At 44.7% G+C, this 202,500-nt stretch overlaps 4 protein-coding genes across 4 annotated transcripts; 1 reads left to right on the plus strand and 3 right to left on the minus strand.

The window, feature by feature from the left end:
• Nucleotides 1-12,681: 12,681 nt before the first annotated feature.
• LOC105184186 (A disintegrin and metalloproteinase with thrombospondin motifs 7) lies at nucleotides 12,682-82,179 on the minus strand. The gene is made up of 17 exons (XM_025301999.1): nucleotides 81,873-82,179; nucleotides 70,967-71,164; nucleotides 48,407-48,741; nucleotides 28,768-29,056; nucleotides 27,236-27,561; nucleotides 24,641-24,912; nucleotides 24,362-24,508; nucleotides 23,611-23,761; nucleotides 23,427-23,516; nucleotides 21,976-22,291; nucleotides 21,153-21,280; nucleotides 19,736-19,983; nucleotides 19,343-19,460; nucleotides 17,661-17,923; nucleotides 15,451-15,953; nucleotides 14,964-15,134; nucleotides 12,682-12,854 (listed from the first exon to the last, which is right to left on the minus strand). The coding sequence occupies exons 2-17, from the start codon at nucleotides 71,112-71,114 to the stop codon at nucleotides 12,703-12,705; spliced, it is 3,657 nt and encodes a 1,218-aa protein (XP_025157784.1). The 5' UTR covers nucleotides 71,115-71,164; nucleotides 81,873-82,179; the 3' UTR covers nucleotides 12,682-12,702.
• Nucleotides 82,180-93,977: 11,798 nt separating this feature from the next.
• On the plus strand, nucleotides 93,978-120,726 carry LOC105184185 (A disintegrin and metalloproteinase with thrombospondin motifs 7). Its single transcript, XM_025301998.1, has 18 exons — nucleotides 93,978-94,132; nucleotides 94,390-94,822; nucleotides 100,135-100,309; nucleotides 100,651-100,955; nucleotides 103,294-103,418; nucleotides 103,480-103,626; nucleotides 105,257-105,403; nucleotides 105,959-106,106; nucleotides 107,271-107,366; nucleotides 111,023-111,232; nucleotides 112,289-112,525; nucleotides 114,754-114,877; nucleotides 114,946-115,072; nucleotides 115,301-115,421; nucleotides 117,144-117,287; nucleotides 117,357-117,475; nucleotides 117,988-118,157; nucleotides 119,764-120,726. The coding sequence occupies exons 1-18, from the start codon at nucleotides 93,978-93,980 to the stop codon at nucleotides 120,420-120,422; spliced, it is 3,642 nt and encodes a 1,213-aa protein (XP_025157783.1). The 3' UTR covers nucleotides 120,423-120,726.
• A 596-nt stretch (nucleotides 120,727-121,322) lies between these two features.
• On the minus strand, nucleotides 121,323-138,068 carry LOC105184183 (A disintegrin and metalloproteinase with thrombospondin motifs 6). The gene is made up of 10 exons (XM_019841893.2): nucleotides 137,917-138,068; nucleotides 135,893-136,037; nucleotides 135,452-135,544; nucleotides 128,209-128,418; nucleotides 127,887-128,001; nucleotides 127,567-127,827; nucleotides 125,735-125,855; nucleotides 125,368-125,482; nucleotides 124,648-124,898; nucleotides 121,323-122,409 (listed from the first exon to the last, which is right to left on the minus strand). The coding sequence occupies exons 1-10, from the start codon at nucleotides 138,066-138,068 to the stop codon at nucleotides 121,716-121,718; spliced, it is 2,157 nt and encodes a 718-aa protein (XP_019697452.2). The 3' UTR covers nucleotides 121,323-121,715.
• Nucleotides 138,069-139,917: 1,849 nt separating this feature from the next.
• LOC109503952 (A disintegrin and metalloproteinase with thrombospondin motifs 8-like) lies at nucleotides 139,918-140,572 on the minus strand. Its single transcript, XM_025302009.1, has 3 exons — nucleotides 140,522-140,572; nucleotides 140,173-140,297; nucleotides 139,918-140,068 (listed from the first exon to the last, which is right to left on the minus strand). The coding sequence occupies exons 1-3, from the start codon at nucleotides 140,570-140,572 to the stop codon at nucleotides 139,918-139,920; spliced, it is 327 nt and encodes a 108-aa protein (XP_025157794.1).
• Between the last annotated feature and the right edge of the window lie 61,928 nt (nucleotides 140,573-202,500).

Consider the following 202,500-nt stretch of genomic DNA (forward strand, 5'->3'; position numbering starts at 1 on the left):
TGACGTATTGCTACCGGTGTCCTGCTTCCCGGCTGCTGGAGTCCCCCGGATATCACTCGCTCACGCTTCTAATACCGATCGCGATTCAACCGTGTGGTTAATCAACGCGATGCTGACGCAATGCCGATTGAGAAGCTCGAGGACCGACGAGATACATTTCTTTCAATTACACGAGACGGAAGTGACGAGCGCGTTGTGCACGGCTGCTGTTGATGGAATGAAGTCGAATACACGAGGTACGCGAGTATTATAATACGAAGGGCAAAAAGTGTCGTCGCTCGCGAGCCGATCAACACAATCGGCGCGATGTAAACATTGCGGGCCTCGGCGGCGGTTGAAGCAAAAGAGACTTGCCCTTGGGCGTCTTTTCTTTTCTCGAAGGTTCCGGGATGACGAGGGAATGCGAGGAGGCCTTTCAACTATACGCGACATTGATTTACTACTTATTGATTACTGAAAATAAAGAAAATTATTTAGTCGAAGCATTGGATATTTGTTAGCTTTATGTTAATTAAAGAGGAATGTGTACGATTAGAAAATGTATTAGCAACTAATTGTACAGAGTGTCAAAGTTGTTGTGACGTCGTTTTCGGAGAATAATTAAAGGTCATGGTAGCGTTAAAGAGTGGAATTTCATCTCGTGCGAATTTTGTCTCGTTCTTATTAAATGTTAGATTATCCGCTGCGGGCAATAACTCTTCTACTTTTCATCTAATATTCAATGATAATAAATAACATTTAATTGCATTCGTTTGACTTTTTTCATTTCGAAAATAAAAAAGTATATACCAGGTGAGATTTCACCCATGACAACATCAACGTGATGCTGTCATGGGTGCTGAACGGGGTGCTGAATTGAGAAGCAGGACGAAGGGAACGGGACGCGGGTAACGATACGTCATGCGTCTCCAGACGTGTCAAATCGTTTATTATACAGGAGACTTCGATACGGCAATATATATTCGAAGATTTAATATTTAATACGTACTTTTATTTTTCCTGCTCCTCCCCCTCTCCCCCCGCTCTTTTTAGACCTCCAGGCATAGTTTGGCATAGAGGTGGCAACTGTGGTTGCAGCACGGACATAAACTGCCTGAAAGTGGATGTAGCATGGACTGCCACTATATGCAGGTTTTACCGTCGAAACTTGAAAGTGGATGTAGCATCGTAGTTCCCTTCTCAAAATATATGCAGATGGCGCCCTTTCTCAGTGCGGAAAGTCGGTGTCGCAGAAAATGCCGTGTTGGCCGCTTTCAGGTTTCTCTGCTGTATCGAACTATCTATTGAACTGTATAGAAAAAACTATATCGAACTAAAACTTGACTAATACATACATGACAGCATTTTTATTATAATAAAATGTTCTTGTAAATCCTCTTTATACATATACGGTATAATGTTTTATTTAAGTTTATATAGTATTATAATAAATAAATTATAAACCTTCATTATAGAATATATTATAATAAAAATGCTGTCATATATATATTAAACAAGTTTTAGTTCGATATAGTTTTTGGTGCAGCCGCGCCAAGATTTTTTGTATCAAATATTTTTTATTGCATTGTTATAATAATTAATTTGTTACAATAACAAATAAAATAACCATATAACTCAGTGTTCTAATAAATAATGATAAATTTTACTTATAAAAATTTATGTTATGGACATTTTTTGTTGCTAGGTTTTCTTGAATATTTTGAATAACATAACCTTTAAAAAGATATTTTTTTTAATATTGGACACTATTAACAAACGTATTAAATTTTTATAACACGATATAATTTTTACTTTTAAAAGTTTATATACATATATATCTTACAAAAAAAATAATTTGATAAGTTTTACTTATAAAAACTTATGTTATATACATAATATTTAAAAAGATATTTTTTTTAAATATTGGATATTATTAACAAACGTGTTAAATTTTTATAACACGATATAATTTTTACTTTTAAAAGTTTATGTACATATATTATAATATATATCTTAAAAAAGAAGATAATTTGAATTTGAGATTTCTAAAAATATTAAGTTAAGTATACAATAATCATATATATATATTGGGTGAGTGCAAAAGTTCGTGCGGAGTTTGTGAGTAAAAGTCACACAGTGATTAGGCAAACAAAAATCTTCATTCAATCAATGATATATTCTCCATCGTTTTCTATAATCTTTTCCCAACGTTCTGGCAGCATACGGATGCCTCGATCATAAAAACTGCGCGGTTTAGATTCGAAGAACGAAGAGACGCCGTTTTTTAAGGCCTCCAAAGAGTCAAAGTTTTTTCCATTTAAATAATTTTGCAATGACTGGAACAAGTGATAGTCAGATGGTGCGATATCAGGAGAATACGGTGGATGCGTTAAGACATCCCATTTCAGGCTCTTCAGTTTGCGCAGCGTCTTTTTCGAAACGTGTGGTCTGGCGTTGTCGTGATGAAAGACGACTCCCTTGCGATTTGACAAAATCGGACGTTTCTCTTTTATTTCTCGATTCAGATTGGTTAATTGGCGACAGTACTTGTCCGAATCAATCGTTTCGCCAGCGGGGAGAAGCTCAAAATAGATTATGCCCTTGCAATCCCACCAAACAGAGAGCATCACCTTCATCGGGTGCAAACTGGCCTTTGGCATTGCATCACCATGCTCACCTGATTGTTTCCATGTCCGTTTGCGCTGAACATTGTTATAGAGGACCCATTTCTCATCGCCCGTCACTAGTCGATCCAAAAACGACTCGTTATTGAGCCGCCCGAGTAAAGAAACGGCTGCAGAAATTCGCTTGATTTTGTTCTTCTCGGTCAGCAAATGGGGCACCTATATATCGAGCTTCAAATCGAATCCCATCTTTTTTAAACGCCGAAAAGCGGTTTAGTGCTGTAGCAACTTCTTCTGTTGAAATTCGCGGATTATTGAGCACTAAAGTACGCAAAACATCGTCATCAATGTCAGAAGGTCGACCAGAGCGTGGCTCGTCTTCAAGGTTAAATTCTCCGCGCCGAAATTTAGCAAACCATTTTTCCACAGTTCGTTTAGCTGGTGCTTCATCCTGATAAACATCCTGAATGTTTTTTACGGTTGCGGCAACGTTTATTCCCTTCCGAAACTCGTAAAGCATAACATGCCGTAAATGCACCTTATCGATACTCATTTTTAAAGTGATATTTCTCGAAGCAGTTTGTATGAAAACAAATGATTTTTTTTTAATAACAGCTGAAGACGTCACCTTTCCAACGTTATATAATATGTAGATGGAAGTATTAATGACAACACTTTACGACGCTTATAACTCCATCTATTGAAACTCCGCACGAACTTTTGCACTCACCCAATATATATATGTTAGGTTTCTCAGTTGGCGCTACTGTTCTAATATATCACTTCTTTTGTACAGTAGAAAAGTGTTGCAGAGTTTTATTATAGTTATAAGTTTTACTTGTAAAAACTTATGTACACATATGTACAATAAAAAACTAATTTGAGTTTGATACTTCTAAAAATAACACAATACGTATATATTGTGCGCTTACAATACGTATGTAATGTTGCGCTTGTACTTGGCACCTTTTTTTTACCTTTTTGTTTAAAAAGGTAAGGTTTATAATATTAAATATACGTACGTTTCACGTATAACGTGATTGACTTGGAGTACTCCGTGCCCGGTGTTATTCATAGCGACGCATTCATACTTTCCCTGATCTGTTACATCGGATTTGATAATTTGCAAGGCACCTGAAACATAAAATGTGATATTCTCGAACAGCGTTCCTCTTAGGATTTTCTTGTCCAAAGAAAGATCAATGATGCGATCGCAGATCTCGTGTATGTCATGTCAATAGAGACAGTTTGAATTCGGCGTAATATGATTCTTGGGACAGACGTAAATAAGTATTGTGAAGTTTGAAGCGAGTCTCTCACAGGCATGCTTTGAAAACACGAGTTGTTTTCATTTTCAGCTAACGGACGACGCAGGCATCAACACTGATCGGCAAGGTAGGTGGTAACCGTGCCTTCCCGATTGTTTGGTTTCGTACCCTTATATATGACTTTGTGATTGCGGAAAGGACATTGCGCCTCGGGCCGACGAACGACGCGCATACCGCGACGCAGAGTAGTACGAGTGTCGGTTAATACGCGTTTCTTTGTCCGACTCTTACTTGCGTGAGTGTTAGAGCTAGAGTCAGTGTCGTCGCCAGTGTTACGATGGAGTATCCGGGGGTGCTACGACGGAGTAACCAGAAGGAGGACGTCGGATCGAGAAGTCAGGATGGAGAGAGGACTTGGAGCGCGCCGAGAGACGTGGACAACGATACATTATGTATGGTATTCGAGGTACCTCGAGTCATTATTATTACGCAGGATTTTTCTGATTTTAACGGACCTTACTCGAAGTAAGGACATACCTGAGTCGAAATTAGATCAGCATTCATAGTTTATCATCTGAAAAATGATAAAATAGCTTGAGATTTGATTATTCGTTAACCTAATTTCACGTAACATGAGTTCTACTTTTTTTTTCTCATAAAATATGAATGTCTATTCAAGCAAGGTTGCTGGAGCAAGCTAAGGTTTATGAATACAAATTTTTAATTATGTTCTCAATAAAAAGTTGCACATAATTTAGAAAACTATGAATAATGATCTTAGAATCTGATATAAATTTTACAAGTGTTGATTTTTATTCGTCTAATAATGCTCAGATTGCTGTTTTCTTTTAGAATCTGCTAGAATGTCCGTTTCTCATTCTTATTTATCTTTCTTATTGTACCGAATCTGAATTAAAATCTCTACTAGTGAAACAGCATTATTAGACATAACCGTTGTCTTTGCCTTTGCAGCTTTAGCTCTTTTAAGAGCTACAATTCTCATCATTCTCATTAGAAAAAAGAAAAGAAAAGAGAAGAAGAAAGGAAAAAAGAACTTTAAGAATGATGAGAATAAAAAGTGTTTTTCATCTCCCATTTCCTCTAATTCTTATATGATTATTTAATCCTTATATATTTATCTCACGCGCAGTTCTAACAAAGGCAGTTCTATTTACGTTTTTATCTTTGTTTTCTTCCTTGCGCTGTTAAGCGAATATATAATCAACATCAACAAAAATTGCTCATTTAAATTAAGAATATAAGGATTAAGTACATATACATTATCGAGATAAACGAGTATTAAATAACTGCGGAATACGTCGCTGTTGAAGACTCATCATGGGCGAGACTACGAGAATAGCCAGATGTAACGTTCAGGTAGGACAAAGCTTGTTCACTATTGCGTATCTAGATATTCCGCATTGATTTTTCAAATTGGATGCAATTTGCAGGATCAATGTAGAATTAATATTTCGACTCGGGAAAGACTTTTTTTTATCAAATCCTAATTTGTAGAAGTAAGTACCTGAAAAATGAGAACAAATTGTCATTGCACTTGGACAATCTTCTGACACTGATTTCTGGTATTGATCGATATTCGATTTTCGGTATTGATTTACTCTATTATTTCTCTATAAGAAAGAAAAAATTCATACGAATCGTTCATTTATCCGCGTTAATTTGATGAATAAATTAAATATTGTTCAGTCCTCAATTTTCGGTACTGATTGATTCTCTAATTTCTTTATAAGAGAATAAAAATTGATACGAATCGTTTTTTTATCCGACTTAATTTGTTGAGTAAATTAGTGGGGTAAGTACCAGCAAGATAAAAACAACTTGTCATTGCACTTGGACAATTTTCTTGACATTGATTTATGGTATTGATCAGTCTTCGGTTTTCGGTACTGATTTATTTTCTCATTCTTTTATAAGACAAAAAACTTTGATACGAATCGTTCGTTTATCCGAGTTAATTTATTGAATAAGATTAGAGGATTAAGTACCTGAAAAATGAGAACAAATTTTCATTGCACTTGGACAATTTTTTGACACTGATTTACGGTATTGATCGATATTCGATTTTCGGTACTGATTTACTCTTCCATTTCTGTATAAGAAAAAAAAATTCACGAATCGTTCATTTATCCGCGTTAATTTGATGAATAAATGAAATGTTGATCGGTCTTCAATTTTCGCTACTGATTTATTTTCTCATTTCTTTATAAGACAAAAAACATTCATACGAATCGTTCGTTTATCCGAGTTAATTTGTTGAATAATATTAAAGGTGTAAGTACCTGAAAAATGAGAAGAAATTGTCATTTACTTGTCATTGCACTTGGACAATTTTCTGACACTGATTTACGGTATTGATCGATATTCGATTTTCGTTACTGATTTACTCTTTCATTTCTGTATAAGAAAAAAAATTCATATGAACCGTTCATTTGTTCCCGTTAATTTGATGAATAAATTAAATATTGTTCGATCTTCAATTTTCGGTACTGACTGATTCTCTAATTTCTTTATAAGAGAATAAAAATTGATACGAATCGTTCTTTTATCCGACTTAATTTGTTGAGTAAATTAGTGGGGTAAGTACCTGCAAGATGAAAACAACTTGTCATTGCACTTGGACAATTTTCTTGACATTGATTTATGGTATTGATCAGTCTTCGGTTTTCGGTACTGATTTATTTTCTTATTTTTTTATAAGACAAAAAAAATGCATACGAATCGTTCGTTTATCCGAGTTAATTTGTTGAATAAAATTAGAAGAGTAAGTACCTGAAAAATGAGAACAAATTGTCATTGCACTTGGACAATTTTTTGACACTGATTTACGATATTGATCGATATTCGATTTTCGGTACTGATTTACTCTTCCATTTCTGTACAAGAAAAAAAATCATACGAATCGTTCATTTATCCGCGTTAATTTGATGAATAAATTAGATATTGATCGGTCTTCAATTTTCGGTACTGATTTATTTTCTCATTTCTTTATAAGACAAAAAAATTCATACGAATCGTTCGTTTATCCGAATTAATTTGTTGAATAAGATTAGAGGGGTAAGTACCTGAAAAATGAGAACAAATTGTCATTGCACTTGGACAATTTTTTGACACTGATTTACGGTATTGATCGATATTCGATTTTCGGTACTGATTTACTCTTCCATTTCTCAATAAGAAAAAAGATCATACGAACCGTTTATTTATTCCCGTTAATTTGATAAATAAATTAAATATTGATCGGTCTTCAATTTTCGATACTGACTGATTCTCTAATTTCTTTATAAGAGAATAAAAATTGATACGAATCGTTCTTTTATCCGACTTAATTTGTTGACTAAATTAGTGGGGTAAGTACCTGCAAGATGAAAACAACTTGTCATTGCACTTGGACAATTTTCTTGACATTGATTTATGGTATTGATCAGTCTTCGGTTTTCGGTACTAATTTATTTTCTCATTTTTTTATAAGACAAAAAATATTCATACGTATCGTTCGTTTATCCGAGTTAATTTGTTGAATAAGATTAGAGGGGTAAGTACCTGAAAAATGGGAATAAATTGTCATTTACTTGTCATTGCACTTGGACAATTTTCTGACACTGATTTACGGTATTGATCGATATTCGATTTTCGGTACTGATTTACTCTTCCATTTCTCTATAAGAAAAAAGATCATACGAATCGTTCATTTATCCGCGTTAATTTGATGAATAAATTAAATGTGAATCGATCTTCAATTTTCGGTATTGACTAATTCTCTAATTTCTTTATAAGAGAATAAAAATTGATATGAATCTTCCTTTTATCAGACTTAATTTGTTGAGTAAATTAGTGGGGTAAGTACCTGCAAGATGAAAACAACTTGTCATTGCACTTAGACAATTTTTTAACACTGATCGTGTTATTTTGATGAATAAATTAAATATTGATCGGTCTTCAATTTTCAATACTGATATATTCTCTCATTTCTTTATAAGACAAGAAAAATTTATACGAATCATCCGTTCATTCGAGTTAATTTGTTGAGTAAATTAGAGGGATAGATACCTGAAAAATGAGAATAGATTGTCATTGTACTTAGACAATTTTCTGACATTGATTTACGGTATTGATCAATATTCGATTTTTGGTACTGATTTACTCTTCCATTTCTGTAAAAGAAAAAAAAATACATACGAATCGTTCACGTATCCACGTTAATTTGATGAATAAATTAAATGTGAATCGAATATTCAATTTTCGGTATTGACTAATTCTTTAATTTCTTTATAAGAGAATAAAAATTGATACGAATTTTTCTTTTATCCGACTTAATTTGTTGAGTATATTAGTGGGGTAAGTACCTGCAAGATGAAAACAACTTGTCATTGCACTTAGACAATTTTCTAACACTGATTTATAGTATTGATCAATATCCGGTTTTCGGTACTGATTCAGTCTTTGATTTCTCTATAAAAGAAAAAAAGATTGATACAAATCGTTTGTTTATCCACGTTAATTTGATGAGTAAATTCGATATTGATCGGTATTCGATTTTCGGTACTAATTTCTCCTTTCATTTTTCTATAAGAAAAGAAAAAATTCAAACGAATTGTTCATTTATCCGCATTAATTTGATAAAAAAATTAGATATTGAACGGTCTTCGATTTTCGCTATTGATTTATTTTCTCATTTTTTTATAAAACAAGAAAAATTGATACGAATCGGTCGTTTATCTGAGTTAATTTGTTGAATAAGATTAGAGGGGTATGTACCTGAAAAATAAGAACAAATTGTCATTGCACGTGTGCAATTTTTTGACACTGATTTATGGTATTAATCGATATTCGATTTTCGGTACTGATTTACTATTTCATTTCTCTATAAGAAAATAGAAAATTAATACGAATCGTTCATTAATCTGCGTTAATTTGATGAAAAAATTAGGTATTGATCCGGTGTTCGGTTGTCGGTACTGATTTATTCTCTCATTTCTTTATAAGAAAAGAAAAATTGATACGGATTGTTCGTTTAACAGTTCGTTTAATTTGTTGAGTAAATTAGAGGGGTAAGTGCCTAAAAAATAAAAACAAATTGTAATTGCACGTGGACAATTTTCTGACGTGGATTTACGGTATTAATCGATATTCGATTTTCGGTACTGATTTACTCTTTCATTTCTCTATAAGAAAACAGAAAATTAATACGAATCGTCCATTAATCCGCGTTAATTTGATGAATAAATTAGGTATTGATCGGCCTTCGATTTTCGGTACTGATTTATTCTCTTATTTCTTTGTAAGAGAAGAAAAATTGGTACGAATCGTTCGTTTAACCGAGTTAATTTGTTGTGTAAATTACAGCGGTAACTACCTGAAAAATGAGAACAAATTGTCATTGGACAATTTTCTGACACTGATTTATGGTATTAATCGGTATTCGATTTTCGATACTGATTTACTCTTTCATTGCTTTATAAGAAAAGGAAAAATTGATACAAATCGTTCATTTATCCGCGTTAATTTTTTTTTTTATATATAAGTAGTCCATGGGATGATTAAATATTCGAATACATGTTGCCTTATCAAGGTCTCCTCTATAATAAACGATTTGACATGTCTGGAGACGCATGATGTATCGTTGCCCGCATCCCATTCCCTTCGTCCTGCTTTCCTGTATAAAATGTCGAATTGAAACGTATTAAAAAGTATTGACATTTTGAATATGTCTGAATTCTGAATCTTTTTGATCCGAAGAAAAGGATTGAAAAGTATTAGTTTCCATTAAATTTTACTGCGCTAAATGCGAGACGGTCTCTTTCGCCTGGATGCCTCACCAGGAAAATTTCTCTGGTACGCTAAATCCCATAAGGCCATCAGTCTTTGTAGTATATCTCGTCGGTGCATAAGGTTTATATTACCTGTACATACATATTTTGAAACATTTTCTTTGGACATTATATCAGACGGATTTTGCGTATCACGTAATATCCTTCAGACTACACGGACATTATTATTTTGATCATTTTGATTTCTTTGGTATTCATTGAATTATCCAGAACGCGCAACTGCCATGTTGAACGATTCAATTGTCGTGTGAAATGTTTCGATTTTCACAAATTCATATAAAATTTTTCATTTTTCACTGATACACAGAAGTCTTTCACTTTTTATTAGTTCACGCTAGGGAAAAGATTCATGATTGCTGCCCCGAGCAGCTGCAACGCTTTTCGAATCATCTATGTCGGCGAGCTTTTACTCCTCAGATTTCTGTCATTAATAACTCGATAATTATTGCGAATTTCGCAAAATGGTATGGGACTTTTCTGTTTGTCTCAACCCAATCTACCCTCACACTTCGAGTTGGCAGCTAATTACCGGATACTTCGTATGATCTTCATGATATTAATTATACACAATGTCAATTCTTTTTTTTTGCACATGTTAACATGTAAACAATTCATATTATAAACGCGTAACAATGTGCGAGACCATGCTTGTCAAGTACGCTATTATGGTTGTAGCAGGAACATAAACCGCCTAAATGGATGGATATAGCACGGACTGCCACCACATACAGGTTTTACCTCCGAAACCTGAAAGTGGATGTAGCATCGTAGTTCTCCTCTCAAAATGGATGCAGATGGCGCCCTTTCCCAGTGCGGAAAGTCGGTGTCGTCGAAAACACTGTGTTGGCCGCTCTCACGTTCCTCTCTGCTTGCTACCTCTGCTGCACCTATAATTGGACTTACATTATGTGACATTCAATGACATTCACACGATTTTCTTTCTGCAATGCAAATATACATATATACAAATATAAAAATATACAAATATACAGATATACAAATATAAAAATATATAGATATACAGATATAAAAATACACGATTATACAAATACCTAGATAATTCAAAAAATTGTTCAGATTATCCAAATCATTTAAGAATCGTGTAAGCTTCGTCATTATCATCAGGACGGACGTAGTTCATACGCATTTGCTCAGGGGTCGCGATGAAATAGCCGCTCTCTCTGATGTTATGTTCCTATCGATGAAGGCAACGACGACAGCGCCTCTCACGTTGTTAAAATGCGCGCGCTCATGCAACATGGCGATTCGAAGTGAGTATGACGTCGCAAGTACATATGTGAGGAGAGAAATGAGAAGAAATTTAGACGTAATTAGGTCTTTGCAGACCTCGGTAATTTCATTTTCTACTATTTGTGTCGATTACTTAGGCCCAGTTCCACAACTTGCTTTAAACGGAGTTTAAAGCTAAACCGATGGTTAAAAGCAATAATATATGCGCATATACTATTGCTTTTAACCAATAAAGTAAGACGACACTTGAGATATTACGAATGTCGGGCAGCCGCGGATGTTAAACCGTTACGGTACGAGCAGATTTCCTTCCGTAAGGTTTGCGAGATTGAAATAAGGTTACTGTCGTAACAAATGATTCATTTATTACTTTTCGGAGAAAGAGCGACCATCGTAGTATATTTCGGTTGATACTTAGAAAATGTCGCGCTGCTACAAAGCAGCGCGCGTTGTTACAGACTTATTCTTTTTTTACATGTTTCGTGAATTATTGATTTATAGATATTGGTCGACGCGGTGAACGTGTTTAATGGATGCATAAATCCGACTACGGCACAGCGGCGACAGTCGTCGACAACGGTAAATGTTAAATATTAATATTCTCGGAACTTTCATTGCGAGTAATCGCAACATCCGGATGTCCTTATAAATCGGCTGCAAATATGCATACTTTGTTTTCTGGAAGAATGGAGGAACTTTTATTATAGACGAATATAAAAAGAATAATTTAACTTAAATTAATAAAAGGTTGGCAAACATGGTAATGTACAAACTATAGAGTATTAATAGTTACTGCTATTTTATTGCGTGTTTTGTTGCTAATTAAGTCAATCAATATATACGGGAGAAGGTTTTATATTATCGTAATGTAGAAAAGAGTATATAAAAATATTTATGAATTTTGTACGAACGTATATCGAGTGTAGACACTCGATTGGGGAATTTATCGCTTGAATTTCGCCAGTCAATTCTATTCCTAAAATAATTAAATATCCTACTATGTTACGTATTTGAAAATTCTCTAGTCGTACAGTTACGGAAATATAGCTATTTTCATCGCGTGATAACAGGTATACGAAAAACAATGCATCACTACTAGAGATATTTACCGGTATTAGTAAAAGAAAATTTATTCTACAGAAATATTGAACATGACCGATGCAACGAATCAGATTCGTCATATATAAAAATTACCTTTCTTATCATTATATAAAAATATTCTAGCAACATTAGTCTCTTGTATTAATGTTGAACGTTATTTATCCTACTGAAGTACCGAAAACATATTTGGCGTTTACAACGTTTTTCAATTAGTACCCTAACGAAACCTAAGGCACACATTGATAAGAGGCACTAGGGTTACATCTGTGGTACAAAATATACATATAGATATATGTATACGTGTGTGCGGTACACAAAGTTACAAAATATAATCTCGTAGTATCACCCTCTGTCGCACATCTCTCTCTACGCCGTCGTCGCACGTTGCATTAAACATTTCGATCTACGGTATCGATAATTAATATCTTAACTCGACATATGGACAAAGTAGGACGGATGTGTCCCTGCAAAAATTCACTGCCGAGTCTCGCAAAATACGAGACTTTCGCGCTCGGCTCTCTCTCTCTCTCTCTCTCTCTCTCTCTCTCTCTCTCTCTCTCTCTCTCTCTCTCTCTCTCTCTCTCTCTCTCTCTCTCTCTCTCTCTCTCTCCCTCCCCCCCCCCTATTTCGTCACTCGGCAGGTATGTGACGCTTATTGTGACGGACGTGTCGCCGTCGTTTCATACACGTGACGCAACAGTTTTCTTTCACGATCGACGATGCTTCACACATGCGTCTGTAGCTCGCACACAGGGACGGCGAGGGTACGCCATTCTTGCAATCTGAAAAAGCAGAGTACGAGCGTGAGAACGCGCGATAGTTGGCCGATTACGGGCAGATTTCATCATTCTCGATTAACTTGATCGGCCGATTATTCCTTTGGAATTGACCAATCGCACTTGTCCTTAAGCGGAATTGACCAAAGTTCACGGTTGATCACTTAATCAGCCAATCAAGATAATCATCAAAGATGGTGAAACTGGCTGCTTAAAGAGGATTTTCTAGATTCAGGCCGGTACAAATGAAATACTCAAAAAAAAATATTCTATTCATAAAGTGATTTTCCCCATAGTCCCATATTTTAAGCAAAGCCTTTTACAAGAAAAGGATTCCTCTTTCGATAAAGCGATTAAAGTGAGCCATTCATCTAAAATTTATTAGATATTATTCTATTTTCCTCTTATTTCAAGAGGATTTCCTCTTGTATCAATTAATTTTCCTCTTATATGAAGAGGAATATGTTGATTTGAATGCCGGCTTCTTTTGTTCAGTCATGTTCTATCTCTAGACATGAACGAAAAAATAATCATATGCTCATGGTTTAGAATATTTGGACGCTTTTTAAAGAAGGTATGTGTGTTGCTGTAACATATAACGAAGATAATTTACCCATATTTGGTCAAATATAATTTATAATCTGTTGCAAGAAGTTGAATAATATATTCTTTTTTTTAACTATATTTCATACAATTGGTTGTGATGAACATCTTTGTAGCTATGAAGTCCATAACAAAACTGATTGGAAATTTATTTGTTATGATGATCTTATTTCATTCGTGCCTACTTATTGTAGAACTGCAGCCAGAAGTGCATCTATATATATATATATATATAAAGTAATATATATATATATATATATAAAGTAATATATATATATATATATATTACTTTTCGCTATATATTATAATAATTTTTACAAATTGACTAGTATAACCAGTAAGAATAAAGTAAGAATAAAACCAGTAAGAATAAATACAGTAAGAATAAATAATAATCCTCTTAAAACAAGATTAAATAATCTGTGTACAAGAGGAAATTTATATTAAAATCAATAAGATTCGCATTATACATATAACATATAATCTCTCTAACTTTAAGAATAATGTGTTTATAATATTTTCCTCTTAATCTTAGAGGAATCCTCTTGAGACCATATATAAGAATAAAATCCTCTAAAATTTTGATGATTCTGCTTGTTCTAAAATTACGTTTCTTTTTTTATGAAATACGACAGATAAAGTCGTTCGTTACCGCGAGCGGAGTTAGACACGCGTTTGAAATCTTCCCGAGCGTCGAAGCGGTGAAGAAAATCGAGGTTTCGAATGTCCGGGAGAGAAGCCGCTCAGCGAGCGGCGAGTCATCGTGCGGATATTTAGTGCTCGCGAGTACTTCTCGCAATGTTTAATGCTCGCAAATATGCAGTCCGCGGTTTTCGCCGACAATTTGATGACGTTCGTTGTTGCAGCGCGGCGATACCACTCGCGATAAGTGCCTGCACGCATTAGGCGCGTCATATGCGCATGCAAATCGAGCGGCATCGCGTGTGATCTCATAAACCAAGTCGTTACGACTCGCGGTTATTCCGTATAAATTCCAGTTTCCCCCGTGCCTTCGGGCAAGGGCATATTCCGCAACTTTGGACAAGCCAAACGCTCGGTAACGTAACTAGCATAACTTAGCATTACACGCGGCTACCTTCTAATTCTCTCAACTCCGTTACAACTCCGTTAGATCGTCTCAAAACTTCCATTCAACATCAATTACCGCGGCGCGACGAATGTGAGCTTAACTTTTAAATATCGCGTGGCTAACAGTTGAATCATAAATACTCGCGTGTCGCGTCGGGACTTTTCCGCGCGAGCATCTCTGGAAATAATGCTGCAATTGTGTGCCTATCTCTCTTTTTTTCCCCACTATTTGTCATCAAGATCTCAGAGATGTATCCTCGTGCGCTGCGACTGCGACGACTCGGCGAGGAAGTTTGCGTAAAACAAAAAGAAAGAAAAAAAGAAGAGGGGGAAAGAAAAAGAGGGAGGATGACAATTCTCGTGAGACGAACGGCAGAACTTTGCGCGGAGATGCGCGCTTAAAGTGCGCGCAGACGCAATTACCATTCTTCTCGTAACATTGCCGCCGATAATAACAGCGCTTCGTGTCGAACGGTCTCTTGTCGGGATTGCAATCGTCGGACAGCAAGTTCGTCGCTCGATCGCGACACTGCACCTCCCTGTGTTTAACTCCCGATTTTGCGAGGCAAGTCGCGTTGCAAGTTCCCCAATTTCCTGGAATCAGAATTAATAAACATCCGCGTAAAGCCTTCGTGAACGCTTAAGAAACTTGATGGGAGTCGGGCGACCCTCCGGCGAATGATTAATTCCTCGTGCAGTCCTCGCGAGAGGCCGCGTGCTCATGAGGTGTAATTTCGATTATCTTTAATTAGCTCCGGCGCGACATTCTCCGTAATTATATTATCCCCGTTATTTCGCGCGCGCGCGCGCGCGCGTCCGCGACGAGAGAGCATTTTAATTACGTCTCTCGCGTTAAAAAGATACCGTCCTGCTTGATACGCGCGGACGCGCACCGATCGGAGTAGCTCACCGGTGATCCATTTCCCGCTGCGACAGTCCTCGACGCTGCTCGGCTTGTTATCCGGATTACAATCGCCCGGCACGGAGCAGGTGACTTTCCGGCTCCTCTTGCCGCTCGAACAGTGACTCCATCTCGACACCGTCCACTTCGGCTTGGTGTTGTACATGGAGTTGTCCGGGTTCTCGTCGACGACGTTGTCGAACTCGAGGATCTCCGGCTCATCGGTGGTCAGGCCGTTGACGATCGTCATGCCGTCCTGCTCGCTGATGTTATAGAACGACGTGTCCTTGTTGTCGGCGTACACGATCAGCGGCACCTCCGTGGTGAACCCGCACGGCGGCAGATTGGGACACGGCTCGACTTCCTTCGGCCGCTCGTCCTTCTTGCAGTCGCGGTCGGGTACGGCCAGGTCCGCCCGGTCCATGCCGGATACCACGCACATGACCGATCTCTTGCGCAGCGCGCTCTTGCCGCACGTAACGGGGCACATCTGCCACGGGCCCACCCACCATCTGAAACGTCGACCGCGGTTGTAGCGACTCCAAACTAAGTAAAGTGTCGCGTATTTCTGGAGTTCACTCCGGTGAGATATCCGGATAATACGTCGGATAGGTCGGAAATGCCGGGGAGGAGAGGGATCATTGAGTTAACGTTGGAGGCGGCGCACCCAAAAAAAAGTATTCTATTTGTAAAGTGATTTTTCCCATAGTCTCATATTCTAAGCGAAGCCTTTTACAGGAAAAGGGTTACTCTTTCGATAAAGCGATTAAAGCGAACCATTTATCTAAAATTTATTAGCTACTATTCTATTTTCCTCTTATTTCAAAAGAATTTCCTCTTATATCAATTAACTTTCCTCTTATATGAAGAGGAATATGTTGATTTGAATGTCGGCTTATTTGTTATAATGATCTTATTTCATTCGTGCCTACTTTATTGTAAAACTGGACCCAGAAGTGCATCTATACAGAGAGAACGATTTAATTGAATCTAGCAAATACTTATTTGGAATAGTTCAAATAAATTTTTTGATTGATCGAAGTTTTGTTTGACGCAAAAATATTTTGTTGCAGCTTAGTTCCAACGAAATATTTTTGTTGCGTCAAACAAAACTTCGTTCGATCAATCAAAAAATTTATTTGGACTATTCCAAATAAGCATTTGTTAGATTCAACTAAATCGTTCTCTCTGTGTGTATATATATATATATATATATATACTCTGTGTGTATATATATATATATATATATATATACTCTGTGTGTATATATATATACATATATATACATATACACACAGAGAGAACGATTTAGTTGAATCTAACAAATGCTTATTTGGAATAGTCCAAATAAATTTATATATATATATATATATATATATATATAGTATACTGTATAGTATAGTATAGTATAGTATTGTATAGTATGATATAGTATTGTATAGTACTGTATAATATAATATATATAGTATACTATATATATATATAGTAAGAATAAAGTACAGTAAAAATAAATAATAATCCTCTTAAAAAAAGGTTATATAATCTGTGTATAAGAAGAAATTTATATTAAAATCAATAAGATTTGCATTATACATAAAACATATAATCCCTCTAACTTTAAGAATAATGTGTTTACAATATTTTCCTTTTAATCTTAGAATCCTCTTGAAGCCATATATAAGAGTAAAATCCTCTAAAATTTTAATGATTCCGCTTGTTCTGAAATTATTTTCTTTAGATGCGATGAGCGGACGCGTTTCAGTCGAAGAGAGCGGAATTTCTGGCTCTTACGAACAGAATCCGGCCCTAAGAGGCGGGAATTCTACTCCCTTCGACCGAAGCACGCTTGTGATCTATTCGACGTATTATTTTAAGGCTTCGGAGAGATATTTGATTTGGCTTGCGAGTTCGCTGTCTCAGCCTCAGGGAACAGCCTGAAACTTGGGTTTCAGGAATCACCACTAAACGTCGGGAATAAATCGAATAAAACGCGTTTGGTTCTTTCATTATCGCGTTAGTTCGATCAAACTTCTTTTTCGCGCGGATATAATAGTAATAAGCTGAAACAGAGCTCTCTTTCTCTCTTCTTCATAGGGAAAACTATATAAAAGATGGCGGTCGAGGATCGTATAGAATTCGAATCGACCGTCTTCGCGCCACGAAATAGCGACATGTGCCGTCGAAGTTTGTCGCTGCTATCGAATTCGAATTTGACTCACCTCGTGGGACACGAATTCAGATTGCATTCGCGCGACTGTGGCTGCGGCTTTTCTATGCCGTCGCAGAAGTGGTTCTCGACGATGCCGCTCTTTTTTTCGTGACAGACCGGCTGTGAAGTTTGAGTACCTTTGCCGCAAGTGACCGTGCAGAGGTTCCAGTCGGAGAATACCCACGAGTATTCCGGCGCACGAACGGGCTCTTTCTTCGGCACCGTGTACTCATAATGCACCTCGTTACCGCTAGAGGGACTTCGGGTAATTGCCTGAAATGAAGTTATTAATAACATCAGTGGAAATGGAGGAGACCGCGCGGAATTACTTTCTTGATATTCGCTGAATCGTAAGATTGACTGTGCTCCGAAAGAGACGCCTCCTCTCTGTGCACGGGAAAATTTTTTATTGAATAATACAGCCAAAGTCCGAATTTATATGTAACAACAATTAATCGTTTCTTTGAGTATTTCTTTAACTTGATATTAGGTGTAGGTAAAGTTTCGGTCTTTTTTTAACCCTCTAATGTAATTATTTTGAATTGAAATATTTTCCCGCCGTTTTGTGTTTTTGTAAGATTGGTATTGAACTTTTTAAAACGCTATTCATCACGATTTATTGGCGATTCATTACGATACATAACTTTAAAAATAACAGTTGATACAATGACGAAAAATCTTATATTCGACACTGCATTCGATATGAATTCCAGCAAGGAAAAGATGCTGCTAAAATATGTGAAATCATGTGCTCTGTTCTTGCGAAAAATTTTATGTCCCACAATACATGCAAATATTGGTTTCGTCTCAAAGCTTCAAAGACGATGATTTTGACGTGAGTAATCGTCCGTGCTTTGAAACGCCACGAAAGCTTGTAGCCGACAATTTGGGAGCGTTGTTGAATGAAAACTTGTCCCAAACGCAAGTAGAACTTACAGAACAGCTCGGAGTCGACCGAGCCATAGTTTCAAGGCGATCGCATAAAATGGGAAAAATTCAGAAGCCCGGAAAATCGGTGTCGCGTGAATTCTCGCAAAACAGCATTACTCGCGGTTGAGTACGTGCGTTTCATCGTTTTCCAGACAGCGCAAAACAGATTTTTTGTTGAAAATTGTTACTGACGATAAAAAGTGGATTATGTATAATCCTAAACGGAGATATTCGTGGATGGATCCCGGACAACCTTCTACATCAGCAAAAGGTCCTTTTATGTATTTGGTGGGGTGTGAGAGATTATGAATCATAATAAATGGCGTTTTAGAAAGCTTAATAGCAATCTTACGAAAACATAAAACAAAAATAAAATAATATTTCAATACTAAATAATTACATTAGAGGGGAAAAAAGACCAAAACTTTTCCATACACTTAATGTGTATAAAAATTTATGTCATGAGCGAAATAGTTTTATGACTTTAATAGCAAGTAGTTTAATTAGACTAGTAATTTTATACTGCTTTTACAAGCATTTTGCAAAATACTAAATTAGTCGGACAAGCTAGCTTGGTACTTTTCTCAGTATACGAATGTTAATTTCAATCGACCTTGAGGAGAAAACGCGCAATCACAGACTCGTGTCAACGGGTATAAAAGTTCGCTGCGATTTCCAGTTTCATCTTTGCCGAGTTTCGCACGAAAGGAAACGTTCTTGTTTTGCGCGTCGAATCTGGAGAAGCATCTGGAAAACACTCACGTAGACCGTGATGGCCTCCTTGATAGGCCCCGGGATTCGGATCTTCTCTTTATCTTGTTCACGTTCATACAACGCTGGCGTTCCGGCGACCTCGTACTCGCCCGCTAAAGTGATCTGCCTGTCTGATTAGAATCTCAGTTTAGGGCTTCGGTCACGATCGTTAATATCGCGGGAGTTTCTTTCGCCGAGGTCGCTAGAGCGTCGAACTGCGCGTTGGGCACGACCAACCCCGTCTCGAGCCATAAAAGTGTACACGCAACTCGAGTGATCGAGCGGCGCGAATTATACGGCCGCGCGCTAGCTTTACAACCTTCAATTACGTTTGAATTTCGCGACCAGCTGCTCGCGTCGTCGCGCGCAGTTCGGAAGCTTTCCAATCCCGGGCGTACGCACCGTTTTCCGTTCAGGAAGTACTTGTCGGAATTCGGCACCCCGATGCCGATGTAATTCGTGCTCTGACTGGTCTCCTCGATCTTGATGTTTCGCGAGCCAGCCGGGATCACGACGACTTCTTTGTAGCCCAAACCTTCACTCTTGTTGTAAAAGCCGCTGGTGGTCTCGCATTGAGTACCATCGCCGTGGCAGATACCGCAGCGGTCCTCCGTAGCGTCGGAATCCACCGTCCAATCGCAACCGACCTTCTAAGAATCGGAAACACTCGATCGTCAAAGGAACCTTTCACCGTTAGATCGGACTTGTAAAATGCTCATTGATTTTTCTACGTAAAGAAGAATTCATCCCAAAAAAAGTAATTTCAGAACAAGCAGAATCATAAATCTAATTTTCATCTAACTCTAACCATCATCAATCTGACAATCATCATCAATCTAACTTTCATGGTCCTAAATTTTAAAGGATTTTATTCTTATATATAGTCTCAAGAGGATTCCTCTAAGATTAAGAGGAAAATATTATAAATACATTATTCTTAAAGTTAGAGGGATTATATGTTATATATATATATATAATGCAAATCTCATTGATCTTAATATAAATTTCCTCTTATACACAGATTATTTAATCTTTTTTTAGAAGATTATTATTTATCCTTACTGTACTTTATTCTTACTGGTTATATTGATTAATTTGAAAAAAATGTAATGTATAGTAAAAAAAGTAATATATATATATATATATATATATATATATATATAGATGTAATATAGAATATATATACAGATACTTCTGGCTTTAGTTTTACAATAAGTAGGCACGAATGAAATAAGATTATCATAACAAATAAATTTCCAATTAGTTTTGTTATGGACTTCATAACTACAAAGATGTTCATCATAACGAATTGTATAAAACATTAGTTAAAAGAAAGAATATATTATTCAACTTCTTGCAACAGATTATAATATTATATTTTATAATTATATTTGACCAAATATGGGTAAATTATTTTCGTTACATGTTACAGTAACATACATACTTTTTTATAAAAAGAGTTTCAAATATTCTGATCCATGAGCATATGATTATTTTTTCGTTCATGTCTGGAGGTAGAACATGACTGAATAAAAGAAGCCGATATTCAAATCAACATATTCCTCTTCATATGAGAGGAAAATTAATTGATATAAGAGGGAATCCTCTTGAAATAAGGAGGAAATAGTTGGAATAATATCTAATAAATTTTAGATGAATGGTTCACTTTAATCGCTTCATCGAAAGAGGAATCTTTTTTCTGTAAAAGGTTTCGCTTAGAATATGAGACTATGGCAAAAATCATTTTACAAATAGAATACTTTTTTTTTAAGTGTTCCTTCTTTCTCGCATTTTTACAAAACTTCTTTTTTACACTGACCCTGCATATGCCGGCGATGCACATGTCTCTGGCGCCGACGTTGCACGGGGTACCGTCGAGAGCAGCCTCTCCCCAGGGTACGATCACGCTTTCGTCCGTATCGGTGCAATAGAGCTCGCAAGGCTCCACTAGATGAGAAGACGCAAATGAAATTTCGCATTGTAGTTAGCACCTAAAGTGTGGCATTAATTGGACCGCGCGGTGAACCCAATTTCACGAGTCGACGATCGAATAACGATCGGAAATCTTCATCAATGTCGAGTGGGACGACTTTTCGGACCGTTCGATTTGATTTCGATTTTTGAATTCGATTTTTGTCTTGTATCGACGTTGCATTGATGGCAAATTCGCTTGACATTTCATATGTCTTGACATTTCATGTCTACATATCGATTTGGCATTTAGAAAGTATCATATAAATGTCGACTGTGTTTCTGTGTGTGATTATTGATGATTTAATCGATATTATGTTGCACGATGTAAGCCGAATAATGATTACATCGTCGACATTTACTTAATATCTTTCAGATATCTCGAGCAGATGTCAAATCGATCGGTGATCTCTATGTGGTCTCAACTCGACTTCGACAAAATTTCGACCGGATTCTCTATCGACTTGCGAACCCGGGAGCGTCCTCTCGCTTCCCGCAGTTTCTAACGGAGATTGAACAATTCGATGATTACGTTTCCCGCGTTACCACCGCGAAACTCGTGTGAATCCCGACTCGGCGTTTTTACACACGTCGACAAGTAACTCGAAGAAGCAGTCGAGCTATGTCGGGAATGGAGGACGCATGAAACAGCGCTTAAAAATTCCCCTTACTCTGGTCGAAATACGGCAGCCAGGTGTAGTTCTTTCCCTTGTACTCTTTGTCGTCGTAGTTGCTGCACTGCACCGCGCGGAAACTCGGCTCGCCTTCCGGGCAGGGCTGCGTGTTGCAGATCTTGTAGCGGCGTCTCTCGCCTATGCAGAACTTTCCGCCGTGCGCCGGCTCCGGATGGTCGCATTTCCTCTCGACTATCGAGACACCGGCGCCGCAAGTTCTCGAGCACTCGCTCCAGGATCCCCACTCGCCCCAGCCGCCGTCGATGTGCTGCGGTCGATCGACGACGGGCACGCATTCTTGATTCTGACACCACTGCAAGGATCCACATAAAAAAACTGTGCTTTTAACCTTCTACAATTCAATTTTTTCCGTCGGTATAAAAAAAGCCGTGTAACGTGGAAGCAGCAAATATTAACTTCCGGGTATAAATTAACAGATAATTCTAACAATTATTTTATTACATTAATAGCAATTTTATCGAGCATAAACATCAGCAATCAATTTACAAATTTCGGAGATTTTACTCCAAAAACAGAGTAGATTTGTAAGTTTCGCAAAAAACTGTGCTTTTAAACCTCTACAACTCAATTTTTTTGTCAGCGTAAAAAGAATCGTGTAACGTGAAAGGAGAAAATATTAACCTCCAGATATAAATTGACAGATAATTCTAACAATTATTATTTTATTATATTAATAACAATTTTAACGGATATAAATACTAGCAATCAATTTACAAATTTTACTTCAAAAACAGAGTAGGTCCGTAACTTTGGCAATAAGCTATGCTTTTAACCTTCTACAATTCACCTTTTTTTGTCAGCGTAAAAAGAATTGTGTAACGCGAAAGCAGCAAAATATTAACTTTCGGATATAAATTGACAGATAATTCTAGCAATTATTGTTTTATTATATTAATGACAATTTTTAACGGATATAAATATTAGCAATCAGTTTATAATTTTCAGATATTTTATTCTAAAGAAACGTTTATAACTTTGGCAAAAAGTTTTGCTTAATCCCTTATACATATTTAATTTTTTTTCGTGAGCATAAAAAGAATTGTGTAATGTGAAAGCAGAAAATATCGATCGACTATAAATTATCCGAATAAATCCGAATAAATCCGAATATAAATTAACAGATAATTTTTACAATTACTATAAGTGTTAGCAATTAATTTACAATTTTTAGAAATTTTTTTCTAAAAAATCAGTCTGTATCTTAAAATTTGCAAGATAAGATATCTGCATGTATATGCATTTAAGTTAAGAATATATCAATATATCAGAGTGTGTGACTTCAAAGTTACACGGCATTACAAAGAGTCAAAACGAAGAAGTGAATGGTACCATTTTGCCTGCTTTTCCCGAAATAAAACGAGTCAGGGTGATCGGCGACGAGACGTCGCGTGGCGAGGTTTATCGTATTTTTTTTTTGCTCAACGTACCATGTGTTTTCCGCAATGCGTGCCCGGGGCTGCCGGATGCAGCATAGTGCTGCAGGTGCCGTCCACGATGCACCAGAGTTTCGAGCATATCTGGAATCACACAAGAGTCGCGGTCGTTTCAATTCTGCTCGGTCCGCGGGAGGATTGAGCTCGATCGTTTCTACCACCGACGCTCTCTGTTTACCTCCTGCAACGGAGTGCAGACGGCGGCCTCCTTCACGCCGAATTGCAGTCTGCACTGGTGCTCGGCGTTGTACATCGCGCCGGGTGGTAAATCCGGATACGCGTAATCATTGTCCGCCGGCTCATCCTCCAGACAGTCGCCTTTGCCTTGGCTGGAATTCGAGAAGAGAGAGATTCACGTTTGCGTATTTACGCCCTTCCCGCGTCCTCTGCGCGAACGAGCTAAGGAATACGGAAAGATTGCACGCAGAGAGCGTTAGCCGAGAGTTTGACACGCGTTTTTGCTTCGTCCCGGTTGCTCAACGATCTCTTTTCTTCGTCTCACGTGCAACATCCCGAGCAGAAATCAAATATTTTATGCCTGTTGCAATTTTTTATGCCTGATATGGCATGACTAGGCAAGCCAGAAGAAGGCATTATGAGTGGCCCTTATCCGGTCGGAATGTAGCAATTAATTGTCTTGCAATATTTTCCGGATTATACCCTGACCAGCGATGACGTCATTATATTTGGATGCCTGATTTGGTCCTGATGGACATTTGATCAGGTTTCTCGATTTCAGGCAATTTTATCCGGGCATTATGTAGCAGTGCGTTTCACTTCTTATTACGTGCCGGATCCGATAAAGTTATCCGGGCCCTATTTGAAGTTTGGAAGCCGGATGGGGTTTTAATATGGCCGTGGGACGATGTTCTGCTCGGAATGTCGCGAATCGTTGGAACAATCGTCTCGACAAAAGATGTTGCCATTACTCCAAAAAGTTGGTGATGTCTCTCCTGGAACATCTGGACCAGGCCACCCCGACAGCGTCCACCTCGAAGGAAGGCGTCATCACGTGCAAGGTGTCGCCGTCGCGCTTGCTGCAGCCGATTTTTTCCGTGTCGTGGTACATGCCGAAACTGGACAGAACAGACAGTGTTGGGGTATAGGAAATCGGTGACGTGTGCACGCGAGTGTTGCGTCCGAGGTCTTAATTAGGGTATCTATCGAGTATCTGAAAGGGCTCGAGCCGTTCCGCGTTATTCGCTTACTTATGTCCTAATTCATGCGTGATTGTGTGCGCCAACGTGATCCCATTGTCCTCATTGACGCTGCAGCTGCGATCCGGCTGGCACATGCCGGCTACATGCGCCACTCCCAAGGTGCTGCAGACACTCTTGCGCGAGCAAATGTCCTTCCTCGTCACGAGGATCGCCACGTCGTGGTGATTCGGGTGCGAATCGTCGCCGGGATTGAGCTCCTGCTGCCACTTGCAGAAATGGTACAGGGTGTCGTCCGCGCTGTCGGAGACATTGAGCTCTTTCTGGGACAGAAACGGACAGCAATGTCGAGCCCCGTCCGAAGCGACGATCCGAAGTCTATCGCGCTTGGCGGGATTGATTTATTGGGTTATTCAAAAAATCATTGCGTTCTTTCCGATGATTTTCAAGACCGTTTATTTTATACAAAGAATGAACATTAATCAATGATATATTGCCCTTCTTGTTCGATGACCTTCTGCCATCTTTCGATAAGCTTCATGATCCCATTCTTGAAAAACTTCCTATTTGTATTAGCGAAGAATTGAATCAAGTGCCTTTCGATAGCGTCATCTGAAACAAACGTTTTTCCACTCAAGGAGTTTTGCAAGGACCGAAGTAAATGGTAGTCTGATGGTGTAAGGTCTGGCGAATATGGTGGATGAAGCAATACATCCCAACCAAGCTTCAACAATTCTTCGCGAGTCATCAAACTTGTGTGTGGTCGAGTGTTGTCATAATGGAAAACCAGTCCTTTGTGATTGATCCTTTGGGTATGGGAATAAGTTTCCGCCTTTTTCAGAAAGATATCGCTAGTGGTACTAATTTCGTGTTTGATGGAACGGCTATACTTGGGTTTTGAAGGTGTATTTGTGAGCTATGAATCGCAGTAGTAGACATTCGTTTGAAGCGTAAACATAATTTTTTTTTTTGCGTCGAAAATGGCAACATTTACCCCAACGAAGCAGCATTTGCGGGAAGTATTACTCCATTACTATATAGGAAGGGTTTTTTGCATCGAATTGTCACTGGCGATGAAAAATGGATCTACTACGACAACCCCAAACGACTGAAATTATGGGTGAATGCCAGGTGAACCCAGGTCCATCAACTCCAAAACGGGATATCCACGGTTCGAAAGTTATGTTATGCATCTGGTGGGATCAAAAGGGTATTATTTATTATGAGTTTCTAAAACCGTCCGAAACTATCACTGGGATCGTTACCGACTGCAGTTAATACGTTTGAACCGAGTTTTAAAAAAGAAACGACCGAAATGGGATAATAGGCACAACAAGCTGATTCTGCTACGACAACGCTAGGTTCCACGTTGCAAAACCGGTCCAAAAATACTTGGAAGAATTGATTTGGGAAACTTGCCTCATCCGCCATATTTGCCAGATATTTCTCCTTTGGATTTCCACTTATTTCGGTCCATGCAGTTGGCCCTTTCTGGAGCGCGGTTCACTTCTCATAAAGATATCGAAAAATGGCTTAATGAATGGATCGAGTCAAAAGAACCTGATTTTTTCTTCGAGGAATCCGTTTACTACTTGAAAGATGGGAGAAAGTTGTCGCTTCCATTGGGGCGTACTTCAATTAAAATCATTTTGTATTTTTTGCTTAAATAAACGACTAATTTGTATTTAAAACGGGCGGAAACTTATTCCCATGCCCGATATTAATTCTAGCCTCATTTCTGTTATCGCTTCCATCAATTTGTCGAGCTGTTGACAGTACACGTCCGAATTGATAACATTTCTTGGTAAGAGCTCGACATCACATCACATCTTTCCAATCCCACCAGATTGAGAGCATCACCTTTCTCTGGTGGATGTCTGCTTCTGATGTGTTTTGGGCCGGCTCATCGCGTTTGCTCCACGATCGCTTTCGTTTCATATTGTTGTAGACAATCCATTTTTCGTTGCCAGTAATCATGCGTTTCAGAAATGGGTCGGATTGTTCATGTTTCAGAAGTTGATCGCGGATATCTATGCGTTTTATGAGGTGAACTTCTTTCAGTTCATGCGGGACCCAATTCTCGAGCTTACTGACGTAATCAAGTTGTTTCAAATGAAGGTAAACGCTTCCAATCGATATTTTTAGTGCCTCAGCGAGCTCACGAATGGTAGAACGTCGATTAGCTTCAACTAATGCCTTTATTTTATCATCATTAACCTCCGATGGCCGACCTGAGCGAGGTGCATCTTTCACGCTGTAGTCACCAGAACGGAAACCAGCAAACCAATATTGACACTGGCGTTCTTTTAGGGCTTCGTCACCATAAACTTTACGCAACTTTTCACAAGCTTGCACAGCGTTCTTTCCTTTTCGGAAGTAATAAGGTAAAACTTGGCGAAAATACTCGTGTCTTGACTCTCCATTTTCAAAACGTTATAGAATGAATAATTGTTGATCGATTCGCGCACTTTTTTCCTTGATGGAAGCTATAAGTGCCAGCTGTCAAACGCGCATGGGCTCATGAAAATTTACAGATGCGTTCAATACATTAAATATACAAGTAGAGCCATCTATCGGAAATAAACGCAATGACTTTTTGAACAAGCCAATAAGAGAGCAATGGCTCGCGGAGCGGAACGCGGATACCTCCACTTCCTTGTCCTCGATGAGAATGATCCTGACGACGACGATGTTGATGAAATTGCCGATGGTGGGGTCGAGGTACAGCGAGGACACCATGTTCATAATGGTCAGCAGATAAGTCTCGACGTCGCCGTCCTGATGAAACAGCATCATCGTCCTGTCGGCGACGACGAGGGCCTCGACATGACGCGGCGTGCTGATCGATCTCTTGGAACGGTGCCACCTTCCCGGTGGCTTCGCCTGATGTTTCCTCCGTCCGCGGCCTTGAACTTGGACCAGGCCCGGTTGAGCCTGCCACTCGAGCCGCGTCTCTGTCAATCGACGCGGTTCTGTCGGATATTTCACGTGCTGTCACGATTAACGCAGTCGCTAATCCCGCGAGTCCGCTGAAAGTCCCTCCTCCTGTCGCTCGCCTGTCTCCCGTAACCTGCGCGGCGAAGCTTCGAGTCTACCGAGCGAGAGTCTACGTAACGGAAACGAGAAGCTGAGGAGCTCGCATCGCTGCGCGTCGCATGCGTAACCCTTACGGCGGATTCCCCGCGTGCCCTTCGATCGAGCTCGAGACACCGGGATAGTTTCCGCGAGCAGCGTCGACATGCGCGGCCGTGATTTATGCAGATTGGCAGATCGCAGGGCTGCAATTAAGATTTCATTTGGTCCGGCCGACAGATCGGCCGCTGCCGGCTCGCCGAAATGGATACTCATTGTACTTAATTACGGGTTTGCAGCGAATTGGATTATCCCCTCACGGACGGCGCGCCGCTCGTAGCCGTGAAGGAACATATCAACCGGGCGATCTTACTTGTATATCTGCGCGCTCGTGCGCGTTTAATCCGTTGAAATGTGGGGTCACCGGGTCGCGGCGGGGGTGGTCGGGTGGTCGTATCTCGAAGGCCTGAGCCGAAGAGCGTACGAGCCGGCAATTCCGGATCGGGAGGATTCGCCGCGGCCGCGAGCGCCGACTCGGCCGGCATTATTCGAATCGTCAGGATCGCCGCGGTGCGGCGGAGGCGACGATCGCGCACCTGCGCGGCCGGCGAGCCATTTAGCTCCTATCGTCGCGAGAGAGTTACAGAGTCATTATCGCGATCGGGAACGGTGCGCGGGAGAAACGCACGCGGTCGTATACGCTTCTTCCACGGCCTTTCTCCGCTGGCCGTAGCCTTCCTTCCTTCCTGCCTGCGTGCCTGCCTGCCGCCCCGCTCGCGGATATTATCGTCGGCGAAAAATAAAAGACAGAGACGAGGCGTCGATGACACGCCCACGTTCCGTACCACAGCGCGTCCAATTACATTATACGCGCGGCAGACACATAAATACATGCGATACATATTACAAGAGAGGCCGAGCGAGAGAGAGAGAGAGAGAGAGAGAGAGAGAGAGAGAGAGAGAGAGAGAGAGAGAGAGAGGGGGAGGGGGGACAAGGTGTGCCGTACGACGCGGCGGTTACGAGAGCGGAGCGACGCAGCGCGAGCGAGAGGCGCGGGCGAGAAGCGAAAGAGGAACAAGAAGAAGGTGTTGGGGTCTGTTCTCACCGCGGGTGCCGCAGTTTCTCTCCTGCCTCCTCTTCTTTTTGCGCCGTCGCTTGCTGCGGCCGCCGGCGCCGATCCTGAGCTGCTGCTGCCGTTGCTCGACCGAGCGGCGGAAGACGAGGTGAGGCCGGCCCGCCGTCGGGCTCTGATAGACCGACGAGCGGCCGCCGGCACCGGCGGCGCCTAAGTCCCCGGCCGCAGTTTCGTCCGCCGACGTGCCGCGTTTTTCTTCCAGGGACACGGCGACTGGTTCCAGCCAGAACTCGCCGTGCTCGCCGCGTAGCATACCCGCCTGAAACACAAAACCGGGTCTCGTGTTACCTAGGGAGACTTGCACGCAGCCAGCCGCCGCCGCCGCCGCCGCCGCCGCCGCCGCCGCCGCCGTCGCCGACGACGACGACGACGACGAGACGTTTCTCGTCTGCGCGCGCGGCGACGCCGAATACGAATGGGCCCCGAAAGTGACCGCGTGCGTCATCCTGAGAAGCTTTGTTAACCCCTCACGAGGACCTCCTCGCCGAACAGACGCGCCGGTCGCGACGCTCCCTCAGCGGCCGCGGATTATCCGCGGCTGATAAAGAGCGCATTTGCCGCCCGGATTCCGCGCAAACGCACCTGGTGCGACTTCGCGCCGCGGACTGTCCGTCGTCCCGTGTGCACTCGCGCGATTCTGTTGCCGCGGCTCTCCGTGTCGGATTTATTACCGTCGAGTGCACCGCTGTATCTTGTATCCTGGATCGTCTGTGTCGTTCTTTCCCTCTCTCTCTCTCTCTCTCTCTCTCTCTCTCTCTTTCTCTCTCTCTCTCTCTCTCTCTTTCTCTTTCTCTCTCTCAGTTCTCGCTGCGTCTAATTCAACGTGCAGTCATGTCTCTCGTCAGAGCGGAACAAATCGCGACCCTCGGCGTGGGAAGAGCGGCGGCGGGCGCGCGAAATGGCAGGCGGTGGTCTGCGAGGGCGTGTTTCTTCGCGATTTCGCGCGAGCACCGCCGACGGCGATGATGTGTGGAAATATTAACGCGATGTACGAGAATGTAACGAAGTTGCGAAGAGCGATCCGGACTAGCTGCTCCGTGGATTCAGCGTATCGGGGAGGAGAGACGGGGAGGAGGGGAGAGAGAAGCATCTCGCAGCTATTAATATTATATAAGTATGCTCGCGTTAAGTACTTGGAAATTGAGTTTCTACCGAGTTGGCTTATATCGACGTATGCTGCCGGGTATTATGCGAGCTTCCCGCGAAATGTAAGCACTGGCGTCGCGCGGGAAAGGACAGCGCGCGCTCTCTCTCTCTCTCTCTCTCTCTCGATGTCGCGCGTGTCTCTCGGAAAGTAAGTTATAATATAACGTCGGCGTGAAACTTATCGCGACCTGCCCGCTCATTATTTCGGCCATCAATCGCTATCCGACGGCGGCCGGCGGGACCTGTCAACGACCTGGCGGCCTGATTGATGCTGCGCTCGCGCGCTAATCTGCACGGCGTGATCAACATCGGTCCGCATTGTTCTATTTCTTGTAGCGGAGGTGTCGGCTCGGACCTCCGACGGCGCGCGCGAGGCGTCATGGAACAAGTATTTCGAAGGTCCGATCGGTAGAAAAAGAAGGCGGGAGGTGGAGGAGCCGAGAGAGAAGGCGCTCGTCGGGAGAGGCAACGCTCTCTCGCTCTCGCGCCCCGGTCCTTTCGGGAAATATTCACCAACTGCAAATTTTCTATCGAGAAGAGGAATAACAAGGTTTTTTTTTTCATCGCGTATCTTCAAGTCGCCATCCACGGATGTTTCCACGATCAAATCCCGGCGAACGTTGAAGGAGAGTTTGCGTCTGTTTTGTTGTTTTCACGGCTCGAACGGGCGAAGCCCCTGTTGGTTAACGCGAGAAAATGCGACCGGCGGAGCCGGCGGACGAACAAACAGCTGGCTGGGCAAAAACAGATCGCGAGAACACGTGGAAGGTGCACGCTGCTATAAATTCCATCAATTTATTGCGCGTCACGACTCGCGCTTCGCAGCACGCGCGGATCTATTAATATCTAATAACGTAGATTGTTTACACCGCGCGCGCGCATTGACGGAATGCCGTGTCATTGTCGTCAGTGTCACGAAGCAGGTATTTTCGCAACCCGCGGCCGAGTGAGAAACAAAAAGGAACGAGGAAAAAAACGACGAAAGGGACGGAGCGGAACGAGAGAGAGAGAGAGAGAGAGAGAGAGAGAGAGAGAGAGGAGGCGGGAACCCTTAAAAGGGCTAAATATAGTCGGGCCGAGGTGGCGCTCGCTATTTCGATTAGCCTTTGACGCAGACCGTGAAAAATCACGGCGCCAGACTCATAAAGGCGAGGGAAGAAGGCAGAGAAGGAGAGGGAGAAGAGAAGAAGAAGAAGAAGAAGGAGCGGGGGAGGGGGGGATCTCGGAGCGAAAGAGGTCCGGCCGTGACTCGGCTCGGCATGGGGCCTCACGGCGTTCTCGCCTCCACCTCCACCTCCGCCGCTCCCTCCTCCTGCTCCTCTCCTTTGTCGCGTCATTTTCGTTTTATTGCGTCTCGCCCTCCCTCTCTCTCTCTCTCTCTCTCTCTCTCTCTCTCTCTCTCTCTCTCTCTCTCTCTCTCTCTCTCTCTCTCTCTTTCTACATGTGCACAAACTTCGATCGGCTATATAAGGAGTGATTTGTTGCCGCGGCGGTGGCTTCGACGATGACGAGCGGATCACTTTGTCGTCCTCTTCATCGGCCCTTCGCGGAGAAGCCGGGGAGAAGTTGGGAGAAAACGAAAACGCTGCTCGAATATTCTGTCTGTACGTTTCGGGCCGAGGAACGCAATTTTCGACTCGCAATTGCTCATTGCAATTGCCCGAGTGTTCGTATAAAAGGAAAAAAGAGAGAGAGAGAGAGTCTCAATAAGATCAAAAGGGGTTAACGATATCCGGCGATTCTTCCGCGAAGTTTATTGGTCAAAAATGCAGCGCGCTATCGGACGGCGCGATGGATACGACGTCCGTGGATTCGAGCGGCGTGTGCGCTCTCAGTCGAAATGAAATAATTGGGAGTTATGGCGCATATATACGTTAGTCGCACTCGCGCGATATTTCATCTTTCAGTCGACGAGATCTCCGATTCGCCGATATCCGTCGCGATCGGCGGATTTAACTTTATAACTGCGACTTCCGCTCGCTATCGGAGATATTCTACGTTCCAAACGTTCCATATAATTCAGAGAGCCGATATTCGCGGCAAAAAATCGCCGAGTTATCGGGAATCGCTATCGCGATATCCTCGCCGAGCCGTTGAACGGCGCATAAAGACCGGGCGAGAGAAGGAGAGATCGTGCAGACAAGCGAGGCGCTAAGAGTTCTCCGGTTTGGCTGTCAATTCTCGCTCCGTTAGTTAGGTCAATTTATCCGCGGATAAATTGACAAGGCAATAGCGTTCGCGAGACCTTCTTATCTACGACACGCGGACCGAATCGATCGGTTATGCTCCCGCGAATCGCTATGCCGTGCGCGCACGCGCGCGCTCGCGCGCTGCGGACATTTATATGCGCGCGTGCGAAACTACGCGCTCCTGTACGAGCCGCCGCGCGCTATACGTTATTCGGCCGTTACCGGTCCAAGAATCCGCTACTCCGCTTGAATGTGGCTAATTGGCAAGCAAATATATGCCTGCGTGGCCGCGCCCGCAAGAAAGTTGCCCCCCGGAACGCTTCTTTCTCTTTAATTGGACCGTGTTGTATGGATCGGCGGGGAATATATCTACGCGCGCGTATGCGCGCTCCATTTCGTCGTCGCGCGTTGCCGGGCGTTCGATTAATTCCGCATATCGGCCCGTAATTTACGGCGGTACTCGCGTTTGTTGCCTCGCGAGGAGAGTAACGCGCGCTCTCGGCGTTTCTCTATCGCGGCGACGTCGCGAGCGCCGCACGGCCTCGCGGCTGCAGCCGCGCGTATCTGTTGCGCTTCCTCTAATTGCCGGGAACACGCGAGAACCGAGAAATAATCCCGTAAATTCGCCGTACGGAATTAACGAGCACGCGAGAGCGAGAGCGAGAGCGAGAGCGAGAGCGAGAGCGAGAGCGAGAGCGAGAGCAGCCTCGTCGCCTCGGGAGCGAGACTCCGTCCGGAGACTCGGCCGTGTGAAACGCTCGCCGACGCTCGCTCTCACGTCGCGCGCGACCATTACGTGAAATATTATAAAGCGCACGCGGGTGTAGTACGCGCTCTCCGTCCGCTCCGATCCGATCCGCGAGGCGATCCGCGCCACGATCGAGCGTTGAATTATTAATTGGCGCAACTCGTTGCAACTCGCGCTGCGACCCGCTCCACATAAATTACCGCGCAGCGCGCGCGGCTACCAGTTCGCTAATCGCGATGCACACCCGCACTCTTCGGCCGATCCGCGACGCAATCGCGATCGTGACGATCGCGGAAATGCCGATCCGCGGATGGGAAGGCGCAGTTGGCCGGCGCGGCGCGCATCAAGAAAAGCCTCGTCTCGCCGTCGTTGCGAAGCGCCGTCCACGCGATCGCTAACACGGCCGCGAAAGATTGCGCGTCGATTCCGCTTAATCAATGACGCTGCTCCATCGCGTTTCTCGCGGCTCGTCTCTCTCTCTCTCTCTCTCTTTCTCTCTCTCTCTCCCCCTCTTTCTCGCTCGTTCGCTCGCTCGCTCCGCTCGATACGCCGGCGATCGTCAAGGCGATCTTACCCTGCAAACTGGACGGCCGCCGCCGCAGTATGTATAAATTATTATTGAGCGACCAACGGGGAATACCGATGGGCGGTCGCAACATCGAGACACGTCGACGCCCATGTTTAGCGGTCGAAGCCTACGGTCCCGCTTTTACGACGCATATTTGCACCTATGTCTAAGCGCGCATTGGTTCCCCCGAGACGGCGATTGTTGCGGACACGCGAGTATTTGTCGCGCTTGCCGCGCGACTCGGTCACGCTGACAGCCGTAAAAGACGATTAAATTATCGCATCACCGTTAACCGCGGCCGATCGCCGGCCGAGGGAAATTAATTATCGGAATCCGCCTGCAAACACGCCCGAAACTCCCGTCCGGGAGAAGTCGCGGTCGGCCGCGCCGGCTCGTCCACAGCGATTTTATATTTCGCCGATACGCGCGCCAGCCGATAATTAAATATTTGTATTCCCCGTGCGAGGTAATATTGACGGATACGCGAGGCAAACGTAAAATTGTCAGCTGATCGTATCATCGGTGAAAGCGCTAAGAACGTTGAGCGGATGAAAAGAGGGAGAGCGCAAGAAAAAAGAAGGGTGAGAGAGAGAGAGAGAGAGAGAGAGAGAGAGAGAGAGAGAGAGAAGATAAATATTTATATTTCGAGCCGCGACTGCATTAGCTACCACTGAAATGAAAATTACCGTACGAGTGTTAAAATTAAACAGCGGAATATGATTTTCCTTCAATCGCTCGCGTATTCCCTTTACGCGTTATTTTACGCGAATATCTCGTAGCGAAAATGTTACTTTATCAATTTGTCGAAATTAAAATTCGTCGCGCTGTGCTCGGTACTTGCGCGCGCGTGCGCGCGCTCACGTTTCATGATATACTCCAATTATACGACGCCGATAATTGCCACTCATGCCCGCATTCGGCGAGATATAAAAAATTGCATTGTTACCGAATGCAAAATTTGCTAATGATTACGAATTTCCGTGCCACCGGGCTCGACAACTCGCTCCTTTTAGACGCACTGTTGCGTGTCTGATACATGCAGATTGAATCACGTCCGATATATTATGACGGAAATTTCGATTCAATTATAGCCCCGTTCCGTTAATTTATTCGCACGGCGACGACTCATCGCGAGCGCATTCGAGTTTATTTTGTAAATAGCAATTAATTCCGCGAGTGCGTGCCGATACCGGGCCCGCCGTATCCTCGCGCGGCGTGTTCCGACGTAAACGAGGCGGCGCGTGCACGCACAGCTCGCCTCGGTACGCACCTTGTTAGCGCCGAGATTACGCCCTCCCTTCGCCGTGGCGGGGAATTTAATAATGCGCCGATAAATTATTGTAAATGTCAATCGTGGCGCGGCGCGCCGCCACGAGCGCACGGCAATCGTGCGAAAGATCGCCAATGACATCAGACTTTGTATCCGGCGAGTTATCTTCGGTACAATCGGCTGAACGCGCCACGGAGACGCATAAGCCGTCGTTATGGGTGTGTTCCACTGTCACAGCACCGTAATGCCGCCAGAGACGAGCAAGGTTAAGTCCCGACGATACGAAGCCAGCGACATGAGATTAGACCCGCCAGGCCGAACACGTGGCGTGTGATTTCTCCTCCTTCGTGCGCTCTCTCTCTCTCTCTCTCTCTCTCTCTCTCTCTCTCTCTCTCTCTCTCTCTCTCTCTCTCCCTCTCTCTCCCTCTCTCTCTCTTGGACGATTTCTTCGGACGTGCTCTCGCGGGATCGGGGGTGGGTGCGTCGCCTTGGCCCGCGAAGTGTGCGGCACCCGCAGGTGGCGCGCGTCCGGAATCGCCGCTCCGAGGTGGACGCTCGCGAGATTAACGGGATCGAGGAGAAGGCGAATCTCTCTCGAGCTGAACTCACGCGGCTAGGAAACGAGAGGCTCGTGTCTTCGTGTTCGTCTCGCGCCGTTTGCTCGTCGTCAAACGCCGCGTCCTACGTCGTGAAAGTTCCACGACGACGACGACGATGACGATGACGACGGTACTCCCGCGAGGGTGCTTCAGCCGAAATGCACACACCGCGCCGTGTAACAGTTTACACGCGCTAATGGCTGTACGCGACGATCGCTGTTTTACGAGGGATGCGCGCGCGTAATCGGCACGAGCGGCATGATCGGCGCGATTATCGCGGCACGTAGCGCCGCCGAGCGATCGCGGCCTCCCCGGGGTGCGCGATCCCGTCGGCTTCTGGGACGTTATCTCCGGGATCTGCGACAATCAGACGGCACGGAATAATATCTCCGCCTCGATCGCGCGCTCGATCCCGATCTCGCGCGAAGATCCGGTCGTTCCTCGTCACCTCGTCGTGGAACGAGCTAACGGATTTCCCGGATAACCCGGATAACACGCCGAGGCCGGGGATTAAAACACGGCCGCGTGCGTGAGCGTTCCTCGTCGCGGCTCGGGGGCGAGACCGGATGTCCACGAGCAGGAGAGGATAAGAAAAAGAATCCGTCAGACGGCGGAGTGGGGGGGAGGGGGAGATTCCATGATCCCGATGACGATAAATGCTTCCTGCGCGGAGCCGCGTGATTTATACCATCATTAGAATAGTCGCCCCGGACTTCCCGTGTGGGTGGCGCATAACGACGGCCGCAATGTGCACGTACGTGTGTGCGGTTCCGCTTCGTTTTCCACGGCGGACGGCTTACAAAAAAGGCGCTCGCGCGAGACGATTGCGACGTGCTCGCGGGAAAACTCGCGGTCGCCCTCGTCGGTCTTCCGAGTTTTCCGTCAGCTGGGACTCCGCCGGAAGTCCGCGTTAACTCTTTAACGTCCGACTTTTTTATAAGTGTTTTAATAATAAAATTTGAGTTTTTCTTAACTGAGACTATAAGTAGTGATAACCAAAAAAAATATCAGAATTTTATATCTACGAAAAACTACCTTTCCAATGTAAAGTAATGTAAAGTAATAGTCTACTTCTGGACGAATAAATTTGTATTTTTTTTGTAAATATAACGGTAAAAATGATAAACATTCATACACTCAGGACACACTCAGAGATGGTTATCCAGATGGAAAAATCGTGAAACAATTACACGGAAAATCAGCATTAATCCGTTTACTTCTGAATAAATGAGTACACGAAGTTTCCGCTTTTCGTTTGTTGGTTTCGTTAGTTTGGTTTTTTTATCGTTCGTTTTTTGTTCATTGGTAAATATGACTTGGATCTTAAAAGCATATACGAAATGAGCAACCTATACAGGGAAAAATGAAGGGTAATCTATACGACACAATTCTGATAGTCAGTTTGACATTTTTGAGCTGAAACTTTACTATATTTGTGAGTGAAGTTTATCATTTAGAGCGTCAAGCTTACTATTTCAGAAGAATATCTTATAGATCACCATTTAGATAGTCAAGCGTCCCTTCATTTTTCGCTGCATAAAAAGCTGTAAGTTACCAGATTTCACGAAAATAGGTTGATTTCTTGATTTTCGTGTCCACATATTGCATTCGCCATTTTGAATTTCTGTATTCTTTCAATTTCACATTTTGCATCTGAGAAAGCTTCCAAATGTATAAAATTATAACAAATACCAATCTATTCATTTATAGTGCACTTCTAGATGTCAGTAACAATGCTAACTATGCCTACTTGGAATTTGACAAAACATGTTATCATTAAAACTGAGCTAAAAACAGACTAAACCGAATCTACATACAATCTATATACCATTTTTTAGAAGAAGAATTCACTCTTACAGTGGTGCAGAAAAAACGAAAATATCTCCTTTTTTTGACTAAATTATGGATTCTTAAATGCGTTTCTGGTAACGTATAGTTATCAGTTAAAGCGTTAAAGGGTTAATCTCGCGAAAGCGGTCGGACTCGGCTCCGATCGTCGGGATCGCCGAGAATTTGGCGTCGCGATACAGACGTCGACTCGATCTCCTCTATTCCGTCTCGCACGCGCGCTGCGATCGACAGGCTGGCGATACCGCGGCGCAGCTGACTTCCATTATGCTGGCGGAAGTCTCTTCAGGTCCCGTGTATTCGCGAGGCGCTCTCGTGAAGCGGTCGCACCATTTATCATGAGATCGAACTTTTTACCGGCTCTGCCTTTACACTGTGCGCTCCTCGAGTCTACGAGATGTTATCCCCGGATATTGCGGAATACACACATACGTGTATGCACACACGCACATATTCAGCGGCCGACAATAAAATAGCCGCGACCTTAATCGCTTTATAATTTTTTTTCCCCAGCGCGTCTACGCTAAAGACGCAAAAATAAGCGCACCATTAAATCCTAATTGCCGAAAGTAATACGGGGCCACCCATCGTTACTCGCTTAGATCCGGCGAAATAGATACGCATTAATTGGACGAAGGAGCAGCTCGTCGTTGATTACCTATTACCAGTAATTATACGTTAACCGTGTATGCGTGCGCTCATAAAAGCCGCGCGCGCGCGCATAGAGAACGCACGGAGGAACCTGTTCCCTTGCCGAAGAGAGAGAGAGAGAGAGAGAGAGAGAAAGAGAGAGAGAGAGAGAGAGAGAGAGAGAGAGAGAGAGAGAGAGAGAGAGAGAGACAGGCAGAGAGAGAGAACGTTGATTTGAATCGCCCGCATATATGCATGCGCGCAACGCAAAGTAGAATTCACGCCTCCTAACCTTTCGCTACTGGGGGAGAGAGCCGTGGTCGTAAATATTTGCCGCAGTTTACGGTATTGCGCATTATGTCGAGCCCGCGGCCATGATTATTTAGCGGGTCCCAATCGTATTTCAAATTTCCATCGGACAAGGTGCGCCGCGAGAAAATGGCTCGTCGGCCGGTCTTGGGGTGCGTTCTCTACACAGAGCCTTCGCTTTCGTGTACGCGCTCGATGCACGCACGCACGCACGTGCGCACGTGCGCATACATACATACAGCGGAATAATGTCGACCCGCGAAAGCCGATATCTCTCTCGCGGCCGCCTGTCATTGGCGCCGCAATAACGATCATTTCCAATCTTTTTCCCCCTCTTCCTTTTTTCCCGCCCGGGCCCGGCTGGGTGACAAATCGCGCTTTGTTGCGAAAGCTGAATTAATTGACCTATTGATTTATGCCGTGCCCTTTTGTGCGCCGCGCGTTTCGTTTCTAGTCGCGGCGCGAGCGAGCAACCGGCCGGCCGCGTTATTTGCCTTTTTTCTCGGAGGCCGACGTGCAGCTCGGCAGGGATCGATGATAAATCGAGCGACAGCGCGCCGATAGCTATCGATCTCGCCGGCTCATTAGAATGATAATACACGCCGTCCGGCGGGCGCGGGGATGGACGCAGTTCTCTCTCAAGCGGCGGACCGTTTCCGAATCGGACGAGTCGCAGCCGAGCTGACCCGATAAATCCCCAAGCAAAAATTTGTTAGGGCCATCTTCATGAAGTATAAAGCCCTGATAAGGCTGAGGCTAAGGAGGCTAAAAAGGGATGTCTCATTATTACCACATCAGGCCCCGAGATGGATCTTTTAGGGGTACCTTAGATTTTACGAAATAAGGCCTTGATAAGGAAAACTGATGAGGGCCTTAGAAGGATTTTTTAGGGATGCCTTAGATTTTACGGAATGACGCTTTTACATGGAAAACTGATGTGAGCCTTAGAAGGATCTTTTAAGGATGCTTTAGATATACAAAATCAAGTTTTGTTTTAGAAAATTAATAAGATCTGAAGCGTGTAATAAAACTGTCATACTTTAGTATTGTTTTAGTGTAGGTACGCTCTATCTGATTCTTTTAAGGATTTTTTAATTATACCGCAATTGAAAACAAATTTTATTAGTTTTATTAGTTGCCATATTTACTAGTCCCTTTCAAGGATTTTTCTAGTATTGCCTTCGTTTCGAAATGCAGCAAACTTTAATAAAAACAGAAGCTGAATTTTTATGTGTAAAGAAAACGCTGTATTTCATTGTAAAGTATGCTATATTTTTAAAATAAAAAATTCTTGTTGTACACTAACGTGGTTATAAAGAAATAAAGCAATTACAGTCTAAATTTCTTGGAACGGAAAGAATATTTTTACACAAGGCAATAATAAAAATATTTCCTTATAAAGCCCTATTAATATTACCTTATAAGGATCTGTTAAACTATTTGTTACACATCTTGCAGAGCCCTTGTCTTTCTATCCCCAGGCCCGATTAATGTTAGGGAAGAATAATCAGAGCCCTATTAATTTTTCTACTCGGACCGATACACATATTTTCGCAATGCCGATAATGAGAGAGTCGCGCACTGATCGTTTGCTCACGGCGCGCGCACGTGTTGTGTCGGTATGCAAAGAAGATATACGACAGCGATATATTGGCGCAGCGCGCGAATTATTGACAGGATTGCCGTTGCGACCATCTTGCCAAGTGCGCTCTAATGAGCGGTGATCCGTTATCGCGGGACATCGCTGGGCGGGCGGGCGGGCGGGCGGGAAAAGCGCGGAGCGGAATCGACGAAAACGCACTCGCGGCAGAAATCTGATCGCGCGAGAATACGCGTCCTCCGCGTGGAAACATGTCGCGGCGAGCGACCGCGCATTTCGGTCTCTGCTCTGCTTCGCGCCGCTCAATAAATTGGAGCGGCGTGTCTCGCTAAAGACTCCGCGATGGTTTATAAGCTAACGCGATTCCGCGATTCCGCCTGTGTACTTCAGCCCTGCGTTCGCCGGGACGCTTCTGGGTAACCGCGGAATAATTCATCGGGATTCGCTTTTCAAGGATTTGTTTCGAACCCGGTCTCGGCGGAACGTGAGTAATGCGCGCGGCAGGAACCGATATTTCTTACCGTCACTGCTCCTCGCAATAATAATTATTTTCAATGCGACTTCTTCTTTTTTCACATACGCGGCCACAACTTGGGAATTGGCGGCGGTGAAAAGCGCGGAAAAGCAGGGCTGACGAAGTGGCTGCGCGAGTCGTGCGTGCGTGCGCTCGCGCGCGATTTATTTCGCGCAACGAGCGGAAGATGTATGCTCATTATTCGAGAACATCGCCGAATGAATAATGTCGACGTCGCCGATCGATCGCGGGTGGGGAGGTGCCTCGGAATATCCGCCTCAGTGGCGCGTCCTCTCAAGGGAATTTTCGGGAATCACCCTTTGTTACGCGACGGTAGCGATATACCGCGGAATAATCGCAGAGTCGCGGTGAGAATTTTGCGATTTCTCCGGCGACAGCAGCAGGATGCAAGGCCGATCTGTGGGAAAAATACAAATGGCCGAGTAACCTCGTCGAACAACGTGAGTCTCGTGCGATTAATCCTTCATATCCCGACGGTACTTAAAGATCTGTATAAACGTTCACGTGTTTTTTAACTTTTTTTGTGTCTTATTCTACATTCTTGTCGGCACTTGCGAGTGCCACCTTAAGATTTAGTCATTAAATTGTTGTAAAATTTATTTTCCTATTCCTCATGTTTGTATTGTAAACGCTACACGCTGTCTAATTATGCAAAAATTTAATACACTTGAAAAATAATAGTTTCAGAACAAGCGGAATTATCTAAATTTTAAAAGATTTCATTTTTATATATGGCCTCAAGAGGATTCCCTTAAAATTAAGAGGAAAATATTACAAACACATTATGCTTAAAGTTAGAAGGATTATATGTTATGTATATAATGCAAATACTATTGATTTTAATATAAATTTCCTTTTATACACAGGTTATTTAATCTCTTTTTAAGAGGATTATTATTTATTCTTACTGTACTTTGTTCTTACTGCTTATATTAGTTAATTTGAAAAAATGATTATAATGTATAGCGAAAAATAATATATATATAGATGTACTTCTAGTTCCAGTTCTACAATAAGTGGGCACGAACGAAATAAAATCATCATAACAAATAAATTTCCAATCAGTTTTGTTATGCACTTCATAGCTACAAAGATGTTTATCATAACCAATTGTATGAAACATAATTAAAAGAGGGAATATATTATTCAACTTCTTGCAATAGATTATAAACTGTAGTTGACCAAATATGGGTAAACTATCTTTGTTATATATTACAGCAACGTATCGTTTTTAAAGAGAGTTCCAAATATTCTGATCCACGAGCATATAGTTATTTTCTCGTTCATGTCCAGAGGTAAAACATGACTGGACAAAAGAAGCCGACATTCAAGTCAACATATTCCTCTTCGTATAAGAGGAAAATTAATTGATATAAGGGGAAATCCTCTTGAAACAATAGGAAAACAGTTAGAACAATATCTAATAAAGTCGCTCTATCGAAAGAGGAATCCTTTTCCTGCAAAAGGCTCCGCTTAGAATGTGAAACTATGGGAAAAATCACTTTAAAAATAGAATATTTTTTTCGGGTATGACGTCTTTGGTGGAAATAAATTCAGGATATAAAGGGTTAAAATCGAGATGCAATACGCATCCGGCCGCCATTACTGCGCTCGTCTAGCGCATTACGGCGTCGGCGGTGAGAGAACGCGCATTGCGCAAGGAGCGGCCGCTTCCTTCGTTCGGCTGGAATAATGCTAATGACTTGTACGTAAGTGCCGTTCGTTAAAGAAGAGTCACGCGACAAGATGCATGTCTGCGGTGCATTTTGCAGTCGCCGTGACCGGAGGAGCGTATCGGCTCTCGCGATCGTTCTTGGAAATTTAATAGACACGTCCACGAGGGACACGGCTCGAGGTATCCTCGAGCGACGATACCGGCCGGCGCTCGCGCGCGCCCCCACAGAGTGCGCGTTCGTGCGCTCGCAGATAAGCGGGGCTAAAGGATCCGCCCTGTGGAAGGATAAAATCCGCGTCGCGTTTGTCCGGCGGGCCGGAAATCCTCGTCGTCCGTCGTCTCTCGGTAGGAAAGAAAGCTCGAGCGCGGCCCGATAAAATTTCCATGCGAAAAACGATGGCGGCCGCGCTCTCGTGCGCGCCTCGCAGTTTTATCAAGTAGGCGCGATCGCGCTAAAAGACCGGACGCGGTGGGAGATAAAATTAATTACGATACGTTCCGCGCGCGCCTTCTCTCCTACCCCTCCTCCCGCGGAACGGGCGAGGGCGAGCGTAATAGGCGAGAGATACCGCGGGAGAGTGATTGTCCCACAGATAGCAAGGCTATCGCGCGCGCGGACGGCGAATTTGGAACTCACCGTGCGGACTCCAATAAAATTTCAATTCCGCTCACGCGCGCCACCGAAGCTGGAGAGATCCTTTACAACGCTGATGAAGTAATTATTCGGCTGTCGGTCGGAGAGCTAATTAATTGCCCGGCGGGATATTTTGCACTCGTGATAACCGCGGTATGGCGGTACGCAAGATCGTAGGAAAAGTCGCGGGGAATTGCGCTTTGAGGTTAGCTCGTAATCCCTGGTTTTTCACCAGCGGAAGGGAAATCCGTATTCGCATATTCGGGTGAACCGCTCGGAGTAAAGTGCGAGTTCGCAGCGGGCGGCGGCGGCGGCGGCGACCGATCATCGTTAGATTCGATTCTAACTCGGCGATATGCCGAGCTGGAACGGCGGCTGTACCGTCGGATTAGCCCACGGGATAAGGCCATTATCAGGCAAGCCTGAAATTACCGGACATTACGTATCGGTGCCGATTACATTTGCTCTCTCTCTCTCTCTCTCTCTCTCTCTCTCTCTCTCTCTCTCTCTCTCTCTCTCTCTCTCTCTCTCTTTCTCTCTCTCCCGCTCATACGCGCATACGCATGCGCGCTCGAAGCGACCGCGCCAGTAATTACGATCGCTTCGTCCACACCGCGCGGGTAAATGAATTTGAAGATTAGCATTTGCGCGGAGACGCGACACACACCGTCGATTACGAAGATTGCCGGACACGAGTCGTATCGTCGCATCGACGGGTGACGCATCGCGCTACGAGCTCGCCGGCGGCAATGAGAGAGAAAGCCGCGCGCGAGCAACGCGCGTTATTTACGGCGCGATGATTTGGAAACTAAACGGCGTTTGCGAGAGACACGGATTGATACTTTAGACCTGAACGCTAAGAGATTTACCACCCGTCCGCTCACGGAGCGCCTCCGTTTACTCTCTCATCGATGCGCTCCGTGTTTTGTGATTGGCTCATAAATTCGAGGCTCGTGCGACGCGTGTAGTATTCGTAAAGTGCCGCTCAATCTCGCGAAACTTCACGTCTCGTCAGGAGACGCGGAAACGGCCTCGTACGAGCTGAGCTACGCACTCGCGCGGAGCAGTCGCGGAGCTGCTGCTTAACGGTCGCGCGGAATCGGCTCTAAAATCGACGATTCGGCCGCTGCGAAAATTTAGAGGATATTTAATCTCGGCTCGAGAAGCGAGCGCACGGCCGCCGCTAAATAGGGCCTTAAGTCCCGCGTAAACCGTGGCACGTAAGTGGCACGAGTAGTAGGCTCGAGTTTTATAGCGGTTACGCGTCGAAACCACCACCACCACCATCTCCTCCCCCTCCTCCTCCTCCTCCTTCTGCTCTTTCGAGCTGCTCATGCTCGCGTGCCTCCTCGTGCGGAGACTTTATGGGCCAATAAAAGCGAGTAGCAGCCGCGCGCGGGAGGTATGCGCGCTCCGCGTAGGACAACCGCTCGGTAAACAGAGTTGCTAACGCGCAGCGAGTAGCCGCACGTGTCGAAATCAGCCGTTCCGCGCGGCAGCCGTTCGACGACAATGCGCGAGAGCGTTTACGCTTGCGGCAAGATTTATGCTAATTTTCCCCTTCGTCGCACTCTGCGTCCTCTCCCACGCGGCGGCTGCTGCGTCCTCCGCAGAGATCCTCCCCTTTTCGCCCTCTCTGTCGACGCAAACGGCGAAAATCTGGGAGTTCATTCTCCCCTGACACGAGCGGGCGGAATTGCAGCGCGCGAGTATCTCCGCTCGCAGCCGAGCTCGTCCCGGCCGGAGCGTGTTATTCGCGGGGCGCCGCGCGCGTTTTCGCCTGCCGTTCCTCGAAATTTCGTGTTTCCGTAATATGCAGGCGGCCGCGCGGCCCGGCTCGACCCGGCTCGATTAGCCCGCGTCCGATATGCAGTTTCGCGAGCTTCCCGGAGAAAATTGACCTATTACACGGTATTGCGTGAGAACTGAGCGTCCATAAGGCGAACTCTGAGAACACCGATGGGACAGCCGGCGCGGGCTGTGGGGCAGAGCTCTCTCTCTCTCTCTCTCTCTCTCTCTCTCTCTCTCTCACGTCGTGCGAGAGCGCGAGTGTCCGTGTGTTCGCGCGCGCGGCTTCACGCACGTGTGCGCATATCGGCGTGTGTGCGTCGCGTACGTGGACAACGACTAGGTGCGCCGTCATAAATCTGCCAAGCCGTGGCAAATTAAATCATTATCTGGAAGCTGCGAGCAAATTGCGCTGATGCATGCTCTTGCAAGCCCCTAACGTCGCTCGCTCGCTCGCTCGCTCCAGCATTGTGCCGCGCCGCTTCTTTTCCCGGTACCTTCGCATTCCTCCCCGGCCCGCCCCTTACGCCATTACCGCGATTTTACGTTCACGCGCGCAGGAAACTCCGCGGAGCGCCGCGGAGTCCCTCCTCCTCCTCCTCCTCCTCCTCTTCTTGCGGCTCGCGGCCGGCGCGGCGGTTTGCAGTTACGGCGCGTAGACTAATACTCATAAATTTCAGCCGGGGGATGATGATAAAGGGCCGCGGCGGCTGCGGCGGCGGCGGTCCGGCGAGAGATCGTGCGTTGCTTTACGCCGAGCTCCGGGCGAAATTTTCAACTTGCAGCGGCATAATCTCTCCGTGGCGCTGGTAGCCAGTTTTTCCCCGAGTGCTTTAGCAGCGCGCTGGAGAGGGTGAGTTCTCTCCCTCGCGGAGACGTCGCGCGAGTATCGACGGGCGAACGAGGTGAGGAGCGTCGAGTGAGGCAACGATTGCGAATTTCGACGGCGAGGTCGGAATCCTCGTTGTCTCGGATTTCGAGTGGTGTTTGAAATCACAGCTAACCGAGAAAGTTCGTGCCATTTGCAGACTCTGTCAAACTGCACATGCGCACACGGTTAATTAACAGTATGTTTATGTACGCCTGAACAATGGCTTATTTAATAGAGAATTTTCTGGTGTGTGACTTGTGGAGATTAATTATTTAAAGAACACTGTTATTGTGAGTAAATAAATGTTTTATGTTTCTATTAATCTCCAAAATGTTTCACACGTCGGAAAAATACTTTGCGAATAAGCTTTATTTTGAGTTACAACATTAGACCTGGGCTTAAACGAGTAAAAAAACATATTTGCGTACTTGACTTTAAAATTCATCGCCGAGACTACGTTTCACGCGGCATACGCATCTTTACGCGAACTTTCCAAACGGGATAGATGGTTCATTTTTATCAGGGTTAGATAGGCAGCCTACTCAGCGAGAAATAGCAAGCAATGGACACTGATGTTTTCTAAATGCTTCAGGCGTATAAAAGATGTCGATCCGATCCGATATTCGACCATCATTTTTCCTTGAGTACCTAACATTAAAAACTTTATTACATTTTAAACAGCTTCTTGTTTCGTTTAAAGGTGCCGTTTCGTTTAAAGATTTCGTTTAAAGAAGAATAGATCTCTTTCTTTTTTCTCTCTTTAATAAACAATGTTTTCCCATAGGGCTTTTTTCTGCGTTGCCACTTTTCAATCTCCTCTCCAATGTTGCCCTTGGTTTCTATAAGAAACTTGAGGAAATGTTTTGTTTTATTAATAATTAATGAAAGGATTAATAAAGAGGTTAATCATTAATAAAAGATTATACAATACTAAAAAATAAATAAAGGTAAACAAATTTCTACATTATTATAGGCATGTCGAATTATCCCTTCACATATGACCATTTATTCCTCACAGAATATTTTTAATATTTCATTATTATTAGTGTCCCATGAATTTTTTTCACAAAAATTCTCCCGTACCTTAAACATTATCCTCTACTGGAACACCTCCGGTGTATGCCGTTGATCATTTATCGCAATAATATAGATGTGTTATTTCCAATTAAAAAACCATGTTCATCTATCCCGGACTTACTCTATATTAAAACGGTGCGAACTTTCTTGGTTGCCTATTATAAAGTCGCGCGGACGCGAGCGAGTCTTCCAACGGCAACGTCTCGCCTTGTCTCTCGCAGGCGAATGCGCGATGCGCGGTACAAAATTTATTGTTTCCGACATATCGCCAATGACGCAAATGGCGAGGGCCATCGGCGAACAATTTCCGGGAACAGGCCGACGGCGAACAGCACGATCGACTCTTGTCCCCGGTTGAATTTTCATCCCGACCGTTCCGGTTCACCTCGTTGCGACATTGACGAAAGGAGTGCATTTCAGATACGCGATAAATCACCCCTGAAAAATTGGCTCTCGCGCGCCGCCACGGCCAGACCATTCGACCCGATTTCACTGGAGCCGCGCGCGCGCTCGAGCTGTTGACCGTGAGTCGTCGGGCCGGACCCATTAATTAATCCCCACGTTTCACGAATAACCGCGTCCGATCTTCGACGCGCGCGAGCGGAAACGGCTTATCATCGACGTGCGTCGAAGCCCACGGCACACGAGGGTATTTTGTTGCCGCTCGTATGTCGTACGCGCCGGCGAGCGAACGAGCGAACGCGATATCACACGTTGATTTAACTCTTTGCGGAATATCTCCACATTTCCTTTCACCAACTCGATATATATAATTATAAATATAAATATAATATTTTAGATGTAATTTGTCACGAAAAACACACGATTACTTTTTGAATGAGGAGAGGGAACATCAAAGTGTGATACATATTATTGTTTCATTGCTCTCTGTCTTTAAATCTTTTCCATGTCAACTGTGCTGGCATTTCGAGTTGCCGGAATAAATACTCATGCCAGCTGTGCTGACATTCCGAGTTGCCGGAATAAATGTTTATGTCAGCTGTGTTGACATTCCGAGTGCAAATGAAATTCAGCGTAAACTTTGCAGTGAAAAGATTTAATGAACCCCGAAGCGTGCTCCGTAAGAGCGATTCGCGTCGAATGCTCTCGCGGTGCACTAACGCGAAGCGAGTATTCGTTTAATATATCTGCTGTCGCCTACTTACCATCCTCTCTCTCTCTCTCTCTTTTTTTTCTTTCTCTCTCTCTCTCTCTCTCTCTCTCTCTCTCTCTCTCTCTCTCGCTGTCGGAGACAAGAGGGATTCGGTCGCGCTGAATGAAACTTTATGTCCGATCCACGACGCGGGCATAACCGAGCAGATATATGATCGCGATTGCGACGTGCGTGTCGGACAGTTGATAATTTAAACGACAGGACCCGCACACGTGCGCTCTCGTCCTTACGCACGGACATACTAATGCATCGACAGTGGCCGACAGTGTTGATTTTATCTCTCGTTACGCTCTTCGCCACTGTGCGCATTCGGCGTTGCGGAGGGCGCGGATGCGTTAGATCGCTTGCAGCAACAGGCGAGTTGCCTTCCGTCCGCAAATTGCACAGCTGACGTTTCAATCGCGTCGCGTTTGTCATATTATATCGCTTCGAGCTCGCGTCCTGTTTAGTCGCTGTCGCGAATCCGACATCGCGACGCGCCGCGTCACATCGCGACGTAAAAACGACAGTCGCGCGATCGATCCGCGATGTAATGGCTCTTTTCCTCCCTCTCTCTCTTTCGCTCTCTCTCTCTCTCTCTCTCTCTCTCCCCCTCCCCCCCCTCTCTCTCTCTCGCTCTCGCTCTCACTCACTCTCTCTCTCTCTCTCTCTCTCTCTCTCTCTCTCTCACTCTCTCTCTCTCTCTCTCTCGCTCTCTGCTTGCCGCGATAGAACTGACGTTTCGGCGGCAGGAGCGGAAATCCACACAGCGACGGATTTCGACGGGCCAATTTTCCTCGTGTACTACATTTCATATTGAATTAACAATACAGATATGCGGCCACACATGTAAAGAGCAATATCGGGGTTCTCGCGAATGTCAGCTTTCCAGCTGCCCTCGACGCTGGTAACGCGGGGATATCAGCTTGTGTAAACGTGACCTATCGGAAAATCGAAAGTGTAACTCACCAGACCGTCGCAGGCGGACAGAGCGACGCGGGAATTCCGATGGCCCTTAATGAATCCCCGATAATGACATTTACTGCCGTGACTTTTCGCCGGGCTACGAACGTGCAGGTCCCGCTTGTGCCTTTCCACGACCATCGCGCCGCCGATGAAGTTGTCGGCCGCAGTCAGCTCGATGTGGTACTCGTTACCGGCCACCGCCAATCGATAATGAACGATTGGCCCGTCCTCGTGATGATGATGCGTTACATTATTCGAGATCAAGTCGCCCTGATGATTCACCTTCCGCGGTATCACGATCTCGTGGTCGTGTATGTGTTGCCGCAGCGTGTACACACCTGGAAACGCAAGGAAAAGTCGGTCGTAAGGTACACCCAGAAAAAAGTAATTTCAGAACAAGCGGAATCATCTCAATCTTTAGAGGATTTTATTCTTATATATGGATTCTTCTTCCAAGAGGATTCTTCTAAGATTAAGAAGAAAATATTATAAACAAATTATTCTTAAAGTTAGAGGGATTAGATGTTATATGTATAATGCAAATCTTATTGATTTCAATAGAAATTTCTTCTTATAAACAGATTATTTAATTTTTTTTTAAAAGGGTTATTATTTATTCTTACTGTACTTTATTCTTACTGATTATATTAGTTAATTTGTAAAAATTATGATAATGTATAGCGAAAAGTAATATATATATATATATATAGATGCACTTCTAGCTTCAGTTCTACAAGTAAGCAGGCACGAATGAAGTAAGATCATCATAACAAATAAATTTCCAATCAGTTTTGTTACGGACTTTATAGCTATTGTAACAAAAATGTTCATCATAACCAATTGTGTGAAACATAATTAAAGGAAAGAATATATTATTCAACTTCTTGCAATAGATTATAAACTGTATTTTTTATATAAGAAGAAAATTAATTGATACAAGAGGAAACCTTCCTGAAATAAGAGGAAAATAGTTGAAATAATATCTAATAAATTTTAGATGAATGCTTCACTTTAATAGCTTTATCGAAAGAGGAATCTTTTTTCTGCAAAAAGCTTCGCTTAGAATATGAGACTATGGGAAAAATCACTTTACAAATAGAATATTTTTTTTTAGGTATAAATGTCTCAGAAATTGGACGTTTAAGCGTAAGTCATAATAAAAGATATAATACATAACATTAAGAATTATTTTGATATATAAATATTCGTATTTATTCAAAAACTTAAAATTTTTTTAAATAGAGAAAAATGATTTAAACCAATATATATATATATATCTATTATTAATGAAATATTTACGCACGTAATGAAGCACCTTAATGTAATGAACCAAGTAATGAAGTGCCAGTGACCGGACAGTTGAAATAGGTTATGGCCCAATGTTCGGATATATTTGTCCCAGTGCCTGATCGCAATTAGGAAATTAGTATGTACTAACGGAAAATAATATAAATATAGATGCTATTTTGCATATGCATACTTATTTAATTAATTTTTATTTTAACACAAAAGTATCAAATTGGATATATTTTTTTCCTAATCGTCGACTAATCGTCAAATATTGGAGTTTTTTTTTACAATAATTATTACTTTCATTCATTATTGTTAAAACAAATAGTAAATATTTTTTTTCAAAATGGTCGGATACTGGGACGTGTCCGGCCATTGGGACGTTTACCTTACATGACGGAAAAAGAAAAGCCTGTCTTTGATAAAAAGTATACGTTTGTGCACGTCGCGAGATATTTTTAAATATTTTGTATATGCAAAATCTTTTGTCTTTCTTCAGTCCCTTAATGTAATTATTTTAAATTGAAATATTTTCCCGCCGTTTGGTGTTTTTCTAAGGTTGGTATTGAACTTTCTAAAACGCCATTCATTATGATTCATTAGTGCATATAACCTTTTGCATCCCGTCAAATACACAAAAGGACTTTTTGCTGCGAATATTTGGTTTCGCCACTGATGTAGAAAGCTGCGTTTAGGATTATCATACATAATCCATTTTTCATCGCCGGTAACAATTCGCGATAAAAAATCTGTTTTACGCTGAGCGGAAAACAATGAAACGCGCGTACTCAACCGGCGGATAATGCTGTTTTGCGACAATTCCTGCGGCACCCATTTTCCGAACTTCTGAATTTTTCCCATTTCATGCGGTCGCCTTGAAACTGTGGCTCGATCAACTCCGAGCTGTTCTGCAAATTCTACTTGCGTTGGATCGGGTTTTCACTCAACGACGCTTCCAAATTGTCGGCTTCAAGCTTTCATGGCGTTCCAGAGCGCAGACGATCACTCGTGTAAAAAAATTATCGTCTTTAAAGCGACGAAACCAAGATTTGCATGTATTTTGAGACATAAAATTTTCCGCGAGAACAGAACAAATGGATTCACATACTTCAATAGCATCTTTTCCTTGCTGGAATTCATATCGAATCCAGTGTCGAATATAAGATTTTTCGTCGCTCATTGTATCGAGTATTATTTTCAAAGTTATGTACGCCAATGAGTCATAACGAACGGCGTTTTAAAAAGTTCAATACCAATTTCACAAAAACACAAAACGACGAAAAAAATATTTCAATTTAAAATAATTACATTAGGGTGAAAAAAGACTAAAACTTTTCATACACTTTTCCTAATAGATGCAATTTTCCCCTCCGAGTGAAAACTCCAGTCTCGTTGTGGGACGCCATCTTGAAGGCACAGGCGTCGTTCTGCAACGAATTAATCTTTCTGCGACACGGCCGAATGTGCACCGACTTGGCGATAAATTCGCTAATAACGTTTCAAATTTCCCCCGGACGCTTTTAACAATCGTAACGCTCGTCTACAGGGTGTCCAGGATAAACGGGGGACGAAATTCCCGCGCGACTTGCCACACACACAGAGGGAAGCGCACGCTCGCGCGACCGTCGCGTCTGTCCCGACGCCATTTCCATCGTCGCGTAGCTCTTTCACTCGACTTGTCGCCGGCTAATACGCCGTATTTATTGGGTGTTTACCGCTCGGCGATTTCACTTGGGCAATAAAGCGTAGCGTTTATTATATTACACGTAAGTGGGCAGACTCGTAAAAGCCGGACGCCCGTTCGGCCGTCGACGCTCGTTGGCGCGCGTGGTGGACGAAGTGGTGAAACCTCGGCCGGGCCGTTCAGGCGTCTCTGCACGGCACGGCCGGGAAAATGAAAAGCGGCTGACCCCCCCGCGATAACATGGCAGCGGAACGCGCCGGTGGTTACGCAGCGCAATAATTTGCGACTGATTTAGCGCGAGCTCGCTTTAGAAAGGTGCCGCCGTTGTTGCGTTCGATTAACGTCCTCGTTAAGCGCCGCCATCTGACCGGTGAGACAGATGGCTGGGTACGAGCGACGGCCGTTTCTTCGACACGCCTAATCGCTCGTCCTGACAGTCACGGGGTTTCGCGGGACGAATCCTTGGCCCGAGACCGCGTCTGCTAGGCGGACAGTTTGAAGCTTCTTCGCGACACAGAATCGCCAAGCCGGGGATTTACAGCTGTGAAGTGACAACGTCCGCCGTCGCCGCCGCCGCCGCCGCCGCCGCCGAACACTTCGATTTTCCGTCTATCCCCGTCGGGAAATCGACCCGACGAGAGCAAGATTGACTCGCAAGATCGATTTGGCGTTTTTAGCTGACGACGCGACGAGCCGCCGGCACAGCCACCGCGACCGCGACAGTTTCATCGATCGCTCGTCTCTATTCCCGACTATTGTTGCCGATGATCTAACACTTAATGGAATAATTGTGCTCGACCTCTGCGCACGGGCAATAGAAAGAAAAGCACGCGGCCGGGAACGCAGACGCGGTTCAACTGCGGCGATATGTCTTCATATAAGTACCGGCTGTGACAGTGTCATTATGGCCAGTGCCTGCATGTCGGCTATCGTTCACGGAAGCCGCCTGCTCTCGCGTTTTTAGCGTCTTCCTCGCTGGAAGCAAAATGATTCCGTCCTCCATCGAGGCCCTCGGCTTTGCGCCGAAAGGACACGAGAAGTAATGCGCGAGAGCGAGATAACGAGATGATTCGCGACGCTGCTAATCGAGAAGGAGAGCTCGGCAAAATTGAAATCAAAAGGGAATGTGAGTGAAGGATTTATATGGCCGGTGTGAAATTTGGATCCAGCTTCTCGCGCTTCTTCAATCATTTTCTTTGCATCGAGTTTACAGCTTTGCCGAGACTGGCGAATTTTTTTGCGTTCTCTGCCGATTAGAGGCGCCGAGTAAAAGTGTTTGACGATTCAGTCGAAAAGATGACCGACTTTTCAATCCGGGCGGCTTGGTTTAACGAAGCGCTACCCGAGCAAAAAATTGTTAGGTCTATCCTCATGAAGCATAAGGCCCCGATAAGACTGAAAGTGGACTGTGAACCTAACCTAGGCCCTAAAAAGAAACGTCTCATTATTACCATCAGGCCCCGAGATGGATCTTTCAGAGTTGTCATAGATTTAATAAATAAAGCTTTCATAGGGAAAACTGATAAGAACTTTAGAAGAATTTTTTAGGCATGCCTTAGATCTAATAAATAAGGTTTTGATAGGGAAAGCTGAGAAAGGCCTTAGGAAGATTTTTTAGGGTTGCTTTAGATTTTACGAAATAACGCTTTAACGTGGAGAACTGATGTGGGCCTTAGGATTTTTTAAGGATTTTTTGAGGATGCTTTAGATCTACAAAATCAAGTTTTGTTATAGAAAATTAATAAGATTTGAAGGGTGCAATAAAATTGTCATAGTTTAGTATTGTTTTAGTAACTACGCTCTATTTGGTTCTTTTAGAGATTTTTTGATTATATCGCAATTAAAAACAAATTTTATTAGTTTTATTAGTTACCATATTTATTAGTCTAAAGATTTTTCTAATGCTGCCTTCGTTTTTAAATGTAGCAAACTTTAATAAAAATAGCAGCAGGATTTTTGTAAAGGATGCTATAGTTTATTGTAAAGTATGTTATATTTTTAAAATAAAAAATTCTTGTTGTATACTAACAAGGTTATAAATAAATAATTAAATTAGTTTAAATCTTTTGGAATGAAGAGAACGAATATTTTTACTCAAGCAATAATAGAAATATTTCCTTATAAGGCCCTATTAATATCGCTTTATAAGGACTCGTTAAACCATTTGTTACACATCTGGTAGAGCCCTTGTCTTTCTATCCCTACTAGGGCTCGATTAAAGTTAGGGAAAACTAAGCAGACCCTTATCAGAGCCCTATTAATTTTTCTACTCGGGTAATGCACTGATGGACAAGACGGCGAACGTTTTCTTTTATCTTTCTGTCGCTTCTGGAGAAATATCGGAATTTGCGACGCTAGAAATATCACGTCTGACGAGTAACCGACATTTTCTGATGAAGGAATAAGGGAAGAGTGGCGCCGGGCATGCCCGAGTCGAAATTTCGATCCTCTCTCTTCGACCTCAATATTCCATTTAACGCTCGTTTCCAATACCGACCTCTTTCGCTTGCATCGAATCCACAACTTCGCGCCGAGAGGTCTTTAGAACTTACAAGTGGCAAATTGTGCATTTCCTGCCATTTAAAGGCGCCCGGTAAGACTTCAGATTCTATATAAATTAAATCTCCAGCGCGGCCCTCCGGAATCTAAAGATGTCGGACGCTTGAAAATAGAGCTGGGGTTCCGACTCGGCTATTCACAGTCGGGTCTTGTCTCAAGTTCGTCTGCAGTCCGGATTGTTTTCTCGACTACGAAGCACCAGAGAATCAATCTCAGACCATCTCGAATGTAAGACTCGACCGTGAACAACCGGCGTATGCGAGAAACGCGAAGGGTTGGTTGCTCCCCTCGTCGAGTCTGCCAGCAGCAACCCTGTTTATCGTCGCGAGCGGCGCGATTGCGCGAGTCGAATAAGTTAAGACCGAACGGAGCGCCTATTTATTCCCGACGTGAGAGAGAGGGGGAAAGAGAAAGAGAGAGAGAGAGAGAGAGAGAGAGAGAGATGTGAGTTATTAACTAGTTAAACGGCGAGGTTCCGGGAGGCGGCGACTTTATCGGGCCCGGCTGCAACGTTTCCATGCGTCTTGCGCAATCCTTGAAATCCCGCGAGATTACGGCCGAGCCGCGGAAACGTAGGTGTACATCATTGGCGTGCGTTACTGCTCTCGGCAGCCTGCGCCTAATAGTTTCTGCGGTTAATGGTTTTCTCATGATCGCGCGGCGGCTCCGCTTCGCGGGCGCGAAACGCCCGCCGATGGTCCGCGCGCGAACGCAATCGGAACGCGCTCGCGGCCGATACGCGGTGGGTGGTTATCCAGGCCGGTGGCGGCGATAGCGCGACCGGCGGCACGATTTACACCATTTATCGGCTAATTTCATCTCTACATTAATATTAAACAGTAATCAGCCCGCGCGCTCTGGTCAGCCGTTACCGCGCCCGCGCGATGGCATCCGTTTGATATACAGCCGCGAGGAAACATCCTTCATCTAGCGCGGCCCATTACTAGCCGCGACTGCTCCGAAATGCGCCTGAAACCCCGGCGAGTTCGTCCGTGCGAGAAAGCGAAGCGATACGCACATCGCCGAGCCGCGCGACGACCACGATGACATATCGGGCCCGCGCTCTATAGAGTCGTCAAGGTGAACGAATGCGTTACAATGCGTCCGTACGCAACGCCTCGTCACGTCGCCGTGACGCCGCCGCCGCCGCGCCTGGGTCATTATCGGGCGAGTGTGTGTGCGCGCGCGCGTTTACCTCGTTCCGGAAAACGGATGTAACCGGCTCGATTATCTCGTTAAATGACTCGGAAGGGAAAAAATGACGGAAAGGAGAGAGAGAGGGAGAAAGAGAGAGAGAGAGAGAGAGAAAACACGCGGCCGTCGCTCGCGCTCCGCGCACAACGAACGCCGATGTGGCCGAGCGGGCGTTTTTGTCTCGTTGCATTTCGAAGTAATCTCCCTCTCTCTCTCTCTCTCTCTCTCTTGCCGTTTCGAGACGGGGCGCGAAGGCTTCGAGTCGCCTTGACGAGACGCACAGATCGATCTGTCCGCTTTCCACGGCGGTCGGCGATCGCCGAGAGCCGGCTAGATACGTAGACGAACAGGACGCGGAGGAGGAGGAGGAGGAGGAGGAGGGGCGGCAGAGGGGGAGGCACGGGAGGGAACGGGCAGAGAGAGAGAGAGAGAGAGAGAGAGAGAGAGAGAGAGAGAGAGAGAGAGAGAGAGAGAGAGGTGCCATCTAGTGCAGGTAGTTGAACGGTGTAATCATCATTATCCCATTATCATTAAAGTCGGAAAAATGGCGGGGCGACCAATAGGCGCGCGCCTCGAGCGAGTCGGGGTTAACTGCAGGTGGGGACGTCGGATGGAGATACTCGCGGACCTCCCATACAGGCTGTACCTACTGTAAACGTCGATGCACGCGCGGCGGATCGAGGCCGTTCCTACGTCGTCGCGTGTGTGCGCGCCGCGCGCGCTCTGCGCCGCCGCCGCCGCCGCCGCCGCTACCACGCGGCTCGTCTAATTGCGTATAATTGATGACGCGCGCTGTCCCGGGTTAACGTAATTATACGAGACTTATGCAGCGAGTTATTAATCGGCCGCGCTGTTACCTGCCGACAGTTAACCTCCCGGCGGTCACGTTTGTACGCCGAGAGCCGAGAAGAGAGGAGTGACGAGAGAGCGCTCGGCCTCGCTCCGCAACGGCTCCGTGTACGCCGTGTTAACTTGATTTCTCTCTCCCCCTCTTCCCCCCCTCCCTTCTCTCTCTCTCTCTTTCTTCCCCTCGATAACGAACGCGCAAAAGGAAGAAAAGAGAAATTGCTACTCTCGTATATCTCAAAATGTATTCCTGCGCTGCCCGCAGAAGTGCAGAACTCGTTTCGAGGAGAGGGAAATTAATTGGCACTTTTTCTTCTTCTTCTTCTTCTTCTTCTTCTTCTTCTTCTTCTTCTTCTTCCTTTGCTTCACGATAAGTCACCGTGTAACTGGTATGCGACGCGGCCGATCGATTGAGATGTAAAACGAAGCGAGGGCCCCGCGCGGTATTAACCGGTATATTCGCTTATTCTCGTGCGGCTTCTCGATTCCCGGGAAGGAACCGTCCGTCTCTCGGCGCGCATAGAAAGTCTGACAGATTTAGAGGTGGCCGAAAGATCGACCCTCCCGCGGAATTTATGGGAATCCGCGCGCATATGGAAATCCCGTATTGCAGATCGACGCGATAATTCAGAGCCGATCGCAAGGCCGATCCGCCGATGCCGCGCGCGCGCGCGCGCGTTTCGTACGTCTGATATAACGTAATTTATCGTCGCGGCCGCGTTGGTGTCCGTGCGCCTGCCGTTATTGTGCACACGCACGCACACGTCGATCGCATCTCGCATCCCGCGCGCGCGAGCGTGGCCGTACTTCCATACTTCGTCAGTGTCGTCGGCTTACTTCACGTGCACGCGAAGAGACTGACGTTGCTACGATCTAATCGATGAAACATTCGTCTTCCGCCGCTTTTTCGCCGGCCGCGATCAATAATAAGGAGGTATGATCGACGCACGCGCTCTCGCGGCCCGGCCGGCCGACATCTGAAATTCGGCCTCGCGCCGAAAAGTGGAGCGCCTTCGGACGTGCCCTTATTTTCCCGTCCGACCGCGTCAAGTGACACACAACTACATGCGTGATCCGCGCGCGACTTTGAGAGCGCGCTGCCGCGGATCGCCGTGAGCCGACAAGCTGCACGGGTGAGGGATTCGCGCGCGTGCTCTTCTTTTCTTCCCGATTCGTGTAAAAGCAGAGCGACAGCGGCGAGAGAGGGTCTCTCTCTCTCTCTCTCTCTCTCTCTCTCACCGATGCGCCTCCGCTTTCTCATGCGGAGGGCCGAGGATACGAGCGCGGCTTTCGATACCGGTTTCACGGTTCCACGGCTTGTCACGGGCGAATCGCGGAGGCGCAGGAGCTAAAGTTATTAGGCGTCGGAATGATTCTTTATCGGCGATACCTGGGTATTACGGTAGAAACCAGTTCCTCCAGATGACTCACTCCCGGGCCCATCTCGGCGGGCCCGCCAGGCCATCGGCGCGGCGGTCCCGCAAGAATGGGGCTCCCTCTCCCTCCGCCTCGCGTCTGCCTTCAGCCGACTGCCCCCATTAGCATATACCTACTTATCGAATTCATTAAAGCCGTCACGATATACCCGCGCGGAAATATAACCGAACTACGCAGCGGGTCGCTCGGCGAGAGAGAGAGAGAGAGAGAGAGAGGAGAGGAGAGGAGATGAGAGCTCGTCTCCCTAGCGCGGCGAGTTTCTCGTAATCGCCGGCTTGAATCATCGAGCAGGCCCGAGTGGAGCGGCCGCCTGCTCGCCGATTTTTTTACGACACGGAAATCTGACACCGCTCTCTCGCGCGATCGACTCGCGCTGTGACCTTTATCCGAAATTCTGGTGTAAGTGCCGCCGCTGAGTAATACCGCTTGCGCGCCGAGGACAGACCTCGCCTCCTGCAAAACACGCGGACTCGCGGGCGACCGGTAAATTATGCGAGTCGTCGACGCCGCCGGTCGAAGGTTCCTTTCGCGAAACGCGGCTATCCTCGGCGAGCAGTCGCTTCGCGCCTCGCGCCTCGCTCCAATGTGACCCCGCCGGGGTGCTTCGAGTCCTGCGAGAGCGACGTAAATCCTGGAGGAAAGGCGGGACCGAGAGATGCGCGCTCCATCATTTCGTCATAATCACCATTTATTTTAGAGGCCGCGCGCCAACGGCTTTACGTGCGTACACTTAAACCTTCCGGTATTACCGGGAAAATAACGACACCGTGCAACGTCGTAAATCTCCGACGCGACACGCCGGAGAGGCTGAGCTGGAGAGGGAAAGTCCCCCCGAAACTTTACGAACGCGGCTTCGGATTCGGGAGATGTAGACGCATCAACTTCTGTCAACTGCCGCGACATCGCTTCGCAGAGATCGGAGCGCGTAATTAGACGCGCTCGCTCGGCCCGCCGAGTTTTAGACCCGACGTATCTCTTCCTCCCCCCTCCCTCTTTCTCTCTCTCTCTCTCTCTCTCACTGAGAGAACGAGATGGCTGATATTACGAAAACTATAGTTATTTCTAGCTGCAACTGTATCTTCTTGTTGTTCCAACAAAACAGTAGTCGCAATATTTTGTTGTTATCGCTATGTTATAGTTCTTTTAACTATAGCTCTTTCTTTTTTCCGACTGTATATCTTCTTGCCGTTCCAATAGAACAGTAGTAAACAGTAGCAATATTGTTATCGCTATAGTAATTCGTAGTACAAAAATGGCTCTCTTAACTACAGCTCTTTCTTTTTTTCTGGTTACGACTGTATCATCTTGTTGTTCCAAAATAGTAGTGGACGCAATATTGTCGATAGTAGTAATTCTCGGTACAAAGTAGTTCTTTAGCTTTGACTATAGCTCTTTCACCATGCAATTATAGTTACTAATATCAAACACCTCTGTGCTCTCTCTCTCTCTCTCTCTCGTCGGCGAATTATTCGAGGAGTCGGCGATAAGGCATCTCATGCGCAACTAAGCGGGACGATCCTCAAACACAATGGTATATTCGCGAAAACCCGACGTGTAATATACCCGCCGTCCGATTTCGTACAAATGCTGCACTGTGCGCAACTGGAAATTCCGTCGCCGCCGCCGCCGCCGCCGCCGCCGCCGCCGCCGCGGCCGGCGCGCACACTGTGTACCGCCTCGCCACAACAGCTGGTCTCGCTTTTACGGCGAGCGAGATAGCTTTGATTAAATAAGCCGTGCCCAAGGTTCCCGCGGATGCGGTTAATGCGGCGCGCCGGTGGTTTATCCCGGCGATCGAACGAGATCAATAGGGTCATTAAGGAATTTACCTGAGTCGGCTGACAAATCGCATGGCCATTCGATCGTGCTCGAGTTGCGCCACGAGATGACAACGACGACGACGACGACGACGACGACGACGACGACGACGAGACGCGATGAATCGCCCGGCTCTGAATCATTGGGACTTTTCGCTCTCGTCTTGCTTCCCTCCTCCTCCTGCCCCTCCCCCCTTGCGCGACTGAAATTCGCCCGATTAATAATTCCATCTCCCGCGAGAGCGATAATGCGCTTCGTACCGCGAGCGTGTGTTTACGCATTCCGATATTATTGCGATTAATTCTCGCGGCGGCTACGCGCATTCCGACGCCGCCGGCTAACCGATCGCCGGCTTGTCGAGGCGCTCTTTTAACGAACCACCGCCAATAAATCGGAATAACGAGCGGCGATTGCGCCAAGTTGCCGCCGTATACTCGAGTGCCATGAATACAAGCTCGCTACTAATTCGCGCAAAGTGCGTCAAAGCGGCCGATCGACTCAGCCAGCCGCGGCTCGCTGATCGTTCGAAAAGCGACCTTCTCTCTCGCCGCTCGACGACGCGCCGTTGAATTTCCCGATCGCCGCGCAGCGAAGCGCGTTGCACCGCGAGAGACACGCATTAGGTCGCGCGGCCGCGACGCAATGGAGTCAGGTCGGCCGGAGACGGCGCGATTAATCAGCGCCCGGTACAACTTAATTATTGTCCGTGCTCCCGTTAGTCCCGGTTCCGCACTCCGCGAGCGGTGCGTTCGCGTCGCATAGCTGCGAAACCGCGCCGTCGCGCTCCGACAAATACGCCGATCGGTGCCGATGAGTCCCGCGATAACGCGCCGCGCTGGCGATCGAATTTTATCTTTGCGGCTCGTCGGCAGGACTATTCCTCAACGTCGCCGTCGTCATCGTCGTCGTCGTCCGGCAGCGACGGCGGCGGCGGCGGCGGCGCCGGTGACGACTCGCACGTGAGTGGATACAGATTAAGCGCGATGCTCTCGCGCGCAAAGTTTCATTTAATTAACTGTGTGCGCGACATGCTCCCCGGACGACGCTCGCGACGCCGTCTCGAGTTTTGCAGATCGTCTCGCCAGAAGCCATTAAGCGCGCTCGGATTCGCTCTCGCACTCGAGACAGCGTGTCGTCAAGGTGAAAATGCGCGCGCCAGCGCGACTGGATCTCGAAATTTATTCTAATTTATTGATACACGTACAAATATATATATATATATATATATATATATATATACAGGGTGGCCCACGTAAAGTGTTACAAGTCCATAACTTTAAAAATATTTATCAAATCAAAAAATTGTTCATAAGGAAGTCACGTATTCGAGAGGCCTCTCTAACTACATAAACGTAAAGTCGCCCCAGCTTCCTCTTTAAGGGGGAACGAGGGTAACTTCATAATTCTAAATAGAACCCCCTATAAAATGCTGCATATTTGGATTCTACGGGAAGAAACAAGTAAATTTTATCGGAAACATTTGTTTGGAAAATGCTTCCATCAAAAGTTATAAGCGTTTAAACCTTTAGCGATTTCATTCACGATTGAACTCCTTTGACACAAAGTTGCGTGCGCGATATAAAACAAAAACAAAAAAGACCTTAGAGTACATACTTGATAGTTGATGTTAATCAAGAGAAACATAAATAAACACATTTATCGAGAAATGGGTCTGTGATCTGTATTTACGTTTCCCGATAAATGTGTTTATTTATATTTCTTTTAGTTAGCATCAAGTATGTACTCTAAGGTCTTTTTTGTTTTTGTTGTATCGCGCACGCAACTTTGTGTCAATGGAGTTCAATCGTGAATGAAATCGCTAAAGGTTTAAATGCTTATAACTTTTGATGGAAGCATTTTCCAAACAAATGTTTCCGATAAAATTTACTTGTTTTTTCCCGTAGAATCCAAATATGCAACATTTTACAGATGGTTCCATTTAAAATTATGAAGTTACCCTCGTTCCTCCTTAAAGGGGAAGCGGGGGCGACTTTACGTTTATGTAGTTAGAGAGGCCTCTCGAGCACATGAAACTTCCTTATGAACAATTTTTTGATTTGATAAATATTTTTAAAGTTATGGACTTGTAACACTTTACGTGGGCCACCCTGTATATAGATACATATCCCAGAGAGCCTCGCGGTCTCGGAGGCTTCACGAACCGAGTGTTTCGCAACGGTGCGGGACCGCGAGGCCCGGCTTCGATCATCAGAATGATTCAAGGTCTCGCCGAGAAAGAAAGAGAGAGAGAGAGAGAGAGAGAGAGAGAGAGAGAGAGAGAGAGAGAGAGAGAGAATACCTCTCTCGGCTTTTTCTCGGGATCGGCAGTTCGCGCGTCTCCCTGTTTTCCCGCGACGCGGATGATATTTTCTCATGACTCGTCGGCGCGCAGGACGACCTCCTCCCGCGGGAGGAGCAGACGCAGACCAGGCCGCCGCTATTATTTCGCCACTTAGCGGGAGTGGCGTGTATGTGCGTTGTCCGAGAAGAGTGACTGATTCGCACCTGCGGGGGCAGACAGGACGAAGATGCCGTCGAGCGTGGGCCGCGACCGATCGGTAATAACGAATAAAGCCCACGCGGTCTTGGCTGCTCTCGAGGACGCCCGTGGCGTAGTTGGTCAGTGCGGATGCCACTACCCGCGGAAGGTGCGAGTTTAAACCCCCGTATGTCGTAGCGCACTCGACGGGTCGCTCTCCTTCGAGAGACAATGGCGGAAGCACTTCCTCCCCCCCCCAGGTTATCCTAAAAGATGGAAGCGTCTTCGGCTTCCGGAGATTTTTTCGAGTCCGCCTAAAGCTGAAATCTACACTTGTGCATAATCTGCTCACACCGTGTAAATATAGGCGAGAGGAATCATCATGCTCTCTGACGAGGGTAAATAAAACTACGAAGGTTGCAGAATAAATGTATGTCTGAAGAGTGAATAGAGTGGTCGGAGTGGTATGATCCTCCTCGTGAGAAACAAAGAGAGAGAGAGAGAGAGAGAGAGAGAGAGAGAGAGAGAGAGAGAGAGAGAGAGAGAGAGAGAGAGAGAGAGAGAGAGAGAGAGAGAGAGAGAGAGAGAGAGAGAGAGACGCGATGCCTCCTCACCCACTCGGGTGGCCGATTCGCGCGTGTTTCGCGGACACTCGTTCGTCGGCGAAGCGCCACATTTTCGACCTCGACATGGACCCTCGACCCACCCTCGCGCGCGAATAGTAATCTCGCGCGCACGCAACGTGGCGCTACTTGGTGTGACAAAGTTTACCGGGCGCGGCGTTCCGTCTTTCTCGCCGCGTCACCGAGTTCATCGTTTCTTATCGCGAGAGGTATCGTAACTCGGCGACCCCGGGGAAATCGGTGTGAAGTCCGTTACTGCACTGTCCCGGCCGGAAAACACACAGTGGCAGGTAGTTTACACGTTCGATAAGTGACTGCGCTGTCGAGTCGGACGACGCGGGCAAATTTCTCACGTGCCGATGGTGGAGCTCGCTCTCGAGTTTACTCGCCGGCGCCGATGTCCTCCCCGGGACTCCCCGGGGGATAGAGAGAGACTCCATGGTTCCGCGGCTCCGGCCGACGTTAACTTGCGGCGGTGGCGTTTCGCGATATAGTGATATAGCGATATAAAGAGAGAGAGAGAGAGAGAGAGAGAGAGAGAGAGAGAGAGAGAGAGAGAGAGAGAGAGAGAGAGAGAGAGAGAGAGAGAGAGAGAGAGCAGACGATTTAGCGTGCGAACGTGCGGGCGCGTTACCTGCGGCTGCGGCGTTGCGCGTTTGGATGATTTAAAAATTTGCTGCATACAGGTCGGATGAAACGTGCGAATTCCTCTCGGCACTTCGCTCCGACTATAGGCGAGTCCCAATGCAATCTCAGGCTCAGTGCACTTCTAACGCAAACGTTTGCGACGTAGAGACAAGTGCTTCCACATTTTATTGCAACACACTTGCAGCAATGTAGACTAAATTATTTGCGAACGTCGTGTTACATAAATACACATAAATACACATAATTTTATAAAAACGCTTTTTCCAATTTTTAAAAAAGATGCGAAGGTGAAAATAATATTTATATTATCTAATGAAGAAAAGCTAAATCGACGTGAGGACTTTATCTGGATAGCCATCTCTTTAATTTTATTTGAATGCAATAAATAAATAAATTATTTGTAGACGTTATTTTATGTAACTTTGTAAAAGCGCTTTTTTCAATTTAAAAAAAAGATGCAAAGATGAAAATAATATATTTATATTTTTTTGTAAAAAAAAAAAGATAAGTTGGTATGAGGATTTTATCTGGATAGCCATCTCTTTAATTTTATTTGAATGCAATAAATAAATAAATTATTTGTGAACGTTATTTTATATAACTTTGTAAAAGCGCTTTTTTCAATTTAAAAAAAGATGCAAAGATGAAAATAATATATTTATATTTTTTTGTAAAAAAAAAAAAGATAAGTTGGTATGAGGATTTTATCTGGATGACCATCTCTATAATTTTACCCGGACGCAATGCAGTATAAATTGCCTGTAAACGTCATTTTATATAATTTTATAAAAATATTACTTTCAATTAAAAGAAAGATGCAATGATAAAAATAATATATATTTATATTTTCTCGTTAAAAAGAAATAAGTTGGTATGAAGACTTTATCTGGCCATCCGTATAATTTTACCATCAGACAAACATCGATCGCGACGGATCGTGCGATTTTGCGTGCGCGCGCGATTGATTAAATTCGAGATACCGGCAAGAGATACGGCGATGCGCGATGCCGAAAGCACGAAATATCGGCCTCGCCGTGCCTCGCCCTTCCTGAATCATCCTCGTCTCTATATTCGAGGTCGTGGGACGCCGCGGACTAAATCGTAAATCGGCGGTTCAGCGCGGTCTTAAGCGGCGCATAAAATTTAACTCCCCCGTAAAGCAGATCTTTTTGTTATCGCGCTGTCGCTTGCGCCGTGGCGCGACGGCGGGATTTAGATAGAGGGCAACAAATACGAGAGCGGGTTACAGAAAATATCCGGGATTCTCGCGAGATGCGTGCCGGGCGCATCGCTGTGTGTATCAGAGCGCAGCCCTTGCTCCTTGAGAGAAATATCCCCGGAGTTCTTGTTCCGCAGAAATGGTTACCGGAGATAAGCCGCGTGTCCGTGTAGTCGTGCGCGGCCACGGGGAATAAGTGTACTCGGGTAAATGGCTGGTTATGTTTGCAATTTATTATCTCGCGGAGAGATAGATGCACCTAACGCATCTGGGCACAATATCGTGTTAAGTCGCAAGCGGCCTCGCCGCTGTAGCTGTCACAATGGTCGTCGCGAGGCAATGTTTGCGTTACGTATCGCCCATTGAATCTTTCTCCCGCCCCGGTGTACACGCACGATTCCTTATGATTTATGTCGCGAACGTTTAACGGAGATAAAAGGAGCACGCGCGGTATTATACGCCGAGGCAGAAGAGACAGAGAGACAGAGAGAGAGAGAGAGACAGAGAGAGAGAGAGAGAGAGAGAGGGAGAGAGGCTCGGCGCGCGGCTGACCTTTTTCATATATTTTGTTTATAATAGCGCTCGCTTCGCGCGAGCGAACGAAGGCAACTGGTCGCGAAAGCGAAGCTCAAAAAACTCGGTCGTTATGTTGACCTTTCGATCTTAATTTGATTTTAATGCAACGGCGGTTGGCTTTTATTTCAACGCGAGACGGAGAGAGCGAGCGAGAGAGAGAGAGAGAGAGAGAGAGAGAGAGGGAGAGGGAGGGGGAGACAGAGGATAACTTCTAGTCCCGCAAGGTCTCGCGTGTTTACGCCCGCTTCGGACCGAAAAGCAACATCATTACCATAAGCGTGATAAAAGACGCGACGATTTCATATTTTCACATCTATTTATCTTGTGTGCCGCGTGCTTGCTCGCGCTCGCGCGCGCGCGCGACCGTCCTCTTTATTTGAAATTTATATAGCGCCGAGCATTATCATATTTCTCCCGTTTCGCCCCGCGAACTCGCGCATATCCACGATGAATTAAGAACACCCAGGACGCCCAAGACAAGCGGATCGCGGAGTCGAACCGGCCGGCGCGACCCGACAAGACAAATCGTCCCGATATTCTCGACAACGAGGGCTCGCGTCGTCATCGGCATGCCTACGCCGTCGCGATTCACTTTGTGGCGTTTTCGGGATTCGCTCATGCATGCGTACACACACACACACACACACACACATACACACACATACGCGCGCGCGTATATGTATGTCTCTCTGCGCGGGTCACCTTTTATCCCTCACGGCTGTAGCAGCGTCGGCTGCAAGTTCGGTGAGCATCAAAACCCGGACCGTGGAGAGCAAGGGACGGAGAAGGAGAAGGAGAAGGAGGAGAAGGAGAAGGAGAAGGAGAGAAAAGGAGTCTCACACACGCGAGCGGGTATCGGGGTCCATTGACAGCGTTTGCCCACGCGGTCGCCCTCGCTCGTGATCGCGCGCGTGCGCGTGAGTGAGTGCGTGCGTGTGCAGGTGCGCCTTCGTGCGTACGGATGCGTCGCGCACGCACGCACTCACTCACTCACTCACTCGTCTCTCTCGCGCGGTCTTTTGTGGCTGTGCGCTATACTATAATATGCTGCCGCACGGATATACGCGTGCGGCGCCCACGCCGCGCTGCGCCGCTCGGCCGGTCCTTGCATTTATGCGGCGAACGAACGGGCGATTTTTCAGCGTGTTCGAGCCATGAATGGGCGCCTCGTGTTGGTTTTACAGACGCGAGATCGGCTAGGTTCTTCTCTTGCTCCTTCCCCTGCCTCTTCGTTTTCTTCCTCTCTTTCTGTTCCATCCTCTCGTGGTCGTCGATTTTGCGGACGTTTGGCGCCATCGCGCGGCTCCGTGATTCTCGTGGAAAGATAAAGAGGATACGGGCTCCGCTCGCGGCGGCCGGCCACGTGTGCGAAACGTTTCGGGATTACGATATTTCGCGGCCGGACGTTTTATTTCGGCGCGCGTCGAAATGGGCGTGGACGCCTCGGACTTTTGCGCGCCCGTTTATTTATTCGTTTGTTTCGCGGCGCTCGTCGATAATTTACCCGCGGCGATTTTGCGCGTCGCGCCGCGCCGAGCTGTGTCTTGTGTGACGCCTTTGACGCCGGCGGAAATTTGCCGCCATCAAAAATCCGCCGTCCGGAATACGTAACGAGCGCGGCCCGGCATGTAAATTGGGTTGCTCCGAGCAATTATATGTATTCCAATCGGAATCCATCTAAACGATTTCGCGAGCCCGTTCAATCCCGAGGAAATCAATTTCAAACAGCGGCTCGCACCGCTCTAAACCGACGGCGGAAGGGGGAGGGGACGGGGTCGATATATTTTCAATCGAAAAATTGATTGCATCCGGCGGTCACGGGGCCCGTCGTGTAGTACGCGCGACGGCAAAGACAGAAGCGGCGAAGGCACATGTCATTTTCGCGAGTGATTTTCCGCCCGTGAGGTCGACAAGCGCACACTCGGGCTGCAGCTCGAGGCAGCGAGCGACGGAGAGACAGAGAGAGAGAGAGAGAGAGAGAGTGAATTAAAACAGAGTTTATTGTAACCTTACGGATGTTAACTTCATACTTTACAGAATAAATCATCAGTTGGCTGAATTAACGTAAGGTAAGGCTGGCATAGGTGAACATAATTTTTTTAATTGGAAATAACACATCTGTATTATTGCAATGAACGATCAACAACATATTAACACACTCAGTAGAGGATAAGGAGATACAGAAGGTGGGGAAGAATTTTTGTGAGAAAAAATTCATGGGACGCCAATAATGACGAAATATTAAAAATATTCTGTGAGAGATAGACGGTCGCAGGTGTGTCCGAGTTAGATACGTAGTTATATGAAGGGATAATTGGGCGTGCCTATAATAATGTAGGAATTTGTTTATCTTTATTAATGTTTTTAGTACTTTTTTAGTATTTTCCTTTTATTAATTATTAATCTTTTTATTAATACTTTTGTTGATTATTAATAAAATAAAATATTTCCACAAGTTTCTTAGTTAGAAACTTTCACAAGTTAGAAACCAAGGATAACGTTGGAGAGAAGGTTGAAAAGTGGCAACACAGAAAAATGCCTTATAGGAAAACAATATTTATTAAAGAGAGAAAAGAGAAAGAAATCTATTCGGCATCTTTAAACGAAACAAGAAGCTGTTTAAAATGTACTGAAGTTTTTAATGTTAGGTACCCAGGAAAAAATGACAGTCGAATAGACATTGGATCGACATCTTTTATACATCTAAAGCATCTAGAAAACGTAAAGATGCGTATACCGCGTGAAACGTAGTCTCGGTGACGAATTTTGAGATTAAGTACGCAAGTACGATGTTTTTTAGTTGTTTAACCTTTAGAGGACTGGGGTGGCTCCTATAGGATATATAAATAGGCACATATAAATCGGCATTCAGTGTTTTCTTAAAGGTCATATTATAGTTATTTATGCATTTATGTTGATGTTTATGTGCTCTAAAAATATATTTGCATATGTGTCCGTGTGATTTTTACCTTACTTGTAAATAAATATTTATTAACAAGTACACATTTTAACTGCTACTAGTAATTTGCATCTCAGTACGTTTTTATTTATAATAAATCCACTTTCTCTCAGAATTATATAAAATCAGCACACAACATTATTAGAGTTTCAATTGCACAGCGCAATTGAAGTAATGTGATAACAATCACTCTAAAAGTAACAAATAAGTATAAAAAATACAGAAAAATAGTTTTTGAAATAAAATAATTTTCATTATTTTTTAAAACCAAAACTTAAAAAATTATAAAAAATAAAATTAAAAAAATTTTTAAATAACAAAAAGTATAAAAAAACAAAAAAGCTACATAACTTTCTACGTCTACGTCGTTGGTTCTGGGTTACATTAAAGAAAAGTTTTATTACCGTATGAGATTACTTATAGTAATATAGACTTATTTTATATCAATGATATAAAAAAGACTCTTAAAAATGCCAAGATCCAAATTTTGAACATTTTTTATTTTGGCCGTTCCGTTTCGGATCGGGGTGGTTCCTATAGGAGCTACTAACAAACTCGAAACTCTACGCGACATGATGGTTACACACATATATATATGGTATATATAAATTTTCCGCGAAAAAAATTGCAAATTTTAAAGGAAAAATGCCGGTCCTCTAAAGGTTAAGTCCAGGTCTAATGTTGTAACTCAAAATAAACCGTATTCGCAAGGTATTTTTCCGACGTGTGAAACATTTTGCAGATTAGTAGAAACATTATAAAACATTTATTTACTCACAATAACAGTGTTTTTGTGCATCAGGAAGAGACACACCTACTCGTGGCGCATCCAACTGACAAGTAACCGATCAGCGCTGACGCCTAGCATGTATTAACAAAATAATGACAATTCACCATCTATCCCCTATGTCCATCTATCCCGGACTTACCCTAAGCCAAATCATCTAGAAGACAATTCCTCGACATGGGATGCACAAGAGGGACAAAAAAGATACAAACTGCAAAGTGAGCGAGAGAAAGATTGAGAGAACACGGCGCGCACTTTCGCCGATTCCCGGACTCGTCGTTTCGTCGGAAACGATCTCGCAGGAGACGCGCGCGGCGAGAGCTCTTCTTCTCGCGTCGGCACGACCGGTTAATTTCCAAATTGGGGGGGGGGGGGAGAGAGAGAGAGAGAGAGAGAGAGAGAGAGAGAGAGAGAGAGAGAGAGAGAGAGAGAGAGAGAGAGAGAGAAGGGCAATCGACGCGACGAGGCGCAAACCGCACTAATGCCTCGTCATTACGTTACCTCCGGCGAGTTAATAATTCAGCAATCACCAAACAGAGACGCCGGCGGTTATCGCGAGGCCGGACAAATTACCCCGTGTCAGTAACCCGCGGCCGGGGGCTCTCGGGCCACGGCGTTCGGTAAACAAGTCCCCCACGCGCGCCGTGTAATTTTGCCTGATCATAATAACTACCCCCTAACGAGAGGGTAATTTCGGAACGGCGCTCTGCCCGGCTGCCCGGCTCCGGCTCCGTAATTCGACGTCTCGCGCGCATTGTCTCCTCGCCTACGGAACGAATAAATATTTACGAGCGCTCGGGCTCATTAGGAGGAGGACGCGCTACCGACGGCGATCTACATTGAAAAGGCCGCGGCCCGCGCCGGCGACCTCTCGGCCATTTCGCTCGCGGTCCATTGTCCGCCGTCGCGTCGCCGCGCCGCGCCGCGCCGCGCCGCGCCGGTCGCGTCGTGTCGCGTCGCGGCTTGTTTTTGCGGCGCCCCGGCGCGCGCGCGCGCGCGCGCGGCGGTCCCGCGAGATCCGGTCTTTTTGCATGCCGCGCGCTCGCCGTCTTCGCGAAATCCGTCTCGGCGCGCGTCGCTCACGTCGGAAAGAGTCCTTTGTCTCCGTTCGGATGTTAACGAAGCGGCGGGCGCGTCAGCGCTGCGGCGCGCCGCGCCGGGGAAAAGCGAGGAAGAAGGACGCTATCCATCAGCCCGGCCTGTCGCGTGTGCGGACGCGCGCTTGACAAACGATTCGACGCGAGTACAATCGTGCAAATGGGGCTTGTATGAGAGAGCGGGCTTGTAAGGAAAGAGGTCGTCGCAGGGAGCCATTCTCTCGTCCGCGACCGCGAGGCGCGCGCACAAAGAGCGCGGCAGCGCGGAGATGCCGCCCCGGAGATTCCGGTGATTTCCGCGGAACGCGAGCGGCTCCAGCGGTAGTATCGCAGCGGACGAATAATCGGGCGATCCTCGCGCCGCGCCGTCAGTCTGATCCTGTCGTCGATTGACTCATGCGCATTAATCTCTCCACTCGACGTCGTCGACGAATCGAACGGCTCGTCGCGGGCTCGATCAGCGTCGACGTTGCGGCTTTGCGGAATCAGCGTCTCTTCGGTCACGTCAGGAGCAGCACGCTGAGAGACTTCTATCGATTGGCCGTCCGCCAGCCGGACGTCGCTCGATACCGTCCGATTAGATCGGCGGAGTCGCGCGCGCCGCGACGCCGAGATCCTCGCGAGCCTCGGCGGTCGGGCGGTGACGAAGCGCGAGCGGAGTGACCGCCGGGACACACTCCGGCTATTTATCGACATAATTTAAAATCAGCATCGGGCAGCCTTTAACAGCCATTAAGGCGTCCCGACGTATAAATAAGCCGGGGATTAGCATTTTACAACACACCCCGCCCCGGTCACCCGGAGGAACCGCGCGCGCGCGCCTGGTCCTTTCTCGCGCGATTCCTCCTCTTTCTTGCTCTCGCTCTGGCCGCTTGCAAAATCCCGCGACTCACTCCTATTCTGCTATGCTCTTAATAGGAGCGCGCCCCGCAAAGGTAAGACTCTCTCGAGAACCCGCCGCGGCCAGTTTTCATGCGAGTCGAAGAAACTCGAGAAAGTGGACGCGGGACTGCATGCGAATCGAGTCGCGCGCGATTCCGTCGTATTTCCGTTCGCGTCGCGAACCCCTCTCTCTCTCTCTCTCTCTCTCTTTCCCTCTCTCTCTCTCTCTCTCTCTCTCTCTCTCTCTCTCTATCAAGATCAAACGCGCGGGAGAAGCCCGATACGAGGAGCACGATGACAATCGACGTGGAGAGCGGCTTCTTCCTTCGCTCGCGGCCTCGTCAATCGCGCTTGAATCGCGAGACGATGGGCGCAATCGGAGTACCGCGATTGGTGACGCGCGTTTCTCAAGAATTCATCTCAGATGAATAGCGAAGCTGTGTTTACGTCGGCGCAAAAACTCACCTCTGACGTTGGGCGCACGTTGGCGGGCTTCGAGGTTGGGCTGCACCGCGGCGATTAGTATCTGGAACATCAGCAGGTACCGCATGATCGGCGCTGAATCGAACGTGTTTCTTGCTAATGAAAGGCAGCCTCGTCGACGTCCATCCATCGGCGTTCTTTCCCCCCTCCTCTCTCCCTCCCTCCCTCTACCTCTTTCACCTGGAAACACGCGCGTCGCGAGCGCGACGCGAGTCGCTCGTTGAATTTTTTCATTATGCCGCAAATAGGTCGTTTCCGCGATTGAGGTTGCAAATTTAAACCCCAAGCAAATTAAAGTCGAGTTTAGCGAAGCTCGCCCGGCCGACTACAAAGCGCCGCGTGCGCGCGCGCGCGCGCACGCGCGCGACCGGGATAATTCGCGAGGGGACGAAAAAGCCGTTTAATTAAGTCTCCTTTAATCGCGGCCGGTGGGGAACGAAATGCCGGCGAAAAGGTGGGAAGATCAGCGAGACGGCAGTGTTATCTTTCTCCTCCCCCTTCCCGCGAGAGAACAAGACGGCCGACTTTTATCGCCGCATGTTTCGCGTCCGGCCGAGGATCGAGAGCTCGAGAGGCGAACGGCGGATCGATCTCGTTCGTGTTTTCGCCGACGTACGAGACACTTCGCGCTCGAGCGCGGCGCAAAAGTAGGGATGCCGATTTTAAATCGATTTAATCGAAGACCGATCCTAAATCGGAGCCTAAAAGATCGATTTCAAATCGATTTTCTGGAACTGAATCGATTCAAGGATCGATCTGTAAATTCTGAAAATCGCCAACACGAATTTTTCAGTTTCTACTGGTAACATATTTAGTTTTTTTTTAATTCTTTTTAGTTGTAATATTTGGACTAACTTAATGGCTGCACGACGCGCATTGCGTTGCCTTTAGGTCGATGTCCCATGGGCGAAAATTTTCAGCGGAACGGAACGCGCGAACCAATCACAGCCACTCCATGTAATAGTATGTATTATATACATATGTATATGCATATAATAGTAAACGTGACTTCTTATTTAATAACGTTTAAAAACCCTTGGTTGATGTTTAATCAAACTAATTAAATCCTTAGCATAAAGATTTAAAGATCTTTTTCTATCTTGTTGTGGCCACATACAACACAACCAAAGGAGTACCGTCTGTTTAATTTCTTCAATTCATATTAAACTTTATATGAATTATGCAAGGTCTACTTTAGAGTGTAGAAATTTGACAGATAATATACTTTAATGAGTAGTTCACTTTACACGCATACCGATTCAAATCGATTTTCTGAAATCGATTCTTTACAAACCGATTTTTCAAAGATCGATTTGTTTCTTCGTGATTCGAATCGATCCTTAAATCGATCCCTTCGAAAACAAAAAATCGGCATCCCTGCGCAAAAGTCCCGCGCGATCTCCTCACGCCGATTTGCGAGGGAGCGGCGACGTCGCCTGGAAGTTGCGATAATTGGAACTCGCCCGAGCGTACCGCGCCGAGACGGCGGAGGCCTGCGGATTTTTTCGGCCGAGCCGCGCGGCGGAATATGAATGCGAGCGCTCTGACATCCTTCCGGCGGACAATGGAGAATCGCAGCCGAGCCGGGCCGTATTCTCAGAAAACGCGAGCCAAACGCGACGACGCTGTCGTATCGGGGAAACTTCGGTATTATGCTAAGTCGCTGAAAGTTACGATCGTAACGTCGACCGCCTCGTCTCCCGGCGAGAACGTCATCATTTGCATTCGTCGTCGCAGCAGGCAGGTTAATCCCCGCCGAATGATCTATCGAATGAAGCGGCAACTAACGTCAGCGCATTTTAATTTTTAATCGGCAAACCTCCAAGCGCGCTGCAAGGACGGCTCATAATTTGTATATTTTTCCGCCGCCCGCGTCAACTAGTCCGCGGCTTCGCAATACGTTCGGCGCGTCGCGCAAGCTGCGGGCCGGCTTCGTCCGCATGAAGTCGACCCTCGTGAAAGCGCAGTCTGGGCACAGTATAAGAAAGAACAGTAGGTTCACTCGGTGGCGGTGCTTTTGATCTTAGGTGCTACAACACCGCCATGTTATTGGTTGTGCGCGGGTTATAATTTGAATGACAATGAATAGTAGCTAAAACAGCTGTTATTGCTGTTTTTCAATATTTACTGTCAAATCTATAATATACATTATAAAATAATATAAAAATATGAACTATTATTAATATAATATGTTAATAATGTCATAATTAATAATATATAGCATATTACTAATTATAATGTAGAAAGATGTATATATATACAGAGTGCTAAATTTCTCACGTAACAGGTAAAAAATCTTGAAAACTAGATGATATTGAGGTCCGCCTTTTATTTATATTGTATTGTTTCGAAGGGGACACATTTTGATTAAAACAAAATTTAATACTTTGCAAATTTAAATTTGCACTTTTGTAGTTTATTATACAACATTTATACCCACCTCTTTCATTCATTTTACTGATTTTGATAAAACAACAATATTATATTAAAAATCCGGTCATGTCCGGTTAATCGTTGCTTACGCTTACACATTTTGACAGCTATTGGCCGCCATATTGTTGGTTGTGCAGTTCAGTCATGCGCGACAAACGACCGTTCGCACTATTTTGAGTGAACCTACTGTTCTTTCTTATATTGTGGCCTGGGCTCGGAGTCGGCGAGCCGTCGAGTGGGGGGGAGTCAAAGCAAGTTCATTAATGCGATGTGGAATCGGTAATTAGCCTCGCGGGAGGATCCGTCAAGTAGCGCTCGAGTGGCTTCTCGGCGCGCGCGCACGAAGATTGACGTCTATCGATGCCGCGCGAGCGTTCGTCGCTGTCGTTTTCTAATCCGCTCGACATCAGGCGCCGTCACGTCGCAACAATCGAGACATCGTAGGAATATTGTTAACGCGTGTAAGTCGTCCTCTCGCTGTCGCGCTCGGGTGCTTTGATTGAAAATCAGCCGGATGCGCGGGCGGGATGAAATGTCAAAGTCTCTCCTCGCACTCTGCGATTGCGGACGAATATCCAGGGCTGGGAAAGTTACTTTGTAAAAGTATCTAGTTACATTTACAGTTTTTTTTTGTTTACTGAAAAAGTAATTAGTTACAGTTACAAGTTACTGACCTTCAAAAATAACATGTTACAGTTGTAGTTATTTAGAAAGTAATGAATCGCTACTTTTCAGTTACTTGACAATAATTGTGCTATTATTTTAAATTTCGCAATTGTGTAAATTCCTTCAATTTTGTATAAAAGTAATTTGTTGATTATTATATTTCTCATACTGTATATAACTTTCACAAATTAGATTCATTAATTTAAATAAACAATTAATACTTATTCTTAAAGTTATTAAAAACAATTATAAGAAAGCGAATGAATTCGATAAGGATAATAAATATTCAAAATACTAAAAGTAATCTTGATATAAAAAATTAGATTTTTCACTAAAAATATATATTGATATTTTATAGATAAAGACTTATACTCATATGTTTTTTTAAATTTGCAATTGAAATTTTACTTGCATGAATAACTTTTTTGCCAGCGCATGTTTTGCACAGAAATGCCCAGTTGTTTTCGTTTCCAAATTTTTGCTGTAACTCGAATATTTCTGCATATGCTGGCCATAGCATTCTACAATCCTTCTCCGAAGATTGAGATGTTTTATCAATTGCTAGAATTTTTTATATAACTGAAACTACGTAGCGCATTTCACGCTGAACGCAGGTTATGTTAACAAATAAGGACTGGCGACGCGCGACGGAAATGTTCAATAGGCGTGCCATTTTTTTTTTAAAGAAATACGGGTTGCGTTCAGAGAGGAGACTATCAGGAGGCTATTGCGTCATTTTATCTTTGTTTTACATCTAATGAACGATAAAGATAGATGATGCAGTGACGCATTTTTCAAGTGCAACCAGAATAATTGTTTGCTTATTGAATATCAAGCATCGATTGCGCCACGTTATCGTGCCTGGTCTGCCAGAAACTTAAGTTTGAAATATATAAAGTAACTATTACATTAGTTACTAGTTATAAAATAAATGTAACTAAGTTAAGTTACAGTTACAGATGGAAAAAACGGGACGAAGTTAAGTTATAGTTACCAAAAAAAAAAAAAATAATTGTTACTGTAACTTCGTTGCAAGTAACGAGTTATTTCCCAAACCTGTGAATATCTCCCGATGCGACGCAGGCCGATATGAAAAAAGTATTTCTATATTTCGCATGCGTTCGCAGCAACGTAAACTAAATTATCCGTGAACGTCATCGCCTCGATAAGTAAATCTGATGGGACGCTTTTTTCTCAATTTGAGACGCAGATGAGAGGATGATGCGTCTTCATATTGTTTGGACAAACACCCGTTGGCGCCAGGACTTTATCTGGATGATTATCTACATCGTTTATCCAGGTAACAGTAAACACCTGTCGCATTTGCGAGGACCGGTATGTGATCAGGATCAGGAAAAGACGTCGTGATTTTTCACGCAAAGACAGCGAAATCCGGACTTTCGAAATCATCGCGACGCAGCGTGGCAATGGCGTTACAACTCGCTCATTAGGCTCAGCGCGACACTGAGAGTCTCAATTAGCGCTGTGCTTCGAATTCACTCCGATTCCCGAAGGAAGCCTCGCAGGACGCCTCGTCGATTAGAAGCGGCGCACAGTGGGGCTAGATGACATGCTTTGGTCCAAAATTCTCTAGGGACCTGAATTTCCAATCGATCATCGACACCAATGGATGAGGTTGATCCTGAATAAATTCCAAAGAGATCTGTCTAGCCGAAATTTCGAAAAAATTATCGGTTCCAGGGTTTGTCTTAAAAGTTTATCGTTTAAAGTACAGTGTCTTGGATTCGACTTCAACGGGTTCGAGCCTATGGATCACCTGTCTCTCTGAGAAAACTCAGAATTTCAAAGCTTATCATTTCAGCCCACATTAAGAAAAAATTAAGGATTAAAATCCCTCGGTTTTTGTGCTTAACGGGTCTATATTTGATGTTTTTGTATTTTGGGCATACGAGTTTTGGGTTAATGGGTCTCTAATTCAAGATCGATAAATCTCGAGGTGTCTGTTGATTGGTTTCACAGTTTCGATCCGCTGAATACACTATTAGATCGAAATAAGTGTCGGATAATGAGTGTTTCACAAGTTTCTCGCGTTTGACGATAATGTTTCCTCTTTTGGGGCTGGTAATTCGAGAGAAAAATTTCTTTTTAAATTTTGGCAAGACAGGTCTCTTCGGAATTTATTCAGGATCAATTTCATCCATTGGTGTCGATGATCGGTTGGAAATTCAGGTCTCTGGAGAATTTGGAATCAAGAAATGTCATCTGGCCCCACTGTGCACCGATGCGGCAGGCGCGAGCACTTTCGGGACAAGCGCGGAATTATTAACAAGAGCGGGGCGTAGGTGGCTTTTAGAGGCTCTTGGCGCCTCCGTCCTCGTCTTCGTCTTCGTCTCTCGATTGAGTCGTCGTGCCTGTAATGGAACGAGAGGACACCGGCGCAGAGAGACTGACACGGGGCTATTCGAGTGCCGTCGGAGGAGGACGAGAATCCACGGCGAGTAAACACGCGTTCCGCGGGCAGCCCTTATACACATGTCTCTAATTGACGCGTCGGCCGGAAGTGGGTGGCACTTGTGTCCGAATGAATGTTTATTCGCACCGCTCTCGCGCGCGAGAGAGAAAGGCCGCGCGAGGGGCGGCGGGAAGGGGTGGCTGAAGACGGGCAAAACGAGGAAGCGCGGGAAAATAGACGACGAGAAGCGTCGTCGCGAGCGGCGATGCAAATTGCGAACGTTTTCAGCGAACGTGGGAAATCGCGCGCGAAAATAGCGCGGATCGAGACGTGAGAGACGCGAGCGAGATCGACTCCCAGCGAGAGCGCGCCATTTAAAAAGCCGTTTCGAAGTTTCAGACGTCGACGTAATTAACGTCCGGCAACGTCCGGCTCGAATTTCGAGTCGCACGGCGGCGACGGCGGCGGGGCGACGGGAGGAGCGGGAGGGGGGAGAGCCGAATGATCTTGCGATTGTTACTTGCGCCGGTAAGTGGCTTTTTTCGGCCGCGAGGTGATTTTCAGCGCGCCGCAAAAAGCGCACGGCGCGGCGCGGCGCGGCGCGGCGCGGTTGGCTGAGAAGGTGCTCTCATTAATCTCGCGCCTTTCAACTTGCTTCACGGCCTGTCGGCTCTCGAATTACATGCATTCGCGCAACACGCTCTCGTTTATAACAATAAACGCGGGGGATACGTAATTAATATTGACTGGCCGCGGCGGATTTCTGTCAAACGGAATCCCGTCGCCGTCGCGCGCGAGATCGGCGAGCCGCGTAGAACCGCCACGTCGCTCTCGCGATCCGCTCGCGTGATTGGACGATTTGGGCGAAAAAGTGGCACTCGCGTGATAAATTAAGCGGCCGTATAATAAATTTCTATCCGCGCGACAGCTATCGCACTACGCTTCGTATTGCGATACGCTTGCTCGTATTTCACGGGGTAAGAAGGCGCGCGGAGATATATTTATGCGCGCAACAGCCACGATTTCGCCGCTGATTTACGCAATTAAAAGTCTCTAATAATGCGTCCATCGCGTCGTCGTCGTCGTCGTCGTCGTCGCCGTCGCCGGCGCCGTCGTGAGCGGATTGTCGACGGCCGCATTGTCGGACAAATATTTATATCTGATTTACGCCGGCGACGCGCCGGCTATAAGAATGAGGCGGGCAAGGCGCCGGTACCAGGATACGCGCATTGTTCGCCGAGTGATGGATCGGAGTAGTACAAAAAGGTTATTTACCCTGCGAAATTAATCACGTCCATTCACTGGAATCATCCGCATGCGGGCCTTTGTGACGTCACCGTCTTCTTTTTAGCGACCGATAAAAAGACCGTATCGTAAGAGAGCTGCATGGAATTTCGAGGAGAGATCGATCGAAGCATCGGTGAGGCGCGAACTTCAATACGCGCGATGCTACGTTCTCTCTCTCTCTCTCTCTCTCCTTCTCTCTCTCTCTCTCTCTCTCTCCTCTCTCTCTCTCTCTCTCTCTCTCTCTCTCTCTCTCTCTCTCCTTGGGCGAAATTCGGAAAGTTCGTTTCGGTGCGAAAATGGATTCTTTTTTCGTTGTCTTTTTTTGCACGCGACGGAAATCCAGGCTGCCGTATTTATGAGAGTGCTTTCATCGCTCCGAATTCAGGGAATTCAGAGAATTAAACCTCGAGATTTTTTTATGGGCTGTAATATTTTACGCTGCGGTAAACATTCATAAAAGGCGTTTCCGCGTAAATTCAAATAACAATATAACGCGGCGGAGTTGTTGGTAAATAAACCGCGAGAGATGCGCGCGTTTAGGAGATAAATTTCACGATCGTTAGTCTCGTATTAATACGCGCCTGACTTTTAATTAAGGGCACAATGCGCGAGGGGGGCGAGGGGGAAAAAATGCGCGGGAAATGGGAAAAATTCATGCCCCGGCGACTTTGCGCGCGCGCATTAGCTTATTTAAATGAGACGGTAGGAATTTTCGCGGGTGTTTGCGCATCGTTTAAGTTAAGTAATTGGATAAAATGGGATAATATTCTCCGTTATATATTAAATTACGTTTACTCGCGCTGCGCTTTTCAACGCCGCTCGGACCGCTTTATTTGCGCAAACGATATGATTTAATTCTCCCGGTACTTTCTCGCCAAAGAAAGACGTCAAAATGCTTTTTCCTTTCGCGTCTTAATTGTCTTAATGACCTTCATAAAGGTCGACGAGGTGTACGAGCTTGTTCACGGGGTCGGATGTTTTCGCGCAAGTTTTCGACGACAAAGGTGATAGCTCGCTTCGTTATTAGCAGGACACACATTTGACGCAGGCGATTTTTCAATACGATCCAGCTGGGAATATTATCGCGTATATTCAAATGCCGCGCGTCAAATGACTCTCGGAATATTTTATTTATACGCAAACAACATCGGTAGGCCAATTTGCCGCGACTGCGCGATAAGTTTTCAAAGCCGACTGCCGCGGACGTGCGTGAATGTCGCGCGGAATATTTTCGACGAAACAATCCGCGATTGCACGCGTCTACAATTTGTGTGCAAGTTTCGTTCCGCTCGATGTCCAGCGCCGAAAACAAAAGCGATCGTTGCCATACTCGTCGGGGCTATACGCCTGGGACTATCGCGTTTCGTTAAACTCGGCGCTAACAACGTTAATTTAAATATCGACGAGCCTCGCTCCCTCCTCGCCCCCCCCTTACCCTCCCGTTTCCCCGCTCCGCCTGTCGGTCTCGAGATCGCGAAGGCCGATGTACCTGTCCGTGTAAGGGAGACCCACCTGAGCGATTTAATAATTATGCGGCTCTCTTCTCGGAGTCGAAACGGGTCCCTCATTAAACGCGCGGCGTAATTTGTTGACTCTCGATTTGATGTGTAACTCGTCGGACACGCCGACGTGGCCGGCCCGTCGTCGGGTTATCATTATCGTGATACGTGTAACAACATAACGACGTAAGAACGAGCCCATTTTTCTGCTCGCAACCGGGACCTCGCTCCGAGAGACGCGAGCGGTGGGGGGGGCGCGGGGAGGCGTGCGCGCGCAAACAGCGGCTTTTCATCGCGGCGAATAATGCTGACCTATTTTGATTAATTAATGCGCGATCTCACCGCGCGGCAGCGACGTCGCTCGAATGATTGAGGATTACACATGCGAACGGTAAATTGGATCTCGGATCGGCGGATATACGCGTTAAACGTCCGAGCGGCTTGATATTTAAGGCCGCCGGGGTGATTTTTCAAGCGGTCATTATACGCGGCCGCGGGATATTGATTAACTTTCGTCGATCGCGCGCGTTCGCCGTGCCAAAACGGCAATATTCGCCGTTTGTCGTTTGTCGAGCGATCGGTGATTTGTAGCCGCCGCGCGCGACCGATCGGGAGATCGCGCGATTATCCGAACGCGCGGGCGTTCAATGCGAATACACACACGGTGTCCGCTCTATTAAGCCTACGTGTCAATGTAAAATCGCAGATGATCCGTGACGCGCGGTACGTTTCCTCGGGCGACGCTTTCTGTCGCGCAGAAAAACAAGTCGGGCGACTTTGCGGATAGCCGCCGCCGCCGCCGCCGCCGCCGACACGAATCTAGCCACGTCGTCGTCGTCGTCGTCGTCGTCGTCGTCATTCGCGGAAAATTATTAACCCGATGAAAAATGACGGTCGATCGAAGGACAGGAGGCGCGCAGAGAGCTCTCCTCTCTCTCTCTCTCTCTCTCTCTCTCGGGAGAGAGAGGGAGAGAGATCGGACCGGACAATATATGGAAATGGTTTCTCGCCCGGCAGGCCTCTTTCTCGACGAGCCGCACCGCGCCGGCCTGACGATACTAATTACCGCGCCGGCTAATTATTCGCGACTTTACAAAGTGCCTGTCAAGAAAATCTGTTATTTTCCGTGAAATACGATCACGCGGGCGGGGCAGGGCGGCGCGGTGCGGGAGGGGCATTACGTACTCGCAACGGGCGGTAATAATAATAAAGCGTCGCGAAGATTGCCGCGCGCGAGCTTAAAGCGCGCGCTCGCGTACGCGTATCATAAATAAATCAGCGTTCGAGGCGATGCACTCGAGGCGTCGTTTAATGGAAGGCCTGCCCCGCGGAATGTAATTCGCGCCGCGCGGATTGCCGTCGTTCCCCTCCTCCTCCTCCTCCTCCTCGCGCCCCTACCACCCGTCGGAAAATTCACAGCCGCTTTATTACGCGAGCGAAATGCCCGCGGTTTAAGCGACGGACGTCGCTTACGTAATCCCGCGGCGAGATTTATGAACGGCGAGACGCGTTGTTCCTTCTTCTTCTTCTTTCTCCCCCTCTCTCTCTCTCTCTCTCTCTCTCGCTCTCTTTCCTTCTCTTTTCCCTCTTCCCTTTCTTCGCGCGTGCGACGGCGGCGGCGATACTCTGGTCGGCGCGGCGCGATGAAATTCACGGCCCAAAGGGCGGCCGGCCGGTCCTCGCGCTCGCGGAGCGGCAGGCGCCGCGCAATTTTTATCCCGCGTAGCCGACGGCGAGATAAACGGAGTCGTTGACGGCGCCGGCATTTTTCCGCGTAGCGAATCAGCCGGCCTCTCGTAAAAAGCGGCCCTGGAACCTGTTACGTCCCGAGAGCGGCTCCGCTCGATCATCGCTCGCTCGCGCGAGCGCGCGATTAACCGTTACCGAAGCTTTTGATCGCGCTCACCGCTTTAGCTTTAGGAAAGAGGAAAGGGTGGGTGTCGCTTTTCACCGCGCGCACATTTGCGTCGCCGGCGTCGTGACGTTCGTGAAATATCAATCGTCGCACCCGGGAGCGCGCGAGGAGACGCCGCGCCGCGAGCATTCCGCGATATTATTAATCCGCGTCGTTAGCGAATTAATCCTCCGTCGCGCGTGGCAGAGGAGGACCGAGAGGAGCAGAGAGAGAGAGAGAGAGAGAGAGAGAGAGAGATGCTGAGTGGGTACGAAAGCGAGGCGAACGTGCGATTGCTCGAGAGCACGGGACACGACTAACTAACCGGCCGGCCGGCCGGCCGGCTGGCCGAGCGATTGATCGATCGCTCGATCGCTCGATAGATCCCGAGAGGTGCGCGCGAAGACGCGCCGCCGAGGAGCAGGTCGCTCCACTCTCGCGGGCACTTCGGAGTCGAACACGCTACAGTCCGACTTGATCCGGCGTCTGCACTCCCGGCGACGTTCCTGTCGCGAGTCCTACCGCGGGGATCAGCCCGGCGATCCTGCGGGCAGCGCGCGAGCACGTGGCCGCGCGTTGTAAGTCACTCTCGTCGGAGGTCCGGGCGAAAACGGCTCTCACGGCTCGGCCGGCTTGCACGTTCCGCATCGTTTCGCGCTACGACCGCCATACGCGACATGCAGATCGCATACGTACCTATCGTGCGTAGCCGTGACGTCGATAGCCGCAGCACGTGGCGCGTTTCCGGAGCACCTGCGGCACTCGCGCTCCCGCTCGCGCTCGCGCTCGCGCCTGCTCCTCACCGGAGCCCTGGCTGCTCGCGCGCACCTTCCCGACGACACCCCCGAGCCGTGTATCCTCGCTCGGAACGACCAACTGGCACTGCCTCGCCTGCGGCGGAGACCCGTCTCGCCTGGGAATTCACTTTTCGGCCGGAAGTAGAGAGACGCGTATCACGGAATCGTACCTGAGACGGGAAAAGAGAGGATAAGAAAGTGAGACGGAGAGAGAGAGGGAGGGAGGGAGGGAGGGAGGGAGGGAGGGAGGGAGGGTGGGAGGAGGAAGGGAGAGAGAGAGAGAGAGAGAGAGAGAGAGGGAGAGAGAGAGAGAGAGAGAGAGAGAGAGAGAGAGTGGCGCGGCGGAGAAAGAGGAAGGGACCAGGAGGAGAAGGAAGAGGGATCGCTCCCTACGTGGAAGAAGGTAACCAGGTAACTCTGGGCGAGGGCGACGACGAGGAGGGATGGTAGAAAGCCGACGAGCGACAGCGCGGAGAGAGATCAGGGAGGACGCGGCGGAGCGGATGATAGACGGATAGAACGCGGATGCCGGCCCGCCGGAGAAGTCGTGGGCACGATCGCCGTCACAACACTAGTGGCCTGATACACTCTTCTGGTGGTACATACACACGGTCCGTCTCCCTGTCTCCCTCGCTTCTCTCTCTCTCTCTCTCTCTCTTTCTCTCTTTTTCTCTCTCTCTCTCTCTCTCTCTCCCTCTGTCTCTCGTCGTCTCAGTCTCTCCCGCGAGCGCTCTCGACTCCTTCTGCACGTACGTGCGTTTCCTCCCGGTGCACACACCGTGCGAACTCGCGTGTGCATACGCGGCTATGCACACACACACACGCACACACACACACATATACACGTGCGGCCGCGCGCGAGCTCTTGTATGCGTGTGCATGTGCTCTCTCGCCTCTCCTTTTTTCCGCCTCCTCTCTCGTCGCGTAGAAGGGAACTCGCGTTCCCTCCTCCTACTCTCGTTCGCGTCTCGGCCGCCCGCGAAAGCACACACCGCGACAGGGCGATCTACTAGGTGAGACTAGTTCCTCCACCCAGTCGTGGACCCGTTTTCTGTGCGCCTCTCTCCTACGGTCTCCTTCGTCGCCGTCGTCGTCGTCGTCGTCGTCGTCGTCGTCGTCGTCGTCGTCGTCGTCGTCGTCGTCGTCGTCGTCGTCGTCGTCGTCGTCGGTCCGTTCGTCCGTCCGCCTCGCCGTCTCCCTCTACTTCTCTCGCCCGTTCCAGCGCGCGTCTCATTCTCTGTCGTGCACGGCTCTTCTCTCGCGCTCGCCTCTCCGAGGATTCTTCCTGATTTTACGAGCGACCAGCGCGCGCGGCACCGTCGTCCTCGCTCGTCCCGGATCCCGGCTGATCTCGGCGATCGCACGAGTCGCGGGATGGGACCGGCCACTGGGAGGAACATGCCGGCCGGCTCTCGGCTATGGGCGACATGGGAAACGGCCCGAGAGAGAAATGGGACTGTAACGTTCTTCATCTATCATTCTGAAATTATATTTCGCGAGGATTCGTGTGCGTGCGTGCGTGCGTGCGTACGTGCGTGCGTGCGTGCGTGCGTGTGTGCGTGCGTATAGGTGTGCGTGCGTGTGCGTGTCTTCTCGTCAATGGCCGAGCGGAGAAGTCTCGCATGCATCGGGGAATCTCGCGGAGAGAGACGCGATTTCCTTCCGCGTCTTCTCCTTTATCGCCATTTGGCCCCGCCGCTCCTTGAGCCGGGCTCGTTCGGAGGACACGCGAGAGGATGCTTCCTCCGGCTTTACGAGCTCTTATGACACGCTCCGACGACCCGCTCGAATTAATTGCGCGATATACCGTTCCGTGCTCTCGATGGAACCATCAAGTCGATACAGCCGGCAATACCTTTCTCAGAGACGCCGAGAGATGAAAAATGCTCGCAGCGGCGCGCAAGATGGAGATCCCGGGTGAAATGAATTTCATCATCGGCCCGCGCGAGTTTCCCAATTTCCCGCGAGAAGAATGCACGGGTTAATTTTTTCCAAGTCAAAACTGATCCAAGCGTGGCAACGGGGATCGGCGGGGAGTGGGGGGGGGGATAAGAGAAACGTGTAACGCGGGTAATTAATACCCGCGAGGAAAGAGAGCCCGCGCGCGGAATCCGAGCGCGCGGAACACGCGCTGCTCTTTCGCTTCTCGCTTTCCGTGCCGCTTTTTCGCGCGCGTTACTGTTTGCCCACATCCTTCAGCGCGCGCTCGCGCGCGTCCCGTATATTCAATTTCATTCTTACGTCCCGTGTGTATTTAATCTATAGATCGACAACCGAGGCATGAAGGAAAGGCACGAAGCGTGATATCGCATAATCGCGCGTACCTATCTTACCCGGCGCGTTTCCGCCGCTGATCCGATACTCCAATATGTATGCACCGTCGGCTATTTCTTTCTTCCCCGGACAGTGATAAATTTATCGTTACGTTCATTCTTAATCCCTTCGATTCGCCGTCCTTCTTCTCGTATCTCTGTCCTGTCTCCCCGCGGAGGGATTCGCCCCCGATTTCGCAAGCGGTCCCGCGGAGCGTACTCTCCGCCGGATGGATCCACTCCGACGGATTGTATCTCTCCTCATTGAGCCCGCTCGACCGAAATCGGGCTCATCGGCATCCCACGCGTAAAGGAGCTCCGACATGTAATGCCGAAATGGGAGGCGAGCTGGGATCGCGCACGTGTACAGCACCCGAGAGAGAGAGAGAGAGAGGGAGAGAGAGAGAGAGAGAGAGAGAGAGAGAGAGAGGGTAGGAGGGAGAGAGAGATGGAGGTCGGAAATGTCGGTGCGGGGATTATGTACGTAAGCGATGCCAAAGAGGAATCTCTCCGCCAAGGAAGCTAAAACGCGCAGCAAACCGTTACCGCCGCTTCAAAGAGATAGTTCTTTCACGGACATTAAATAAATTGCGATAAGCGTTCGTAATTGGCGGAGAGCCGGCACTGCGAAAGAATAAAGTCTTCAGTTTCTTCGATAAGTCGCGCTGTGCTACGCTTTAACGGCTTGAGAAATGAGTGCACGCTCGACGATCCGACGCGCCGTTTCGGCAGAAACGCCGAGGATACTCTCCGAGGACACTCCCGATGTGAACTTTCCCCGACCGCTGACGTAGCGACAATAATTGTGGATGATTATGCAAGAGGCATATCCCTAAAATACATAAGATAAGTCCGGGATAGATGGGCATAGGAGATGGATGATCAATTGCTATAATTCTGTTAATACATGCTAGGCGTCAGCGCTGATCGGTCAGTTGTGAGTCGGATATACCACAAGTAAGTGTGTCTCTTCCTGATGTGCAAAAACACTGTTATTGTGAATAAATAAGTGTTTTATGTTTCTATTAACCTCCAAAATGTCTCACACGTCGGAATCACATATCTTGCGAATACGGTTTATTTTGAGTTGCAACATTAGACCTGACGGCTAAAAGAACACCGTATTTGCGTACTTAACCTCAAAATTCGTCATCGAGACTACGCTTCACGCGGTATGCGAATTTCTTTACGCGAACTCTCCAAACGGGATAGATGGTTCATTTTTATCAGGATTAGATGGACAGCCTACTCAGCGAGAAATAGCAAACAATGGATATCGGATCGACATTTTCTAGATGCTTTAGATGTATAAAAGACGTCGATCCGATATCTATTCGACTATCATTCTTCCTGAGTGCCTAATATTGAAAACTACATTTTAAACAGGTTCTTTTTAATAAACATTGTAAAGGACCATAGGGCTCTTTCCTGTATTGCCACTTTTCAATCTTCGTTCCTACGTTATCCTTGGTTTTTATAAGAAACTTGTGAAAATGTTTTATTTTATTAATAATTAATAAAAAGATTAATGAAAAGGTTAATAATTAATAGAAAGTAGTAAAATACTGAAAAGTAGATACTAAAAATAAAGATAAACAAATGTCTACATTATTATAGCTATGCCCAACTATCCCTTCAACTATCCAACGTACAACCATCTAACTCGGATACATCTGACCATCTATCCCCCCTTCACAGAATATTTTTAATATTTCGTTATTATTGGCGTCCCGTGAATTTTTTTCACAAAAATTCTTCTGCACCCTAAACATTATCCTCTACTGAATATGTTAATATGTTGTTGATTATTTATCGCAACAATACAGTTGTGTTATTTCCAATTAAAAAAACCATGTCCATCTATCCCGGACTTACCCTATGAAAAAAAAAAAAAGAATAATAGAAGAAGAAGAAGAAGAAGGGGAAGTATATGGAAGCTTCAAGAGCCGTTCTTTATCTCGCGTCGCTTCGAGTCGCGAGCCCGGCGTGACGAGCCACAATGTGGCGATAGAAAGTGCTTTTACCACTGCGGAGCAGATCTACGCGCCGCAGCGGTCAATTTACACGCATAACCACGTATTATCGGCCCGCCAGTTGATCTCGTCCAGCAGCAGCAGCAGCAGCAGCGGCCGCGGCCGCGCTGCACAGCCGAAGGTCGCCGCCGTCGATTCTAAAATCCACGAATGGCCGGCCCACGCGAGCCGCGAGTTCGTAGGACGTGCGAATAGCTGCCAGCTACCTGCTTATTATCAAGCGAATCGTTGCCGAAGTCATATATCTTCCGCGGACAATTAATTCACCGGCCGGAGAGAACGACAACGAGACGCGGTCTCGATTGGCTTGTCGTCGTCGTCGTCGTCGTCGAGTAGCGAAGTAGCGGAGTAGCGTCGCGGATTTTCAGCGAACGGGCTTCAATGGACGAGACGAATTGCGACCTTACACCGTCGACAAGCGATAAATCGTGCGCGCGATCGCCGATAAAATATCACGTCGACATAAGGAGCTCCCCTCGCCTCTCCCTCCCCCCGCCCGCCCGCCCGCCCGCCCTTCTCTCTCTCTCTCTCTCTCTCGTCGCTATCTGCGAAGCGCAACTTGGGGACACCGTGGTCGGTGCCGGCTTAATAATGAATACGCGACGGGATCGATCGGGCAATTCGCGAGCGAGCAGCGCGGTAATTCAAGCGAGCGTCCGCTCGCCCGCGCCCGCGCCCGAAGAAGCGATAAATCCGACTGTCGCGCGAAGCGATCGGCACCGCGCCGATTAGTTAGCATAGCCGCCCGTGGTGCTCTCGCGCGACTTCTACGGCGCTTATACCCGGTGACTCGATGGTATTCGGCGGCTTCATCGTATATTATTCATGAGGTTATAGTCTCGGGGTACTCGCGCGCGCGCATGCGGGGGGCGCGGGGCCAGCTATCGCTGCTGCCGCTGCCGCGCTGTGTTGCTGCGGTTATCGATTTTATTGCTCGCCGCAGGTACCTATCCCGGCGTCTCGATATCGCTCTCGCGAAAGCTCCGTTCCGCAGCGAGACCACCCACTCTATCCGCGGCCACGCTTGCTTTTTGCCGGCCCCGGTGAAACTCGACGGTGAGCGCGCGCGCGCGCGCGCTCTTGAGATTCCTCCCTTCGTGTATGACGTACGATCGAGCGTAACGTTGAATTAACTCTCGACTCACCGGCCGACCGGTGTACGTTTGATTAAGCCCAGCGGAGCGTGTCCGACCGCCAGGATGCATCGAGTCTCTCCATTCATGTGCATAAAACGCGCGCGCGCGCGAGCTACTTAACGACGTGTAAAGCGCTACACGGACGACCGCGCGAATGGCGTTTAACCGCGGATTTGCCTGCTCAACGGCGTATTTGCGCACGACTCCTCGCGGTCGACTCCTTGAGAGCGAGCGGTCGCGATCGTGCCCCGCCGACACGCGAGAGTGACGCAAATCCAGGTGACACGAGGCGCGCGATTCGTAAACGTCGCAGCAACGAGCAATCCCGCCGGCTGTTGGCCGCGCCATTCGCATCGCCGTTAGAACCGCAGGAATGCCACGGCGACTCGGCGACTTCCTTTTCGTGTCTCGCGCGTGGCCGCGCCTCGGTGTCATATAAACAGGAATTAGGCGGGATCCCCCGAGGAAGGAAGCTCGTTGGGACACCCTAATCTCTCCCTCTCTCGCCCGACGGGCCGCTTATGCAAAACCCGCGAGTTACGGCCGTAAACAACGACGGCGACACCGCGTCCCGTCTGAGAGACGCGCGAGCGTTCGCTTGCGCGATGGCCGCTTGTTGTCGTCGGCCGTTTAACGTCGCCGATATGTGGTCCATGCTTACGAAACGAATACCTGGCCGCACGCACGCACGTACGACGCGACGCGACGCGACGCGACGCGACGCGATACGACACGCCGACACGACGCATTTTCCGCCTCGTCGTCGCCGCCGGCGACGAGACGACGCCGCGTCCTCGGCGAGACTCATCGCGCCGCGCTGCCTTGAGGCGCCTACGTGGTTGCACGGCGTCATCCCTAGAGCTCGGGCCCCGGCCGGCAATTTAACTCCGTTCTCTCTCTCTCTCTCCGTCGGTGTTCTCTCGCAGGTAGGTCCTTAATTATCCTGCCGGCCAACGACCGGTTGTCATCGACAGCCGGAGTGATGAGCGCGAAAAGACCACCCGGAGCTTCCCATCCGGCCCCGCTCTCTCGTCCATGGACGGGTATATCCGCGGGGTTGACACGGCCAGATGACGGTGCGCAAGAAGGAGAAGAACACTATGTATTTACATTCCGCGGCGCCCGCTACACGATTTCTAGAGAGCGCGCGATAACGATCTAATATGCATATGGCCGATAATGACGAAAAGTAGACGCGGAGGATGCGAGGGGAGAGAAGTGCCGGCTGTAAAACGAGCACGAGCACAAACTCGGTGGTAAAAAGCTGCTATTACGCGAAGCTCAGGGTATTCTTCTGCTATGTAATTTTGCGCAAGGATACGCGCGGAAATGTGGCCTCCGCGATTTTCACGAGCTTTGGATGGACGTGGCGGAGTAGCTAAAAATGAGAGACTTGTGTTCTTTTTTTTTTTTAATATTTACTTGTGTATTTTGAGATGGAGGAGGGATATTTGGGAGGGAGAATTTTGCGGAACTTGCTGACGGTGAGATCTCTGAAATTGAAAGACAAAAGGAAATGTTTTGCGACGTTTGACGCGCCTTATAATTGTGTACTTGGGTTCATCAAATGTGTCGCTTTTAATATAACTTTTTAGTCTCGAAATTATAAAATATGTTAAAAATAGCATCATATTTTTCATCTTGAATATATTAGGTGTTTTGCTTAATTTTGGGATTTTGGATTTTAATACTGGGATATCTAGTTGTGTTATTGTAAATACTTTAAATAATATTTTATGTGTATATTTAATTAGTGTGTTAATTTAATTAATTTAATAGTGCCACACACACACACACACACACACATACACACATTAGAAATAATTTCAGAATGTCAAGTACTATAATAGAAGATTTTAGGATTTCAAGAGATAAAAATTTGTAAGTATTAAAAATTCTTTGTTTCTAAACATTGGACTATTAATATATTCAATCTGCCAATTCCGATTTAGAATCGAGTCGAGTGCTTTTTTTCCTTATATTTATAATTCAAACAGAAAAGACATAACTCGATAGAATTCGAAGTCAGCAAAATTCAATACACTTTATCTTTTCCCTTAGACGCCTAAGAAATATCCGAAACATTTCCTATGGAAGTACTCACGACGCCAGACAGGACATTCTTCGGATGTTTTAAAGGCTAGTATTCAGCTACCATTTTTTTTCCTCAGGACATCCAAAGTATATTCCGGGATAAAGTTTCGATATCATAGGATATCCCCAATGTTTTTAGGATTTCCGGAGGATGTTATTGTGTTATCTAGATATTATTTATTATTTATTGTTTAAACTATTTCAATCAAAATATTTTCCATCGCTTGCTGCAACCTTCTTCCACCTTTTTGGCAACTAATGTATTCCATGTATTAGAATAGAAAAAATTTCTTTCTTTAAAAGCAATCCACTCATCGTCAACCCTCAAAATTAATCGAAACACCAAATATTCTCATACACTTTCACAACTTCCAAGATATTCGCTCACGATTAATCTCATCGAATTTTCTCTGACGACTTGCTTCAACACTTGAATGTGCGAGAAAACATGTAAGAAAAGATATATCTCTTTCTTTACCTGTTTCACAACAAGTCCAAGGCCCATCTCAATCAACAAAGAACAATTTTACATTATAGATTCTCTTCTATATACATATTCTCAATGTCTTCCTTCGATATAATTCCTAGCAGTATTTTGAAAAGCATAAACATTGCAAGAACTTTCGAGTTATTGCATGTCAATTTTGCAACCGTTCGGAATATAACGGAGCGCGACTGGCCTATCAATTTTTAAAGCTCGCATTAATAAATCCAATTGTGGAGCATCACGTCTCGTAATTTATTCATTGTTCTCCCCAGAAGCTGTTGCGATCGCTGATGGCTGATCGATATGGCGTTGCTTCCAGCTGACCTATCTCGGCCCGCATTGTGTGATTTATTCATTGGACTTGTGTTCTTTTTGTCGCGGTAATCTAAGTTTAAATTTTGATTTTCCGTTAATTCCGCAAATTCCGTCAAATTAGGAGAATCCGCGGAGAATGCAGAAATATAACATTGCACAAGTTGTACAATGTTATACGGAAAAGCGTCTCAACTAAATAGGGATCAAATGAAAACTTATGATTTATAAACGATATCGTTCTTGTCGTGGTCGAAAACATTCGTTTGAACTCGGTTGAGATAATCAAGAGAGAGAGAGAGAGAGAGAGAGAGAGAGAGAGAGAGAGAGAGAGAGAGAGAGAGAGAGAGAGAGAGAGAAAGAGAGAGAGAGAGAGAGAGAGCGCGCAGTCGACTGAATACATAAATTTCCTACAGGAATCTTTCCATTTCTGTCCAGTTTTCGTCTCGTCGTCAAATAGCAAGAAACAAACAAAAGCAAAAAAAATAAAAGCAAATTACACAAACCGAGTTTCTTATCCGAGTATAATGTTGTACTTCAAGATTCTCCATTCCTTCCTGATGGTACCTGCGCAATCAACGTAGAACTAAAACTTTGTCTTGAAGATTTATAATGTTATTATTACGTTTCACACGTCAAACCACGGATTACATGTGCACTCTTTTTTCCGCGGTTCTCTCGATAGGTAGATAGGTAGGAGGCAAGCAGGCAGGCAGACAGGCAGGTAGGTAGATAGGTAGGTAGGTGAGCGGCCTCTGAGAGTTCGCGGAGGCCTGATTTACCGATTTACTGGCTTCGAGCTTCCCTCGCCTTAAAGGATAACAAGGTATCGATTGTTCTTGCGCTCGCTTGACGCGGCGGCCAAAAAATAAACTAAGATTCGACTATAAGGCCCGCTCCCGAGGCCGATTGGGCCCATATTTGGCCCGATTCGGGCATAGCCATACGCAGACGTGCGCGCATGTGCATCCGTCGAATCGGGTGGGCGAGTCGACAAGCAACGTTCGGCCCTTGTAATAACCGCTTGAGCTCGTATTCTCGCCGCCATCGAGAGAGAGAGAGAGAGAGAGAGAGAGAGAGAGAGAGAGAGAGAGAGAGACATTTTTTTTAATATGGTAAATCCGGAATAGATGGGCATAGTTTTAATTTGAAATAACATATCTGCAATAAATGATCAATAACACATACATTAACACACTCAGTAGAGGATAATATTTAAGGTACAGAAAAATTTTTGTGAAATAAAATTCATGGGACGCCAATAATAACGAAATATTAAAAATATTCTGTGATGGATAGATGGTCATACGTAAAGGGATAATTGGTCATGCCTATAATAATGTAGAAATTTGTTTATCTTTATTTATTTTTTTTAGTATTTTACATCCTTTTATTAATTATTAATCTTTTTTCAATTCCTTTATTAATTATTAATAAAATAAAACATTTCCACAAGTTTCTTATAGAAACCAAGGACAACATTGGAGAGGAGCTTGAAAAGTGGCAACACAGAAAAAGACCCTATGGTAAAACATTGGTTTTTAAAGAGAGAAGAGAGAGAAAAATCTATTCGGCATCTTCAAACGAAACAAGAAGCTGTGTAAAATGTACTGAAATTTTTAATGTTAGGCACTCAGGGAAAAATGATAGTCGAATAGATATCGGATTGACGTCTTTTATATGTGTAAAGTATCTAGAAAACGTCGATCCGATGTCCATTGCTTGCTATTTCTCGCTGAGTAGGCTGCCCATCTAACCCTGATAAAAATGAACCTATCCCGTTTGGAGAGTTCGCGTAAAGATGCGCGTGAAACGTAGTCTCGATGACGAATTTTAAGGTTAAGTACGCAAATACGATGGTTTTTAGCCGTTTAAGCCCAGGTCTAATGTTGTAACTCAAAATAAACCTTATTCGCAAGGTGTTTTTCCGACTTGTGAAACACTTTGGAGGTTAATATTATAGAAACATAAAACACTTATTTATTCACAATAACAGTGTTTTTGCACATCAGGAAGAGACACACTTACTTGTGGTATATCCGACTCACAACTGACCGATCAGCACTGACGCCTAGCATATATTAACAAAATTATAGCAATTGACCATCTATCCCTTATATCCATCTATCCCAGGCTTATCCTATTCTTGTTTGTGGCGAAGTGTTTTGAATTAGAAAACACCTGATGAACTCGAATGTTCCATTGCGTCTGAAAAAAGAGAGGGCAGGTTCTCGAAAGTACTTGTAAAAAGTACTGATATCATAACGTGATAAAATTAATGCAACTGCATTCTCGAGTACTAACACTTTGTCACAATTTTCATATGAATTTCATAATGAGACCTTTCCGGGAGGCGAGACAAGGGCGATATCGCTTTGCTTTGATCGCCACTTCAGCTTTACCTTTTTCTTCGGAGTCTTCTCGTTCTTTAATAGGGCTGCGGTAGAAAGAGGGAAAGAGAGAGAGAGAGAGAGAGAGAGAGTGAGAGAGAGCGCTCCTCGACGTCGGCGCTGCTTTCAACCTCCTCTCTTCTTGTCGTTGACGTCGAATCGGGCGCAACAAGTGTATGCAAAAGTATATGCAAAATGACTGGCGCTAATACAAGCCGAGAGTGAAATTGAATGAACGTCAGCGTCGATAATACGAATGGCGATATCTCCGCGGCGTGTACGCGCGCGACGTCGGTCGCTAACTTCGGCCGTGATCGGACTCGTCGTCAAGTATAAACATCATACTACGACCACGACGACATCGTCCTCGTGAATTTCCTGTTTTCAATTTGTCTGCTTTATGCTCCTGTTTTCCGATAACGCGGTCATGTACGCCGAAGTCCGCCAAATAAGGAATGCAGGAAGGTCGCCTTGGATGGGCGACATAACATGAGTATGCCGCTCGTCGAATATCGAGCCGGAAAATCAGGAAGCGTTCTCGCTCTCCCCTCCCTCCTCTTCTCAATATTCTCCCAATGTTCGATATAAGATAGCAGGTTTCCTAACGAGCGATATTATGGGATGACGGAAGGCTAATTTAATATCAGCTTGACCCGCTTTTGTGAGTTCTGCGTTTGCGGGCTAAACTTTCGCAAAGGATGAGTCGAGCGCGATTATCACTGAGAGATTCGCAAATCAATTTTGACTTTTGATTAATTTTGATAGAAGATACTACAATTACCGGGATTACAAATGCAGACGATTTAATACACAGTGGCGTCGCATGATTGTTTTATACGTCCGATACGCATAAATTTGCAAAGTAAATCATGACATCGCAATATATCTTTATCCCTTAACTGATCAAAGGGACCATCTATTTTGCAGCGATTTAATTTGAAGCCTCATTGAATATTCCAGATTATCTCGCTGTGAAACGATTGTTATATACGCGGACGTCCGCGCCGCACTTCCTACATCTTCTCTCCGTGGAAATTAATTCTAAATAAATAATAAATTATGCACGTAATGCTCTGTAAAATATTAATTCGCTTGCTGTTGCATTTTAATTGCATCGGCGGTGTCATTAACCAAATCGATGCGTAAACGTATCCTGCGAATTTGCATTTCCGACCACTGTATACGTAATAATAGCCGGGCTATTAGCGTTGCGCGCGATTTTGTTCCTCCGCTGTTCGCGATGTTCGCCAACTTCAGCGACATGTCCCGACTGATTCAGCGCGAGCTGACCGTTATGACTGTATCCCTGGCGCTTTTGACGCTTCTCGCCGCGGCGGTCGACGGCGACCTGCTCGAAAAGTACGCGAGCGCACCCGGCAACGTGTACCACGGTAGGTGAGTGCATTCGCGCCGCGCGATCGCCGAAATTCCGACTCGAGGTCGAGGTTCTCGCTGGGCGAGTCGCGCGTCCTCAAGATGTTTACGACTGGAAAGATTAAAAATAATAAAGAAAAAAATACTGGCACGAAACGGCGATATTTCCAAGACGGAGCGCGCGAGCAAGATTTATGGAGCGGCGAGTCGTGGAAAATTTCGCCGTGGACCGTCGAGTGTCACAGCTCCGCGCGCGTCGCGTTCGTTCCCGTCGCCGCCGCCGCCGCCGCCGCCGTCGCTGACGTAATTGTAGCTCGCGCGCGCCACCGCTTCAGGTACACTCGAGATATTCACGGGCCGGAGCTCCTGATCCCGCGGCGAGTGCTCGAGGACGGCCGCTTCAGCACGTATTCCCTGCCGAATTTCTATAACCGCCGGGAGATCGGCGAGCGCGGCAAGAGGTCCCCCGGGACGACCGATAAATTGCACCTGGTGCTACCCTTCAACGGGATCGATCACCACGTGGAGCTCAGCCCGTACCATGAATTCATCTCGCCCGACATGCTGCTGGAGACACGGGGCGCCGGGATCGGCACTAATCTCGACGAGGGCTTGAGATTCAGCCGGCCGTCCGACCGGCAATGCCACTATCGCGGCACCGTTCGGGGCCACGACAATTTCAGGGCGGCTCTGTCTCTGTGCGACGGTGTGGTTAGTATGTAGCGTATATACGAGTCTCTCTCTCTCTCTCTCTCTCTCTCTCTCTCTCTCTCGCTCTCCCAGCGCTCCGTGTAACTCTGCTGCCCTGAAGAGGCTGCTGTTAACGAACCGAGCGAAGAATCTCGGGCACGTTTGCGCTTTGTCGCTTTGTTGGCACGGCGGGGCAGGGCGGGCGGGGGGGAGGAGGGGGGTGCCCTTTGCCGGGGAGCGCGCTGCTAATTAGCTTCTATGCGCCGCGCTGGCGGCGCCCACAGGGCGTCTCACGCCCGCGCGCGGCGTTATCCGCGCGCTCGTGTGTGATACGCGCGCGAGCGCCGCGGAGGATAATCGTGCACACGAATATCGATATGTCGATACCGCCGGAAGAAAGAGGAGAGACGATCGCATCTCTCTCTCTCTCTCTCTCTCTCTCTCTCTCTCTCTCTCTCTCTCTCTTTTCGCCACATCGCTCTTCGCGAAGAGCGGTTCGCCTCTCCTCGCGCGCGAAACCGCCGCGGCCGAGAGCCGGTCGATGCGGCGGTGACTTCCGAGTCGCCGGTCGGATTTCGTTGATCCCTACGCGCGCGGTTCGCACGGATTGATATTAATTCGGGCGAGTATTTGTTGGCGGAGAGAGGTAGAGCAGAATTTCCAAGTGGCTCCGAGCGCGCTGGCTGTTGCACGTAATGCGTATTCCGCGGATTCCTCGGGGAAGTTAGCGCTAACGAAGCGAGTGAGGAGAATTGCGGGAGAGCGCGAGAGAGCGCAGATACCCGCGGAGACCGAAACATTTCTGGATCTCCCCGTCGAAATTCGATGGGAACACACATCGCGCGCTCGTGCGACGTTCTCTTCCTGAGATGGAGACGGAGAGAGAAACAGAGAGAGAGAGAGAGAGAGAGAGAGAGAGAGAGAGAGAGAGAGAGAGAGAGAGAGAGAGAAAGAGGGAGAGAGAGACAACGCTCGCCCGCGCGTTTTATTACGCCTGCGCTTGTAATATCGAGCAGAATGCGCGCGTTCCGCGCGCTCGAGAGAGTTCGTGTTGTAATTGAAATTTATAACAAAACCTCTCGACGAAGAGAGAGAGAGAGAGAGAGAGAGAGAGAGAGAGAGAGAGAGAGAGAGAGAGGGGGAGAGAAAGAATGAGACGAACATCAGGCTATTTCGGTAGCCGCTCGTGACTTCCTGAGGAGCGCTGGACGTTCCCAGCAGCCGGCGCTTGAAAAGGAGGCGGTCGTCGACGCGTCGCAAGTCGTCCTCCATCTCTTGACGTGGAAATATTCGTTTTTCGCGAGAATCGCCGTGAAAATTCTCAACTCCGCGACGCGAAGCCCGAGGAGTCGCGGATCGGGCGAGAAGAGCGGCGCGCTCGCCGGCCGGAAGCGCGCCGCGGCGGCCGAGTGGGTGCGGTGCCGCCGCCTTCTTTTCAATCCGAAATTTACGACCGGCATAGGCGCGCCGTCGATGACATCGCGCATGCAAATGCGAGTCATATCAATATGCGCGCCGCCAAGTGCGTAATAAGAGACTCGCTCGGCCGCCGAGCGGACCGCAAACGCGCCGCGGCGCGGCGCGACGCGGCGCGAAACGCGCGCGTAACACGCCGACACTCGATCGGCGCGCCGACGATGCAGGCAATGTTTATTGCGGTGCGCTGCGCTCGGATTGCACCGCGGATTCGACATCGCGCTTTCCTGCCGCATCGCTGAGCACCGCGTCTACGTAGGAATGACGCGAGCGAGCGAGTCGGTCTCCGCGGGCTTCTTTTGCTCTCCCCCCCCCCTCCCCCCGTGCTCTCGCGAAGCCGGCTCGGCCGCGAAGGAAGAGAAGTCGCTCAAAGGGTACGACAAGGTAATCCGATTAATTAATTCCGCTCGATCCGCCGTGACTCGTGTTGCACGCGAGCCCGCCGAGCGGTCGCGCCGGGCGCATGCGCGGTTTACGCTTACGCGGCAGCGACTCGAAAGTAGTTCCCCGCGGCGCGACTTATTACTTCACGAGTACAAGGCGGGCGATCGCGCTGATAAACCGCAAAGCTGAGCGCGGGGCGAACGGGCCGGCTAATTGATTCTATTAGGCGCAGAGTCGCGTAGCGATCGCCGTCCGCCTCCGAAATGTCATTCGCTCGGCCTTTCGAGCGCCGAAGAGCCGCGGCCGCGCCGGTTTTCGTCCGATGTTTCCTTCGGTCGGTTGCAGCGCATCATATCGGAGTGGATTAAAGCGAGGTATCTCCCGATGGTGAACGCGGCGTTTACGAGCCGCGTGTGAAAGGTTGAAATCCAATAAGCCGGCCGGCTGGAGTCTCCTGTTGAGTCGCTCGCTCGTGAATCTCCCGCGAGCGACGCGCGGAAGCGACGAGCAGCCGCCGCGGTATAAATTTGAAACAGGTGCGGTTTTGCCGACGTTGAGAGCGCTCGGCCCGGCGCACAATGGGGCCAGATGACATTTTTTGGCTCAAAATTCTTTGGAGACCTGAATTTCCAACCGATCATCGACATCAGTGGATGAGGTTGATCCTGAATAAATTCCAAAGAGATCTGTCTAGCCGAAATTTTGAAAAAATTATCGATTCAGGGTTCATGGGTTTAGGGTTTGCCCTCAAAGTTTATCGTTTAAAGTACAGTGTCTTGGGTTCGACCTCAATGGGCTCGAGCCTATGAATCACCCTTTTAGAAAACTTAGAATTTCAAAGCTCATCATTTCAGCCCACATTAAGAAAGAATTAAGGATTAAAATCCGTCGGTTTTGTACTTAACGAGTAATATCTATACTTGATATTTTTGTATTTTGGATATGTGAGTTTTGGGTTAATGCGTCACTGGTTCAAGATCGATAAATCTCGAGGTGTCTGTTGATTGGTTTCATAGTTTCAATCCGCTGAATACGCTATTAGATAGAAATAAGTGTCGGATAATGAGTATTTCACAAGTTTCTCGCGTTTAACGATAATTTTTTCTCTTTTGGGGCTAGTAATTCGAGGAAAAAATTTCCTTTTTTAATTTTGGCAGGACAGATCTCTTCGGAATTGATTCAGGATCAACCTTATTCATTGGTGTCGATGATCGGTTGAAAATTCAGGTCTCTAGAGAATTTTGAACTAAAAAATGTCATCTGGCCTCACTGTGCGGCGATCGGAATCTCGCGGATCGCGCCGCGGTGAACCTGGCAAGCAACTTGATAAAAAAAAAAATTCCCAATACGGTTCGATTGTACTTCCTTTGTACCTGTTTGTACCACTTTTTGTTTCGTTTGTATCTCGAAGAATAAAAAGATAGGGGAAGGGGGAAAAATAGCCAGCAAGCAAGCATAAGATATCGCAAAACGGTCAACGCCATTCGAAAGAGAATCGTTTGTACCTGTTTGTACCTCTCTTCAAATCTTTGGTACCTCAAAGGAACCGGAAGTACAGGATGTTTAAAAAACGTCCAAGAAGTACTTTCGCTCATTTTCGAGATATCGCAAAATGGCGAACGCCATTCGAAAAAGAGATTATTTGTAGAGAAACCGAAAGTACAGGATGTTCAAAATATGTCGGAAAGTTATTTTTGTACTTCCGGTCCCTTTGAAATACAAACGATTTGAAGAGAGGTGTAAACGGGTACAAACGATTCTCTTTCGAACGGCATTGGCCGTTTTGAGCTATCTCAAAAATTAGCGAAAGTATCTCTTGGATGATTTTTGAAAACTCTGTACTTCCGGTTCCTTTGAGGTACAAACGATTTGAAGGAAGATACGAACGGGTACAAACGATTCTCTTTCGGATGGCGTTGGTCGTTTTCAGATATCTTATACTTGTTTGCTGCCTATTTTTCCCCTTCGCCCTGTCTCTTTACTCTTTGAGGTTACAAACGAAACAAAAGGTGGCACAAACAAGTACAAACGAAGTACAATCGAACCGTGTTGAGAATTTTTTTTTATTGTTGTTTGCCAGGTTCACATCAGTGCGGATCGCGACTTCCCATCGGCCGGGGCCGATGAGTTGCGTTGCAAATATGGCGCGCGGCCGGTACTTTATTCCCAAGGTTGGAAAAGTTAATTTGTAAAAGTATCTAGTTACAGTTACAGTTTTTTCACTGAAAAAGTAACTAGTTACAGTTACAAATTACTGACCTTCAAAAATGACATGTTACAGTTGTAGTTATTCAGAAAATAACGAGTCGTTACTTTTCAGTTACATTTTTACAATAATTGTGCTATTATTTTAAATTTCGTAATTGTGTAAATTCCTTCAATTTTATATAAAAGTAATTTGTTGATTATATATATATATATATATATATATTATATAATATATTATATTATATTATATATTATATTATATATATATTCCTCACATTGTATATAATTTTTACAAATTAGATTCATTAATTTAAATAAGCAATTTATATTTATTCATTAAGACTATTAATAACAATTATAAGAAAATGAATGAATTTGGTGAGGATAATAAATACTAAAAGTACTAAAAATTATCTTAACATCAAAAATTAGATCTTTTCACTAAAAAATATATTGATATTTTATAAATAAAGACTTACATTTGTATGTTTCCTTAAATTTGCAGTCGAAGTCCTACTTGTGTGAGTAATTTTTTTGCCAGCGCAAATTTTGCAGAGAAATGCTTGATTGTCCTCGTTTCCAAATTTTTGTTGTAACTCGAATATTCCTGCATATGTTGGCTATGGCATTCTACAATCCTTCTCCGAAGATTGAGATGTTTTATCCATTGCTTGAATTTTTTATATAACTGGAACTACGTAACGCACTTCACGCTGAACGCAAATTATGTTAATAAATTAGGACTGGCGATGCGTGACAGAAATGTTCAATAGGCGTGCCATTTTTTTTTTAAAGAAATACAGGTTGCGTTCGGAAAGAAGACTATCAGCGTTATTGCGTCATTTTAGATTGCATTGTTTTACATCTAATGAACGATAAAGATAAATGACCCAATAGCACATTTTCCAAATGCAGCCAGAATAACTGCTTATTATCATTGCTTATTAACAAGTATCGCTCGTCGCGTTATCATGCTGCTCTGCCAGAAGCTTAAATTTGAAATACATAAAGTAACTGTTAAAGTAACTATTACATTAGTTACCAGTTATCAAACAAGTGTAACTAAGTGAAGTTACAGTTACAGATGACAAAAAAACGGGACGAAGTTAAGTTATAGTTACCAAAAAAAAAAAAAAACAATAACTGTAACTGTAACTTCGTTACAAGTAATGATCTACTTTTCAACCCTGCTTATTCCCCGTATCACTATTATTATCGTCAACGTGACGCACCTCTCTCGCATGTGCGTGCGTGCTCGCGCGCAGGCTGGTTACGTGCAAACTAATCACGGACGGTACTTCATCGAGCCAGTCTATCAGGCCGAACCCGAAGCGGACGGCCGGCACGTTCATGTGGCTTACAAGCGAGACGCGCCGCACGAGAAGGAGAGCTCGCCGGTCGGCGGCGCCGTGATGACGAAGAGGCACTGCGGGACTAGCGGTTAGTAATCGCATCACCCTTAGTTATGGTTAACAATCGACAAAAAAGAAAAAAAAACGAGGAAAGTAGTCGCGCTGAACTTTCCGACACCCGGCATCCATTTCCGAACATGACACGCCGGCCGGACCGCGCGGCGCGTTTTGGTTGTTGATACCTCAGCATATATTATTTTCATATCTCGCATTAATTCGAGACACGCGCGGCGCAGTCTCCCCACAGCTCCCGCGCCGTAGATATTTATTATGCGCAATAACGCGGGAGAGAATCTCGGGGTAGTTGCGAGCGCAAGTGACAAATAGCGGCGCGTAGTTTGCGGAAGCTCATTCCGGCTGCTTTAACAGACAACTGGGAGTCGGCGTGGGCGGAGCAGCTGGCTAAAAGGCAGAAGCGGCTAATGGAAAATAATTCTGTCGGCGCGAAGCGCGACGCCGTCGTGTCCGCCGGCACGCACAGCGTGCACCGTTACATCGAGGTCGGATTGGTCGCCGATCGGCGGTTCCTCGACTTTCACAACAGCACCGATTACGAGCAGTACCTGTTGACGATCATGAATATGGTGTCGGACTATTACCACGATAGCTCCGTGGGAAACCAGATAGACGTCGTCTTGGTGCGCGTGATATACCTGGAGAAGGAAAAGGAGGAGGTAATGCGTGGTGCAGAAAGTTGCAGGGGGTGCTATTCGGAGACAAGACGAGCTTACTTTAGTCGTGGTCTAACAATAGCGTAACGAGAGACTGTACGACGTTTGTATTCAGACATGCTTTTTCATGACTTAGTCTTACGTTAGACTCAGCTTAAATTGAAACTACCTGTAAAGATAGTCTAAGGTCGGTTTAATCTTTTAATTGCTACAAGTGTGTACAGCGTGAGGCACCAAAATAACTTTGAAAATGCACAAGATAGAAAAAGACATTAAATGCAGAAGTTGTAGGGTTTTAAGTGACGCATCATATAGCAATACTAGCATGACCTTGAACAATGTCATCAGGGTCATACGGGAAGGTCACTTTGAATTTTTGCAATGGAAAACCTCATTTTTTATTATATAATTTTTCTCTACCAATTAATGTGAACAACTTTTGTTTGAAACATTTTTTTATTTGCTTAATATTTTTTGAGATATTTAAGGGAAACTCGGTAACTTTTTCAGTATTTGGCTTACGATATCTCGGTATCTATTTATCGAAAGAAAAAGTGGTACTAGATTTTTTTACTCTATTAAGTTTCAAGAATACATTGTTACAATAGTATCCTAACTTTTGTTAACATGATGATTCGGAAATTTTCGAAGGTCATCAAATAACACATTTTTTAGCAAAATAGAGTAAAAAAGTCTGATACTACTTTCTCTTTCGACAAATAGCTACCGAGACAAAGATCGAAAAAGTTACCAAGTTTTTCTTGAATATCTCAAAAAATATTTGGCAAATAAAAGAATGTTTTAAATAAAAGTTGTTCGAATTAATTATACAAAAGTTATATAACAAAAAAGGGGATTTCTATTTAAAATATTCAAGGTGACCTTTTTGTAATCTTGATTATTCAAAGTCATATTAATATTGCTATGCGATGCGTCATTTAAAATCTTACAACTTTTGTACTTAACATTTTTTTATCTTGCATATTTTCGAAGTTATTCAGACGGCCTATTATCGGTGCCTCACTCTATATACATATATTGATGTTATCAATAATTTCCTTTCAACATTTTTATTCAGTCTTATTCGTGTTCGTATCTACACATTTTTCTCGATAATTTTCTTTTTTTAAGTATCGAGTCCGTCAGGAAACTTTTCTCTTCTGTGGTCCAATTTTTAGTTTTTCTATTTTGCTTCGTTTTATTTGATGTACCCATTGAGAATAATTTTGTGACAAATTGGAGAAAAATTTGGTCCTATTCGGAGACAAAACAAGCTTGGTTTAGTTGTAGACCAATATTAATATGAAAAGAGACTAACGACATTTGTGTATTCAGAGACGCTTTTTGACGACTTAGTCTTGTGTTAAACCTAGCTTAAATTGAAACTACCTGTAGTCTAAGGTTGATTTAACCTTTTAACTACTACATATATACGCTCTGACATATCCATTGATGTCATCAAAAATTTTCTTCCAACATTCTTATTCAGCCTCATTCGTGCTCGTCCGTACATCTTTTCTCTACAATGTTCTTTTTTTTAATATCGAATTTATCGACGGAACTTTTCTCCTCTATACTCCAACTAGTCTTGCTACTTTGCTTTATTTTATTTGATGTATCTACTGAGAATAATTTTTTTGTCACGTAAAAAGAAAGTGTCTCAAAGTATATATGCGAACCTCAAAAGTCGCGCCTTGACAATTTCTTGGTGATTGCATTCCATTAGCTACGAAGTACCTGAAGATAAACTTAAAACGATTAAATATAAGGTCTTAATCCGGATAACAAATTCAAATCATTTCGGAAAGATGTCTCTGAATAACATAGCCTTAGTTCATCGTCAGTCCATGAATAGGCTAGACTACTGAAGGACTAAAACTAAACTAGGACTAAAGTGAGATTATTACGATTCTAAACATTGTCTCTGAATATCCAGGATGTACATTGTTGAGATGATGTTCTTGTGCGAGCTTTGTCACTGGTGTGGTACCTTTTATAATTTTTTTTATTTGCTTCTTTTTTTGTATTTTATAGTTGTGTACGCATTTGAAATCTAACATTTTCTTCTCAACTTTGGCAAGCCTCGTTTCCTCTTGAATTCTTTAATTTTTCAGAGGCTTATCCCTCAACCTTTAATTTTCCAGAAATGTATCTTTTGTCCTTTAATCTTTAAGGAGTTTGTTTTTACTTGTAATTTTTCATCTTGTGCGTGCTAGGGACTTGTTTCTTTAGGCCTCTCAAACCACAAGTTTTTGCTCCGAATTTGAGGAGAAAATATACTTGGCGTAGTATCTCTTGTATCTTGCTGTGTAGTTGAGCGTGAAACAATACTGACGCGCAGATAGATTTGCTCATTAGCCCGGCCGCCGAGAGCACGCTCGATAGTTTCTCGAAATGGGCTGAGAAGATGAATCCAAAGGACGACACGCATCCCAATCATTATGACATCGCGGCGCTGATTACGAGGTAATTTCGCCGCATCGGCGCCCCATAATTGTCGTGCCACAAGCCGCGTGTGCGCTTGCAGGTACGACATTTGCTCGGAGGGGACCAATTGCGACCTGATGGGTCTGGCTCACGTCGCCGCGGCCTGCGACTCAACGAAGGCTGCCTGCATCAACGAAGACAGCGGCCTCCTGCTCGGCATCGTGGTCGCGCACGAAGTCGGTCACGTGTACTGTGTCCCATAATGTCTCGATCGCATAATTATCGAGTAGAAAGCGACTTCCCGAGAAGCGGGACAAACACACGCGAATGATCCAAAGATCGAGGGAACCGTGGACGAGCGTTTGTCTCTCGAGCGAAAAGAAAAAAAGAAGAGCCGAGGGAGAAAGGTTAATTTTATTGGGTTGTTCGGAAAGTAATTTCGGTTTTTTACATGAAGAAGAAAGACGATATTTTTAATAGAAAGAAAAGTTTTATTCCGTCACGTATTAATCATTTTGTTCTAACACCTTTTGCGATCTTTGAGGTAATAACATGATTCCACGCTCGTGGAGAACTTCTGGTCCTTATTGGCAAAAAACTGAATTAAGTGGTTTTTGACACCTTCGTTTGATTCGAAATTTTTACCATCCAAAAAATTTCGCAGTGACCAAAATATGTGATAATCGAATAGTGCCAGATGAGGCGAATATGGTGGATGCGGTAACAAATCCTATCCAAGCGCTAACAGCTTCTGGCGAGTCATTAAATTTGTGTGAGGTCTGGCGTTGTCATGACGAAACACAATACTTTTTCTATTCGCCAATTCTGGTCTCTTCTGTTGTTTGATGAAATCAGTTAATTTGTCCAATTGATGACCATATACATTCGAATCAATCGTTTGGTTGTTTGGTGGCAGTTAAAAAAAAAAACATTCCTTTCCAATCCCACCAAACAGAGAGCATTATCTTCTTTTGATGGATATCAGCTTTCGGTGTGCTTTGAGTTGATTCATCACGCCTGCTCCATGATCTTTTGCGTTCAATATTATTGTGCATAATCTATTTTTCATCCCCAGTTATAAATCGCTTCAGAAATGAATCGTTTTCCTCAGGTTTCAACAGCAAATCGCAGCTGGTATTGCGACGAATCAAATCTCTTTCTTTGAGAACGTGTGGAACCCAAGTATCGAGCTTTGAAACGAAACCAAGTTGTTTCAAATGCTCATGCACGATCGAATTCGATAAATTCAATCTCTCAGCAATTTCTCATGTTGTTAAATGATGATTTGCGTCCACCAATGCCCTTAATTGGTCTTCATCAGTCTCAACTGGCTTTCCAGAACGTGGTGCATCTTTGAGGTCGAAATTCTCAGAACGAAATTTCGAAAACTAATTCTGATACTGGCGTTCAGTCAACACATCCTCTTCATATACGACACACAATTTTTTTTTTACTTGTGCTGCATTTTTGTCTTCACGGTGACAAAACAGCAAAATGTGACGAAAATGCCCACGTTGGTTTTCCATTTTGGATGCCAAACAAAAACAACTTGACAGATTCCAAAACAACCTTTTTTCAAACGAAGCTTGAAATGTGCGTTGTAAACATATATAAAAGGATTTTCTGGTTTAGAATGAGGTTGACTGCTTAAAAAAGGCAACTAACTCCATCTACTTGAAGAAAACCGAAAAATTACTTTCCGAACAATCCGATACAAAAAGCTCCTCCCCTCTCCGCTCTAAGGGGATTCCCTTCTTCCACGGCGGTGGTGCCGTTCACGGTTGTCACAATTGTCGGGATATTCCGCGCGTTGCCGCGCGTGAAAAGCTACGACAGGCACTACGACAGGTATCCCGGCTATAAAAATGTTATTTTAGTATGGGCTGTTCCCACGACGAGCCCGAGACGAGCGGATGCCCGTCGCAGGACACGGACGATAGCTACTTTATTATGTCTCCCATCGTCTTCTTGTACACCATCAGATGGTCGAGCTGCAGCAGGAGATTTATAACAGCTTTTCTCGAGTAAGTCGAGTCGCTGCATAAGTAATGGCCGTTTTCGATTGCGCAAATAAGCACAGTCCCCGGCGCATACGCCGTGCCTCGCTCGCGCTCGGCGAGAACGCGGGGTTGGAGGAAGGGGGAGGGGGGCGAGAGTTCTGGGAAAATGTTATTCTACCGTAAATATATGCGGATTTACATCGGACTGCGGAGCCAGCGAGCCAGGCAGCGCCTCGCGCCCGCGGGATATTTCTACGTTTATCGTAGATTTCATCGCGACTAATTACCCGGTGACATTATCATCGGATTGCAGCGGCGTTAATCTCGAGCCGCTGCGTAATCCGCAAAATAAATTTATAACAATGCAGTACGCCTATCTCCGTCCGTCCGGAGCTCGCCAAGAGCGGCACGTCTCGTTGTCGACGGTGTAATTTACGATTGCCGTTGCAATCGATGCGTCGGCGGCCGAAAATTTCGGCCGCCGGCGTTGATTTACGAACGCTTCGAGGAAGCGGCCATTGTTAGACACCCGCGCTGCCGCGGCTCGTTTCGCACGCGAGCAAATCTCCCGTCCTCCAGGAGCGGCCTCGGCGAGTGTTTGACCGACAACCCGAGGAACCCGCCGGAAAAGCTCAAGTACCCGGACATGCTGCCCGGCGCGATGTACGGCGCTGACTTCCAGTGCGACATGCAGTTCCCCGGCTCGAAGGTGTGCCCGCAGCCTCAGGTAAATTCTCCACGCTCGCCTGAATTGAAGTCCGAACGACGCGAATCGCAGATTGCCGCTTAATGAGATCCACTTTCTCCCCCCCCTCTCTCTCTCTCTCTCTCTCTCTCTCAGCGAGAAATCGATTTTACGGTCGCGCCAGCCACTCGCGTTCCGCGCTTCATCCGTCACTTGACCGCCATGGAAGTCGAGCGACTCTTATTAATCCCGCTCGATTAGCCAGCCGTACAAAGTGTACTCGATTATCGCTAACGTCTTCCCGCGCTGCGTCGGGACTCGCCGCGGACGACGACGGGGTCGTTCGCCAGGTTCGGCCGTCGGAGTCCGCAGTCGCGCTTTAAATGACAGTCGGCTATCGCCGATGCACAATGAGGCCAGATGACATTCTTTGGTTCAAAATTCTCTAGAGACCTGCATTTCCAACTGATCATCGACACCAACGGATGAGGTTGATCCTGAATGAATTCCGAAGAGATCTGTCTTGCCAAAATTAAAAAAAATTTTTTTTCTCGAATTACTAGCCCCAAAAGGGGAGAAGTTATCGTTAAACGCGAGAAACTTGTGAAATATTCATTATTTCTATCTAATAACGTATTCAGCGGATTGAAACTATAAAACCAATCAACAGACGCCTCGAGATTTATCGATCTTGAATCAGAAATCCATTAACCCAAAACTCATATGCCTAAAATGCAAAAACATCAAATATAGATCCGTTAAGCACAAAAGGGATTTTGGGTCTTAAGCCCATCAACATAGGAATCTATCGATCCGAGAACTTTTTAGCTGAGCTGATGAACTTTGAAATACTGAGTTTTCTAAAAGGTGATTATAAGTTCTGGAGTCTCACATGGAATATCCATAGGCTCGAACCCATTGAGGTCGAACGCAAGACATTGTACTTTAAACGATAAACTTTTAAGACAAACCGTAAACCCATGAACCCTGAGCCGATAATTCTTTCAAAATTTCGGCTGGACAGGTCTCTTTGGAATTTATTCAGGATCAACCTCATCCATTGGTGTTGATGATCGGTTGGAAATTCAGGTCTCTAGAGAATTTTGAACCAAAAAATGTCATCTGACCCCATTGTGTGACGGCCCGTCTCTTCTCCAAGCTAATCCGATCTAGCCTGGTCTCGCAGCGACGACGCGCGTGTTTCAGGCGAATACCTGCGAGAACCTGTGGTGCTTGACCAACAGCAGCTGCTACTCCCTGGGGACGCCTAAAGCCGATGGCACCAAGTGCGGCGAAAACAAGGTGCGCGCGGTTCGCCCGTCGGCCCGCGAATCGCGCGTTTTCAGCGCGACTCGCCGAGAGAACGGGCGAGCTCGGTTGTATGCGTTGCCATTGCCGATAGGGTTGCTAGATACAAAATAGGGAGTTTTGCAAAGTATTGCAAAAACTCCCCAATGACTATTTCCGGGACATTTTTTAGGCGACGGCTGAAAAATAGGTTGTTAGAGAATTTCAGTTAAATTTGAGAGATAGAGGAGTCGGCTAAGGAGTCGGAGAGACGGCTAAGAGATGCTGCTGTGCAACAAACAAATGCGTGAATTAAGTACCAGCAAAGAGAAGTTGTATTTTTTTTCTTTTCTTTTTTTTTTATTACGCGAATGGTTTAGTTGACATCAATTTTCTTAGGTGGCACGTCGAATTTTTCGACCCTACAAATTGCGATGACTGCTCTCAGGTTTCTCTCTGGTACCAGTTAGAAACATGAATATTATGATTATGATGTTGTTGAAATTCTGATTTTCCAGGGCAAAAGACTTAAATTCAGGGACACGGGACGAGCTTAAAAATTCTGGGACATTTCCGGAAATCCTGACCATCTGGCAGCCCTAACCGTCGATGAGTCCGCGGATGTTACCGCGGAGTAAGGTTGCCATATGCGAAATGACTATTTCCGGGACATTATTTAGGCGATAGTTGAAAAATATGGGATGGTTGTTAGAGAATTTTAGTTAAATTTGGGAGATGGAAGGGTAAGATGGCTAAGAGATGCCGCTGTGCACTCGCAACAAATAAATGCGTGAATTAGGTACCAGTAGAGAGAAGTTCGGACATGAACCGTGCGACTGTATTTTTTATCACGAGAATGGCTTAGTTGACATCAATTTCCTCAGGTGGCACGTCGAAAAACTCGACCCTATATAAATCGCGATAATCGTTCTCAGGCTTCTCTCTGGTAGCAGTTAAAAACATGAATGTTATGATTATGATTTTGTCGAAATTCTGATTTTCCGGGACAGAGGACTTAAATTCCTGGACACAGGACAAGCTTAAGAATTCCGGGACATTCCCGGAAATCCCGGTCATCTGGCAACCTTACCGCGGAGCGAAAGGCGAGAAGCGACTCGCCGCGAGATAACATCAACGATATCGGCGGACGTCAAATCGCGCGGGCGAGCGAGCGAACGGCGATCGCGTCGCGGCAGGATATTCGCGAGCCGCGTTGTATCCGCGTCCGCGAACGAACGCCGATGGAAACGGCGCGGCTAAGAGGACGTTACTGTCTTTGGCCGAGAGATTTATTAACCGACGCGCTTTGTGCGTCGCTCTTCGCGGATGTAGATTTCGTCGCCTTCGGCGACGGCAACGGCGGCGGCGCGTAGATTTAATCGCGCCTGGGAAATAAATCGATGTGTCAGGAAACTTCGCGACTTTCCGCATTGGAAATTGGTATTCGTGGGATCGGTGACGGGGTGGAGGGAGGGAGGGGGCAGGAGAAAATAGCCCGCGCGAGACGTACATCGCTGTCGCTCGAGCCAGGGTTGGTAAAAAACATGCTTAAAATAAACGAGAAAACAAAACGTCATGTTTTTTGTTTAAAATTATTTTTGGGTGTGTTTTAGACAAGCGTAAGGAAACATGTTTCAAACATGTTTTAAACATATATAGACATTTTATTTTTAGCACAATTTGAACATTTGACTTTTGATGCGGACTTTGGAGTGCAGTCGGTGGTTTAATAAGAAAACTTCTTTTTTTAAATCATTTTATTTAAATAAAGTATGAAATATATATTTATTTATATATACATGTATGTGAAATAAGTATTTTTTTATAATTGTGCAATAATGTATACATTTGTAATACTGTATGTAATGTGCAAGAATATGAAAAAATAGATATTTTGTGGAAAGGTCGATTTACACCACCAATAATTTTATGTTTAAAACTGGATTACATATCAAACATCTTAAAATATACGTTTAAAAAAAGTATGTTTAAAATTATCGAATGTTTAAAACATGTTTAGAACTTTTGCTTTAAACAAAGGGTGCTGTTCGGAGATAAAACGAGCTTGGCTTGGTCGTAGTCTAAAAATAATACATATAAAAAGGACTAACGGCATCTGTATTCTGAGACATTTTTTTATGATTTAGTCTTTTGTTAATTCTAGATTAAATTAAAACTACTTATAGGGGTAGTCTAAGGTTGATTTAAGCTTTTAACCATTGCAGGCGTATATATGCGCCCTGACATGTTGATATGTCATCAAAATTTTGTTCGGTTTTATTCGTATTCGCGTCTTTTGTCGATAATATTTTGTTATTTTTATTGCCGAGTCCGTCGGGAAACTTTACTTCCGTGTGGCCCAATTAGCCTTCTTACTTGGCTTTATTTTATTTGACGTATTGAGAATAATTTTACCGTCGCAAATTAAAGAAAAAAACAGTCTTAAAGTGTAAGCGCGAAACTCAAGAGTCGCGTCTTGACAATTCCTCAGTGATTGCGTTTCATTGGCCACGAAGTGTCTGAAAATGGACCTAAGACAATTAAATACCAGATCCTAATATGAGCACCGCCGGAAGGGTCTAACTTCCTTAGTCCGGATGACGAATTTAACATCCAAAAAAAGTATTTTATTTGTAAAGTGATTTTTCTTACAGTCTCATTCTAAGCGAAGCCTTTTACAGAAAAAGGATTCTTCTTTCGATAAAGCGATTAAAGTGAACTATCATTCATCTAAAATTTATTAGATATTATTCTAACCATTTTCTTCTTATTTCAAGAGGATTATATCAATTAATTTTCTTCTTATATGAAGAGGAATATGTTGATTTGTATGTCGGCTTCTTTTGTTCAGTCATACTCTACCTTCCAACATGAACGAAAAAATAATCATGTGCTTCTGGGTCAGAATATTTGGAACGCTTTTTAAAAAGAGTATGTGTGTGCTGTAACATATAACGAAGATAATTTACTCATATTTGGTCAAATACAATTTATAATCTATTGCAAGAAGTTGAATAATATATTCTTTCCTTTAACTTTGTTTCATACAATTGGTTATGATGAACATCTTTGTAGCTATGAAGTCTATAACAAAACTGATTGGAAATTTATTTCATTCGTGCCTACTTATTGTAGAACTAGAGCTAGAAGTACATCTGCATTAACTAGTATAACCAGTAAAAATAAAATACAGTAAGAATAAATAATAATTCTCTTAAAAAAAGATTAAATAATCTGTGTATAAGAGGAAATTTATATTAAAATCAACAAATTTCGCATTATGCATATAACATATAATCCCTCTAACTTTAAGAATAACGTGTTTACGATATTTTCTTCTTGATCCTGGAGGAATTCTCTTGAGGCCATATATAAGATTAAAATCCTCTAAAATTTAGATGATTCCGCTTGTTCTGAAATTACTTTCTTTTGAGTGAACCATTTCGGAAAAATGTCTCAGAATAATGCAGCCTTCGTTTATCGATAGGCTAGACTACCGAAGGACTAAGCCAGGATCAAAGTAAGATTATTACGGTCTTACGCGTTATCTCCGAATAGCGCTGAAAAAGTTTAAAACACGCGAACCCTGGTATCTCGAACCCGCGGGATCAAGGCGGTGCGAGATGAAAGAGCGACGTGTGTGAGCCTGTGTGTGCGCGTGCGAGCTGCAGTGGTGCATCCACAAGAAGTGCGTGGACATGGGCATTCGGCCGGCGGCGGTACACGGCGGATGGGGCGAGTGGGGTCCCGTGGGGCCCTGCAGCAGGACCTGCGGCGGCGGCATTAAGTACTCCGAGCGGGAATGCGACCGACCGGTGCCCGCGAACAGCGGCAGATACTGCACCGGCGAGAGGAAGAAGCTTTTCACCTGCAACACCACGGTAAATTGCGCCGCGTCGCTCCCCCCTGCCGGCGCGGCGGCTCGCGTGAGCTTCGATAATCGAGTCGCGCTTCCGTCGGCCGTTTCGACACTTTCGCGCTGCTCTTCAGGCTCGAGCTTGCCGGCCGGACAAAAGCGTTCGGGCGTCTTGGTTTTTTCTTATTTTCTTCTCCTTGCTCGCCGCCCTCCGTTTCATTCTCATCGTCGCCATCGTGGCTTTTCCACGCCGCACAGTGGGGCCAGATGACATTTTTTGGTTGAAAATTCTCTAGATACCTGAATTTCCAACCGATCATCGATACCAATGGATGAGGTTGATCCTGAATAAAGTCCAAGAAGAGATCTGTCTAGGCGAAAGTTTGAAAAAATTATCGGTTCAGGGTTCATGGGTTTAGGGTTTGTCTTAAAAGTTTATCGTTTAAAGTACAGTGTCTTGGGTTTAGCTGTGGCTAGATTAGGTTCTTGGACTATTTGAGACTCTTAATATATACGGCTTCATGCATCCACGAGCTAAAAAGTTCTCGGGTTGATAGATTCCTAAGTTGATGGGTTTAAGACTCAAAATACCTCGGTTTTGTGCTTAAACGGGTCTATATTTGATGTTTTTGTATTTTGCAGGGCATATGAGTTTTGGTTTAATGGGTTTCTGGTTCAAGATCGATAAATCTCGTGGTGTCTGTTGATTGGTTTTATAGTTTCAATCCGCTGAATACGTTATTAGATAGAAATAATGAATATTTCACAAGTTTCTCGCGTTTAACGATAATTTTTCCTCTTTTGGGGCTAGTAATCGGAGAAAAAATTTTTTTTTTAATTTTGGCAAGACAGATCTCTTCGGAATTTATTCAGCATCAACCTCATCCATTAGTATCGATGATCGGTTGGAAATTCAGGTTTCTAGAGAATTTGAACCAAAGAATGTCATCTGGCTCCACTGTGCGCCGACCGACTGCGAGCGCGGCGGTGAATTTCCTCCCCCTCCTTGCGAGGACCCGCAGGTCAATTCTTGTTCTCTTTTGTTTCTCGGCGGTTCGTCGCGACGATTCCTCGCGCGCAGCCCTGCGACCCGACTAAACCGCCATTCCGCGCGATGCAGTGCGCCGAGCACGACAACGAGGAGATCCTGACGGACGGGCTTCATCAATGGAAGCCGTATATGGACCCGAAATTAGATCCCTGCGCGCTCTACTGCATCAACGAGAAGCGCACTTTCGTGAAGATCTCGCCGACGGCGAACGACTCGACGCCCTGCAAGGCGGGCACCAACTATATGTGCATCTCCGGATCGTGCAGGGTGCGAAGTCACGATGTTCGAATCGCTTTTTTGCGAAAGGACGCTGGTGTCGTATTACGTTATCTCCTTTGAAACTTTCCCATTCCGATTTCAGTCTCCCCCCCCCCCCCGAGACGCACATCACTTTCCAATGTCCTCTTTTATTTATTTACGTTTTGATATTGATATACGGGGTGTCCGAGACGTACCAACGCTCGTCCACATGTGAATTAGGTGAGACGGAAGAAAAAAATCATTCTATCATTTTGCAAACAATCGCGTAAAATATTGGGACGAATAGCCGCGATATCAATGTCCTTTAATTAATCCTTAAACACCAGGATAGGTGAAAATTCACACGGTGATATTTTTTAACTGTTGCCGCTAGATAGCAGCGCATTACGCAACGGTGTCCCGCTAGAATTTACAGTGTTCATAAATATTTGTAGTTCATGTACACTAAAAAAAAAAGAATAAAATATTATGGTTGAAAATTCACCGTCCTAGTAATAGGAGGAACATCCAAGAGTTAACAACTGCAAATCTACGTGGTTATTTGCAGCGAAATGCGATGGGCGGCCTTTTTGATTTAATCTACTGGTACATGACTGCAGGAATCGTTGCGTCACGACTCATCATTCGCGCTTAATCATTCGCTGATTCTTTTTAACACGTTAAACATGTATCGGTCACCGGTGACCGACGATAAACTTTGCGTCTAGGCAGTGTCCATTACCGTTAACGATACAAAATTTAATAAATAATATTCTAATATTAAAAACTAAAAGTTTTAAAATTATGAAAAAAATGAATCTACATGTATATATAGGGTGAGCCACCTAAACAGGCCATCTGAAAAACTTTGACAATATGCAAGATAGAAAAAAAAACAATGTTAAAGTTATAAAGTAGGGTTTTAAGTGACTTATTGCTAAGTGACGCTTTCAGCGTCACTTAGCAATACTAGTATGACCTTTAACAGCGTCATCGAGGTTACGAGAAGGTCACCTTGACTTTCTTTTAAATGGAAGTTTCAATTTTTTATTACATTATCTTTTTCCACCAATTATTTTCAACGACTTTTGTCTGAAACATTTTTTCATTTGCTCAATATTTTTTTATATTTAATTTAAGGATATTTAAAGAAAACTTGGTAACTTTTTCGATATTTGGCTTACGATATCTCGGCGACTATTTATCGGGAGAAAGAGTGGTACTAGACTTTTATACTCTATTTGGTCTTAAGAATATGCTGTTACAATAGTGCCCTAACTTTTAACTTGGTGATTTTTGAATTTTTAACTTGGTTAACTTGGTGATCTTTAAAAATTTTAGAATCACCTTTAATTTGAATTAATCTATGCATGCACACGTGCACGTTGGTGCGGCTTGCGTCTCAGACTCCCCGTATGCTAAAGTGCGATTCGTAAACCCTGTACATTGCAAAAGAGAGAGAGAGAAAGAGAGATTCTCCAATTTCGCGATCGTTTTCTCACGCGCTCGAAATTTCTCCTGTATCTTTGACGCTGTTGATTTTGCAGAGACACGTCCATACACACACACACACACACACACACACACACACACACACACACACGCACGCGCATACGCACACATACACATACACACACAAGCGCATGAGATTCTTACTTAACCAAAGCTGCTCTCGTATTATGTATCCGCAAATAAAGCGTAAGCGCATAGTGTGCGCGTGCACGTAATCGAATTTGCAACAAACTCGGAATAATTAACGGGAGGGGGGAGGACGAACTGCGTTACATACTTGCGCGTCCATGACAACCTTTGCGCTAGTCTGGCATAATTGGATTTAGCGGAAAGGTTCCCGCTATTTACGTGCGTTATCTAACTGCAATTACTTTGTCGTGCTTAGCGCAATCCACCGTTAATTAGCGACGCAAATTCGCCGGAATTGCGTGCGATATATCGGGCGATAGACCGAAATAACTGGATACCCGACGTAAGAGCATTTGCGAGCAAGCATCGACGAACGAAACTTGCGACGAACGAAATTTCTACTCCCTCCTCCCCTTTCTCTCTCTCTCTCTCTCTCTCTTTTGAGGAAAGCGTAAAAAGATACAAGACAAAAAAATATGTCTCGCAAACATCCCCTCTTCGGCGAAAGGGATGATCCCTTTCGCCGACTTGCACGCGGCGCTCGCCCTTTCGTCGATTATACGCGTCGAGCAAGCCGAACGTCGAATAACACGCGGATCTCTCGCATCTCGCAGAAAGTCGGATGCGACTGGCTGATAGACTCGGGCGCGATCGAGGACAAGTGCGGCATCTGCAAGGGCGATGGGACCAAATGCAGGCCGGTGGAGGGCGAGTTCACCGAAACGGCGTCGTCGAGCGGTAAAATTTCAGCGGAGCTCGCGAGCCCGTCGCGATACAACGTTCGTCTCTCTCCTCTCTTTTTGCAGCATATGTGAAGATCCTGACAATTCCGCGGGGAGCGCGCAGTGTGCGCGTTTCCGAGAGGAAACCCAGCGAGAACATGCTGGCGGTGAAGCTCGAGAAGGATAAAACATACTGCATCAATGGCGACAAGTGAGCTTCCGCAAATCGTCGCGCGAGTCCTCGCTTTTCCCTCTCTCTCTCTCTCTCTCTCTCTCTCTCTCGCTCTCTTTTGCGGGCGCTTTTGCCGTTTTTAATTTATAGCGTCGATAATACGCGGGCGGAGCGTCCCGGGAAAGTCGATACGCGCGGATACATTTCGTAACGATGATAAACGTGGCGCGTTTTTACGGCACTTTTACGACGTCGTCGCTGGCGTAGCCGCGAGTTGCAGAGCGGAGATTACGAGTGCGCTGGGACGATGATTATCTACACGCATCCGGAGCCGGATAAGGAAGTGGTGGAAATGAAGGGTCCGATAGCTGAAGATGTCGAAGTGGAGGTACGTCATGTCCGTTTTTCCTCCGACGGCTAAAATCGCCGTGTAAAATATATCGCGCGCGGTATAATTATCGGTTTTGTCGGGCATCCGCCGAGTAAAAACCCGATACCGCTAATACGTCTTTTTATCGGCCGCGCGGCCGGACTTGCGTGCGTCGGCGATTTTATTTATTGCGAAATATCCGCCGCGTTTCTCTCTCTCTCTCTCTCTCTCTCTCTCGCGCGCGCGCGATCATTATGAGTATCTTGCGCGCCGCGCTTTTTTCCAGCGTTTAATTAATATGTAGGTTAATGACGAAGTAATATCCTCAGCCCCGAAAGAGTCGCGTGTCTGTGCGCGCGATCGTTGCTCCCCGAGTAGAAAAATTAATAGGGCTTTGATAAGGGCCTGATTATTTTTCTCTAACATTAATCTGGCTCTAGTAGGGATAGAAAGACAAGGGCCCAACCAAGATATGTAACAAATGGTTTAACGGGTCCTTATAAGGCAATATTATAAGGGCATTATAAGGCAATGTTAAAACAAGGGCTTTATAAGGCAATATTTTTATTATTGCTTGAGCAAAATATTCGTTCTGTTTATTTATTCCAAGAAATTTAGATTGTAATTTCTTTATTTCTTTATAACCTTGTCGGTATACAACAAGAATTTTTTATTTTAAAAATATATAGCATACTCAATAGTAAGATATAGCATTCTTTACACATAAAAATCCTGCTACTGCTTTTATTCAAGTTTGCTGTATTTCAAAACGAAGGCAATATTAGAAAAATCCTTGGAAGAGACTAATGAATATGGCAATTAATAAAACTAATAAAATTTGTTTTTAATTAAGATATAATTAAAAAATTTTTTAAAGAACCAGATGGAGCGTACCTACTGAAACAATACTAAACTATGACAATTTTATTATACGCTTCAGATCTTATTAATTTTCTATAACAGAACTTGATTTTATATATCTAAAGCATCCTTAAAAGATCCTCCTAAGGTCCTTATCAGTTTTCCCTATCAAAGTCATTTATTTATTAAATTTAAGGCACCCATAATGAATCCTTTTAACGTCCTCATCAGTTTTCCTTATCAAAGTCTTATTTCGTAAAATTTAAGGTATCCTTAAAAGATCCATCTCGAGGCCTGTTGTGGTAATAATGAAGCATCCTTTTCTGGGACATTCCATTCAGTCTTATCAAGGCCTTATGCTTCATGAGGATGGCCTTAACAATATTTGCTCGGGTCGGACGAGACTCTGGCATTCTCGCAATGTTCGACGCGACAAATTCGAGAAATGCTTGCTTTGCGCGCGAGATGCGCGCAAAGATGCGATGCCATGAGGAAATTAACCTTTTATATTCTGAATTTATTCACCTTACCAAATTTTTGTGCAATTGAACAGCATACTTCTCAGCATATCATAAACATAGGGAACAGAAAAAGTTTTATAATAGTTTAATGATTAAATTTTAAGCTGGTACTTTTAAGTACCGTCAAAATACCAAGGATAAAGCAATTTTGATCGTCGCACGGAGAGGGGGGAGAGGGAGAATATTCGTCGGTTCGATATGACCGTGAACGATGAACCGTGAACCGATGGCACGCGTCGCTCGAAGGAAGCCGAATCTCGGCTTGCGATTTTGTTTCCTGCGAGCGAAACGCGTCTTCCAACCTTCTTCTTCCATGTGACTGTCCGATTCGCCGCTGACGGTGCTGCGCGCTGTTCAGTACGCCTTCTTCAATCCCGAAGACAATCCCGGAATAGACTACAAGTATTACGTGAGCGCGACGAATACGTCGTACAGGCCCAGGTACATGTGGGACTTCACCGAGTGGTCCGAGTGCAGCGCCAAGTGCGACGGCGGCACGATGGTAATTTATGACGGCGGCATTTCAGGCGTGTAACGCGTTCGGCGCTCTCATGCCGATCGATTCGCGCAGATATCCGAGGCGTCCTGCATCGAGGAGCAGGGCGGCCGAGTGACGAGCAACTTCTGCGACGGTATGCCACGGCCGGAAGCGAAGAGCCGCATCTGCAATCAGGCCCCTTGTCCCGCAAAGTGAGTCGCAAGTTCCGAGCGGCGCGGCGCGGCGCCGCGCCGCGCCGCGCAAGTTTCACCGCTCCTCAAGTGCGGACAATGCGACGTCGCCGTCTCTCGCGTAGTATCGACGATAAATTATTTCGCGCCGGCGTTTGTCCCGATGCGACGCGAGACTCGCGACTTCCTCTCGTTCGAAATTCGGCGTCGCGCTGTTCATTCTCGCGGCACCTTCGACTCGGCGCGCGTTGTCGGGACGCGCGGAATGCACTCGACTCGAATCGCGCCGCTGAAAAATCTCTCGGCGCCGCGCACACCTGAGTCGCGCTCGCTCGATCGATCTGAGTTTCTTCTTTTAACGATGACGCAGTGCCACGCGCGCGCGTGTCCGCATACATTCGCCGGTAAATAAGACGTTAACGCGGCGCCGCGTAAACATCGGCCTAGCGCTCTGCGCGCACATTAGCGTCCGCTCGACTAATCCGACGCAAAGCGAATAAATCCGCCTGCGCGGCCGGTCGACCGCTGTGCAGATGGCGAGTGAGTCAATGGAGCAAATGCAGCGCCTGCGACGGGAAAAAGGGCATGCGGCACCGCAAGATCCAGTGCGTGAAGCCGAGCGCTCGACGGGGCCAGGACGACGTGCAGGCGAATTTCGACGCATGTAAGGGCCGCGTACCGCGGCAAAAGGAGGAGTGCATAGGTACAATCGCGCGCGTCTCTGCCACATCTTTACGAGGAATCTCCGTTTACGGCTCGCGTTGGCGCTGCGAACCGCCGAACGGTCGAAGATTGCCGCTCGCTCAAGTTTATATGACGTTTTATTGTTATTATCATTATTTTTATTTTTTATTAATACTATATTGTTATTATTATTTTTATTTTTTATTAATACTATTTCATTATTATTAGGTCATCATTATTGCAAATGAATAATTCAGAAATTTTTCAGCTAAAAAAAATTCAAGGTTTATTCTAAAAGAGAGTAAAACAAATTTGTCAATCGAAATATTCGCTGTTGCTTTTTGTAACTTTTAGCCGTTTTTCAGGCAGCTGATGAATTCCATGTCGGAAAAATGTTGTGTCTTTGGACACGATAAGGTCGTCAAGGCATTTTCGAGTCTCATCCAGTGATTTGATGAAGTGCGTATCGGACGAGGCATGTTGCGTCGATCGGAACAAATGGTAATCGGTAGGACTGATGTCTAGTGAATACGCCGGGTGCCGCATAGACGTCTCAGCCAAGACTCATTATGATGTCTTTTGTCGTAGAAGCAATGTGCGGCCTAGCGTTATCGTGCAACAATTTCACAGGACGCTCTTCTTTGCCACTATAAGGACGTTTTCGTTCTAATTCTTGACTCGAAGGGATTAATTGGTGTTGGTAGTGGTCCGCAGTAATTGTCTCATTCGGTTTTAAAAGTTCATAATAAATCACGCCCTTCATTTCTCACCAAATGCAGAGTAGAATCTTCTTTTCGAAGTGTTTTGGCTTTGCGACCGATGTTGATGGCCCGCTGGGATTTACCCGTGACTTTTTGCGCTTCGGATTGTCGTGGAATATCCACTTCTCATCGCCCGTAACAATCTTCCACAAGAAAGACTTTCTACGCTGCTTATTGAGAAGAGAAAGACGCACTGCCACTCGTTGGTTTTTATTGGCTTCAGTGAGTTCATGCGGAACCCATTTTCCTTCGTTCTGAATCTTCCCCATCTCCCCAGTGTAGGCGTTTGGAAATAGTTTGTTGCGTTGCTCCCAACTGCTTTGCAAGCTCTTTTTGCGTATGTGCTGAATTCTCAGCGGGCAGTTGCTCCAAAGTATTGTCGCCGCATTTCCGGGAGGACCTCCAGGACGTTCTTTGTCAGTCAGACTGAAATCGCCGCTCTTAAACCGTCTAAACTAAAATGCACACACATCGATGCAGCAACTTCGTCGAAAAAGGAACAAATCGATTCGCACGCTCTTGCAGCATTTTTTCCTTGTTAGAATTCGTAAAGAACGTGCAGTGTCAGATATGTATCTTGTCTGTTGCCATTTCTGGCTGTACCGAATTGAATAATTTTTGAAATTATGTTGAGCCTTCCACCATGATAAATGTAATTTTTAATAACTATACAAGTCAACATTACAAGATCGTAACCGTAAAACAGCAGGAAAATTTGATTATTTGAAACTTAATTTCTGAGCTGCTTAAAAAAGTTTGGATTATTCATCTGTATATACCTAACGTTATTTCTTTCATTATTATTATTTTCATTTTATTTTTATTTTATTTTTCTCGACTATGTGTACGTTAATTTGACGATAGGCACGAGACCTTGCAAAACGGTATGTCCGAAGAGGACCCGACAGTCCGACGTGCGGCAGTTGATAGAGGCGAAGGAGGCCGCGAGTCTGTCCGCGAACGATCAGCGCAGGATGATCGGTAGACTCGTCGAGCACAGCCTAGCTCGTTACTTGGATAGGGCCCGCGACGAGTCGACGCGCGACGAGGAAGACAAGCTCGAAGGGACGGGCAGCGGCGCCCAGGACTTCCGGCGGCTCCTTTACGACTGGGCGATGACAAACGAGGACAAGCATAAACGCACCTGCGAGCCGGACGAGAGGTTCACCACGCCAAAGCCAGGATCCATCATCAAGGATTCGGTACCCATCGAGAAGGTTATACTGCTGCAGGCGCCGTACATGGACGAGTCCCTTCAGTCTAATCTGTCGGACAAGGCGTTCCAGGAATCCGGCGATACCGTCGGCGGGGGTATCGACACGAGCCAGCAGAGGGTTTACCAGGGCGCTCAGGCGGTCGACCTTATCGAAAAATTGACCCGTCGCAATCTCACGGCGACCTCGCGTCCGATCGCCGTCGGCGGGCGCTCGTCGCAGGGGGGAACGTTGAGCAGCAAGGAAGAAGGAGAACGCTCTCTCGCGAAGAATTCCCGTCATCCGCGTGCGTACGCGTCGCATGATTGACGTGATTCATATAAAAAGTAAAGCATATGAGCAAACGCACTCGACTACAGATTTGAATAAGTAAGAACCGGGGGGACTTTGGACATGTTTCCGCGTTTTCCCTCGAGGGGACTCGCCGCGCTCGTTGATTCACGCGCTCGTCACGAGGGGACGATTAAGTAACATCACGGGCTAAAGGTCATCGGGCCGAGGAGAGCGACAGGCGGGGGGAAGAGAAGACAGAGGAAGAAAAAAGTCTAATATGGCAGGTTAGGTTGCACGACGGACGGAAGATAAGATTGGCCGATACGACACAAATGTCACGCGCGCGCGCTCGGAGAGACTTTCAGGCGGACTCGCGTTGGGCCGTGCACGCGCAAGTACAAACTCGAGATTAATGATTCGCGCGTGGTTTTTGCCACTTAATCTTTATTGCTACAAGAAAATGTCGCGCTCGCTCGCTCTCGCGCTTCCTAACGATACCACCAAGATGCCGGGGCCATTACGCGCGTGGAGGAGAGAGCGTAATCTCGGGTCGTTGCGAGGCGGATCGCCCCCGCCATAAATAACTTACAAACGACGAATCTGAAAGATCAATGCTCGGCGCCGAGAGCGGGACTCGTTAGCGGAGCTCTCGCGGGGAGCGGGATCTCATCCTCTCGTCGTGGCGTTCGGCTGTAATTTATGTCGCGCGCGCGACCGCTGCAGCGTCGCATATTGAGAGATTATCTTGGGCCGCCAGCGGATATCCATCGGCGCTTTACCGTCAATTACGGCCGTGTTAGCCGGACTTAAACACCGTCGCCGATTCAATCGGCCGATTAATCTCGCGCCGCGACTCCCATCGGCGCGCAATCGTCATTCGCTCGCTCACGAACATCCCGGCGCGCGCGCTCCGAGATGTAAAAGGCAGCCGAGAGAAATCCGCTCTCTCTCTCTCTCTCTCTCTCTCTCTCTCGTACAACGTAACGATAGTTTTTATCGCTCTCGGCCAAGTCGGCGATCCGTGCAGCCCCGCCCTTCCTGTTCGGCGACGCGTAAAAGTCCCGCTGACGGCTCGCGTAACTGATCGCTCGAGTCGACTCGCGAATTCATCTTCCGCGGACACACGCGCGGCTTTTCACTCGAGGTGTTCCGGAAGACGAACGGCGAACTTCCCTTGCGCGAGAGTAATCGATGTACCTCGCATGTGTCCCGCGCGATAAATAAATCCTTTTCTCCTCCTGCTCCTCCACCTCTCAGTCGTGGGCTCGACGGATCGTCGGATCGACCGTTCGCGCGATCGATCCGACCTCGCGGAAGTCCTCAAAACAGTCATGCGCGCGCTTCCTCTTGGATCCTCTGGATGTACCTGAGGGCGTCCATGCCGGTCAGGACGAATTCCGTGCTGTTCGCCGGGGGCTGCGGCTCGAAGTCCTTGGGAAAGTTCGCGACGACGTCTTGGTCGTCTCGTTCGAGAATAATCGTGAGCGTGAGATTGCGGATGTCCTCCTTATCAAGCACCACTTGGCCCTTCTTCATCTCGTGCGCGCCGCCTGTCTCCGCGTCGTTGTTCGCAGCGTTTGAACTTCTCGAGCGAGTCTCGCGAGGTGGAATTCGACTGCTTCTCGTCTTTGGAAGCGCACTCGCGGCTTTGGTTGGCCGCGAGAGAGCTGGCGTGTCTTCTCGCGTAGCTTGTCTCGTCCGCGACGGATCATCGCGAGCACATCGGTCTCCTACGATGTGGCCAGAAGGCATCCTGGCGAGGTCCCGAGCGACCTTAATGAAGTCGTTGCGCCGTGTAAGCGACGGACCGTCGTGTTCGCCGTCGGCGGCGCTCGCGTCCCCTCGTCTCTGTCGGCTGACGCAGGACTCGGACTCCTTCGGCTTTGGTCCTTGGCAGTAGTCGTCCTCGATCACGTCGACATCCTGCTCGCCACGGCCGACAGGCCGTACGCATTTGACAGCGCGCCTCCTCTCGCAGCCCGGCGCGCACGGTGTGCAGCCTTGCCAGTCGCCGATGATCCATCTGGAATCGCGAGGCGATAAGCGGCGGCGCGGCTTTAATTAGCCGGCGCCGAGCCGACGCGGTGATTATCGCGCGGTGCCGTGTCCACTCGTTGGTTCCTCGAGATTATGGCTGACGAGTCTGTCTAACGCGTTCGGCGAGATCAACACGTCGGACCTGACGTCGGTGCCGACGGAATGCGAGCGAGCCGACGCCGCTCGCCGGAGAAGAGCGAATTTGTCGTTTTGACTTTGTTATTTGTTATCGTCGGGGACCGGGGTGGGGCCGATTCTTCGTGTTACAAAATATTTCGTAATATTAATGTATGTCGTCTTTTGCTTATATTTATCTATCATTACATGTATGCCATTTATTCTCAACCTATTTTTTTGTCTTAAAAATTAATTAACAAGTCGATAAATAAAATTTGTTAAAATTAACTTTAAAATTAATCGACTTGTCAATTTTTAAAACAAATAGGTTGAGAATAAATAAAGCACATGCGAATAGATAAATAAAATGTTCCGTCTAAAAGAAAGTCTAGGTTAATAAGACCTTTCAAATAAAATTAAAATATATTCTTATAAAATAAAATCACCAACTGTACATAAAATGATATAACATAACAGGAGTATAAACACCCACGGCGGGGAACATAAATAATGTTTATTGAAGTTTCAGGTCACCGTTGTACGTCCAAAAAAATCTAGGCTAATAAAATCCTTCAAATAAAAAATTAAATCAAATTCTTATAAAATAAAATCACCAACTGTACATAGAACAACATATTAGCTCCAGTAGTTAATTCTTTCCGATGAAATTTACATAGCTCAGAGCAAAATTTCAAATTGAAATATTTTCCCGCTGTTTTGCGGTTTTAAAGTGTTAACATTTAACTTTTCGAAATGACATATGATTTGGCGTTTAATACACATAACCTCAAATAATCAACAGTGTTCACTATGGCTATCAACAAAGAGCATATTCGATACGTGACGCATTTCGCATTTCATTCAAACAAAAATGCTTCTGAGGTAGTCAAAATGTTTGCGCTGCTCACAGTGAAAATGTTGTGATCGATCGTACGTACCAAAACTGGTTTGAACGTTTTCGAGGTGATGATTGTGATCTTTATGACCAATCACGCCTCGGTCAACGAAAAAAATTTGAAGACGAGGAGTTGTAAAATCTGCTGAGTGAAAATATGGCACAAATACCATGAGAATTTACGGAAGGACTGAGAGTAGGTTAGAAAGCTATTTGCGATCGTTTACATCGTATGGGAAAAATATGGAAAGAAGGCAAAGAAGGATTCCACGAGCTAACCATTGACAACAAAAATCACATTGACCACATGCATTACCTTGCTCGCCAGACAATAAAAAAGGACTTTTTACACAAAATTGTAACTGATGACAAAAATTGGATTATATATGAAAATCCTAAATACAAAAAATCATGGATAGACCCTGGTCAAAACCCAAACGTTTCAGAAAGAAAGTTCTTTTCTATATACTGTAGGACCAGAAAGGTGTGCTGTACTATGAGCTCTTGGAACAGAGTAAAGCAGAGATTTACCAGGAGCAATTGATACGTTTAATCGATGCAACTGAGAAAAAAGGACATTTATTGGACAAGGCCGTAAGGTCATCTTGCTGCACGACAATGCTAAACCGCGTACAGCAGCCACAAAGGAAACCTCTTACACTTGGACTGGGAAGTTCTCCCATATACGGCGTAAACTCCAGACTTGGCTCCATCAGATTTCTACTTGTTTCGGTCGATGCACTGTCTGATGTACATTTTTCAACAGTTGAGACGACGTAGGAAATTTCATCGAGGACTTTATAACCTCAAAGTCACCAAATTCCTATCGCGATGGAATTTAACAACTGCCCAATAAATGGCATAAGATCATCGATAACAAAGGAGAATTTCATTGATTAATCTTGGTCTATTGATTTTTAAATAAAGATAAAAATTGTCGAAAACCGGAAAGAATGAACTACTAGACTAATATAAGAATAAAAAGTTTCAGAAGTGAAATCATAATTATGTGAAAAACCGGAACAAGTGTGGCGTCTCGTCAAGGATCCTTGCTGCTAAGGTTCGAAATCTCGCGTATATTCTGCGATTAATTCGGAACGGTTGGCCACCTTACCACCTTGGGAACGAATGAGACAACGTAGGCTCGCAGCTGCTTCTTCATGGGCGATCGCGTAAACGGCCATGAAAATTAGCCAAGCGACGAGTACTCACCGCGGCATGCAGGAAGCCTCGTTACATGGCCTGACCTTTGCGTCCGGTCTAGCGAGGTGGCTGCAGAAACTGTCGTCCACCAGGCCGCCGATCTTCTCGACGCAGCGGGCTTTCGATATCTGCTCGCCCGGGCCGCAGCCCGCCGAGCACTTGCCCCAGTCGATAAAGTCCCACGAGAACTCGGGTTTACGACGAGTTCGTCGTTTCAATCCTAACGAGTATTTCAACGTAACGTTCTCCTTTGGTAAGACCTGCCAGATTAATCGGTCGTCAGGCAAGTGCGGCGAGAAGATAAAAATAAATTTTTCCTTAATGCAGCTGCCCCGAAGTAGCTTAATCTCGAAGCGCGGAGATCAAAGGGAGAAAATGGAGAAAGCACGTATTGTAGCGCGGGGAAGTCCGTTGTCGTCGCCGCGCGGGCTCGGAGATAAAAAATTGATGATCCAGTCGTCGCGCGTGAACGTTCGGTTTTACGCCGCGCGAATGGAGATTTATACTCGCGCCGGCTAAAGAGTGCCGCGTGCTTCGAAGACTACAGCGGGTCGTTACATTGGCGATTTCCGTTTTGCTCGCGCAAACTGCAGGCGCGCGTAATTTTCTCGCCGATAGTCCGACTTGGAATGGAACGGTCGGCTGTCGGGTGTCGAGGCACGAGTTATCGACTCGTCTCGCCGGGAGAGAGGCTCGACTAATTAGCGGAGTGCCATTCATTATGTTTACCAATATAACCAGGTCCTCGGTGACGGGTCCGGGCACGCTCAGGGCTCCCTGCCTCGGTCTTATCGTACCTAGCCACGCCTTGGAGCCCGGCACGTCGAACATTCCCAGACGGTTACTGAAATAATTACGTCGCGGTGTTAATCGACAGCCGCGCGAAACAGCGACGCCGGCGAGGCGAGTCGCGAAGAAAGGCGCAGCGGATCCAAATCGTCGCTCGGCCGGATGCCGACGTTCGTTCGATCGCACAGCGAAAACAATCGCGGCATCGGCTCTCTCTTTCCTCCCCGCCCGCTCACCCTTTCGTGCCTTCGTTTCTCTCTTGTTCTCTCGGCCGCGACGCCGGTGAACGGAGGTGGAATTTATTTACCCGTCGATCAACACGGTCTTCGTGCTCCTGCTGCGCACGACGATCCTGGATTTGGCCGGCTCCGCCATCTCGACGCGGATATTCCTGGAGCCTGCCGGCGCGTCCGTTATTTTCTTCAGTCCTAAACGTGGAAATTCGTTCAGGGGATTACTGCGAGGAGACGGCTTTTCCTCTCTTCTTCCTTCCCCCCCATCCTCTCTCTCTCTCTCTCTCTCTCTCTCTCTCTCTCTCTCTCTCATTCTGTCTCGCGCGGTTTTATTCGTCGAGATTCCAATTTCGGCGCCGCGGCGTCAGCGTGGCCGCGCCGCCGGCGAGATTTATTTGGCTGTCGCGATGCTCAAAGCGCGTGGAAGAGCAGAACTGAACGCGCCGCGAAATTGCGGAATTTTAATTCACGAAAGTCAGCGCAGCACCGCCGGAGTTCATCGGTATTTTTGTCAACTCGCGGTATTCTCTCCGCGCTGAATAGCAAGCGGCGATGCGCAGGCGTGCGCGCGCCGGAAAAATTATTGCAAAGAACGCCAACGGGCGGCTGATCGAAATGCAAAATCTCCGCCGGAGAGACCAGCTGAAAACCTCAATCAGAATTTGGGAATTTTTTTCGATATCGCCAGAGTGCCTCTCCTCGTGAATACTTATTCTCGTAAGTTCCGCGAAGCGAAATGCGCTTTGATTGTTCACTCCTGCGCGCATTTATTTTAGCATGGTTACACGCACGCGCAAACATATCCCGAGCAAAAAATTGTTAGAGCCATCCTCATGAAGCATAAAGCTCCGATAAAACTGAAAGTAGGATATCCTAGAAAGGGATGCCTCATTATTACCACATCAGGCTTCGAGATGGATCTTTTAGGGATACCTTAAATTTTACGAAATAAGGCTTTGATGAGGAATGATGAGGACCTTAGAAGGATTCGTTATGGCCTTAAATTTAATAAATAATGGCTTTGATAGGGAAAACTGATAAGGACCTTAGAAGGATCTTTTAGGGATGCCTCAGATCTTACGAAATAAGGCTTTGATATGGAAAGCTCAAAAGGGTCTTAGAAGGATTTTTTAGGAATGCCTTAGATCTAATAAATAAAGGCTTTGATAGGAAAAACTGAGAAAGGTCTTAGAAGGATTTTTTAGGGATGCCTTAGATTTTACGAAACAACGCTTTAACATGGAAAACTGATGTGCGCCTTAAAAGGATCTTTTAAAGATGCTTTACATACAAAATCAAGTTTTGTTATAGAAAATTAATAAGATCTGTAGCGTGTAATAAAACTGTCATAATTACTATTATTTTTGTAGGTGCACTCTATCTGGTTCATTTAAAGATTTTTTAATTATACCGCAATAAAAACATATTTTATTAGTTTTATTAGTTGTCTTCTTCATTAATCTCTTCCAAGGATTCTTCTAATATCGCCTTCGTTTTGAAATGCAGCAAACTTGAATAAAAGCAGTAGCAGGATTTTTATGTGTAAAGAATGCTATATTTTACTATTGAGTATGCTATATATTTTTAAAATAAAAAATTCTTGTTGTATACCGACAAGGTTATAAAGAAATAAAGAAATAAAGAAATCTAAATTCCTTGGAACGAAAAGAACGAATATTTTTACTCAAGCAATAATAAAAATATTTCCTTATAAGGCCTTATTTTAACATTGCCTTATAAGGACCCGTTAAACCCTTTATTACATATCTCGTAGGGCCCTTGTCTTTCTATCCATACTCGTAGGGCCCGATTCAAGTTAGAGAAAAATAATCAGGCCTTTACACCAGAGCTCCATTAATTTTTCTACTCGGGATGTTTGCAAAATTCACTACGCCCTCTTTCTTACGCGGCTGTGCGGCGAACGACAGGGTTCCCTGCTTCAGCGTGCAAGACGTGCTGTCGCCTTTGCAAACGCCGCAAACATCTTCGACCGCCGTGGACTCCATATTCAGGTCACAGGGTATCTCCTTGCATACCCCGCCAATGCAAATATCCCGAATACCTCGGTAGCATGTGGTACCGTCCACCACTTTCGGCCTCAGCGACGTCACCAGATTGGTCTCGCTCCGGCAATAAAGGGCGCAGGGGTTCTCGGACGCTCTCAAGTCTACGGAGGACAGGTCGGAAGGTCGACGGTTCTCGTCAAGGGCTTGTTCGTTCACTCACCTTCCGGCAAATTGTACGTCAGCCAGCGATGAGTCTTGCCGTCTTCCGGAAACACCCAGTCGTCGAACTCGGCGCACTGCACGTCGCGGAACGACGGCGTGCCAACGTCGCACGGCTGCAAGGGTTCATTTAAGTACGTTAACGCCGTCTCGATCTCGCGAAGCCTCCGGCTTCCTCAAAGGACAAGAGCAGCGTCGACGTAGCGCGTTGTCTTCCGCCTTTGGATTTCCCTGCCATTTCCAAGACGAGCCTCGCGAGGACGTTCGTGCTACGCTCGCCTCTTGGAGGAAGCCGTTCGCGTGCACTCTCGCCTAAGACTAACGTTCGTGGCGCAAATTTTGTGGCGCTTCCTGTCGCCGATGCAGTAAGAGCCGCCTCCGGACGGGGGTGGCCGGTTGCAGCTTCTTACGGAGTGCGACACTCCGGAGCCGCAGGTCCGGGAACATCCGCTCCAGGACGACCAGGTGCCCCAACCGCCGTCAGTGGCCCCGGGACGCTCGCCCACCATCAGGCACTTCATTTGATAACACCACTGCAACAGTCGTTAACCGACATCGCGGCGCCGTGTCGCGTCACGACGAGCGCGCGAGACGCGCGCAGGTAAAACCGTCTCCGAGAGCTGCATTATACATGGAACTGAATGATGCACGCGCCCTCGCGCAGACGAGAGCGACATGGAAATTTGTGCCTCGAGAGGGACCCGTATATTCTTGGACGCCTCGCCTATCGCTCGCGACCTACCTCGCCGTCTTGTTTCATTCAGCATAACACTAAGGCCACCTCACGAATAATTGTCGGCCCCCTTTACGATTTCAGTCACGTCAAATGTGCCCTCAAGGTTACCTTATGCCTGTGAGAACTTGCCGGGCATAATATTTACGTATTTCACTCTTCCTCATTCGACGTGGGCGAACTCGCGTCTTAAAAGCAGACGTCACTCGGCTGTCTCGTTATTCTCGATGCTAATTAGTCGTACGTCGTACAGATGACAGTCATGAAAGACGGTGTATACTACTGTGTTCGATACGTTCCGAGAAATTTTAAATAAACGCAAAGCGTATATTTAATCATCCAAATTTTTTATATTCCCCTCTACCGCGATATGTCAACTTATGCCAAGGTTTTTTCTAATCCTCGAGATATCTATTATAGCCCATTTCCAGTGAATTCTCTTTTACTTTCTCTGTCGACTCAAAACGATATCCACAAAGCAGTAGCTTGAGCTGAGGGAAAAGAAAAAGAGTCACATGGTTGCCATATTAGACGATTACGGAGCTTTGGTATTAGTGAATGTTTGGCTAAAAATCACGAATAAGAACAGCAATATGAGCAGGAGCACTATCATGGTGCAAAATCCATGAATTGTCATGCCACAATTCCGGCTGGTTTTTACGGATTGCTTCACGCAAACGACGTATAACATTCATATAATATTCACTGTTAACAGTTTGACTCGTTGGAAATTTCATGATGCACCACATCACGATAATCGAAGAAAACAGTCAACATGATCTTGATTTTAAAGTAATTTTGATGAGCTTTTTTCGCTGTTGCTTCGCTTTTTGCACGCCATTCACTTGATTGTTGAGCTTCGGTGTCGTACGCACAGACTCATGTCTCATCACCACCAATGACATATTTCAAGAATGATTCAAGAATGAAATCAAGAATGATGATCTTAAGAAACCATTTCTTCAGCGATCACAACACGATGTTGTTTTCGCAAAAAATTCAACTCTTTTGGAACGAGACGAGATGCAGCACGTCTCATGCCTAAATTCTCTTTTAAAATCGATCGACATGAGCCCAATGATATTCCAATGCGTTCAGCCATTTCTCTAATTGTTAATTGTCGATCACTATGCACTAATTTCTTGATTTCTTCGATGTGCTGCTCATCTACTGAAATGGAAGGTTTTTCAAAGCGTGAGTCATTTTCAACGCATTCTCTGCCTTTTTTAAATATTTTGTATCATTCATAAATCCTTGGTTGTGACATGCACTCATCGCTAAAACATTTCCACATCACTTTCATAGTTCGGGCACATGAAAAATTGTTCCAAAGACAAAATTTAATGCAAATTCTTTGTTCGCCAGAAGAACTGTTTTCATCACAAAACAAGTGTTTATTCATAAACTAACAATAGTAATGACGTGAAATTTTAGACACGTGTCAGAAATAGTCTTATCAATCTAAAAAATAAAGCTTTTTGAAACGGTCGACACGGGAAATTTAAGTGAGAACTTCTCGGAGCTTTTTGAACACAGTAGTATGTGTGGCTGGAAATTTGGAGTAGCTATCAGTTCATCGATGGTAAGATATTCGTGAGATAGACTGAGTCTTTTCATGAAAGAGATTTTAAAACAAGATGGAAAGGATAGAGCTGTACTCTCTTTTATTGTCCACGTGCGATGCAATGTTATTTTTACCTACACTGCAAGAAATGATGTATTAAATTTAACATACTTCGTGTGTCTCAAATCATCCACTCTCATTTATGTGTTAATTTAACATATAGCAAATATGTTAGAAAGTAAAACACATAATATGTAAAAAATTAACATAAAAATTTAACATTTGAATACCGTCAAGAATCACAGTTTGTGTTAAATTGACATACAATGAATGTTACTTCAATATTTGGGAAAAGTAACGATCTATAATTTGATGAAATGAAAATGTTAGATTGACATAATCTATATGTGAAAAATCCAATCTTTACATTAATTTAACATATGATAACTATTATAATGAGGAAAATAACACATTTTAGGTGTTGACTTTAACATCTAAAATATATCATAGCAAGAATTCATGCATTTACATATAAATTGTGTTATTTTGGAAATATTACACTTGGAAATGTGTTATTTTAATACTTTAAAATAGTTAATCTTAATTTAACACAAGAAAGTCTAATTAACACAATAACGATATGTTGAATTAACACAACTGTGCAAAAAATTTAACATAAAACTTTCCACACATAAAACATTTTAACAAAAGTATGAAACGTTTTTAACTGTCTATTTTAGCTTTCTCCAATAAGAATGAGGATAAACAAAGATCAAATGCCTTTCTAGCACAGACTGTCCCTTTCAGTTGTAGCCTTCGTAGAGCCTCTTGTGGGCCGTTCAACGTGTGTATACAGGATGTATAAAAGGTTCCGGGACGGCAAAGTATTTCGAACGGGGAAAATGTAAGTTTTACAAAAGAATGTTTCAGGCAAGAGCCGTAGGATCTAAAAAAGCTATTTACTGACCCTTTCAGTTTGTTGTCGCTAAGGTCAGGTCAAGGTCAGCTTGAGTTTTTTAAACGAGGTTTCCTGTTTGTTATCACATGCTTTTCGGTCTTGGCTGAGCATGTTCAGATACTTCAAATATTGCAGGCATGACTTTGCACATGATGTAACCTTTAGAAGGGTTGGATAGTTCGTGTGGGATGTAGGTAGGATGAGAGGCGGATTGGAACTGACTACTGTTCAGATAAAAAGGTTGGTTATAAGATAAGAATGTCAGTAAATACCAATGTATAGTGTTTTCAAAAGGTCTCAAGTCACTGATACGTGGTCCTAATCTGCCCTTATCGCCAAACCACCCACGCACACATCACTTACCACCTCCTCCTGCATATACGGGTATAATACGATAGTGGTATCTCCGCTTATTTCACTTTAGGTATGTAGGTATAATCGCCGACATCTTGCCGTGAGATAATTTTGAGTGCGTGACTCAAAGTGGATAAAATTAATGATTCGAGAAGATCTTAATAAGGAAACTGCGATAAAAAATAGGGCACTTTATTTGAAAAATTTAAGGTGACCTTCATGGTCCCTGCCATCCAAGGTCAAGATGATAAGACCAGCAAATCGACCTTTGTAAATTCTACAAATTTTGTCTAAAACTTCTTTGTCTAAAATTTCTTTTTACAAAGCTCTCATTTTCGTCGTCCCGGCATTCTTTGCACACCCTGTATAAATCTATGGTTTGCTGCATGTGCGAGCATGCACATGTATATGGTCAATAATCTATGATGATAATATCGACCACATGACATTTAACGCTTGATGCATGCATAGAGAACGCGGAAATTCGTTCGCTACATTCTCAAAGCTTCGAGCTTGCGCGGCTCGTTATTCCGCAAAAAAAAAAAGAGTGATAAATTCTCGCTGGCACTTCGTCGGAATGGCTGCTTGAATTTTAGCTACCTCGCTTTTTCACTTCAAATCGCCGTATTAAAGTGCGCGCGCCCTGCGCTAAAGTCACCGGCTCGATTCCGCAGTGCGCGCAACGCGGCGAATCCGCCCTCGGCCGTGCGACGAGATAATTGCTCTCCGCTCCGCAAACTACAATTACGCACATCTATTTGCTTATTTCATTCCAGCGATGATTGTATTGGCCGTTGTGTAACGGACATGTCAAACAAACCGTTTTTACGCACGCACGCGGATCAATTTATTTCCGTAGCTCGACGTTATCGCTCCGTTTTCAATTTTTTTCAAACTTGGCGGACCTCTGGCGGCGCATTCTGCACAATTGCACCCGTTAAATTTCATCGCACGTTCGAAATCGTTCATCTCTTCCTCCTCTCTTCCGCCTCTGCCTCTCTGTGTCGAGTTATTAAAGCGAAATATTAAACCGCCCCTTTTCTTCCAGAGGCTACGCGCGTCACACCCGCGCGTCAAACGCGTATTTTGCAAGTCGACTCAGCAATACTTATTCGATAAAAAGCTCCGTTTCCAAGGACAAATATTTTGCTCGCGATTGGGTAGCTTCCCGAGCAAAAATTTGATAAAATCATTTTTATGAAGCATAAAACTTCAATAAGGCTGAAATAGGATGCCCTAAAAAGAGGTGCCTCATTATTATAACATCGGATCCCGAGATAGGTCCTTTAGGGATACTTTGGATTTTATGAAATAAGGCTTTGATAGAGGAGAAACTGATAAGATAAAACTGATAAGAGCCTTAGAAGAATTTTTTGGGGATGCCTTAGATTTTACGAAATAACGAAATAACTTTAACATAAAAGACTGATGTGGGCTTTAGAAGAATCTTTTAAGGATGCTTTAGATATACAAAGTCAAGTGTTGTTATAGAAAATTAATAAGATCTGAAGCGGGTAATAAAATTGTCATATTTTAGCATTGTTTTAATAGGTGCGCTCTATCTGGTTCTTTTAAAGATTTTTTAATTATACCGTAATTAAAAACAAATTTTATTAATTTTATCAGTTGCCATATTCATTATTCTCTTCTAAGGATTTTTCTAGTATTGCCTTCGTTTTAAAATGCAACAAACTTGAATAAAAGCAGCAGCAGGATTTTTATGTATAAAGAATGCTATATTTTATTGTAAAGCACGTTATATTTTTAAAATAAAAAATTCTTGTTATATACTAACAAGGTTATAAAGAAATAAAGAAATTACAGTCTATAAATTTCTTGGAATGAAAAGAACGATTCTTACTCAAGCTATAAAATAATAATAAAGATATTTCCCCATAAAGCCCTATTAATATTGCCTTATAAAGATGTTAAACCATTTGTTACACATCTTGTAGAGCCCTTGTCTTTCTATCCCTATTAGGGCCCGATTAATGTTGGAGAAACTTACTAGAGGGCCCTAGTAATTTTTCTACTCGGGTTATTTGCCGATCTCTGTATTTCTCAAACCCGCGACGATGGCGAGAGTGTCAGTCCGCTTCGGAGCCGATTCGCCGACGTCCCGCGCGCGTGTCGGCCGTTTGTCGACTCGGCTCGTTCGGGCAATTAGAAATTACTCGTAGGTCGGCGAGGGTTCATCCCTCAACGTGGTGTTCGGCCTCACCGACACAGCCCGGCGGCCGATCGGCCGGCGCGCTAATGACTGCCGCCTGCGTGCTTCGACGCTCCGGCACGCTCGGTTATTAACATTGTCACCCGAATCTGATATCCCGCTGATAACTGATATTTGGACAGCGTTCGCGTCGGCGACACGCCATTACGTTCTCACGCGCGGCGACGTCCCGTGGTCACGCCTCGCTCGCGCACCCGGCCGGATCACTTTTGAAACGTCACGTAACGACGCATGCTTGAGCGACCGCAAAAAATATTTCACCCCGCCGATCTCCGAAATGTTCGACTCGCCGCGCGTTTCCCTCGCATGTGCACTCTTACGTCGCGCAGAACGCACGGGGTGTTTTCTAGTTCTTTTACGTGACCGACTGAGAGGAGGAAATTCTTCGTTTCTCTCCTTTTTTCATGATAATGAGCTGCGCATAACTACGAAGATATTCTCTTCTTTCTGAAACAAATTTCGCGCTACTTGGCGATTTTTCTCGTTATTCCCGCGCGCGCCTTATTCCTCTCTCTCTCTCTCTCTCTCTCTCTCTTTCTTTTTTTTTAATTTTCTCTCAGTAGAATGTAAAATTCATTATTGGATTCCGAGTAAACGGCGCAATCTTTTGAGACGTCTTCGCGGTGCATTAGCCCGTCGTGAAAGGCTTTGTTTGTTAAACCGAAAGAGCGCGGCAAGAAACACAGTTGCATAAAGTTCGCAATTTCCCGCGAACTCGCGAAAGCATCGCTATGAAAGAGTTTACGGAGGATATACGCGATATTAGTTCGTACGTACCTCTCGAGTACGTATCTTCCTCTCCTCTCCCTCTATCTCTCTCTCTCTCTCTCTCTCTCTCTCTCTCTTTCTCTCGAATATCCGCCCGCAATTTTTAACATCGCTACGTACACACCGCGGTCTTAAGGGCCGCGATGAAACTCGGTGAAAGCTGAAACTGGTTTCGATTCTGAAAGGGCGCGTGAGACTCGCGCTCAATGGCGGATTCAGATAGCTTTTTCAGATTTCCGCTATGCACTGTATCCCTCCTCCCCACCGGTCCTCCGCCTCAGGTTCTCGAGATATTTAATCGTAACTCGGCGCGTAATGGCCCGCCAGTAAGAGGCTCTCGAGAGCCTTGATTAATTAGCCAATATATAGTTTTTCTTCGGATATACGCGCGCTCTCAAGGCTCTCGCGGGCCGGCAAAGGACCGATCCATCGGTTACGCTCGGCGGCAAATATCTCGATGAGCGGCTCGTCGCCGCGACCAAACGAGCGAAATACACACGCAACGGAGCTATATAATTTATTCTCATAAATCTCTCCTGCGCTCTCGTTTGACGTGCGATATCGCGCCGAGTTATTCCCAGCCGAGAAACGCACTCAGGTCCCGCGCGCGAGGACCTCTTTTTCTAGAAATTATCTCTTCGCTCAAGTTCGACGCGTCCCGTCGCCGACGGCGCGATTTTTCACATCCCCGATAAGCGCGATGTTTGCTTCGTCCCAACCGGAACTTGCCCGCGTCTCATTCTCGCCGGCCATTTCTCGGTCGCGACCGCGAAGGTTGAGCTTTCCAGCGAGCCTCAAGGAAAGCTCAAGGATCAGAAAGCCGCGGTCGGCGAAATTCCTATCCGGAGGTAGGCGAAGAGGAAGAATCCCCGGAGACGGTTTTCTCGAGCGTCGCACGATTTTAAATCACCCTCGCACTTGGCCTCGTGCTCTCTCTCCGCTCGGAAACGACGGCTTACCCTCTTCTCGCCGCATGGGGTGCCCTCCGCAGGTGGTTTCCTCGCGGACACGCAACCTCCGCCCGGCACGGCGCACCTGAGGGTCTCGCAGGTCTGAAAACAGGGCAGCGAGGTCGTCTCGCTTTCAGCAGCGGGCTGCGTGCCGATCGCGATATCGCCGCGAGATATCGCGATCCCGCCTCTCCTCTCTCCGGTCTCCATTATCTGACGACGCGCGTGGCCGAAGCGTATTTTCCTAAACGGATAAGGTAGGCCGCAAAAGCATCAGCTTGTATACGCGGACGGCAGATGGTGCCTCTTTACGGGCCACGTGCGGCCGCCACGTGCGCGAGCTGCCAATACGGTACGACAAAGTTGCGCGACGCGTAATCGGGCCCGTTAACGGCGAGGACCCCGCGCCTGGTTCGGGTCCGGGTCCTCATGGCCGTCCACGCGACTTACGATCCCCATGTCGCACTGCCGAGCGTCCGTCCGGTAGAGCAAGCGACACTGATCGTCGCCGTTGTACATCACACCCGGCAGCATCTCCGCGCTGGGGAACCGATGATCCTGCTGCTCGTCCTCCAGGCAGAACGCCAGGCCTTGTCTGGAAGCGTATTTACTCATTTTATCAGTTTCACCTTGGATGACGTCGCCAAGGTCATGACAAGGTCAAGTGGAATTTTTTAAATGTGACTCGTACGTTTTTAATATATATTTTTAGAGTTCTTGATGAGACATTTTCAAAATACTATAGTAAAGCTTCTTTTGGTTAAGAATTTTCTGTAATATTTTAAAATTCAGTCATTTGAAGCAACTGATCTTGAGTAGCTCTCTAATTCAGGGTTCCCCAACCTCTTGTGTATTTCGCACCCCTAAAACTTTATTAATGACCTTCGCACTCCTACAAAAAAGATTATTCGTATGTTTTATGATAAAAATTAGTTGTTAGGGTTTTAAGGTAAGAAGTTAATTTATAATAATTTATTATTATAAATATTTATAATATTATTGTAATTTATTATTACATAGTATTGTTTTATAGAAATTAACTATCATTTTAATATTATAAAATTATTATCCTTGGTATCAAGCTTCGAATAGTGATAATGCTTCGCATAATGAATATACAGGGTGAGGAAAAAAGATAGAAACCCTTAAAAGTCTCGAAAGATATAAATTTTACAGAAACGTGTTTCAGACAAAAGTTATAAAGTTCGGAACGATGTATTTACTGATCTTATCAGTTTGACCTTGAGCGGTGTTGTCAGGTCAAGGTCAACTTATTTTTTTTAACAGAAACCCCTATTTTTTATTATCTTTTATCATCTTTTTCTATCAATTAATTTTAATAATTTTTCTCTGAAACATTTTTTTATTTGCCTAATATTTTTTGAGGTATTTAAAGAAAATTTGGGAAATTTTTCAATATTTAACTTACGATATCTCGCCAACTATTTGTCGGAAGAAAAAATACTATTAGACTTCTTTACTCTATTTGGTCTTAAGAATATATTGTTACAATAGCACCCTGACTTTTGTTAATTTGATGACTTTGAAATTTCCAAAAGTTCATAAGTTAACAAAAGTTAGGGAACTATCATAACAATATGTTCTTGAGGTCAAATAAAGTAAAAAAGTCTAGTACCATTTTTCCCTCCAACAAATATTTCGAGCGAGATATCGGAAGTTAAGTATTGAAAAAGTCATCAAGTTTTTCTTAAATCTCAAAACATATTAGGTAAATAAAAAATGTTTCGGACAAAAGTTGTTCAAATTAATTGGTAGAAAAAAATGTTAAAAGATAAAAATAAGGATTCCTGTTTATAAAAAATAAGTTGACCTAGACCTGACCTTGGCAACGCCACTCAAGATCAAACTGATAAGATCAGTAAATACATCGTTTTAAATCTTATAACTTTTGTCTGAAACACTTTTCTGTAAAACTTATATCTTTCGAGATTTTTAAGGGTTTCCATCTTTTTTCCTGGATGTATACGTACAGATACGTAAAAAATATATAATTTTAATAATTTTAATAACAAATTTTTTTTAATTTGATAGAATGCCGGATTATTCCAGAATTCATCTTAATCATTATTAATTACAATCACTTTTTCTCGCAACCCCAAGAATGTTTTTCGCACCCCTAGGGGGTGCGAGCATCTCCGGTTGGGAACCCCTGCTCTAATTGTCCGTTCTTAAAAGGTAGACCCTTCTCCGATCTTGCCTTGTCTGAAAGCGAGCGACGGACGGCTCGATTGGAAAGCCGTGGAAAGACCAAGCGACGCGACGCGACGCACCTCGTCCAGCGGGGCGAGCGAAGGTCCTTTCGTACTTCATGTCGCTGCGAGAGACCGCTACCCTCGATTTAATTTCAAGTTTACGGCCGCTCGCGCCGGCCGGATGAGGAGGGCTTTGTCGCCGGCCGCGCGAACTTTAATAAAGTCGGCGGCCGCGCGAAAAGGCACAAGCGTTAAGCTCACTCGATGAACGAACGCAGGTAGCTCCGGGAGCACTCGGACCATTTCCTCGTCGCGTGCATGTCGCCGGGGTGCATCACCGTGGTCTCCGCGTGTCCGTCGGCGCGATAAACTATACCGGGGCAGCCGTTCTCCCGTCGCACGTCATGGGACATGCCCAGGCTAGCGGTGGTAATGAGGAGAAGGAAATCGGCTTCTCGGGGGGAGTGGAATATTTATCGGGGCACGCGCGCCGCGCCGGCTTTCGCTCTTGAAAAGCATCGCTCGAGACGCGCGAGGCGAGGAGCCGCTTCATACATTAAACAACGCCCTCGACCGTGACTTATTTACGACGACGCCACGGCATACCATTATTTCCACTCCCGGCCGAAGAAACGGTCTTTTAGGAATTTATTTCGAGCTTCCTTGTCTGTTTTCCTTACTTTCCTCGCCCTCGCTCCTCTCCGCCGTCAAGCGCGCAGAAAGCGGTCAGGAGCAGTTATCGACGGCTATCGAGAGGATGACTGCTGATATTTTGCGATATTTCCTCAGAAATGAGGATGTGCGCGAATCATCAGCCGCCGCCATCGCGCCGGAGAGTGTCGCGTTAACGTTATAAAAATTTCTTTAGCTATTTCGCGCGGTACCGTAGGGTTATACGCGAGATTAAAAGGGGACACTTGTACACGCACACACATATACAAGGTGAGGAAAAAGTATGAAAACCCAGGAGAATCTAAAAAAATATAAGTTTCACAGAAAAATGTTTCGGATAAAAATTGTAGGGTTTAAAAAGATTTACGGATGCTATCAGTTTGACCTTGGATGTCGTCGCCAAGGTCGTGAGAAGATCAAGTGAAATTTTTTAAACGTAACTCGTACTTTTTTATTATATATTTTTATAGCCCTTGTTGAGACGCGTTCGGAACATTATAATAAGGCTTCCTTTGGTTAAAAATTTTGTCTGAGATATTTTAAAATTCAGCCGTGAAAACAACTGATTTTGAGTAGCTCTCTAATTCTTTGTTCTCAAAAGGTAGATCCTTCTTCGATTTTGTCTCAAATGGTCGGATTCTCCTCTTTTACTTTATGAGATATTTTGTATTTTATATTAAAAACTATTATGACAAATATTAAAATATCTCAGAAAATTCTTAATCAAAAGAAGTCTTATTATATTGTTACGAAAACGTTTCAACAAAGGCTATAAGAATATGCAATAAAAAATTTGTGATCACGTTTAGAAAATTCCATTTGACTTTGTCCTGACCTTGTCCCGACGCCAAGACGAGGACAAGTGGAGATTCAAGATCAAATTGGTAACATCAGTAAATAAATATTTTTAAATCTTACCGCTTTTATCCGAAATACTTTTCTGTAAAACGTATATCCAGATCTTTCAGGGTTTCCATATTTTTTCCTCATCCTATGTGTGTGTGTGTGTGTGTGTGTGTGTATTAGGCGACCAAAAAAGTTCGTGTAGTTTTGCGTACTAAAAATTAAACCAAGAGAATTTTCGAAAGAAAGTCTTATAACTGATATATGAATAAATAATTGACAATTCCTCATTATCAACAACGGAGGTTCTTCTTGAACGCATCCTCGAGTGATTCATTGCCGGGAGAAATATTTTTAAACTACTTCCATACAGCCTGTTCATCTTCTCCAAGTGTTACGCATATCTCACGACATGCTTCTTGCAGCTTTCAACCCGAGTTTAAATTCACAAAGTAAAATGCTCGAATTACACTTCAACAGACATTTTAAAAGAATGAATAATCGCGAATCGAGAGACCGTGCCACGAAAAAGTTGACCAATCACGCGCGGCCGATGAGTTTCAACAAGACTCGACGGATCATTGCATCGAATTCAGAGAGAAACCGCATCAACTTTTCCCGTCACCTGATGTACACGAAAATCCCACGAATCGTGCCGGCGTTGGCAGTGGCACAATTCGTAATTACGCGGGCATTTTTCGTCGGCCTCATCTAATCGGATCGGGCCGGATGAAACGAATTACACGCTTACGTGTGGCCTATCTGATGAGCAATGTGATAACCGGTCGGCAGGCCGGCGTCTCTCACAATGGCCGCGCCTCTCGTAGGATCACACGTCCCGGCAATCGTGGACGTCCCGGTGAAGCCGCAGAGATCACGAGAGACGCAGATGTCTAGCCTGGCGGGGGAAGTCGTGAGCAGGTCGTGAAAAGGGCGAGCGCTGGTAATCTCGAGATTAGATTGAATCTCCCATCGGTGGAATTGCCTGTAGGATTGGCGTACTTGCTAATGAGAAGCGCGCAATCGTGGTGATTCGGATGAGAATCGTCGGCGGGATTCATGCTACGCTGCCATTCTTGGAAACGCCTCAACGTCGTACCCGCGTCTTGGCTCATCGACAGATTCATCTGCAACAACGTTCGTGATCGATTAAGAGAGCTGAGAGCGCGCGTGTACGTCGCGTGTGTAAATTACGGGACCGTCCGCGGACATATTAAAGAGCGAGCCTTCTCGTTTTCTCTCGGCCACGACGAGTTACGATCATTAGGCGCGTCGTCGGCCTCAATAGCGTATCCCTGCGCTCCCCGAAGCGTGGGACGCTTCCTTTGGAGTTGGAAAGGTGCGCTTTTACCTCGTTTTCCTCCACCTCCAGCCTGATAATCCTCACTATAGCCAGCTGCATGTGCACGCCCAGACTGGCGTCGTGAAACAGACCCGCGGCCTGTGAGAGAGAAACTTCCTTCAGATCTTTCCGTTCGCTTGGAAAATTCCTGCCGAGGCTCTCTTATGTAACTCGCCATGTTGAAGAGCGTCAGTACGTAATTCTCGACGTCGAACTTTCTGTGATAATCCAGCAGAGACTTGTCCAACACGATCAGCAGCTCCAACGTGTACGACTTGGCCCTGTTCGGTTTCGCGAGCGCTCTCTTACGAGGATTCGGCGAGCGCTTGGCGATGACCCTGGTCGTATCGACGCTGACGTCGCAGAGGTCCCGCGCGACGCTGCCGAGGCGCTCAGACTCGCCTGGACTTCCTTTGTATACGATATGCGGCTGCTCCGCTTCTTTGGTGAAGTCATGCCCAGCTATCGGCTCAATCATGTACCACGCGCTCCTCGTCTTGATATATCCGGCCTGAGGGATTAAATATTACGACGCTGGCTGGTAGTTCCTGAAAATTCCCGGCCGACCTACTCGCGTCGGAGAGAGAGGCGGCGTTCGACTTGTACCTTTTTCGCCGATTTTCCACCCCCCGCTAAGCGCTCCTCCCAGATCCTCTGAGAGAAGCATCTTCGATGATAAAACGCATCGCTGCGCTCATGAAGTCGCTCGCAACTTCATGTTCGTTTTTAACGGTCAAATGGCTTTGTATCGGCGGACAGTGACTTGTAAACGTATTAGATACCTAGATGCAAAAATTTCAGTGTTTTTTTCAGCCCTCTAATGTAATTATCTTAAATTGAAATATTATTCCGTTTTAAATTGAAATATTGTAGTTGTTTTGTGTTTGTAAGGTTGGTATTGAACTTTCTAAAACGTCATTCATTATGATTCATTGGTGCACACAACGTTTCGCATATCTCATCAAATACACAAAAGGACTTTTTGCTGTTAATATTTGGTTTCGCCACTGGTGTAGAAGGCTGCATTTAGAATTATCATACATAATCCACTTTTCATCGCCGGTAACAATTTTTGGCAAAAAATCTTTCTCACGCTGTCTGGAAAGCAATGAAACGTGTGTGCTCAACCGGCGGATAATGCTGTTTTGCGACAATTCACGCAGCACTCATTTTCCGAGTTTCCGAGTTTTTCCTATTTCATGCGGTCGTCTTGAAACTGTTGCTCGGTCAACTCCGAGATATTCTGCAAGTTCTTCTTGCCTTTGGGACGGGTTTTCATTCAACGACGCTTCCAAAACGTCGGCCTTAAGCTTTTGTGGCATTCCCGAGCGAGGACGATCACGCGCGTCAAAATCATCCACGATTTAAAGCGACGATTTGCTAATATTTGCATTATTTTGAGATATAAAATTTTCCGCAAGAATAGAACAAATGGATTCACATGCATTTGGCAGCATCTTTTTCCTGCTGGAATTCATATCGAATGCGATGTAGAATATAAAATTTTTCGCCGCTCATTGTATCAACAAAATATAAGGTGATCCACCTACAGGTGTAGGATTTATTTTGTAAATAAAGCAATGAAATTATCTGTAAGTGATCATTTTTATTACACCGATGTGTTCGTTAGAAATGGGAGTTATGTAAGAAAAACAATATCATATAAATGATGTAAATGATCGCCTCTATTTTTTTTACAAATTACTACTCATTCAGCAGAGTTTTCAATAATCTTTTGCAACATAAAAGGAATTTCGTCAATTTCTCGTCGAATATTTTCCTTTGAGCGCTCCGTAGTTTCAGGATTATCGGTGTAAACTCGTTCCTTCAGATAACCCCAAAGGGAATAGCCCAGAGGTGTCAAGTCGTAAGATCTTGGGGTCAGTTGACGTCATCATTCCGTGAGATAACGCGAAATTTCTCATGCAATAACTGCATGGTTTCACGAGCTGCGTGACATGTCGCACCATCTTGTTGAAACTACATGTTGCTCATGTCAATATCATCCAGACTTGGCCATAAAAGGTTGGAGATCATGTCGCGATATCGTTCAGCATTGACAGTGACAACTTTTCCGGCCTCATTTTTGGAGAAATATGCCTCAATGACATTTTTAACTATTGCAACTCGTACAAGCACAGGCTTATCGCAAACTAAACTCTCGTTCTCAAATTTTTTAGTCAACTTGCGAATTGTATCGTTAAATGGGAAATGTTTTCTTTCAACAAAATTGCAAAGTTTGCGTTATCGAATGCTGATTTTCGCGCTACTGTGCGAATTTAAATCATTCACTTCTTGTTGGACCACCCTGCATTATTTTCAAGGTTATGTGTGCCAATAAATCATAATGAATGGCGTTTTAGAAAGTTCAACACCAGCCTTACAAAAATGCAAAACGGTGGGTAGATATTTCAATTTAAAATAATTACATCAGAGAGCTGAGGAAAGGACTAAAATCTTTGCATTCACCTAAGGGAGAATTCACACTTGGGGAAAAAAGCAGAAAGCAGAAAGGCAGAAACCAATCAGAATTCTCGCTGGTAGTCTATCTCTCTCTCAAGAGACAGACAGACTATCTGATTGGATACTTTCTGCTTTCTGCTTTTCTGCCCAAGAGAAGATTCACACTTGGACAGAAAAGCAGAAAGCAGAAAGGCAGCAGCCAGTCACAAATGGCGCTGATAGTCTGTCTCTCTCTCTTGTGAGAGTTTTTCTCTCTGTCACTCTCTTGGCTTCTGCTGTTCTTCTTTCTGTTTTTCTGCCCAGGTGTGAATGCGCCCTAAGTGTGAATCCTCCCTAATAAATGAAGGCGCGATGCTCAACACGGAAACATGAAGCAAAGTTCCCTCCTGCGGCCTGTCCGCAGAAGTGAGCCTCAATTCGTCAGAATCGTCGCGAGTCATTCAAACCATTGCTGATCAATCAAACGACATTCAGTCATGACTAACGAGTCCATAGCAGGTGGAGAGAGCGCTCTCTTCCGAGTGGTTGCGCACGCGGGCCCGATAATGGCACTGCGTGTCCCGCACCCTCCTCAACGTCATGTCCTGGAAAAATTGTCGCGACCCTCGGTATTCCTCGACCACCGCGCCCGGGCCGAGGAGCCGGTGATTCGGGCGGAGCTCGACGTGATGCTCCTCGTGGCCGATTCGCAGTCGGTAGTGCACGGCGTCGTCGACTTCGTTCTCGGCTGCCGTGCGGTTTCGGTAGAAAGAACGGCCGAAGTGATGAGGGATCCGGTGAGACACGAAGCTCCCATCCGACCTGACCTTCCGCGGTATCACGAGCTCCTGCTCATCCGGCAGGTCGGCGGCGCGCGTGTAGCGCCCTTGAGGAGGAATTTCAACGAGTTTGTTAAGGAATAGGGAGACGGAGTACAAGCTATAGCGAGGTAACACGTCCGCAGCGAGGGAGAGCTGCCATATTTGTTTCTCCTATTGCGCTCGACTTAACGCTTCGGTGCATTTGTAACGTCAAGTAGACCACAGCTTTAAAATCAAATTTAAACCGGTGTCTAGAGTCGGATCTTATATTTATAATTGTCTTAAGTTCATTTTTAGATGCTGCACGGATCGTTTTATTGGCTAGGAAGTATCTGAGAATAAATTTAAGCCAATCTTAAATATGAAACTTACATATGAATATCGCTCATAAAATTATAAAAAATAATATTATATATTGTTTTACATTTAATTTTTTATTCAGTACCTTTTAATAAATAAAAGTACAATAAATGATAATATAATGAATCTTTGGACATTTCTAAATATTTTAAATATTTAGATGTTTTATCTTATATACTAATTTGTTATTGGACACCTTGGCATTATACACTTAAACATTTTGCCATAAAATATCAATTTTCATAATTTATATCCCAATCTCTTAGTCACAACATTTCACAGACATGTGTCTATGTGTAAATTGGTAGAAACTGATATGGCGGAAATAATTTCTCCCGCATGTCTGAGTTTACACCTTTCTCGCCCAAATAGTGCTTTTAGACTCCGTTCCTCTATTTCTTATGCCCAATTTCTTCACCCCTAACCTAGATAAGTTGTCGATAACTTTATCCATGAGATATCTCCCAGAATCGCTTTTCTTCACCTTTGTAAAGTTTGTATCCGGCAGATAAACTTATCCAGTACCTGAAGTAACGGATATCTGACAGATATTGATTTCAGTGCCCTGACATAATCTAAAAATCACAAGAATACGTAATCGCTGCTGTTTTTATGAAAATACAAACATAATAATGGATTTGTTGCTCATGGATATTATACTGGATATTTATGAATCTGATGATAATGATGATGATGATGGTGGTAAGTTTGTAAAAAGAGGGCGAGGCAAATTTCCCGAAGCAGCATTAAATTCGTTGTAATTCTTTTCTCAAGCTTCATTTTTATCTTTCTACGTTGTTCCATCGGTTCTTTTATTTTCGACAATATGTTCATATTTTAATGTAATGTTAACAAATCAATTTCAGTTTTTGAAAATTTGTTTCCTTTTTTTTCCTGCTCCATTGAACCAGATGATTGTTTTCCCGACATTTTTGAAAACAGTTAACCGAAAATATTTATTTTCGCAAAATATAATCTCACTTGAAAGGAATATGTTGGTTGGTTGGTCGTAGAACTGGCCCAGGGAAGAATACGTCGCTGGCAAAATATGATAATTCATAGTACATTTCTAATACATTTTGTGTCGAAAGTTAGTAGTATGAAGAATAGCTATCCGTTAGATATGTAACCAGAGTAAAGGCCATCACGCACAAATGAACGTAAGCAGTAAAGAAACTGACCAATCACAACCAATTATTCTCGTAAGTTTTAAAATGGCGTCTTTAAATTTCGACTGTGATTGGTCGATTTGCTTACTGCTTACGTCTTACTGCTTAAGTTCGTTTGTGTATGATGGCCTTTACAGAGTTAGACACGTAACCTTTCAGTGAAGAAAACGAATTTTTAGTTACCTGACGGATATCTTTATCTGGAAGATACTTCTTATTGGGAGGTGTGAAGAAACCGGGCATAAGTCCAAGGTTTGTCATTGTTTGGCACACACACACACACACACACACACGTGCGAGCGAGGGTGATTATCAGCGGCGCGAAATTCGCTGCTCGTACGCCGCGTCTGAACAATCGAGCCCCGCGTGTGATCGTTGAATTATGTACAATTACACGTCGGGAGCGGATAATCGAAATTTTTGCCTGCGACGAACAGGTGTACGCGCGCACGGGCGATCCGCGGCGCGATGACAATTACGCAATTACCGCATTGTTGGGCGCGAGCAAAGGCAAGTTGGTTAGCGCGCGCGTCCGCATCGGCGGTTCTATAATATTTAACGTTTGCCTTTGACGCACTTTTATCGGGCGGCCCACGTTTATCTACGATCGCGAATTTCTCGCGATAATGCATTGTTTGAATATCACGTCGAAATTTCCGTGTGTACATTTCGCTCACCGCTCGCTCACCGCCCGCTCGGCCCCGGCGCGATGCGTGTTGTTGCGCGCATTACCATTTCAATGAGAAATTCAGGCTGGCCAAATTTAACAAAGCAGGGAAACGCGTTTCTAAATAATAATCACGTGCGCTCGTACACGTACAGCCGATGATATTTCGTCATCGACAATTGCCTGTTATTTAACTTTCGCCGTTACATAATGGCAATAACGCGGCCGCACAATATCGCGAAATATCTATTCAAATTTCGCTTCTCAACGCACGCGCGCGCGCTGAATACCTCGGCGTACCGCACGTACAATTAAATTGCGATCGATGAGAACTTACGCGGCAAATCCGCTCTGCACATCAAATTTGAAAATTATGCCAAATGGACGGAATCGACCTCTACCTCGCCCGTGCGAAAGGTGGAGGTTCTGCGAAAACAAGAAGGCCGAGGGAGAAAAGACCGATCGAGATGCCGAGGGAAGCGAAGGAACGGACTGTTATATCGCCGGGTGAACGTTACTGCAGACTCGAGAATATTTTTAGCAACGCAACGGTTTTTCGCCCGGTTTTTCCGCCTCGCTGCCGGACGTCGTTCCGCTCGCGAAGACGTGGGAAAAGCGTTGCCGCGTGAAGCTGGAGATGTTACAAAGGCCGAGGTCTCTCTCGATATCAGGTATCAATTTTGCCGTTGTGCGCCGCGGGAGAGCACGTGAGCGGATAAGACAGAGAAGAGGAGGGGGACGAGGAGAGGAGCTGGACGAGAAAGGAATGAAGCCGCGGCGAGGCACGTACAATGGATCATCATTTCGCGGTATAAGCGCAGCAGTTTTCCTGCTTGGCGGTGCTATATCACGGAGAAACGTCACTCGCACACGCGGCCTTTCCCCGCAAAAACATTATCCTCCTCACCTCGGACGCCGTCGGACATTTATAATTAGCAATCGCTCGATCAAATATCTCTCGCCGCGACGGAGCTCGATTCGCTGGAAGAAGCTATTTTGCTCGAGGACGTCGTTCGGCTTTAGCGCAGAGACGCGCGGTTTATGAAATCCTGCGTCGCCGTTCGATCCTCCTTAACCGCTTGACTGGCGTAAACGCAACACTGCATTCGCGAAAAGTGGCCGGAAATAAAACGCGCGTTCGAAAATTGGATGTTCGTGGCTTTGGGAGTCGCTTTTGGAGTTTTATTCAAGGTTGCCGACTTGCAACTGGAAAAATGTGAAAGTCTTTTTACGAAAACTTTGAAATGTTGTATTTTGGGTACTTTCAAGTCGCCCTTTTCTCTCTCAAAAGTGAATATTAAAAATAAGAGTTCGCAATGACGAGTCCTAAAACCAATACAGATTTCGACATTTTGGTACTTTCTAGATTTTGGCAGATTGGGAAGTAACTCGTTACTTGTAACGAAATTACAGGTACAGTTATTTTTTTTAGTAATTATAACTTAACTTCGTTTCGTTTTTTCCATCTATAACTGTAACTTAATTTAGTTATATTTGTTTGACAACTAGTAATTTAATAGTTACTTTAAGAGTAACTTTATATGTTTCAAACTTAAATTTCTGGCCGACTAGCACGATAATGCGACGTACAATGCTTGATATCTAATAAGCAGCAAGTTATTCTGGCTGCATTTGGAAAATGCGCGCAACTGCGTCATCTATCTTCATCGTTCATTAAATGTAGAACAAGGATAAAATGAAGCAATAGCGCTGATAGTTTCCGTTCCGAACGCAACCTGTATTTCTTTTAAGAAAATTGTACACCTATTAGACATTTCCGTCGCGTGGTCGCTGGTCCTTATTTGTTAACATAATCTGCATTCAGCGTGAAGCGCGCTGCGTGGTTTCAATTATATAAAAAATTCAAGTAATAGGTAAAATATCTCAATCTTCGAAGAAGGATTGTAAAATGCCATGGCCAGTATACGTAGAAATATTCGAGTTACTGCAAACACTTGAAAACGAGAACAATTAGACATTTCTCTGCCTAGTTGTTATTAGTAGTCTTAAAGAATAAATATGAATCGCTTATTTAAATTAATGAATCTAATTTGTAAAAATTATGTGCAATATGAGGAATATATAATAATCAATAAACTACTTTTATATAAAATTGAAGGAATTTACACAATTGCGAAATTTAAAATAATAGCACAATTATTGTAAAATAGTCACTGAAAAGTGACAATTCGTTACTTTCTAAATAACTGTAACATTATTTTTTATGGTCAGTAACTTGTAACTGTAACTAGTTATTATTATTGCTTTTTCAGTGAAAAGAACTGTAACTATGTAACTAGATACTTTTACGAAGTAACTTTTTCCACTCTGGATTTGGGATAAAAATTTTATACATTTTCTCTATTTAACTGTCGTCCCTCCGAACAAACAAAAGTCCAGATTCATTTTGATGAAATTACATTTTGATTCAAGTAGCCATATGGCTGCACTATTTCGAATTTGAAAAAATTTAATTTCATATTCGTAAATAGTAATCTTTATAACCACACAAAATTTTAATGACAGTCTAATTTTTGAAAATGCATTCTCCGCTAGCTTAAACACTTTTGCGAAATTCAACTTGTCAGTCCCAGGAGTCAGGAACGTGCCACAATTTCGTAGCGTAAATGGGATTTCACGTCGAAGGTGCGATTCTCCATCGCATGTAATTTTAAATTGCACGCGACTCCTTGCGATTTTGAGCGGCGCCTTCAGGTCGCATCCGACATCACGTTCCGCGCGTCAAGAAAAAGATATCGCAGCGCTATACAGCGCAAATCCATATCCCGATTTACGCGTGAAATCCCTGCTCCCTCTTTCTCTCTCTCTCTCTCTCTCTCTCTCTCTCTCTCTCTCTAGCGACGGACTCCCGGAGTCATAAGAACAATATCCCGAACGTGCGAGCACACTTTCCGCGAGCAAAATATTTTCGCCGACGTACTTCGCTTTCGCGGCGTTATTTGCGGAAAGGTGAGATGAGCGATAGGTTAAGAGATGCCGCGTCACGACGCCGCAGCGCGCCCTTAAATCGAGTTTGCCGGCGAAAGAAAGCGTGTTTTCGTTTTCGGCGTCCGCCGCTGAGACCGCAATGCCGCAACGAGCGGGGATGAGGAGGGGGGGAATGATGGGGCAAAGAGACGTGATGTACAACGGGTCATCTTCCTGCTGCTCGCAAAACCGCGAAAAATAGCTCTTGCGTGAGAGAGAGAGAGAGAGAGAGAGAGAGAGAGAGAGAGAGAGAGCGCTGAGGACTCGACAAGAGGGAAGCTCACCCCTCTCTCTGATGGATAGCAATGACTTTCTCGAAATGGGACAGACTGATAGGGCGACAGAGGAGCTCATCCTCCGGAGGAAAGGGATCAACGACGAGCTGCGGAAAATTAGGTACGCGGCTAAATTCGCGCTGCACCTCTCCGTTTTCGTGTTTCTGATCTTTCGACGTTTACGTCGCGCCGCGGTCTCTCGTACCGCGCGCAAACTTTTGCGCATAATTATTATATCGTTTCAAGGGGAGAGATGTGGAGATTAAAGAGAAGCGTTCGAACGGAGCGATTCATCTCCCTCTCTCCCTCGCTCGCTGCTCCTTTGAATAAGTTGGCAACTTTAATTCCAGCCGAGGCTCTTAACGACCGAAAGAACCTCTAATGGGATTTTTCCTCGCTAAAGCGTTCACCGTGAGAGCGCGCGCGCGCGCGCGCAGGGGGGGCCGAATATTCGTCGGGATTAGAGTGGAGAGTGCATACCTTGATAAACGGTATAAACATGCCGGCTATGAAACGTCGCGAGCAGCAGCAAACAAATTGCCGGGTACGGCGACGGGCGGCCCATTGCGCTATCGCACGATCTTATCGCGGGCTGCGCGCATCCCTCCGCCGCGGCAAATATTGAACCGGGAGAGCCGAGAGGGCTTCGATGTGCGGTTAATAAAATGAAGGAAGCCGATCTGTTTGACGTAACGCGCTCTACGCAGCGTACACATGGACGCACACAGACGCCGCATGTCGGAGCGACGTATCGATCTCGAAACAAAAGGGTCGACGACCACGCGCGTATCGCCCGTCAAAGCAATCTATTTCCACGCGGCCTGAACGTCGTCGCGCTTATGGACACTTTGTGCCTCGTCAAATTTGTCGACACCTTAACGGGCCGCGACGTCGATACGCGGCCGATCTCGACGTTTCAATTCGAGCCGCGCTCCACCGCGCGCAAATAAACTGCCAGCCGAATGTAGCTCCGCGCAGCTACGTGCTCCCTCGTTTATTTTCTCCCCTTCGTTTATCAATCAAGACGTACACGCGGAGAGCATTGGCCGGCAGAAATACAAGCGCGAGATTTAATTAATCAGCAAACAGCGCGAGCTTCTCCCCGTTTATAAATCAAGATGCATACGGGCGCGTTTGTTTGTTGTGTAAAAATACCGCCGCGGACGTGCGATTTAATTAATCAGCGGACGACGCACCGAAGTCGGGTTATACGGAGCAGCGTGCGCCGCGAGCGAAGGCTAAACAATTCGGAAAGGAAAGGAAATTCGGCGAAGTTCGTCGTAAGTTCGCAAAATAGCAGAATCGCCGAGCGGAACGCTGCGACGTTTAATTCAATTTTCGCACACATACGTGTGCTCGCACGGGACGGGAAGCGAAGTTGCTCCTTTAAGGCATCCTTTGAGGCACGTATTTTTCAGAAAATCCGAATCACATGAAAATTTATATACGGGAGTTTCTGGGGTCGCTGATGACGAATCCGTTATCAGATTTCCGAAATTCAAGATGGCGGACGCAAAAATGAAAAATCGCGATAATTTCGGTGGCAATGGGTATTGTGGGGTTTTTGGAGTCGCTGATTACGAATCTGTTATCAGATTTTCAAAATTCAAGATGGCGGATTCAAGACGGCGGCCACAAATATGAAAAATCGCGATAATTTCGGTGACATCGGTGATTCGTAATCAGCGACCTCAAAAACTAACCAGAGAACAATTTTAGCTAATTTAATAAAAATTCTATGATCCGCCATCTTGGAAAATTAATTTTGGAATTTGGACCTTAGATTCGTAATCAGCGACCCAAAAAACCCCCAAATCTTGATTTTGAGCAAAAAATTCATTTATAGTTCGTGGAAAATGATTTTTTTCTGTAAAAATGTGTATTTTTCACATTTTGTTTATTTATAATAAGTGGACAACTTATGCAAAACATTTTTCAACCTTTCATGTATGTTCCCATATCGTGTAAGAAGCTAAAAAACGCAAAAAACCCGACAAGAATCCCTCAAATATGAAATATTTCATGAAAATGTGAGAATAAATAGGTGGTAAGTATATTTACTACTGTGCCTCAAAGGGTTAAATCGGCGGCACTAAAGGCCACCTCTCACAACGGTGACTTACTACAACAACGGATCGTTCGATGGAATCTCCTTACCGTAAAGTTTGGATTAGAGCCGGCAAAAAGGCGGACGCCGGCTGGCTCGGAAAAAACTCGGCCGCGCAGCGGCCGTGTAATTTTCGGGCCGCGGGTTTCTTCGCGCGCGCTCCTCCGCGAATGATCCGCCGGCGACGATCGCGGAAAAAGACGCGATTACGCGCCACGGAGGGCGTGCGATTAATCGAGCAAGCAGGAGCGCGCGATATAGGCGGACCGTTGTTTTGCGTCTTCGTGAAAAGAGCGCTTCGCCGAAGCGTGCGGAGCCGACGAGTCGGATTCGTGTTCACGCGATTCGCGTGACTCGTCTTGTCGATCTTACCCAGCCATCTTCAGAATGATCCTGAATATGTCCAGAATGTCCTGGATTATCTTCAGAATATGGAAATATCCTGAGAATATTTAGTTGCGTTATTGTAAATACTTTAAACGAGAACTATTTTAAACGAGAATTTTATGTATTTAATTATGGTGCAATATTAGAAGTAATTTCAGAGTATTAAGTACTGCAATAAAATATAAATCTTTCATAACTGTCATCCGCTGCATATCCGCTCAAATAGCATGAGAACTCAGCACAATTTTCTGAAAGATGTTTCAAAGATAAACTGTAGAAATACATCTTATCGAATTTGCTGATTCCGAGTTGTATCGAGACGTGTATGCTTTCTGTTTCTCCCGTTTAAAAAATAAATATAAAAAAAGAAAGCATTTGACTCGATCATATAAAAAGAACTTGGCGAATTGAATACATTAATAGCCCGATTTCTTTTAGAATCAACAAATGTTAGAATTCCAAGAGATTAAAATTTGAAAGGATTAAAAACTTTTTGTTTCTAAAAATGAAATTGAACTATTAATATATTCAATTTGCCAAGTCTGATTTAGAGTCGAGACGAGTGTTCTTTTTTCCTTATTTTATATTTCAAACAAAAACATTACCCAATACAATCCGAAGTCGACAGATTCAATATATTTTTTTTTCCGATAGACGTCTAAGAAATATTCGTAATATTTCCCATTGAAGTCCTCACGACATCCGACAAGATATCCTCTGGATGTCTTTAAAGCTAGCTTACACAGCATACTTTATCTCACATCATTTTGGGTTATTGCAATATCTTGGGGATATAAAAATGTGCGCTATTTTAGGTCCTACAGATATCCTACGGATATCTCTTTTAGTAATTTTCAGTTTCCTTTTACAAATTTTTAGTTTCCAAAAATTGTTTCTAAAAAGAGATATCTGTAGGATATTTGTAGAAAACAGCAGACATTTGTATATCCCCAGGACATTGTTAGGATATCCTTAGGATAACGTATGTTGTACGGGTAATATTATCTATTATTTTCTCTTTCTCAGGATATCCCGGGATAAAATTTAAATCCCTACAGGATATCCCTAATGTCCATCCTGAATGTTCTTAGGATTCCCGGAAGATGTCATTGTGTTGTCCGGGAATCGCCTTTTTGTAACGTTGATAAACGTTGACGAAAAATCGCAATCGCTTGTCAAAATGAGGAGAAACTCGTCATAAAATTCGTACAATATCGCAAAAGTTCGTGTCGAGTCGTGCGTGAGTCCATCAGCTCAAAGGATGTGTCACTTTTCAAACAATGAATCGGAGTAATCCGCAAAGCGACATATCGTTCATTTGTTATTGACAAATTTGCCATTTATCTGCCATTGATCAAAGAAATCTCTTCGGCAAATGTTTGTTGAGCCCTAATAACGCTGAAAACGCAGTTCCAAAGTCACGCCAGAGTGAACTAGTCGGAATCAAACGAACCGAGCTTTGCGCTAAATGCGAAATAAAAATGCGGCTGTTCCCCGCCGTTACGTAACAATCAGAGCGAACGCACAGGCGTATCCACGCGGGTGGAAACGCGCGCGCGCGTTTATGGCTAGCGCGCCATTGTTACGGCTTTCGCGCTTTATAGCCGGCGTTCCCAGCAGAAAGAATTGTTTTTCACGCTGAAGCGCGACCCCGTTGTTGTTGACGGGAGTATTATGACGTCGGCTTACCGATCGCTCGATCGCTCCCTGGCACGCCTTCTCAGCTGCCAGCGCATCGTCGAGCCATTTCCTAAAAATATACCCGCGCATTCGCGCCGATGTTTTACGTTCGAATCGCGCCAAGTTGTGCGCGCGCGCGCGCGCATATGTGTATGTGTGTGTGTGTGTGTGTGTGTGTGTGTGTGTGAATATAAAAAAGGGAATATCGATTTTTTCTTATTTTTTATCTGACGATACATATGAATATTCCGTGTACGATCAGATCAGATCGAACTGAACGAAAAATCTCTTTGCCCCATTTTGCGGATAGCTACGTGAAACTTTGAGTTATTCATTAAGGAAGATTGATCACGCACACGCACGACGCGGCGCACAACAACAAGTAGGTTCTGTCATGTGGATTTTTAGTTGATAAAAATTGATGTGTTATCGCACGTAAGCATTCGCCGATCTTCTTCAATTAATAATTTGAGATTTTATGTGCTTGTTCGCAAAATGGTAGAGGGATCTTTTATTCAGTTTATATGTTATCCTCAGGCACTTTGCATGTACAAAAATATCAAGATAGAAAGAGAAAAAGAGAGGGGGGAGAGAAAGTAGAGTTTATTAAATACATATAATACGAACAAATAAGTCTCTTCAGATTCAAATGAAAAATATAATATAGAAAAAGCAAAAGTAAATAAAAAATCGTAAACAATGAGTAATTGAAGAAAATTGGGGAAGAAACTAAATTAAATACAGAATCACCATTACAATAATTATTCAAAATCAGACGTATCATAAATCTTATAAACGTTGGCCATACTTAACGGAAATCATATTTCATGGCGAGTTTAAATCTCTAAACTAAACATACATACGCTCACTATGCTAAACAGGTATGCTAACATTCAGTAACTCACAGAATTCAACAATTCCTGATAAAGTCTACAACGAACAAGTTTACAAAGACGCGAAAAAAATGATTCATTAATAATATAAGGAAGAGAGACTACTGAATTAACCCTTTGCGGGTTAATTTAGCGCATTGAGGTGCTTTACTAGCCGGAAGTATTTTGAAGCGAACGACGTGACGCTTACATGTAATAAAAAATTAACTTGTGAAATAATTTCCTTTTTTTATTATAATGGGACTTTTTTGTTTATATTGAAAATAAAGTTTTTTAATTCATTTCAATAATTTTATTGCGAAATGTGAGACATATTTATATTTATATGTAATTTTAGTTTTAGTTTCGATTATTCTTATTAAAAAGTTGTCCATTTTTATTCTCTTGAATAATTTAATTTTTTTGCAGATATCGATTAGTATTATTTTTTTCTTCAACATTGAATTTTAAGGTAAAAAGCTTTGAACGCGTTTCCTTCCCCTCTTTATAGAAAAAAATTATATGTTTTCAACTTGCCTTTCTCCTTTGTGTTTATAAGTCATTAAAAAGGAATCATTAAACAATTTTTACTAAAATAGCTATGACATCGTCAACTACTAGTGTTGAAAAATATCATAGATGGATAATTTTCAGATTTTTTTAATGCATTAAGGTGAGGAAAAAACTGGAATCTCTCCACGTGTCGGGTATAGTCCACCTTACGCTCGCAAAAAATTAAAAACACAGCTGCAGTAAAGAACTTCCTACAGATTTCTGTAGGACTACAGTACAACTAACGTAGGAACTGATGCACGCATCATGTCCTAAGGGTAAATCTGTGACAGGAAAGAATAGCTCGCGAAAATATCGAGCCTTAGACTTGCCAGGAAGAAGTGGCGGCTGAGGGCGGCGAGATAGCCAGGCGAGTCTTTCGTTTAACATTCCGATTAATTATTCTCGGTTGCACGGTGGCTCAAGATGGCGTAGTAGCTTACAAGTTACACCGGCACAAGCGATATGAGCCAAGCACAATCTCATGATCCGTACAAAGTCATTCGTCGTCAAGCATCCACGAGGTGCATCCTCACGCGACATACGAATCGCGTGCACGATAACGAACACGAAATCCTCGTGAAACGCGAGCAAAATGACTGCAGTGGATAATTTTTACTAAAATGACTATCGCCAACTAGAATGATGAAAGATATCACAGATAGATAATTTTCATATATCTTTTTTAATGCCTTAATGTAAGGAAAAAGCTGGAATCGATTATTTTTCCGTGAATCGGGCATAATCCACCTTTCTCGTCGCGAGTCGTCTCACAATCGAGGCTAATTGTTTGTGGACTCCGATTCGCGAGAATATTCTGCGAATTACGATCTATAGTTCACGTTACGTATAATATACATTTTCACATAATCTCGCATATGATATTTTTTTAAGAATCTAGGGATGCTCGAATTTCGAAAAGCTACATAAATAAAAAATTGTTAGGGCCATCCTCACGAATCGTAAACCCCCGATAAGACTGAAAGCAGGATACCCTTAAAAGGGATGCCTCATTATTATCACACCAGGCCCGAGATGGATGTTTTAGGGATACCTTAGATTTTACGAAATAAAGCTTTAACAAGGAAAAGTTGAGAAAGGCTTTAAAAGGATTTTTTAGGGATGCCTTAAATTTAATAAATAATGCTTTAATAGGGAAAACTGAGAAAGGATTTATTAGGGATGCCTTAGAAAATTTACGAAATAATAAATAATTTAACAAAGAAAACTGATGTAGGCCTTAGAAGGAACTTTTAAGAGAGAGAGAATGTTTTAGATATACAAAATCAAGTTTCATTATAGAAAATTAATAAGATTTAAAGCGTGTAATAAAATTTAGTTTAGTATTGTTTTAATAGGTACGCTGTATCTGGTTCTTTAAAGATTTTTTTATTATATCGTAATTGGAAACAAATTTTATTAGTTTTATCAGTTGTCATATTCATTCTCTTGCCATGGTCTCTTCTAAAGATTTTTCTAATATTGCTTTTGAAAGCAATATTTAAAAACAGTAGCAGGATTTTTATATATAAAGAATGCTATATTTTACTGTAAAGTATGCTATATTTTTAGAATAAAAAATTCTTGTTGTATACTAACAAGGTTATGAAGAAATAAAGAAATTACAGTCTAAATTTCTTGGAATGAAAAGAACGAATATTTTTATTCAAACAATAATAAAAATATTTCCTTATAAGGCCCTATTAATATTGCCTTATGAGACCCTATTGATATTTAATCAGGCCCTATTGTTTTTTAAGGCCTTCGTAATATTGCCTTATTAGGTCCTCATAATATTGCCAGTTTGCTAGTCATCTTTGTAAGGCCTTTGTCTTTCTAATCCTATTAAGGCCCGATTAATGTTAGCGAAAAATAATCAGGTCCTTACCAGAGCCTTATTAATCTTTTTACTCGGGTATCAGCTCGAACGCTGATCGCCGAGTATGAGCTTCTGGAGCTCTGGACGCTCTTATTGCTTCAGACACCTTTTCTCCCCCTCTCGGTATTGTGGACTTGCGATCTTTTGTCGAACTCTCTACCTGCCTAACTCTTTACCTAACGACCAAGATCGAAGTGGCTGTTCCTCGAACTCGCGCGCTTTTGGAGCTGCGGAGTACTTCTAAGCTAAACTTCATTTCTCATAAAAGTCCGAAGCAGATAGGACGCGATGTGTCCTATCTGATAGAAATGCGCGCGCGTTTATGGCTAGCGCGCCATTGTTATGACTCTCGCGCTTTATAGCCGGCGTTTCTATCAGAAAGGATTGTTTTTCGCACTGAAGCTCGACCCCGTTGTTGTTGACGGGAGCATTATGACGGCTTACCGATCGCTCGATCGCTCCCAAGCGCGCCTTCTCAGCTGTGACTGCATCGTCGAGTCATTTCCTAATGACAAAAGACAGAGAGACAGAGAGAGAGAGAGAGAGAGAGAGAGAGAGAGAGAGAGAGAGAGAAAGAGAGGAGGGGAGAAGAAAAGCCTGGCATGCCGCCTCCTTTTCATCTTAACGAAAGATGACTTCAACTTAAAACAAACCTCACTATCGACTCTGCCGCATGCGGACCGCGACCTCAAGTGATATTTTCCAAACGGCGCTTCTCAAAACACGAATGGTCTCATGCGCTATTATTTCGAGACCCGCTCACGCGCTGTTATTTTCATTATTTTCGTTCGCGAGCCGGGCAAACGAGCTCTCCCGCGGCCACTCTCGCGGGACCCTCGCAAGAAGCGGAGAGAGAGAGAGAGAGAGAGAGAGAGAGAGAGAGAGAGAGAGAGAGAGAGAAGCGCGAGATCCTTTCAATTTTTTCCAGATCCAGCCACGGAGGAAATAATGACGAGGCGGCGTGAAAGAAAGAGGAGCGGGCGATGCTCGCGCGGGTTTCTCGCGCGAACATTTCCCCCTCTTCCCCCCGTCTCTCGCAGACACGTAATGATCTTTTCGTCGCGGGAACAACCGCGAATCGTTACGGGCAGCGTAGACGCGCGCAGCTTCCCTCTCGTTACTCTCCATCGTGCCGGACACGCGGTTGGTTGTTATTTTACTAGACGCTCACCTGGCATTATCTTTCTCTCTCTCTCTGTCTCTCTCTCTTGCTCGCAGCTCGACGAAGGAAAGTCGCGGGCTCTCGCGCGGCCGCGTGTCGATTTCCCGGCGAAAAAATGCAGCTGGGGAAACACTCACGCCTGTCCGGCGTTTTGTCCCGGCGGGATTTTCCACGGGTGCGTGCTGACGATGCTTTTCAACGACTCGTTTGTCGGATGGCACCCTCCCTGATGTGCCTTCAATTAGGAGCACGGTCGCCCGTAGCTCGCTCCGCGAGCACGGCGTCTACGTGCGCGGTGAGAATCGCGCGACGTCTAGATTTATATAAGATCCGAGTTGGCTTTCGCGGCATTTTTCAAAATGAGTTACCGCCGCGTGAAATAGCGCTACATCGTGCGCACGAGATTTATGAGATTGTCCGGTGTCTGTTGTGTTTTGTTTGCGGGGGCGACTGCAGTTCTCTATAACGGCGCTCCTCCACCAAGAGACGGAGGGCGCGCCTTTAGCTACCACTCCGCTCCGTAACGCGCTCGCCGCTCTGAGAAATTCCGGCGCGTTCGATGTGTAAGTTACAGCAGTCATGCTCCGCCGTGCGACGATAAACGGAATTTATGTCGGGCCAAATTAGCTATAGATTCGCCCCTATTTGCGATAACGCGAGAGAAAATTTCACGACTCTCTCTCTCTCTCTCTTCTCTCTCTCTCTTTCCTCTCTCACGGCTCGGAGTACCACCGGCTTACATAATCATCGCGTTTCTTATGAAGATATCGCGACTGCTCCGTTTATACGACAGTGGTGCTCTCCGCGAGAGACTCTATAGGGTGTCTGGTAATTAGCTGCCAAGCTGAAGTGTGAAGGTTGATTGGGGTAAGACAAACATAAAAGTCTCATACCGTTTTGCGAGATTCCCAATAATTATCGAGTTATTAATATGGAGCGTCGCGCCGCTTTCAGGCGCGCCCGCGCAAGCGACTGCTCATGTCGCAAAAACTTTTCATCAGCTAAAATTTCAACGCCCTTGAGCGTCCGCTTAGGAGAACGGCACCTCGACCCCGATATCTCGACCGGTCGGGACTTCCAGGCGTTGACCCCTCCCGAGCAGAAATTAAATACGGCAATCCCGAGCAGAACATCGTCCCACGGCCGTATTAAAACCCCATCCGGCTTCCAAACTTCAAAGAGGGCCCGGATAACTTTATCGGATCCGGCACGCAATAAAAGGAGTGAACGCACTGCTACATAATGCCCTGATAAAATTGCCTGAAATCGAGAAACCTGATCGAATGTCCATCAGGACCAAATCAGCATCCAGGCGTCAAAATAATGACGTCATCGCTGGTCAGGATATAATCCTGAAAATATTGCAAGACAATTGCCACATTCCGACCGGATAAGGACCACTCGAAATGCCTACTTATGGCTTGCCTAGTCATGCCATATCAGGCATAAAATTTGCCGTATTTGATTTCTGCTCGGGTTGTAGGGCTGTTGCTTTTTTATTCTTACGAGGGTTCCGATTAATGTTAGGGAAAAATAACCGGGCTCTTAGCTCTATTAATTTTTTTACTGGGGCCGAGACGGATGAAGACATCAGCGGCCCGGGCGAGAATGATCGAAACGGTCCTTTCGATCTTTTCTCTCGCCTCCGGACGAATTCATGAGCTTTGCAAGGTGACGAACGAACGTTTGTCGCGTCGTACTCGCACTCGGCGATGAGACGAGATCGCGCGTGAATGTTTCCATTAGCGTTAAAGGCAATTACACGTTAACCCGGATCGCTTATTTGCAACTACGCCGGCGCGGTTCAGGCCGGAAAATTAATTTCCCTTTACGGACTTTAATTAATAGCTCCCTTCCGCGTGGGGATATTAAACTTCCCGAGCGTACACCTGTATATGCATTATGACCGCTGATAAGGAAATAATGGACGACTTAATCGCGAGTGCCTTCGTGAAATAATTACGGCCGTTTAAAAGGCGGGACGTTTCGGAAGAGATACATTTGTCGCGGGGGATCGCTCCGCTGCCGGGGGCTCTCCCACCCTTTTTTGTGCTCTCTTGCCCTCCTTCCTCCTCTCTCACTCTCTCTTCCGCCGCGAGTAATTCCGGGCCGTCGTCGTCGTCGTCGTCGTCGTCGTCGTCGTCGTCGTTGCGGAATCGCGCGCGAGAATCGCGCGACGTTCGTTGCCCGCCCGTCACTCGGCCCGACGTCGGAGCGGGCCGTCGACTTTGTAACGTCGCATCGGAATTAGAAGCATATTTCGCCCGCGGGCGCTGGACCGGCTGACGGTGTTTTAATTAAGAAGGGGAGCCCGGGCGAGAGAGCGAGCCCGCGCAAGGGAATATTTCTTCACGAGCCATTGCAGTCGCTGCTCTTCCACCCTCGAGACTCGTGGAAGAGGACGCGCCGCGACGACACGGTCCTCCCTCGCTCCCTCTCTGTCCCTCCTTCTTCCTCGGCGAGATAAAATTGTCAAGCGGAGCCTGAGGGCGGACTGGACGCGGAGTGGGGCGGCGGGAGGGAGGGCGAGCAGGAGAGCGCGAGGGGCACTTTAAGCACTCACGGCGGTGCGCCGTGCTCGCCATTATATTTAGCGCACGTACAAACTCTTTGTTTCCTCGAGAGTTGGCCCATTCGTTTGTTCGTAACGCGTCGAGCGGCGCGCGCGCGCTCGTCGCGCTGCGTCGCGCAGACGTCGCGCGATGGCATACCGCGGCGAAACGACTCTTTAATTCCGCACGTTCGGGCGATACGTATACGCCGCGGCTCTTCTTCTTCGTCTTCGTCCCTTGTCTGCCTCCTCTTCCACGGGCGAACGAGAGAACGTAAGGTGACTAGCGCGATGCGCCGCGATGTGCCGCTATTGTAATTCCATTATAAAGTTGCCCGCACGAAGCGCCGTTGGTGCCATCGCGCTTTATCTTGACATATCACTTTGTGAAGTTGAACCCGACTTCATCTTGCCGAGAGTATGACAGGAGAGAGTTACGATCTCCGCGGGAGAGATATTTTCTCTTTAACGTCAATCTTGGGTATCTCGAGCCACGTGTGTACTCCGATTCGGTAAAATCGTCGCGGGCGACGTCTGCAGGCGCCGCTCGTCGATATTTCGCGGTCTCTTCAGTGTGTCGATAATCGGTAATTGGTAATTAGATAATCGATGATACGGTGATATGTTTTAGAAAATGAGATGCGTCACGTCTGCGCGACGCATCGCATATGAGCGATGGGTGAATGCCAAGTCACGCTGTAAGTAGTTACAGACGTGCTACGTCTGCCCGCTGGCGCGCGACACTTCGCCCGACGCGGTGCGTCCGCTACTACTTACGGCGTGACGCTTACAATTTCAAAAATTACTTTTTTCATACATGAATTTTTGGCGCGCACACCTTCCGTATTCGACAAATTTTGAAAGTGAGGGTGAGAGTAACGAGTAGCGTAAAAGTATGCTGAGACGAATATGAAATTATTGAGGCATTGAAGTACACAATTTTATAAAATATTGGAGATTGCAAAATCTTTCCGTGAGATACTTCCCCATCAAACGTATGAAACGATAGAGAAGTTGAGAGAAATCACATAAATTCGCACAAGAAAATACTTACCGAAAATATGTGTCTTCTATTTTTGTGGTGACGAATATGAAACTGTTGACGAATCGAACATAATTTTATAAAATACATCGGCGACTGCAAAACCTTGCGCATGAGATATTCTTTTATCAAATATAAAATTATAGAAAAATCAGGAAAAATCAACTTGTACAAACAAAAGAATACTTACAAAAAATATATGTCTTTTATTTTTGTGGTGACAAATATGAAACTGTTGACAAATCGAATACAATTTTATAAAATACATTGCAGATTACCAAATTTTTATGTGAGATACTCCTTCATCAAACTCGCGAAATTATAAAGAAATTGAGAGAAATCACATCAATTTATATAAAAAAAAAAGAAAAAAAAATACAAAAAATATGTGTCTTCTATTTTTGTGGTGACGAGTATGAAATTGTTGAGGAATCGAAATACGCAGTTTTATAAAGTACACCGAAGATTACAAAATTTTTGTGTGAGGTATTCTTTCGTCATATATAAAATTACAGAAAAATCAAGAGAAATCGCATCAACGTGCACACAAACAAAAAGAAAAACACTTATGACAAATACGTGTCTCTTATTTTGTGGCTCTGCTCTGCTAACATATCCAAGATGCACAAAAAGTCAGCAACGGACATTCCCGTATTTTTCTCTGTCAGAGACTCCACATCGGAAGCTTTTGCATCAAAAGCCTCGCAACGCACAGATCGCGCACGTGACGCGTGATGAGATTCGCAAGAGTATCCTGATTACAAATGCGAGAGATTTCTTTCGATAGACTCCCCCTTTCCCCCCCGGCGGCATAAGAGAGGTAATGAAAGCCCGCGGACTGACGCCGTCTGGATCGCATGCAAATAGCGGACGGCCGGAATCAGCGGGCCGTATCAACAGCCGACTTATTATATTCCGAATAATAATAAGGGAGCGCTCGCGCGCCCGACGAGCGCCGTGACTGCCTTTAGCAATTCAAACTATCGTGTTTTCCCTGGCCGCGAACGGGCTGAAAGAGGCGTCGCGACGGACCGGAGTTTCGACTGGCGGCCTGGATAGCCGCGAGCTTCCCCTCCCCTCCCCCCTTCTCTTTCTCTCTATCGTTCTCCCCGGTGACGTTTCATATTTAAAACATATCCGAGGCAGACTCCACAGCCGGATGAACGCAGCAGAAGGAGGCACATCCGGGGACAGGGAATCGCGAGGGACACGGACGAAAACATTTTCAGCAGGGATGGAGTCGGACCCTTCGCCGCCCTGAGGCGTGCTGATTCCGCTGTTCCTCAGTTTTACATCATCATAAAGTATATAAGTCTCCATACATATTTGATGTTTGTATGTTTTCGGGAAACTCGGCATCGATACTCGTACGAAATTTTCACACGGTCCTGTGTACTGGCGTTGTTCTCTCCTCGATAAACTCGTCGATTTCCTCTTTCTGTTGCTAATTTAATTTGATTTTTACGTAATTTACTTCTTACCTGAATCTTACCAAGTATGCATGTGTGTGTGTGTATGTGTGTGTTTTCGAGATCGCGTCCGCTGCAAATTTGCCTCAAGGTTCGCGTCTTGTACTCTGACTCTGGTTTCCAGGCGAAGTACGCGCGCATCCTCGTTTCGCACCTTTATTCCTCCTTTCCCGCATTGCCGTTTCTTTGATGAGTCGTGACCGTAGACGTCGCGACAGTGGCGTCGTTATACTTTCAAAAAGTGCGTCCTGGAATACGCCGGATTCGGCGACTCTCACGCTGACCTACATACGAATTTGTTTTATACACGCGGCGGGGAATTTTGCGGCAGGAATTATTAAAAAAAAAGAATCTTCGTAACCAACAAACATACATTGACATTCCGCATCGGGTTGTTATCCCCCAGCTTTATATATGTTGTACCGTTTACATTTTAAATCTTACTCTCGCGAATAATCTTTCATTTCAATTTCTCGTTGCGATGAACAAATAATAAGCGTAATGTTCGACAGCTTATAGATTTGTCCATCATCGGCTTTTGCAGCAGGGTTTATTAAAAATATTTTCCAAACATCACACTCTTCAGCAATGCGAGCTACTCTATCGCCGGTACGAAATATATCCTTGCGCTGGAACAGAACGCATGAATGAAATTAAAAAGAATTGTCTATGCAGAGAGCGCCAATATATATCCTCCCCGCGTAAGTACGCACTCGCGAAACGCACACACGCACGTTTCGCTGCGCGATTGCGATGAGATATGTTTACGTTTTCACATTTGTTTGCCGCGAGACACGATACGTCCTTTTTCTCTCTCCGATGAATCGGATGCTAGTAATCCTCGCAAATCTGGCGACTTTCGCCGAGGCGGAGCGGCTCATCTCATCGTTTATGCATGACTCCGTGACGAAGACGCCCGATGTCGCCTCGATATATTAGGTGTACAAATAAATAATCAAAATTTTTTCAGCTAAATTCAAGGTTCATTTTAGAAGAAAGTAAAACAAGGTTTATTTAAAAGAAAGTAAAACAAATTTGTCAATCAAAGTATTCGCCGTTTTCTACTACTTTAAGCCATCTTTCAGGCACCTGATGAATTCCATGTCGGAAAAATGTTGCGTCTTTGGACACGATAAAGTCGTCAAGCCATTTTCGAATTTCATCCACTGATTTAAAGTGCGTATCGGACAAGGCGTGTTGGTTGCATCGACCGGAAGTGGTAATTGATAGGAGCGATGTCTGGTGAATACGCCGGGTGCTGCAAGACGTTCCAGCCAAGACTCATTATGATGTCTTTTGTCGTAGAAGCAATGTGTGGTCTTGTCATTATTACGCGACAATTTCACAGGACGTCCTCCTTTATCACTATACGGGCGTTTTCGTTCTAATTCTTGACTCAAACGGATTAATTGGGGTTGGTAGCGATCGGCAGTAATTGTTTCATTCGGTTTTAATAGCTCATAATAAATCACGCCCTTTATATCCCACCAAATGCAGAGTAGAATCTTCTTTTCGAAGTGTTTTGGCTTTGCGACCGATGTTGATGGTTCGCCGAGATTTACTCATGACTTTCTACGTTTCGGATTGTCATAGAGTAACTACTTCTTATCGTTCGTAATAATTTCCCATAAGAAATACTTTCCACGCTGCTTATTGAGAAGAGAAAGACACACTGCCACTCGTTGATTTTTGTTGGTTGCAATGAGTTCATGCGGAACTGATTTTCCTTCTTTCTGAATCTTCCCCATCTCGTGTAGGCGTTTGGAAATAGTTTATTGCGTGACTTCTAACTGCTCTGTAAGTTCTTTTTGCGTTTGTGCTGAATTCTCAGCGAGCAGTTGCCCCAAATCATCGTTACCGTACTTCCGAGGGCCTCCGAGACGTTCTTTGTCATTCACAAGTAACACTACCCAACTGTCACTCACCGATTCACTCAATGAAATTTGGCATGCACGTAGAACATTGAAAAATATTGAACACGTGTTTTTTTATATCGGCTGACAACGCATTTTAAGGGTGGAAATCATCCCTTGATCCTTGAACATGAAAGCACTATTTCAACCCTTTGTACATATTACATGTGATTTTAATCAAACTTGTCTTCCATCGAACTAGTCGGTAAGGGGTTTTTAGGATCGCTGATTACAAATCTGGAGATAAAATTACAAAATTCAAAATGGCGGACCCAATATGGCAGACCGAAATTATAAAAAGATGGCTGATTCAAACCAACTTTGGTATCTGGAGGTTTTTGGGATCTCTGATTATGAATCTGAAAATAAAATTACAAAATTCAAGATGGCGGAATATGACAGATGGCGGAATATGATGCAATATGACAGATCGAAATTGTACCAATGAAGGAGGATATTGCCTGAAGAAATTACATTTACTGAATTTAACAATGAATTGGTATTCATATCATATGATATTGGTATTCAAAATTGACCTGTCGCGTCAGTTTTTTTTTTTCAGATTAGGAAGTTGGTCTTCCAAAAGATTATTATCTGTCAGTATCCGAGCGGAATATGTAATGATATTCTGACGTATCTTGATAAGATATAAATATAGATATTTTATAGATATCTTATATAATTAATATCCTTGAAAGTTTACAATAAACCTTCTTAAAAATCTTACAAGTAAAACACATTATAACAATGATAATAATAATAATAATAATAAAGTGCGACAAACGAATTATATTTTGACTTCCAACTTCAGATTCGTAATTAGAGGCTTCCAAAACCTCCAGATACCAAAGTTGGTTTGAATCAGCCATCTTTTTATAATTTCGGTCCTCCATATTAGGTCCGCCATCTTGAATTTTGTAATTTTATCTCCAGATTCGGAATCAGCGATCCTAAAAACCCCTTACTGACTAGTTCAATGGAAGACAAGTTTGACGGAAATTACATATAATATGTAACAAAGGGATGAAATAGTGCTTCCATGTTCAGGAATCAAGGGGTGATTTCCAACCTTAAAATGCGTCGTCGGCCAATATAAAAAAACACGTGTTCAATATTTTTCAATGTACTACGTGCATGCCAAATTTTATTGGAATCGGTGAGTGACAGTTGGGTAGTGTTACTTGTCAGACTGAAACCGCCGCTTTTAAATCGTCTAAACCAAAATGCACACACATCGTACGATACAACACTTTCACCGAGAAAAACAAATCAATTCGCTTGCTCTTGCAGCATTTTTCCTTGTTGGAATTCGTAAAAAAATGCAGTGTCGGATATGCACCTTAGCTGTTGCTATTTTTGACTGTACTGAATAATTTTTGAAGTTATGTTGAGCCTCTCGCCATACTAAATGTAATTTTCAATAACTATATGTCAACATAACTGTAAAAGAGCGGGAAAATTTGATTATTTAAAACTTAATTTCTTAGCAGCTTGAAAAAGTTTGGATTATTCATTTATACACCTAATAAATTTGCGTGGTACCAGAGACAGCACTTTTCCTCGTTCGAAACAGCCGCGGCGGACTTGCCGGAGACAGAGAGGAATTTTCGCCATGTCAGATACCCGTCCGCTGGCGCGCGAAGGAAAGGAGCCGCGAGGCCGCTGCTATTATCATAAACCGCGGATTCAGCCTGGCGATTTTATGAAGATTGAATTAAATCGTAGAGCCGTCCCGCCTGCTTGCACGCCAGCAAAAGCGCCGCGCCTTCTTATCTCGCGGCAAGAAATCGCGGGAGATCCACTTCTCCCCGGCTCTTCAGACGTTCGACACAGCGGCGGAACTTATTGAAAATGGCATCGCGCGCGCCGTAAAGCGACGAGTCGCGAGCCAATGAGCCTCAATGAACGCGTTACATCGCACAGTGGATCGAAACTTCAAATTCTGTGGACATCGACTACAATTCTGTTCGGAAACAAAATTTTGTGCAGGAATAAGTTTTAATGAAATTAATTTTCATAAAATATTTTATTTATAATATTTTTGTATACCATTTTGATAATAATAGCATTGTAACGAATATATATAAATATATAGTGTTCCTATTCGGTTTCAATAGCTAGCGCCACGTGAAGGTAAGAAACAAGCTAGCCTTAGGCAAGCTAATATCAAATCTTCTTGCATAAATTCAATTAATAAAATATTTGTTACATATTTTTGAAAATTTTATTTTAAACAATCTGTATGAAAACACAAGTGAAAATTGCAAGACTAGTGGATTTTGTAAAACAAAATTCGTGAACACAGCCAAAGATAACAATACAGCATAGAGGTTCTTTGCAAATTTTTTGATTACGTGTGTATGAATAGAACTGGATTAAACGAAAGGATTATTCGAAATTTTGCGATTCTTTTTCAATCCGTTGCAACAGATTAAAAAAATGTATGTCTTGTTTCTGATCTATGTGACGCTGACTTGAAACCAAACCAAAGAATGTTTAAAATACAATAAAAAAAATATTGTTATAAAAATATTATGGAAATATTAACAGAAATTTTACTGAAATTTTCATTACAAATAATTTCTGGGCGAAATTCTGTCTCCGAAACGAAAAATTTTTATTTATGTAGAATTGTACATAATAGGTTAGATGGTTCCTATCCACTATATGATGTATAGGAGAAAAAATCGCACGAGATCGCAAGTGAAACCTATACGGTTTTTTACTATATGAATGATTTTTTAAAATCCTATTTAGTAGATCTTGGACAAATATGGACATCTTTTTTAATTATTCAATAAACATGTATGAGTTGAGTTACGATTTCGTTCTAATTCATCATAGAGAAAAATGCGTGAAATATAACAAAATCTGGCAACGGATATGATAAAAATGTTGAAGAACCATAGAATTGTGTGCCATAAGATAGACAAGGGTCGATAATTATTTATATAAAATACAGCGAACACAAATGGACGACTTGTGCTTAACACATTTTACTTATCACGGAAACTCGAGACTTTAGATGCTTACAGTATCTACACTGCTCAAAAGAATTATGGCATAGATAATTTATTGCCGAAAATTGGCCAACTTCGACTGGCGATTACTTCGCGAAAAATTATTGTAGACTAATGATTTTTTTTTCAAAATGAAGCTTGAAGTCTCTACTTTAATAATGTATCTCCATTTTTTGCATGCAATGCATCCCTACCCTTGTAAACTACCTGACATCTGAGAGCATGTTTGATATATTGATAATTGCAAAGTTTGACGGAATGCACGGACGTGGACAATTTTTCTTCCGGGACACCGTTTACATCGTCACAAAGTTCAAATCTTCCCCTTCAATTTGAAAAAAATGGAGTCGCTACAATTTTTTTTCGCAAAGTTACGGCCCTTCAGAAATCATACGGAGCCGCGGAGAATACGGAGAGAGTGTGTTTGCCGATGTTAGGAATGTTAGTTATGTCAAAACACGAGCCAGGAGCTGAAAAACATGCGCGCGTGCTTGCGTGCGTATGTCAACAAACACTTTCGCCGTTGCTCCACTATGATTTCCAGTCGTTTAATCTGCCGGCCGGTACTTGGCCCGAAGATCAAAAACAACGATATTTTTGAAGGGCTGTAACTTTGCGAAAAAAAATTGTAGCGACTCCATTTGTTTTCAAATTGAAGGGGAAGATTTGAACTTTGTGACGATGTAAACGGAAAAGAAATTGTCCACATCCGTGCATTCCGTCAAACTTTGCAACTTTCAATATACCAAACAACCAATGCCCTCAGATATCAGGGGTTACAGGGGTGCATTGCATGTAAAAATAGAGATACATTATTATTAAAGCAGAGACTTCAAGCTTCATTCTGAAAAAAATCATTAGTCTACAATAATTTTTCGCGAAGTAATCGCCAGTCAAAGTTGGCCAATTTTCGGCAATAAGTTATTTATGCCATAATTCTTTTGAGCAGTGTATATTACTCATTACTTTATATTTTCTGCATTTGAATCATATATTAGAACTATTTTACAATACATTCTAGTAGATGAAATGGTGAAATTTGAACTTTTATTTTTGGCTCGATGTTCACCTTTTTCACCGTTTCGATCCACTATGCATCGCTCCGTTTTTCAGAGTAAGTTTTTCAGAGTTTTCTTCATTTCCCTCCTCAGGACAGAAATGAAGAACTCTGATTGGTTGATTCTCTTATGCGTTGTGTATTATGCGTTATGCAGAAGTCTGTGCTCTGGCCCTTAGACGAAAGCGCTCGCGCGAGAATCTTGCGCGGCGCGCTTGAGAGGGTTCCGCCATTACCGCCTTTGATCGGCATATTCATGCGGCGACGTTGTCGGGAACACTCGGCGCGCGCAAAGATAACGTCACACCGAGACTCTTACGACTCGCAATTTGCGTGCGTCGGGCCCGATTGACGCTATCTCGCGGATCTCCTCCCGCCGGAGCTTCGTCGCGATTCTCGCGTGCCCGACGAAGACTCCCCGTGAATATTTCATTGCATTGATCTTTGAGATTAAAGTCGGATTAATCTCTCGCAGATATCGCGAGATATCATATTCTATTAACGCTCGTCCTCGTGGCCGCGACACGTTTCCGACTGGGCGCTACGTGCAGCGTTGACGAACGTGGGGTGCTTGGGAATCAGCTGGTCAAGATGTCTTCCTCCTTCAAAAGACCGGCCCACGTTGCGAATTTATGCACGCGCGAGCGCGGCTGCGGGCCGAGTAAAGCGGCGTGCTATAAAGTAGGAATAATTGCGGTCGCATCTGCCGTGGGATCAATCGGAATGGATCCTCGCTCGTTGATCATCGCGACGGGCATGCGTCCCCCCCCTCCACCGAACCCACACACACACACACACACACATTAACATACACATAGTGCCACATGGAACGCGAGAGATCGTCAAAATGCGGGACAATCGCGGACGATTGTTCGCGATAGCAGCTGCCGCTATATCGTGCAACGGGCGATACTCGCAAAAATTTATTATGAGAGCAAACATCTCGCGCGAGCGCGAGCGCGAACGTGGGGACGCGACAAATGTAAATCCGTGCCGTCAGCTGCAGCTGCAATTCACCCGCCATGCACGACCGTCCCGGCCAATCGGCCGCGTGTGTTTCCGTGTATCGGCAGATAGCGAGAGAGGGAGAGGAAGGGAGGCGCGAGGAAGCGTATCAAACAGCGAAGTTCGTCGGCAACGCGCAACGACGCGATTTAATATTGCACGGCCGGGGAGTCCGGCACAGCTCGGCGGAGAGCGAGAGAGCACGTACGCGTGTTTCGAGTGCCTCTTTCGTATGGAAGGAGCGGCCGCCGCTTTCTGGTCGTGAGGCGATGCCGACGTCGAAAGATTTTGCGAAATATACCGAGACTCCTCCCGCGAACGTCGATTTCGCCCGGAGTGTTTCGCGCGCCGCATGCGTGGGGTCGTTTGCCCGACAGCGGCGATTTAGGCTTAGATTTAGAGACAATGTGTAAAACCGTGATGATCCTGCTTTAGTCCTGGCTTAGTGAGTCCTTTGATAGTCTAGTCTGTCCATGGACTAACGATGAACTAAGGCTATGTTATTCAGAAACGGTTTGAATTTGTTATCCAGATTAAGAAAATCAGATCCTACGGGCAGTATTCATAGTAGGATCTTATATTTAATCGTCTTAAGTTCATCTTCAGGTGCTTTGTAGCCAGTGAAATCAATCACCAGGGAATTCAAGGCGCGAATTTTGAGGTTTGCGTTTGACATTTCTTTTTTTTGATATGTGACAGAAAAATTATTCTCAATGGATACATCAAATAAATAAAAGGAAAGTAGGAAGACTACTTGGAACACAGAAGAGAAAAGTCCTTTGACGAATTTGATATTAAAAAAAATAGAATATTATCGAGAAAAGATATACGGACAAACACGAATGAAACTGAATAAGAATGTTGGAAGGAAATTCTTGATAACATCAATGAATATGTCAAAGCGTATATGTACACTTGTAGCAGTTAAAAATCAACTTTAGGCTACCCCTTCAGGTAGTTTCAATTTAAGCTAGGTTTAACACAAGACAAAATCATATAAAAGCGTTTCTGAATATACAAATGTTAGTTTCTTTTTATACTATTGTTGGGTTACGTCTAAACCAAGTTCGTTTTGTCTCCGAATAGCGCTCAATTTTTCTTCAATTTGTCACCGTAAAATTATTTTCAATGGACACATCAAATAAAACGAAGCAAAGTTGAAAGGCTAAAAATTGGACCACAGAAGAGAAAAGTTGCCTGACAGATTCGATATTTAAAAAAAGAACATTGTCGAAAAAAGATGTACGGACACGGACACGAATAAGGATGAATAAGAATGTTGAAAGGAAATTATTGCTGACATCAAGGAACGCGTCAGGACGTACATACAGGGTGAGGTACCTAAAATAGGCCACTCGAATAATTTTAAAATATGTGAGATAGGTAAATACAAAAATTGTAGGGTTTTACGTGACGCATCAGTACTATAATACTAGTATGACTTTGAATAGTGTCATCAAGCGTTACCTTGAATTTTTGCTAGCAGCACTCTCATTTTTTATTATATAATTTTTCTCTACCAATTAATTTGAACAACTTTTGTCTGAAGCATTTTTTTATATGACTAATATTTTTTGAGATATTTAAGGAAAACGTGATAACTTTTTCGATATTTAACTTACGATATCTCGGTTATTTGTCGGAAGAAAAAATGGTGCTAGATATTTTTATTCTGTTTGCTCTCAAGAATATGCTGTTACAATGGTGCCCCAACTTTTATTAACTTGATGAGCTTTGGAAATTTCAAAATCATCACACATACATACATTGTTGTAAAATTCGTGAGTCTGACTGTTCTCAGAGTCCGTCGAGATTAAGAGCCAATCAAATACATAAGACTGCTACTATATATAACGACCTATATATAACTATACTATATATAACGATATATATAACGATCGCAGAGCAGCTTTCTCTAACGAACCGTTCTTCCCAATTTTGTCGTTTTAAGACACAACGACAAATTTAAGTAAATCTGGCAGCGGCTTGTCCAAATATACACGATAATACGAAGAACGCGGTTAGCGGCGAGAGAGAAGACTCGCGCGTTGAACGAGAGCCGTCGCGACTCACGGGGCGAATTCCGGGAGCAGATTTCTGCACGAAGGACGTCTACATTCCGCCACGAATCCCCCGCACGCGACGATTTCACCCAGAAGCCGTTCGCTTCCGTGAGCTCCCGTTTTTTGCGCAGCACCCTTGCGCCAAAGTCGTGCGCTTCGCAAGTGGCGGGCATTGACCTCTCTTTTCTCGAGGGAATGCACGGTGCCGGCCGGCGCCGGTTTTGAAAACGCCCGGTTTGTCGAGCCGCTTGCAAGCCGGCCATATTATTGGGTCAATCGGAAAGTTCCGTCCGTTTTTTGCAAAACGTATGGCTTTATTTAAGAAACAAAATGAAAAAGTACATCAATCAAAATATTGTCCATCGTTAGCGATGACCTTTTTCCATCTTTCGGTCAGCAAGCGAATGCCGCGGCGAAAGAATGACTCATCTCTGGAGGCTATCCAGTCAGAGACCCATTGTTCGACGTCTTCGTAAGAATTGAAGCATTCGTGAGCAAGTGCGTGTGCCATCGATCGAAACAAGTGGTAGTCGGAAGGGGCACAGTCTGGTGAATAAGCCGCATGGGGTAACACTTCCCAGCGAAGTGCCTTTAATGTTTCCTTGACAGATTTTGTGACGTGGGCCGAGCGTTGTCATGAAGCAAGATCACTTTGATGCTGTCTCGTTTCATATTCTAGTCGTTTTTCGTGCAATGCTCGGCTCAAACGGATCATTTGTTCTTTGTAGAGATCCCCTGTGACTGTTTGACCACTTTTCAACAGCTCATGGTACTGCACACCCTTCTGATCTCACCAAATTACCTTCTTTCCGTGTATATTCCGCTTTGGCGTCGATGTTGAGGGTTGGCCGGGATCGCAAATAGTTTTTCGACGTTTGGGGTTGTTAAGATAAATCCACTTTTCATCCCCAGTGATGACACGATGTTAAAACCCCTTTCTTTGCTGCTTAGCAAGCAGAATTTCGTAGGTGGTTTTTCGCCTTTCAATGTCTCTTGGCTTCAGTTCATATGGGAACGATTTTCCTTCCTTGTAAACCTTTCCTAAGGCTTTCAAACGATCGGAAATGACAGATTGAGCACAATTTAATGCTTCTGCAAGTTGCTTTCGCGTTTGACATGGGTCTTCGTCCACCAATGCCTGCGATTCTTCGTCTTCGAATACTCTTGGCCGTCCAGAACGCTCTTTGTCCTCTACATCAAAATCACCACTTTTAAAGCGTCGAAACCATTCTCTGGATATTTTATCGGAAGGAGCATTATCATCATAATCAACTTCTACGAGTATTCGATGAGCTTCAGCTGCAGTTCTCTTCCAATTGAAGCAAAAGATTAACGCTTCGCGCAAGTGACGCTTATTTGGCTCGAATTTCGACATTTTCGATGCAGTAAAAAATAATGTTATTGATGCAAACGTATACCTTTATGTTATTGACTGAATGTTATTGACAGATGTCAAAACAAACCATTAAGCTTCGTTTGGACATTAGAGGTTAACATTTTCAGCTATACTACTTGCCGCTAGATGGACGGAACTTTTCGATTTACCTGATATAACACGCGTGACGACGAACTCGCGATCCTGCCATCGAGTCGCGCGCATTTGCATTATGCGTCGTTTGGCGCGCAGTAATGCCACGCCTGTGCGTACGCTCGCGGCGATGCGAAAGCTCGTCGCGTGTACCTGGGCGAATTAATTCGACAAGGCCGGGGGGCGGTCGCGCGCGAGCAAGTTGCTGCAAAACCTCAGTTTGACGCGGCGTGTGTCGGACATTACTCATGCCGCGCTTACTCATTACTAATGACGGTGTCGATTAATGCCCCGATTATGCGAGTTGAATAATCACGCGACACGCGCGAGCCGCCGCGCGCCGGCGCCGTTGCGCGTGTCGCGCTGGCCAAATTAATAAACGCATCGCGCGGAAAATCATTACAGGCGCGAGTTGATTCCCGCTGGATTCTCTTCGCGAGCGAAAAGAGTTGAGAGAAGCTCAGGAATGATCCCGCGGCCGGCCGCGCGTCATAACGCGTTATTCGCGATTCGTTATTTCGCGCGCGATGTTTCAATGAACGCTCTCGCCGAACGTAGATCGCCGATTGCGAGCACGTTTGCCCCGCGCGCGGGGAACAATCCATTATCTATCCGTAATAATCCAACATTTGTTGCGTACCGCGGTGATATAATAATTTATCGGCCGCGGCGCTGCAAATAATTCAGCGCGGCCGCGTGCTCGCGGCCCGGAGAAAAAAAGAGAGATCCGCATACAATTAATTGCCGATCGATACGTTTTTGCCGGTTTATGAATTTACCGTCCGAAAATCGTGTCACACCGCTCTCCTGTCCGTTTGAGTTCATTAGCCGACGGTGGTGGCTCGCCACCGCCGCGCCGCCCGCGTCATGATAAACTGATCTATTTTCTTGTCACGCGCTATTTGTCATTTATTTATCACCGGTGCGGACTCGCGGCCGTTAAAACGCGACAAATTTATGCCGCGCGTCAACCGCAGCTGCGATTCGCCGCTCCTCTCTCTCTCTCTCTCTCTCTCTCTCTCTCTCTCGTCGCATCGCTCGCAGATTGCTACGAATCCGGCCGGCCGGCCGGCGATAGAAACGCGGAGCGTTCAAGCGGTCGAAGTCTCTCGCATGCATTATTGAATATATTCGGCATTACACCGAATCCACGCAGCGCTGCCGGCCGCTTCTGACACGCGATGCAAAAGTCTGCGGCCCCGTCGAGCTCTCTCCTCCCCCCTCTCTCTGTCTATGGGCGAGGTTTTAATTCATCGATTGATCCATCGCACGAAGCGCAAATGCAGGAGCGTTCTTTTATTCATTCGATGAATTACATCAATGCGTTCTTATTTACAGCGCTGGACTCGTCGCGTTCCCATCGGATTCATCGATTCATTTTCGGTCGATAGACCGATGAAATTTCTGATTGAATACGCTGGGGGTAATTTCCTAATAGGAAAATGTTCGCGTGGAAACGGCCGCGTGTGATTATTGGCACGGAAATACTGTTAAGTTATTTAATTGAAAAAAATGTTTAGAGAAGGATCTTCCTCTGACGTTCCTCTTGATACTTTATCTTCAACAGTTAACGACATGGTGGCGGTGATATATACGTATTTATTGTTAATTAAACGTGTACGCGTAAAGTACATAAAAATTGATAACTTTCTATGAGAAACGGTGTCACTGTGCCACTCAGATGTGGACTTTAAAATACATTTCCGATCATCAGGATTTCAATCGAAGTGTGTGTTAAGTTTATTTTCATCACAAATACAAAAAATACATATTATGTAGAAATAATGTTTATATGACAAATGAAACGTCTGTAATTTCTGATATTAATTTTGTATAATTTGCAAGATCTGAATCTTACAGTTATATGCATATATAAGTGTTAACCCCTAAAAGCAACCATCAAATATCAGCCCAAGCTAACTTTTCCTGTTATTATTTATAGCAAAATATATGCAAGAATCGATCTATTTTACCACAATGTTGTCACTACCGATGGTGCGAATAAATACCTATGAAATTAGTATTGTCAGTGTGGTTACGATTTTTAATAACATCAAGGATTCGCATGGGGTGGAATTTCACTCATAGCAGCCCTTGAGGGTTGCTGATATTTACCAAGTTTGCCAAATGACGTACTTATTATCGACTTTAGTCGAATCTATTCATCAAACCGTCTTCAAAATCGAACGAAATGCCACCAAATATCCATCGGGATCGCCATATTGTCATTTGCCCGATGAAAACGCGGCGAATTTAAAAAAACTTACTTACCATCCCTCGCTCTCGCCGGCTGATGGTGTAGCTGCGCACTTTTGACGGTTTGTTGCGAGCGAATTCGAGCCGGCGCGACGTCGCGAAGACGTCCGGCGATCTACTCCGCGACGCGGCGCGCAAACAATTTTAATGAAGTGTAACATGGCCAAGACGGATCCGCCGTACACGCGCGCGCAAACCGGCACAATTAGCGCTAAAAAATATGTCGCTTGTCCGCCCACCTCCCTTGCCCGCATTGCGGGAGAGTTTCAGGTCGCGGGAGTTAGTCGCGGTTAATCCCGAACGAATTTCTAATGAGCTGCGGCGACTCCGCTTATTATCGTGTGATTCATTCGCGACTTCATTACCAGCGCGGATTACTCTGTGCCAACGTATATATAGATATATTTATGTATATATATATATATATATATGTGTGCGCGCGCGCGCGCGTGTGTGTATGTGCGTGATGCAGCTGCAAAATTAGCAGAGCGAAGCGCGTTTCGCGTTTTTATGATTACATTTTTCAGGATGGCGAAACGAGGCAATGCGCGTGTGCGCGCGCTCTTCATTAATTAGTCATTTCTCCCTAATTCCGCTGAGAACGAGTCTCTAACGGCGAAATGGACGCTGACGAGCGAGCATGTTTTCATTCGCGCGCGAGCGCCAGCGTATTTCCCGCGGAAAAGAAGCTCGCTCTGCGACACAGCTCTGTCACGATTATAAAATTAAACAACGCGCGTGAGAGAGAAAGAGAGGGAGAGAGAGAGAGAGAGAGGGAGAGAGAGAGAGAGAGAGAGAGAGAGAGAGAGAGAGAGAGAGAGAGAGAGAGAGAGCGGCAACGGCTGGTTCGATTGTGCGGCGATTGCGGGCGACATTCCCCCCCTCGAAAGTGTCGCGGTCGTCGGTCGCGAGGAGGTCGCGTAAATTCGCCACACGCCAATTGCTTATGCGTATCGACATGTTACGCGCGAGAAACACACGCGAGATCCAATTGAAGGGGAGAGGAAAAGAGAGGAGAACACATCGCGCGACCTCGCGCGGCAGCGTGAGCAGCGTCGAGCGACCTGAATCGGGCCGAGCGATGAAACTACGAGACGTGAAAAAAGAGGATTGCAGGAAGGGTGCGGGGACGTCGCCCTATATTTCGAGGGGGTTCCGCGATATCGAGTTGAGATATCGGGCTAATCGGAGCGGTGGAAATTTAATTAGGTAAGGATCCCGCCGTTTTATCGTATTACGCGGAATTTCGAGAGCGAGGTCGCGCGGGAGGGAGAGAGAGAGAGAGAGAGAGAGAGAGAGAGAGAGAGAGAGGGGGGAAGGGTCGAACGGTTCGAGTGTCTCCGGCGTAATGGAAGAGCTCTCTTCCATTAGGCAAACCGGACGTTGACTCGCGTTGTTCTTTTTTCACGGCGAGGCAAGAGATGAGATTCCGTCGTCGGGCGCGCGACGGACGACGGGCCGGTGGATAAGGCTGGGCGAGACGTGGTTTCGCCGGAAATAGCTCCATTTCAGCGAGATTTGTACCGCCATTAAAGTTTGCCCGGTCCTGCCGTCGTAAGAAGTTCGAGCGCTAATTCCGCCGTGGCACCGCAGGAGTCGAGGATCTCCGCGCCCCCTTCGAAGTTCCAATTGCGCCCGGACGGATATTTCGCGTTGCGCCGCGCGCGCGTCCACTTGAGGGTGAATTACGGCGATACTTAATAGGGAATACCTCTGGAACTGCTATTGTGTGTGTGTGTGTGTGTGTGCGCTGAGATATAATCGGTACCCGCGCCGATGTGTATTTCGCTGTAACGCGTCTCGCTGTTAGTCGAGATACATTGTATCTTCGCGCGGCCTTTTTGCTTGCCGATGGCGGGCATGACGCTGATTGATGGCCCCGTGAATACATGGGGGATCCCCGTTTGTAAAGAATTAATGTTCCACCAATTTTTCGCGCCTTATCGCATGTATGCGCGTATATGTTCGCTCTATAGGGTAAGCCCAGGATAGATGGTCAATTGCTAATAATTTTGCTAATGTATGCTAGGCGTAAGCGCTGATCAGTCAGTTGTGAGTTGGACGTACCACGAATAGGTGGTATCTCTTTCTGATGCACAAAAACACTGTTCTTGCGAGCAAATAAATGTTTTATGTTTCTATTAACCTCCAAAATGTGTTTCACACGTCGGAGAAATACCTTGCGAATACGGCTTATCTTGAGTTACAACATTAGACCTGGGTTTAAATGACTAAAAAAACATCGTATTTGCGTACTTAACCTCAAAATTCGTTACCGAGACTATACGTTTCACGTATCTTTACTCGAACTCTCCAAACGGGATAGATAGTTCATTTTTATCAGGGTTAGATGGGCAGCCTATTCAGCGAGAAGTAGCGAGCAATGGACACTGGATCGACGTTTTCTAGATGCTTTAGACTTATAAATGACGTCGATCCGATATCTATTCGACTATCATTTTTCCCTGGGTACCTAACATTAAAAACTTCAGTGCATTTTAAACAGCTTCTTGTTTCCTTAAAGATGCTGAATAGATTTCTTTCTCTTTTCTCTCTTTAATAAACAATGTTTTCTCATAGGGCCTTTTTCTGTGTTGCCACAACCTTCCTCGATCTTCTGTGTTGCCACAACCTTTCCAACTTTCTCTCCAATGTTGTCCTTGATTTCTATAAGAAACTTGTGGAAATGTTTTATTTTATTAATAATTAAGAAAAGGATTAATAAAAAGGTTAATAATTCATAAAAGGTTATAAAATACTAAAAAAATAAATAAAGATAAACAAATTTCTACGTTATTATAGGCATGCCCAACTATCCCTTCATATATGACCATCTATCACACACATACACCTACATACTCACGGGATATTTTTAATACCTCGTTATTTTTGGCCCATGAATTTTTTTCACAAAAATTCTTCTGTACCTTAAGCATTCTCCTCTAGTGAGTGTGTTAATATGTTGTTGATCATTTATTGCAATAATACAGATGTGTTATCTCCAATTAAAAAAACTATGCCCATCTATCCCGGACTTACCCTATATGTTTCTCTTCCGTCCTCTCTCTTCGTCTCTGCCTCCGTCTTCGTCTCTCTCAGTCGCTCCCGCTCCTTCCCTAATACCGTTAATTACATTGTAGAGTACTCTCGCAGAAATAATGGCGGAATTGAATTTGCCGCAAGCTCGGCTATAGATGTAACGCAGTTTGGAAATAGTTCATTCACAGTCGCGGCTATCGATTTCGTCAGTCAACTGGAACGAAACCCCGCCGCGGATTACGAATACCGCTGGTGCATTAAATTCGCGCTGCGCAGCGCACCGCGATAAAGTTGATTAGATTGTAATCCTGACGTTTCAGCGCGGATGCTCCCGCGCGCGATACTATTATAATTCGCTTCGTTATACGAGCAGGAGCGCGACGGTGTTAAAGCCAGCGTAAAAGAGCGTAACGATCGTCGATTAAATTTGTTAACGCGCCCGCATACACTCGCATTGCGAAGGGGAGAGGGGGAGGGCCCGGTCGTAATCAGAAAATGAGGAGATTCTCCGTAAACACATCGCTGCGACGCCGAAAGAAACTTTGGCGCCGCGAAGATTTACGGAGTCACAGCCGCGAATTCATGCCGCAGTCGTCGTCGCAGTATTCGTCGCTTGCAATATTTTCGCAGTACGTTGAAATTGATGCATCTCTCTCTATGCGTGTATGTGTGTGTGTGTGTGTATGTGATGTGGCGTGGACAAAAATCGTTCGAGCGAGTAGTTCCTTCATCGATGCCGGAATCGGCGCGTTCCGCGCGCGTCGCAACATTTTCCCACGTTTTCGCCGACCATTCGCGTTCGCTACGCGCGTACGCCGCGATATATTCGCGAAATAATGCTTATAAATAAAGGAATATATGATAGTATCGCTCGTCGTTCCCCTTGAAATCCAATTCGCCCCGTCACTTCCTGCGCGCGACGGCGAGGAAAGCTCTCGAGACGAGACTCCTTTCGTCCTACATCCTGCGGGATACCCGCACCGCATTCGGCAATCGCGTGACATGAGTCTCCCTCTCTCTCTCTCTCTCTCTCCCTCCCTCTCTCACTCTCTCTCTCTCTCTCTCTCTCTCTCTCTCTCTCTCGTGTCCGCGTCCGAAGCGAGACGGATGTCGACGTTTCCGCGGGTGTAACGCATTAATCTCCTGGCCGGCAATCGTGGAATTTCACGGAACGTCCAGGGGTGATGTAGGAGAGATGTAGGCGGGGAGGCTCGCGGGGAGGTGCAGGCGCAAGTACGCGTAAGAATTGCCATCGACTCGATTGCCATCAGACTGCTTCTTGCGAGTCGCACCCGCCGCGGAGAAGACACCTTGATTAATCTCGAGTCAACGCGCGCCCCGAGTAGAAAAATTAATAGGGCTCTGGTAAGGGCCTGATTATTTTTCCCTCACATTAATCGGGTTCTGGTAGGGATAGAAAGACAACGGCTCTACAAGATGTGTAAACAAATGGTTTAACAAAACTTTATAAGGCAATATTATAAGGGCTTTATTATAAGGCAATATTTTTATTATTGCTTGAGCAAAATATTCGTTCTTTTCAAGAAGTTTAAACTGTAATTTCTTAATTTTTTTGTAACCTTGTTAGTATACTACAAGAATTCTTTATTTAAAAAATATAGCATATTTTACAATAAAATATAGCATTCTTTACACATAAAAATCCTGCTACTGTTTTTATTAAAGTTTGCTGCATTTCAAAACAAAGGCAGTACTAAAAAAATCCTTGGAAGAGACTACTGACTATGGCAACTAATAAAACTAATAAAATTTGTTTTTAATTGCGGTATAATTAAAAAGTCTTTAAAAGAACCAGATGTCTACAAATATATCTAAAGCATCCTTAAAAAATCCTTCTAAGACCCACATCAGTTTTCCATGTTAAAGCGTTAAAATCTAAGACATCCTTAAAAAATCATTCTGAGGCCCTTCTCAGTTTTTTTCTATCAAAGCCTTATTTCGTAAAATCTAAGGCATCCCTAAGAAATCCTTCTCAGGTTCTCATCAGTTTTCCTTATTAAAGCCTTATTTCGTAAAATCTAAGGTATCCATAAAAGATCCATTTCGGCGTCTGACATGGTAATAATGGGTCCCTTTTTAGAGCATCCTTTCGGGCCTTATCGGGGCCTTATGCCTATGCTATAAGGATGGCGCTAACAATTCTTCGCTTGGGGCGCTTCTTTGGCTCTGTCGGACATGTCTCGCCGCACGAAGTGCGAGCGGCGGCGTTTTCTCAGCACCGTGAGCGAGATTTCTTCTCTTAGACGACTTAGATTTCTCGAGGTCGTGCACGCTCGCAAGGGTGCAAAGGGATGCCACATGGCGGTGTGCGACCGCAGCTACATCCGTCCTCTGTTTTTTTCTGTCGGTCGGCGGCCGAGCCGGCTGTTTGCCGGTCACACAGCTCTGTGGAATTCCGTATTGCGGCTATAAGTGATTCATGTCGAAGACGTTCCGCGAGCGAGGGTAATTGCTTGGTCGGTAAACGCTGAGTAAACACCGGCCGCTCCCCCTTTGCTTTTCGTACTCTCTCGCTCCCTTTATCCGTCCAGTCGTCGTCTCCTTCGCATCACAGTGCGCGTGTATGGTTCGTGTTTCAGCCGTGTGTATTCCCCGTGGCGAACTCGGTGAATTTCAGCGGTCGCATTCCGTTTACCTTGGCTGTTTGTTGCATTATGACTTGCACAAGGCGCGATGCACGAGCTCGATCGCGGTGAAGGAATAGGCGGCCTCTTCGGACGAGACGGCGATTTTGTGCTCGCATCACTTTTCACGCGCTTCCACTTCCGTCGACTCGCGTTTTCAGAGCACTTGAAGGCGACCTGCGCTTTTCGCGTCCGGCACTCGCGTCTTCCCCCCTGGATTTCGAGCGAGTCCTCCTTGGCGCGTTGATATGGATTTTGCGTTTCCAGGATACTCCTGCTCGCGCTCGCGCCACTCGTTACTCCTGTTTAATCTCCTGACATGCTATTTAATATAGTTCAATTTAGAGTTATATAAATTGAATAATTTTATGTTGTAAAATATATTTATGTTGCCAAATGTTGATCCTTTGCGGTCTTAACGCGTTGAGACAGGATGTCCTATTGATCGGAATTATTATAAAGACGTGTAATTACATGTAATCAAAGATTAGCCTGTGGAACGCATTATTTTTTTATTATAACTTTTTTATTCATATTGGAAATAAAGTTCTTTAATTAATTGCATTGCGAAATGCAAGATATATTTATATTTATATGTAATTTTATCCTAGATTAGGAGGTAGCTCGTTATTTATTTATAATGAAGCTACAGTTATTTCTTTTGGTAACTATAACTTAACTTCGTCCCGTTTTGTCCATTTATAACTGTAACTTAACTTAATTATATTTGATTGATAACTAGCAACTAATTTAATAGTTACTTTAATAGTTACTTTATATATTTCAAACTTAAGTTTCTGGCAGATTAGCACGATAACGCGACATGCGATTCTTGATATACAATAAGCATACAGTTATTCTGGCTGCATTTGTAAAACGCGCTGTTGCGTCATCTATCTTTATCGTTCATTAGATGTAAAATAAGGATAAAATGAGGTAATATGAGTGCTGCTAATCTCCTCTCCAAACGCAACCTGTATTTCTTTCAAAAAAATTACACGCCTATTGGACATTTCCGTCGCGTATCACCAGTCTTTATTTGTTAATATAACCTGCGTTCAGTGCGAAGTGTGCTGCGGCAGTTATATAAAAAATTTAAGCAATAGATAAAACATCTCAATCTTCGGAGAAGGATTGCAAAATGCCATGGCTAGCATATGCAGAAATATTCAAGTTACAGCAAAAACTTGTAAATGAGAATAACTGGAGCATTTTTCTGTACAGTTGTTATTAATAGTCTCAAAGAATAAGTAAGAATTGCTTATTTACATTAATGAATCTAATTTGTAAAAATTATATACAATATAAGGAATATAATAATCAACAAACTATTTTTATATAAAATTGGAGGAATTGACACAATTACGAAATTTAAAATAATAGCACTATTATTGTAAAAAAGTAACTGAAAAGTAACGACTCGCGTTACTTTTTTAATAACTATAACTGTAATATGTTATTTTTGAAAGTCAGTAACTTGTAACTGTAACTAGTTACTTTTTCAGTGAAGAAAACTGTAACTGTAATTAGATACTTTTACAAAGTAACTTTCCCAACCTTGATTTTATACCCTTAATTTTGATTATTCCTACTAAAAATTGTCTCTCTTGAATTAATATTATCTTTTTACTAGTATCATTTCTTTTCTTGAGCATCGAACTTGAAAGTGAAAAGCCTTAAAAGCGTTTCTTTCTTTCCCCCTTTACAGAAAAATGTTATATATTTTTAAATAAAACTCGCCGTCCTCCTTCGTTTGTTCATATTTCAGTAAGAGTAAAATATTCATTAAACAATTTTTACTAAAATGATTATGACATCGTCAATCGTAGAATTGAGAGATATTTCATGGATTTTCTGAAATTCTTTTGAACGCGTTAAGGTGAGGAATACATTGAAATCCCTCGTCTCTTTACACAGTTCGCCTTACGATCGCAAAGGCTCAACTGACGAAAGAGTTAATAGATGAAGAGGGTTGATAGATTACCGAACAATGATAAAGTGAGTATAATAATCAGCGTACAATTCCCGGCGTCTCGGAGACGTCAGTATGTAAAATGACACAAGTAAAATGTCAAGCGGTTAACAACGCGTTCTCGGGACGCTTCGGCTCGGCCGTTGAGTATCGACGCTGTCCGGAGCCGCGTGACCGCAACCACGTTGCGACTTCGCCGAGGCTGCCAGCCGCGCGTCGTCCGCGCGGTTCTCCCTGTCGTCGCTGACCTCGCACCCGCGAATCCGACGCGTGTCAGCGCCGCGTGCCGCGGCACGAGTCGCAAACCCGCTCGAAACGCTCAGCTTCAAGCGTTCGTTGTTGATGGCCGTGGCGCGCGCGCGCGGCGCCGATCGTCACGTCGTCATTCGCGTTTCACCACGTCGACCTTCGCCGCGGCTATCAAACGGCGCGTGCATAATTGTGCCGGAACGTCACTCGCCGCAGTGGCACTCATTAAAATGGCATAATGCGTGCGTAGAAAGCGCGCGACGATGCGGAACGTGCAAACGGCTGCACCCGCTAGTTCTCTCTCACCCCCGCCCTCTCTCGCCCCTCCTCTCTCCCCGTCGCTTTCCCTCGCCGGGAAATTTTGACCGGTTCGCTGTTGTTGTCGACGTTGCGTAACATTCCGGCGCTTCGTAGGGCGGCTTCGTTCGACGGACGCGCAGCGGTCGGTTAATCCCCGCGCGGCGGTCGCGAGTGCGAATCCGAATTCGCTCGCGCTCGCTAGTTATTACGTATTAGCGATTGCCAGATTAACGCGACCGATCCATTCAATTAGCGTCGACTCGTCGACTCGTGTGATTAATAGCATTGCCGAAGCATCGCTCGTGAGCGATCGCGCAGCGCGCCGATGGTCGAAGCGTACGGCCCGCCAATCGGGCGGCTGTGCCGCGTCGTACTTTTCTCTATCTCGCTGCTGGAAGCCAACGAGCGGGCCGTGAATAATTGGCGAATTGATACAACGCCAATTAAGCGAGAGGTGCGTCGTGACGGGTCGCGTGTGTAACGGGCTGGACTTGACTTGGACTTACATGGATCGCGCGGCGTAAAAACAACAGGCTTGTTCCGAAATCAGTTTCTGCTCCGTTTTTTTTTTTGTTATAAGGTTAGTAGGCTTTAAATTAATTCAGATACGCTCCATAATTAATTAGCTGATCACGCTTGAACGCTCGCGGCCATGTACTATTTCTGTTTATAAACTTGATTTTAAATATTACTTTTGTGATATTATTGGGTTCGGAAAGTAATTTCGGTGTTTTTAAATAGATGGTGTTAATTGTCTTTTCAAAAGCAGTTAACTTCATTCTAAATCAGAAAATCATTTTACGTTTTTACAACGCACATTTCAAGTTTTATTTGGAAAAAGAGTTGTTTTGGAATCTGTCAAGTTTTCGTTTGGCGTTGCATCAAAAATGGAAAACCAACGTGAATATTTTTATTACATTTTGCTTTTTTATTACCGTAAAGGCTAAAATGCAGCACAAGCAAGAGAAAAAATTGTATGCCGTGTATGGAGAGGATGTGTTGACTGAATGTCAGTATCGGAATTGGTTTTTGAAATTTCGTTCTGGGGATTTCGACCTTAAAGATGCACCATATTCTGAAAGGTCAGTTGAGGCTGATGAAGATCAAATAAAGGCATTGGAAAAATCGTCATTTAGCAACACGAGAAATTGCTGAGAGATTGAATTTATCGAATTCAACCGTGTGTGAGCATTTGAATCAACTTCTGGTTTAGTTTTAAAGCTCGATATTTGGGTTCTAAACGTTCTCAAAGAAAGAAATCTGATTCGTCGCATTACCATCTGCAATTTGCTGTTGGAACATGAGGAAAACGATCTATTTCTGAAGCGACTCACAACTGGAGATGAAAAATGGATTGTGTACATTAATATTAAACGCAAAAGATCATGGAGCAGACGTGATGAACCAACTCAAAGCACATCGAAAGCTGATATCTATCAAAAGAAGGTGATGCTCTCTGTGGAATTGGAAAGAAATGGTTTTTTTTAGCTGCTGCCAAACAACCAAACGATTGATTCGAATGTGTATTGTCATCAATTGGACAAATTGAATGATTCCATCAAGCAGAAGAGACCCGAATTGGCGAACAAGAAAGGTGTTTTATCGTGACAATGCCAGATCTCACACAAGTTTAATGATTCGTCATACAAGCGACTAATTTTAAAAATGAAATACAGAGGTTCTGAATGTAAACTTTTTTCTTGAATTTTAGAAAATAATTGCTTAATTTAATTAAATGTATTCACAGTCGTATTTAAATAAATATTTGTTTAATTTTAATACAATTTTTTCTCAGAAGCTGTTAGCGTTTAGATGGGATTTGCTACCGCATTCACTTGATCTGGCACCATTCGATTATCACTTCTTCCGGTCATTACAAAATCCTTTGGATGGTAAAAATTTCGATTCAAATGAAAGTGTCGAATACCAGTCAATTCAGTTTTTGGATCGAAAGTTGTACGAGCGTGGAATCATGTTATTACCTCAAAGATGGCAAACGGTGTTAGAACAAAATACTGGTCAATACTTAATAGAATGAAACTGTTCTTTCTATTAAAATATATCATCTTCCATTTTCATGCAAAAAACCGAAATTACTTTCCGAACAATTCAATAAATAGAGAATCATTTTTTACTACTCATTGTCTCGATAATCGATCAGCTGATTATTTTAAGGCCTGCCAACTTTACAACTAAAGTTTCCGAGACCGATTTCGGAACAGAAATAATAAGAATAATTCGCGCGACTTCATTTTGCGAGCTCGGCGCGTTCTCTTGAGATGAATCTCGAAATCGCGGAGGATGTTGGCAACATTATTAATAACTCTGACTTGACGATGCCTCCTTTCCTCTTCGTCTTTTTACGTTTAAGTACGCGTGCAGTTAGCAAGACGAGGCATTTTTTTTTATAACTGATTACGCACGAAGAACGCAGCGATCCCTGCGTTCTCGTTTCTCCTCATTTCGTATCACCTGCGTTTCCTCTCCGACGACGTTACAAAACGACAAGATGGCGGAGCGCTCGAGGGAGTCCCCGGCAAGTCCGAACGCGGGGTAACTCAAACACAGAACACGCCTCACATAATTTAGTTACGGCGACAGTAACGTGCACGTTACACTCGCGCGAGATAAATACCGTACGTACCGCGGTAATCTACGTGCAAGTTTGCACAAGCACACGCGTAGCCGCACGTGCGTGCAAATATACGCGGCGGCCGACGTGCGTTACGGGGCGCTCGCGAATCGCCGGGGTGCATTTGTATATCGGCCGAGCGAATCACGATGCGTCTCGAATGGCGAATCTAGGTGAAGATAACGCCGACAGGCGTATTTATATTTCGAAATAATCTCCACGCGACACGCAACGCGCTGTGGAGAAAAAGAGATAAAGCGGAAGGGTGACGATGTGAGGGGGAGGGGGAGGGGAACACCACAGACCGGGAATTTAATTTTGCGCCAAACAGCGAGCAGAGACTTTCCAGCGACGCTGCGAAGTCGCGTCGCTCGCGGCGACCGAAATCGGCCTGTCGATCGTTGCAGCCCGCGGCTCAATTATGCTTCCGTTCGCGCTTATATCGACCGGCCCGCGTGCGCACGCGCGACAAGACGTTGCGGTAATAAAATCTCGGCGCATTAATAATGCGGAGCGAGCGTACGCTCCCGATCGGGAATCGACGAGAACGAGGGTGCTCGACGCGTTTTTCTCCGCCCGGTAAGCGGAGCTTCCGCGCCGGAGCGTGATTCCTTTTATGACACTCGCATAAATCACAATCCCCGTGCCATGCAGGCGAACGTCGAAAACAATAAATACTGCGGCGGCGGAGGGGGGCGGAGCGAGGGGGGGAACGTAAAACTACTCAGGTACATTCCCCCCTCCCGCCCGCGCGCGGTGTAACGTCTCGTTTACCGAGGGTTTCTTATCCTTTTATTTGCCGCGCGCGCGCGCGTTACCTTTTATTTTCTCCATCGATCTCCGCCATCATAAAATCGCGGCACCGCCGGTGGAATCGGCGGCGTGCTTCGTTCTACGCAGCGCTGGCGCTTCCTTCGCAGCGTCCCGTCGGAAAAACGGGCTGCTTCCGCGGCCGCACGCGTGTCGAATATTTTAATTAAAAAACTTGTCAATAGGCCGGCAACTTACCGTGCGTCCCCACTGCGGTACGAAATAATCGGATTATCGAGCAGCAACTCTGAATTTTCTTTGAACAAGGGAGCGCTCGGCGGCTCGTCAGAACGTCGCGGCGCACATTGTCAGCTGAGGCGAAAGTCATTCTCGTGTCTGAATCGATCCGATCGAGCCGATCGAGCGGCAGCACCGGGAAAAATCTATGGAATCGCTTCGCTCCGTTTTTTACACGAGTTTGCTTGCGCCGGGTCGCGCCGGATCGAACGAACCCGAGTAAAAAATTATTAGAGTCATCCTCATGAAGCATAAGGCCCGGATAAGGTTCAAAGTAGGATGCCCTAAAAAGGAATGTCTCATTATTACCATGTCAGGCCCCGAGATGAATCTTTTATGGATATTTTAGATTTTACGAAATAAGGTTTTAATAAGGAAAATTGATGAGGACCTGACAAGGATTTATTAGAGGTGCTTTAGATTTAATAAATAAGACTTTGATAGGGAAAGCTGAGAAGGGTTTTAAAAGAATTTTTTAGGGATGCCTTAGACTTTACGAAATAATGCTTTAACATGGAACACTGATATAGGCCTTAGAAAGATCTTTTAAGGTGCTTTAGATATACAAAATCAAGTTCTGTTATAAAAAATTAATAAGATCTGAAGCGTGTAATAAAATTATCATAATTTAGTATTGTTTTAGTAAGTACGCTCTGTCTGGTACTTTAAAATATTTTTTAATTCTACCGCAATTAGAAACAAATTTTATTAGTTCTATTAGTTGCCATATTCATTAGTCTTTTCCAAGAATTTTTCTAGTATTGCTTTCGTTTTGAAATGCAGCAAACTTTAATAAAAACAGTAGCAGGATTTTTATGTATAAAGAATACTGTTTTATTGTAAAGTATGTTATATTTTTAAAGTAAAAAATTCTTATATACTAACAAGGTTATGAAGAAATAAAGAAATTACAGTCTACAGTTCTTGGAATGGAAAGAACGAATATTTTTACTCAAGCAATAATAAAAATATCTCCTCATAATGGTCATTATTAACCCTTATTGTAAAACTGCCACCACGCTTATTCTATTGGATATTTCGATTCGAAAAAAATTGAAGATGTTTTTGAAACCTTCTGAAATAAGAGGCAACCGTCTTTTTTGAATAATTTTGAACAATATGAATAATAATTTGAATAACATGAACATTATTTTGACATAAAAAGCAGGGGATTTTTTGAAAAAAATCAAACTCCAAGAAATTTGAAATATTCATGGTTATTATAGATATAAATAAATAGTTTTGATGTTTAACAGTTTGTTGGGGTCCACTGGACCCCAGGTGTACAGTAAAGATTAATATTTTCTTATAAGGCCCTCATAATATTGCCTTATAAGAAACCGGTTCGTTACACATGTTGCAGGGCCCTTGTCTTTCTATCTCTACCAAAAGTCCGATTAATATTAGGGAGAAATAACCAGACCCTTACCAGAGCTCTATTAATTTTTCTACTCGAGAAGAATCGATAAGTTTTTCACGAGTACTGCCGCGTGAGCTGTATTTTTGTTACCGTGTCTCGACGACGGCGCAGTGGCCGCGGAAGAAGAGCGGCTGCAGCGGAGGGTGAGGGAAAGGAACAGGAGCGTGAGCTTCGCCCTTCGGTTCGCGTGAGCGCTCTTCCAACGTGGAGGAATAATTAAATCCCCCTCACATTTTCGAGTGGCGCGTGTCCGTGCATGCGGGCCACTTGTGCCAGACACGATGTATTCTCTAGCGCATAATGATGCTTTTCGAATATATCATAGAGGGCGCGCGCGCGCGCGCGAGCGACGGTAGTTTAGCCGAATTTCCAACAAGACGTCGAATTTACATAGCGCGCGAGTTGCTTGCCGGCGAAAGCCGCGCGCTCGCGGCGGCAGACATGTTGTATTTCTGATTGCGATTGCTTTGAAATCAGCCGCGACGTCGAGTTTAACGTTGAGCGCGTCGGAGAGGACGAGGCGGCGCGCCGTTTTTACTCGCGCGCGGCCGTACCCGAGCGCGCTTCCGCGTTATTATTCCGCCCGTACGCAGTCCCGAAAGGATCGTCACTTTCCGCGAGGAGAAGGACGTGCGGCAAAGAAAAAGAGTAACGTCGTTTGCATGCAAATGCACCGTTGGCACGTTACGCCCGCGTGCGCTGCGTGACTTGACGGCCCGGGCCGACCGCGGCCGCGGCGACGCTCGTTACGACATCGTTCAAGCTCGGTTCCAACGAACCGTTTCTGTCAACACACACATCACATACACATGCACACACACACACACACACACACATGCACACACACGCACAACATAGCGCGCAACGATATCCGAGCGCATAACGATATCCGTCCGTGCCGGTCGCGTGTCGACCGATTCAATTTTTGCATTGCCTCGATCGTCGCGGGTGGTCGCTTTCATTCGCGTGTGCCTCGCTCCATCCACGCTAAGAGAATAATTGAATTTCCCGTCCGCGTGCTGTCTGCGCTCGCGAAAACGTCGAAAGCTGCCGCTGCGTTGTGCTGCGCTGCGCTGCTCCCGTTGGATCTCCGCGTTACTTTGGCGCGACGCGTTCCGGCCATCGCAAAGGCTGTAACAACTCCCGTCACGAGCCGCGGTATCGGTCAATTATATTTTTCGGAACGCGCGATACCGGCGTGCAATAATCAAAGACTGATTTTAGGGTACGAGCGCTATTTCGTTTCCTCCGCCCGCCGCATAGAATTCACTAGGTACGTCATGTTGAGCGGAAACCCCCGTCGCATGACTGGCGCCGTGTCGGGAGAAAATTACGAGCACAATTCTTCTTCACCGTTAAGTCTCGAGCACAAAGTAACAGCGCCGTTTTTCGTGCCGGATTTTAATCCCCACTCTGGAGTCGTTTTGATTTCGACATGAATTTTGCAAGTTCTGTCGAACTCGAAAGATTAATGAAGAATATCGAGATATTAATACATAATACGAGCTATCTGGATTAATGATGCAAACGTTTTTTTATTTTGGAAAAAGAAGCAAGACAAATTATTAAATAATTTAATTGATTATATTCCCCAATATTCTACCTGCATTTGATTTTCAATGTCAGTTAGCGATATGTTAATTATATGACAGCTGCACACGTGTAGGATGTGTGAGATGAGCAGATATTAAATAATGCTATAAAAATGAAGGTACGATAAAAAAAGCGAGGAATTTTTGTCTTCATATTTTCTGTCTTTTCTCTGACGTTGAAAGCCTCGGTGGAATTTGAAGAGGAATTTTGAAAGAGCTGATGAGGAAGAAGCGCTAAAGGCAAAAGTAACAATTGTACGTTGAGTAATATCGTTTACCGACAGAAATTTAAATTTCGACTTTATACAATAACAAGGCTGAATAAAGATGAAGAAAAAGCATTGGTAGATGCAAGGAAGATTGCATTCGTGGCTCCGAGGAGCATTACCGGAAAATCAGCACTTATGAGATTTGCATTAGATCCTAAGATCAATATTCATAGATGGGAATTATTTAGCATCTCGGATTGAGAACATAACTACGAATTCATATTCATTGCCCGTTACTCGGCTATTTGGATCAATATTTCCTCTATGAAGTAATTAAAAAGTATAAGCATAGGAGATTAATGAAGAGTCGGAGATGAATGAAGCTACTGCTGTGTTGAAAAAGTTCCGAGAAATTCTCATTTAAATTTCCCGCGTCAATAGTATCGAAAAAACTTTTCTTTTTTAGATTGGTAGGACTGTTTCTGACACGTGTCTAAAATTTTATATCATTACCATTGTTAGTTTACAAATAAACACTTGTTTCGTGATTGAGAAAAGTTCTATTGGCGATTTTTAAGACGTCGAAATTTGTTGAGCAATTTGTGGTCGCTGAAGAAATGATTTCTCAAGACGAATCATTCTTGAAACACGTCATTGCTGGTGATGAGACGTGAGTCTATGCGTACGACACCGAAATTCAACAATCAAATGAATGGCATGCAAAAAGCGAAGCAACACCGAAAAGAGCTCGTCAAAATCAGTTCAAAATCAAGATCATGTTGACTGTTTTCTTCGATTATCGCGGTGTGGTGCATCATGAATTTTTTCCAACGGGTCAAACTGTTAACAGTGAATATTATTTGAATGTTATGCGTCGTTTGCATAAAGCAATTCGTAAAAAACGGCCGGAATTGTGGCGTGACAATTCATGGATTTTGCACCACGATAATGTTCCTGCTCACATTGCTGTTTTTATTCGTGAGTTTTTAGCCAAATATTCAATTGATACCGTTTCATAAGCTTCGTAATTCTCTGATATAGTACCGTGTGACTTTCTTTCTTTTCCCTCGGTTCAAGTTACAGCTTTATGGATACCGTTTTTAGTCGATATCTGATGATGAAAAATTATCTCCTTCTTATTAAACTGTTTCAAAAAATTACGTTACATTCGTACAACTTTTTTGTCAATAACTTTTTAATAAACAATGAGCGACGGCTGCAACTTTTTGCATTACACTCAGAAACATGTCCTTAACAACATATATCAAGGTCATGAACTTTTGAGGGGGTTGACCTAATGTGCATATTTACCTCTTCACAATTTTTCTTTTCCAATAGATCTCGTACACCCTATATATGACCGCCTTGAAGATGGTTCCGAAATGTGTTTTGATTGTTTTTATTACTCGACATGCAGTAACGAGCGATGACCGTTGGCAATTGATGGGAGTGATAACTTTGTTTTCCTCGTCGGTTCTTTTGCTATTCTCGTGCATCGTATACCTTTTTATGACCGAAAGTTACATTAAAGTCAGTTTACACGAGCGATAACATTGCTAATAACTCGTGTTTGTAGCTGCGTTATCAGCGATCGCGGGGCGAATGGTTGAAAATTGCTGAAGACAATTGTTCCCGGCCAGTTATTAAAGCGGGTTGATCACATTTCGCTGTTGACTTGTTTATTTCGGAAGAAGAATCGTTAATAACGTTTGTCTTCAGTATTTTGCTGGAAAACAAGTGTTATTGACAAGCTGATGGCAGAAATATTCATCCGCAAGACCATCTGCTCCAGAAAACAAGTTACTGAATGTTTCCAACAAAATATGCTCTTGGTCCCTGCGTTTGTCGTTTACATTTGCGTATCCCGTATTGTTAAAAACATATCTTGCTAGAAACATTTAGTATATCGTTTCTCGGAGTACATGGTTTTGCTACAAACATTACTTTTTGTTATTAACTTTTCGCTTTCGCATCATTACTGCTACTTTTTCCGTTTTTAAACCGGCTTTTAGATTCACGCGAAATGTTCCGTTGGCTTTTGAAATATTAACGGAACTATCGGTGGTATCGTAGTAATCAATACGTGCTTTATCCGATCGGATCAGACCTACGCAAATGTCACTGTCACGAGTTGCTGTTCGAAGTATCATGATGGAGTAGTCAGAGGCAAGATACTTGATCGGAAACCGGAGTTGAGGATGCAGGGCATCAGGTCAGCGATGCATCGTATACCTCCAAGCGGCAAGTTGGTGCCGCAATGGCAATAAATAATACATGCATATTTCATGTGCGTACATTTACAATGCCAGCGAAAAATTAAATAATAAACAGATTATGTGGAAACACAAAATTTCTTGTTTTACTTATCCATTGATTATACCCGCCCATTAAATTTTGTGAAATTATTCAGTACTTGCCTGTTTACATATTCTACCCGCAGTAAATTACACAGTTAACATAAATTGTTCATTGAAATCGAGAATAAGGATGATAAATGCAAATAGAGATAGCCGAATGTTGTATAATTCTGAAAAAAAGTCTTTTTCTCAGGATAACTCGACATGGAGAAAATGAGTATAAACTATTGTTGCATTTAGACAGGACAACACACAAAAAAAGTATTCTATTTGTAAAATGATTTTTCCCGTAGTCTCATATTCTAAGCGAAGCCTTTTACGGAAAAAGGATTCCTCTTTCGATGAAGCGATTAGAGTGAACCATTCATCTAAAATTTATTCTGTTTTTCTCTTATTTCAAGAGGATTTCTTCTTATATCAATTAATTTTCCTCTTATACGAAGAGGAATATGTTGATTTGAATGTCGGCTTCTTTTGTTCAGTTATGCTCTACCTCTAGACATGAACGAAAAAATAACTATATGCTCATGGGTCAGAATATTTGGAACGCTTTTTGGAAAAGGTATGTGTGTTGCTGTAATATATAACGAAAATAAGTTACCCATATTTGGCCAAATACAGTTTATGATCTATTGTGAGAAGTTGAATAATATATTCTTTCTTTCAACTACGTTTCATACAATTGGTTATGATAAACATCTTTGTAACTATGAAGTCCATAACAAAACTGATTGGAAATTTATTTGTTATGATGATCTTGTTCGTGTTTACTTATTGTATTGGATCTATGCATAATTCCTTAACGAAAATCGAATAAATTTCAAACGCAAAATATTGAGCAAAAAAGCGATTTTAATCAACTAAATATGTTCCATTCTGTTCAATGACTTTCTGCCATCTCTCCATGAGCTTCATTACAGCAGCAGAGTTTGTAACAAGCCGTCGCCGCGAGCAGACGTGACTTAGACGTTTCTTTTTGATATTGTTAAGACGAGAGGATTTTCATGAGTCTGTACATATTGGAAGTAAAGCAGAGTTCTTCTTTTCTTTTAATCCTGTGTCAATTCATTTTGCGGGCCCGGTATATGCGAGATGGACACGCGCAACACTGTGTAATAATAAATTGTTACAAATTAACTTTTTACCTTAAAACCCTAATAACTAATTTTTACCATAAAACATATGAATAATTTTTTATTTGTAGGGAGTGCGAAGGTTCATTAATACATTTTTAGGGATGCGAAATACAAAAAAGGTTTGAAAATCCTGCTGTACATTATAATAATTTTTTCAAATTGACTAGTATAACCAGAATAAAAATAAAGTACAGTAACAACAAATAATAATCTTCTTAAAAAAAGATTAAATAATCTGTATATAAGAGGAAATTTATATTAAAATCAATAAGATTTGCATTATACGTATAACATATAATCCCTCTAACTTTAAGAATAACATGGTTACAATATTTTTCTCTTAATCTTAGAGGAATCCTCTTGAGGCCATATATAAGATCCTATATAAATATATATAAAATCCTCTAAAATTTAGATGATTCTGCTTGTTCCGGAGTTACTTTTTTTGGGTGAATATCCTGCGAGTTGAACGGAATCTGTAGGGTTAACGTCGTAGGGTTAAATCCCCCCCCGCTTTGTTATTCCAAATTTCGATCAAGAGAGAAGGAAATTATACGTATATGTTTACCATATTTAAAAGTATCGTGTTGAAAAATTACGTTCCGCTTATAAAACTATTCTCGTTAATAACTTTCCTAGTTTCCCGAGAATTTTGAAACACGACGTCACGTTCGTCCTCGCGCATCGCCGCACAGTGGATCGAAACTTCAAATTCTGTGGACATCGACTAAAATTCTCTCCGGGAACAAAATTTTGTGCAGGAATAAGTTTTAATGAAATTAATTTTCATAAAATATTTTATTCATAATATTTTTGTATACCATTTTGGTAATAATAATATTGTAACAAATATATATAAATATATAGTGTTCCTATTCGGTTTCAACAGTTAGCACCACGTGAAGGTAAGGAGCAAGCTAACCTTGGGCAAGTTATATCAAATCTTGCATAAATTCAATTAATAAAATATTTGTTACATATTATTGAAAATTTTAAGATTAAACAATCTGTATGAAAACAAAAGAAAAAATTGCAAGACTAGTGGATTTTGTAAAACAAAATTCGTGAATACAGCCAAGGATAACAATACAGCATAGAGGTTCTTCACAAATTTTTTGATTACGTGTGTATGAAATGGATTAAACGAAAAGACTATTCGAAATTTTGCGATTCTTTTTCAGTCCGTTGCAACAGATTAAAAAAAATGTCTTGTTTCTTATCTACGATGTGACGCTGACTTGAAACCAAACAGGAATATTTAAAATTCAATAAAAAAAAATATTGTTATAAGAATATTATGGAAATATAAACAGAAATTTTACTGAAATTTTCATTACAAATGATTTCTGGGCGAAATTCTGTCTCCGGACCGAATTTTCATTCATGTAGAATTGTACATAATAGGTCGCAGTTGAAACCTTTACGGTTTTTTACTATATGAATGATTTTTTTAAATCCTATTTAGTAGATCTTGGACAAATATGGACATTTTTAAAAATTATTTAATAAACATGTATGAGTTGAGTTACGATTTCGTTCTAATTCATCATAGAGAAAAATGCGTAAAATATAACAAAATCTGGCAACGGATGTGATAAAAGTGTTTATGAAGAACCATAAAATTGTGTACCATACGATAGACAAGGATCGATAATTATTTATATAAAATACAGCGAACACAAATGGACGACTTATGCTTAATTTTACTTATCACAGAAACTCGAGACTTTAGACACTTACAGTATCTATATTACTCATTACTTTATATTTTCTGCATTCGGATCATATATTAGAACTATTTTATTAGAACTTTTTATATTTTTACTATTTTACAATACATTCTAATAGATGTATTTGTGAAATTCAAACTTCTATTTTTGGCTCGATGTCCACCTTTTTCACCGTTTCGATTCACTGTGCGCCTGGTCTGGCGTTCTCTCGGGCCGTCCATCGAGCGGCGAGGACGCATCTTTGTGTATCGGCCGGGAATACGGTCGTTACGTCAAAGCCGGTTTGCGCTGCGAACGGCTACGTGAGCGGGATGAAATCGCCGCGACGTTACGCGCGCGCCGGCCGACGACGTGAATTCAGATTCAACGCTCCAGAAGCTCGATCGCCGACAGTGCGGCGCAGCTAGCGGTGCGTTTTCCAGCGTGGCCGCTGAGACGACGATAGATAGCCAACGGCGGGTGGTCGATGGTCGATGCGCGCCGCGATCGACGCTGATGGACGGGCCCCGGGCGGCGATCTGGTATAAATCCTTTATAGTTGATTATACTCGGTCGGTGACGCGTTTATGGTTCGTTGGTCGTAATATCGGGTCGTAAAGGACGCGGCTGCGGCGGCGGGCAGCGTGTAAGGCGAGCCCGTTTTGCATCTGCGTGAAAACTCCGACCGTACGTCTCGCTGGAAGATTCGACTCGGAGTGGTGTTAATGGAAGTTTAGATCGCGCGGGCGCGGCCGGGATTTTTTCGAAGAGGGAAAAAGCTTCGCGTTTATCGCGCATCGCGCTGTAAATTCCGGTCAACGAACAATTGCGCGTCGATTATACTTGGGCGGTGCGCTTTTTCCCTCCGCGGAAGCGCTGCTCTCGTTTTATCGGCCGAGGCGACTCGGGTAGTCGCGAATCGCTTTGCCGCGAACCGGTCGCGGGCGTTTATCGCAGAAATAATATCGCCGCTGAATATTTTGTCCTGACAGTCTGAGCGATATCGTTGACACTTAATATCCGGCGATCGTGTGACATTTTTGAGCGGTGGTTCAAGCGACAGGGACGGCTAGATCCTTGGTTCCGATCTTTGATCCTTCCTCGGGGGACGGGGAGGGGGACGGAAAACGAATGGCAAAGGCAGAACAAATTCCTGTGACATTGCGCGAGTTTAAAACGCGGCTGCAAAGACTCGCAAAGACGGCGACATAAGCGCCGGGATATCGTTATATCCTTTTTAAAGGCATGAAAGAGAGAGATAATACGAGCTGCGCTTTAACACAGAAGAAAGATGGCATTTCGTTTCGTTTAACCCCCATTACGTGGCTTTCGGCTGACCGGCCGGTCTCTCCCCCTCGTGTCATCGTTCCCCCTTGGCAGATAAATTTCACGCAGTTTCGTGCGTGACAAAATTTATTTCAGGCCGCGCGAAGGGTGCGCCCTACGCTGATAGGCAACGATTTAAGTCCAGATAGATAGTTCCGCGGCAACAAGTGCCGGCGAAACCAGACGATCGTATTTCTACGTCCTCTTCCTCTCTCTCTCTCTCTCTCTCTCTCTCTCTCTCTCTCTCTCCCTCTCCCTCTCTTTCTTTTTTCGTCAGCTATCGTCCGTGACGATTACAAGAGAGACGTTCCCGAAGTTACGGTTAAATAATACACCGAGCGCGCTTTATTCCGCGCGGATGACGGGCGCCGCATGAAATATTCAGAATACAAATGGCACTCCGGAGCCGATCACGAATGCTCCGGTTAATAAGAAAGTTCCTAAACTCTAATGCATTTAAATTGGCTGTGTCCCGCGACTTAAGCATTCAATTACGTACATCTTGCGCTCGCGTCGGCGATCGCGACGTTTTCCTTCGCTCGCGCACGAACGGTGAATCGTACGATTGCAGCTGCCACGATCGAGCCATTAGTAGGAAGTTCGTTCTGTCGGGTAAACGCGGCGAATTTAAGCCGCTCGCTCAACGGAGTTGGAATCGAAGGGGAATCGACCCTCGCTAGGCGCAAGGCGGAAGGAACTCGCCGAGACACGCAATCTCATCTTCGATTTTAAAAAGATATTAAAAAGAAAGATATAAACATATAAATTGAAAATTGTACAGATCAATATGTAATATTTATAATCCAATCTGGTGTTAAAGTTTTTTAAGACTATAATAAAATGTTATCTAGCTGATGGCACGGCTGTCGCAGTGCTTCGACAGTGCTTTAAATTTGATCCCTGCAAAGCGCGAAATAAAAAAAACTCGCCGAAGCACTCAATTACCTCCCCGACGTGCATCAAAAAGTACATAAATCAGTAGACGATATTTATAATCTAATCTTACGTTAAAGATCCTCAAGGCCATAATAAAATGTCACGTGGCTGACGACACTGCCTTCACAGTGCTTTAACGTAAATTTGATCGTTGCGGAGCGCGAAGTAAAAGGAGTTCGTCGAAGCACGCAATTTCCTCTCCGACGTGTATCAAAAAGTATATAAATCAATATACGATGTTTATGACTGTCAACTTTATATACTTAACATCTTTAAGGCTATAAAAGATATTATAAAGCAGGAATAAATACGGTATTTTCCGGAGAGACAGGATAAGGTGGATAGAGAGCGCGAGGAAGAAAACTATCAAGTTATCTAGACGAAGTTCCGACGGTCAGTGTTTGACTTTATTTCAAAGACTCTCGCATCTTTTTTCTTAGACCCGAAGCTGGCTCGAATTCTCAGTTTCAACCGGCGTTTATTCATTATTCCGCTTCTCCTTTGTTGCAACGGCCGATTTTTCTTACCTCGTTGCTTAGAAGAATAACAATAAGCGCTACATTTCTTTTAAGACAACTTTCGATAAATAGCGTATCGGCATATTGCAACAGAAGGGAGCTATTTAAAGACAATGCGTAAAATTGTAATAATCTTATTTCATCTTGGCTTAGTTAGTCCTTCGATAGTCTGGCCTAACTATGAGCTAATGATGAACTAAGGCTATGTTATTCAGAGATATTTTTCCGGAATGATTTAAATTTGGTATCCGGACCGAGGACATTAAATCCTTCGGGCGATTTTCACAAAGTTGGATTTTGTCGTCTTCAATTTATCAGACACTTTGTAGTCAATGAAATGTAATCACCAGGAAATTGTCAAAGCGCGACTTTTGAGGTTCGTACCTATGGCTTTCAAAATTCTGTTTTTTTAATTTGACAGAAAAATTATTTTCAACACGACACATGAAATAAAATAAAACAAAATAGGAAGGATAATTGGACCACAGAGGAGAAAAGTTTCTTGACAGATTCGATATTAAAAAGAAAGAACATTATCGAGAAAAGAGGTACAGACACGAATACGAATAAGGACGAATAAGAACGCTGGAAGGAAATTCTTGATCAATCAATGAATACATCAAGGCGTATATACACGCTTGTTAAAGTACAGTTAAAAGGTTAAACCTTAGACTACTTCTACATGTAGTTTCAATTCAAAGCTGGGTTTAACACAAGACTGAATCATGAAAAATTCTCTCACTACAAATCGTCCTGTCTCTCTAAAATAATACAATTCTCGTCTCTGAATACGAATGTCGTTAGTCTCTTTTCATACTATTGTTAGAATACGACAAAACTAAGCTCTGAATGGCACCTTAAGGGTAGTTCTTCGATAATGTAGCCTATCCATGGACTAACGATGAACTAAATTTCTGTATCAGAGATATTTTTCCTAAATGGTTTAAATTTGACATCCGAACTGAGGAAATTAAATCTTTCGGGCGGTATTCATAGTAGGATTTTATATTTAATCGTCTTCAGACACTTTATAACCAATGAAATGCAATCACCAGAGAATTGACAAGAGGCGACTTTTGAGATACGTGTCTATATTTTAAGATTCTTTTTCTTTTAATTTATGGTAGACAAATTATTCTCAATGGATACGTCAAATCAAATAAAGCAAAGTAAGAAGAATAATTGGGCTACAGCGAAGAAAAGTTGCCTGAGGGATTCGATATTAAAAAGAAAGAACATTACCAAGAAAAGAAGTACAGACACGAATACGAAGGTCGAATATAAATGTTGGAAGGAAATTCTTGATGATATCAACGAATATGTCATGGCGTATATATACGCTTGCAGCAGTTAAAAGGTTAAACCGACCTTAGACTATCTCTACATGTAGTTTCAATTTAAGCCGGGTTTAACACAAGACTAAATCATAAAAAAGCGTCTGAATACAAGCGTCGTTAGTCTCTTTTCATACTATTGTTAGAATATGACAAAACCAAGCTCGTTTTGTCTCTGAATGGCACCCTCAATGTTCGCATGTCGCTTGCACCATGTAGCTTCTTCACGGTGCTTCAACACAAATGCCAGACGATTCCAGATATAAGATAGCACCGTGAATAACGGCCATGTACCTCGATTATGATCAATCGTTCCCGCAGGAAATATCCTGGCTGTTAACGGCAAAAGGAGATCAGCGCTGGCCGCTGATCGCGATAAGAGTCGGCGGCGATTTCAGTCACCCGACTTCGATCCTCAGATTCGATTTCGAGCCCGGGACTTTGAGACGTCCTCGCGGCAGGGGGTGGGCGGCCGGGGCGCGTCGGGGGGGGAGGGAGCGGTGAGCTGATATACACGAATAATCGCGAGAGTAGTACGCCGACGGGAGCGATTCCGCGGAACGGCGCCGTCGCGCGGCCCGGTCTCGTTGCCGGGAGCTCGTCGTCTCCTCGCCCGGGATTTCTCCGCTCGGGATTTTAACGAGCGCCGATCTATCGCATCCCGTAACCGGGGCCGAAGCGTATTCTTGCAGGGCGCGCGGGGTGGAAGGGACCGCCCGTAACATTCTGCATCCTTCTGCCTCGCTGCCGATCGCGTCGCGAATCGCTCCCGTTAGGTGGTGGTTTGCTTCGGTGCACGAACCATTTCGCGAGTCCGGTCACGCGCCCGGTTTACGTGACGACTCGATGCGCGATCCCCCAGCTCTTCCTCTCTCCGCCATTCTTCCACTCTCCGCTGCCGCGCTGCCGCCGGCTAATGAAGACATGCGACCGGCAGGAGAATCCAGGCCCTGATCCGCGACTGATTGCCTCTCGATGCTCGCCGAATAACACTAAGTAGCGCTACGTACTGACGTTCGCGCAGCCGGCGATTGTTAATTCATCCCGGCGCCCGCGCCTCGTTTTTATAGGAGACGTGCCAAGCGCGAATGTCGTCGTTTCGCGTGCGCTCTCGCCAAGCTGATTCCCCGCAGTCCCGCGATCCAGTTTCCGCATTGTTCGCATTTGATCGCCGCGGAAGGAGGCGAAGGGAAGAAGAATGGGAGCACCGATGGATGTGCCGCGTCGCCGTCACAGGCGAGCGCATGCGCGCTCGCGTCAAGATTGTTGCCGGGGAAAATGGATAAATAAATGGACTTTTACTACGCGCCACTGCAGTGGTTCTCTTCTGTGTCGCGCATTGAGAGCCAGAGGTTCCTCCCAGGGGGTCGTTTTTTATCGTTAGAAGCAGTTTAATCGTAGACTCGTACATCGTAAATTGCATCTTTTTACGAGAAAAATTTGAGGATAAGGTACAAAGGACATCTATATTGCTCTTCCATTGTCTACACACAAGCATATTATCTTTTATCTCTCTCTGGTAAAAAATAAAGCTAGACAACGATTTGATGTCTCTGGAACAGCAATGCTTCTCTTTAAATGGACGAGGACAAGGCAGAAAATCAGTTTCCCAATTTATATGAATTTTTCCGCTTTATGCGTGTTGACATAAATTTTTTATGTCAACACGAATAAAGCGGAAAAATTCACGTAAGTTAAGAAACTGATTTTCTAAAAAAAAAATAAAAATAAAAATTAAAAAATTAAAAAAATAAAATAATAAAATAAAATAATAAAATAATAATAGTAATAAAATAAAATAATGAAATAATAATAATAATAAGAGAAATAGCAGGCGAAACGAACTGAAAATCTGTCATAAATAAAGTACCGCTTTGTATAAACGCTCATATGTCTTTAATTTTTTCTATATCTTACCTCACATTCCCGTCGACATTTATAAGTGTCACTTTAAAATTTAATCATTAAATTATGAAATTAATTAATTATAAAATTAATTTTCTTATTCCTTATGTTTACAATGTGCCATTTAACTATACAAAAATTTAATAAGGCCTTGAGTAAATCATTTCAGAATATAAAGAGTTAAGTGAGAAATGAATGAAAATCCTGTTGGTAGAAAGTGGGAACTTGCTTATGCAGTGACTTTTGTACTTCGTGTTTGACATCATCATCTGATTGGAATCGCGTACCACGAAGGTGTTCCTCATTCTCGGAAAGCACGCGATTCCGATCAAATGATGATGTCAAGCACGAAGTGCAAAAGTGCTTGCGTGAACAGCTTTCTGCCTTCTACCGACGG

Source organism: Harpegnathos saltator, unplaced genomic scaffold, assembly GCF_003227715.2.
Source record: "Harpegnathos saltator strain DR-91 unplaced genomic scaffold, Hsal_v8.6 scaffold462, whole genome shotgun sequence".
In the NCBI taxonomy this organism is placed as follows: domain Eukaryota; kingdom Metazoa; phylum Arthropoda; class Insecta; order Hymenoptera; family Formicidae; genus Harpegnathos; species Harpegnathos saltator.

Bases quoted from the DNA above. Each gene is read 5' to 3' on its own strand.
- LOC105184186 (XM_025301999.1), bottom strand. From the start codon at position 71,114: ATGGATGGACGTCGACGAGGCTGCCTTTCATTAGCAAGAAACACGTTC. The intron at 29,057-48,406 runs GTGAGTTACACT...TTTGTGTTTCAG, and splicing joins TGTCCGCCTGCGACGGTCTG to GCGGGTATGCTACGCGGCGA. The intron at 17,924-19,342 runs GTGAGTGTTTTC...ACTTCATTTCAG, and splicing joins AGGAGGCCATCACGGTCTAC to GCAATTACCCGAAGTCCCTC.
- LOC105184185 (XM_025301998.1), top strand. From the start codon at position 93,978: ATGTTCGCCAACTTCAGCGACATGTCCCGACTGATTCAGCGCGAGCTG. The intron at 94,823-100,134 runs GTTAGTATGTAG...GCTCGCGCGCAG, and splicing joins TGTCTCTGTGCGACGGTGTG to GCTGGTTACGTGCAAACTAA. The intron at 105,404-105,958 runs GTAAGTCGAGTC...CCCGTCCTCCAG, and splicing joins TTTATAACAGCTTTTCTCGA to GAGCGGCCTCGGCGAGTGTT.
- LOC105184183 (XM_019841893.2), bottom strand. From the start codon at position 138,068: ATGTCCCATGACGTGCGACGGGAGAACGGCTGCCCCGGTATAGTTTAT. The intron at 127,828-127,886 runs GTGAGTGAACGA...TGTCCTCCGTAG, and splicing joins GACGTACAATTTGCCGGAAG to ACTTGAGAGCGTCCGAGAAC. The intron at 125,856-127,566 runs GTAAGAAAGAGG...TTCCACGTTTAG, and splicing joins GTCGTTCGCCGCACAGCCGC to GACTGAAGAAAATAACGGAC.
- LOC109503952 (XM_025302009.1), bottom strand. From the start codon at position 140,572: ATGCAGCTGGCTATAGTGAGGATTATCAGGCTGGAGGTGGAGGAAAAC. The intron at 140,298-140,521 runs GTAAAAGCGCAC...ACGTTGTTGCAG, and splicing joins TGGAGGTGGAGGAAAACGAG to ATGAATCTGTCGATGAGCCA. The intron at 140,069-140,172 runs GTACGCCAATCC...TTCCCCCGCCAG, and splicing joins TGCGCGCTTCTCATTAGCAA to GCTAGACATCTGCGTCTCTC.